The 220,375-nt window shown below is 47.5% G+C and overlaps 5 protein-coding genes and 1 pseudogene across 25 annotated transcripts; 2 read left to right on the top strand and 4 right to left on the bottom strand.

Moving 5' to 3' along the window:
* Positions 1-11,099: 11,099 nt before the first annotated feature.
* POFUT1 (protein O-fucosyltransferase 1) lies at positions 11,100-37,922 on the bottom strand. Of its 5 annotated transcripts, XM_064572952.1 has the most exons (8): positions 37,692-37,920; positions 35,914-36,035; positions 31,091-31,273; positions 29,654-29,766; positions 29,323-29,361; positions 19,829-20,021; positions 17,817-18,059; positions 11,100-14,966 (listed from the first exon to the last, which is right to left on the bottom strand). In XM_064572952.1, exons 1-8 carry the CDS (start codon positions 37,822-37,824, stop codon positions 14,778-14,780), a joined length of 1,215 nt encoding a protein of 404 aa, XP_064429022.1. In that variant the 5' UTR covers positions 37,825-37,920; the 3' UTR covers positions 11,100-14,777. The 5 variants fall into 5 exon arrangements, with proteins under 5 accessions (XP_064429022.1, XP_064429023.1, XP_045741501.1 ...); XM_064572953.1 differs by lacking the exon at positions 31,091-31,273 and having other exon boundaries at positions 37,692-37,922; XM_045885545.3 differs by lacking the exon at positions 29,323-29,361 and having other exon boundaries at positions 37,692-37,919.
* Positions 37,923-37,969: 47 nt separating this feature from the next.
* On the top strand, positions 37,970-51,982 carry PLAGL2 (PLAG1 like zinc finger 2). 3 transcript variants are annotated; one of them, XM_045885547.3, is made up of 3 exons: positions 37,970-38,122; positions 43,510-43,883; positions 46,839-51,982. In XM_045885547.3, the coding sequence occupies exons 2-3, from the start codon at positions 43,624-43,626 to the stop codon at positions 48,067-48,069; spliced, it is 1,491 nt and encodes a 496-aa protein (XP_045741503.1). In that variant the 5' UTR covers positions 37,970-38,122; positions 43,510-43,623; the 3' UTR covers positions 48,070-51,982. The 3 variants fall into 3 exon arrangements, with proteins under 3 accessions (XP_045741503.1, XP_054366009.1, XP_064429021.1); XM_064572951.1 differs by having other exon boundaries at positions 37,999-38,122; positions 43,493-43,883; XM_054510034.2 differs by lacking the exon at positions 43,510-43,883 and having other exon boundaries at positions 37,976-38,122.
* Positions 51,980-65,572, top strand: LOC123852085 (putative testis-specific Y-encoded-like protein 3; annotated as a pseudogene). Its single transcript, XR_010405983.1, has 2 exons — positions 51,980-52,075; positions 54,520-65,572. The product of XR_010405983.1 is annotated as a putative testis-specific Y-encoded-like protein 3 (transcript).
* Positions 65,573-71,121: 5,549 nt separating this feature from the next.
* On the bottom strand, positions 71,122-127,385 carry TM9SF4 (transmembrane 9 superfamily member 4). 9 transcript variants are annotated; one of them, XM_064572957.1, is made up of 18 exons: positions 127,153-127,385; positions 101,912-102,028; positions 96,885-96,984; positions 92,077-92,245; positions 91,846-91,975; positions 90,558-90,681; positions 88,932-89,050; positions 88,703-88,814; positions 87,267-87,337; positions 85,222-85,354; positions 84,103-84,184; positions 83,932-84,007; positions 80,854-80,937; positions 79,099-79,274; positions 78,519-78,582; positions 77,237-77,356; positions 76,303-76,471; positions 71,122-73,067 (listed from the first exon to the last, which is right to left on the bottom strand). In XM_064572957.1, exons 1-17 carry the CDS (start codon positions 127,165-127,167, stop codon positions 76,307-76,309), a joined length of 1,857 nt encoding a protein of 618 aa, XP_064429027.1. In that variant the 5' UTR covers positions 127,168-127,385; the 3' UTR covers positions 71,122-73,067; positions 76,303-76,306. The 9 variants fall into 9 exon arrangements, with proteins under 9 accessions (XP_064429027.1, XP_045741504.1, XP_054366010.1 ...); XM_045885548.3 differs by having other exon boundaries at positions 76,303-76,392; positions 101,912-102,025; positions 127,153-127,383; XM_054510035.2 differs by having other exon boundaries at positions 76,303-76,392; positions 127,153-127,383.
* A 9,153-nt stretch (positions 127,386-136,538) lies between these two features.
* Positions 136,539-176,790, bottom strand: HCK (HCK proto-oncogene, Src family tyrosine kinase). Of its 4 annotated transcripts, XM_054510037.1 has the most exons (14): positions 176,519-176,610; positions 160,831-160,889; positions 159,916-160,033; positions 157,060-157,102; positions 156,604-156,706; positions 155,716-155,814; positions 152,488-152,591; positions 149,544-149,693; positions 149,079-149,231; positions 147,414-147,593; positions 146,302-146,378; positions 140,744-140,897; positions 139,698-139,829; positions 136,539-137,049 (listed from the first exon to the last, which is right to left on the bottom strand). In XM_054510037.1, the coding sequence occupies exons 3-14, from the start codon at positions 160,030-160,032 to the stop codon at positions 136,847-136,849; spliced, it is 1,515 nt and encodes a 504-aa protein (XP_054366012.1). In that variant the 5' UTR covers position 160,033; positions 160,831-160,889; positions 176,519-176,610; the 3' UTR covers positions 136,539-136,846. The 4 variants fall into 4 exon arrangements, with proteins under 4 accessions (XP_054366012.1, XP_045741509.1, XP_045741508.1 ...); XM_045885553.3 differs by lacking the exon at positions 160,831-160,889 and having other exon boundaries at positions 156,604-156,703; positions 176,519-176,790; XM_045885552.3 differs by lacking the exon at positions 160,831-160,889 and having other exon boundaries at positions 176,519-176,790.
* A 15,834-nt stretch (positions 176,791-192,624) lies between these two features.
* CCM2L (CCM2 like scaffold protein) lies at positions 192,625-210,888 on the bottom strand. 3 transcript variants are annotated; one of them, XM_045885554.3, is made up of 10 exons: positions 210,756-210,888; positions 208,338-208,505; positions 206,728-206,811; positions 206,449-206,632; positions 205,357-205,835; positions 201,515-201,650; positions 199,743-199,806; positions 196,699-196,828; positions 195,993-196,131; positions 192,628-195,043 (listed from the first exon to the last, which is right to left on the bottom strand). In XM_045885554.3, the coding sequence occupies exons 1-10, from the start codon at positions 210,783-210,785 to the stop codon at positions 194,733-194,735; spliced, it is 1,725 nt and encodes a 574-aa protein (XP_045741510.1). In that variant the 5' UTR covers positions 210,786-210,888; the 3' UTR covers positions 192,628-194,732. The 3 variants fall into 3 exon arrangements, with proteins under 3 accessions (XP_064429034.1, XP_045741510.1, XP_064429033.1); XM_064572963.1 differs by lacking the exon at positions 192,628-195,043 and adding an exon at positions 195,053-195,879; XM_064572964.1 differs by lacking the exon at positions 206,728-206,811 and having other exon boundaries at positions 192,625-195,043.
* Between the last annotated feature and the right edge of the window lie 9,487 nt (positions 210,889-220,375).

Consider the following 220,375-nt stretch of genomic DNA (forward strand, 5'->3'; position numbering starts at 1 on the left):
TGTTCCACTCGGTCATATGTTCCCCAGCCCCCACAGACCCACCTCATTCATTTTTATTGCCTGTCTGGCTCCCGGAAGTACTTGAGTTTATGACTCCTGGGTTCACACCTTCTAGTGGCCAGGTTTGCCTTGGGATATCATGAGCTCCCCATCACCAGAGGTGTGCAAACTGAGACTAGCTGGCTACTCGGTAGGGGTGCTGAAAAGGGATTTTAAGATCCACTTGGGGAATTGGGTCAAATAACATATAGTCCCTTGTGGCCCTGCAGTGCCAAATATTTACTTAAGACTTTGCAGCATATAGTGTTAAGAACTAACTTACCCCCTGGTCTCAACTTACTGTTTCAACTTTCCCTTCACCTTGGTTTCTGATTTATTTATATATTTTGATCATATGATTATGCTGTATGAATTCTTATAAGCTCCCTCAAACCCTTTTTGGAACAAGGCATGGGGAACAGATAAATCTAGAATAAATATTTACATAAAGGGCTTGGTTCCAGGAACAGAAAAGAAACAACAACAAAAAAGAATTGTAAGTTGTGTAATTTGTATAGCTTGTAAGTTGTAGGAGTTGTTAACCGCCAAGTTATCTCAGTTTCTCTGAAATTCTCGAGCTCAAGGTCATAAAGAACAGAAAGACCTAAGAGTCTGGATGCTATAGTTATGGGTTTGTGCTTAGGTCCTCCCAGGAAAGGGAGCCTCAGGAAAGGCAGCCTCAAAGTTTTATTTGCCACTTTTTACCTGAAATAGATTTTTAAATTATAAAACGGAGGGGTGGGGCACCTGGGTGGCTCAGTTGGAGACAAGAGTGTCCAACTCTTTTGTTTTTAAGATTTATTTTTTTATTGGACGCAGAGAGAGACAGCGAGAGAGGGAACACAAACAGGGGGAGTGTGAGAGGGAGAAGCAGTCTTCCTGCTGAGCAGGGAGCCCGTCAGGGCTCATTCCCCCTGAGATCATGACCTGAGCTGAAGGCAGACGCTTAACAACTGAGCCACTCAGGCGCCCCAAGTGTCCAACTCTTGATTTCAGCTCAGGACATAATCTCAGGGTTGTAGAATCAAGCCCATGTTGGGCTCTGCACTCAGTGGGGAGTCTGCTTGGGATTCTCTCCCTCTCCCTCTGCCCCTCTCCTTACTTACATGTGTGTACTCTCTCTCTCTCTGAAATAAATAAACAAATCTGTAAAATTATAAAACTAACTGTGGGGTTGCCTGAGTGGCTCAGTCACTGAACGTCTGCCTTCGGCTCGGGTCATGATCTCAGGGTCCTGGGATCAAGCCCTACGTCAGGCTCCCTGCTCATTGGGGAGCCTGCTTCTCCCTCTGCCACTCCCCCTGCTTGTGCTCTCTCTCTCTCTCTCTCTCAAATAAATAAATAAAATCTTTAAAAAATTTAAAAAAAAAAAAACCTTAAAAAAATAACAAACTAACTGTGGCAGGGTTTTTTTTGTTTTTGTTTTTGTTTTCCCACTGCATATTTGTTGACACTCCTCCTATTGAGAGAGGGAATCCATGTCCTCTTTCCTCAATTCTGAGTGGGCTCGGGGATGATTTAACCAATAGAGTATGGCAGAAGTTGCACTATGTGACTTCTGAAATTGGGTCATAAAAGACACACAGCTGGGGCGCCTGGGTGGCTCAGTCGTTAAGCGTCTGCCTTCGGCTCAGGTCGTGATCCCAGGGTCCTGGGATCGAGCCCTGCATCGGGCTCCCTGCTCAGCGGGGAGTCTGCTTCTCCCTCTCCCACTCCCCCTGCTTGTGTTCCCTCTCTCGCTGTGTCTCTCTCTGTCAAATAAATAAAATCTTTAAAAAAAAAAAAGACACACAGCTTTGCCTGGTTCTCTCGGAATATCTTCTCTCCAGATGCTTCCTTCAAGGACACTTTCTCTTGTAGCACAGTTTCAATTCTGTGAGGAATCTCAAGCCACACTGAGAGGGCATCTGTAGGTATTCTGAACAGTAGCCCTATCTGAGCCCAGGTGCCCCAAATGAAGTCACCTCACACTGTCATAGTCTCCCAGCTTTGGAGCAGAAACAAACCAGTTCTGCTGTTTTTCCATCTCATAGGATCCGTGAGCAGAATACAAGAATTGTTGTTTTGTATCACTAAGTTTGGGGTGGTTTGCTCCCAGTTACAGAAAATTGGAATAGTAACCCAATGATCCAAACCATAAAGAAAAATATGTGTAAAAGTGGTAAGTCCATTTCATGACCTTTCTTTCATGTCACTCCCCAGAGGTAATGCTGTTAGCAGTTGTAAGTGTATCCTTCCAGACCTTTTTCTATCCATTTACATATGTATGTATAATAGAAATATATAGGTTTTGTGTTTCTTTGTTCTTTAAGTATGATTATATAAAAAGGTAACTTGCTTTTCTTTCAATAACAAAGTCTCAGTGATCTCTTTAAATTTACAAAAGAACCTGAATTGGTAGTGATCCATTCACATCCATTCACATGGAAGCCAGCTTCCAAGGTCACCCTCAATGACCTCCCCCACCCCACTATATGCAAATCTTTGTATAGTCCCCTCCCATACTGAACTGCAATGGCTTGTACGACCAATAGAATATGGCAGAAATGTTGGTGTGCCACTTCTAAGATTAGGTTCTCAAAAGCACTGCAGCTTTGGCTCAGTCTCTTGTTCTCTCTCTTTTAGATCTTTTATTCTGGGGAAAACAACTGTCCTATCATGAGCAGCCCTGTGGAGAGGCCCACATGGGGAATAACTGAAGCCCCTTGCCAACAGCCACGCGGATGAGCTGTCTTGGAAGTAGGCCCTCCAGCCCCGGTCAAGCCTTCAGATGAGTGCAACCCTGGCTGATATCTTGGCTCAACCTCATGAAAGTTGTAAAGCTCACAGGCCTCTCTGTGCCTTTGGAATATGGTGATGGGGAGCTCATGATATCCCAAGGCAAACCTGGCCACTAGAAGGTGTGAACCCAGGAGTCATAAACTCAAGTACTTCCGGGAGCCAGACAGGCAATAAAAATGAATGAGGTGGGTCTGTGGGGCCTGAGCCAGAACCACCCAGCAAAGTTGATTCCAGATTCTTGACTCTCAGAAACTGCATGAAGTAATAAATGTTCATTGTTTTAAGCTACTGAATTTAGTCATTTACTGAGTAATTTATTTGTAACAATATACAACTATATGTGGTTCAAGTTTTTAAAAAATATAAAAAAGGATATAGCAAAAGTTCTTTGTCACTCTGACTTCTAAACTCTCACCTGACCCACCATCCTCTCCCCCCACCCCTACTTAGCTTGGAGTAAGCCCTTAGGAAATATTAGATTTATTATCTTGGATATGGAAGCAGACACGCCCTTGGCCCCTCTCACAGATCATCTGACCCAAGAAAGGCTGCAGCAGTATGGCATTCCCTTTCAGCAGCTGTAAAACTGTGCCCTTCTTTCTCCACAGGAACTGGGCCATTGGCCTTTTCGGCCTAGATGCCATTTTTCCCTGCCAAGGCCTCAGACACCCACATGCATCCCCACATCCTGTCTCAGGTCTGGGGGTGGGGGCTGCCTTTCTGTGCACACTAGTGGAAAACATTACCTGGCCTTTTTCTTCAACCCATAGAAATCAGAAACCAACCATTCACCTCCCAACTTGTAGTCCCAGCCTATTCTCCAGACTTCTCTCCCATAACGCTCCCCCTTCACCCTGCCTCAGTCCTGCAGCCTTCACCCCAGACTTGCGATCTGCTCTGAAACCCCTCTAAGACAGCGCTCACGCTGATCCTTCTGCCTTGCATGTTCTACCTCCCACCCACCCTTCTGAAAACAACCACCGATCTTTAAGACTCAAACGAGGGGTCATCTCTATGACTCTTCCCCATTCAATCGCACAGGTCTCCTTCCTTCCAACCTAGCCCTGTCGGTCCATTGTGTGCTTGACAGCCTGAGGGATTGATGTGATGAAACCCAGGATCCTGCTTCCAGTTCCAGGAAGATGGGTGAACAGTCTCCACCCTACCTCTGCTGCTGAAGGTAGCTCCAAGTTCTGGTTAGAAGGCATGGAGCAGTTAGGTCAGGCCTCGAAAAGTCAACAGTAGCAGGCAGACCAGGGGGAAGTACCACCAATCTGGCAGTGGGTTTACACTTGTTTTTTCCTCTGGTATTCCCTGGGCTGTGTCAGTGTAGCCTGAACCTAGGACAGGGCATTGGCGCAAGTGGAGGGAATATCAGGAGATACCCTCTAGTTCTGGCTCCAGAAACAGGAATGAAGAATGAGGTCTCCTAACCTTCAGAGAGAGTGAAGAGATCCCCATTTATCCCCCCAGTCTCTTTTATCCTAGCCCCCAGGCCTCCCAGGTGGTGGAGGTAGTGGTGAGTGCTCTCAGGAACCTGAAACTATGAGGAAGGAGAACCTTCCACTCTAACTGAAGAAGCTATGGTCCCAAGATGGTGGGATGAGTCCATATTGCTTTGGCCCCAGATGTGGGTGCAGCTGTGGGAAATGCACATCAGAGTCTGCTAAATAAAGCCTCAGGGAACCACAAAGTTGCAGGCAGCTGGCAAGGAGAGAGGAGCTTGGGAAAGTGACCCCACAAAGTTATGTACGGATTTCTGGACTCACCCCTTAGGTGCGCATGAGTAGATCTATCCTAAACAGCTTACCACAGACTTTGAGAAGCTGAATCACGAAGGCCAATGCCTGAGTTCGGGCCAATGAGTGACACTCACAAGGGGCAGATGCACATGGCATCACACAGGATTTGAAAACAGGACTGACCCTGGAACCACAACCCAGAGAAGGTAGGCAGAGCTTGCAGCTTGAACCCACTTTGCCAATTACCTGCGAAGACAAAAATATCAATATTTTCTACAGGATTTAAACGTGGCCCAGAGTATTTAATATTAAATATTAATTAAAATTAATATTAACATAATATTAAAAAGGTCCAGGGCAAATTACTTGCAAGATAAAGAAGCAGGAAAATTTCAGCTAGCTTGAGGAAAGACAAGGAAAAGATGCCAATTCTAAGATGTTGGAATGATCTGAAAAAGCCCTTAAAGTAACTGCTGCAAAAATCCTCCAAGGAGAGCACGGGGAGTTAGTGCTTGACGGGGATGGAGTTTCAGTTTGGGAAGAAGAAAAAAGGGCTGGAGGTGGATGGTGGTGATGGTTGCACAACAGTGTGAATGCACTTACTGCCACTGAACTGTATATTTAAAATTGATGAAAATGGTAAATTTTAGGGGGGCCTAGCTGGCTCAGTCGGTACAGCATGCGACTCTTGATCTCGGGGTCATGAGTACAAGCCCTATGTTGGGCCTGGAGCCTACTTAAAAAACAAAAACAAAAACAAAACTCCAAGAAATAAGGATGAAGACTCTGAGCTTTCTTCAGCTTTTTAGTAAATAGAAGATATATATTAAAATTTTCATTTGGTATCTGTATATATACCAAATATGTATTTGAAATTGAAAAATACAATAACCCAAACTGAAAAGCTCAGTGGATGGGCTAAACAGCAGAACGGAGATGTCACAGGAAAGAAAGAATCTATGAACTCCAAGCTGGGTCAGTAGAAATTACCCAATCTAAACAACAGAGGGAACAAAGGTTGAAAAACAAAAATAAACAGGGTCTATGGGACCTGTAGCACAATAGCTCAAGGTCCGATAGAGCTATCGTCAGAGTAACAGAAAGGACGGGAGAAGGAGTCCAGTGCACAACTCAGATGAGTCTCAATGGCATCATGATTCCATTTATGTGACATTCTCCAAAAGACAAAACTATAGTGATAGATCAGTGGTTAACACAGGTTAAAGGTGGGGAGAGTGTGTCACTACAATGGGAAACACAAGGGTTTTTTGAGAGGTGATGGAACTGTTCTGTTTCCTGTTTGTGGTGGTGGTTACGCAAATGTACATGTGTTAACATTCGTAGACCTACATACCGAAAAAAAAAAAAGAGTGAATTTTACTCTATGTTAATTGAAATAAACAAAAAAACTTGTGGTAGGGGCACCTGGGTGGCTCATTTGGTTAAGTGCTTACCTTCAGTTCAGGTCATGATCTCAGGGTCCTGGGATCGAGCCCTACACTGGGCTCCCTGCTCAGTGGAGAGTCTGCTTCTCCCTCTCCCTCTGCCCCTCCCCCTGCTCATGCTCTCTCTCTCTCTCTCTCTCTCTCTCATAATAAATAAAATCTTAAAAACAAACAAACAGGGCGCCTGGGTGGCTCAGTTGATTAAGCGACTGCCTTCGGCTCAGGTCATGATCCTGGAGTCCTGGGATCGAGTCCCGCATCGGGCTCCCTGCTCGGCGGGGAGTCTGCTTCTCCCTCTGACCCTCCCCCCTCTCATGTGCTTGCTCTCTCTCATTCTCTTTCTCTCAAATAAATAAATAAAATCTTTAAAACAAACAAACAAACCTGTGGTAGTCAGGCTCCAAGATGGCCCACAATGATCCTCACCTCCTCATACGTCTGCCGTTGTGTTGGAGAGGGCTGGTCTGTGTGACCAATAAAAGCGGCAGAAGTGATGGGTATGATTGAAGAGGCCAGGTCATAAAAGCCTGTGCAGCTTCTGTCTTGGTCTCCTGAATCACTCACTCTCGGGGAAGCCAGCCAGTATTGTGAGGACACCCAAACAATCCTGTGAAGACAAGCTGAGGCATCTCACCAACGAATTCCACTGCTGGAAACATATCCCACTGATGTATTTGCCCGTGTGGGGGATGGCGCCTGCGCACTGCTGCTTTGTTTATAGTGGCCAAAACATCACACTTAAATACCTCACAATAGGCTAAATGCATTATAGTCCATTCATGTTGTGGAATATTCGGAGGAGGGTAAAAAGAATGAAAAAGATCTGCATATCTGCTATTGAAAAAACTCTAATTGTGTTATGCGAAAAAAGCAAAAGCCAGACAGTATGATTTTGTGGGTTCTTTTTTTTTTTTTTTTAGAGGATATACACATGGATGTATTTCTAGAGAGAGTATGAAAAATTTCTGGGAGACATACAGCGTTTGCCTCTGGGACCGTTCTGGGCTAGAGCAGGCACTCATTCTTCACTCTACAGGTATATTCTTTTGTACTTTTTTCAATGTTTTACCTTGAGCGTGAGTTTATTTTCAATAAAATGTTTGAATAACTTACACAGTCAGAGCTCTGCCTTTGGCACTGTCCTCAAGGGGCACCGCGGGGACCCTTCCCTCATAGAGGGCTCAGAGGAGCCCTGAAGAGCCCCTCCTTCCACCATCACCATCTGCCCTTGACCCAGAGACAAGACCTGATTAAAATCCGATCAGGGGCGCCTGGGTGGCTCAGTCAGTTAAGCATCTGCATTCGGCTCGGGTCACGATCCCAGGGTCCTGGGATGGAGCCCCCTGTCGGGCTCCCTGCTCAGCAGGAAGCCTGCTTCTCCCTCTGCCACTCCCCCTGCTTGTGATCTCTCTCTTTCTCTCTCTCTGTGTCAAATAAATAAATAAAATCTTAAAAAAAAAAATCAGATCAAACACTCTAGGTTTCAGAACCTCCTCTGGCTCCCCAAGAGAAAAGCCACACTTCTTAGTTTGGTATTTTAGGCCCTTCACACACCCATGTGCAGCCTCATCTCCGGTCTCCACCTCCCTGGATCCCCGCACGGCACTGCTCACTGCTCCCCACAGATTTAGCTCTTTTTCTGGTTTTCACTTTAAGTCTTTCCTCTCAGTTGTTCTAAACCCAGAGTCGCATCAACCGCCCCAACGCCCAGCTCTGCCAGTGCCACTTCCCTTCCATCGCCGGGTCCCTGACGCTCCCAGGAGTACAAGCTCTTCACTCTTGTCTTTGAACACTGCCCCCCGCCATGTTCCAACAGCAAGAATCTTCCAAACTCTTCCCCCAATCCAACTAAACTAGACAAACTGTGGTCTCCTCTTTGTATCTTTGCTCACATGGTGTCCTCCATCCAGAATTTTTTCCTCTTCCGCGCATGCACCTGTTGATAACACAGCCATCATTCAACTCAACGCCAACCTTCTCCGTGAATCTTGCACGAGGTCAGAAGTCATCGCAGCTTCCCAGACCACTTTCTCTGCGTTTCAGTCATTCAACCCATATTCAGTGGGCACTCTTCAAAGCCGCGTACCAGGTCAGGCGCTGGTATAGGGAGATACATCTGGCATGGTCCCTGCTCTTGGGGAAGCTCCGGTCTAGCTGGGGAAACCAAGAAGCAAATGTCCTCAGATAAGTGACCCAAGAGGCAGCGCAGCTCGGGGGTTAAGTACATTGGCTCTTATCTCCTACTTCCAGCGTTCAAGTCCCAGCTCTGCCACTCACAAACTGCGTGACCTTTAGCTAGTTGCTTTACCTCTCTGTGCCTCGGTGCCCTTATCTGTAAAATGGAGATAATAGGAGGACCAACTTCACAGGATTATTAGGTGAGCTAGATGGTTTAGCTTATATAAAGTGCTTAAACACAGCCTGGCAAGTGGTAAACAATACATACTGGTTATTACCACAATTTCAAGGTGCTATGGCAGCTCAGGAGAGGAAAATTTCTTAGAGTAAGATCTAGAAACACTAATGAGTATGATATAAGCAGAGAGAAAGCCTAGACAATAGTGTGGAGATGTGAAGGGGAAGTGGCGTATGAATGCACAGTAGAGTTAATTTCAAAACTAGCTCCCCCCTCTGACTGCCTCCTGGGTCTTGTTCTGGGGGTCTTCAGGGCCTAGCAGAGAGATCTGCTCTCCCAGATTTCAACTTCATAATCCACACCACATCCTTTACTTAATAAACTAAATAAACTAAAATCAACTTGCTCTTTGTAAACTAAATTTCTTAGAAGGAAACTGTAAACCACATCTGTAAATGAAAAAAACGCAAATACCAAGCATCTCCAACAGAAATATAATGAAAGCAAAACAGTGTCACTAAATTCAAGCTGATGTCTGACTCTGAGGTCTGCTCTCTGTTACCAGGACAGATTATTAGCAAATGGTAGAGAAATTAATGACATGTTGGCATTGAACTGAGACTTTCTCTTTGGCATTGTTAGCAGGACTGAGAAAACAAAAAGATAATTCTCTCTTTTTTGCTAGTGCCCTAAAACATCACACGCATTGTTAGAAAGGGAAATATACCCCCTCACAAGACAGTACATGTGAAATGATTTGGCGTGTTGCCAATTTTTTTTTAAATGTTAGAGAGGCAGATTTTCAGAGAGGGATGGGGCATCCTCCCAGTCTCCCCCTCTGCCACCCTGGGTGGGCACTGTTCCCCACTTCTGCTGAATCACTGTACTTGGGGAAGGAGGCAGTTTCTGGGGAATGCCTTTTGTCCCTCTCCATGTCCCTCTTGCTGTTTACCTGGTTGGGCTTGGTGTCCTGAGCTGATAATCAATAAAGGATTGGATGTAAAAACAAACCAAACCTGCTTGTCCTTAAATAATGTTATTTCAGGGTAAACGTCTCAACCCTGAAATAAACCAGGTTTCAAGTAATATGAATTAATTCTGACAACATGATCCAGAGTGCAGGATTTGCCTTCCGGCTATGGTTTTTTGTTGTTTTTTTTTCTGTCAACTCCACTAATGAAAGAGAGAAAACAGAGGAGGAAAAAGGACCTTGATTTCGGGCCAGGGAAATCTTATTATTCACTAAGCTTTTTTGAAGTGATCGGAACACAGAAATGAGAGCTCACTTCTTCCTTCCTCCCTCTATCTCTTCTCTCCTTTTTTTTTTTCTTTCCCCCCACCTCTCCCCTCCGATGCGTGTTTCTGAAGGATCTATGATGTATCAGGATAGCGTTTCCCAGCCTTGGTTCCTTTGAATACCAGCTTCTCCATTTCTGCCTAATATATAACCCACCTCTACTGGTAGTTACTTCATTTTTTAAAAATGTAATTCCCATTGTTTTACTTATATAAAATTGGTCCCATCCTAAAACAGTGAAATCCATTAAATCAAATTCTGTCTAGTTCTACATTTCCCCCAACGCACAGTAAGAGAAAAAAAAAAATGTTACAAACCAAACTGAACACTACCAGGTACCTAAAGCTACCCCACTGACTACGGTTGGAGGAACCTTCAAGACTTGCCAGGGAGGGACCTGGAGAGAAGGCCCTCCCTGAGTGCTTGCTGGCTGATCACAGTGCATAGTGTTGCACAAACTTTAGGTCCTGGAGAGATTGTTAAAATATTCCTGGGCCTAGATCATGATCCTGGAGTCCTGGGATCGAGTCCCACATCGGGCTCCCTGCTCAGCAGGGGGTCTGCTTCTCCCTCTGCCCTCTTCCCTCTCTTGCTCTCTGTCTCTCATTCTCTCTCTCTCAAATAAATAAATAAATAAATCTTAAAAAAAAAAAAATTCCTGGGCCTCATCCCAGGGTTTCTGACTCAGCAGGCCTGGGGTAGGGCCTGGGAGTCTGCCTTTCTAACAAGCTGCCCCAGGTGATGTTGATGCTGCTGGTCTGAGGAGTCCTACTGCTGGTCCTACTCCTACAAGATAAGCAGGTCTTGGGCCACTGGGCATCAAAATCACTTGTAGGTGCTTCTTAAAATGCAGATACCTGGGGTGCCTGGGGGGCTCAACTTGTTAAGTGTCTGACTCTTGATTTCCGCTCAGGTCATGATCTCAGGGTTGTGAGATCGAGCCCACATCAGGCTCTGGGCTCGGCACAGAGTCTGCTTGTCTCTCTCCCTCTGCTACTCCCCCTGCTTGCTCTCTCTCTCAAATAAAATCTTAAAAAAAAAAAAAAAAAAAAAAGATGCAGATACCTGGGCACTACCCACAAAATGTTCTGATTCTTCAGGAGGGTGGGTCCCTGGACTCTGCCTTGTCAACCAGCTCTCCAAGGAACATCTGGAGACCACCTCTGACACTCTTTGGACACCATTAGTATCTGGAGCTTGGAGGGAGGTGGCCCCACCTTCAAAGTCAGTCTGCAAATCAGGGACAACTTCCCATTGCTTGGGCCCTAAACCTTAGATCATCCTGGACTTCCCGGTTTCCTTCCTAGAGCCTCCATTCAGTGGGTCAGCAAATTCTATTGGCTCTTCTTTCAAAACATATTCAGATTTTCTTTAAAAGACTCTAGTACATGGACTTGGGGATGGAATGGTAAATGAAACAAGACTGGTAAAATGCTGAGGATTGTTGAAATTGGGAGTTCACTTTATTACTCACAAATTTTATGCAGATTTGAGTTTTTCCATAATAAAAATTGTTATCTTTAAGTCTTTGATCTAAAATCCATTTCTGGGAATTTATCCTAATGAACATGTTAGATACAGAAAAAAAAGTGCAAATAAAAATATTATTCAAATAATAATAGTGAATAATTGGGAACATACTAAGTTCTCCTAATAGGACAATAAACTGTGGGACACTCCTCAATGCAATTTTGTCATTAAAATCATTTATTCAGGCCATGTACCAACATGGAAAATGTGATATACTATTAAGTGAAAAACAAGACATTAAATTGTATATGTTGTATGATTAAAACTATACAAAGACTCCTGTCCTTAAAAAAGATTGAAATTTAATGGGGTGCCTGGCTGGCTGGGTCAGAACATCTGACTCTTGATCTCGGGGTTGTAGTTTGAACCCCACGTTGGGTATAGAGATTACTTAAAAATAAAATCTTAAAAAAATAAAAAAGTTTGAACTTTAAAAATAATTTTATATATCCAGAATCTGCCCACTTCCCACTACCTTCAATGCTACGACCTTTGCCTGAGCCCCACCATCTGGCCTGCATCCCTGCATCAGCCCCGCACTGGTCTCCCTGCTTCTACCCCTCCCATCTTTTTTCCATGTGGCAGCTAGGGGGGTCCTTCAAACTATAAACAGATCATGACCCTCCTCCGTTCAGAATCCTGCAAAGGCTTCCCATTTCTCCAAAAAGAAGTCTTGACTTTACCATCACTACCCTCCAGGATATAGAACCTTGACTGCTCTGTTCCCTGCCTTGCTCTGGCTCCTCCAACCAAGCTGGCTTCCTTGCCATGCTTCACTCACTCACTCCAGCTTCAGGACCTTTGCATCTGCTGTTTCCTCTGCCTGGAATGTGCTGCCTCCAGGTATCTGAATGAATGGCCCCCTCCTTCCTACTGGTGACTCTTCAGAGAGGTCTTACCTGAACTCCTCATCCAAAACAGCACTGCTCCCTCTCTCAACTCCCCCATACCCTTTATTTTTCTTCATAGCAATTAGTCAGTACCCTCCCTGATGCGTTTGTTCCTTGTGTCTTATACTTAATACAATGCAAATCCCTTGAGAACAAAGGCTTTCTGTCTGATTCTCTGCTAAATCCTCATACCTAGCACAGTGCCTGGCACACAGCAGGTGATTTGAATGAAAGAATGGTGGACTAAACACTCAAAAGAACTGTTAAGTTTCATGTGGGCTTTCCTTCCTGGGTGATCTCTCCTTCCCCCAAACCTCCTGGCAGTGACAGACCCATACACAGCAGGAGCCCAGTGGGAACTAAAGTGGATGACGGGTTTCCCACCCGAGGCCTACACCCACACCCCGTGTAAAGTGTATCCTGTGAAGTGGTGGCAGTAGGGCGTGTGGCTAACGGTAATGGCTTTGGGAGGGCAGATGCTGGCTTAACACCACCAACTATGTGGCCTTGACAAAATGATGAGAATTTTCTGAGCGTTAGTTTTTCCCTGTGCAGAAGGAGAAGGATATTAACAGCTCCTACTCCCCAGGGCAGGAGTTAGGTCTCAAGTCCCATAAAGCACTTAATAAGCACAGTGCCTGGCAGAGAGTAGGTGTGCGACAAGAGGCCATCAAATTAATCAACAGCCATATATATACGTGCCTTTGGCTCTTTTCAGTTTACAAAGTGCTCTTATGCCTGTTTTATCTAATGGGAGCCTTTCAACAACCCTGTCGGTTTTATCATCATTTTTATAGGTGAACACCTATAACCAACTGAGCCATCCAGGCACCCTAAGCTGAACACTCTTAAATGGTGCCCTACTGGGTCCATTTAAGAGTGGCAACTGGGTCAAAGAGGAGCAAAGTGCTTGCCTAAGGAACACAACTGAATCTGACTACAACCCGGCACCCTCTTGTCCAGAAACACAGCTGTTCTCACTGCCAATGCTAATCAAAGTGGTCTGGACGGCCCGTTAGAGCCCCAGACTCTAAAGCATGTGCCTAGTGTGAGCCTGTGATCAGCAAATGAATTCAGCCAACAAAATCAGCCAATGAGCCACACCTTCCCAATGACCCCACGGAGGCAGGGGTGCTCAGGCTCCCGTACCTCTGAATGAAGCTTGTGAACAAGTCCAGACAGACGAGCCATCTCTCAGAGTCCACCCAGGATTTAGAATATTTTAGTTTTCCCAAAAGGGAAAACACAAAAGCCCTTTATCTAGTTTCTCTGCTTCAAGTCGGGCGACAGCTCTGAGCAACAAATGCCACCTTTAGTGTTTGAGATCCTTGTCGTTCTGCCACCTCTGGCCCAGTCCGCCTCGACAGAGACAGTGTTTCTTCCCAAAGGTAATCCGAGGGGGAGGCCCTGCATGGAGCTCTGGGCCTGGCTCTCATCAGTTTCCTCTACCTTCCCAGGATTAAAGGCCAAGGGAAGTCACACGGTAGGGAAGAGAACAGCAGGTGTTAGACATGAATTTTAGAACCAAAGGCCAAAACATCACAGACTCTTAGGAGTCATGGATTATCACAACTCTAGCATCTGAGAGACAGAGAAACTCACGATTTAATACCTTAAGCCTCATGGGGCTGGCAGAGATTCCACTGGATGGGAAGGGGCAGATTGGGAATCTGATGGCTTCTGGGTCAGAGGCTTAGCAAACATGCCCTGGTGAGAATATGGCCTGAGGGCTCCAGCCCCAGGAGGGAGGCTCGAGGGATAGGCCTTGGATAGCAACTTAACGGCAAAATTCTACAACCAGGCCCCTAGGGAGACAGGTGAAAGGGGAGAGGGCAGCCTTCAGAAGGATGCCACCAGGCCATCCAGCCAGGCCATCCAGCCCTGGGCCCTGGTGCTCCAAGATCTCGATGCAGCCAGGTTTGTGGCAGGCCACCAACCACTAGGAGACTCTGACAGCAATACCATGATGGTCTGGCTTGATGGCACTTGCTCCTTGCTTGGAATGTGCTTTGTGGGCAGCACTCACTGTCTGCAGAGTACTGCACAGCATCCTGATCAATAACTTCCATTTGCACAGTGTTTATAGTAAAGATGAGTGCTCATGCCCCAAACCCTGGAAATGGCCTCGGAAGACGGGCTGACAATGGCTCTGGCCAGGCAGTGGGGATGGCTCTGGCCTGCTCTAAGGGCTACTTTGGATCATCTGGAAAAAGGGTCAATACAACCACTCTACCCCTGGCCTCATCCTCATTCAAGGTCACTTTAGGTATTTACGTTAATGAACTTCACTGATTTTTAAAAATGAGGGAGAGTTCTCGGGTAATCATGATCTCATATCAAAACTATAAGAATCTCTGTTTCTCTCTCTATAAAAAATCGCTGAAGAGATTAGCCCCCCAGGCTGCTCAGAGCAGGGCAGACCAAAAGACAGAGGTTGGACTGCTTTGCCAGTGTGCGAAATTCCCAGGAGAAACAGCAGGAGGCACACAGGGAGCAGAGATGCTCCGGTTCCAGGACCCTGAAAGCCCTGTGCCCTGGGAGATGGAGTCCTTCTCCTCCAGAAGTCCCTGGTGCTTTTCTGTCTCTAGCGGGGGAACAGAGGAGCTTGCACTCTTGGGAATCCATGCTGGGAGCACTGCTGGTTGCCAGGCCTGGCAAGTGGGACCAGCTCAGACTGGTGATGTGCTCCAGCCAGGATCAGAACTCATCCCGCAGCTGAGGGGGCTTGTCCATGCCGAAGAAAGAGGACAGCCTCCCCTGGAGGTCCCGTTCCCGCTTCACGAAGGCAGTGAAGGAGGAGACACAGTTGCCAATGAAGTGGTCAGCTTGGCCAAGGATGTACAGGTCGATCTGGGCCACTTCAGGCTTCAGGCTCACCACCTTCACCTGCATGAGGAAGGGAAGAATGTTTTCACCAGGGTGGTGACCAGTTCGGCCAAGGCCTGCAGCCATACCCTCAGCTCTCTTCCCTCATGCGGAAGTGACAGACACAGAAGGTGGGGCAGACAGGATTAGGACATGGGGTCAGGCATTCTGGCAGCAGTATTGCCCAGCGGCTGCGGAGAGGCAGAGGGAGAGGGGGAAGCAGGCTCCCCGCTGAGCAGGGCTCGATCTCAGGACCCTGGGATCATGACCTGAGCCAAAGGCAGACACTTAACCAACTGAGCCATCCAGGCACCCTAAGCTGAACACTCTTAAATGATGCCCTACTGCTCTTCAGAAAAAGATGACAAATCTTGAATGGGGCCTACAAAGCCCTGTTCAAGTCACCTCTCCACCTCTCCCCATCTCCCCTTGAGCTCCAGCCACTACCCACCAGGCTCCCTCCTGCCTCAGGACCTTTGCATGCACTCCCTCTGTTCGGGGTGCTCATCTTTTTGTCTGGTTAGTTCTTTTTTTTAAAAAAGATTTTATTTATTTATTTGAGAGAGAGAGAATGAGAGACAGAGAACACGAGAGGGAGGAGGGTCAGAGGGAGAAGCAGACTCCCTGCCGAGCAGGGAGCCCGATGCGGGACTCGATCCCGGGACTCCAGGATCATGACCTGAGCCGAAGGCAGTCGCCCAACCAACTGAGCCACCCAGGCACCCTGTCTGGTTAGTTCTTACTTAACCCTCACTCTGCAGCTCCAGTCTCACCTCTGTGGACCCCAATCTAGGCCAGAGTCCTCTGCTCTACATTCTCCCAAACCACATTCCTTTACTTTGCAGCACACACCTCAGTTTGTAGTTTCTACTCTGATTAATATCTGTCTCCTGAACCTGATGGGGTCAGGGCTGCGGCAGCCTTCTGGTCACTGCTGGCTGGGGCCTGCCTCAATAAACATCTATTGACTGGACAAGCGAATGAGTGAGCCCCTGCCCCTACTCGAGCTCCTGGACCTCTCGTGCAGCATGTATTAGAGTTCTGTGCAAAGTCTCTTTTCCTGAGTCTAGACTGGGAGCTTTAAAGGGCAAGACCACATCTTATTTATCAGTATCCCCAGCTCAGCAGGGCCCCAGCTTAAATGAGGTGCAAGGGTGGGCTCTGAGCCCATGAGAAAGGGGCTGAGGAGTGGGGAAGGGCAAGAACAGTGGCACAGGAACAGGAAATAGAAAATGGCAAGAGGCTCAAGGTGTAACAAATATATCAACTCTAAAAACTCACAAAAAAACTCCCTGGGACTCTCCAAATGCTTCAACTTAGTACAGAGGTGCGGGTGTGGGCAGAGCTGGGGCTGAAAGTGCTTTGCTGTCACACAGAGATTTCTGATGTAACAAAAATCATCATCTTGCTCTGTGGACGGTAGCAAAGAAATAATACTAGTTTAATCATGGCCAAAATCCCCGAGCAATTCCACCCACGCTCTGAAACTTACCCGCTCTGTGTCAGGCCCACTATAATTAGCTCTGAGACCTCTTGGGTAAATTCTATCCCTTCTTGGTTTCCTCAGCTATAAAATACAGGGGTTGGGTTAGAGGAGTCCCAAGGGCTCCCGGCTCTGATGGTCTTCTTTAGCGTGGGTGGGTGGGAGGGAGGCCAGGATGCTCGGCTTCAGCACCTTCTCTACACGTCAGGGCTTCCAGCCCGTGTCTGGGGTAAAAGGGAGAACGGGGCCCCTCACATAAAGCCAAGGGTTCTCACTGCTAGAAAGCCAACCTTTTAAGGTCTCTGCAAGCATTTAGGGCTTTCATTCATCCACGAAATCTTGCTGAATGCTTACCATTAATTCAGTCATTTTATCGATACATACTTATTACCTACTCTCCACTGATAGAGTACCAAACACATCCACTCTTTATTCACACACTGAATATTTACTATTCACCACTTCCTTAAGACTTACTAAGCACAAAAGAGCCTTCCCTTTATTCATCAATCACCTACTCCTACTACTGGTGACTGCTAACATTATTGAGGACTTGTTTTGTCCTGGAACTGTTTGTTTCTTCATATCTGATCTGCACTACCGCCCAATGAGATAGGACCGCTCTCAGTCCCACTTTACAGAGAGCTAAAGTACCTTGCACAAGATAGCACAGTGAGTAGTGCTCACATTCTCTGGCCCCAGAGTCCAAGCCCTTAATCTCTCTGCTACACTGGATTTCTCCCGAGGGCCCACTCTTTACGTCCTTATTCGACAGTTACTGAGCATCTACTGTGTTAGGCACTGTCCTGGACATTGGTGATGGCAAGGCCCCCAGATGCTGAGGAACAGAACAGTGAGTCAGCCTTGGACTCTGCCTTTAAGGAGCCACAACTCTTGGGAAATGGGCCGTGTCTCTGGCCTCATGCAGACTAGACAGTGCCTCCAGAGCAGATGTGATAAAATGCAGTGATGGCTTCAGTAGGAAGCTACAAGAGTGCAGGGAAATCTGGAGAGAATGTGCCAAGGTGTTTGGGCTGGGGTTTGAAGGAAGGATAGAAACTGGAGCAGAAGTGGACATCTAGGGGCGCCTGGGTGGCTCAGATGGTTAAGCGTCTGCCTTCGGCTCAGGTCATCATCTCAGGGTCCTGGGATCAAGCCCCGCATCGGGCTCCCTGCTTGGCCGGGAGCCTGCTTCTCCCTCTCCCTCTACTGTTCCCCCTGCTTGTGCTCTCTCGCTCTGTCAAATAAATAAATAAAATCTTAAAAAAAAAAAAGAAGTGGACATCTAAGTGTCGGGAGGACATGAAGCGTGTAGAAGGAGCGGTGGGACCACCCTGGAGCTTTCTTGGATTCCCTTCCCCCTACACCCCCACTGAGACCATACACACCTTCCCTTTGAAGAGCTCTTGGATCTCGGGCACGTAACTCTCGGAATCCGTGGCGATGTAGACTGACTGGGCATTCAGCGCGTCCACCCAGAGCTTCACAGCCCGTCTGATTTCCTTCAGGTCAGGGAGGCACATAGTCAGGGTGAGAGGGGTGGCCGTGCTGCGGCTGTAGCCCACACACTGCGGGGAGGCCATGAAGTGGGAGCCCGCAGTCCCGTCCTTCAGCATGGCACAGGCATTCTTCTGCAGGGTCGTGGGGGGACAGGGTTAAAGACAGCAGCTGGCCCGGGGCCCCAGAAGCAAGAGCCACTAAGTGGAAAAAGGCTATATAGAAGCTCAACTATGTTTTTAAAAAAAAGTATTGAGGGAAGAGGGAAATGCATCAAGACAGTAACAGCGGCTGTTTCTGTAGAGTGGATACTGGCTTTTTACAAAATATGTTTTTCTTAGTCTTACTGGGTTATCTGGGACCTCCAGCAGAATTCTGAACCATGGTGGTGATAACGGGCAGCCTTATCTGATTTCTGACTTCAGTGGGAACACTTCTGGTAGCTCCCATGAAGTACATGTTTGCTGTGGGTTTCGGAGAGATAGCCTTTATCAAGTTAAGGTGGGTCCTTTCAATTCCCAGTTGGTTAAGAGGTTTTTGTTTTTAATCATGACTGAGTGTCGGCTTTTATCAAATGCTTTCTTGGCCTCTATTGAGATGATTATATGATTTTTCCTCTTTGGGTGCTAATATAGTGAATTTCATTGCATTCCTGGGATAAGGTTTACTTGTGTCGTATGCTCTTTAATATGTTATTGGAGTTTACTTGCTGATATTCTTCTTAGGATCTGTACATTTATGTTTGTGAGAATGAGCTCTACTCTTCTGAATTGACCTTATCCGAGTTTGGTTTAGTGTTATGCTAGCTTTGTGAAAAATAGCATGTTATGTCTTTTTATGTTCTAAGCATGTATAGATGGAAACTGTTTCTTAAAGGTTTGGCTAAAACCACTCACAAGATATTCTGAGCCTGGTTCCTTTTCTTTATGGAAGGAGGGCAGGAAGGGAGTCAATGTGTGACTATAATTGACCCTTGAACGACACAGGGCGTAGGGGCCGCCATCCCCACCCCGTATATAATTTTTGACTTCCCCCAAACTTAGCTACTAATAGCCTACTGTAGACCAAAAGCCTTACTGATAAAATAAACAGTTGATAAACACATATTTTGTATATGTTATATGTATCACATACTATATTCTTACAATAAAGGAAGCTAGAAACAAGAAAAAGTTACTAAGAAAGTCATAAGGAAAAGAAAACCCACGTACAACACCTCCCTGTAAAACCTCATCAGCATGTTAGGGAGCCCATGTGGTTCAAACCCATGTTGTTCAAGGGTCAACTGTACCTCCTCAATTGGCTCTGAGTGAATTTTGATCTAATTTCTATCCTTTGCAGTATTTTTCAAGTCTTCAACAATGAGCATTTCTAACATACATACATACATATATCCTCTTATGTAAATTAAGGAGATGTCTACATTTCTCCTGTTATTTTTACACAGAAGATAATCTGATGAGGTTTCTGCACATTTAAGCAGCCTCCAAATTTGGAGGATGACATCTTCAGCTTTGAGAGCCCCACCCAGTCTCCAGAGCCTGTTTTTCAACAAAGAGTCTACTGGCTAAACAATTAGCTGGACCACAAGACTCCTGGGCTCTGGGTGTCTCTCTGGCTTGCTGCCTGACTTGGAGTCTAGCTTGATGTTTATTTAACCATCTGCAAAATAAGGACAAAAATGGCTATTATTAAAATGAGCGCTGGCAAGCAAGCACTTTGCAGCTACATTTCTCATGTGTCTAAGGCAGGATCGTGGAACACAGCCCCGTGGACTTGGCTGAGTGAGACCTCTCTGCCCTGGCTGGGACTCGGTGCAGTGGGTTCAGGGTTCAACATCCACAGGCATGGGCCCTAATCAGGGACATGTCCAAGCCAGCCCTGAGAGGAAGGGAGAAATTACCCAGTCAGAGCCAATGCGCAGGTGAATGCCCACGTAGGGCCGGATGAGGTGGGTGCGGATGTGGGCCTCTCCCGTCCTCACCATCTCGTCTGACCATACCATGTACTTCTGGAGTGGCCTGTGTTCCTCCAGGACGGGGAACTGGGCCGGAGCCCCTGGCAGGGCAAGCACTGGATGTTCCTTTGGAGAAAATCTAGGCATGAGACCGAATGAGGGGAAGTTAGACAGAGGACACACAGCCTGGCCGCCTCCCCCACAGGACAAAGGATGGTGTTGCGCCATGCCCCAGAGACCCTGCAAAGGGGCCCCGCTAACATGCAAGAAGCACGAGAGGCTGAGAAACCCCAATAGGCTGATAAGGAACCGTGGCAGCGACAACAGGCACAATATACAATACTGTCCCGCCGCACAGAATTTACAACCCTCTTTGCTTGCTTAACAATTAAAAATTTACAGTAGAGCATTCCAACCTTTTGTATGTCATGCTGGCTTCCAGTCTGTGGTGTGGTAATTCACTCTGGGGTGGGGTGTCTGGACTGCGCCTCTGCCCTTTTACCCACATGGCGGGACTGGGACATGCAGCGGCTTCCAGAGGGCCGTGGACAGGTCAGGCTCACAGGCAATGTGTACACTGGGTGAGGCCATTCGTGCAACATTTAACATATATTTGTTGACTGCCTACTACGTGCTGGGGCCCAGGGGAGAACAAGACAAGCATGATCCCCGCCCTTGTGAAAAGCACCTGCCATCTACAGATGCCCTCGTCGTACCGTCCTGAAGGCTCTCCTTCCTCCTTGTACACAATGCACCTTGTAATTACTTCACCCTGTCTTTTCTACTAGACACAGACTTCTGAAGGCATGCTTCCATGTGACTAGGACGGTGTCTGGCGCATGTAAGAGCTCAGTGAATATTTGTTGACTGAATGAGTGAGGAGAGAACCCATGCTCCCTCTTCAGCTAAATCCAGAGTCTGTCCTAGCAACACGAAACATCCTGATAGTTCCATCAACTCGAATGCACTTTCAAGCTCCAGATCTCTGTATGCTTCTTGCCTTGACCTGGACTGCCTTCCCTCTGTCAGCCAAAAGCCTTTTCTTAAAATTCTGAAATTGGCATGGCCACTCTGGCAGTTTGGCAGTTTCTTGTAAAACTAGAATGCAGTTACCATATGCCCCAGCAATTATACTCTTGGGCATTTATCCCAAAGAAATGAAAACCTATATTCACACATGAACCAGTATACGAATGTTTAGAGCAGCTTTGTTCATAACAGCCCCAAACTGGAAACAGCTCTACTGTCCAAGTGACTAGCTAACCAAACCATGGTGCATCCCACCACGGAATCCGACAGCAATAGCAAGGAACAAACTACCGAGACAGGCAACAACGTGGGATGGATCTCAAGGGAGCCATGCAGAACGAGAGAAGCCAAGCCCTCAATCTTGCATACTGTGATTGCATTTATGTAACATTTTTGAAATGACATAACGGAGCAGAGAACAGAAATGGAGAAGAGATTAGTGGTTGTCAGGGGCTAGGGTGTGTGTGCCTGTGTGTGTGTGTGTGTGTGTGTGCGTGCACGCGCATGCGCACACATGCATGGTTAAGGACATGGGTGTAGTCATATACTGGTCACAGAGGATCCTTGTGAAGTTAGAACTGTTCGGGTATTTTGACTGTGGTGGTGGTTACAACCTACATGTGTGTAAAATCGAACAGACCTAAATACACACACACACGTGCACATACAGAAGTGAGTACAAGTAAAACTAGGACAATCTGAATACGATGGGTGGATTGTATCAATGTCAACATCCTGGTTGTGATACTGCACTATAGTTTTGCAAAATGCCAGCAATGAGTGAACTGGGTAAAGGGTATCTGGGACCTCTTTGTATTCTCTTTTTTTTCTTTTCTTTCCTTCCTTTCTTCCTTCCTTGTCTTTGTATTATTTCTTACAACATGTGAATCTACAATTACCTCAATAAAAATTTCAATGAAAAGTTATTAAATATTTCAAAGCATAACAGGAAAATACAGAAAATAACTTTACAACCCACATACACATGACCCAAATTAGCAGATATTAATACTTCACTGTGTTTCAGATTTGTTATTTTTTTATTCTTTTTTAAGATTTTATTTATTTATTTGACACAGAGAGAGACAGCGAGAGAGGGAACACAAGCAGGGGGAGTGGGAGAGGGAGAAGCAGGCTTCCCACTGGGCAGGGAGCCTGATGCGGGGCTCGATCCCAGCACCCTGGGATCATGACCGGAGCTGAAGGCAGACGCTTAACGACTGAGCCACCCAGTTGCCCCTCAGATTTTTTAAAAAAGAGACACTGGTCTATCCCATCATCTTTCCCTCCTTTACTTCCTCTTCCCAGAAGATACAGTGGCTTTATGCATGACTACACTTTTACTATTTGTGCATAAAGGTATTATTCTGTGTGCTTTTCACACAATGTAATGGTAAAGGTCCAGGCTGTCGAGCCAGATGGCCTTGTGCTAATGTTGACTATGCCACCTACTAACTTGGGCAGGTGACTTACCCATTCTGTGCAGCAGTTCCCTTATTTGTATAATAGAGCTAATAATAGCTCCTGACTCGTAGGGCTCTTGAGAAGATTAAATGGATTAATATAAGCAAAGCATTTAGAACAGTACTCGGCACATAGAAAGCTCTTAAGAAATCCTGACTATCACCATCACCATCATTGTCCTATTGCATGAAACCCACTGCAACTTTTTAGAAATTCAACTTTATGTTTTAGAGACTTGGCCACGTTGACCGTGTTAGCTTCTCTCGAAGTTTTCCATTTTGCACGAATAAGCACAGCAGGGCTCCAGTGGGCACGCCCCTTTCTTCACACCCAACCCAAACACCTCGGTCTACAAACACCTCCCAACCCTCCAAGACCAGCTGCCACTCCCAAGCCTCAGCTCCTACGGGAGGGCTCCCTGTCCCACTTCTCCTTTGCTGCCGTCTGCACACTGACGTGCTCGACAGCCGTCTCCCCTGCTCTACCATCAGCCCTTATTGTTACTGTGCTCTCAGGCTGCAGCCTTCCTCAGAGGCCGTAAACAGGTGACATGTAATTGGCAGGGCTGGGACCAGACTGAGACCCGAAGGATGAGGAGCCATCCCTGCAAAGAGTGGGAGAGAAAGGTAGTCCTTCCTGACAGGGACGTTGAGAGCAAGGCCCTGCCTCCTTCATGTCCCTTCATCCTTCGCACTCAGTATGGTGCTCATCTACTGTCCCACATATGTACTCCGGGCACATCAGTGGATGCTGTGTATAGAGAAACTCCAGCTGGGTGGAGGAATCTCAGTAGTGGAGGGGTGGTGGGGAAGAACCCCAGAGGTTCACTGCACCCAGCAGCAAGAGAATATGCCTTTTTCAGCTGGACAGTGACCAGGCTAAGGGCCGGACCTAGGGCGCTCAGGGGCAGATGGAGCTGGTCAAGCTTTATTTCCAAACAACACCCTTAGCACTCCCTTTCTTTCCAAACAACACTCTCCTCTCTCATTGGGAGTAAATGAGCACATCAGTCTGGGCCTCTTGATGCTCATCAGGTCAGAGCTGATGTCCCAGTGGGGCAGCCATGTGCTGATCCAGATCTAGGGAGAGGGGATGGACATTCCAAATCTAGAATTCACCAAGGGTCAGCTGCAGATGCTCTCCAAGAGGTCAGAGAGCACACAGTTCCTGATTTCTCCTACTGTTCCACTGCCTGGGAGATCACAAACTCTTTCTACCTTTGAAATCTTTGGAGGTGACTTCAGAAAGGAGTTTGGCTGAGGGCCGGATGGTAGTAGGTGTTCAGCTCATATGCACTTCTTCTTCCTCTAACCCCTGACAACCTGGCCTGGTTTTTCTGGTAAGACCCCTGAATCCTCATTCCTTCAATCATTCATTCTAAAAATATTGATGTACCCATTGTGCGTTGAGGCCTGTGCTAGGGACTACAGATCAGAAACAGAGGGCGCAGACTCCGCTTTTGAGGGTCTCACTGATGGCATTGGGGGAGCTGGGAGTGAGGTGCATAGTTAAGAAACCAGGTTCTGGAGCAGACTGCCTTGGATTCAAATCCCAGCTCCACCATTTCCTGGTTGCATGACCATGGGCGTGTTACTTAAGCTTTCTATGCCTCGATTTCCTCATCTGTAAAAGGAGAATAACAATAGTGCTTACCTCACAGGGCTCTTGTGAGAACCAAATGAGTTCATACACGTAAGGCAAGTAGAACGTTGCCTGTCACATAATAAGGCTCGATCCGTGATTCACATACATGTACATATAAGATTATTATAATGAAACAAGTGTCATGTAGAGCCAGGATGTCAGCTTCTGTGACACAAGCCCTGGGCCAGTGTGTGTGGGAACTGTGGGGAGCGGAATAGCCCAGGCCCCTACCCTTGTGGGCTGATGCTGCAGCAGGGAAGACGGCTGTCGAGCACGTCAGTGTGCAGACAGCAGCAAAGGAGAAGTGGGACAGGGAGCCCTCCCGTAGGAGCTGAGGCTTGGGAATGGCAGCTGGTCTTGGAGGGTTGGGAGGTGTTTGTAGACCGAGGTGTTTGGGTTGGGTGTGAAGAAAGGGGCGTGCCCACTGCAGCCCTGCTGTGCTTATTCGTGCAAAATGGAAAACTTCGAGAGAAGCTAACACGGTCAACGTGGCCAAGTCTCTAAAACATAAAGTTGAATTTCTAAAAAGTTGCAGTGGGTTTCATGCAATAGGACAATGATGGTGATGGTGATAGTCAGGTTTTCCTAGGAGTTCCAAATACCTGTTACCTTCACGCCACAAGAATGGTTCAGCATAATGGTCCATGGTCTTTCAACATTTGATGTGCAATAAATATCTGTTGAATTAAACCTCTGCCAGGGTATTCACAGACTCAGAAGCAGCAGAGCTAGAAGGATTCTCAGAAATCACCTAGTGGGGAAGAAATACCTCTTACCCCTTCTCCTCGAATTAGCTGGACACATGGCAGCCCCAAATAAAGAGATTTCTCTGTACTTCTTGCAGCTAAGATATGGCCATTTGTCTAAGAACTAGCCAACGAGATGCAAGAGGGCTATATGGGACTTCTAGAAAGGTTCCTTAAAAAGGTGAGGCTGTGCCCCCCTTCTGCCCTTTTTTCCTTCCAGCTGCCTGAGGCAAGGTTGTAATGGCTAAAGCTTCATCAGCCCTGTGAGGGGACACTGAGGATAAAAGCCGGGACTGGGTCAGCTGGGCGGAGTTGGCAGCCTGAGTCCTGACAACACAATAGAGCTGCCATCGAGTGGTGGGTTGCATACCTCAGTACTCCTCTTACTTAAGAAAGCAATACATTTCTATCTTCTTAATCTGCTGTTATTTGGGGTTTTCTGTAACATGTGGCTTAAATTAAGCCTGGTATACCTAGACCTGTGGCCATCCAAGCTTTTAGTTGATATACAAGAGGATTACTGGTTAAAGGTGGTGGTGGGAGGGACCTGAGTCCCTCCAGGTTGGCCCTGCATTGCCAGCCTCATGGCACTAGAGGCCCTTCTCAAGAACTCTGAGGAACAGTACAGAAACCACAGACCTTCTCACCCCCTTCATTTTACAGATGGAATGGTGGCCAGAGAAGGGAAGCAATCTACCTCGTCACACAGTGAGCCGGGGAAAAGCCTGACCCTTTCCAATGCCATTCTCCCTACACCCCTATCCCTGCCCCCAAAGGACAACTTTCTATAGCAAGCAAGTGTCCATTATTTTAGAAAATGTTTAGAATATATACACTCTTCAGCTCACTCCTACAAAGCACTCAGGCTGCTTATCAGCCTGCTTTGCCAGGGCCTATAAAGCCCTGTGCAATCTGACCCCTGCCCACTTCTTCTCCAAGCTCCTTGCCTGTATGGCAGATTAATTCTTCAAATCTCCTCTCGTTAGGTGGACTCTGTGTCCCCTCCCAACGGCATGAAGCAGAAGTGACACTGTCCCAGTCACCAGACCCAGGCTTTAGGAGCCAGCAGCTTCTATTCCCCTATTCACTCCCTGGTTATATCCTCTCAGAACTTGGCTGATATGCCATCAGAAGTCCAAGCCACATGGAGAGGCCTTGTGTACTCACACCAGCCAACTGCCCCAGCTGAGCTCCCCGATGACAGCCTGCATTACTGGCTAGCCACGAGCGAGCCCTCTTGGACATGCAGCCCAGCCGGGCTTCCAGACTCCAGCCCCAGCTGACAGCTGACTTCAACCACATGAGACCAAAAGCAAGAAGTGACCGGCTAACCCAAGCGTCCATCAACAGATGAACAGATAAAATGTGATCCGTGCACATAATGAACTATTCAGCCTTAAAAGGACTAAAATTTTGGGGCACCTGGGTGGCTCAGTTGGTTAAGCAACTGCCTTCGGCTCAGGTCATGATCCCAGGGTCCTGGGATCGAGCCCCACATCGGGCTCCCTGCTCAGTGGGAAGCCTGCTTCTCCCTCTCCCACTCCCCCCGCTTGTGTTCCCTCTCTCGCCGTGTCTCTCTCTTTCTCTCCATCAATTAAATAAAATCTTAAAAAAAAAAAAAAGGACTAAAATTTTGATGTATACCACAACGCAGATGAGACCTGAAGACATTATGCTAAGTGAAATAAGCTAGAAACAAAAAGACTAATATCATATCATTCTACTTATAAGAGACCTAGAATAGGCAAATTCAGAGACAGAAAAGTTGAATAGAGGGATAGGGCGGGGGGCATGGAAGAATGCGGAGAAGTTGTTTGATGGGTACAGAGGTTCTGTCTGGGGTGATGAAAACGTTCTGGAGATGGATGATGGTGGTGGCTGCATACAACAGGGCAAAGTACTTAATGCTACTGAATGTACACTTAAAAACGTGGTTACAAAATAACTAAATAACACACACACACACACACACACACACTCTCTCTCTCTCCACTGGCACAAATACACATATACATCCCTGTAACCATTTTTTGAAATCTTGTGTTTGTTTAGAACTGATCCTGCTAGCAATATTTACTAACCTGGTAAATAATGATATCAATCCCTCCTCAGAAAAGGCAGTTGAGTAATACTTGATCACAAACTACACACAGTAGTTTCATTTTAAGCTAACCTGTGTAGGTATATAGGTGTGTATAAAAGTACCGGAGGATGGAAGTATATACATCAAGCTGCTAAGAGTGTTTTTTGAAGGGAGTGGTGGATTATGAGCAAATGTAATTCTCTTCTTTATTAAAAATTTAAAAATCTCCCACCCAATCTGTGGTGGGTTCTAAAGGATATTTATAGCAAGAAGTTAGATGTTTAACATGGATTCAAACTTTGTACAGTTGGGATTCTAGAAAGATGGAAAACCAAAAACCAGAACTGCCTCGCTGACCCCTGTCAACCCACAGAACTCTGAGAAATAATTACCCACTGCTGGGGAACCATTCCAAAACTGGTTTATTATTCAGTAACAAACGATGGAACAGTCCCCATTCTCCTCCTCACTCACTCCAAGAAGCCACACTGGCTGTCTGCCCCTCCACCACACCAAGCCTGTTCCTGCCTCAGAGCCTCTGTGCTCCATGTCCCCACCATGAAGAACTACCTTTCCCTCCAGCTTTTTCCATGGATGGCTCCTTCCCTTCAGGTCTCTCATGGCCTGAATGTTTGTGCGCCAGCCCCCCCCGCCCTCTCCGATTCATAGTTGAGGTCCCAACCCCCAATGTGATGATATTAGGAGGCAGGGCATTTGGGAGCCAATAAAGTTTAGTTGAGGTCATAAGAATAGAGCCCCCATGATGAGATTAGTGCCTTATAAGTGAGCCTGCTCTCTAACATGTGAGGACACAGCAAAAAGGTAGCAAGCAAAGATCACTGGAACCCAACCATGCTAGCACCCTGATCTTGGACTTCCCAGCCTCCAGAACCATGAGAAATAGCGTGTTGTTTTAGCCTCCAGGCTGTGCTATTTTGTTATAGCAGCCCGAGCTGACTGAGATAAGGTCTTGGCCCTAAAACCACACATCACCTGTTTATGTCCTTCGTGGCATTATATCTTCTGGAAACAAGGAGGTGATCAAATGGAAATACCCTATCTGAGATCAACCACGAGGGAGGAGTAGAACCTGCCATGACTGAGTATCCTCAGTAGCTCCTGAATTAGCTCAGAAATCCCAAATGGGAATTGGCAGCTGTTACAGGCACAGCTATTCTCCACGGTGATTAAGAATGGGTGCTCTGGGAGCGCCTGGGTGGCTCAGCTGTTAAGCATCTGCCTTTGGCTCAGGTCATGATCCCAGGGTCCTGGGATCGAGCCCCGCATCGGGCTCCCCGCTCAGCGGGAGGCCTGCTTCTCCTTCTCCCACTCCCCCTGCTTGTGTTCCCTCTCTCGCTGTGTCTCTCTGTGTTAAATAAATAAATAAAATCTTAAAAAAAAAAAAAAAAAATGGGTGCTCTGGAATCAGACTGCCTGGGTTCAAATCCCAGCTTTGCCACTTTAAGCTGTATGACCTTGGGCAAGAGACTTCACTCCTCTTTGCTTCAACTTCCCTATGTGTAAAGCACAGAAGACAGTAACTCCTGTCGCACAGACTTGTGGAAGGATCCAATGAGTTATCACCTTAGAAGACTTAGGTAGTGAAATGAAAACTTAGAACGGTGTTTGGCACGCAGTAGGCACTAAATAAATAGCAGCTTTATTATGTATTAAAGAGTTACATTCGGCCTGCAGCTGCCCTCTCAACAGCTGGGTTACCCTGGGCAAGCTATCTTACTTCACTGAGCTGTTTCCTTATCTGCCAAATGAAAATCAATCATTAAACCCACTTCATAGAGTTTCCCAAAGTTTCTCTTTATATGAAATAAAGCATGTGAATAATAATATTAACTGCTAATACTGGCTGGCCCCCTACGATGAACCACGCGCTCTATGCCCTCGGAGGCAGATGCCACAGGGCTCCTTCCGTTCAACCACGAGGATATTCAGGCTGGAGAGCTGGAGAGGCTGCTCAGGGGCTCCTGAGAAAGAGGCAGGGCTGAGTCCGAGCCCAGGTCTGTCTGATCCTGAGCGCGGACTCCTTTCTCTACATCAGTGCATCCTTGGTCTACAGAATGCCGAGGGCTATGACCATGTATGACTTCACATGTTCCTCACAGCCCTGAACCCAAGTCTGACTTTTAAGCTCACGTTCCTTTTTGCCATGCTATAGCATCAAGGCAAGTGCTCTCTGTTTGTTAGCATCATTATAACTGGTATGCGGCTCCCTGAAGGCTGAGGCTGGGTCTTCCTCATTTTTATAGATCACCTCTGGCCTTTGAGCACTATGTCTCCTACGTGACAGACGCCTATAAATATTTCACAGTCTGTGCCTGTGCCCTGCTAACCTATTTTTTTTAATAGGGCCTACTGGAATGCAATTAATAAAGCACATCCAATTATTATCAGGATGACATCATTTCTCAGTCTGCACCTGAAGTTGCTTTTCTCTAGAAGCTGCTTCCAATTCTCACCTTGTGAAGAGGAAGGTAACAGGGGAGTGATTCTCACGCCTAGAGGAGGAAATCAAGACCCATGTGACTGCACAATACTCTTTTTATGACATCCTTTATCAGCCGATAAACTCTTGCTCAACCTTGTGGCAGGTCAACGTCCCACCGTGTCAGGCGTTGAGATGGGAACACATCACACAGGATCCCAAGTTCAACAGACAGAAGGGCCACACCTTTGGTCTCAAACATCAGGGTGTGGTACGGCGGGGAGAGGGTCAGGAAAGTGCTTGCTGCATTCTCAGGGGCCCCATGCCCCTCCCCTAAACCCAGCAACACTGCCCCCTCCAAGTACCTCTGGATCCACTGGTCTTTGTAGGAGGCGCTGAAGGAAATGCCTGAAAAAAGTTCAGACTTGTTGAAACTCACATGAAACTGATCCCAAAATGGCCCAAAGGGATTTCCTTCCTGCAGAAAGAGAGAGATCAAAGACTTACTGAGGAGGGAAAGCCCTCTCGGTATGGGGCCAAGGAACTGTGGGTGGGGGAACCCTGGTAGACTAGACTTAGGTTGAAACCCCTCATAGAATGGCCAATAGGAATGTCACTTTGTAAATCCTGAGCTGGGGACTAAGGAGAGCAACTCAGCCTCCAGTCTGGTTTCCAGCAGACGTTCACCACAGTGTCTAAAGGAGTCTTACCCACTGACATGCCACATCCCACTGACCCTGCAGCTCTAGTGGGGGTAGAGGAAGGAAGTGGATCTTGAATTTGGGCTTTAGATCTTGGACTAGAGCTTTCAGAGACTTTCAGACCAGCTAACACAATGCCCTTATTTTCAAGATGGAAACCAGGGCCCAGACAGCGTAAGACCCTTGTCCAAGGTCACACAGCAAGTAAGGGCAGTGTCGTGGCTATAAGCCAAGCCTCCTTTCTCAAATTTCATGGCTCTTTCAACTACCCTCCCTAGACTTTAGCATAAGCACTGAAAGACATACTGGGGATTGTCTTATTCCCAAAGTACCAGAAAATTACAAATTTCTCCTGATGAAATATGACTGTTTCTTATTTACCTGCTGAAAGGCAGGAATGTATACAAGATAAGAGGGTGGATAATGGAGCCAAATTACCTGGAGTTGAATCCCAGCTTATTTGCTATGTGACCTTGGGCAAAATATCAAAACTCTGTATTGCACTCAGTGTCCTCTCTATAAAACGGGGATATTAATAGTACTTCCCTCCCGGAGCAGTTGGAAGATTAAGTGGGTTAATATGTGTAAAGCTCTTGTGGTACCTGGCTTGTAGTAAGTGCCATAGAAGTATTAGATATTATTTGGGGCACCTGGGTGGCTCAGTTGGCTAAGCGTCTGACTCAATTTCGGCTCAGGTCATGATCTCAGGGTTGTGAGATCGAGCCCCCAGTCATCAGGCTAGTGGAGCCTGCTTAAGATTCCCTCTCCATTCCCTTTCCCTGTGCCTCTCCCCCTACTCTCTCTCTCGGTCTGAAAAAAAAAAAAAGTATTAGTTATTATTACTCATGTGGCACTTTACAGTTTATAAGCACTCCTGCACCTGGCCCTGTGACATTACTGAGTGAGACAGAGCAGGGATAAAGGCTCAGAGGAATCAAGGTCCTCTGCCCAAAGTGACACTGCTGACAGACGTCAGAAATGGGACTTAAATCTCCATCTTTCTACACTAACCCTTCTAGTGCCTTTCCCCACATATTGTTGTCACAGTGTCTCAGGGGCCTAGAGGACATGGAACAGGCAGAAAGGGTCCCCCAGACCCACCTTCATGGGGCATGTCTTCTTATCAGGGCTTCGCTGGGCTGCCACCTCAAAGCAGTATGCCACCCGCCTCTCGGGGGGCCAGTGAGTGGGTGCCAGCTTTTCCATGAAGTTCTCCAGGCTGATAACTCGATGGTAGGCCTGGAGGGGCTCCAGCTTGAAGTACTTCTGGTAGGACACATGGAGCTACAGGAAAAGGTGCAGAAGGAGAGGCAGAGATCCCTCCTCAGTATCCTAGTGGCTCTTTTAATAAGACATTCATTAAAACCATACACTCCAAGACCCAGACAGCTCAGACTATAAGCCAATTAAAAACTTTCAGAAAAGGACACCAAAGCTAGAAGAGAAAAAGACTGGGGAGAATTTATCTGCAAACTAACGAAGAAACAGTAACATCTTTTGTGTTCAGAAATGCTTGCTGATCTAGATGAAAAAAGACAAATGATGTAAGGGAAAATGTGAGCAAAGGACAGAAGTGAACAACTCACACCAAAGAAAACCCACATAGCCAATACACTCAAAAGATGTACAAACTCACAAGTAACTAGAAAAAAGCAAGTCACAGTTACAAGGCCACTTCTCACTTATTAGACCAGCAAAAATTTAAAAGCTTAACTTTAATTGTTGGAAGGGAAGTGGGGAAATAGGGGCTGCTGTATATGGCTGGTAGTCGAAATGTACATTCTGGAACAACTACTTTAGAATGTAATCTTGCAGCATCTACTAGAATTTAAAATGTTCCTTCCACCTCCCTGTATTTTCCCTAGAGAAGCTTTTCCACTTTGCATGGGAGATGGGTACAGGTATGCTCAGTGCCACAGCAGAAGTACAAGAAAGACCTCAGAAGGAGTCACACTGAAGACATTACGTCCACGACAGTGGCTGCCTCTGGGGCTGGGAGGAGGGAGTGAGACTAGCCTCGGGAGCCACGGGAGACTTTATCTTTCAACAACTTCATCTGTAATATTATATTTCTTTTATTTAAAAAAGAAAGATGAAGCAAAGAGAAAATGTTAAATAATGATCACTTCTAGAGGTGGGTACATGGACGGTGATTATATTAATCTCTGTAGTTTTCTAGATTTTAAAAAAGTTCCTTAGAACACCATGGAATAAAAATTTAGACTTTATCCTATAGGTCAGGGTTCCCAAGCATGTTCCACTAGTTCATGGGGATAATCTGCAATCAAAAGGCTCCAGAGTTAAATAGACCTGGGAAATGCTGTGTTAAGCTGATTTCTTTACTATAGGACTTCTCAGTATGCTAATATGTATTTTGAATCTCCAGTTTTGGAGGATGGGGAATTGAGAATATAATTTCCCAAACTGATTTCCTTCATGAGCCATTGCCATTTCAATAAACAATTTGGGATATTTAACTATTAGCAACAAGGTCTTGCTGAAGGATTTTATTTTTTTGAAGATTTATTTACTTTTTAAAGACTGTATTTATTTATTTATTTATTTGACAGAGAGACAGCGAGAGAGGAAACACAAGCAGGGGGAGTGGGAGAGGAAGAAGCAATGCGGGACTCGATCCCAGGATCCTGAGATCATGACCTGAGCCGAAGGCAGATGCTTAACAACTGAGCCACCCAAAGTTGTCCCAGATTTATTTATCTACTTTTTAGAGAGAGAGAGAGAACATGAGCGGGAGGGGCAGAGGAAGAATCTCAAGCAGACTCCAAGTTGAGCACAGAGCCTTACACGGGGCTCAATCTCATAACCTGAGATCACAACCTGAGCTGAAACCAAGAGTCGGATGCTTAACTGACTGTGCCACTCAGGTGCCCCTTGCTGAAGGATTTCGAACAGAAGTAATAAGAGATTTGCCTTTTAGAAAGATCACTCTGGTGGCAGAGGAGAGAACATATGGATGGTAAGATTAGGGTAGGAAGAGGAATAAGGAGGTTACTACAACGGTCCTTTTATTTGTTCAAGTACTCACTCAACATGTATTTTTGAGCATTAAGTCCAAGTGAAGATGGAGGGCATGGACAGCTTAGGAGAGGTAAAGGAAGGTGGAGTAGAGGGTAAAAGGAGGCATTTAGGATGACTTCTAGGTCCCTGGCTTGGTATGCAGGTGAATGGAGGTAACATAAACTAAGGCTGGGCATATAGGAAGTGACACAGGTTTGAGAGGGGAAGATGCCAAGTTCAGCTCTGTCTCTGAATTTGAGGTATCTTTGGGACATCCAAGCAGACTCAAGGGCTTAGGAATTAGAAACACAGGCTTATGATCAGAGGAGAGTCTGGGCCACAGATAAGATTGGGAGGTACGTGGAGAATAGTGAAAGCCACAAGACTCAACAGAAATTTATAGCAAAGCAAATGATGGTAATAATAGCAACTAATGTTTATTGAGTGCTGACTTGGTGCCAGGTGCTGTACTCATCACATTTCATGGACTTGCTCATCTAATTCTAAGAGGTAGAAATACAACCATCTCCAGTTTACTTATGAAGAAACCCAGGCAGACAGACTCTTGATAACTCATCTGAGGTCACATAGCTAATAATGGAAAGAGGAGACACACCAACATTTATTTTTTATTTTTATTTTATTTTATTTTTTTGAGAGAGAGAGCGTGCATGCATGGGAGAGGGTGGGGGTAGTGGGAGGGGCAGAGGGAGAGAGAGAGAGAGAATCTTTTTTTTTTTTTGAGAGAGAGAGAGAACGAGTGTGCACAAGCAGGGGGAGGAACAGGCAGAGGGAGAGGGAGAAGCAAGCTCCCCGCTGAGCAGGAAGTCCGACACAGGGCTCAATCCCAGGACCCTGGGATCAGGACCTGAGCCAAAGGCAGAGCCACCCAGGCGCTCCGAGAGAGAGAATCTTAAGCAGGCTCCACGCCTAGCACAGAGCCCAACTCGGGGCTCAATCTCACAACCATGAGATCATGATCTGAGCCGAAATCAAGAGCTGAACGCTTAACTGACTGAGCCACCCAGGCACCCCAAGGCACACCAACATTTAAACAGTGAGTGGAGAGAGAGAAGCCCCCCCATACAGCACAAAGAGAAAAATGCTGAGAAGTCAGGCTAAAGCAGGAACAGACTATGTCTTAGAAGACAGGAGAATAGGGATGAGAGGCTCACAGTTCCAGGTGCCACCCAGGAGGATAGCTGGAAGACTAAGAAATGACCCCTAGATTTGGCAATTCTGAGGTCCCTGGTGGCCTCTGTGAGAACAGTCCCAGTGGGGAAGGGGAGCCTAATGGGATGGGTTGAGTAACCCATAGAAAGTAGAGACTCAGAAAGATTCTTGGCTGAGAAGTCAAGGCGAGAGAAAGAAAACAAGGCAGAGGGAGACAGACAATGTCTAAACTATAAGAGTGAGTGCAAAAAATCAGCACATCAGTGGCTCCCAGTTACTGAGGACTTCCTATGTCCTAAGCACTTTTCACTGATGAACTATTGATTCTAAGAGAGAGGCATACAATATTCAAGGCATGCTATAATCACTAACTCATTATGGGAGGTAATCACTGTTACTACCGGCCTCTTTTATTTATTTTTAAAGATTTATTTATTTGACAGAGAGAGAGAGAGAGACCCAGCGAGAGAGGGAACACAAGCAGGCAAGCAGGGGGAGTGGGAGAGGGAGAACCAGACTCCCTGCTGATCAGGGAGCCCGATGTGGGGCTCGATCCCAGGACCCCGGGATCATGACCTGAGCTGAAGGCAGACGCTTAACGACTGAGCCACCCAGGCGCCCCTCTACCGGCCTCTTTTAAAGATGAGAAAACTGAGGCACAAAGAAATCAAGTACTCTGTCCAGGCTACACGGTTAGTTAAGTAGCAAAGCCAAACTACAATCTCAGGTCCGTTGGCTTTTTTTTTTTTTTTTTAAGATTTTATTTATTTATTTGACACAGAACGAGAGAGAGAGTGCACAAGCAGGGGGAGTGGCAGGCAGGCAGAGGGAGAGGGAGAAGCAGGCCCCCGCGGAGCAGGGAGCCCAACGCGGGACTCGATCCCAGGACCCTGGGATCATGACCTGAGCTGAAGGCAGACGCTTAACCAAATGCGCCACCCAGGCGCCCCAGGTCCTCTGGCTTTTAACCTCTAACTGATAAAAACCTCTCTTAATATAGACATGCAAAATAATAATAATAATAAAAACCTATGCAGAGAAAAGGCTGTAAGAATGATATGCATTTTGTACATACAAATATAATTTTTTAAAGTTTATTAAAAACTTTTAGAGTCAATTCATTAGATTAATTCAGTTCCTACTGCCAGGCCCCTGGGGATACAGTGTGAACAAAGACAGACATAGGATCAGTGGAAGACACAAAGAAAAAGCAAGGAATTAGAGGATGTTGAGTATCACCATGATGGGGTGAGACAGCTCTGGAGCCAGACTGCCTGGGTTTGTGGCCTTGAACACAATATTAACTAACCTGTGCCTCAGTTTCTCCTTCAAACTGACAATAGCATCCATCACCCTTTGACTAATGGGATGAGCAGAAGGTGGGACCAACCAGGGGTGGAAATGGAGCTTTAAATTCAGATCAGACATGGGCTTGAGTACCAGCTCTACTATTCACAAGCTGTGTGACCTTGAGGAAGTTACCTAACCTCTAGAAGCCCATTTTCTCATAGGAATGTGATAAGGGAGAAAAGAGCTAGTCCTAATGCAGTGCTCAGAACAGTGCCTGGCAGACAGAAGGCACTGGATAAGTGTTAGTCAGTTAGCCAGGGAAGACAGTTTGGGGTGGGGACTGGGGAAGGCTCAGAGGAGCAGGAGGTAAAGCCCAGAGAAGGACTTGGTGTCAAGAGGGGGTAAGCAGGACTGGGGTACGATGGATAAGGGGAGGTACTCACATTGGTGAAGGGAGGCCTGTGATGCTGGTACTCAATCCAAGGGGGTACAGCCAAGGTGCGGTTCAACAGCTTTGCAAAAGCCAGGGAGCCCAAGAAGTGATCAGCCTGGTTCCCGAAGCGCCCTGGATGGTATATGGTGGTTGAGGTGAGGCCTGGGACACCGAGGGCATGGGGCATGCAGGATTTGGAAAGGATGCAGGGCCAGGGGTGGGGAGGGCCAGGACACCAAGGAGAGCCAGGGGAGCTGGCAGCATAGGATCAAGTCTGGACTCGTGGGTCTAACACTCAAGGCCCTCAAGTCCTACCTTTCTGCCTCAGTCGCTCTAGGTTCCTTGCCACCTCCCATCCTGACCCCATGCCTTTGCTCCTGTTTTCTTTCATCCAAGGGTGCCCTTCCACCTCTATCTCCATTCATCTGTGCATGAAGGGGCAACTCCAACACCTCATTCACTGGAATCCTTTCATCAACTCCCTGCTATACTCAATCCCCTCCTCTGCCTCCCACTTTGGATTGGAACTATTTATGGTTCTTCGCTTTTCCTCAAATGTCCTTTCCCACTTTCTGGCCTTTGTACTGGCTGTTTCTTCAGCCTGTGAATACCTCAGGAGCAAGGACCCTGTCTGATTCTTTTCGTTAGCCCCCGCATGACATCCATTCATTCATTCCACAAATACTGAGAGGCCACAATGTGCCAGGCTCTCTGTTTGGTGCTGGAATACAGGATTCAGCAAGAAAGATAAGGTCTCTGCCTTCGAGGCACTCACAGGCCAGCGAGAGAGACAAGTATATAGTGGTAAACGAGTATATAGTGGTAAATTCTGATAATTTCAAGGAAGAAATGGAAAAAGTTTGGTGATAGAGAACAGTTAGGTGGAGATTATTTGTGTTGAGGTCATCAAAGCCCTTTCTGGTGACATTTAAGCTGAGACCTAAGAATGGGAAGGAGTTGACTTGGCAGAAGTGAAGAGGAAGCTTTTCCAGTCAGAGGGAATAGCACAGGTTTCAGAACCTGAAAATGTGTGAGGAACAGAGAGGGAATAAGAGTGGCTACAGCTGGAGGATCTGGGGAGAAGGGAGTGGTAGTAATGATGGGCGGAGGGCCAAATCATCAGGGTCTGGAGTCTGGAGGGTTTTAAGAAGGAATGACTTTTACAATGACAATCCACCATCCCATTTAAATTGCAGCTTTTAGATTCTCCATTACTCTTCTCTATTTTATTTTCCCATAGTGTTCATCCTCTTCTAAGATACTATGTATAATTACTCATTTTTTATCTTTTATTGTCCGTATCTTTTGTCTATTGTGTGTATCTTTTATTGTCTGTCTTTCCTAGCTAAAATGAAAGTTCTACAAAGGCATGGCATTTTCTGTCTTACCACTGCTGTATCCCCAGAACAGAAAACAGTCCCGGGCACAGAGTAGGGGTCCTATTAAGTATTTGTTGAACGATGAAAGAATCGTCCAGAGCCAACGTTGAGTCAGTGACACCAAGTCCTGCCCCGCTAACTCCATTTACTGAACTCTGGGCTGGCTTAGACCTTGCACAAGACACATAACCTCTCCTGGTCTCCGTATCCTCATCTGCCAAATGGAAGGTTGGACACAGAGGCCCCTCGGGGCCGTTGCAACTGAGGCAGAGAGGCGAGGAGCAGGCCATGCCCCGCGCTGGGGTTCTCTCCTGGACATGTCAAGGTATCTCTGGGCGCCTCAGAAGAGGGCCTTCTCCTCTCTGGGCCTCAGTTTCCCCATTCGAGCAGAAGGCTCGGGAGGCCTTACCCATGCATGGGCAGTAGAGCAGGTAACCCGCCGGGTCCCAGGAGCCCGCGGGCAGCCCCGGGAGCGGCAGAATCAGCAGCAAGAGAGACACACGCAGCGGCAAGGGGGACGATGCCCACGCGGCGGCGCCCATGACGGCTCCGGAGCCCGAGCGCGCCGCGGTGCGGAGGCGGGGAGAAGAGGGACGCGGGCGTCCGCCCCGCTCCCGGCGGTCCCCGCGCGCTGCCCGCGCGCCGCCCCGGCCGCTCTAGCCGGCGGGCGGGCGGGACCATAGAGAGCCCGCGGCACCGCCCCCTCCACGGCCCGAGCGCCCGCTCGCGCGGCTCCCACAATGCACCGCACAATGGCCCGACCGCCGCCACTACCGGGGCCTGAACGGGCCTGGCGGAGCCCGAGCGCGGCCCGGCCCGCAGCGCGGGGCCCCGAGCGCGGTGAGTGCCGGCGAGGGCCCCGGGGGACGGCGGGGAGCGGGGCGGGAGGCCGTCTCGCTGCGCCCGCGCGCCCGGCACCCGGAGCGGCGGCGCCTCTCATCTCGGGCCCCACGGCTAGGTCGCCCACACCCCCAACCGGGGGCCCCCTCCACGCCAGGTCGGGCCCCGATAGGCCCCAGGGTGACGAAATCTCTCCGCGGACCCGATACCTGGGTCGGGGGACCGGAAGAAACCCCACTGGTCCCCTCCCTACCGAGACCCGGAGACTCAGCCCTGAGGGTCCCCTACTCTTGACCCCTAGGTTCCCTGGAGACCCAGATAACGCGCTGCTGACCTTACCAGGGACCCGGGTCTGGGGGACGCAGATAAGCTGCACCTGCTCCCTCCCCTCAGACACGCCTACCCGGACCCACATAACCCCCTTTCCTGCTCCAAATACTCCGTTTTTTACTGTTTCATTTTCCAGAATCACGTAATCCATTTTGAGGCTTCCGTCAAATATCTGGTTCTGGGGAACCCCAGTAAGCTCTACCTATAATTTCCTCCTCAGTGACTATACTCCCAAACCTTAGATATCATCCATCTGGTTACCCTTTTGAGACCATTGAAATTCAGAGAATTCACTTCTGACTATCTTCAACCCCTGGAATCCTCCAGCCCTTATAATCCACCATCTCTTTCTTTTTTGGGGGGGAGGGAAGGGGGAGATCCCTTAGAGACTCAGCTAACTTGCTAATGATTTTTTATCATACTTTCCCTTCCTTCCCATCCCTGAGACCTCCTCCAGACTTCTCCCTGAATTTCTGTCCCTTCTCTGGCAGGCGTCCACTCCCATCTCTCCTGTCTCTTCCAGCTCCAGGGAATTGAACCTCTCCCACCACACAGTGGTGTGGTCTAGAAGCTGCCCGAGGAGCCTGGTTATTCCCTGTAAATCCAGTCCCAGGCTCCCGCTCCAGCTTGGTGGAGGAAAGGGACCTGTAAGGTGGAAGATAAGGGGACAACTAGTGTGTGGGGGGTGGTTGTTGGTGCTTTCACCAGCAAGAGTAGCCTGTCTCCTGGCTTGTATGCTTTTCCACCTGTTTGGGACTGTGATAGTCTGGCCTTGGATTTCTAACCCTGCTCCCCACAATGAGGCCACTCCATTGTTGGGGGGAATCCTTGGGAGTGTCTAGCCAGGTTTCCTCGTAATGAAAATGGGGCTGTAGTGAGTTGCAGCCATTTGCTCAAGGCCTCCTCAGGAGTGAGAGGCAGCGGGAATGGGAGGAAAGAGTGAATCAAAGGGACTGCAAAGAGGGCCCATCTACAGTGACAGAAGAACTAGCAGCCCGAGAGTAAATCCAACCCCTGTTAATCCTGTTTGATGTCTCTTGGAATGATGCAAGTCATTGAAACTCTCTGGCCTCCCTGTAATTTAATTCTCCCACCACTCTGGAGTGTGTGTGAGGGAGGGAGGGAGGGGGGCGGCTCTTCTCATTCCCCCCTTTCCTTCTCACTGTTTTCCAGCCAGTCAGTGTGTCATTTGGATTTGTTTCTGGTGCTCAGGTCAAGACCTGGGTTTTTTTGTGTTTTTTGTTTTTCTTTTTTCTCTCAGTCTATTTATAATTTCCCAGTTACTATTTTGGGTTCTGCTTAAGGGAAGATTCTGTCCACCCTAAGGAACGTTCCAGGGTGTGTTCCCGGGTGTGTTTCCTCCTCGGCAGGTGTTGAATTGAGTTCTTCAGATCCCCAAGTAGCTCTTGGGCTGGAGGGATAAAAGCTATTTTAGGGTAGTCCCTGAAGAGCTGTTAATCCTCTATGGGTCTCTCCAGTTAAGAACACTTAGAGATTAACCCTTTCCTTGCTGCGGCGGCCGGGGAGGGGCGGGGGTGCTGGCGGGGGCTCCTTCTCCACAGTTTTGGGAGGGTTGGGAGAATTTCCTGCCACAGCAGAAGGTGGGATAGAAACGTGCAACTGAATACAAAGACAAAGATAATAGCTGCCTTTTGTTGGGTACTTAGAGCAAGCCAAGCCCTGTGCTGTGCCCTTTGCATACCTGACTAAAATAATCCTCACAACAAGTCTGTGAGGTAAGTATTTTTAGCTTTACAGATGAGGAAACAGGCTAATAATGGAGAAAGAACGCAGTTTCTATAGAGATGATGTAACACCATACAAACTATGGTTTCGTCAGAGGGCAGCAGGCATCATGGCACACAGCAGGACAGACTAGGGAGCAGTTTGTCTCCTTTCAGCTTCCAGAGAGGGCCTTCGAGAGTTTTTAGAAAGCATTTGTGTTTGGGGTACAGAGCCTTAGTAATAGAAGAGATTCCTGAGGTGAGAGAACGGTGGCCCAGGATGTGGTGGTGGAGGAGGGGAGTGCAGGGGCTACTGGTTAGAGGGGATGTGCTGTGGGTTGACTGTGAGGGAAAAGGGGAAGGCTGCATTCTGGGGAGATGTTGTGAAGGGAAGGAAACTCACTCAGAGGCCTGAGAAGTAACATTAAAGGGGGAAAAAAAAGAAGTACTACTCAGGCCCCGTGCGGAAAAGAGGCAGACACAGTGTAGACCTCGGAGACGGCACTGCATGTACTCACACACTTTATATCAGATACTTCATCCTCCATGAGACTATTATCGGTAAGGAGAATAAATCTTTAGTTTAGAAATTGAGAAAAGGAGATTCAGAGAAACAAAGTAACCTGCCCATGGTTTCACAGCCAGTAAGTGGCAGCTCTCCTGATAGCAAGTCCAAGGTTCTTTCCATGCTGCCTCCCTCTTCAGATCAGGCGCCAGAAGGAATCTTTGGATGAAAATATACCGAGTTATACCAGTAACTGGGAGGGATTGATTGTGTTTGTTTTATGGGAACAGGTTCCGTGAGCTACTCTACAGTTGTTAAGGTTAGAGTGTGAGACCAGAAGAGCAGCTTTGAAAGAGAAGCAGAATTCTTTCAGTTTTGCCGAGGAAGAAGTCTGAAGGAGAGAGGCCCAGGAATTTTCCTGGAGGAGAGGAGTTTGCAGACAAAGGACAGAGGGAGAGAGAGTAGATTCCCAAAAGGGTTCCTAAGGTAACACTGGCAGCTTTGGTTATCCAGCAGGCTGTTGGTGAGTATAGGTAAGGACTTCCACTGTGCCTTTTTAAAAGGGGAGAATAGGATCAGGGTGCTGGCTGTTTCCTTTTAAAGTTGTAGCCCCATTAAACGCAGATCAAGGCAAGCACATGGCTGCCTCCATCCTTTGGTTCTGTCAGTACAACCTCGTGAGCTCTCCTTAGCCACCACTGGCCTCTTTCCTAGAAGCCCATTACTCACGCTTTCAGAAGCAGCGTACTAAACTGCTCTGTCTTGTTTGTGCTTGTTCAGGAGAACAGAAGAGGTGGACGTGTGGGAGGTGGGGGACGTACTGTTCTCTTTCTGAGTTTTTGTGGAATTTCCAGGGCTAGGCTCCCCTCTCACATCGGCCAAAGTGATGCGACTTGCCTTCTTCTGGCTGCCATTCCCAACTTTCCAGGGGCTGAGGTGCATGATTTTGGGTAGCAGGGGGGAACAGAATTTAACTTTGAGGGTAGGGGAAATTCCCTCCAAACTAGATGTTTAAACTCGTGCTTGCTCTCTACCCAATTCCAAGGTGCATAGTAATCACTGGCATTATAAACAGGTAATCCCACCCTTGAGAAGAAGGAAGGACTTAAACCATGAAAGGCAGACGTCAGAGGCCTTTGAGATTTATAGTGAAGCAGGCAAATACCCCACGATGACTTGAAGGCTCAAGTGGGACTAGTTTTTAGTGGTGCCTACCCCTTCCCAGCACATGACTCATGCAAAATGCAGCCACCTTTGTGCCGATCTTTCTAGGCAGATCTCCACTCGTGATGGGGAAATGTTTATCATATTACACTGCAATGTTTCTTCAACAAGAGGAATGGTTCCTGAACAGGACTTAGCTCATGTTAATGATGAGCAAAGCTCTCTGGGGCATGAACCCGCTGATCCCATCATCTCGTTCACGGCCAGTCTGTTGGATGAATGGTCACTGTAAGCAGCAGGTGCTAACGAGCTGAGCAAGCATTCTGTGGCCCACAGCTGTTTGTGCGGTTGGAGCCATCCCCAGATTCTCGTGGACAATCCCCAGATACCCCCTTTGCTCCCTTCACATGGAAAAGCCTCATGACCAGATTTTGGCATGACCTCTTCAAAAGGAATCCCCCTGTTGTAGCAAGTTGCTTTGCAGTTGGTAATCTGTGAGGAGTTTGTGAGTGATAGGGGTCTGTGGTCCCCCTTTTGAGAGTCCGTACAATAACTCCCATCCTCTCCCTTTGAGTTGATGTCAGGAAAAAAGCTCTGTCGTCTTTGCTGCAGTTTTCCCCCTTCTCACACCCTCCCCCTGCCTCAACAAGAGAAAGGATCAGACTTCAAGATATTGGCTCCCCACTTTGGAAGGGCTGTGACGCCAGTTTAAATTAGAACTTTCTGAGCATAAGTTAGCCTTGCATTAACTTGCATTCAATGACTAATTTACCCATCTAAAAGAAAGTTGAGAGTCCTTTTCTAGATGCTAAACGTGTGGAAATGAAAGAACTGTGATACGACCCTTCAAATAGTTTGGTGAGGAGTTCTAATGCAAGTATGCTACCCGCTCATAATGGAGAAATGCATATGTGCTATGAGGGTCTGCTGGGGGAGGGGGGGTGGCACTCAGCACCTGGGGTGTTGGACAGGCTTTGCTAAAGAAGCATGGCCTGGGACACACAGAGAGGTGGTGGCGGGTAGGATGGGACCAGTACTGGTTTAGGGGAAATGCTGAATCTGCTGTTGCCTCCTTAGGCAGAACCTCTTATTGATGCTCTGCTGAGAAACACATCTGGCTCCAGGGCTGACTTTCCAGGGTGTAAATTCCTAAGCAAAGTCTTCTTCCTTCCCTGTTGCCTTTTGGGCATTTTATTGCTCTTTAGCACCTCCATGAGGAGGAGAATTGTGGAAAGTAGTGGGTGAGGGGGAGGTAGGATAAAGAGGAGGAGAAGCTGCTAGCTCTAAATTTAGTGGAAAGAATATAAAAGTGGAGTTGGAAGAGAATAGTTGGAGTTTAGGGGTTTTACTTCCTCAGATTATCTTGCTTACTATTAGCCTAGGTAGTACTTACAATAATAGTTACCATTAAGCGCTTACTAGGTGCCCACCTTCTGCTGAATACTCTCTGTTCATCTCATTCAATCCTCAAACTATTCTTATGATTTAGGAGATTATTAAGCCCATTTTGTAAATAAGGAGATAGCTCAGGGAAGTAAGTCAGTGGCTGAAATTCACATGGCTTTTAAGTGGAAGGGCTGGGATTGGAACGGGATCTGTCTGCCTCCAGAGCCCATGTTTTCATGGCATTGGGCTCCCTAACACCAGGTGTTCTGATGTTTCAGGTGAAGAGATTGTTTTCTGAAGGCTGCGTTGGAGGCCGTGACAGAGCAGAGAGCCCGTGTGGAGCTGATGGGGAGGCTTTCTGAATAACATGGCCCTTCGCCATTAGTCTTGCCATGACCACATTTTTCACCAGCGTCCCCCCCTGGATTCAAGATGCAAAGCAGGAGGAGGAAGTGGGCTGGAAACTAGTTCCCAGGCCTCGGGGCCGGGAGGCGGAGAGTCAAGTGAAGTGCCAATGTGAAATCTCGGGGACGCCCTTCTCAAATGGGGAGAAGCTGAGGCCTCACAGCCTCCCCCATCCAGAGCAGAGACCGTATAGCTGCCCTCAGCTGCACTGTGGCAAGGCTTTTGCCTCCAAGTACAAGCTATATAGGTAGGTGACACTCCCATACCTCTTCCTGCCCTGGGGGTCCCAGAGGTCAAAGCCAGAGGGACTTCACTGAGTATGAGGCTTTATCTGTGATAGAAGAGTAGAGGTTAATTGGCCCATAAGTGTACCCTGGATGCCAACCATTTGAACTTACTCAGTAAAAGCTAATACTGGTATTTGTATGCAGACACTAGACTCTGATGGGGAAGTATCAGACAGTCATAAACAAACCAGATTGAACAATTTTGTCATTACTACCTTCCCCACCTTTGTCAGGTAATGGTGAGACTCTTAGCCAGAAATTATGAATTAGTCTTAGAACTTTAGAAGGAAAAGGAGACCCTCTGGTCCAATCTGTAAATTTTTAAAGTAGAGGCTCAGAGTGGCAGTGCCTCTTCTTCTGAACCAGCCTGCTACTCACATGATTACTTCTGTCTCTGTAGAATCCCTGGTGTCCTCTGGGTCAGCGGCTGTTCTGCAACTTGTAAGCCCAGGAGCCCTACATAAAGTGAAATGGAATGTGAAAGTCCTGGTATAACGTAGATACGGCAGAGCAGCTTGGAAGGTGGGGGTGGGGGGGGCACTGCTCAGATTTTATCCTTGCCTTTCCATCAGAGGAACAGGAACATGCCCTTTACAAATGAGATAGACTACCCGATGCACACCCCTTCATCCATTCATCTAGCCAGCTATGATTTATTGAGCTCCTGCTACATACTAGGCACAGTGTTCAGTGCCAGGGACGCAGTAGTGAGCCAGACGGATGGGGGTGCTGGCCCTCCTTGAGTTCACTATCTTAACAGTGGGGACAGACAGCAAACAAGTAAATTCATGAACAAGATGACCACAGAACGCCTTAGTTCTTTGTCTGGAAAACAGTTGATAGGAACTAAAACAGGTAACAGGGTAGTGGGTGACCAGGATTGTCCTCATGACAGTTCTGTAGTTCTCAGGAATGCTTTGATTCTGTGTGCTCCTGTGTCTTAGGTGGACTCCAGTTGGGTCATCCTCTTAGACTTTCTTAGTACGATCTGGGTGTCCATGGGAGGCTGCAGGAAGGATCCTGTTCTGGGGGGCACGAGCCCTGACTCCAGCTGTAGTCACTGTGTGAGCTTAGGCGAGGTACCAAACTGCTTAGGGCCTCAGGTTCCTCACTTGTAAAATGAAGGAAATGGGCTGGGGCTCACTCATCACACCTCCCTATCATTTGTTATCCTGTCTGTTATGTCCCAGGAGGCTCGCAGTAACCCTCAGGCGTGGGCACTCACGTAGCATGAGTGTAATGGCTATGTTTGATACCTTCCAGGTTGGAAGGATCACTGGGTGCTATAGTGAAGGCAGTGGTAGCATACCTAAGGGAAATCAGATTTCGGGAAGGACTGTGTTCAAATTCAGCCTCTGCCACTTACTAACTGGTGGGTGGAGCTGTCCTGTGCTTTTGCCTCTTGTGGAGAACAAGCTTAATGACAGCTCATGCAGGGCCTGGTAAATATGGGTTCCTGAAGTCTTACTGAGTTGATTCTGAATGTCCTGTGGAGCTCTGGATTGTAACTCCTGGACTCTGAGCTGCTGTCCCTCCAGAAGGGAGCAGGTAAACCATGGGAACGCTTTTTTAAGTGTTGCTGGCTTATATGGCAAACACTTTAAATGGTACAAATGGGCACTCAGTGAAAAATGAATTGTCCTCATGCTGAAAGCTACCATTTTCCTCCCCAGAGGTGTCCAGTGGGGCCAGTTTCTTGTGTATCCTTGCTAAGACATTGAAACATGTACTCCCTTCCCTTTTTATTTTCACAAGGGATTGTATTACACACACTATACTGAACTTCCTTTTTTGACTTAACCCCTTACATTTTGGGATTGTTCTAGATCGGGAAGTTTAGATATATTTCCTCCTTTTATTGTGTCATTTAAAAAAAATTTTTTTTCTTAAGATTTTACTTATTTGACAGAGAGAAACACAGCGAGAGAGGGAACACAAGCAGGGGGAGTGGGAGAGGGAGAAGAGGCTTCCCTCGGAGCAGGGAGCCCGATGTGGGGCTCGATCCCAGGACCCTGAGACCATGACCTGAGCCGGAAGGCAGACGCTTAATGACTGACCACCCAGGTGCCCCTTAAATACAATTTTTTGAAAAGGAAATACATGCACATAAAACAAAATTCACAAGGTACCAAAAGGTATACGATGGAAATTCTCCATCACACCCATAAGCTTCCTATCTCTTCTCCCCATGGGCAACCAGTGTTGTTAGTTTCTTGTATATCCTTCCAGAGATATTTTTTGAGTGCATACAAGCAAACATACATCATTTTCCCTCTTTTTCCTATGCATAGTACCATTCTGCCTGCACTGTTCTGTCCCATTGCTTTTTACCACTTCATATATCCTAAGAGGTTGTTCCCTGAGGGTACATATAAAGCTGCCTTGTTTTTTTTTTTAAAAGTTGAGTCTTCATGAAGTAACCATAATTTATTTCATCAGTTCCCTATTGATGGACATTTAAAAAAAAAATTGTTTTTTAAGATTTTATTTATTTGTTTGACAGAGACACAGTGAGAGAGGGAATACAAGCAGGGGGAGTGGGAGAGGGAGAAGCAGGCTTCCCGTGGAGCAGGGAGCCCGATGCGGGGCTCAATCCCAGGACCCTGGGATCATGACCTGAGCCAAAGGCAGACGCCACCCAGGCGCCCCCCCTACTGATGGACATTTAGATTGTTCCTGACTTTTTACTACTACAAACAGTGCTACAAAGACTAGGAGTATGTATGTGATTTTGCAGGTGGGCGAGGATATCTATAGAGTTTAGACACTGACTGGCACAGTATCCCATTGCATTCCATCACGTGGCTTGACCATAATTTTTGTATCTAGTTCCGTCAGTGGACAGCTTTGTTGTCTGGCCAGCCCTTGTGATCTCCCTTCTTTCTTTCTCCTCTATCCTCCATCCCTACCCCCAGGCACATGGCCACCCACTCAGCCCAGAAACCCCACCAGTGTATGTACTGTGATAAGATGTTTCACCGCAAGGACCATCTGCGGAACCACCTGCAGACCCATGACCCCAACAAAGAGGCCCTTCACTGTTCTGAGTGCGGTAAGAATTACAATACGAAGCTAGGCTACCGGCGCCACCTGGCTATGCATGCCGCCAGCAGCGGTGACCTCAGCTGTAAGGTGTGCCTGCAGACCTTTGAGAGTACCCAGGCCCTGCTAGAGCACCTGAAGGCCCACTCACGCCGAGTAGCAGGTGGTGCCAAGGAGAAGAAGCACCCCTGTGACCACTGCGACCGGCGGTTCTACACTCGCAAGGATGTGCGGCGGCACCTCGTGGTGCACACAGGCCGGAAGGACTTCCTATGCCAGTACTGTGCCCAGCGGTTTGGCCGCAAGGACCACCTGACGCGTCATGTCAAGAAGAGCCACTCGCAGGAGCTGCTCAAAATCAAGACAGAGCCAGTGGACATGTTAGGCCTACTCAGCTGCAGCTCCACCGTCAGTGTGAAGGAAGAGCTGAGCCCTGTGCTGTGCATGGCCTCTCGGGACGTGATGGGGGCCAAGGCCTTCCCTGGCATGTTGCCCATGGGCATGTATGGCGCCCACATCCCTACCATGCCCAGCACGGGCATGCCACACTCCCTGGTGCACAACACGCTGCCCATGGGTATGAGCTACCCTCTGGAATCCTCCCCTATCTCTTCCCCAGCTCAGCTTCCTCCAAAATACCAGCTTGGATCTACCTCATACTTGCCTGACAAATTGCCCAAAGTGGAGGTGGATAGTTTTCTGGCGGAGCTTCCTGGAAGCCTGTCTCTCTCGTCCGCTGAACCCCAGCCCGCCTCACCTCAGCCGGCGGCAGCTGCGGCCCTCCTAGATGAAGCACTGCTCACCAAGAGCCCCGCCAACCTCTCCGAGGCCCTCTGCGCTGCTAATGTGGACTTCTCCCACTTACTGGGCTTTCTTCCACTCAACCTCCCCCCGTGTAACCCGCCTGGGGCCACAGGAGGCCTGGTCATGGGCTACTCCCAGGCCGAGGCGCAGCCCTTGCTCACCACTTTGCAAGCTCAGCCTCAAGATTCCCCAGGAGCTGGGGGACCACTGAACTTTGGACCTCTGCACTCCTTGCCTCCTGTCTTCACCTCTGGCCTGAGCACCACCACCCTGCCTCGTTTCCACCAGGCATTCCAGTAGCCCCCAAGGAGGCCCTCAGTCCAGTCTTAGGCTCTGTCAGGGAGCCTCTGTACCCACCCTATCTGCATCCCCCATGAAGGCAGCTGAGCTTTCAGAGCTGGGTTCAAAAAGAAAAAATTCCAGTATCTGTATGGAGCACTTGGTTTGGGGGTTCAGGCTCCAGGATCAGTTCCAGGAGAAGTCCTGAGCCCCAGCCTCATGAAAAGATCTCATACCATAGAACTTCAGGTATTTTTACTTTTACTTTTTTGATCTGAATCGGGAGCCACACTTAGCTAACCTCTCCCCCTCCAAAGCGTCAGAACCTCCTTCTCTTTGGAGAAGGAGGCGGTCTCTTGGAGAGACAGAGGGGTTTCACTTTGGATGACCTTGAGAGAAATAGCCCAAGAAGCCTGCCTCCTGGTCCCAACCTGCAGACCCCACAGCAGTTGGTCAGGCCCTGCTGCAGAGAGAGGGTCATTTGGCTCCATCGCCTGCTTCCAGCCAGTGGGCAGGAGAGAGGGCCTCTTCTTCCCACCACCCCCGTCCCTCCTATACCGACACCTCCATTTCCAGTCAGTGTTGTCCAGCAGCGGTACCGTTTACACAGTCGTCTCAGACACCCCATTCACCTCCCTTGCCAAGCTGTTAGCCTTAGAGTGATTGCAGTGAACATTGTTTACACGCCGTGAATCCATTCCCACCAGTCCATTCCAGTTGGCACCAGCCGGAACCATTTGGTACCTGGTGTTAACTGGAGCCCTGTTTACAAGGCGGAGTCGGGTCTTGCTGACTTCTCTTCACTTGAGGTCACATTTTTCCCCTGTGGGGAAATAAACTGACTTTGGACTGCTTCAGTCTCTGCCATCTTCCATGACTGTGTCTGTTCCTGCCTTCCTCGGCAGTGTCCGCGAGACAGGCAAGAAGACTGGAGCCGTTTTCTCCCAGGTCTGCAATTCTGTTCTTCTCCAAGTACATCATGACCCCCCCGCTCTTGAACTGGAGAGGGGAAGACATGAAAGGCATGCCCGCTTCCATCGCCCTCACTCCCCAACCCCTACCCCAGACATCATGAACTGTTATCATTAGTCTCAGTAGGAGGCACTCGGGTTCTAAGCTGGTGTGGATAGCAAAGGGGAGGGTGTGAAACCCTGATTCATCTCTCTCCTACTTGTCCCTTTTCCAGGAAGTTGTAGAATTGTTGGAAGAAGAGTTTTCAGGAAGTTAGGGCTGGGCAGACAGTTGAGTCCTAACCTGTGGGTACGTCATTGGCTCCCATACTAACCTTTTCTCTTCTCCACAGTGTCCCCTCTCTCTCCACCTCTTTACAGTTACCATGGACTCAGGGCCACTGTGCCTAGGCCTCTCTGCTCTCCATCAAAGGAATTCCACCTTATGCTTGTGCTCCCCCCACCCCGCAGTTTGCCCCCAATACTTAATAGGGTTTCTTGCAACAAATGATTGGTTCTCTTCTGGCTTGTGGGGCTCCCTGCCACAGACCACACAGCCCTTGCCCAGCCGAACCCCATCCCTGCTTCATTTCTCAGTTCTGCATGGGCTTCGCTCTTCCCACTCATGGGAGGGAGGCAGCTCAGGGACCACCAGTGTGGGACCCTCATGAGACACCTCCACTCTGATTCAGAAACACACTTCTACCTCTTTACTGTTAACTCCTACAGATGTGGTCAGTCGTGTGTGGGCACCTCTCCGCAGGGCCTCGTGCTGGCTTCTCCACTAGGGTTTCAGGACAAACTACCAAGGAACTGCCTCAGCCTCGTCCCAGTCCTCCTGTTCCCCCTTCCTTCTAGAAATCACTTTGCTTTATCATCAGGAACTGAGCAGGTCCAAAACCCAGGCTTCTGCTTCAGCCCAGGCCAGTACTCTTTGAGGTGAAAGCCTTAAAATGTATCTCCCTGGCCCTTGATTGGAAGCAATGTGGAGTGAATAAGCATGTTTTGATTTAGGCAGGGTAGCTTGGGATACCTTTAAAAAAAAAACACAAAACTAGATATAAAAATGTCTGGCAAGGTTAGAATCAGACTAGGTGATTTGCTTCTGAAAACTAGTTTCGGTGAGTCCCAGGGACTAATTAAGGTTTATTTTTAAAAGCGTCCCCCCATGGTACGCAGCCACCTCCTGCATGCTGTGCATGTTACTGGGACTCGTATTACAGGAAATGGTGCGTGAGGGTCCAAGCAGGACTCGGTGCTGCCATTCTTCTTATCGTCTCTGGTCTTCATCACTAGACCCAGCAGCCCTTCACCTGCTCTCTGCCACCTTCCCTGCACCCCTCATTTATAGGGGCAGGTTGGCCTCTGGCCACGGAATAGAAAATCTCGGGCTTAGAGGAGTCCACTCTTTCCTGCCTGTCCTTTCCTGTCCCTTCCTTGAATTCTCTCCCCCATTAGTGATGTTGGGAAACTCCTAGAACAGGCAGAGCAACTATTTAAAGCCTTGTAACTGGGGCCTTGCCCCTCCCTCCCCCTGCATCCTGCCACCCTCCTTTCCTCTTCCTTCAGTGCCCTCACCACACAAGGAATTTCTCTATCACTGTGAACTTTGCTGGTACATAGGAACATCTGCCTTCACCTTTTCTTGGACCATAGCCACCCAGCCGTTTCTTAATCTTCCCTTCCCCAAATTTAAAGGAAAAAAAAAAAAAGCCTTATTGGCCTGGTTGTTTGAAGGATAAGAATAGCTTTATCCTGCACTCAGTACCAAACCCACTTCAGTACCTTTACTGAGGCCATGAGAGCCTGAGGGGTGTCTGCCCAGGACAGGAGCCATGGCATGTGGCAGAGACCAAACAGGGACCAGGAAAAAGGGGCGATGCCCCCTTTCCCAACCACCTCCTCCAGCTTCAGTGATGAGCCGCCCTGAACAACGGGGCAGGCACCTCCCATCCTGCATATAGCTGGTCAAGGCTGAGTGCAGTCCTGGGGGCCAGGGGATGATCTACCCAGCTGTGTCAGCTCCAAGGATCTGTGCACATCTTAAAGAGGGAAGAGGTGGGAAAAGGAGCACCAATGAGTTTACCCCCCAACCTTTTACAAATGGCATTTAATGGAAATCCGGGAAGCAGGTGTGATTACTTTTTTGCTCGTAGATATTGTCCTAAGTTGAGATTCTTCCACTGCCCTAAACTTCCCCTAGTAGTCTGAATCCCTGCCCCACCTTCTTTTTGGTAGTTGTTTTCCCCATTCCCTCTACCTCCCCTCTTATCTAGGAGCTGTTTTTAAGCACGATTTTTTTTTTTAACAGTTTATATTGTACAGGATCAATATTTTGCTTTTTAACAAGGATATTTATGTAATAAGAAACTTTGCCTTAGGCAGGTGTTGGCCAGAAAAGTCCAGATTCCTCTGGGACCCCACCCTGGCCTCTCCTGGAGCTCTGAACCTGCTGTGGAAGGAATTGGCTATGACCTTCACCACTGGAGTAGGGTCTGCAGCAAGGGAAGGGGTGTTCTGGTTCTAACAGGAGAAGGATTCACCATGATGATGTAGTGCCTCTGTGGAGGGGTTTGGAAGAAGTATCCCAGCCCAGTTTCTTCAGATGCACGCTCACTTCCGTAGGTGCCCCCTCCACCTCTGACTACTTGGCACCAGAACTCCTGAAACCCCACTTCTCATTCGCCTCCCTCCCTCCCTCCCAGTGATCAAGGCTTTGGGGCCACTCTTTCATAATGCCAGATTATTTAAAGAGAGAAAAATACAAGACAAAAGCCTTCTAGCACTTTGTAAACACAGTGAATAACCTCTTGGAGTATTTTTGGCTTTATATAAAACAAGGTTTTTAATTGTAAAGTATAAGTGCCATTAGAAAATGCACAGGGCGTATCTTTGTTAAAGTAGATTTTTCAATGTTTTACAGAATTACATTTTCAAAAAAAGTTTTTATAATGAAGTTGTTTATTAAAAACTTCTGAATGATGTGTTTGGAAGTTGTGAACCTGTCTGATTGGGAAAGGGTTGGAGAGAGCCTGGGGAACCAGAAACTCCAGACATCTCTAGCCTCCAAGGGGATGGTGAGTGTAGGGTAGACAGTAACAACCCTTCACATTAGCACCTACAAACTTTGTACTTTAAAATTAAAGATCTTAATGGGATGTCTTTGAGGTAAGCGGCATCATACTATCACTTAAACTTGGATGCAAGGGTCAGAAAGATCAAATTGGCTTAATGAAATTTCACATAACTAAAAATGCCAGATGTAGCACAGTTTTTAGAATTGGTTCAGCCACTCAGACATGGTTGGCCTTAGCATTCCTGTGTGTCTTGGCCCTATCTTCTGTAGCTGTGACTTATCCTCAGGCCCAAAAAGTGGCTCGTCCCTTTGTGTAGAAGTAGATTGCTGCCATGATTCCATCCCTGTCATCCTCACACAGTGCTGACCAGGAAGAGAAAGGAGAGAGTTCTTGTATTCACAAAGCCCCACGAGGCATCTCCTGTCTCACTGGCCTTGATAGGGCTCTGTGCCCTCCCCCAAACCAGCCAGCGATGACAAGGCTGAGTGAAACAGAAGGAGTGGTTTCTCAAAGGAAACGGGCTACAGTTAGGGTGGGGAACGAATGCTGGTTGTCCAAGAAAAGACATGCCATCCATTGCCCAGGGGACACAGCTGGGAAGTGACAGCTAGGACCTCACCTTGCTCACACTTGGGCCTACCCACTGGGTTCAAACAAACTGTTGGGAGACTGACCTAGCTTCTGACTTTGCCACTTGGCCAGTCTCTAACAAAGGTAGTCATCACCATCCTGGGCCCTGTAGCTCTTCCTGAGATCCTCCCGCCCAGGGCTAAGACTGAGTTTGCTTTTCTGTGGTCTAGAGCCACGCAGTGTCCATAGCCACGCAGGGTAAGTCACTCCTGAGTCCAGTCCAGGAGTCCGTGGGATAGTAACAAGTGTTAATGTGTGTATAACAGGTGTTTTGTGTACAAAGGCAGTGTGCTGGCCCTTCCATCTCTTTGGCCTTCCATCTACTTCATAAATGTTCAGTGTTGACCCCAGTGCGTTCAGATCCCTGGCCGGGGCCCCAAGGGAACCCACCTCACAGTGGGTCCAAGAGCTCAGAGCGATCTTGTTCATTGGGCAGGAGTAAGCTGAAGGCTCTCTGGAGGAGGTGGCCGGGACTTCCAGGCAGAGGGGGTATTAGGTGTGCTGACCTCCATAGGCCACAAGTTTGGGAGCCAAGACCACAGGAGCACAGATGCATTTGCAGGGCTGCATGGCTGGTTCATCCAGGCTCATCCTATCCAAGCACATTCCCTGTAATTCAGACTGGAGTTCACATTGGTGAAATGTCTGGTATAGAGCAAAGGCAGCCTGGGCCTAGGACAAGGAGGAAGTGTCCACCTTTCTGTCTACAAGCCCAGGAGGATACAGTTCCTACATACCCGTGGCAGTTTGCTCCAGGTTCACAGCATTTGAGACATTCCCTTGCCCAAGATCCTTACACTCCCAAGTTTGTTTCTTCCTTTCTCTGTATAAATACTTCCAGCACCTCCATGTGCCAATCAACTACGATCATCTGCAGCTCCCAGTTTGAGTCTGGTTAGCCTGTTCTGCATATGCTGGAGTAGTTTATCCTGTGCAAAGCTACTAGTTTCCGACAGCCCCCCCCCCCCCCCCCCCGCCCCAAACCACAGTCGAGTGCGGGCGCCCGGCGGCCCCCACTGCCCACTGCAGATGGGGGGGGAAGAGTAATCGCTTGGTGTGGTGGCTGTGTTGGAAAGTTCTTGGAAAGTTCTATCTGTCCGTGACCGGAGTTACGCCTGATCCTTCGTGCCCGCTCTGAGCTGCTCCTTGCTTGGTACACCCCTGCACTTCACCCCACTTCCACCTCCAGCGCCCTCCTAATCTGGGGCCAGTTCTGTCTGGCGCTCGCGGTCGCATTCCCACCAGGCAGCCCCTTGCCACTCCGCCAGGCTGGCAGGCCCCTTGTCCCCCGCAGCCTGGGCACCCCTGCGAATCACACGCCGAAATGGGGCGCAAGGGGCGGAGCGCGCCCCTAGGAGACCGCGCCTCTCCACCTCGCGCCGCGCCGCCCCTCTGGCGGGACCCGCAGTGTCGCCCATGCACCCTGAGCCCCTCCAGGCCAGAGGCTCCCGCAGGTGATGGCGGCCGAGGGGGCGGCGGGGGGGGGTGTGCCTGGAGCCGCCACGCGCCCGCCACCAGACCTCGCCGCTGGGGTCCGCGAAGGCGCGGCACGCGGGCGCCCCCCCCCACCCCGAGACCGCCCCGCCAGTTCCGGGGCGCCGGGCAGCGGCCTGGCCCGGGCCGGGGCCCCAGAGACCTGCGGCGCCAGGGGGCGGGGGGCGCCAGGGGGCGGGGGGCGCGGGCGGGAGGTGGCGCGAAGGCCGAGGAAGTGACGACTGGGCAGGGCGCCATCTTCATGGAAGAGGCGGAGGGGTGGAGAAGCCGCAGCTCGGGGAGGAGTTGGAGGGAGGGAGCTGGGGGGTGTGTGGGAGGAGGAAGAGCTGGAGGTGGGAGCGGCGGCGCAGCAGGGCCCGGGGCCCCTAAACCTGGATGGGCCAGCGGTGGACCCGCTGGAGGCCATCTAGTGGGAGCTGGAGGCTGGGAGTGCCCAGGCAGACAGGGCCTACCTGCGGCTGCAGCGCAGGTTTGGGCGCATCCGCCGTCTGCACCTGGCCCCTAGGAGTTTCGTGGTCCAGAATATTCCTGGCTTCTGGGTCACCGCCTTTCTGAACCACCCGCAGCTGTTAGCCATGATCATAACTCGTGATGAAGACATGCTCTGCCACCTGATACACTTGGAGGTGAGGGAGCTCAGGAACGCCAGGGCCCAATGCAAGTTCAAGTTCCGCTTTTGGAACAACCCCTACTTCCGGAACAAGATGCTCATGAAGGAGTATGAGTGCAGATCCTTAGGACCGGTGGTGTCAGTTGGAACTCGAATCCGAGGGACCCGGGCCAGGAACGCCCCGTTCTGGTACACCGGGACACTGTCTGCAGCTTCTTCACCTGGTTCTCGGCAGCACAGCCTCCCAGAGGCTGACAAGGTTGCCCAGATATTAAGGAGGACCTGTGGCCCAAACCCCTGCAGTACCACCTGCTGGAGGATAGGCCCCACAGAGCCAGGAGAGGCCTGGCAAGGTGGCCCACAGAGGCCCCTCCTAGGCTCTACAAGTTCCAGTTTGGCTAAGTCCCTCGCTAGGACCTGGCCCCTACATAAGACTCCCTTCTACCTGTGCTTAGGCCAATGACATAACCCTCTGTCTGCTTGCACTTTCATGCATCCTGGCCCCTCTGAACATTCAGTGGACTCTGATCCAAGATTGTGGCCTCCATGGCCAAGCTCTTCGGTTTCCATGTGGCCTTCATGCATCACATGCCACAGTGTCTACCAAGCACCCAGTGCTATGGATGGGTACTGCCATCAGTTTCGTGGTCCGGGCCTACCTCTGATCCTGGCCTTCCTTCCCACCCTTTTTTTTTTTTTAAGTAAGCTCTATGCCTATCGTGGGGCTTGAACTCATGATTCTGAGATCGAGAGTCTCAAACTCTACCGACTGAGCCAGCCAGACACCCCCTTCCCACCCATTTTTGACATGGGGACCCGCAAGTCATTGCTAGAAGGACCAGTGCCTCTTTGAGGCCTACAACTTCAAGGCCACAACATGTTGGGCTCCATATTTATGAGTGCGGAATATTGGTTGTGGCAAACTGAGTCTCATCACCCAAGAAGAAGTAGGTGCGTTTGGTGCTGACTGTCAGTTGGCCTTGGACACTCCATCCTCAGGGCCTCAGGACTGCAGGACCACAGGCCCAGCTTCCCCAGGCTCCTGGCTCCTGGGCAGCTGGTAGAATGGTTACACAGCCAGTAGACAACTACTGGGCATGGCTGAGGTCAAGGGCCGGAAGCAGTGGGCAAGGCATTTTTTTTTTTTTAAAGATTTTATTTATTTATTTGAGAGAGAGAAAATGAGAGACAGCATGAGAGGGAGGAGAGTCAGAGGGAGAAGCAGGCTCCACGCTGAGCAGGGAGCCCGATGCGGGACTCGATCCCGGGACTCCAGGATCATGACCCGAACCGAAGGCAGTCGCTTAACCAACTGAGCCACAAGGTGCCCCCAGGCATTCTTTATAATCACACTGCTCTTCTTACTCGTGTTGGTACTACTGCACAGCCTGCTATCTGCTTCTCAAGATCTGTGGTACGGTGCCAGTGTCTGAGTTCTGCGGGGGCTGCCACCAACATTGTTGCCTGCTCCCAGGTCTGTAAGGACCTCAACAACCACCTGCCAAGGCACAAGAAAGCCCCCAACTTCTTAGGAACTCTGGCACGCTGGCATAACTGGGCATGTGCTTCAGGCAGGGGCCATGATGGGGGGCCCTCCCAGGAGCCTACCTTCCTGAGCCCCAGTCACTGCGCTCACACGGAATCCAGCCCCCCACCGCCACCCCCAGTCTCTGCCTGTTTTTAGGCTGCCAGGCTGCAGGTACAGGAGGGGTGTTTCTAGTCATGGGGCCTGCCCAGATCGCACATCTTTCTTTTCATTTTCTTTAGAATGACAGCTCAGAAACAAATAATTGAAGAAGCAAAGTTTTAAAACAGCTAAGGAGGCCGTCTTTCTTATTGAATTTGCCCCTCTTTGACCGGCTCTAGAGAAGGAGGGTCGTGCCGTAGACTGCGCCGCTGGGTCTTCGCAGCCTCTTTCCCGTGCCCCGCCCCTTTAGCAAGCACCGCCCCCCTCCCCCCCCCCCCCCCCCGCCGGCGGGGCTAGTTCTTTGTTTTGTTCTGTGCTGTGTTCTTTTAGACCAACTCCTTTCTTCTCCTTCCACCAGGTCCAACCCCCACTGTGGGATTGTGTAGGTGGAAGAGTTTAGCTGCCTCCCGAAGTCCTCCCTCCGGTAGAAGGCCTTGTCTTTTGCTTCCCAGGACCTGGGGAGGCCTTGACACAAAACACGATGGCAGATGCCCTCCGCAGGGGAATGCAATGGAAGCAGAGGCAGCTGGGAAGGTTCGGGTGGCTGAGAGACCATGGGGTGCAGGGAGCAGAGTCCCCTGGTTCTTCTAAACTTTTCTGATTCACCAAAATGTTTTTTAAATGAGAATTATTAACCGACCACTGAAACTTGAGAGGTTCTCTTGGTCCAGGTGTGACCTGTGAATATGGAAAGTGAATGCTATTTTTCATTTCACTGCTTTTAAGTAAGACCCTATGCATCTCCTTCCCCGTTTCTGCCCAGTGGAGACATTGAGCTGTCTAGGACTGCTTATTGCTTTTAGTTGAGAACATTTACAAGAATGTCCATGTAATTTCTCCATGCCACGCAGTTTGGAGACTTAGGTGGCTATTCGTGGTGGTGATCACGTTGTTGTGGCCTGTTAATACAGCCCAGTACTCAGAAGTAGTATGAATAAGGTGGTTCTGTAGGACTTAAAACTGGGAACTGTTAACATGTTTCTGTCCAGAAAGAAATCTGTAAGGTCCTGATGACTGTGTGCCCTGGTCACCATGATGTAATGGGCATTGCTGTAACTGGTGTCTCTGCCTCTAAACAGAGAAATGTTCATGGGATGGCTTTGTCCAATCAGAACAGGATTCATGGCACTTTTGTCTTCTATCTGCATGGTTAAAAAATAAAAACCTTTCAGTCTGGGGAAAAAATAACTCAGATCATGTTACTCCCCCCTCCAGAATCCTCCATTGGCAGAAAAAAAAAAAGTCCTAATTCCTTAACAGGGCTGACAAAGCCCAGCACTGTCTGGCTCCTGCCGACATCTCCCATTGATCTCCTCTTCACTCACCCCTGCACTCGCCTCTCTGCTGCTTCTTACGGAGCACATTCCGGCCTCAGGGGTTTACTGCACTTGTCTTTCTCTCTCCGGAATTTTCTTCCTACAGATATTGTCCTCTCTGGCTCCCTCCATTCTTTCAGGCCTCAGTCAAACGCCACTTCTCCGGAGGCCGTCCCGGCCTTGCCTGTCTGAAGTCATTCTCTACCTCCTTCCATCCCTTCTTCCCGCCCCTTAGTGATTTTCTCCACATCACTGTAACTCTCTGAAATGGTCCTGTTTTCCTCTCTTCTCCTTCCTCCTCTGATGGGGCAGGAGAACAGCGACACTGACGGGTTGCCATGTGATGTGTTGTGCAGCTGGAGCATATCTGGGAGTGAAAGGGCCACTACTAAGAACGACTCCGGGACAAGAAGCCTGACTGGTACAGGACCGTCACCCCAAAGAGACAGAGAGACAGGAGCCTCCCCTGACGGACACAGGAGCTGGGCCGTCACTGCCCAGCTGAAAATCTTCGGGCAGGAACAATGCCTTGTTCTTTGCTCGGCCGGGGCCCGGGACAATACTCTGACACATCTGGATAAAGTCCAGCTTGGCATACAGCTTACCCCAAATGTGTGTGATGGGGGATCGGAGGATGGAGACTCCCCTGATGTTGGGACACGGGAGCTGGGCCTTGAGGCAAAGGCAGCAGTTTAGGTAAGGTGGGGCTGGATAGGGAATTCCTGAGGGAGCCAACGGCATGACCAAAGGCACGGGGATAGGAGATGCCCGATGTGTTCAGGTACCACAGCGGGTACCCTGGGTGCGGCTGCTTGGAAGAGACAACGCTGGATGGGTAGGGTAAGGCCATTTTCTGGAAACTCAAACTCTGAATGCAAAGCCAAGGCGTTAGCCCATGGATAGTGGGGAGGGGTATCAGAGGTGGTTCAGAGGAGGAGAGCTCACAGGGCAGCTGGAGGCAAGGGGAGGGGAGTGTCTGCAACTCCAGCTCTCTAGTATCTTCAGTTTGACCCTAGGCTGCAGCTCTTCCAGGAAGCCCTCCAAGATTGCCCTTGCCTGCAACAATCTCTGCCACCTCCCAAGTGGCAGCCTTGAACCCAAACTTTGGATACTACTGCCTGGCTGGGCTACCTCCTCTGGGTTTCTCTTTTGTGTCGGACACCTGTTTGTGATGCTCCCAAGGGTATCAGAGTGAGCCTCTACGCATTCTGGTGATCCTGGAAACTGGTGCCTCAAGTCATTTGCCTGCCCTGCACCTGGTGGTTGGCAGGTGCACTTTGGCTCTTAGAGGCCACATTTGGGCCCAGTCACATGCTGCACATCCTTAGGCCCTAGACAATGGTGCTTACCAAAACGGGCATTTACCTGATCTTTCTGCTGCATGGCCAGTGGTACGCTTCTTTCACTCTGTGACTGATCTCAGCAAGGGGCCATGCCAGCCGTGTGTCCCAGCCACCCATCTGGGCCAGGAGTCTTGTCCTCAGAACCCACTTCTGCTTGCTCCCTCATTCAGATCCTGAGTCACTCATTTGTTTATCCACATATTTTAGCAACCACTCCATAATGGGCCCTGGGGCACAAGAGGACTATTCTGATCTCTGCCCTCAGTGACCTCAAGAGCCCAATGGTGAGGCCGAAAGCAGTGATACTAACCACTGACGTTTAGTCAGCACCTACTACGTGCCAGGGGCTTCCATGGACACAGCAGCCAGAGTGGCTTTCTAGACCCGAGTCAGGCCATGTCCTTCCTCTGCTCCAAACCCTCCAAAGGCTCCAATCACATGCAAGAGGAAAAACCAACGTGCTCCTCACGACCTGCAAAAGCCTCATGATCTGACCTCTTGTCACCTCTCTAACTTCATCTCCTCTGGCTCACTTCCTCCAGATCACTTTTCTGCAACACCACCTCCTGCTAGTCTTCAAACCTGGCTCAGAAACTTGCTTGCTCTGCCCTGTGCCTGGAACCTTCTTTTCCAGATACAAGTATGCAAGGCTGGCTCTTCTATTCCTTAAGGTTTCTCAGCTCATCTGTTACAATTTCATCTCTTCGGGAAGCCCTCCCTGATGACCCCTTCTCAAAACTGCCCTGTTGGGATGCCTGGGGTAACTCCGTCGGTTAAGTGTCTGACTCGTGATTTCGGCTCAGGGTCGTGACCTCAGGAACATAAGATAGAGCCCTGTGACAGGCTCCGCACTCAGAATGGGGAGTCTGCTGGAGAGTCTCTCTCTCTCTCTCCTTCTCCCTCTGCCCCTCCCCTCATGTTCGCTCTTTCTCTTTCTAAAATAAATAAATTGCCCTGTCACTCTCCCTCCCTTTCTGTGGTTTGAATTTTGTTAGAGCACTCACAACCACCTGACATTATATTCATTTATTCACTTACATACCTGCTTTTTTTTCTCCCCTTGTGGGGTCTTGTTTTATTCACTGCTGAATACTCCTCACCTAGATAGCCCCTGGCACATGTGGGGGTTCAGAAACTCTTTGTGGAATCAGTGAGTACTTTACACACTCAAGGTTTAGGAGGGTCTTCCGGGTGGGCAAGGGGAAGATTATCTCTAGGAATAGGAACCCTGTGCGGCCAGTGTAGCCTTTTTCCAGGGAGTGTCTGTGCCCATTCCTGGTCCCTCCTCCAGAGAGATGGCTGCCTGCCTTACACCTGCTCTAAGAGGGGAGGAGGGGTTTCCTGCTCTGGGGTGGAGAGCAACACGAGCCTCTGACCCCAGGGCTTTGCTCACCTCTGCTCTCAGGAGTCCGCCCTGTTCTGTTGGCCTGGGAAGGAACTTTGGACAATTTTTACAATCAGAAAAATCTGTCCCGAAACTATAGTAATTAGTTGTTACCTGTAACTGCCCTGATTACACTTTGGGGGACTTTGATTTTTTTCCTCCAAGGACATGATTTCAGCACAGAAATTCAAGGAAGTCTCTGGTATCTGTTTGCCCTCGCTCAGCAGAACTGAACACTGACTTGGGTCGGTGAACTTTGAGGCCCCCACCCCATTGCCCCCGCCATCAATGCTGACTCAGGATCTCAAGGCCATGGGGCTGTGGTGGAGCAGGCACCAACTGGAAGGCTGGTAGGCCTGCGTGTTCTTGATTCCCCACTGTGTGGCCTTGGGCATGGCTTTCTGCAGTTCTCAGCCTGTTTCTCATCTAAAGGAGAACTGGGAATTCCTTAGCAGAGGGAGAAATTCCCTGCAAGGTGCCCTACCTCCATTTACACCTCCAGCCTGCCAGGTGGCTGGCTCAGCAACAATGCTTCTGGTTGCATCTAAAAGAAACTCTAACTTTAATTGACTTAAACTCTCTTTTTTTCCTTACGTGAACATCCACAGGTGAGATGGGCTTTGGGGGTGTTTGAGTCAGCAGCTTTAAGGACTTAGACCTCCTTCTCTGATCTGCCGTCCTTCCTGTTGGTTCCATCCTCAGCTTGTTGCCAAGATGGTGGCACTAGCTCCAAGAGTCACTTTAGGAAGTGGCAACTCCAAAGAAGGCTGATTGTGTCTTCCCATGGCTTCCTTAAAATGGAAAAAACCTTTCACAGTAACTACTGTAGACTTTCTAGATCCTTTATCTAATTGGCCAGAACTGGGTAACATGTCCACTCTTGAATGCGTTATCGGCAAGGGGGAACACAAAGCCATGACTTGCTTGGAACAAGCATCAGGGGTGAAATGGATATCTGCCCACAATGTCCAGTAACTTAACTGTCACAGAACAAAGCTCAAGAGTATTTGTAGGATTACAAAAATATCCAGCACCTAACAAGGTAAAAATCACAATGTCTGGCATCCAATCAAAGATTAGCAGGCCGGGGCTCCTGGGTGGCTCAGTCGTTAAGCGTCTGCCTTCGGCTCAGGTCATGGTTCCAGGGTCCTGGGATCGAGCCCCGCATCGGGCTCCCTGCTCCACGGGAAGCCTGCTTCTCCCTCTCCCACTCCCCCTGCTGGTGTTCCCTCTCTCGCTGTGTCTCTCTCTGTCAAATAAATAAATAAAAATCTTAAAAAAAAAAAAAAGATTAGCAGGCCTATGAAGTGGCAGGCAACATGATCCATATGGAGGAAAACAAGCAATCAAAACCAATCCACAACAGAAACAGATGTCAAAATGAGCAGATTAAGGACATTAAGTTATAGCTGTATTTCATACATTAAAAAAGTTAAATAGGGGCGCCTGGGTGGCTCAGTTGGTTAAGCGTCTGCCTTCGGCTCAGGTCCTGATCCCAGGGTCCTGGGATCGAGCCCCGCATCGGGCTCCCTGCTCAGCGGGAGGCCTGCTTCTCCCTCTCCCACTTCCCCCTGCTTGTGTTCCCTCTATCGCTGTGTCTTTCTCTGTCAAATAAATAAATAAAACCTTTCAAAATAAATAAATAAATAAATAAATAAAATCTTTAAAAAAAAATAAAAAAGTTAAATATATTCTCACACACACAAATGACCCTGAGATCAAGACCTGAGCTGAGATCAAGAGTTGGACGCTTAACCAACTGAGCTGCCCAGGGGCCCCTATGGTCAAAGGATTTTTTGACAAAGGTGCCAACCATTCAACTGGGGAGGGACAGTATTTTCAACAAATGGTGTTGGGAAAAGTGGGTATCTACATGCAAAAGAATAAAGTTGGACCCCTACCTTATACCACATACAGAAATTAAACTCAAAATAGTTCACAGACTCAACTGTAAGACCTAAAACTATGAAGCTCTTAGAAGGAAACATAGGGGAAAATCTTCATGACATTGGATTTGGAAATGATTTCTCAGATGTCACAACAGAAGCACAGGCAACAAAACAAATAGATAAAATGGGCTTCATTAAAATTGAACTTTTGTGCAACAAAGGACATTATCAACAGAAGGGACAGAGAACCCAGAGTATGGGAGAAAATATTTTGAAAATCACATATCTAACAAGGGATTAATATCCAGAATATTTAAAGAACTTCTTTAACTAAACTAAAAAAATGGGCAAAGGACATGAATAGACATTTCTCCAAAGACATACAAATGGCCAATAAGCACATGAAAAGATGGGCAATATCACTTATCATTAGATAAATACAAATCAAAAACACGAGACATCACTTCACACCCACAAGGATGGGTATTATAAAAAAACAGAAAAATAAGTGTTGGCGAGGATATGGAGAAATTGGAATTTTCATAATGAGAATGTAAAATGGTGTGGCCACTGTAGAAAACAGTATGGTGGTTCCTCAAAAAATTTAACATAGAATTACCACATCATCCAGCAATTCTACTCCTAGGTATATATCTCCAAAGAATTGGAAAGCGGGGATTTGAACAGATATTTGTATACCAATGTTCATAGCACCATTATCCACAATAGCCTAAAGATGGAAGAACCCAAATGTCCACTGGTGGACAAATTGATAAAGTGTGGTATATACATACAATGGAATATTACTAAGCCTTAAAATGGAGTGAAATTCTGATACATGCTACAATGTATATGAACCCTGAAGACATGCTAAGTAAAATAAGCCAGACACAAAGGGACAGATATTGTATGATTCCACTAAAGTAGTCAAATTCAGAGATAGAAAGTAGAATAGTGGTCACCAGGGGCTGCAGTGGGAAGAGAATGAAGAGTCAGTGTTTAATGAGTACAGAGTTTCAGTTTGGGAAGATGAGGAAGTTCTGGAGATGGCTAGTGGTGATGGTTGCACAATATTATGAATGTACTTAATGCCACTGAATTGTACACTTTAAAATGGTTAAAATGGTAAATTATTGTATGTTACACATATTTTACACAAAAAGTTAAGTAGACATATGGAAGATATAAAAAAAAAAACCCACTTAAATCAAGTTTCTAAAGATTAAAAAGGCAATGTCTGAGATGAAGACCATACTGGACGGGATTAATGGCAGAGCAGACATGACAGAAGATTAGTGAATTTAAAGGCACAGCAAAAGAAACTATCTAAAATGAAACACAGAAAAAAGAATTAAAAAATAAAAGAGGCTCAATGGGCAGGTATTAGTGGTGAGACAACTTCAAGCAGCCTAACATATGGGCAATTAGAATTGCTGAAGGAGAGACAAAGGGGACAGAAAAAATATTCAAAGATATAATGGTATAAAATTTTCTGAACTTACTGAAAATAAACACACAGTTCTAAGAAGCTCAATGTACCCTAAGCATAAGAAATATGAAGACTCACCAATGCATCCGTAATTGAATAGCTCAAAACCAGTGACATAGAAAAAGCAGTCAGAGAAAAGAGACTTGTTACATACAGAGGGGACAAAGATAAGGACATCAGATCTGTTGTTGGAAGCAAGGCAAGCAATAAAAGACAGTGGAGTAACATCTTTAAAGTACTAGGAAAGGGGGAAAAAATTTGTCAACCTAGAATTCTATACCCCGCAAAAATATCTTTCAATAACAAAGGTAAAATTGAGATGTTTTAGACATATAAAAGCTAAAATAATTAATCATCAGCAAATCTTCACTATGAGAATTGTTGAAGGATGTCTTTCAGGCAGATGGAAAATGATACCAGATGAAAATCTGGACCTATACAACAGAATGAAGACCACTGGAAATGGTACCTACCTGGGTACTTACCTAAGATTTATTATTATTCAAATTCTTTAAAGACAACTGCTTAAATAAAAATAGCAACAGTATACTGTGGGATTTATAAAGTAAAAAGAAATGATAACCATAACATGAAGGCTAGGAAGGGAGAAATGTAAGTATACTATTTTAAAGTTCTTATACTATATGTAAAGTGGTTTAATATTACTTGAAGGTAGACTGTGGTAAGTTAAAGATATATATACAAGCCCTAAAGTAATCATTAAAATATCAAAACAAGAGGGTATAGCCAGTAAGCCAATGAAGGAGATTAAAATACAGTAGGGTTGCCTGGCTGGCTCAGTTGGTAGAACATGTGACTCTTGATCTTGGGATCATGAGTTCAAGCCCCATGATGGGCGTAAAGCTTACTTAAAAAAACAAACAAATAGTATTCCCCCTTTATCCGTGGGGGATACATTCCAAGACCCCCACTGGATACCTGAAACCCAAGAGAGTACTGAACACTATATATACTATGTTTTTTCCTTACACATACATACCCATGATAAAATTTAACTTAAAATTAGACACAGTAAGAGATTAATAATAAAAACTAATAATAGAACAATTATAACAATATACAGTAATAAATTTATGTGATTGCAACCTCACTTCCTCTCAAAATACCTTATTGTCCTGTACTCACCTTTCTTCTTGTGATAATGTGAAATGATAAAATGTCTACATGTCAAGATGAAGTGAGGTGAATAACGTAGGCATTGTGATGTAGCATTAGGCTACCATTGACCTTCTAATGATATGTCAGAAGGAGGATCATCTGCTTCCAGACCATGGTTGATTGCAGGTAGCTGAAACTGTGGAAAGTGAAGTCACAAATAAGGGGGGACCACAGTACGTGACTGTCCAAAGGAAGGCAGAAAAAGAAGAAAAAGGAAACAACAGATGGGACAAATAGGAAACAACTGGCAAGATTAGAGACTTAAACCTAGCCAAATCAACAATCACATGAAATGTAAATAATCTAAGTATTCCATTTAAAAAGCAAAGATTACAAGGTTGGGTAGAAAAGCAAGACCAAAACTATATGCTGCCTATAAAGAAACCCTTTATTTTATTATTTTATTTTTATTATTTTTTTAAAAGATTTTATTTATTTATTTGAGAGAGAGAGACACAGCGAGGGAGGGAACACCAGCAGGGGGAGTGGAAGAGGAAGAAGCAGGCTCCCTGCCGAGCAGGGAGCCCAATGTGGGGCTTGATCCCAGGAGCCTGGGATCATGACTTGAGCTGAAGGCAGATGCTTAACGACTGAGCCACCCAGGTGCCCCCAGAAAACCACTTTAAATATAAAATGCAAATAGGTTACAAGTAAAAGGATGGACCAACATACACATGAAAAGATGCTCAACATCACTCATCACCAGGGAAATGCAAATCAAAACCACAGTGAGATATCACCTTATACCTGATGGAATGGCTAAAATAAAAAACACAAGAAACAACAAGTGTTGGTGAGGATGTGGAGAAGTAAGAACCCTTGTGTACTGTTGATAGGAATACAAACTGGTGCAGCCACTGTGGAAAACCGTATGGAGGTTCTTCAAAAAATTAAGACTAGAACTACCCTATGATCCAGTAATCCCACTACTGGGTATTTACCTAAAGAATATAAAAATGCCAATTCAAAGGGATATAAGCACACCTATGTTTATTACAACATTACTTACGATAGCCAAATTATGGAAGCAACCTAAGAGTCCTTCAATGGATGAATGGATAAAGATGTGGTATGTATATAATTATTATTATTCAGCCATCAAAAAGAATGAAATCTTACCATTTACAATAACATGGATAGATCTACAGAGTATAATGCTAAGCGAAATAGGGCAATCAGAGAAAGACAAATACCATATGATTTCACTCGTATGTGTAATTTAAGAAACAAAACAAATTGGGGCCCTGGGTGGCTCAGTCGGTTATGTGTCTGCCTTTGGCTCAGGTCATGATCCTGGAGTCCCAGGGACCTGGAGTCCCATTTCAGAGCAAATACTACTATTAGGAATAAATTTATCCAGAGGACAATATGCATCTAATAGAGTTTCAAAATACATACAGCAAGAACAGAACTGCAAGGAGAAATATGCAAATCTAAATTGTAGTAAAAAATTGCAATACCCCTCTCACAATCACTGATAAAACAAGCAGGCAGAAAATCAACAAGGATATCATAGACTTGAACAACACTACCAACCAACTTGCCCACAGCACTACCAATCAACTTGTCCTGATTGACATTTATAGGACGCTCCACCAAGAACAGCAGAATACTCATTCTTTTCAAGTGTATGTAGACCAGATAGACCATATTTTGGGCCATAAAACAAGTCTCAATAAATTCAAAAGATTCAAGTCATACAAAGTCTCTGCCCATTATGGTTTCTGCCCACAAGAGAATTAAGTTAGAAATCAGTAACAAAAATCCTTGAAAAAAATTCCCCAATATAATATTTATAAACGAAATAATACACTTCTAAATAATGAAAAAAAAAAAAAAAAAAAAAGAAACCAAACAGAAATTTAGAAGTCTCTTGAGCTGAATGACAATGAAAACATAACATATCAGAATTTCTGGGATGTCACTAAAGCAGTACTTAGGAAGAAATTTATAACACTGAACACCTGTATTAGAGGGGGGAAAAAAGGCTTTAAATAAATGACCTCAGCTACTACCTTAGGAAACTAGAATAGAGCAACTTAAAGAGAGATGTCCACTCTCACCATTCAGCTCTGTATTAGAAGTTGTAGCCAGTGCAATAAAGCAAGAAAAAGAAACAGAAGGCATTCAGATTGAAAAGGAAGAAGTAAAACTGTCTTTACTCAGACATGATCATTTATGTAAAAATCTGATGGAATCTACAAAAAAAGCTACTAGAACTAGTAAGTGAATTTATTAGCAAGGTTTTCAGGCTATAGGATCAATATATAAAACCTTGATTGTATTCAACGGTATAATGAAAAATCAGAAATAAAAAATACCATTTATAATGGCATCAAAAATATGAAATACTTAGGAAAAATCCAACAAAAAGATGTGAAAGACCAAAACACTGAAGACTACAAAATACAGCTGAGAGAAAATTGAAGGTAAATAAATGGAGAGGTACATATTGTTCATGGATCAATTCTTCCCAAATTGATCTATAAATTTAACAGAATCCTGACTGAAATTCCAGCAGGTGTTTTTGTAGAAATCAACAAGATAATTTGAAAATTCATATGGGAATCAAAGGGCCTAGAAACCCTGAGAAAGAACAAAATTGGGAGGGCTAAAAACACCTGATCCTAAGAATTATAAAGCTACAGTAACAAAAAGTGTGGTATTGCCATAAAAAATAGATCAATGGAACAGAATAGAAATTCCAGAAATAAATCCACAAATATATGGGCAACTGATTTTTGTCAAAGGCACAAAAACAAAAGAGAAAAGATAACCTTTTCAATAAATGGTAGGAAAATTGAACTTGGACCCATACTTTGCATCATATACAAAAATTACCTGATAATGGATCAAGACCTAAACATAAAACCTAAAACTATTCTTAGAACTATGAAAGTTCTAAAAAAAAAAATAGGAAAGGGGCGCTCAATTAAGCGTCTGCCTTCGGCTCAGGTCATGATTCCAGGGTCCTGGGATTGGCTCCCTGCGTCAGGCTCCCTGCTCCATGGGAAGCCTGCTTCTTCCTCTCCCACTCCCCCCTGCTTGTGTTCTCTCTCTCTGTCTCTTTCTCTGTCAAATAAATAAAATCTTTAAAAAAAAAATAGGAGAAAATGATTGTGACCTTGGGTTAGACAAAGATGTCTTAGCTATGACACCGAAAACCAAATCCATAAAAGAAAAAATTGATAAATTTGACTTATTCAAAATTAAAATTTTGTTCTTCAAAAGACACTGTTAAAAGAATGAAAACCCAAGCCACAGACTGGGAGAAAATCTTTGCAAAGCATATACTGATAAAGGACTTGTATGCAGAATATATAAAGAACTCTCAAAACTTAAAAAAACCCCACAACCCAAGCAACTCAATTAAAAAGAAAGGCAGGGGCGCCTGGGTGGCTCAGTTGGTTAAGCAACTGCCTTCGGCTCAGGTCATGATCCTGGAGTCCCGGGATCGAGTCCCGCATCGGGCTCCCTGCTCGGCAGGGAGTCTGCTTCTCCCTCTGACCCTCCTCCCTCTCATGCTCTCTGTCTCTCATTCTCTCTCTCTCAAATAAATAAATAAAATCTTAAAAAAAAAAAAAAAAAAAGAAAGGCAAAAGATTTGGACACTTCACCAAAAAAGATATATGAATGACAGATAAGCACAGGAAAAGATTTCAACATAGTTTGTCACTAGGGATACATAAATTAAAATCACAACCTGATAGGGGGCGTCTGGCTGGCTCAGTCAGAAGAGTATGGAACCCTTGATCTTGGGGTCATGAGTTCGAGCCACAACATTGGGTGTAAAGATTACTTAAAAAAGATCACAATGTGGGGTGCCTGGGTGGCTCAGCCTGTTAAGCATCTGTCTTTGGCTCGGGTCATGATCCCAGAGTCCTCGGATCAAGTCCCGCATCAGGCTCCCTGCTCAGTGGGGAGTCTGCTTCTCCCTCTGGCACCCCGCCCTATATTTTCTCTCTCTTCTCTCTTGCAAAAATAAAATCTTTTTTTTTTTTTTTTATTTGAGACAGAGAGAATGAGAGAGACAGAGAGCACACGAGAGGGGGGAGGGTCAGAGGGAGAAGCAGGCTCCCCGCCGAGCAGGGAGCCCGATGCGGGACTCGATCCCGGGACTCCAGGATCATGACCTGAGCCGAAGGCAGTCGCCCAACCAACTGAGCCACCCAGGCGCCCAAAAATAATCTTTTTTTAAAAAATCACAATGTGATATTATGCACCTGTTAGAATGGCTAAAATTAAGATTACCCATGGAAAGCATTAGGATATGGAGCAACTGGAATTCTCATCTACTGGGATGGGAATGTAAAGTGCTACAGTCATCTTGGAGAAGGGCTTGGCAGTTTAGTTTACACGCCCTACCATGTGATCTAGCCATGGCACTGCTTCACTTATTCACAGCAGCTTTATTTGTAATAGCCCCAAACTAGAAACAATGCAAATGTCCATCAACAGATGAACAGATTAACAAATTATGGCATAGCCATACCATAGAACGATACTTGGAAATAAAAAGGAATGAGCTACTGATGTACGTAACACCATGGATGAATCTCAAAATACTTATGCTGAATGGAAAAAGATGGGGGGAAAAAAGCATACCGTATTTATACAAAGCCCTAGGAAATGCAAACGAATCTACAGTGTTAGAAAACAGATCGGTGGTTTCTTGGGGAGGGTTAGAGGCTGGAGGGCAGAATTACAAAGGACACGAGGAATCTTGGGTCGATGGGTATGATCACTATCTTGACTGTGGTGTTTCACGGCATATGTACCATGGTTTCATTTTATATATATACACAGGTGTATAGTTCTTTAAAAAGGCAGGTATGGTAGTGGTTGGAAGAACACATTTGGGAGTGTGTTTCAGCTGAATACTACTCCAGCACACACCTGCCATGAGACCCGCAGCAGGCTACCTCAAGCATGGATACCTCAGTTACCTCCTCTGTAAAAAGGGGCTAATAACACTTGATCTTAGCCAAAAGGCCGAGAAGCGATAAAAGGGGCTAATAACAGAACATGCCCTAGAGGATCATATTCAGGAGTAAATGGGCTAATACTTGGAAAGTGGAACAGCGTCTGAGCACTGGAAATACTCCTTGAATGGCACCCAGCACGCTTCTCATTGCAGATGAGGAAACTGAGGCATGGGAGTTGGAGCGGGTGGGGTTACGATAGGCAACTGGCTGTTTTTGTTTGCTTGCATCCCTTACTGTGGGAAATTGTTCTTTCGACACATTCCAAGGGATTTGGGTGGGGCTAAAACTCACAGTATCCAGTATCCTTGGAGTATGCAGCCTGTAAACAGAACTCTGTCTTCCTGTTTATAGTGACTGGTTCAAGATGTGCAAACAGTAATCCAAGCTGGGCCCATCAGAAACCTTCTCTGGGATTTACCTATATTAAATATACTGAAGTAGGGAAGGAGAGATCTTTTTCCTCTAGGCTTTCCAAGTAACGTAAGCCTAGAGTGATCTGTGACCTGCCCTCACCACCTCCTCATAGGGAAGATTTTTGACAATGGAACCGAATGGGCCAGGAAAAAGCACAATGGAGAAAGGGAGAATCCTAAGGCTACCCCTGGAGCCCCCAGATCTATCCAGACCTGAAACCAAACCACTCCTTTCCTTGATGACTTATGAACCAATTTCCCTTGGGACATAAGCCAGTGTGACCTATGTTTCTATTTGAAGGAGTCTTAGATGACAGAGAGGTGAAGTGAGTTGGCAGTAATATATTGGAGCTGGGAATCTAAAACCAGGTCTCACTGCTACCAAAGCTCATACCTGACTGCCCTTTCCTACTCGTGGGAGTGGGGCAGATGCTTGTGATTGAGGATGGAGGGACTGAGCAGATGGGAGAGGTTCTGGACTTGTACCACACAGGGGAACTATAGTGGCCGAGCCCTGGAAAGCCTGACAGGAGACTGAGTTTTGAGGGAAACCCCTTGGCTCAACCCATTTGGGAAGTTGTCTCACCTCAGGCTCCTAACCCTTGCAAGAGATTCTGGAGACATGACAACAGGACAATAGCATATTTATTTACAATTGGACCAAAAAAAGGCATACAGGCATCTTTTAATTAAAAATAATAATGATGATGATTAAAAAAGTCAGAAAAATCGATGATGTCTGAACCCTTTGTGAGGAGTCCATCTCCCTACTCCCCCCGCAAAAGAGAATCTCTTAGGGAAAAAATCCGAGATTTGAGTGAACAAAAGCCTGCAATATCATTGTCTACTGCTTAGGTTCCCTTTTCTCCAACCTGATTCTTGGTGGACACCGCCTGGTGATACGGAGTCACTGTGAACAAGGTCGAGAAGCTCACTGGTTTGACTGGTGGAGCTGGTAGGGGCTGCTGGGGGGAATCTGGAGTTGGGGTGCAGGGTGTTAAGGGGTGGGGTGTGTTCCTAGCTTAGCCAGCATCCTGAGCTTTGTCTTGTGGTGGGAGTCCCAAAGGGGCCGAACCAGGGGTGAGTGGCTGTTACTTAAACCCTAATCCCAGGGTGGGTTTGGTCTCTTGCAACTTGAGAACAAAGTTTGGGACATGCACGGGGTGTGCAGGGGGTTGGGCTGCCCAGGCCGGCCACGTTAGTTCCTTCTTTCTACCTTGGCTCCTTGCCTATTCCTGGGAATTGGAGACAGAGCAACAGAACTGAGCTTCCATCTCCCTTCCCACAAGCAGTTTTCTGGGTGTCCCCCAAAGGGGGCAAGAAACCAATGGGAGGCAGAGGCGGAGGGGATGGGACTGGCTAAGAGAGCTGGGCATGAGCACTGAGGCTGGGGGATATCAGGGAGAGAACACCTCTCCCCAGCCACCTAAAGGAGGGCATGTGAGGTCTCCCAGCCTTGTTCTGCCCTGGAAGGGGGAGGGGAGAGGGCCCGCCACCAGCACACTTTGCAAAGAGCAGCAACCCCCCGAGGAAAGTACTGGGGAGCAATCCTGAGGGGTGAGGACCCTCATTCCAGACAGACATGTGGATGCTTGGCTTGACTCTAAATACTTGGCCCTGGATCCAGGGTTTCTTGGCACATACAGTTCACTGCAAGTCTCTTCTCTGGTCCAGCAAACTCCCACTGCTCTGAGCAGGGGTGAGTCCTGCTGTCCTGGAGCACGTGGCCCCGAGTGCTTCCAGGGGATTTTCCTTGGAGCAACCAAGACTTGGTTGACCTGGAGGCCTGGCTGGCAGCCCTGCCTTGGGCCGCCCTGGGCGGGGGCTGGGGGAAGAGAGAGGAGGGAGGGGCAGGGCCGGCAGAGGCTGGCTGGCCCTGAGGACGCGTGTCCGGGCTAGAGCTGTGCTTTGTCACGGCGTCAATGGTGAGCACGGGCCATGAGAGGCTCGGAAACCTCACCGAAGCCCCAGAAGGCCAGGCATTTCCTCTTCCAGTTAATTGTGGGGTGGCCAACAGCCTGAGGAACTGAGGTGGAGACAGTGCCCAAAACCCAGTGTCTTGGTGATTTATCCATCCTGGATCCATATGTTAAAAAAAACTAAGGAGAAAACCCCCAACCAAAAAAAATAAACCTGAATAAACAGGTCTGAGAGTTCCTGCTGGAGGGAACTTTCTTAGCACTGAAGAAAAAACAACCCACAAAAACCTCATCCCCCACAAAACTGGAATAAAATGATGAAGAAAAGTCCCAGATTTATCTACAGGCCCTCCCGCCCCCCACGCAGCCCCAGGATCCAGGAACACTGTGCCAGGAGTTACATTCCGAACGAGCAGGAGGTACTTTATTTGCGTGCCTGCAGTTCCCCACGCAGAGTGGCTTCCTGTCCGTGGACGGAGTGGGCCTGGCCATGGGCCACCCCCATCAGTCTATCTTCACAGCAGCGTAGATCTTGCGCACAAACATGTAGGCTGCATAGAAGCCGATGGTGCCGGTGAGAAGCCAGAAGGACAGGACCATGAGGGCTGTGTAGCCAAAGTACAGGAGAGAGGGGATGAACTCAACGATGTCCAGCTGGGGCGCGGGTGGAGAGAGAACAGAGCGGGGGACGCTTAGTGCCAGTCCACCGTGGCCAACCGGTCCCCCCCCACCCCCTGGCCTTCTCACTGATCTCGTGGCGAAGCTGAAGCCTGGGAAGGGGAAGGGGCTCACTCCTGGTAGGCAATGAGGGGCGGGCAGAGCTCATAGCCACGGTGAGCCTTCGTCGGCACATGACCCCCATGGCAGCTTATTAACCTGCGCACAGATGGGGCACAGAGGGGTCCAACCACACTCACAGTTACCCAGCTAGGAAGCAGAAGGACATGGGATTTCCAACTGGGGCTGGAGGGCTTGGGCAGGGGGCGCCTATGGCCCAATTCCACTGACTTGGGCCATTTCTTGGTGGGGAGAGGAGGGGCCAGGAGTCTTTCTGGAGCAGGGCCTGGGAGCTCACTGGGAGACAGGGGGCACTCCAGGGGCCAGGGCCAGAGTGCCTTAGGCAGGAAGGGCCACAGCTGTGTCACTTCTTCACCCTCCACAGTCCCCAGGACAGCACAGCGACATTCCGGGATGGCTGGAGCGGCCAGGGAGGGGAGGGAGGAGAGAGGCATCCAAGGCTCCCAGCTTGAAGAGCAGAGAGCCTCTGTAAGCCAGCCTACAGTCCTCACCTCCTGACAACGTGTCCGTCACTTTTGTTAACATCTCCCAGGGGTTTCATCGGGGAGCACACTAGACTGCTCTGGAGAGTGTAGCGGCCTGGCAGGGACACCAGAGGCCTGTGCCATGCTGGTGTTGGCTGGGCTAAGTGGAGCTGGTCTGGAACCTTGCTATCAAGACCTGCTCGGCACACCAGGGCCCGAGTGGGGACTGTGCCAGGGCTCGTGGACAGACACATGGACACAAATGTCAGGAGCTCAGAGCAAGTCAATAAAGACCTTCTCCCTAAGGTCAAATATCCTCAAACTAGGGGGTGAAGGCCACGGTTTCAGGCTCAACCCTCCCGTTTCACAGGCTTTCTCAGGGCTGGAGAGGGGGTGAGGGAGGTAGGGGCCAGGGCAGTGGTGAGTCCAGTGGTGAAACTGGGACAGGGAGGCAAACAGGCATGGCCAGAAAGGCCCTTAGAATTCGACAGGCCAAGGCTGTCATTTTACAGACAGGCTCTGGGACTAGGGGTGGAGGTTTTTTTTTTTTTTTTTTTTTTTTTAAGATTTTATTTATTTATTTGAGACAGAGAGAATGAGAGAGAGAGCACATGAGAGGGGGGAGGGTCAGAGGGAGAAGCAGGCTCCCTGCCGAGCAGGGAGCCCGATGCGGGACTCGATCCAGGGACTCCAGGATCATGACCTGAGCCGAAGGCAGTCGCTTAACCAACTGAGCAACCCAGGCGCCCAGGGGTGGAGGTTTTTAGAACAGAGAGGAAAGAATGGGGCACAGGGAGGAAGGACAGGAGGTTTTGATATGACCCCGGGAGGCAGTACGGGAGGCCATGTAGCTAAGTTTTGTTTGCCTAACACTGTCTCCTGTCTTCCATCTTCCCAGGGTTTTGGGGTACCCACTCCCTACTCTGTGGTCCTGTTGGGGCTGTCAGTTTTAATACAACACCTAAGCTAGTTGATGAGAGTGCACCATCCCGCTGGACCTGAGTAACAATGAGGGATGGCATGTAACCTGGGCTGATGAGCAGCTTCCCTGGGACTGATCACTTGACAGTAGAGGAAAGATGTTCTTTTAGCTCTAGGGCTGTGAGGCTGAAAAAAGAAGACTCTAGGGCTGCCACTGGCATCTTTCCACTCTGAGGCAAGATCCTGCGTGCAGATTAAAGCCAAGAAAACACACAGATCTGAGGCGTGGCTACAGAGCCCCAACATCCTTTGAAATGCTGGATCTAACCATGCCTGACACTAGAACTCCAGCTTCTTAAACCTTCCAGTTCTACCAGTCAGTACATTCTCTTTTTGCTTAAGCCAGCTGGAATTCAGTTTTAGTCACTTTCCCCTCAGGAGTTCTGATGAATATGGGCTATAGAGGAGGGAAATCAGATTTGTTCTGAATGATTCTAGGACTGAGACTATGGCCTAAAGACGGAAGTGACAGGGTGGCAGATTTCAGTGTGAATCAAGGAAGACCCTGATAATGCCAGGAGCTAGCCAAAGAGCATGAGAATGCCAGGAGGGGGTGTCTCCTGTCACTGGATGTCCCACAGCGGGGGTCAGCACGCCTCTGCTCAAAGGGCCAGGTTATACAGAGCTTACGTTTCACCGGCCATGTGGCCCCCGTCACGACTACGCTACGTTACCACTAACACCTGAGAGCAGCCGCAGACAGGACGTAAGTGAATGAGCACGGCTGTGTCCCAATAACACTTTCTTTACAGAAACAGGCCCACCGGCACTCGTGCTTGAGTTTGCTGAGCCCTGAGCTCTGCGATCACTTGTTGGGACAGCTGGAGAAGAGGGGCACGGTCCGCAAACTGGGAGCCGCGGTGGAGCACCATCTCAGGATGATCCACACCATCCTTTCTAACCTGACCATTTTGAGAAAGGGCGTCCCAAGCCTCCACCAACTGACCCGTGACTCTGGTTTGGGAACACACCCTGCTTGCAAGCAGAGGACTGCCTGTCTTTGGGTTGTGGAGACCCGGCCACTGGCGCACCGTGGGGGACACAGTCTTCGGTGGTAGCCTTGGGAGTGAGGGGCCCACCAGAGCGAGCCTACATTCCTCTCAGGGGCCCACCTGGCTTACGTGTCATGCGTGAACCTACCACAACTGGTGTGGTGAGTGGGGATCTGTTTATATTTTGCCTCACGCCACTCTTGGGGGCAGTGAGCTCTGGGGGTGTACCTGAGTTCCTAAATTTCGGCGCTAAAGGTGATTTCAGCATTTTCTGCTTGTATCTTTATTAACCCCTTCTCAGCTACTTTCTTTATTCTTTCGTATTATTGCTCTTTTTTTCCTAGCTTGAGGTGTCCCTCGTATTTACTATGAATAGCACTTTAAGGGGAGAGATTTCCTTTAAGTTCTGCTTTGGCTGTATCTCACAGGTTTTGCAGGCAATATTCTGTCACTTATCCTACAGGCTTTCGTCTCCCAAAACACACAGAACACAGATTCTCTCTATTCTAAAAAGATGCACGTTCTAGAACAAAATGGCTTTGGTTCTCCCCACTCTTGGCAGGAGAGACTCTGACACTTGGGTTTTTCCCTAGCATCCTCCTCTCCCCCAACCTGCCCTGAAAGGGCTGGGGGCTTCCTCACCCAGGGCAGTACCTTGTTAACAAAATAGAAGATGGCATAGACGAGGACGTAGAATGCAGATCCCCCGGAGACTAGGAAATTCCTCCACCACCAGCGGTAATCCTGAAGAGGAAACAGAGTAGTCCTTATCTCCAGGTGTAATCTCTTGCCTGAGTTTCACGGTCCCCTGAGGAGCTAAAGACTTGAGGCAAGAACAGTAATATTTGGGGTGACGGGAATGTTTTATATCTGGACTTTGTGACAGTGGTTACAAAACCATACGCATTTCTAAAAACTCACTGAACTGGAGACTGAAAAGGGTGAGCTTTACTCTTCATAAATGAGATCTCAATTAAATCACCGAGGACCACAGCAAAAGAACAGTAATAACAATAACTAACATTTCTTGAGCAAACGCTAGCTACGTGCCAGGCACTATTCTAAGTGCTACACGTGAATCAGTTCATTCCCTCCTTGCAGCAGGCCCAAGTCAGGCCCTATTGCTGCCCTGTCACATGACGAGGGATGGAAGGCACAGACAGGTTAAGCAACTGCCCACCAGAGCTACTAACAGAGGAGCCGGGGTTTCAGCCCAGGCCGTCTGTCCCAGAGCCCTTGTCAAGGGGCTCTGCCAAGAGCTAGTCCCCAGAGGGAGGGAAGGCCACCCAATCTGCATCAGCTACTGGAGAAAACACCACTGGAGTGGACTCTGTACTGACAAATCTACCAGCCTTCTCTCGTGTTGCCATGACGACTTCATGTGACTATGCTGTGAGGTAGGGATCATTAACTCCAGTCTACAGCTGAATAAATGGAGGCTCAGTGAAGTGAAGTGATATCAGTACTTGCCCAAGACCTCATAGGCAGAGGAGGGAGGCCCACATGGGAAACCCAGACCGCTTCACTGACCCATTCAATGCTGGACCCAGCTCTCCTCTCCCCCAACTCCTGACCCCATTCCCCTCACCTCTGCACAGAGCTGGAAGTACACCATGACGATGCTGATTTGTGAACACGACACCACCAGGATGATGAAGACAAGGAACAGGAAGCCAAAAAGGTAATAGAACTGATTCTCCCAGATGGCCTGTGGACACATCACAGCTGGTCTTCAGCTTGGCCTGCCTCCACCCAGCATACACTGCCTGTGCTCAGAAAGCCATCCCGCAGTTACGACTGCCACACCACCTGCCACCAGGGCAGGCATGGAGAGCCACCATCATGATACCACTGGGGCCTGTGGGCCTGGCATGTGGCTCTGACTGGCCCTTGCTCCCTGGGTGAGCCAGACTGTTCTCAGGGAAGGGCTGGGGCATGGCTGACCCCGCAGTGGGTGGGCCCCAGCCTGAACTCAACAGCTTGTGGCAAATAATGAATCCCACCCGTCCCAACCAAAATTACACAGCAACCACCTCCACTCGGGCAGCCTCCCGCGTGCCGGGCACGGTGCTCCATGCTTTATGTGCATCTCCAAATGTAAGCCTACGAAAGTGTAGCCATTCACGGATGAGGAAGCCAAGGCTCAGAGAGGCTGGTGAGTGGCCCAGAGTCACACAGAGTAAGGTGGCCTCCTGGCGGGGTGGGGGAGGGGGGGCGGGCAGCCAACCCATCCTCAGACCCTTTGCCTAGGCAGGGCTGGGTGGGCAAGTGGGTCTCAGCAGGGAGGGCTTGTCCAGCACATGCTTGGTGCACGGCACCGAGCTGGGTCAGCCAGGCGCAGATGGCTCTGAGGAGCCCTTCCGCCAACTTCCATCTTGGCACGCCTGGGACAGGAGTCATCATCATCACGACAGCCACTATTTAACAAGTACTGCCTGAAAATCAAGCATGTGCCTCTTACAGACATTCTCACTCCAGCCTCACAGTGATCCTGAGAATTAGGGATCATTTACCCCCCTTTCCTGAGAGTTCTGAGTAGCAGGTCAAGATGTGTGGGGACCTGGAACTCTGGCTGCAACGCTACCGAAGCAGCCCCTACTTCCTGAGCGCTTCACACACACCAGACCCCGTTCACGTGGCCGATCTCATATATCCTTCCAAGCCATCCCGAGGGGTGGAGTGGGGACCCCGAGAGGTGAAAGGGCCCGTCTGAAATCTCATGGGTGGTGAGAGGCAGAGCACGTTAAGTGGAGGGACGGGGACCGGGCTAGCGGTGGGGGGGGCGGGGGGAGGCTGTGTGGGGAGGAGCGGGGGAGCACCCCCACCAGCCCCCTGGGGCTGACGAAGCCCTGGGGAGAAGCGGTACTCACGCTGAAGATGAAGAAAAGCTCAATGAACATGGCGCCGAAGGGCAGGATCCCGGCCATGAGAATGCTGCAGCAGAAGGGGAAGGTTAATGTGGCGAGGAGACCCAGGCCACTGGGGGGGCCCCAGGCTCCTCCCAGGCGGCACAGAGGACAGTGCTCACGCAGCTGCGGTGGTTCCAGTTCTTAGGCAGGCTTTCGTACCATTACAGCCTCCTGAGAGGGTGGCAAGGTGGGCATCACTCTCCCCATTTTACTGATGGGGAAACTGAGGTACAGAGAGGTAGGGTGAGTTGCCTAGATCGAGTGATGGTCTTAACCTGTCTCACCCGCACTTTTCCACCCCTCCCTTCCCTGTCCTGGTTCCCAGGCCAACACCAAGTCTGGTTACAACTTGGTCCTCTTGAACCTGGAGTGGAGTTAAGCTTTCATGAAGTCTACTAGAGCCTGCTGGAGCTGCAGAACACCAGTCACAAGGCCCCTGGGGGAGGGGACTCGTTCCATGTCCTCCTAAGTAAATGGCTCCGGGCAGTGTTGGCCTTGCCCACTCCAGAATTCCCTGGCCTTGCCCCTACCGGAGACTCACCCAACAAATCGGTTCATGTACCACCGCTGTTCAGGGATCTGCCGGGGAATCTGGTTGGTGCGCACAGGGTTGTCATATGGCTGCTTGCGGAAGCCGAAGTAGTAGCCCAGGTAGACAAGGGGCAGGGAGATCCCGAACCACATGCACAGCAGGGCCACCATGGTGGGGAAGGGCACCTGTGGGCACAGCGCCATGAGCCCCACCCCCCCAACAAGGCCCTGATGCCCAGGGCTAGGGGCTGTGCAGGGGGAGGTGGGCCCACTGGGTCCCACGGAAGGAGGGCCACCATGGTGGGGAAGGTCCTGCAGACCCACCCCCACAAAGCTTCTGGCCAGAACCTCCTGGGGCTCAGCAGCCCCAGGGAAAAGCGGAGGGCAGATGGAGGACCATTTGGGCTGTGAAGTAGAGAAGGAACCATGGCATCCCAGAGGAGCTTGTCAGCTGGGAATTGGGGAAAGAATGAAGAAGGACTGAGAACATGAGGGGAAGATGAGGCCAGAATGAAGGGGAATTATGTGGTATGTGAACTGGAGACAAAAGGGAAAAAACAAAAGTGCACAAACTGTGTGTTCCCGATTTTGTTAAAATAAAACACCGTAATATACTACAAAGTAAAAAAACCAGATTATAGAACTGTATGTATAGGACTCCATTTTAACAGAAGCATCCCAATATTTATGTTTATGTGCCTACAGAGCGCTCTGCCCAGAAGTTAACAGTATTTCCTCAGATGGGATGTAGCCCTTAGAACTGATTTTTCATTTTCTTCTTTATCCTATTCTATTCAGTATTATGTTTTTACAAGAATCATGCAAACTTGAAGAAGCGAATTAAGATATGCAAAGTGTTTAGAATAGTACTTACTCCAATGTAAGCACAATATAAATGTTTGCTATTTCATCATAATTTTAAAGTTACATCATTCCATTTTAAATATAGCTAAAAAGACTACAAAAATATACTAAAGATTACATCAACTTCTCTGTACTTTCCAAAATTTCTACAATGAATGTTTATCATGAGCGGTTGGTAACTGGGAGGAAAATGTTAAAAGAGAGAAGGAACACAGGTAGAAAAGAGGAAGTGAGAGGAAGAGCATGACTCTCTTTCCTGAGGGCGGCTTCCCCGACTCTGCGAAGAAGCCAGTCCTCTGGCACCCCGGACTCCCAGCCTCACCCCACAGCCTCTAACAAATGGGCACCTGCAGGTGAGGGGAGGCGGCTCTATCCACTAAGGCTGGGATGGCAAATGCCTGCCCCAGCTCCACTGCAGCCCTGCAAGGGAGCAAAAGCCCATCTCCCCACCCCCGCTGAAGTTCACAGTCCTTTTCAGTGAGTCCTGGGCAGGGCAATCACTGGGGCTGGCAGGATCCCCGCGCTGAAGGCAGGACAACCCGCGGGGGCCGGTGCCGAGGGGCAAGGACAGGAGGAAGGAGAGCCTTGTTTGGGATACTGACCTAATAAACTTGCACCAGGCAGTTTTCCCTTGGCTGAGGCAAAGGGAGATTCCCCAGCTGGCCCCTGGACTGTGGAAATCTCCCTTTGGAGAAGTGAGCTTTGGCCAGCTGTCTGCAAGAGCCCACAGGAAGGCCAGGGCTGGGGCATGGGCAGCTGGATGAGCAGGGAGGGGGGAACCCTGGGTACCCCTCCGGCCCTGGGGCTGGGAACAGAACTCCGGGGATTCAGAAAAGGGAAGAGAACAGCAGGAAGTGATCTGCCTGAGTGACCGAGCACAGCTGGCCCCCCCCTTACTTACTGCTCCTGATGAGTGCTTTCCCCAGATGAAGCAATTCAAAACGAAGCAGATGCCAAAAACCACGCCAGGGTAGAGCGTTGCCGTCTGGAAGCAAGGGAGACCAGGCTGGGGAGCCGCCACCTGTTCCGGTGGGGCCCCCAGACTAGAGGCTCTCAACCCTCCTTGTCCTTCAGGATCCAGCTCCAGGGTAATTCCTTCCAGGAAGCACTCCCTGAACTGCCCACTCCTTGCCCTCATCCCAGTCTGTGATTATGTACTGTTACCTGGCCAATGCCTGCTGACCCCCAGAGACTCTTAAGCTCTTTGGGAGGGGTGTGTTGTCGTGTTTCCCCCTACGCTCCCCCGTTCACTGATGTACGCCCAGCGTTTAGAACACAGTAACTGCTCAATAATCATTTGCTGAACAGGAATGAATGAATAAAACTTTTACAAAACACTTACGTGTGGGGCCCAACCCAAACTGCCCAGAGTTGTGGGTAAGCTTTAATTGAGTCTTAGGACTGGCGGGTGCTGGCCTCCACACACATCAGCTCACCTAATCCTCACTATGGGATTTTTAAAGAAGAGGACACTGGGGCACTTGGGTGGCTCAGTCAGTTAAGTGTCTGCCTTTGGCTCAGGTCATGATCCTGGGGTCCTGGGATCGAGCCCCGCATCGGGCTCCCTGCTCAGCAGGGAGTCTGCTTCTCCCTCTCCCCTTGTGCTCTCTCTCTCTCACGTAAATAAATAAAATCTTAAAAAAATGATAAAGAAGAGGACACGGAGGCCCAGCAATGGTAAATACACACCCCAACTTCATACAGTTAAGGTTAGATCAGAGAGGTTCAAACCCAAGCAGTCTGACCCCAGGGGCCAAACCCGTGACCCACTGCGCTGTATTCCATCCAGTCACAATCTCTCGGGCTGGGGCCCAGGCACATGGAACCAAAGCCCCAGACCTACAGGAGCCTCCTTCACTGCTGTGGCTGCCTGAGCATCCAGGAGGGCCACTGACCACAACGCCTGAGGCCCCCTGCAATCTGGTACTCAACCTCCAATGCCAATTTCACCTTTAGCCCATAGCTCTCCCACACCCAATAACTTAACTGGTTGCTGCTCCTGCACGTTGCTGTCCCTGGGCCACTATGTGTGCTGAGTTATCAACATCTCTGGGTATCTGTCGCCTGAGTGTTAATGCTGTGCCAAGGGCCTTCCATGTAGTCTCTTTCCATCCACAAAACAACCCTGAGAGGTAGGTACAACCATCCCCCACTGGAGAGATGGGGAAACCGAGAAAGAACAGAGCCAGGATGGGGATCTAGGAGATTCCAGAACCCCAGGCCGCCCTGCTGGCTGCTTCGGTCCATCTGAAACCCTCCCCTTCAAGGCCCAGCTCAGATGTCATTTCCTCCCTGCCTGCATGTTCCTGCTTTACTCTGCTGTATAGCAGGGCATTCATCTGATGAAACGTACAGACTGGACATTGTGCTATAGATACCGGGAGTGAGAACAGGCAGAAAGTTCCAGTGAGGCAGACCGACCCCCCCACTGGAGAACCACCTCCATGGCACCACTTGTAGGCACAAGGCTCTTGCCTAGGCTCCTCCAGGGTGCCGAGGAGGACACGGAGGTCGGAATGGGGGAAGAAGGGGAGGAAGCTTCTAGAGGGTGACACTGGAGCGAAGACGTAAAGGATGAGGTGAGGGGAGTGAGGGAGTCGTGTGCCCGGGCAGAGGGGAAGACAGAGGCTGGAGAGAGGAGCAGTGGGGCGTCCGCATTGCCGCAGGCCACAGCACATGCCCTCCGGTGTGCGGAGGGAGAGCACCAGGGAAGGGTCAGGGTCTTGCAGGACACCAGGGACGCCTAGGACAGTCAAAGGTCTAGGTGAGAGGCAAAAATGCCCGAAACCTGGGCAAGAGTTCTAGAGCCAGAGCTGGAGCTGGGAGGGAATTTATGGACTATTTGGCGGGAAAACCCTCAACATTTGTCATCTGAGAGGAGGCGGGCAGAAAGGAGTAGGAGGTAAGGAAGCAACCCAGCGGTCTGGCCTGGGGGTCCGGGAGAATGATGCTGCCACCAGATGCGAGGAGCAGGTGCGGGGCAGAGAGGCGGGGTACGGCATGGGGTCTGCGGAGGGAGGTCCTGCGGGTATCTGTGGGAGGCCTCCCAGGGAAGAGCTGCACAGGGAGTTGCCAGTTCCACACCTCTGTAGGTCCCCGGCTCTCGGCCCAAAGTGGCCTGAGGAAGATGCTTGATGCATCAACAATTCAGGGCCTTTCTTTGATTCTTCCAGAAGAGTCACCTTCGCAGCTCTTTTATAGTGAGGGCTTCCTCTATGCCGGGGGTGTGGCAGCCAGAGCTGAGACACCCTGGGCTCCCCTGGAGCTTTCGACAGAGTGAGAATGGTTTCAGAATGCTAGGACTACAGGCTTCTTCCAGTCTGGCACCAAGGGCTTCCCGGGGCCTGAGGGGCCTCACTTGTCTGGGAGAGAGTCAGGGTCAGGGCTCCCTGGAAGGTAGGGTTAAGTCCCAGGGAGGTAGGGTCAAGTCCCAGGCATCTGCCAGTTTCTATGGTCTTTTCTGCTGCCCAAAACTCTCCTGACCACCAGGAGGACAGAGAAGGGCAGGAGTTGTCTTCCCTGAAGAGGAAATGTAGGCACCAAAGCCCGAAGATGGGCTGAAAGCAACATGGGCCTGGCAGGTAGTTCTCTCTACTCCACTGGGCAGGGTGTCCTTCCAGCAGCCCTGCTGATCAGTTTTTGGCCTTAAACTTTGAAACCTAGGCTTGGTGTCAAATCCTGTTATTCTGAATCTTCTGTTTCTTCTCTTGTTTGAACTGTCGGACAATGTAGGCTAAAAATCACCTAAATTCAATCCGCTCTTCTTACAGATGCAGCAGCAAGGGCCCTCAGAGGTCCCAAGGTGCCTGTGGTGAGAACCCAGGGCTCCCTACCCGTGGGTGTGTGCCCCCCCCAACTCTATCACATTACCGCTCTGCCTCTGGTTCTAACCCCCACACAGACTGCCTACACTGCTGAGGAGCCCAGGAAGAAGCTTCTCAGCTCCACACCAACACTGGAAGGAGGTTAGGACACTTACACAGAAGGCTCCTTTCTTCCACCGATGGCCTTTCAGAGTACGGTACAGACGGCCAGCAGAAAATCCACCAAACACCCTGTGAGGAAATGGCAGGGGTCCACACCATGGGGATTTGTTAGCTGGAGGGCAGGCTGCCTGTGCCAGCCCCGGAATCCACTCAGACACACCTACCCCATGAACATGAAGAGGAAGCAGGCTGTGGTCATGAGAGCTCCCCGGCTGGAGGGCGACAGCATCCCGAGCATGGCCACGACTGTGGAGGGAGGGGGAGAAGAGACAGACAGGGTGGCTGATGGCCAGGGTCCCAGGCCCCAGCCCCCCATCCCAGGCTGGCCCACAGGGCCCAGGGCAGATGAGGCTAGATGAGGCTCCCTTCTCCCTTGGCCTTCCTGACAGCATACCCCCTTGCTCTCTACAGGAGAAGACCGGTCTTAGCTGGGGTTCACAGGGGAGCAGCAGTTGCTGGGTGCTGGCTGGCCACATCTTCACTGCAGCTTCCAGCCCACAGCGCACTTGCAACCAGCCCGGCACCAAGCTGAGACCATTCTGAATGCCAGCTCACTGCACCTGCCTTATCAGCCCTGCGAGGTGGAGGCTGGTTATCCATTTCTCAGATGAGAAAACGGAGGTTCACAGAGGTGAAGTGAGTTGTCCAAAGTCACAAAGCTTGGAGGTATGAGCCTGAGATACAAACTTAGGCAGATCAGCTGCTAAGAGATTAGATCTTAAATGTTCTTATCACAAGAAAAAAAATTATGTAACTATGTGCAGTGATCAATGTTAACTGAACTTACTGCGGTGATCATTTCACAATAGACACAGCAAATTGTTGTTCTGTACATCTTAAACTTACACAGTGTTATATATCAATTAAAAATAGTTAAAATGATAAAAAAATTTTTTAGGCAGACTGACTTCAGAACTGTCTATAATTACCATATATTAGGATTTTGGGGAGTTGTTTCCTGAGAAAAGACCTGGTGCTGACTTGCGTAAGTCACTTAATGCCTGACTGCGGAGGGAGGCCAACCTCACAGCACTGATGTGTGGCTTCGCTGACGGAGTGGACGTGGTAGGTGATCCGCGGTGCTGGAGAGCTCTGAGGGGCAGCAAAGCACCAGAGCCTGGTGCTGAGAGGACCCGGCCCTCCCACTGCCATGAATGACTCTGTCTGGCCCAGTGATGCTGACATGCCCCGTTCCCCAGGGGGGGAGGCCACCCCTCTCTCAGACTCAGGCCTGTGCTCTCTGGTGACAGGACCCCACCCTCAGCCCCACCAGGCCCACTCACAGATGACGATGAGGATCATACAGAAGAGCTGAATGCCTGAGCCCAGGAGGGAGCTGAGGATCATGGGGTACTGGGGGGGCCTGAAGACGTCACCGTGCACCAGCTTCCACCCAGACTCTTCCATGGTGTCTTCCTGCAGCAGAGGGTCAGAAGTGAGGCTGTTTCTTGGGGTCCAAGAGGCAGCTCCTGCAGGGACCCACACCCCCTGACTAGGGCTGAGGGTCCCTCAGGTGTCAACCAGCCTCCACTCTGACAGGAGTGTAAGCGACATGACATAGTTCTCCCCAGAGAAGTGTCACATGGAAAAGGAGGGCACAAACGCGAGGCTTATAGCTACATAAAAGGCAAACCTCCTCCCCAAATTCCGCAAGCCTGATGAATGGAAAAATAATGTAAACATCAACACACTGAAATGTTAACTGTGAGAGTTTTTGAGTGGTGAGATTTAGAAGCCATTTTTTTTTTTTTTTACTGATTATAAAAGTAATATGTGCTCTTATGTAATAAAAAAGTGAAAAAAAATTTTTGGCATATGGCATGATATTCAAATGAATAAAAAGTAATAAATGTTTTTTAGTAGAAAATTTTTTAAAAATCTGGAAAGACTGAACAAAAGATCTAAAACTCATAAGTAAACATTCAGAAATTTAAAAAACCCCAGAAAGACAGAGAAAATACAATAGTTTATACTCCCGGCACTTACTGATACCGTTGTTTTGATGCATTTCCTTTAGCCCTTTATGTGTGTGTGTGCGTGTGTGCGTATATATATATATACATGTGTGTATATATATATATATATATATTACACACACGTATGTACGTATATATATATGCATATGTATATATAATTGTTAAACACTAAAATTGGAACCAGACCCTATTTACTGAGTACTTTGTTATTTTCAGGTGATGCTTGATCACGAGCATTTCCTCATTTCCAATAAGTACTCTTTGCAGTTAATATTCTAATGTCTGTACAGCTTTCCATTGTATACTGCCCATCTCATAGACAATCCATTATTATGGAATACCAGGCTACATCCAGTTTATTTAAATTATAAATAAAACTATAATAAATATTTCTAGACCAAGTCTTTGTGGTTTCGCTGGTTTCCTTTGGAAAATTCTAGAAGAATTACTGGGTCAAAGCAAGTTAACTATTTTATAGTTCGTGGTGTGTAGAGCCAATTCATAACTCTTCAGAAAACTACCAATGTACTTGCATGGGTGGTGTGGAAAGGTGCTTAGCTCCCGTCAACCTTGCTGCCAACGAATACTACATGAAAACACACTTGGACTGATTTGAAGGTCCCAAACTGTCTTCTCATAACTGTTTGAATTTGTATTTGGCAGGGGTGGGGGTGGGGGGGGGAGGAGAGATAACCATCCCTGAGGTAAAAATGGTTTTTCACATGTTTCTGAGCCACTTATAGTTCCTAGTCAGTAAATTTTTTGTTCATTCTCAGACTCGAGATTTTGGGACTTTTTAAAACCAGTTCTTTTAACTATTGCCTCTTTTTTCAAGTTTGTCGCAAATACTGTTTGGCACTCTTCTGTTTTGTCTATATATCCTGACATGCAGAACAGTTTGTAGATTTTTCTTTTTAAAGTAGGTCCGACACCACCATAGGGCTTGAACTCACGACCCTGAGATTAAGAGCTGTGTGCTCTACCAACTGAGCCACCCAGGCACCCCCAGTTTTCAGATTTTTAACGTCATATTCATTAAGTTTTCTTTCTGTGATTTCTCCCGTTGTTTTTATGCTTAGCAATTAAAACGCTTATCCCTATCATTTTGGGTCATTAAACATTTTTTTTCCTTTTCAAACTACTCTATGACACACACACACACACACCACACGCACCCTGGGTCATTAAACATTTGTTTTCCTTTTCAAACTACTCTATGACACACACACACACACACACACACATACACACACACCCCCCACCCCTTGACCCTCGGTCTGGTAGGCCCGGAACCCTACTGCTAGTCTGCCCTCCCTCTCCAAGTCCATCCCTCCCCAGCAAAGATCTCGTACAATGTCATCCTCCTTGTTATAGTTGGCAATGTCCTTCCGGAGGGTCCGAATGATGATCATGCTCAGGATGCCTGAAACAAACGGGTGGGGAGAAAGAGGCATGAGCACTGCCAATGGAGTCTCGTGGGCTGCATGCCCTCCTGCGCCTGGGGTTTCGCTGAGTGCCGGCTGGCATGCCTGGCTTCCTCCGGTGGGCAGTAGCTAGGCGGCTGCCTCACGTCCTCTGCTGAGCAGAGTTCCACCTCAGCTATCCAGAGGTGGGCACACAGAGGGTCACTCCCCTGGCAGGGGAAGGAAAGAGCCACTGGGATGGGTTTGGGCAGTCCAAGGACACTGCTTTTTATTCCAGGGAGAACAGCGCCCCAGCTGCTCCCTGTCTTGGTCCTCCTGACCTCTGCAGCCTCGCTTCCTCCCGGGCTTACCTCCCACGCCGCCCCGCTTGCTGTTCTGTCATCATTTCACAGTCTCCATGCCTCTACTGGGGCTGCTTCCTATTCCCTTGGCCCGCGATGCCCCACTCTGCCCTGACGGCCGCTCCCACTTCAAGACTTACCCCAGGCATCTTCGCCTTTCCACACCCCAGATGGCTCAGAGGCCCCCCACTTGTACCTCCACAGCACCCTGTTTCCTCTCCAGGCAGCCCAATATAGTGGCTAAGACAATGGGTTGTAGGACTTCAAGCTAACTTAACATTTTAGGCTTGGCTCATGGAACCTGAAGGACTGAGAGGTTTGTGAAGGCTTATGAACACAGCAGCTGGCCCCTCAGTAAATGTTTAATAAACAGCACCTAGCATTATCTCTGCTTCCCATATGACACTGAAGCGACCGGTTTCACTCCACCTCTGCCCACTACCCTCCCCCTGGCTCGCCGGCCAGCTTCTCACCAAGCTTGTCCCACTGCAGGGCCGTGACCTTTGCTGGACCAGTCGTTCCCTGGGTCTCTGAATGGTGGCTCCTCCCCACTCAGAGAGGTCTTCTCTAAAGCAGCCTTCATCCTTTCTCAAGAGTTGTGTATCTGGTCACCCTGTTTATCTGCTCTATATAACTTATCACTGTCTGGACTCAACCACTTCTCTGCTTTTCTCTCTCCCACCACCAGAAGAGACTCTTTGAGGGGCTGGGCTTGCTCAACACCATATCCCCAGCATGTGGCCCAGCGCTTGCACGGACCGGCAACAATGAAATCTTGCTGAATCAATCAGTGAAGGTGTGCACGAAGGGATGTATCCGTCTTTCCCTAGGGAGCTCTCCAGAGTAGAGACTGAATCTTGTTCGCCTTTGCACACCTGATGCCTAGCACAGACCCTGATGTCTGTTTTTGACCTACATGTGGCCCCAAGAACACCCTAGAAGTCCCCCTTCAGTCGTGTGATGTCTCAGGCCTTCATCCCTCACCCCCTTGTCTCTCCACCTCCCATCCCACAGATCTCTCACCTGATAGGAAGAAGACCACCACGACAGAGTTAATGATAGAAAACCAGTGGATCTGTACATCACTCATGGTCAGGTAAGTATCCCATCGAGAGGCCCATTTGATGTCACTTTCCTGGAGGGGGAGGGAGACAGGGTGGAAAAGCAGCACTTAGAGTCAGGCCTCGTATTAGACAACTCCCGCCCAGACCAGAACCCTCCTCCCCTGCCATGGGTTCCGGCCCCTTCTCACCTCCCAGTGTACAGAGTAGGTGAAGTACAGCTCATTCTCCTTGCTGGGGTCAATTTCCTGGGGTGAGGAGTTGGTACCCTCAGGCAGGATGCACGAACTCTTCTCATCTGCTTTGATGTCTGTGAGAGACAGAGACTCAGTCTGTTCCTGTGGGGACCAGTGCCACTACCCAGGGCTGCTCTGGGGGGTGCCCTCGAGGCTGCCTGCTGCTGGAACTCAGGGTCTGAGTGGAGACAACAAAGTTATTAAACTTCCTCCCCAGAGCCCTGACCTTCCTAAGAGCCTTTGGAGCTGCCGGGTGTGGAGGAGGGGCTCTGAGTCCCTCATCTGATCTCTCTTCACTCAATTCAAGCATTCATGTATTCACTTAATCAGCCCCACTGAAGAAGAAAAACACCACCGAACTCCTGCTATCATGTTTACTCATTCACCCAGTCCCCAAAGTCCCAGCATGTCAGTAACTCAATCACCCAGATCCTTCTTTTTTCATTTATTCCTCCGTTCATCCCATTATCTGTCCATCCATTCAACCAACCACCATTTAATAAGCACCTACTCTGTGCCCAGGGCCCTGCTGGAGAGATAATGGTAAGAAGGAGACAGAGTCTCTAAACTCCAGGAAACGGTTGAGGGGAGAGATGATGTCAAAAATATCATGCAATAGGGGCGCCTGGGTGGCTCAGTTGGTTAAGCGACTGCCTTTGGCTCAGGTCATGATCCTGGAGTCCCGGGATCGAGTCCCGCATCAGGCTCCCTGCTCGGCAGGGAGTCTGCTTCTCCCTCTGACCCTCCTCCCTCTCATGCTCTCGGTCTCTCATTCTCTCTCTCTCAAATAAATAAATAAAATCTTTAAAAAAAAAAAATATCATGCAATAAACGTGACGCTGTGCTCATGGCACTCACCAGGATGGGCGCTATAATGCTCTGAGAGCACAGGATCTATGTCTTACATGAGATTTTTGGATATGATTTTGTTTGAAAACTAGGTTCCATAGCTTTAAAAAGAAAAAAAAAAAAAAAGCCAGAAACCCACGACCACTGTGGACAAAGGCCAAGCCTACTGAACTGAAGTGTGCCCTGGGTGAGCAAGGGCAGACAGGTGAGAAGCTGGACCAGCTCCTATCACACCTATAGGGCTGGGCTCTCAGATAACCCGCAGAACTGTTGACCCTGGGCCAAGTCTCGTCTCTGCCAATCACTTACACAGAGGAAGAAACACAGAAACCAGTTTCCTGACTGCTCTGTCTGCATCCCTGCCCCTTGTTCTTCAGCCGAGGGGAAGCTGGCTGGCTCTTCTGAGAGGCCCAGGCAAGTCCTAGTTGCTGTTTGTCCTCGGCCAAGTCACCAACCTCTCTGAGTCTCCGGTTCCTCATCTATAACTACCACACACTTCCGGGGGTTGCGAGAGGTGGTAAACTGGGAAGGTACCAGGCCAGGACACAACCAATGTCAGCTTTCCCCTTGCTCACCGCTTTCTCTCACGGGAATGCAGGGACCCTACCTTGGCTGGGCCCATATGCCACACTGTGGCCTATCAGCCATCTCAGAATCAAGTGCGAGAAGACCCTGGGTGTGGAAGCCCAGGCCCATCCAGCCCTGCCCCTCTGGTCATACCTCCCCACTCACCCTCCAGCCTGATGCTCTGGGGAATCACCTCGAAGCGGACGACGCGGTATGTGTGTTCCTGTTCCTCTTCCAGGTCCTCCCGGTGGTAGTAAAGGATGAACGAGAGGTGATTGTGCAGGTAAATCTAAAACAGCAATGGCGAGAACAAAATACCTAGCAGTCGAGAACCAACCAGAAAATCATCCCAGGTATCAGGTCCCTCCCCTTGTCCAGCAGGCCCAGCCGTTTCAACCTGCTAAAAGCACTGCTCTCACAGCACTCCCGCTCAGAAACCCTCCAGGGCTCCCTGGGGCTTACCAGATAAAAGCCTGGATCCCTTAGGCCTGGCATTCATGGCTTTCTATCATGTGCTCACAGCCCGTCCCTGCCCTGTGAGCAGTCCCCATGGTGCAGCTCTATTCCCGGCATTCACGCCGGCTAGGATGCCACCCCTGTCCGCACTCAGCCCAAGCCTCCCTATTTTTCAAGGCCCGCCTCCCCCGTGACAACCTGAATGCACAATGAGCTCTTCTGAGCTCTGCTGGCGTTGAGCTCGGCACGAGCACCATCACCGATGGCAACTAGGACTTAGGACGCAGGGTCCTACATGGGCAGTTCTCTTCCCAAGTGGGGTCGGAAGCCCTCTGAGGTCAGGGGCTATGCCTCAAAAGAAACGGTTTTGTCCTTTATTCCCTAGTAGAAGGCGCTCAGTTTAGAAAATTAGAAAGACAGGAGAATCACTGTTACTATCATTGCTATTATCAGCTATTATTAGCATATTTCTCAGAGGCCGCGCTATAAAGTAGCAGACACACAAATCATCCGCTTTACTCTGCTTAAACAACCCTAAAGGGCGGCTATGCACACTGCAGGCATTTTACAGGTGAGGAATCAAAGGCTCAGAGAGGAAACAGGCAGGCTCAAGGGCACTCAACAACTAGTGAGTGGTGGAGGTGGGGCCCAATACCCAGGGAGCCAGCACGCTCCTGACCACTATCCTACCTAGCTCTCCTACATACTGTTGAAATTCCATCTTTGTTTTTTTGTTTTGTTTTAATCTTATAAACACGGAATCTGACTTTCTGAGGGACTGTGCCTTCCACTTCCTGTGTAGCATCTGCCAGAGCCTTGCCCAAAGCACAGACTCTCGCAGACCACACCCAGGGGCACCAGGAGAAACCTGCCTTGGTCATCCCACCTTTTGTTATAAACCTAGAGCTAAATATTTCCGCCTTCCCTGTGGCCCCAAGGGTTCGTGACTTAGCAGGTGAAACTCCCCCAGCCCTGCGAGCACGCCGAGACCCTCTACCTTGTTGACATCTGTGAAGCCGAGCCGGTAGCCGTGTTCAAACTGCACATCTTTTTCCTTCTTCTTGTCATCACCGTCGCGGTTGGAGTACAGCTCCAGCCGGGTGGCCACAGGCAGGTTGTCGGCGATGCTGGAAACCCAAGGCCCCGCTCAGTCCCCCTGGACCGCCTCTCCCATCTGTGCCCCACCCCACACCAAGTTGGGGCCAGCAGGGAGCAGAGGACAACTTACAGGTGGACATAATAGTCTTCTGTGATCCGCTCGGCCACAAGCCGGCTCTGCTCCACGGTCAGGGTCACTGGCTTGTTGGACTGGCTGCACAGAACCTCACACTTCTTTTCGCTGTTCATTAGCACCTGGAAAGGGGTGTTGACAATCCGGTCCCCTCTCAGCACCTCTCCTGCCGTAAGAGAGACACATGGATCTCAGAGCTTCAGCCCTGAGGTTGCTGAGGTCAGCAGAGCCGTGGAGACACTGCTGACTCACAGGGCCCTTGGCAGTTCCACAGCCTGGCACTCGGTGTGCTACCCTACCTGGAGAGAGCTGGCCCCTCCAACTCCCACCTGTCCTCTCCACCCCCTCTGTGACATGCCACCAGACTTTCCAGGGCACATCAAATACGCCTCTAGGCCTCATGTGCCACTTCTTGCCCGCGTTCCTGGGAAACTCCTCCTCACCCTGTGAGCCCAGTTTCTGTTTCCCCTCTGGGAAGCCCTTCCTGACCTCTTCAGGGCCGAGCTCATCACTCTCTCCACTGATTTCCCTCTGTGTAGAGGCAGCGTTGTACAGCGGTGTAGACAGGACCAGCTACCGAGCCCTTGCTCTGCCACTTAACTATCTTAGCGGTCTTGGCCAAGTTACGTAACCTCAGTGAGCCTCAATTTCCGTATCTGTAAAATGGGGATAATACCAGTAGCCATCTCACAGGGTCCCAGTGAGAAATCAAGTACGAGGCACAGAGCAGGCCAGCAACAAATACCATCTTTATCGTCAGCATCACCTCCGCACCGTTTCATATGCTGATGATGCGACTTTGTGTGACTTTGCACCGTGCGCTGCCATGTTAAGGGTCTGCCATCCCTGACTATGAGCTCTTTTAAGGGCAGCAATGTTTCCCATTCATTTCTGTGTCTTCAGATCCCAGTTCGGGCAGGGAGGGAGGTGGGGTAAAATCCAGCACCTGAGATTTTTAGCCAAAACAGGTTTTTACTAGTGAACTGGCACACAGCGGCCAGGCGTGCAGGTGCAGAGCAGCTCAGGGCTGCCAACGACAGCCAACGGCACTTTCATTCTGAGCTGTTCCAATGGTTCCACCGGGATGATGTGACACTGGGGCAAGCTGAAGACTGACCAAGGCCAACAGACGAGGCTAGCGCCTGCACACACACAGAATCCAACACGGGCCTACCAGCAGGGACCTGCCTGGAAATGGCCCTCTCTGCCTAGTCAGTCATTCCTTCATTCATTCACTCATTCCCAGCATCTACCTGGTACTGCTTATGTGCTGGGCCCTGAACATGCGTTGCTGAACAAACTCATGGAGCTTATGGTCTAGTGGGAAGACAGACTTGGTGAAATCATCATGTAACAAGAGGAACTTGCTATAGACATGGGGAGCAGGTCTAGGAAAGTTTCTCTGAGGAAATGATGTTTGAAGTGAGCTCTAAAGGAAGAGGGGCATTGACTATGTAAACAGACAGAGGAAGAACATTCTAGATAGAAGGAACAGTATGTGCGAAAGCTCCTGGGGGTGGGAGACGTGTGCTGAGCTGGAGAGGCCTGTGTGGCTGCGGTGGAGAGAGCAAGGGGGAAAGTGACGTAAGGTGAGCCCAAGAGATGGGCTGGAGACGGACCTCAGGGCCTGTGGGCCGTGGCCAGAAGTCTGATCTTTATCCAGAGAGCGAGAAAAGGCCGTGAAGGGTTTCTTTTTCTTTTTTTTTTTTTTTTAAGATTTTATTTATTTATTTGAGAGAGAATGAGAGACAGAGAGCATGAGAGGGAGGAGGGTTAGAGGGAGAAGCAGACTCCCCGCTGAGCAGGGAGCCCGATGTGGGACTCGATCCCGGGACTCCAGGATCATGACCTGAGCCGAAGGCAGTCGCTTAACCAACTGAGCCACCCAGGTGTCCCCGTGAAGGGTTTCTAACAGGGATGGAGGAAGACATGACCTGATTCTGATGACAGAAGCATTGCACTGGCTGTTTTGTGGAGAAAACACAGAAAACGCAGGGGACTGGCTGGGGCAATGCCAGTCAGCCATGTGAGTGAGCGAGGACGGTGGCTGGACTGGGCGGTGCTGGGGGTGGACACAAGCACGCGGGGTCAGGAGCTACCAAGGGGACCGAGGGGGGCCGGGTGCGGACTGATACGAAGGACGAGTGAGCAGTGGTGGGAGACTGAGGTTCCTACAATGGGGTGCTAGGTGGGAAAAAGGAAAGAGGAGCAAATTTAGACAAAGGCCTTTTTTTGGTTTGGACACGTCAAGCAGGCAGTTAGATACCCACATTTCGGGCCCCACGGACAGGTCAGGGCTGTGGGTGGAAGCTGGGAGCTGCTGGCGTGCGAACAGTAAGCGGCAAGACGCAAGCTGCACCCCTGAGCAAAGTAGCAGCCCTGGCAAGTGTGGACGAGGCACTTAGGAGTGGGGGAGGGAGAAGAGGGGCTCCCCTTCCCCCCATTTTAGAAGCCGAGTAAGGCAGCTGAGTCTACAAAACCCAGGGACGGACTGGCCAGTGGAGAGCAAGGATGCCAGTAAGACATCTGCATGGTCTGCTGTGGAAACGATTCGGGTCCCCTTCTTCATTTCACAAAGAGAACACTAGAAGCAGACAGGGGCAGTGACTTGCCCATGAGGTGACTGCCATGGTGCTAAGCTCTTGGGCTCCTTCCTCCACACCACGCCCTACTGCCCACTTCTTTTTAGTCTACAAGGAGCTCACCTGAGGAAAGGAAGAACATACACAGAGAGGAACAAGGCTGTAGACCAAGTAAGCAGGTATCACTTCTTGATATTTAGAAATTAAATTTACACCAAGAAAGAAGGCGTGCTGGTCTGGAACAGCTCATCTCTAATATGCAAATGTTCCTTTTAACTTTTTATAGTTGGAGCAGATCGCCGGCCAGGCTAAATGAGCAACAAGCTACAAATGTGGACCCTCTAGGAGAGTGTGATGTTGTACTCCAGTACGTCTCCCACAGACACTCCGACACACACCACGGTGCGGATCTCCATCAGCACGACCACCACGAGCACAGCCCTCAGACAGCCCAGATGAACCTCTCTGGAGAAGGCAGTCCGGACAACAGCAAGAATTCTGTCTTTAGAGTTAAAAAAAACCCTGGGTAATATGTCAATTTCTCCACCTATTATTGGCCATGCGATCTGTGGAGCAAGTCTTTTAAACCCTCGAAGCTGCCGTTCCCACTACTAAGAAACAGGAGCAATGATATTGGTGAGGGACTGGGGCAAGGAACTGTACCTCCTTTTGCCTCACTTCTCTTACCTACGTCAAGGGGATACTAAGAGGAGCTACTTTGTAGGGCTGTCGTGAGAATTAACGAAGTTAAAGCACAGAAGTGCCTAGAACAGTGCCTGGCTCACAACGAGAGCCCTGTAAGTATTAATGGTGGTGATGATGAGAACACAGAGTATAAGGCTTGCCATCTAACAGGTATTTAACTAAGGAATTTTCTCCTCTATTCAGGTAGGACACTAACATTGACTGAATCCTACTGTGTCAGACATGGGTCAGAAGTGGGAGAGAGAGAGGATTATAAGGCATGATCCCTCCACTCTAAGAACCCGTAGGCCATGGAAGGGAGGCATTCCACAAAGACAGAATGAGATACAATATAACAGGACAGCTTCTGTACATAAAAGTTTCCATTTCTGTGAGGCAGAACATTCCCCAGCTTCATGGAGGATGCAGTGGCTCAGAGAGCTTATTAAGGTCACTCAATATCACACCAAGGTGTGCCCAACTGCTGAGCCATGGGCTGCCAACAAGTCCACACAAGCTCATGGGCAAGGGAGGAGCTGTTCTGTGGTATGGAAAGGGAAAAGAAGGGTAAGTGAGCAGCCCAGAGAGTCAGTGGAAGTCAGCCCAGGCCCCAAGACAACAGTAGGAGGCAAGAAGAAGGGACAGGAGGTGCTGCCTGCTTTGGCTTAAGCTGACTGCAAGGCCTGCCTCCTGCTGGTCTGGGACACCCAATACCTGGTCATAGATACACTTGTCAGCTAGGGGTTCTGGAAACATCTGAGCCAGGGGTAGCTCTGACAGAGAAGGCAGACCTTTCGGAGGCCTGCTCAAGAACCAGTTCTCGCCTTTCTCCTTCCTAAGCTATAAGAGGAAAGTCTCCTAAGTTCCTTGAGGTCAGGGACAGCATCTACCCACATTTTTATCTCCAGGACTCAACACCAAGACGGGCACAGGGTAAGTATTAATAATCGTTTCAGGAATAGAGGCTTCCAAATGTCTTTTGCTTTAAGCCCGAAATTCTACCAAATGGAGAATTATCTGAATTAGAATAAAATGGCTACTATTTATGGAACACATATGCCAGACACTGCGTTGGGTGCTTCACACATTATTTGAGGCAAGTCTTGCACAGTCACTTAGCAAGAACTACAGTGATGTCTCTGCTTCCTTTAGGGCCGGAGGTAACCACTCACTCTTTTAATTAAAAGCAGAAGAGGTTGCAGAAACCATGAAAGAGAAGGGAATATCTAGAAATCAAGGTGAGAGCCGGTCTGAGCAGTCGCCACGGGCTGCAACTCTGAAGTCCTACTACATGGACTCCAAGCCCAGCTTAGCTGTTAATTAAAAATATAACCAGAGGCAAATCACCGCACCTGTCGAATGGGCATAAACATGGCAACTGCCTCCCCAGGGCTGTTATGAGGCTTGAATAAGCCGCTACGTATGTAAACTATGTAGAACGGTGCGTAGCACACAGCAATGTCAGGGTTAACTGCTACCATCGCCACGTGAAGATTCGGCCTCCCCTCCGGGACAGGCTGACAGTGAGAGAGAACTTACCCAGATTCTCTGCCTTGTAGGTTATTTTGCTGGGCTGGCAGAAGGGCAGCGAGTAGTATTCATAAGGTAGCTGGGTTCGAGAGCTGGTCAGCTTCACAGCCTAGTGGGAGAAGAGAGGCTGTTGCTCATCAACCCAGAAACCCGGACGACTGTTTCAATAATCTACGCCCCGCGCCCCATACCCACACACACTGGTACATTAGCAACTCACTGCAGCACGTCACAGCTGCGGTACACTGGGTACTATACGGTCTACAATTCTGAGTGAGTTCATGTTTCATTTAGTTTTAGACTATATTATAGATCTTGTTTAAAATAATTACCAAATTTAATACATACTGAGAGTCTGGTATCCTTTGACCCTATAATTTCACTTCTGGGCATCTTTCCTAAGGAAATAACTCCAAATGAGAATAAACCTTAGGAACAAAGAGGTTCACTTCTTACTCATAACCACAGTGCTCTCCTGCTTGCAGTTCCTCGAGCCCGTCCAGCTGTCTCCCACCTCAGGCTCTGCACCTGCTGCCCCTCCCCACCTGACTCCATGCCTGTCCGGCTCCTTCGCACACTCAGGTCCCAGTTTACGGCCCCTCGCCTGGAAGTCCTCCTTAACTAGCTCAGCTAAGGGCATCCCCCCTTTGCTCTATTCCAACATGCGCAGTTTCCTAGGTAACATGTCTGATAAAACATAATTATTTTGTTTACCTGTTGTTTAAAAAGAAAAAAATCAGTCTCCTCCTAGAATTTAAGAGTTAGGCTCCATGAGGACAAGGACCTACAGAGCCAGGCACACAGCAGTGCTCATTAAATGTTTGCTGAGTGACTGAAGACAGGAAAAATGGGAAAACAAGTATAAGCCCCCACAATGGGAAACTTGTCAATAAATCATAATATACTCACATTCAATGAAATATGATGCAACCATTAAAAACAAGGTTTAAGAAGACCATGAAGGAAGGGTGCCTGGGTGGCTCAGTCATTAAGCATCAGCCTTCAGCTCAGGTCATGATCCCAGGGTCCTGGCATCAAGCCCTGCATCGGGCTCCCTGCTCCGCGGGAAGCCTGCTTCTCCCTCTCCCACTCCCCCTGCTTGTGTTCCCTCTCTCACTATGTCTCTATCTGTCAAATAAATAAATAAAATCTTTAAAAAAAAGACCATGAAGGAAAATGTTTAGGAAGTGATGCACGCACACAGAATATAGCTCTGGAAACAGTGACGGTCATAGGCAATGCCAAACCATAGATAAACAAAACTAATCAAAATGTTACAAAAAATAAATTCTGATCCACATGCAAATAAAATTATCTTGGCTATTTAGAAACTACCAACCATTCCTATGCACCATCTAAAAAAGTATAAATAATTTTTAGAATCCAGGTCCATGATTCTTATTTAAAACTCATAATTTGGAGGCGCCTGGGTGGCTCAGTCATTAAGCGTCTGCCTTCGGCTCAGGTCCTGATCCCAGGGTCCTGGGATCGAGCCCCACATCATGCTCCCTGCTCAGCGGGGAGTCTGCTTCTCCCTCTCCCACTCCCCCCTGCTTGTGTTCCCTCTCTTGCTGTGTCTCTCTCTGTTGAAAAATAAATTTAAAAAATCTTTAAAAGAAAGAAAGAAAGAAAGAAAGAAAGCAAGCAAGCAAGCAAGCAAGCTCATATTTTGGAATTAGGAATTATTTTGGTTTTAAAAGGGCAGTATGGACAACACCCCCCCAGCTGGATCTGGGGCAGTACCCCATATTTAATGACTATTTGTGCAAAGAAATGCAAAAATATTCATTCTAAGTGGGATAAATAAAGTCAAACACTTCAGGCCAAGGCTTGTCTATGAGAGCCTAGAAAACTGGGTTTCAGAGGTTTTTAGATGTTGGACTAAGGGACTGAGGACTACTATTAAGCATTTCATAAACTGCTTGAGCCGAAATGGCCAAAAAGTTACTGTCTATTATAACAGCCTGTTATTTTGTGTTTCTTACATTCTCTCTTTCTGAATAATCAAAAGAGTCCACGTTACAGAGATTGAGTCCCACCTTTATGTTCCCTCCACCCCTCCAGCCCCTCCCTCCCCAAAGTGTACCCTCTCACACCCCCAGCCTGTCAGGCCTGGAAGCCAGAGACACCCTCTCCTCCCTGGGCCACAAGCTTTGCTCTGGAGGGGGCTTTTGGCAGAAGCACTGGGAAGAAGGGTACTGCGGTAGGTAAGAGATGGAGTAGTTAAGGACTAACCCTATGTCTTCCTCACCACATGACCTTGGGCAAGGTGGTTTACTTCCCTGGGCCTTGGTTTCCATACCTGTGAAATATACAGTAACTCTGTAAAAAATACAGTATCTGCTTCAGAGCGTTCTTGGGGGGCATCTGAGTTAAGTCACTCACCCATAATGCCTGGTATGTAAATAACCCTCAATAAATGTTACTTTAATTACTCTTCCTGAAAGTTACAAGTCCGACTTGGGAGGAAGAAATATGCTCACAATACTGCAACACATGTAATGTTGCGTTTACTCATTAATTACTGCTTAGTTCTAAATGAACTTTTTAAAAAAGATTTTATTTATTTATACATATTATTTATTTATTTAGAGTGAGCAAGGGGAGGGGCAGAGGGAGAGGGAGAAAGAATCTGAAGCAGACTCCACACTGAGCGCAGAGCCCAACACAGGGCTCGATTCCACGACCTGAGATCATGACCTCAGCCAAAATCAAGAGTTGGATACTCAGCCATCAGAGCCATCCAGGCACCCCTAAATGCAGATGCTTTTTAATAGCCATTCATCAGACATATTTATCCACCTTGCCAGGCTATGTATTAGGAGCTCGTAACAGCAATAATTGGGAGAGAGAAGATCCTAGCTCTTTTAGAACTTGATTCCTAGTAGTTTTCATTTTCTTTTTAAACAAATGTATTATTTACATATTTATCCTCTTAACTGGTTAATTCCCCCTGGATAATCACAAGTTGCTTGTATGTGATGCCTCAAATAAGCATGACATGTAGCAATCTGCAATTTCACTAATACCTAAAATGTGACGGCAAACAAAGAGGCATGTACATGATGGCACATCCTGTGGCTGGTCCTTTGTGACCCTGTCTTCTGCTGTGATGCTCAGGAAAAGATAAACACTTGATTTTCACACAATCTTACTGCTTTGCTTTTGCACAGACCAGTTAAGATGTGGTTCACACAAAAAGGAGGCAAGAAATGTATGTTTATTTTAGGAACAGAATTTATTTTCATAACCTTATAAGTTTTGTTAGCCCTTTTTACACAATCACTAAGGTCTGAAGGACTACTTAAAAATTTCAACTACACATTACTTTGCTAAGGGAGGAACAGTGTGGTAGTCAAGTAGTTGGGGATTTACGGAGGTGAGAGAAGCCAAGTGTCCTACACTGTAAACACTGCACAGAAAAAAAAAAAACAACCCAGAAAAATACCAAAGTATTAAAAGTGGTTATATTTGGCTGATGACAGAGGAGAGTCCCTTTGGCTGGGAGCCCTTGTACAAGGTTACGCCCCTACCCTGGTGGTAGTCTATATCCAATGACTGTTTCATGGAGGGATACAGAGAACCAGTCCTCTTGCTTCAATCTGGAACAACTTCAAAGGGCCAGGCATTCCAGTTCTAGAGCTTCCCACAGGCCTCTGTTGTACCACGGCTCAGTGTCTCCCTCTGCCCTGTCCTGCTTCCCTCACTCCCTCCCAAGTGCTGACCCTGAGAGCTTATCCAGGCAAACTGCACCATATCTCCACCTTGGAGTTTGTGCCCTGGGAAACCAGATCCAAGAAGATCCACCACCAACCCCTACCCCTGCTTGGGGCTCTGAGAAGGCCACCAACACAGTGCGCTGCTAAAGAGCCATTAATCAACATGCCAGCCTACCCACTGCCCCCGATCAACCATATTTTAAGTGACTCCCTCCCCACCTTTGCCAGTTGATTGACCCACAGTGGGCATCTAGCTTGAAAAGCAAAGGTGCCTGGTTGGATGGCTTCTCTCTAGACTTGAATCGTTCATGCACCAATTTGCCTCATCTACTTACCATTGATTCTACTATTTATTTGAATCTGACTCATTTTTAGAGAAATACATTTATTTAAGGAGCTAATACTACACTATTAAAAATGGAAAACCAGGGGCGCCTGGGTGGCTCAATCGGTTAAGCGGCTGCCTTCGGCTCAGGTCATGACCCCAGGGTCCTGGGATCGAGTTCCACATCGGGCTCCCTGCTCAGCGGAGAGCCTGCTTCTCCCTCTCCCTCTGTCTGCCGCTCTACCTACTTGTGCTCTCTCTCTGTTAAATAAATAAAAATCTTTAAAATAAAAAAAAAAAGGAAAACCAACAACAGCCATAAAATCATGAGTTGAAGTAGCAGCTATGTTTCTTAATATATATTAAAAGAACATAGGTATTAAAATAAAATACATTTGTCAACTCCTTAAAATCATCTCATATACCACCACTCAGACAGGCCAGACGCAGTTTGGAAAACCTGAACTAAAGAATCCAGCTGGTGGCAGAAGCTGCAAGTGAAAACACAGAGGCCGTAACAGGCTGTGTATGTGCAGACAAGCTGAGTCATGTGGAGAGAAGCTGGCAACAGAGAGGAGGATGGAGCCAATGAAACAGGGAGGCAGGCTGAGAGAGACAGACAGACAGACACGCACACACCTAGAAACCGAGGCACGTATGAGGGTGACAGTGAGAAACAGAGCCATGGAAAGAATCAGAACCAGAGCCAGAGAGAGAGCTGAAGAGGAGGAGAGGGACACAGTGAGAAGACCACGTACAGGCAAAGCCGCAGAGGGGGAGAGAGAGATATGAAGAGGCAGAGCTGCTGGAACTGTGGGTTCCCGAGGGCACTCCCCTTCCAGCCACGCAGCAGGCACAAACCTGCTTTTTGCCACGGTGACTGGCACTGGCTTTTGTTCTCTGCAAGTGCAGGATGGACAGGACCATCTCACCAGGGTCCTCCAGACAGGCTGCCCTGCACAGAGGCTCCCTCAGTCCGGCATTGCACCTACCTTGATTTCTACAGGGTCGTTCTGGTGGAAGTTGATTGGTGCAACCCCAGGGACATAGAAGGCGCGTGTATCACGCGTGAGAGAGAGAAGCAGCAGGGCCCACGGCAACCAATCCTGCTTTGGAAGAAGAGAGGTCATAGTTGGAATGGGGGAAAGAAGTACATATCTCTCTGGGGCAGATCAAGTCATAGCACCTCCACATCTGCTTTAACTGACCCAGTCTCATCCCCACGCTGTAAGCGCTGTCTTCCAAATGCCCCCCCGAGTCCCACAAGGCACTGATTCTGCACTTCCAGAAACGAGTCACAAAACGAGTGAAGGGGGCGCCTGGGTGGCTCAGCTGGTTAAGCGACTGCCTTCGGCTCAGGTCATGATCCTGGAGTCCCTGGATCGAGTCCCGCATCGGGCTCCCTGCTTGGCAGGGAGCCTGCTTCTCCCTCTGACCCTCCCCCCTCTCATGTGCTCTGTCTCTCTCAATCTCTCTGTCTCAAATAAATAAATAAAATCTTTAAAAAAAAAACACAACAAAAACGAGTGAAGGACTTAACATGGGGACAAAAGGGAAGACTGTAATCCAGTAGCCACAGCTCCCCACTTCCAGATCAATGTTCTTTTCACTATTTCACACTGTGTCACTCTCCAGTATAGCTAGCAGGAAACAAAGTTCCATCATGTTCCACCAATTCCCTTGTCTCTATACAGCAAGAGGCTCACTTGGTCAGGAAGCTCCTATGTGACCAACATATTTTCCTACAAGCCTTCTTCAGATTGTACTGACCTCATCATCTGCCACTCTCCTCCTCACTCAGCCCCAGCTACACTGGCCTTCTTGCTGTCTCTTGTCAGCAAGCCCTTCTCTACCCCTCAGGGCCATCACCTTTACTGTTCCCTCTGCCAGAATGCCCTTCCCAACATACCTGCGTGGCTAACCTCATTCCTTATTTCATTCCGATCTCTCTCAAATGTCAGGTCCTCGGAGAAGCCTTCACTGCCGATCCTACCTAAAATAGCGTCCTCAGGGCTCCCATTCCCCACCCCTGTACTTCATTTCTCTTCATGGACTTATCTACAGACATGCACAATATGCATGTACATTATCTTATCATGTACAATATGCATTTGTTTATTTGTGCAGTCTGTCGCCCTCCACTCGAATGTGACCGCTGTGGGAGCAGGGACTGTGCGTCTCCAGGGCTTGGCACCCAGCAGGTGCTCAGTAAATGACCTGCATGCAGGATGGTCACCTGGGAATTAAAGGCAAGAAAGACCAATTACTGGCCTCAAGAAATGCACTCCATCAAAATGTCTCTTTCCCTTCATTAACAACATGCTTCACCCCCTTCAAGGAACTAGATGAGCTTCCTGATTCTCTCTCCCCACCTGGTGTGAACAAGGAACTCTTACCCAGACACCTGGATCCGGGACTCACTAGTGCTCCCGCCTCTGCCCTCTCTCTCCATCCTCTGTACCTGCTGCAGCTATGCTGACCCTCGTTTCTGTCTGCCGGACACTGGCCACAGCCTTCTGACCACCCTGCCTTCACAGCCCCTCCATCCTTCAAGTTACCACCACACACACACACACTCTCTCTCTCTCTCACTCACTCACACTCAGATGATTCTTTCTGGAACTCAGCTTTATACGGAATCAGGATCACTAAGGGGCTTGCTAAAAATGGAGACTCATCTGCATTTTTACCACTAATCTAAGAGTCTGAGCTTGGTTCACTTTTTGTAGATACATAGCTTGGTCAAAGTCTTTTTTTTTTTTTTTTTTTTTAAGCTTTTATTTATTTTTGAAAGAGAAAACACGCATGAGTGGGGGGAGGGGCAGAGGGAGACATAGGTTCCCTGCTGAGCAGGGACCCTCCCCCCTCCCCCCCACAGGGCTTAATCCCAGGACACTGGGATCATGACTCGAGCCAAAGGCAGGTGCTTAACAAACTGAGCCACCCAGGTGCCCCCCAAAAAACTTTAATTTTAAAATAAATTTATGTTTACAGAAGAGCTGCAAAGGTACTATGAGAATTCCCATATACACTTCACTCAGTTTCCTCTAATGTTAACATCTTATATAACTACGAGCAGGCAAGGCTTTTAAAAAAAATAATTAGTTTAAAAACAATTTGAAAAAGTAGCACATACACAGTAAATAATTCTAACACAGTACAAATGGGTATACCATGAAAAATAAATCTTCTCCCACTTGGGTTCCCCATAGATAACTGCTATCACCAGTTCCTTGAAAATCCCTCTAGGGGCGCCCGGGTGGCTCGGTTGGTTGGGCGGCTGCCTTCAGCTCGGGTCATGGTCCTGGAGTCCCGGGATCGAGTCCCGCATCGGGCTCCCTGCTCAGTGGGGAGTCTGCTTCTCCCTCTGATCCTCCCCCTCTCATGCTCTCGGTCTCCCATTCTCTCAGATAAATAAATAAAAAATCTTTAAAAAAAAAAAAAAAGAAAATCCCTCTAGAGACATTTTACTCATTCACAAAGGGAAGGGCTTAGTAGTAGTATGGGTATGCCTTGAACACGACAACAACAAACAGAATTTATTCTTTCTGTGATGGAAAGCCTTCTGACTGTGGGCTGACTGCAGCATCTGATTTCCTCTCTATCAGATAATTTCCTCCAATTGACCTGTTGGCAGAGATTCTGGCCCTCCCTCCCTGGAACCCCATGCTAGGCCTCACTGGTCAGTCTTTAGAAATATGAGCGCTTCCAGTGAGAAAAATAAGCCCCGTCCTCTTTGTACATAAATTCCAGTTAACTAAACTACAAGGAAAACAAATCCTGTAGAACTGGCATAAACTGCCACATAATGTTTGTTTTGTTTTGTTTTTTAAAAACTACACAACGCAACTCTGAATTTTTGAAAAATGATGCAGAAAACAGATAATCCTCGTACAAAGATACGATCAACAAACCACAGATCAATTGATCTTAGAGGAAGGATCAACAGACGAAAAATGGCAAAAGATATTTCCTAATGTGCTACAATCTTTGAATAATATAAGTTGGCAACCAAAAGCAATTCAGAAGTTCAGTTGAGAATTAATGACAGCATCACAATGACACTCAGTTTTAGATATTAAAATGTCACGATTTTGATAGTCTCATATGGCTAGAGGGATAATTAGAACACTTCTGGGGGAGCAATTTGGCACTCTATCAACCCCCCCCCCCGGCGAAGTGTATACTCTGACCCTGCAATTCTTTCAGACATGTTAAGAAAAATATGGCAAATATCCCAAAATGTACATAAAAGGATGTTCACCACAGTATTATCTAAAATAGTGAAATCAGGGGCACCTGGATGGCTCAGTCAGTTAAGTGACGGACTCTTGGTTTTAGCTCAGGGCAGTACCCCAGGGCTGTGAGACCAAGCCCTGCGTCGGGCTCTGCTATCAGTGCCGTCTGCTTGAGATTCTCTCTCTCTCTTCCTCTCCTTCTGGCCCTCCCTCCCCCTTCACACATGTGCATGTGCACTTTCTCGTCCTCTAAAAATAAAATAATAGTAAAATAAAAATTAATAAACAAAAGAGTGGAATCATTCACTACTTTTAATAGTAAAATATCCAATATTGGTGGAATGGGTTAAATTATGGTGTATTCACTTACCCATTTAAGTACTCATTAAAAAGGAAATATATCTATATTTTAAAGATTTTATTTATTCGAGAGTGAGAGAGTGCGCAAGAGAAAGCACGAGCAGGGTGTGGGGAGAAGGAGAAGCAGGCTCCCCATTGAGCAGGGAGCCAGATGTGGGGCTCGATCCCAGGACCCCGGGATCATGACCTGAGCTGAAGGCAGACGCTTAAGCAACTGAGCCACCCAGGCACCCCTAAAAAGGAAATCTTTCTTGAGTAGGAATGTTTAAGCTTTAGATTTAAGTAGAAAAAGCAGGGGCTAGAACACTGCATAGCAGGATCTCCTCCCCCCCTTTAAAAAAAGTTATCTTTGAGAAAATGTTTAGCAGGCAAAATGGGTTATCTGAGTGATGGACTTTCTTCCTTTCTGTATATCTCTATATTCTATTTTTTCTTAGGGGATTATAAAGCATTTATATCACTTAAGAAAAATAATAGAATAAACCAGGAAAAAAAAATCACCACTCTATAAACACCTAGGTTACAGTCATTCTAGCTCAGTATGGAAGGCCCCCCAGCTGCTGGCCCCAAGATACCTTTCTATCAGCACCTTCCACCTTTTCCTTCTAAGCCTTCAAGAAGATCCCAAGATTGTCCTGGGCCTTGGTGAGCAGCCTTGGTCAGGTGAGGCTGCCTTCAAGCCTCTGCTCAAGCTGTTTTTGACACCTGCCCTCACCTTATTCAAGTTCCACCTACCCTTGGAGGCCCAGTGGAAATGTTTATTTCTTCAAGAAACCCCTCAGATCTCCACAAGGGGAATTATTCTTTTCCTTTCTTTCCAAGGCACCTTGTAAATATCTCTGTGATGTCACTAGAGGAAGAGATGGAAACTACCCAATACCCAACTGAACTTTCACAACTATACATGTTCAAGGATTAGTGCTTAAGTTAGTTGACACATATTTAAATATGCACTTGTCTAAAGCACTGCTATAGTACATTTCATGTTAAATGATGGTCATCTAAGTTTCTGCCATCTCTCCACCTCCACTAATTGCTTGTCTAGCTTTGTTATGGGAGTACTCAAACAAATTAATAATAAGCACTAACCAACCTCTGATCTATAAAAATATAAAACCATCCACTCACATAAGATTGACTGCTATGGTCTGTTTGTTTAGTAAGCACCACACCTAATATGGGGCTGGACTTCATGACCCCTGAGATCAAGAGTCACATGTTACACTGACTAAGCCAGCCAGGTGCCCCTGAATACTTTGGTTCTTAATCTTTGCTGTATCCCCTTGAGAATGATTTTTTTTAAGCCTCAAATTTAAGGAGTTCTTGATACCTCCCACCTTTCTATCTCCAAGGACCTAGTCTGAGACTCCCTGAGAACATCTATTACCCCATGCCCTATTTGTACATCTAAGATAGTGGTTCTCAACCCTGATGCATATTAGAATAACCTGGAGGGTAAGTGGATTAAATTCCTAATCCAAACTCATAAAGTGGCTGAATGGATACAAAAATAAGATCCAGCGATATGTTGTCTACAAGAAACTCACTTTAGATCTAAAGACACACATGAGCTGAAGATGAAGGTACAGAAGATATTCCATGTGGTAACCAAAGAAGATATTCCAAGTGGTAACCAAAAGAAAGCAGGGGTGGCTAAACTTATATCAGACAAAACAGACTTTCAGTTAAAAACTGTGTCTAGGGGATGTCTGGGTGGCTCAGTCCATTTGGGCATCTGCCTTCGGCTCAGGTCATGATCCCAGGGTCCTGGGATCAAGTCTCGCATTGCTCAGCAGGAAGCCTCCTTCTCCCTCTGCTTGCTGCCCACTCCTGCTTGGCATGTGCTCTGACAAATAAATAAATGAAATCTAAAAAAAAACCTGTGTCTAGAAACAGAGATGGTCATTATATAATGACAAAACGGTCAATTCAACAGGAAGATATGAGTTATAAATATATACATACCCAACATCACATTTTATAACCCATGTATAAAGCCAATATTGACAGATCTGAAGGGAGAAATTGACAGCAACACAGTGATAGTAGGGGACTTCAATATCCCACTTAAAATAATGAACCTCCAGACAGAAGATCAACAAACAGCTGACTCAAAAAAACTACAGACCAAATGGACAACAAACATATATGGAACTTTCTACCTGATAGCAGAAGAATACACATTCTTCTCAGGTGCACACAGAACATTCTCCAGGACAGATGACATGGTAGGTTCACAATATAAGTCTTAACAAATTTAAGAAGACCAAAATCACTCCATGTATCTTTTCTGATTGCAATGGAATAAAGCTAGAAATCAATTAACAAAAAATGGCAAATAGCCAAATATGTGAAAAGTAAACAACACATTCTTGAACAACCATTGGGTCAAAGAGGAAATCAAACAAGAATTTAAAAGTACCTCAGACAAAAGAAAAATATAACATACCAAAACTTACAGCATGCCACAAAAGCAGTACTAGGAGTAAACAACTACATTAAGGGGCGCCTGGGTGGCTCAGTTGGTTAAGCGGCTGCCTTCAGCTCAGGTCATGATCCTGGAGTCCCAGGATCGAGTCCCGCATCGGGCTCCCTGCTGAGCGGGGAGTCTGCTTCTCCCTCTGACCCTCCTCCCTCTCATGCTCTCTATCTCATTCACTCTCTCACAAATAAATAAAATCTTAAAAAAAATTAAAAAACAAACAAACAACTACATTAAAAAAAAAAATTCCCGGGGCGCCTGGGTGGCTCAGTCATTAAGCGTCTGCCTTCAGCTCAGGTCATGATCCCGGAGTCCCGGGATTGAGTCCCACATCGGGCTCCCTGCTCGGTGGGAAGCCTGCTTCTCCCTCTCCCACTCCCCCTGCTTGTGTTCCTGCTCTCGCTATCTCTCTCTGTCAAATAAATAAAATATTAAAAAAAAAAAAATTCCCAAAAACCTAACTGAACACCTCAAGAATCCAGAAAAATAACAAGTGAAGCCCAAAGTTTGCAGAAGAAAGGAAATAATAAAGAGGCAGAAATAAATAAAAAGAAGAATTTTATTTATTTATTTATTTTTAAAAGGAGAATTTTAAAAATAGAAAAAACACCTACAACAGAGGTAAGTTGGTTTTTTTGAAAAGATAAAAATCAACAAATGAAACGAAACGAAATTTAACAGCACCGAGAGAAAAAAAGAGGGAAGAAGGCTCAAATAAAATCAGAAATGAAAGAGGAGACATTATAACAGGTGCCTCAGAATTAAAAAGGATTATAAACAATTATACATCAACAAATTGGGTAACTTAGAAGAAATGGGTAAATTCCTAGAAACACATATAACCTCCCAAAATGGAATCAAGAAGAAACAGAAAACCAAAACAGACCAATAAAGAAGGGGGATTGAATCAGTAATCTAAGACCTCCCTTCACAGGTGAACTCTCCCAAATGTTCAATAAAGAATTAACATTAATTCTTCTTAAACTCTTCCAAAAACAGAAGAGGGAATACTTCCAAACTCTTTTTATGAGGTGAGCATCAGCTTGATACCAAAACCAGACAAAGATACCATGAGAAAACTATAGGCCAATATCCTTGATGAACATAGATGCAAAAATTCTCAGTAAAATGCTAGCAAGCTGAATTTAACAGCACATTAAAAGAAGCATACACCAAAATCAAGTGGGATTTATCCCTGGGATGCAAGGATGGTTCAACATATGCAAATCAATCAGTGTGATACACCACATTAATAAAATGAAAGAAAAAACCACGTGATCATCTCTACAGACACAGTAAAAAAATATGACAAAGTTCAACATCCATTCATGATTTAAATTCTCAACATAAAAGGTATAAAAGGAACTTACCTCAACACAATAAAGACCTTATATGAAAAGCCCACAGTTGATATCACTATTTCTAGCTAATCAAAAATTTTTCCCTCCCAGAAAGCCAGACACCAGACCTTTTTGCCTTATCTAACACGTAATTTGAAGCCAGGGCAGAGGATTACAATCTCCTATAGTCATCAAGCCAATTAAATCTAAGAAGTTACTCCAGCTCTACCTTCTTGTGAAACAGAATTCTCCAATCTTAGCAGAGAGATGCTGCCCCGGGCAGCTGAAGCGCTCCCTGACAGCTTAGGTTGCAGAGAGATTAAAAGCAAATCCTGAAAGATTCCAACAGGCTTCTGTTCCAAAGTCTCAAACCAATAGCACGAGTATACACACAAAAACCAAAAACAGGGGCGCCTGGGTGGCTCAGTTGGTTAAGCGACTGCCTTCGGCTCAGGTCATGATCCCAGGGTCCTGGGATCGAGTCCCGCATCGGGCTCCCGGCTCAGCGGGGAGCCTGCTTCTCCCTCCGACCCTCCCCCCTCTCATGCTCTATCTCATTCTCTCTCTCTCAAATAAATAAATAAAATCTTAAAAAACAACAACAACAAAAAAACACAAAAAACAAAAAGACACAACAATGAGGGTAATACTCACCCTAGCGGAAAACAACAAAAAGCAACAAGTAGTCATAGAGTCACTGAGCACCGGCCAAGTAAGTACAAGTCACTGTGGCACACAGTCCTTTCCATTTTTTTTTAAAATTTAATTTTATTATGTTATGTTAATCACCATACATTACATCATTAGTTTTTGATGTAGTGTTCCATGATTCATTGTTTGTGTATAACACCCAGTGTTCCACGCAATAATGTGCCCTCTTTAATACCCATCACCAGGCTAACCCATCTCCCCACCCCCTCCCCTCTAAAACCTTGTTTCTGAGTCCATAGTCTCTCATGGTTCGTCTCCACCCTGATCCCCCCCTTCTCCTAATGTCCTCCATGCTATTCCTTATGTTCCACAAATGAGTGAAACCATATAATTGACTTTCTCTGCTTGACTTATTTCACTTAGCATAATCTCCTCCAGTTCCATCCATGCTGATGCAAAAGTTGAGTATTCATCCTATCTGATGGCTGAGTAATATTCCATTGTATACATGGACCACATCTTCTTTAGATTTTTTTTTTTTTTAAATTCATGAGAGACAGAACGAGAGAGAAAGGCAGAGGGAGAAACAGGCTCCCAAGGAGCAGGGAGCCCAATGCGGGACTCGATCCCAGGACCCTGAGATCATGACCCGAGCCGAAGGCAGATGCTTAACCATCTGAGCCACCCAGGCGCCCGAGGACCACATCTTCTTTATCCATTCGTCTGTTGAAGGGCATCTCGGCTCTTTCCAGTTTGGCTACTGCAGACATTGCTGCTATGAACACTGGGATGCATATGGCCCTTCTTTTCACTACATCTGTATTTTTGGAGTAAATACCCAGTAGTGCAATTGCTGGGTCATAAGGTAGTTCTATTTTTAATTTTTTTGAGGAACCTCCACACTGTTTTCCAAAGTGGCTGTACCAACTTGCATTCCCACCAACAGTGTAAGAGGGTTCCCCTTTCTCCACAACCTCTCCAACAAACAAATGTTTGAAACAACAAAGTTTCTTGCCTTGTCAATTTTTGCTGTTCTAACTGGTGTAAGGTGGTATCTCAGTGTGGTTTTGATTTGAATTTCCCTGATGGCTAATGATGATGAACATTTTTTTCATGTGTCTGTTAGCCATTAGACACTTTTGAGAAGTGTCTGTATCTTCTGCCCATTTTTGGACTGGATTATTTGTTTTTTGGGGTGTTGAGTTTGAGAAGTTCTTTATAGATCTTAGAAATCGGTGCTTTGCCTGTAGTGTCATTTGCAAATATCTTCTCCCAGTCTGTGGGTTGCCTCTTTGTTTTGTTGACTGTTTCCTTTGCTGTGCAGAGCTTTTTATCTTGATGAAGTCCCAAAAGTTCATTTTCGCTTTTGTTTCACTTGCCTTTGGAGATGTATCTTGAAAGAAGTTGCTGTGGCCGATGTCGAAGAGGTTACTGCCTATGTTCTCCTCTAGGATTTTGATAGATTCCTGTCTCACATTGAGGTCTTTCATCCATTTTGAGTCTACCTTTGTGTATGGTGTTAGAGAATGATCGAGTTTCATTCTTCTGTATATAGCTGCCCAATTTTCCCAGCACCATTTATTAAAGAGACTGTCTTTCTTCCATTGCATATTTTTTCCTTTGTCGAAGATTATTTGACCATAGAGTTGAGGGTCCATATCTGGGCTCTCTATTCTGTTCCATTGGTCTATATGTCTGTTTTTGTGCCAGTACCATGCCGTCTTGGTGATCATTGCTTTGTAATATAGCTTGAAATCCGGCAACGTGATGCTCCCAGCTTTGTTTTTCTTTTTCAACATTTCCTTGGCGATTCGGGGTCTTTTCTGATTCTATAGAAATTTTAGGATTGTTTGTTCCAGCACTTTGAAAAATGTCATTGGAATTTTGATTGGGATGGCACTGAAGGTATAGATTGCTCTGGGCAGCACAGACATTTTAACAATGTTTATTCTTCCGATCCATGAGCATGGAATGTTTTTCCAACTTTTTGTGTCTTCTTCAATTTCTTTCATGAGTGTTCTGTAGTTCGTAGAATATAGATTCTTTGCCTCTTTGGTTAGGTTTATTCCAAGGTATCTTATGGTTTTTGGTGCTACTGTAAATGAAATCGATTCTCTAATTTCTCTTTCTACAGTTACATTGTTAGTGTATAAGAAAGCAACTGATTTCTGTGCACTGATTTTTTATCTTGCCACATTACTGAATTGCTGTATGAGTTCTAGTAATTTGGGTGTGGAGTCTTTTGGGTTTTCCACATAAAGTATCATGTCATCTGCAAAGAGAGAGAGTTTGACTTCTTCTTTGCCAATTTGAATACCTTTTCTTTCTTTTTGTTGTCTGATTGCTGTTGCTAGGACTTCCAGTACTATGTTGAACAACAGTGGTGAGAGTGGGCATACTTGTCGTGTTCCTGATCTTAAGGGAAAGGCTTTCGGCTTTTCCCCATTGAAGATGATACTCACTGTGGGTTTTTCATAGATGGATTTTATGAAATTGAGGAATGTTCCCTTTATCCCTATACTCTGAAGAGTTTTAATCAGGAAAGGATGCTGTATTTGGTCAAATGTTTTTCCTGCATCGAGAGGACCATATGGTTCTTCTCTCTCTTAATTAGTGTGTTCTCTCACATTGATTGATTTGCAAATGTTGAACCACCCTTGCATCCCAGGGATAAATCCCACTTGGTCGTGGTGGATGATCCTTTTAATGTACTGTTGGATCCTATTAGCCAGGATTTTGTTGAGAATTTTGGAATCCATATTCATCAGGGATATCGGTCTGAAATTCTCCTTTTTGATGGGGTCTTTGCCTGGTTTGGGGATCAAGGTAATGCTGGCTTCATAGAATGAGTCTGGAAGCTTTCCTTCTGTTTCTATTTTTTGAAACAGCTTCAGGAGAACAGTCCTTTGCATTTACAAGTCCCTACTTTGTGCCAAGTTACAAACGCTGACTTGCACCATTCCCACAGTTGACTGCTAGTTAACCCGAGACCCAGAGATTAAATAACTTGCCCAAGGTCAGAGGCAGAGGAACAGGTATGCTCTCTTCAGGCAGGTGAGCTGCATTAAAGATGATGAGCATGTAACGATGATCCTGATAACAATGGCAGCTAACATTGACTGAATGATGATTATGTTCTACTAAATATTAAAATATAGAGCTATCCAATTTTAGTATATGTGCTGCCGAAGTGAGCACAATATAGAGCTATCCAAACTGGTACTGGAGAAGACAGAAAAGACTTAAACACACAAACTGAAATAGAAGTGTGAGGAGAAAATACAGATATACTTTTAAATATTTTATTTTATTTATTTTTTAGAGAAGCAGGTTGGGGGGGAGAGAGAAAGAGAATCTCAAGCAGGCCCCACACCCAGTGCAGAGCCTGATGCAGGGCTCAATTTCACAACTGAGATTGCACCTGAGCCAAAATCAAGAGTCAGATGCTTAAATGACTGAGCCACTCAGGCGCCCCAATACAGATATACTTTTAAACAATCTTGACATGGCAAGTTTCCTAAGAATGAAACAAAACCCAGAAACTATAAAGAAAAAGGATACATAGGAAGAAGGAAGAAAAATTTAAAAATATATACATCATAGACAAAGAAAAACACAATTTGGGTATAAATATTTACCACACACCTGACAAAGGACTATTCTTTCAGTATACCAAGAGCTCTTATAAACCAATCAAGGACAAATAACCCAAAAGAATATGAATGGGCAGTTAAAAAAAAAGTTCAAAAGGCCAAACACAAAAAGATGGTCAACATCATTCATAATTTAAAAAATGCAAATCAAGGGGCTCCTGGGTGGCTCAGTCGTTAAGTGTCTGCCTTCGGCTCAGGTCATGATCCCAGGGTGCTGGGATCAAGCCCCACGTCAGGCTCCCTGCTTGGCGGGAAGCCTGCTTCTCCCTCTCCCACTCCCCCTGCTTGTGTTCCCTCTCTTTCTGTGTCTCTCTCTGTCAAATAAATAAAATCTTTAAAAAAAAAATGCAAATCAAAATAATGGCATCTGATTTTTTACCTATTAGAGTCACAAAGCTTTAAGAAATCTGAATATACTAGCTATAGGTAAACTGGTACAGTGTTTGGGGAGGGCAATTTAGCCCTCTATACTTAAATGGAAGGTAGAACTATTTTCGAAGGACCACCAACATAAGTTATAAAGTATAAAATAAATAAGATGCACAGCAGTGTGTGTATAGTATAATCTCATTTATCTAAAAAAATTTTATTTTATTTATTTATTTTTTAAAAGATTTTATTTATTCATCTGATGATGAGAGAGAGAACATGAGAGGAGAGAGGATCAGAAGCAGAAGCAGACTCCCCACTGAGCAGGGAGCCCGATGCGGGACTCGATCCTGGGACTCCAGGATCATGACCTGAGCCGAAGGCAGTCGCTTAACAAACTGAGCCACCCAGGTGCCCCTAAAAAAAATTTTTTTAAACCTGTACCAAAGCCAAAGACATCCCAAGAAAAGGAAACTTACAAATAGTCCTCATGAACATAGATAGAAAAAATCCTTCATAAAATATTAGCAAATCATATCCAGCAATATATGAAAAGGTTTATATACATCATGACCAAGTGGGATTTACCCCAGAAATGCAAGGTTGGCTCAATATCTGAAAATCAATGTAATACACCATATAAAGGACAAAACCACACAATCTTCACAAAGAAAAAGCACTTGACAAAATCCAACAGATATTCATGATAAAATCTCCCAACAAATTAAGAATAGAAAGGAACTTCCTCAATCAGATAAAGAGCAGCTATGAAAAACCCACAGCCAACACCATACTTAATGGTGAAAGACAAATGCTTCCTCCTAAGATGATTGACAAGGCAAAGATGTCCACTCTTGCCATTTATATTCAACATTGTGCTATATAAATGCAAATAATGTTCACTGAAGCAAATAATTAATTAAAGGCATCCATACTGAAAAGAAGTAAAGGAGTTTTTATTGTAGATCACATATCTTGTATTTAGAAAATCCTAAGGAACCCCAAAACAACTACTAGAACTAATAAAGTGAGTAAGGTCGGAAACTACAAGATCAACATATAAAAATTAATTGTATTTCCACATACTAGCAACAAACAACCCCAAAGTTAAATTTAAAAAATAGCTCCATTTATAATACCTTCAAAAAGAATAAGATATTTAGGAATAAATTTTTTTTAACATATATTTATTTATTCTAGAGACAGAGTATGCACACAAGCAGGGGGAGGGGCAGAAGGAGAGGGAGAGAATTTCAAGCAGGCTCTGACTTCCTGCTGAGCGCAGAGCCTGTTGCAGGGCTTGATCTCACCACCCTGACATCAGACCTGAGCAGAAATCCAGAGTTGGCTGCTTAACCGACTGAGCCATCTAGGCTCCCCAGGAATAAATTTTTTTAAAAAACTTGTATACTGAAAATTACAAAACATTCTAAGTAACTGGAGAGACATTCCATTTTCATGGATTGAAAGACTCAATATTGATAGGATGGCAATTCTTCCCAAACTGATCTACAGATTCAAGGCAATCCTTATCAAAATCCCAGCAGGCTTTTTTGTAGAAACTGAACAAGTCAACCCTAAAATTATTTGGAAACACAAAGGATCCAGAACATCCAAAACAACTTTTAAAAATAACAAATTTTAAGCTTATTTCATTTCTAAGCTTATTATAAAGCTACAGTAATCAAGACAGTGTGGTAAGGATATGCATAAAGATCAATGGAAATTAAAAGTCCAGAAATAAATCCATATGTTTATAGTAAATTGATTTTCAACAAGTTGCCAAGGCAATTCAATAAGAAATGGATAGTCTTTTCAACAAATGGTTCTTGGACATTTGGGTAGCCGCATGCAAAAGGAACCTCACACCATACACAAAAATTAACTCAAAATCTATCTTAGACTTGAATAGACAAGCAAAAACTATAAAACTTCTAGAAGAATAGTTATGAGAAAATCTTTGTGACATTGAGTTAGGCAAAGATGTCTTAGATACAACACCAACAGCACAATCTATATTTAAAAAATTGATAAAATTGATTTCATCAAAATTTAAAACTTTTACACTTCAAAAGATATCATTAAGAAAATGAAAGACATGGGCCTAGAGGGTATTATGCTAAGTGAAGTAAGTCAAACAATAACAAATATCATATGATGGCACTTATATGTAGAATCTAAACAACAAAACAAACAAATAAACAAGACAGAAATAAACTCAGGTGAAGGGGATTAAGAGGTACAAACTTCCAGCTATAACATAAGTAAGCCTGGGTGGCTCAGTTGGTTAAGAGTCTCCCTGCTTCAGGCGCTTTGCTCAGTGGGGAGCCTGCTTCTCCCTCTCCCTCTGCCTGCCACTCCCCCTGCTTGTGTGCGCACGCTCTATTTTTAGTATATGTGCTCCCGAAGCGAGCACACGCTCTCTCTAATAAATAAATAAAACCTTAAAAATAAAATAAGTCATGAGGATGTAAAGTACAGCGTAGGAAATGGAGTCAAAAATACTGTAATATTATATCTTTGGTGACAGAGGGTAACTACACTTACAATGGTATCCATTTTATAATGTATATAAAATATCATATCACCATGTTGTACAACTGAAACTAATATATTGTATGTCAATTATACTTCAATTTTTTTAAATTAAAAAAAAAGAAAATGAAAGACAAGCCACAGACTAGAAGAAAAATCTTTGTAAATCACATATCTGATAGAGAATTTGTATCCAGAATACATAAAAAATTCTTACAACTTAATGATAAAACAAACAACCCAACTTAAAAAACTGGCAGAAGATCTGTATACACATTTCACCAAAGAAGATATACAACTGGCTAATAAGCACATGAGATGATGTTCAATATCATTCGTCATTAGGGAACTGCAAACTAAAACCACAATGAGGCACACCACACATCCATGAGAATGGCTAACCTCAAAGACACAGACAATAACAAGTGTGGACAAAGATGGACAAAGTGGAACCCTCATGTATTGATGGGAACATAAAATGGTACAGCCATGGGAAAGTTTGGCAGTATCTTTAAAAAATTCAACATAAACTTAACCATATTACCCAGCAATTCCAATCCTAGGCATTTACCCAAGAGGAGAGGAAACAGTTGTCCATACAAAGACTTGTACATGAATGTTCCTAATAGCTTTGATCAAAAAGTCCAAAGCTGGAAACAATCCAAACACCCATCAATTGGTGAAGGGGGAAACAAAATGCAGTACAGCCATGCAATGGAATAGTATTCAGCAATAAAAAGAAGTGAACGACCAATTCCTTTACATGATTGACAAACCCCATAAACGTAATGCCAAGTTAATGAAGCCAGATGCAAAAGTCTATATGGTGTATGATTCCGCTTAAGTGAAATGCCCAAGAAAGGCAAATCTAGAGACAGAAAGATCAGTGGTTGGCTGGTGTGGGAGCAGGGACTGACTCCAAGTGTCAACCCCTCTGCTGCAAGGGAACCTGATGGGGTGACAGAAATGTTCTAAACTTTGTGTTATTGTGATGATGACTGCATAGGTCTATACATTCACTAAAATTGAATGAACTATATTCATTGAACTACATACTTAAAATCAGTCATTTGAATGATAAATTAATGAACTATATTATTCATAATACTCAGTTCATAAACGGAATGAACTATATTCATTCAACTATACACTTAAAATCAGTCATTTTATGGTGTTAAATGACACCTTTATAAACCTGAAGAAAAAAAATAACCTGCTCAAGGGAGGACTTGTCACAGATGAAACAAGTCTGGCAATATAATGGTAATTCTTGAAGCTGGGTGATGGGTTATGGGGGTTCCTTATACTATTTCTTCTACTTTGGTAGATGTTGAACATTTTTTATAATAAAAAGTATTTTTAAACAGACATTTTCATTTGTACAAAAATGTTCTAGGGAAAAAAAACTTTTCAATCAATGCCTATGTACCTCTGATGAATGCCTGGGGGTAGCGGGGCGACTTTCATTTCTTTTACAGTTTTTTATCCTAACTTTTCCATGTACATGGATCACTCATATTCAAAATAAATATTTACATTTTAAGACGGGGAAGGAGATGGGCTGCCTCTGAAAATACTTGGGCAAATTCCCCTGAAAATGTACAGAAAATGGAAGCTATAAGGTAAGAACAATGCAGAGGGGATTCTGGCAGGATGTGAGTAATCAGTGCTCATTTCGGTAGCACATACACTAAAACTGGAACGATAAAGATTCGCATGGCCCCCAGGCAAAGACGTGTGAGCAACCAGACCAGATCAGTAATCCTTAACTGTAGGGAGAGTACTGCAGACCCCTCTGAGCATCTTATAAGTCACCAAATGAAAGGTACAGCACAGGGAATACAGTAAAGGATATTGTAACAATGTTGTATGGTGACAGATGGTAGTTACACTTGTGGTAAGCATAGGTTCAGAGTTGCTGAATCAAGTTGTTGAATCATTATGTTGTGTGCCTGAAACTAATACAACATTGTGTGTCAACTATACTTCAATTAAAGAAAAAAATGCTATAGACCCTGTTCCCAGAAAAAACACTCCAAACACAATCTGATGTATGATTCCAGGAGGAGGATCAAGGGCCTAGAAGTTCATGGGCCCCAGATAAGACCCTTGTACTGGTTACCATTCAAACCCCTTTGTGACTCTTTCACTTCATTATCTCTGCAGCTCAGACAGCCTGATAGAGGATGCTGGACCCATAGTTCATTTCTGTAAGGAAGTTGGAGAGTAGCACAATACCTGCTTCTTGGGAAATTCCTTTGTATCTTCCTTTAATTTTCAATTGATCATCATAGGAACTTCCATGTGAAGTTCAGTCTGAAAAGCCAATTAAGTATTTAGCAAATGCCTGTTCAGAGCTAAGAAAGGAATGGGAGTGCTAACATGTGAACTAGCTCATTCAACGTTATTTTGCTTCACTTGGTTTCCAAGTCACGAGATAGCAAAGGCAGCATGACAAGAAGCAAGGTGATAGCAATCTAGAAGCCCTTCATGCTGTAATCTAACACCCCATCACTGGCAAAGATATGCATGACCTGGAAAGTTATAAAGCTCAGGAGACCCAAGAATCAAGGTCTTGCCCTCCCAATGTATTTTATTCTTGGGGGGCTGGGCATGCAGAAAAAACTCTTCCAAGAGCCCAATGAAGAACTGCTAGAACTAAAAAGTACCCCTCACTTCCTAAAATTTGCTCCACCCAGTTTGAAAGGTGTGAACAATGAACTTCTTCCAAAAAAAGAAGAAGAAGAAAAAAAGAAGTTTCCTCCTGAGAACTAAAAATTAGTTCATTCACTCACATTTCTCTGTGGCCAGAAGTTAGCCTTTTCTCTTCTGGAGCCCCTGCCTTGCAGTCTTCTTTCCCATAAACAGCATCACCTAGCGATTGACTCTGGCCTGTCTGTGGACAGCTTTTCTGGCTCCTGGTTCCTAACCCATACGTTTCTTGCCACAAAAGCAGCACCTTCCTCAACAGTAAGCTAGATTCTTCTATATCCTTCTCAAAGATACAGTCACCATTTTAAGATCATGTAGTAACTGCTCCCCAGATTAAGAAAAAAAGAGAAAAAAAAAGAAAGAAAAAGGCTGTGGGGCACAGTTTGCCAACAGTTAACTGAAATCAATTACCCAATCAGCTAGAGCTCCCCAAGAATTCAACCACACATGCAAGATGGCTAATGACAGCTCAGGACCACTTACCAAGCAGCCCCCATGGAGCTAAAGAACTCACAGAGGAAAAAAGAAAAAGAAAAAGAAAGAAAAAAAGAACCAAATTAGCCACAGGAGGCTCTGAAAATGTAGCCTTTATTTCAGAGCCCAGAGATACAGAGTTGCCGTTGAGCAGAGATACATAGAAAGACTCCAAGCTGTTCTTCGGGAGTAGGGAAAAAGGGGCAGCCAGCTGTGGAAATCCAAGTGAAAGTAGTCACTACCCTCACCAAGCAACGGACAACCCGACCTAAACCTTGAGGCCAGAAAGGGCAGAAATAAAACACAAGAACTGCACTGACCTTCCCTCTCCCCTATGGGCATTTATAAAAGAACGCTCAGTTAGTTGAAGCAACCGGCTTAAATGGTTCGCCTCTGGAAGACTTCAAACCTTGGAACAGAAAAATTAAGAGAGCTCTCTTTGTGCCATGAGCTCTCATCTCATATTTTATTTAATAATCACAACAATCCTTTGAGGACAGTGTCACCCCTCACTTTAAAAGTAAGGAAATCGATTCAGTACGGGATAATAAAAAGCTCTGAAGATGGATGGTGGTGAGGGTTGCACAACACTATGAATGTAATTAATGCCACCAATCGTACACTTCAAAAACTTCAAATGATACCTTTTGTTATATATATGTTACCACACATGCACAAAGATTTTTGAAATGGTTAACTGCGGTTTAAAAAAAAAAAAAAAGCTTGTCCAAAGTTATTAAATCAATCACAGGTCCTTAGACCAAGCCTTAGTTTCTTCACCTGTAAAATGGGCTTTCATAAGGATCCCATGGAATATTGGATGGGCATATAGTTTATCAACTGAAATGTATCGTGAGAGTAGAACCTTTTCCCTTGAAGTCAGGTCACATAGGGGATTACCACACACCTTTAATAGTTTTTGAATCAGAATGTCAGAGTAAGGGGGCACCTGGGTGGCTCAGTTGGTTAAGCGGCTGCCTTCGGCTCAGGTCATGATCCTGGAGTCCCGGGATCGAGTCCCGCATCGGGCTCCCTGCTCGGCGGGGAGTCTGCTTCTCCCTCTGACCCTCCTCCCTCTCGTGCTCTCTGTCTCTCATTCTCTCTCTCAAATAAATAAATAAAATCTTTAAAAAATAAAAAAAATTAAAAAAGAATGTCAGAGTAGGAAACACTTTATAGAGAGACTATCTTATTCAGGAGTCGCAAATTCAAACACGGAGCAGGACCATGCAAGTGACCTAAACAGTGAGACCGCTCCGGAGTGATACAGGAGGGTGCCGAGACAGGAAGTGATGAGCTGGGCCCTGTGTGGAGCATGCCTCTGACAGGGAATCTTGGCCCAAATTCTCAAGAGAAAATGAAAACCTAGCTTTGAAATGTGAAATCTCCCCAATTAAATGTTGGCAACCAACTCAAAAACTTTTAAGTCTGGTGCCAGTCAAAAGCAAAGCAAAGCAAAGCAAAGCAACCCACCCCAAATCAAGTCCATGTGAAGATGTGGTCCACGGACTGCCAAATTTACAGCATCTGATGTACCATGAGTAGAAACTGAGGCTCAGAGATGGTAAGTGACTTGCCAGGTACCCAAACTCCCTTCTAAACTGGCTTAAGAATTCAGTTCCAACTTGTGCTTTGATTTTGTTTTTTAAGAACCGCTAGCAGCACTTAGCATATCCTCTGAATACAAAACCTGGGGACTTCAGATAGTGGAAGGCCTGTTAGTTTAATGCTCAGGCATAGGTGAGAAATCAAGTTAGGAAGGCAGAGAAGGAAGTAATGAAGAGGACTGAGATGGAAGTCCTGGGTGTCCCCAACAGTGCCCCATGTGGGAAACACCAGTGTCAGCAAATGGTTCAGGGATCAAAGCAGGTTGGGGGGTGGTAGGTGGCTATCATTCTTCTGTGGCCAGATGGCCCTGCTCATCCTGGCTCCTTCCCACCTTCCTGCCAGTGCCCAGAGATCAAAACTCGACCTTCTCCAACATTCTGCGACCCGTTTCTTTAATGCCAAGATCAAAGGGGAACTTTTGTCCAAGTTGTAAAAGAGAAACCAAGAGGCAACATAATGTTGTCTCAGCCTCCTCTGTACTTCCTGAGAGGATGAAGGCACTCCTTTAAAGGGACTGCTCGGAGAAACACATCTGACCCAGGGCCTGGTGTTGGCCCCTTGGCTCCAAGGGACACAGCGGCTCCTGCAGAATTCATGCCAGGTAGGGCAACTGGAAAGATCAAAGAGACAGCACAACCAACAGACAGAAGCTTGGAAAGACTACAGAAACTATGACCGTGGAAAACAAACAAACTCAAATTCGAGTATTCTAAACTACAGAATTTTCAACCTGAAATTTTGCAACCATCAAGTCCAAACCTTCATTTCCTATGTCATCCGTGGCTACAGACCAAAAAACCAAAGTGATCTGCCCCAGGCCACAGGGTAGGTCAGTGTCAGTGCTGGGGCTAAGCCCGAGCCTGCTGACTCCAGCTCTAGGCCTCCATCCTCCATGGGCTGATCGCAATCCCCACTTGAGGCCCAGACAAGACTGCAACTTCGCACACATGGGACCAGTGGCAGATGCAGGCCTCTACCGTCCAGACTTCGCCACGAGACAGTGCCTGTGCTTTTGACTGGGGCTGCGGGGCTGCCCAGCACAGCCTCCATCTGCTCAAGTGAACGTTGTGGCCATTCAGCCCATTCCCCTGCCTCCGGACTGGATCAGAGCACTGTCAACTGACCTAGCAATTCTAAACCTAGCTACGTGCCCAAGAAAACGGAAAATATGTGTTCTCATAGAAACACGTATGTGCACATAAATGTTCACAGTAACATTCACAACCGCCAGAAAGTAGAAAAAAAAATCCCAAAGTCCATCAACGGATGAAGGGCTAAACAAAATGTGGTGTATCTGCACAATGGAATATTATTCGGCCATAAAAAGGAATGAAGTACTGACACTTGCTACAACATGAACTTTGAAAACATTATGCTGTCTTGAAAAAAAAAAGAGCCAGATACAAAACACCACGTACTCTATGATTCCAGTCATATGAAATGTCCAGAATAGGCAAATCGTATATAGACAGAAAGATTAGTGGTTGCCAGGGACTGAGGAGAGTGGGGAGTGGGAAGCCACAGCTAATGGGTTTCTTTTTGGGGGATGAAATGTTCTAGAAGTAAATGGTGGTGAAGGTTGCACAACTTTGTGAATATATGAAAAACCACCATAGTGTCTACTTCAAAAGGGCAAATTTTAGAGTATATGAATTATATCCAATAAAGAAAGGAAAAAGATAAAACACAGATAGTATGGACAATGACAGATGTGAGAGAAGCAGTTATATTCTCCAAATGGAGGTTTCCAGACTCCTGCGATGCCTACAAATGTACTCAGAGGACACTTTCCAAGTTCCACCAAAATAATATTCCCCAGAGCACATGCCATATGCTCAGTATTTCCATAAAGAATGAGATATGAGCCTGCCTCTCACCTAAGACCCAGGTGGATCAACTCAGTATCCTGTAACTTTATAAAGTCATCTAAATCCAGGGTAGGAGGAAAGCAGGAAAAGTAGAGAGAACTTCTGCTGACACCAGCTACATCTCCTGCTATTGTGGGAGAAATGTTGCCCTGCAGGTTTAGGAAACAACCATTGCGCTAACACATCTGAGAGGTGGCAGCCAAAGCCCTGGGGAAGAAGAGCCGTTCACTAAGAAAAGCGAGGGAGGGAAAAGCCCATAAAATATCTCTAGAAACCCATAACCCTAACTTTCTTTTTCAAAGATTTTATTTATTTATTTATTTGAGATAGAGAGAGCAAGAGAGTGAGCGAGTGAGCAGGAGCCGGGGGGAGCTACAGGCAGAAGGACCAGGGTTCAATCCCAGGATCCTGGGATCATGACGGGATCATGACCTGAACTGAAGGCAGACGCTTAACCGACTGAGCCACCCAGGCGCCCCCTAACTTTCAAAATCTAAAAGACAAACCAAAAACCTAGCCTGTTCCCACGGTCACTGAATCCACTAGTTTAATTCCTCTTTGGTTGTATGAATTGCCACAGAAACTCATATACCCCAAAGCAGATCCACACCCCCCATCCCCACCGATTGTGAAAGTTAATGTATACAAGGGTGTGGGGACTGTTCTGACTTCCTGTAATAAAGTGCTTGACACAGCCCAAACTCAAGTCTATCTGTGACCCCACTTTGCCTGTTACACAAATCCCTCTGTAATAAATTCACTTCCATGCATTCTCACTATTGCATCAAACATAAAGTTTCTCATGTGCACCCTTTAAACTGGCCTCTGTGGGTCACTGTATACATTACATCCTCAGTTTCTTAACATCAGTTACTGTATCCACCATGAAAGCACACAGGACAAGACTCCCAAGTGACATGATATACACTGAATCACTGTGCTTTCCACTCAGCTTACAATAAAATCCCAACTCCTCTTCAAGGTTTTTTGCAGGCTGAAAGCACGCCGGCTCCCCTAGTGTAATGTTCTGAAGGGTAGGAAGGGGAAGCACCCTAACAGAACAGTCTATTTCAACACACAGCCCATAGACTGCAAACTGGAGACTACAATCCACTGCAATTATAGACTGGCTTTTAGAAACACAGCTGCTCCTGCCTCTCTCCAGTTTCATCTTGTATCAATCCTTCCCACCCTCACCCCTCACCATACTTCAGTCCCTCCAGCCTTCTGTGTTCCTCCAATATACCAAGCTCTTTCCCACGTTGGTCCTTTACACTTGCAATTTCCTTTGCCAGGAACACTCTTTGCCTTGCTGGTTCCTTCTTGTCAGTGGGGTCTCAACTCATGTCACCTCTGAAAAGACTTCTCTGACCATTTAATCCAAAGTAGTTGTGTCACCCCATCACTCCCAATCACTATCACTTCGCCCCTTGCTGTCTTCACAGCATTTACCACTATCTGACGTTATCTTGTTCATCTACTTGTCGACTTGTTCACTGCCTGTCTCCTCAGACTAGAAAAGCTCCAAAACGGGGGCGCCTGGGTGGCTCAGTCGTTAAGCATCTGCCTTTGGTTCAGGTCATGAAACCAGGGTCCTGGGATCGAGCCCCGCATCGGGCTCCCTGCTCGGCGGGAAGCCTGCTTCTCCCCCTCCCACCTCCCCTGCTTATGTTCCCTCTCTCGCTGTGTCTCTGTCAAATAAATAAATAAAATCTTAAAAAAAAAAAAAAAAAAAAAAGCTCCACAACGGTGGGCATCTTAACCCTCTACTTCACAACTACATTCCTAGGTCTTGGCACAGAGCAGACACTTGTATATTTGTTGATTAAATCAATGTGTGCCAGAAATATGTACTGCTAACTTATTACCTCTTAAAAACCTCTGAACAGGGTGCAATGCTATAAATGCCACTTTATTAAGTTTTTCCCTATGGCAAGGGAGGGTGTGACTTTTCCTGTTACATTCTTTTTTTTTTTTTTTTTAAAGATTTTATTTATTTGAGAGAGAGAATGAGAGAGAGAGAACACATGAGAGGGGGGAGGGTCAGAGGGAGAAGCAGACTCCCTGCTGAGCAGGGAGCCTGATGTGGGACTCGATCCTGGGACTCCAGGATCATGACCTGAGCTGAAGGCAGTCGCTTAACCAACTGAGCCACCCAGGCGCCCCTTCCTGTTACATTCTTATACCATGCTTGGTTTTTTTTTTTTTGAGGTTCTAGCAGGGGAGCGCAGCTACTCGTATACCCTTGACTGAAGAACGGTCCTCCTCTATCGGGGAAGGTCGTCCTCTTCGACCAAGCGCACAGCTTCGGGAGGGACGCACATGGAGCGGTGAGGGAGGAAGGGGACACCTGCCTAGCCAGCCAGATCAGCCGAATCAACCCTGGCGATCAATGGGGTGACAGATGTCGCAGCCAGATCACCCTCACATCCTACCATGCTTGTTCTGAATGTGGTCCAGAAAAAAATTTGGTTTCGACATCTCACTCACTCATGGTTTAAATCGAAGTCTGAAACCACAGAAATCAGGCAAGGCTGGGAAATCTTGTCCCTGACCTCAGGTTCTAAATAAGGAAACCCTCGTTAAACAACAAGGATGTTATCTGTTGGTTAACAGAAGGAGGGAAGCTCATTGTCGGCCAATAATCTACCCTTGTTTGGAGAAAGCCAACACCAAAGAATTTAAACAAGAATCTGCCTTTGCTAAAGTCAAACATCACCTCCTTTTTTTCCTGTGTTTTCCTTTGCATTCACTCCTAGGATGAAATTATCTGCAGAGGAAGCAACATACAGAAGACCTAGAAAATCACTCTGGACAAAGTGACTTCAATTCTGGTTTTGGTCTCTTGACAAGGAGAATGCGAGCTGAGCTTCTGGAAGAAAGGCCACTCCTTCATAGGTCTACTTCCAGGGTTCTGTACAGGAGCCAGTAAGTTCTGACCCACTTTCCAGGCACCGCTCTTTCACCTGCACCCTTATCCACATACAGCCTTCATCTTAACGAGCTCCGTTCTAACCAACCTTTTCCCTAAAGGGTTGTGTGGTCCTGCAGGGGCACCCAAGGGGGAGGCAGCCAGACAAGGCTAGTAGAGTGTTTTTCAAAACATAGTTCACAGATCACCTGCATCATAATCACTGGAGTGCTTATAAAAGTGCAGATTCCTGGGCATCACCTAGACCTACCGAATTAGAACTTTGGGAGTGGGGCTCAGGAAACTGCATTTTTACCATGCCTCCCCCAACACACCCGAGTCTTATGCACAGTGAAGTTTGAGAACCAATGGGATAAAAGCTCCCCAGGAGAGAGGCAGACAGTTGATTTAGAGAAGACCGCATAAATGCTTAGGAAAGGTCTGGAAATAGAAAATGGAGGAGAGGGGTGTAAGGGCATGCTCCAGGGTAGCGGCAGTCAAGACCTGTGCGCGGTGGGAACAGTTATTGAAGGTGGACATGAGGACAGGGCTCTGGAAAGGATCTGAGACGGGGCTTGAGCTGGGTGGCTGGTCAGTGGTGAGGTCGCATCCGCGGACTGGTCAGGACAGAGGGGAGGCGGAAGGCGGAGAGCAAAGTCTGGACGTAAGGAGGAGGAGCGAGGGTGGGAATAGGGGGATCTCGGGAGAGATCCGGGCTGGGACGTGAAAATTAGAAAAAGGGGGTCACAGGAGGCGGAGACCAAAGCAGTAATAGGAACCGGCGGAGACGGTAACCGAGACCTTTTCTCCGACCGAGTGCCTCCCCCAAAACTCCGGGCCTTGACAAGCCTGAGTGCGGGGCCAGGGTCGGGGAGGGGGAGTTTGGGAGAGACAAGCCCAGTCAGGGACATCCCTCAAGCCTGAGCTACGGGTCCCGGAGGTGGCTCGGGCCAGGCATGGGGCGCTGCAGGGTCCTGGGATCCCCCGGAGGGCCCCGCTCCAGCTCTGGCTCCCGGAGTCTCCTTCACTCACCATCGCAGCCGCCATCTTGGATCCACGTGTCGCCGTAATGACGTCAGCGGAAGTGGTGTTTCCCTTGTTACGGAGTTTAACTCCGCTGGGTGCTGCCTGGCTTCAAACTCTCCTGTAGTCGTGGTCAGCGGAGGGGTAAGAAAACTTTGCTCCTGATCCGCAGCCTGGTCTGGGCAGTGAGGCTGCTGATTAGGTGACGAGCGGATGCTGTAACTATGGGAGCCATATTAACTCCTGGCAGAAACTGCTCCTCCTCCTCCTCCTCCTCCTCCTCCTCCTCCCCCCATTGTATTGTGGGTAAGCGGGTGCGTATACGCGTCTGTTCTCTGGACGCCATCTTTACTATTGGCAGAAAGACCGGTTGCCAGGGTTACCTGAGGTCTTGATTTGATGAGTGGGATTGGTACCAGGGCTCTAATAGCAGCCCAACTCCGGGAATAATTTGTAATTAAATGTATAATTATTTACTTGACTACTTTATATCCTCTCTAATAGACTGTAATCCCTAAGAGGGTAGGATCCTGTCTTTTATTTAACCTTACTTTACCTTATTTTCATTGGCAAAATAGGTAGGGGATTATAGTAAGTTTATGATGAGGATTCAATGACATAATGTTACATAGTATGTATTCAATAAATAATTGTCATTCTACACTTATGTATACTTCTTCAGGTAGATGGTAAGTGCCTAATACAAAACACTACTTATTAAAGGAATGAATGAAAAGCAGTGTCTTTAGTAGAGGAAGACATCTTTGAATGCAGACTTCACCATGGTCTGGTTAGCTAAGAGTGTGACCGAGGTAAGTCACTCAGTCTTCCTAAGCCTCAATTTCCGATACCTGGAAAGGGGACTCAAAGAGTCACGGTGTTAAAATTGGGAGAGGCCAGAAAGTTCACTTATTCCATGTATCACTGTAAAGTGGATACAGTACCAGTGCTACCAGTGACTGTTTCAAAAAGTTGTTAAAATAATAATAATGATTAAAAATAATCAGCACTTACTGAGCATTTGCTGCGTGCTGCAGCCCTTAGCATTATGCTAAAACCATTCCTAAGACTCTCTTATCTAATCCTACCTCTTGGCAGGGGGCAATTGACTCTGATCCCCACCTATGAGTGCCACTGTAGTGGATTGTCACAAACAGGGCTGCCAACAAGCCCTCCTGTCTTCGCATGAGCATGCTGTTTCTCCCATCAGGAGGTAGACTCTATTTCTCTTCCCTTTGAATCTGGCTGGTCATGTCACTTGCTTTGACCAAAGCATGTGGTATAAATGACTCTGCTAGTTCTGGTTTAAGCCTTAAGAGGCTTGGCGGCTTCGGCTTCTACTGTCTTCCACTGTGTCTCCTACTGGAGAGCCACATGGAGAGGGAGGGAGGCCCAACCAATTTGAATCCTCAGAATATTCCAGAAACTTCAGCTGAGCACTACACATGTGAATGAAGTCATCTTGGACATTTCACCCCAGCTGAACCGCCAGCTGAATGCAGCCACATGCGTACCCTCATCAACACTATGTGGAACAGAAAAACTGCCCAGCTGAGCCCAGTTGTTTAAGATTTTGGAGTGGTTTCTCATGCTTCCAAAGATAATTGAAACACACATCCATTAATTCTTGTGACTCACACAACCATCCTAAAGAATAGCAGAATTGATATCATCCCCAAGGGTGAGGAAAGACTTAGAGACTAGGAGGGATTTTCCTGGAGTCTCAAGGCTGGTAAACCATAGATTCCAAACTTGCAACCAGTTCTCCTGATGCTTGAATCCTGGGTGTTTCCCACCATTTCTGGATGCCTAAAGAGGGATGACTGATAAGGAGCAAAGCTCCATGAATGGCATATTATTCCTCAGTATTTCCATTTTCTCCCCTCCTCGTACTTTCCATTTCCCCAGAGGCCTTTCATATCTCAATCTCTTTTGGTAACATACACCAGAATCCTAAAGCTAGACTGCCAGGGTTCAGATCTCATCTCTACCACCCACTAGCTCCATGACATCGACAAGTTGCTTCTTGAAAACGTTTTCTTTTCATTGTGGTAAAATGTACACATAAAATTTAGCAGGGCATATACTTCTAGGTACCTTCAAAAATGCTTCTCCAAGGAGAATGGGAAGGTAGAGTTGGGATTAGGGGAAGCAAATCTGATCCTTAGGTGTCTCCAAGGAGAAGGGTAGGATATACTAATCTGTGTTCTTTTCACACTGGTTTCATTTATTTATTGCTAAATAACCCAGCACCCTAAAACTCAGTGGCTCAAAACAACAATATTTTATTATTTCTCTTGACTCTGTGGGTTGGCAGTCTGGGCCATTCCGATTGTCTCACCTGAGATCTCTCATGCACTTTCAGCAGACGGCTCAGCTGGGGCTGTAGGGTGCATGGTGGCCTCTTATGTCTGGGTGTTTGGTGCTGGCTGTCAGCAAGGCCTCTCTCTCCATGTGGGCGCTCATCCCCAAGGAGAGTAGCGAAGGATCCTTCACATTATGGTCTCAGGTCCATGGTGGTGAGTGAAAGCTGCAAGGCCTCCTAAGACCTAAGTTTCAGAACTCCCACAGCATCAATTCTGCCACACTCTGTTGGTCAAAACCAGTCACAAGGTCAGTCCAGAGTCAGAGTGGGAGGGGACCACACAGGGCATGAATTCAGGGGGGCATGATTTGTTGAGGGTCATTTTGTAACAATCCACTGTGCCATCCTTGCTTCACACCCCCACCCCCTGTCCATGAGGCCTCTGTGGCAGCCTTCTATGTGGCTTCTTCCTGCTTGCTGCTCCTGTCACCTCTAATCTTGATTCTCCATTTAATAGCCACTGTGGTAACATAAAATCTCAAGTCTTCACCATGGCCTGCAAGGCCCTGCATGATCAGGCTTGTCTCCTACAACTCCTTCCCTCACCCACAGGGTTCCAGCCACACAGATATTCCTGGAACTGGCTCTTCTCATCTGCACCTCAGGACCTTTGCACTTGCAGTTCCTTCTGTCTGGAAAACTCTCCTCTCAACATTTTGTGTGGTTAGCTCCTTCTCATGTTTGGGTCTCAGCTCCACTGTCACCTCCTTAGAGAGGTATTCCCTGACCACATACAGATATAGATAAATTTGGTCATTTGTTATTCTCTATCTCCCATGAAAACTTGGACTGGATTTATGTTGTTACCGACTGTGTCACTGTAAGTATGTGTTCAAAAAAATTTTTTTTGAATGTTTGCATTATGAATTACCTCAAGCCTCATCCTATCAGTTAGGAAAAGATCCGGCTGTAAGGAAGAACCCCCCCAACACACACACACTAAAATAATAGTGGCTTAACAAGTCAGAAGCTTACTTTCCTCTGTCTTAGCTTGGCTTCCCCCAGAAGCCAACTCTGAGACAAGGATTCAAGCCAGAGTAGTTTATTTGGGAGGTGAAGGGACACCAGAAGGCAAAGGCATATGCAGGAGCTGGTTTATACCGCTTGCAGGAGCCAATAGTTAAATTTTGGGAAATTTTGTGAGCCAACTGTTGGCCATAGGCATTATTGAAAATTAAGTTATGTAAATTTTAAATTAAATAAATGATATTAAAACCAAAAGTATGAAATATGCAAAACTCTACTTCCTAATCATTTTTTAAATTTTTTATTCTTATGTTAATCCCCATACATTACATCATTAATTTTAGATGAAGTGTTCCATGATTCATTGTTTGTGCATAACACCCAGTGCTCCATGCAGAACGTGCCCTCCTCAATACCCACCACCAGGCTAACCCATCCTCCCACTCCCCCTCCCCTCTAGAACCCTGTTTGTTTTTCAGAGTCCATTGTCTCTCATGGTTCGTCTACCCCTCTGATTTCCCCCGCTTCATTCTTCCCCTCCCGCTACCTTCTTCTTCTTCTTTTTTTTTTTCTTAACATATATTGCATTATTTGTTTCAGAGGTACAGATCTGAGATTCAACAGTCTTGCTCTACTTCCTAATCATTTTACTATATTTTATCTATGCTCAATCTATGCTCTTGAGGTTATTCATACCTATTTTATCTGTGCCATAGAAATACTATGAAATGGGGCACTACTGCATGTCTTTCCCCAGTTCTGAGTTCAGTAGCACTGAATTGTTAGCAGAGCCAACTTATCCATTAATGCAGTAGGCACAGTACACAAGGCCCACTCCACTTTTAGAGGCCATGAAAAGAAATTAAGTTCTTTTAAAATCAGAAGGAAAATATGAATTTTGGGGCCGAAGGGAAAGTGTTTGTATGTACTATTGGTATATTCATCTTTCTATCAATGCAGTTGTTGACTATATATTTAATATTTGAATAAATATTTATATATATTAAAATGTAGATATTTAAATAAAAATATTCTTATTTATATTTATAAATATAAAATATAATATGTATTTTATAAATATAAAATATAATATATACATATAAAATAAAATATAATAAAATATATATTTGTGGGGTCCTACAAAGGTGGAAGTGCCTAAGGTCCGTGCAAGTCATAACGCATTTCTGGTTGGAAGCTTGAAATTGGCAATGATGAGAATATTTATACCCCCCTAAATCAGCAAATGCTATAAATCAGGGCTTGAACTTTTGTTTTGCTAGCAAACATTTTCTGTAAAGGGCCAGATAATAAATACCTTAGGCTTTGTAGACTGTGTGATTGTGTCATAATTCTCAACCTGCCTTGCAGTACAAAAGCCACGACAGTCAACAAATAACGGGCGTCACTGTGTTCCAATAAAACATCGTCTGCCCTAGTTTGCCAAACCCTGGGCTAGACTTCACGTGCTAAATAAAAACGCAATAGTGCAGATTAAGGGTTAAGTGTGCTGTATCTGTATCTGTTACATTATGATCAGCACAAAAATGTGACAGTATTTGAAGCTCTTACCTGAGCTGGCAAAGAAGTTGCTCATGTCATTGACTAATGAGTGAAGTTCCAATGTACATCTTCATTATTTCATTTCCATTTTATTTATGAATATAAATGAAACTATCAACTCACAGTTATGTCAGAGCTATACTTGGGGAAGGTATGTTGTCAAGCAACTTACCTCTGTGAGTAACTGAAGCTTAATCCCATGGGGAAACTCTGGGAAACAACCCAAAACACACACCTCACAGTTACCACACCAGGGGAGCAAGGGAGCTGGGGTATTTATACACCAACTCCCAAAAGTCATTAGTTGAGGATTTATGCCAGAGTGGGTGAATTCCTCAGCACTTTTGGTGTTCTGGGAACACTGGCAGCTGAGCTTTCTGCAGCTTTAGGAAAAGAGCCCTCAGGCATACAGTGGTGAAGGTAATAGTAGCTAAACATCTAGTCCATTCGAGGGATCCTGACAGTGCATGCCACACCCTCTGAGGTAAAAGTTGGAGGACCTTCTAGTTGCTATGGTGGTGTACTTAAAATATTTTAAGAGATCTAGGCCCTATCCAGCTTTGCCATCCTTTGAGTTAATTCATGTTCCTCGGGGTCCAAGGTGGTAGCTAGAGCTCCAGCCTTCACATGCATATTCTAGGCAGCAAGATAGAGGAAGAGATGAAAAATAAGGGGCAAAGAGTCCACATCAGTTGTCTTTTAAGAAAGGATACTGAAAGGTGCTATAGCACACTTCCACTTACAACCCATTGACCAGAACTTAATCACCTGGCCACACTTAGCTGCAAGAGGGAGTGGGAAGTGCAGCCTTCATTCTGGGTAGTCATGTGCCCCCTGATAAAAACGCTGTTTCTCTGGAAGAAGGGGGAACATGGATATGGCGACAACTAGCAGTCATTGCCAACTTCCAAAAGGAATGCAAATTGATATAGCCTTATGTCAGAATATACGGTGATGAGGACAGACACATGACAAAACTGAGGGCCCAAGTCAGGGAATAAGGAGGCAGTTTTATTTCAACTCACAGGGGGAAAATGAAACTAGTACTTTCCCTGTGTTTAAACTCAAAGCCACAGCTAGATACTAGATTACAGCAAGTCATTGACATCTTAGAATGGGGCACCTTATCTATGCCTTCCTTTGATGCCTTCCAGGGGAGGAGTGCATGCAGTTTTCCCAAAGAATTGGTGGCATTAAATTTATCTCCATGTCTTTGTTTGCTTTTTTATTGAACAGACTTTATTTTTTAGAGCAGTTTTAGGTTTACAGAAAAATGAATAGAAAGCACAAAATTCCCATATGCGCTCTCATCCAGCCCCCAGTTTCCTCTATTATTCACATGTTGCCTTAGTGTGCTACATATGTTACGGTTGATGAGCCTGTTATTATTATTAACCTAGGTCCATAGTTTACATTAGGGTTCACTCTTTCTGTTGTACATTGAGTTTTGACAGATGTATCTATCATTAAGAGTATCATACAGAATAGCTTCACTACCCTAAAAATTCCCTATGTTCCATTCTATTCATCTCTCCCTCTCTGCCAAACCCCTGGCAACAATTGATCTTATTATCTCTGCAATTTTGCCTTTTCCAAAATGTCCTAGAGTTGGAATCTGATAGTATGGAGCCTTTTCAGATTGGTTTCTTTTACTCAGCTATGTGCATGTAAGTTTCTTCCGTGCCTTGATAGCTCATTTCTTTTGATCACTGAACAGTATTCCATTATGTGGATATACCACAGTTTGTTTATCCACTCACCTGTTGAAGGGTATCTTGGTTGCTTCCAAATTTTGACAATTATAAATAAAGCTACTACAAACATTAGTGTGTAGGTTTTTATGTGAACAGAAGTTTTCAAATTGTTTCAGTAAATATCAAGGAGTGCAATTACTGGATTGTATGGTAAGAACATGTTTAGGTTTTTTTTTAAGATTTATTTATCTGACAGAGCACAAACGGGGGAGCGGCAGGCAGAGGGAGAGGGAGAAGTAGGCTCCCCGCTGAGCAAGGAGCCTGATGCGGGGCTCGATCCCAGGATCCCGGGATCATGACCTGAGCCAAAAGCAGACCTTAACCGACTGAGCCACCCAGGTGCCCCAGGAATATGTTTAGTTTTGTAAGAAACTGCCAAATGTCTTCCAAAGTGGCTGCACTATTTTGCATTCCCGCCAGCAATGAATGAGAGTTCCTGTTGCTCCCTGTCCTTGCCAGCCTTTGGTGTTGTCAGTGTTTGGATTTTGGTCATTCTAAGTAGTGTGCAGTGGTATTGTTTTAATTTGTATTTCTCTAATGACATAAGATGTTGAGCATCTTTTCTTTTTTTTTTTTTTAAAGATTTTATTTTTATTTATTTGGCAGAGAGAGAGAGACAGCAAGAGCAGGAACACAAGCAGGGGGCGTGGGAGAGGGAGAAGCAAGCTTCCCGTGGAGCAGGGAGCCCAATGCGGGGCTCGATCCCAGGACCCTGGGATCATGACCTGAGCAGAAGGCAGATGCTTAACGACTGAGCCACCCAGGCGCCCCTTGAGCATCTTTTCATATGCTTATTTGCCTTCTGCATATCTTCTTTCGTGAGGTGTCTGTTCAGGTCTTTGACCATTTCTTTATTGGGTTGCTTGTTTTCTGATTGTTGGCTTTAGGGTTCTTTGTATATTTTGGATATCAGCCTTTTATTAGATATGTGCTTTGCAAATATTTTCTCCCAGATTGGAGCTTATCTTTTCATTTTCTTTTTTTTTTTTTTTAGATTTTATTTATTTATTTGAGAGCAAGAGAGAGAGCACAAGCAGGGGGAGTGGCAGGTAGAGGCAGAGAGAGAAGCAGGCTCCCCGCAGAGCAAGGAGCCCGATTTGGGGCTCGATCCCAGGACCCTGGGATCATGACCTGAGCTGAAGGCAGACACTTAACCGACTGAGCCACCCTCATTTTCTTAACAGTGTCTTTCTCAGAGTAGAGTTTTTAATTTTAATGGAGTCTAATTTATCAATATTTTCTTTCCTGGCTTGTGTTTTGGTGTTGATCTGTCCCCATGTTTTAATCTGTCTTTCCTGTGACCAGAGGCATAAATCATAGTATAGGCAGTGTAAACCAAAAGAGCAGGAGGATGCGAATTGACCCCTGGTCTTGTCTATGTAGCAATAGGCTCCCTCTTATGGATTACTGAACAGCAATACAATGTACCACAAATTATGAGTGCAGATTCCTACTAAAGGAGCCTGAGCTCTGCTTTCAGATACCCAAAGACATATCCCAAAGGAGAAAGCAGGAGAGAAATTCAGTTACCAACTAGGTAAGTTGAAACACTGCTACCTTCATTTTCCACAGCTTATTCCCAGTTCCTCTGTGCTACTCAGGGGTGCAGAATCAATTCAATATAGGGTTCCAGGGGCCCCTGGCAGGTGCTGTGATGTAAACCCTTCAGGAGATGCAGTAATATAGAAAGGTGTCAGTGGTTCCCCATCTCCCTCTCCACCTCTTCCCAGCATTCCCCTTACAAGGAAAGCTAATGCTTTCAATTGAAACAACATGCAGGAAGGGCCCACTGCCTCCTTGTCTTCTCTACTTCCATCCCACATCTCCCTCCCCTCCACTGAGAGTTTCCCATGCAGGCTACCAGATACCTCTCAGCAACCACATCTCCAGACCCTGGTATTCCTACAATGGTGGGTACCATCTTAACAACCATGATGGCTGCTTGGCCATGGGAAATGCCCAGGCTGTGGACAGCCCTGCAGCCCTAGGGGAGACCCAGACTAATCAGCTCGTGTATCAGTGCAGGTTGTCGGGAAAGTCAGGGCCCCAGTCATGAAAAATCATTCTTATCATCTTGGCAAACTCAGCTCTTTGGAGATAAAAACCCATCCAGCGTCCCTGTGCCAGTGTGATAGGCAGAATAACGTCCCTCCTCCACACCCAAGATGTCTGTCCTAATCCCTGGAACCTGTGAATGTGTTGTCTTACGTAGCAAAAAGGGCTTTGCAGATGTGATTAAGGATCTTGAAATGGAAAAGTTAGTCTGGATTATCCAGATGGGCCCAGTGTACCAACAGGTGTCCCTACAAGAGAAAGAGGGAGGCAGGGGACAGAGAAGGAACTGTGATGACAAGCAGATTGGAATGATGAGTGTAAGAGAAGCATGAGTCGGGGACGTGTCAGCCTCTAGAAGCCGGAAAAGCCAAGGAAATGAATTCTCCCCTAGAGCCTCCAAAATGCACACAACCCTGCCCAACCCATTTCAGACATCTGACCTCTGGAACTGTAAGATAATGAATTTGTGTTTTAAGCCACCAAGTTTGTGGTCATTTGTTACAAAAGCCATAGGAAACTAACACAGCCAGTGGCTATTTGGGGGCAGTTAGAAACCCTGGGAGCCTTGGACCCCACTTGTCTTCATGCTCCTGGTCTTTGGAAGGGTCCTTCCCCCCTTTCTGACTCGTCATCCAGCAAAAGGGCAAATAGATGATATTCAGGAACTGGCAGGACAGGACAAGCTGATCTGTCAGTAAAGCCTTTAGCATTTGTATCTTTTATTTAAATATTTATTGCATTATTTTTAAAGTTTCTCATCCAAACCACAGCTGCAACTGGAATCCAGCTGTCCCAGGCAATAGAAATATCAACTTGGGGTCTCCTGAGGGGGGCGGATTGTAGATTGCTGGAGTCAAAAAGAGATTGTTCCGGTTCAGCCCCTTGACAGATGAGGAACTGTGGCTGGAACTGGGGGTGGGTGGTGTCTGGGACTGGGAAGGGTGAGCCGGCACCAGGCAGGTGGCGCTGGAGGCACCTCTTAGACCCCGCCCGGGTCTGCCCATCACGGCTGCTGTTGGTACTGGCTCTCAGTGGCCGTGTAGAAGTCGTCCAGCACACTCTGGATATATTCGAAGGTGGGCCGCTCCTCAGGGCGGTTCTTCCAGCAGCGTGTCATCATTTTGTAGAGCTCCTCAGGGCAGTGCTCTGGTCGAGGCATGCGGTATCCATGCTCCAGTGCCCGGATCACCTCAGGGTTTGTCATCCCTGAGAAGGAGCCATGGAATTAAAGAGGGAGGGACTGGGACAGGGAAACCCGGAGTGACAGAGACTGTTGCCTCCCCAGCAGCTATCACTTCCCACCTCCCCTGGGAGCTGAGCCCCCCCCCCACTATGAAAGCCAGGTACCCCTTCCCCAGCCTCCCCTACAGCTAGGGCAGGACCATGGCACCCAATTTTGGCCAATGGCAGCTGAGGAGCATTGTCCCGGGAGACTGCCAGGAAAGGTGTTCCTCCCATGGAAGATACACCCTTCCTCTTTCCAACGACACTGAGAAACGACCTGATCCTTGGAGCTGAAGCACCACACGGGGAAGACAATCACAGAGAAGCGAACCCACAGACCTGAGTGCTGTTGAGCACTTGAACTAGCCAGTCACCAATGCCAGACTCCTTATCATGGAGGTTAATAACTTGCCTATTGTTTCTGCCATTCTTAGTTATTTTCTTACTTAGAGCCTAATGCATCCTAATGGATTCGGTTCCATAACCCAATGCCTGGCTTTTACTGGTGTACTCTCAAGACAAAACAGGCAGTCTGTCTCAGTGTCACTCTGTGAATGGGACTATTTCCTTGTTCAATTGAAGTTTATGTGAGATATCCTTAAGAACAATCTTCTACATGTCTACAATGCCCAATTTTACATTATCAGTCTAGAGCTCCAAACTCATATATCCGAGTGCTTCCTTCAACATCTTTACTTGGATGTTACAAGTCACCTCAATGTAAAAGGGCTAAACCAGAACTCTTGAATTTCTAACCCCAGACTATCACCCATTTGGCTGCTCAATTAACCAAGAGGATCAACCTTGATTCTTCTCTCTCTCACCTTCCATATCAGCAAGTCACATTTTTCCTTCTTTTGAAAGATATTATCAACCCATCGATTTACCTCTGTCTCTACCACCTCTCCCTATCCCACTGCTGTGGCCCCCGATCCACTCTCCATGCTGAACCAAAGCATCACTTAAAGATGGAAATCAGATGATGCCACTTCCCTGACTCAAACCCTCCAATGGCTTCCATACACTTACACTAACATCCACAGTCCACAGTTTTCAGCATGGCCATGGGCCCTCCCTGATCTGGCCCCTGCCGACCTCATCATTCACCATCTGCTCTCATTCCTTGTCTCCAGCTACCAGGCTTCCTTGTTCTTTCTTCAGACACACCTCAGAGCCTAAGAGCTAGCAGTGTCTTCTACCTGGAATCTTTCCCCTAGTTCCTCACTGAGCTGTCTTTCAACTCAAATAGGACCTGCTCTGACAGGAGCTGGGGAGCACCACAGGTGCCCCATGTCACTCCCTCTCACTCACCCTGCTTCGTTCTCTGCTCAGAAGTAACCTCCAGCTGAGAGTGTGTGTCTGTTGTGTGTGTGTGTCCCTCCAGGCTAGAATGTGCTCGACTCACCATATCCCCAGTGCCTAACACACAGGAGGGATTCGATCAAAACCAATCAATGAACCAACTGTCTATACCTCTTACTTCTAATCTTCACAACCACGTCTGCAAGGTAGACACCATTACCTATATTTGTTTAAAGGTGAAGACACTAGGGTAGGAGAAGTGAAGTGAATTTCTCCAAGTGTAATTGCTGATGGGGTGAGATTCAAATTCAGGATGGTTTATATACAAAGTCAGGGACTCTTTAAAATCTGCCTTTCTCCTTCTCCCCAGTGTTCTGGCTACAGAACAAGAGACATCTCAACCAGAAAGGAACAGAGAATAACATTATTTATGGACTCACAGGCAATCTACATGTTGGGTATGTCTTTGTGACTGCCTGGTCTACTCAGCGTAGGGTGCTGCCCATAGGCATGGGGATAAATTAATCCATTCAACAAACAGTTATTAAGAACCCCCCATGTACCAAGAACAGAGGTGGGCAGTACACATACACTAGTAAGGAATACAGACATGATTTCTGACCTCACGGAGCTCAGTGTCTGGTGGGGGAAAATATTAAACAAATCTGTAGTTGTCAATTGCAACGAATACTATGAATGAGACAATATGGGGTATTACTAATGAGAAGTAGCGGTCATGTAAGATACTTTAGATGACTGGATGGTGGGGTACAGAATGAGATGAAGCTGGAGAAGAAGGCAGGGGCTGGATCATGTAGGACCTACAGGCCATAATTAGAAGTTTGAGATTTTGTCCCAATTACGATGAGAGACCATTAAAGAGTTAGAGGTGGAGAAGGGACACGATCTGTTTCACAATTCTACAAGGATCCCTCTGGCCTCAGTGGAGAATGGCCTGTCCGGGAGAGGGACAAATGCAGGGAGACTGCGTAGGAGGCCACTGTACCATCAAGGTGGGAGATGATGTTGGCCTGAATGTGGGTGGAGACAGTAGAGTTAGACATGAGCATGTATTTAGGAGGCAAGTGGCCAAAACCTTGGGACTGCTTTGGATGTAGTAAGGGGTGAGAGAAAAGGAAGGGCCAAAGATGTCCTCAGATTTTCAGCTTAAGAAACTGGGTGGATGGTGGTACCTTTAACTGAGATGGGGCAGATGAGGGGAGGTTGGGGGCAAGGATCAAGAACTCCATCTGAATGAATACACTGACAAGAGAAGAGACCCACGCTGGGCCATGGAAGCAGCTGCAAGCTGATGCCCGCTTCCCTACCTGGGTAAGGGATCCGGCCATAGGTGATGATCTCCATCAGCAGAATACCAAAGGACCAGACGTCTGACTTGATGGTGAAAGAGCCAAAGTTGATGGCTTCAGGGGCTGTCCACTTGATGGGGAACTTGGCCCCTGTGGGATTGGACAGAGCATAGTCAGGGACAGTCTGGGAGCAGTCAGGGCTGGGTGTCTGCTAGGGTGAGGAGCAGGACAGGGGCAAGGCTGCTAACATCTGCCCCTACGTCCAGCCTCCACGGAAGCAAGGGCTATCCATCCTGAGGACAGATGTCTAGAGTGGAGGGGAAGGGGCAGAGGGGTTTGGGGCGTGCCAGGGGAGCTGGCACTCTGGACTATCTCATTGATTCAGCCAATATCCCAGTGAACTACAGCTCCCAAAGAGTAGAGTCCTTGAGGACTTCTATAAATGGAATCATACAATATGCAGTCTTTGTCACTTAACACGATGTTCTGAAAGCTTATCCATGGTAAGCATCTAGTCCTTCCGTCCTTTATTGTGGCCGAATAATGTGGTCTTGTTGCTTCTACTTTTTGGCTGCCACAAATTATGTTGCTATTCATACACAAGTTTGCCTGTTTCTGAATTTTATGTAAATGGCGCCATCCAGCTCTCCTTTTTTTTTTTTGGTCTGATTTCTTTCATTTCAATATTATGTCTTTGAGAGCCAACCATTTGGTTGGGTGGAGCACTGGTTTGTAATTTTTCATTGCTGCCTAATATTATATTACATGAATGTACCACAATTTATATATTGGTTCCACTACTCATGGATATTTGGATTCTTCCCAGTTTTCTCTATTACGCATAAAGTTGCTCTCACCCTTAATTTCCACATGCATTTGGCTAGCTCACCCTAAAATTGATCAGAGTCACTTGGTGAGAGTCTACAGACCAGGATACTCTGTCCAGAAGGACTCCAGCAAGCTTACTAACACATAGCTAATACGGAGACAGACACATGTCTTGACTCTCAATGCTCACAACCCATCCAAGTGGGCCCCATGGGTCCCTTGGCAGCGCTCCCTACCTTCCCGAGCCATGTACGCGTTGTCCTCGATGACACGTGCCAGGCCAAAGTCGGCGATCTTACACACCAGGGACGCAGAGACCAGGATATTGGCGGCTCTGAGGTCTCGGTGAATGTAGTTCCTCTGCTCGATGAAGGCCATGCCTTCTGCAATCTCCACCCAAAACAGAGACATCCTCATCTTCACATCTGGCCCAGCCCAAGGCGGGTCCCACCCAAAAACACAAGAGGAGTGTCTAAGTTTGAGAAAATGGGAAAATGTGTGTGCCAGCTTCCCCTTTCTTGTGGAAGGGTCCTGAGCGCAGGTTGGCATTTCTCTATCTCCCCATCTAGGTTGGGGGGGAATCTGAGGGCTGGGTCACTTTAGAAGCTTCTTTGGGATTCCAAGACTTCCAGAGACTACTTTGAGGAAAGAGCAATGGCAATGGCGTTATTTCCTCAGGACCTACATACACACACACCAGAATACTATGAGGTCCTCTCATCCCCAGCCTTCTTTCTGGAAGACAAGCTAGGCTAATGTCATATTTTGCTGTATCTCTTGTACCTTCTTCATCCTCAAGCCTGGGTAGGGAAAATTCATGTATTCATTCAACAAGTATCTACTGAGTGTCTCACGGGTGCCAGGCATATTATTTGAACAGCTGGTGAGCCAGGCAAGACCCCTGCAGGTAGTAGTAAGTGCCATAAAGGATAAAGCAGGATAGCAGGACATGAAGTGTAGACTGCAGTTTTGGATTGAGTAGTCAGAGAAGGCTGCTTTGAAGAGGTGAAATTTTAGCAAAGATCTGAGTAGTGACAATAAGTGTGTCAAATAAGAGCATTCCTGGCAGTAAGAACATCACGTGCAAAGGCCCAGAAGTAGGAATGAATTTGGTGTTCATGGAACACTGAGCTTGGAACACATGGAACTTCTGCTCAGGTGGCTGAGCAGAAGTTGCCACAGAGAGATGGGGGTGGGGTGGGGGGAGTTGAGGTTGAGAGGGAGGCTGCTGACTGTGAAGAACCTTCTAGGTTTGGAGGGGAGGTTGGATTGTACACTGAGCGCAATGGGAAGATTGTAGAAGTCCTCTAGCAGGAGTGTGACATGGTCTGATGTATATTTTAATGCCATCATGCCTGCTGAATGAATAATAGACTGTATGGAGAATTCTCATTCACAATGGGTCCCTGGAAGCCTCTGATGGAAAGATGTGGGATCTTTCCTTAGGGACTTTTTTTTTTTTTTTTAAAGATTTTATTTATTTGCCAGAGAGAGAGAGCGTGCGCACAAGTAGGCAGAGCAGTAGACAGAGGGAGAGGGAGAAGCAGGTTCCCCGCTGAGCAGAGAGCCTGATGCGGGGCTCGATCCCTGGACCCTGGGATCATGACCTGAGCCGAAGGCAGATGCCCAACCGACTGAGCCACCCAGGTGCCCCCTTAGGGACCTTTTTCAAGGGCTTGTGCATTAACCCTCATAAAGAGGTTTATAATTAACACCCAGACACCTAGAAAACAGCGTTTATGGCTTACAAACTGGCCTTTGAGCTCCTCGAGCCAAGTGTTATTACAATCTCGGTTTTACAGAGCAGGGGACACTTTTTCCATATCATCCCACCAGGAAAATTCTCAATGTCAGACTCAAACCAGTCTGCAGATTTCCAATCCATGTGCCCCATGTTGCCTCTAATTAAAGCAGAACTCCAGTGCTCTGGAGGACTGAAGCTGGGTGCAATCTGGTAAGATTTGTGGGGTGGGGTCGGGGAGCCTGGCAAGACAGACCAGACCAAGACACAAGCCTGCTCAAGGTCAGAGGCAAGGGGTGGCGCACTTGCGGGAAGTGGTCAGCAGGGGGAACCTGGTGGCTACCAGAACCAAGGTGTGAGGCTTCAGACTTTGTAACAAAAACTTGAGACTGCTTTTGCTTGGAGTCACAAGCCTGGGGTGAGATGAGACAAGGTCTTGTGGGGTGCAGAGGGGCGGGGAGGGGAAGGGATTTATCAGGAGTCCTCAGACAACAGAACAGTTAACAAGGGCTATTATGCTAATGGCAGGCACTGTAGCTTCCTCATATACTATGAGAGGATACTTGAGCTTAAACAGCATTTGCTCTGTGCTTTGGGGAGGTGCGCCTGCTATCAGCCCTACGTCACGGGCAAGAAAGCTGAATTCTGGAGAAATAAGTAACTGGTCCAAGTGGAGACCAGTAGTGGAACTCCAGCATCCCTGCTCAGGGTCTGGGCACTGATCCATCACTCTACCTGGACTTTTGGCCTTGGATTTGGCACAAATGCGGCTAGTTACCATTTTTTTCAGTACCCACAGGCAGACATTCATGTTATTGATTTTCGCATGCACTCAGGGGGGCAGGTGGGATTAACCCAATTTAGGAGACCGTAGAGGATACTGCCTAAGTAACTCCGCAATTACTCTGGAGTTGGACCAGCTCAGCCTGAGCCCCACAGCTCTGGGACCTCAAGCAAGCTACTTCCCTTCTCTTGCCTTACTTTTCTTCTCCATAGAAGGGAGGACATCAACAGAACCTGCTTCTGAGGGGTCATGTGAGGATGAATCCTCTAAGTCTACATCAAAGGTGTAGAACAGTGGCACATAAGTATTCACTTCAATTGTGGCTCTTCATGCTCCCTGGTGAGGAAAGTGACATTCAGAGAGGTTAAGCATCTGGCTCAAAGCGACACAGGCAGAGCTGGGTTCAAAACCAAAACTCTATGTGACTCCTAAGCCCAGATGCTTACATAGTGTTGTTTCTCAAGGATTGAATGAATGAATAATGGAGAGGCTCACTGGGCTCAGGGTTGGTCTAAGAGCTAGGGGTTGATGAAGTGGTGACATTTCATGACCACCAAGCAGGCTGCCCTGATGTTGGGCATTAAAACTTGGGTTTGAAAAAAACAAAAACAAAAACTTGGGTTTCCTTCTGAGAGTATCAGGGAACCACAAAATCAGAGCTGGAAGGGCCTAATCTGGGCTCTTCCAACTGAATCCCACTGATTCCTCGGGGTTGCCGGTGGGGGAGGTGGGGGGGGGACAAAGCAAAGGGCACCCTCTTCAATCTGAGCAGCTCTGTTTTGACCTATTTTAAAATGTTCAGCTGCTGTATAAGATTTCATTTGACCAACAGATTTATGGCTTTATAAAAGGCTTTTGAACTTGAGAAGCACAGATGTGGTCTAATTCCCTCATTTGACAAATGAAGACACCGAGGCCTGTAGTAGGTCTGAGGCCCATACAGCCAGTGGGTGAGACATGTTCTACTGCACCGTCTGCCTTTCTGGGACTGGAGGTGAAGACCTGGTCCCAGGTTGCCTCCTTCCTCTCCCTGGGCCCTCTGCTCCTGGTTTCTGTTCTCCCATCTGTGAAGCAGGGAGAGTGGCGTTTGTCCAGGCTGACTCTCCCCCAACAAGAGTTCTGCCAGTTTGATGGTTATAATTTAGTTATAGGCCAGACTGTTGTTTCCCTAGGGACAGGGACCACTAAAGTGAAAATGCCAGGCCTTGATTTCCATATGGCTCCAGCATTCCAGACTCCAAAATTTAAAGCCTTTATATATATCTATATATATATCTATATATATCTGTATATATCTATATCTGGACATTCCTCTCCTGGGATTTGCATACCCCCATGAGTTCTGCCTTAGGGATCTCCAGAAGGTCCTAGGCAGGTCTCCCTTAACACCCTCCAGGCTGCAAACCACACCCCCTTCATCTTTGCCAGCCCCAGGTACGGGCTGACCAGGCCCAGCTCTTTTGCTTTTTCCCATGGGCTTTGGCACAGGCTGTTTCTTCCATCTGGAGTACCCTCCTCTCTCCAATGCAGCTGCCTAACTTCCACTCATCCTTCAGGGTTCAGCCCAGAAGCCACTTCCTCTGGGAAGCCTTGCTGGGTTGCTCCTGGACCAGGCTAATTGTTCCAGCCACGACCTCCCACAGCATCCCTTTCCTCCCCTGTTTTCCAACAGAGAGGAGAGAATGAGAGAGGACAAAAGCGAAAAGCACTCAAGTGGGGAGTAAGAGGAACTGCAGACAGTGAAGGGAAAATGAGAGAGAAAATGGGATTTTCAGAAGTGGTCCTTTGGTTTGTTTACATTATTTATTTTGCTGGATACTGCATCCTTCGGCGCTGATCCAGGACCACTTGGGTAATGCCTCTCTTAGACATCCAATTGTTTAATGTCTATAAATTCTGGGAGGACAGAAATACTCTCCATTTCATTCGCTGCTGTATCCTCCCACCTCAACACAGTAATTTAGGCAAACTACTTCATCTCACTGGGCCTCAGTTTCCTCATCTGCACTCAACTGCTTCGCAATGCCTTACTTTCATATTCTGTAAAATGGGATGACTTGTCTGTGGCTGGACTGTTACATTGGTGGCCCCCAATGGACTGTGCCTCCTGGGACTCATGCTCTTATGCAGCCCCCTCCGACCCTGAGCCTGGGCTGGGCCGTGGGCCATGCTTTGGCCAATGAAAAGTAGCAAAGCATGATGGGAGCAGAGGATTCACAAGTGCTTGCACATTAGGGCTTGGTCCCTTGGAACACTCCCTCTTGGAACGTAGCCACCGTGCTGTAAAGAAGCCCTGATTGGACTGCTGAGTGACGAGGGGCCACAGGAGAGAGATCCCAGAGGCTGAGCCACCATGCCGGACATTCTAGCCCCAGGCAAGCTCTCAACAGAATGCATCCATGTGACTGACCTCAGTCTAACCACCCAGCCAACCCCAGTCAACGCACAGCATCACAAGAAATAATAAACTGTCGTTGTTTCAAGCTACTAAGCTTTGGAGGAGTCTTACAGAAGATAATAAAGGGGCACCTGAGTGGCTCAGTTGGTTAAGCGTCTGCCTTCGGCTCAGGTCTGATCCCGGGGTCCTGAGATTGAGTCCCTGGTTGGCTGGCTCCATGCTCAGTGGGGAGTTTGCTTCTCCCTCTCCCTCTGCCCCTTCCCCACCTCATGTGCTCTCTCACATGCTCTCTCTCTCAAATAAATAAATAAAATCTTAAAAAAAATAGATAATAAAAATCCCACTCTCTAAGTTTGATGTGAGGACAAATGTGTTAATGCCTGCAAGACACATACAAAAAGTGTACAGTTGACTCTTTAGCAACGCGAGGGTTAGGACCCTTGCACAGTCAAAACCCACATACAACTTCTCTCTCCCCCAAAACTGAACTACTAATAGCCTACTGTTGACCCAAATCTTCACCAGTACCGTAAACAATGGATTTATATGTGTTTCATATGTTATATGTATTATACCCTGTATTCTTACAATAGAGTCAGCTAGAGAAGAGAAAATGTTATTAAGGAAATCATAAGAAAGAGAAAATACATTTACATCACTGTACTCTATTTATAAAAAAAGAATCTGCTTCTAAATGGACCCAGTGCAGTCCAAACTCACATTGTTCGCGGGTCAACTGTACGTTCATACTGAGCACTCAGTGCCTGTCACCTGTTATTGCTGGTACTATTATAGCCCGAGCCCAATAAGCATGTGTTAAAGAAATCATTGAGTTCCTGCCCCCCCCCCAACATCCCCCTTTGACTCTCACCTGGGCTGAGAAGTCAATGAGCTTGGGCAACGGCTGCTTGCTGCCCTCCGCACTTTTCAGGAAGTCCAGCAGGCTTCCTGTGGGGGGAGGGGAAGCAACACGTACTACTCAGTACTCACACTCCCTTGGTGTATGGTTAAAATTGCTCGTAGTCATGGATTGAAATAGGGGCACCTGAGTGGCTCAGTTGGTTGAGCATCTGCCTTCCGCTCAGGTCATGATCTCAGGGTCCTGGGATCAAGCCCTGCTTTGGGCTCCCTGCTCAGCGGGGAGCCTGGTGCTCCCTCTCCTTCTGCCTCCTCCCCCCTGTTCATGCTCTGTCTCTGTCTCTTTCTCTTAAATAAATAAATAAAATCTTTAAAAAATAAAAAAAGTAACAGATTTAAATAAGAATATTTATTTACCATGTCTAATATTTGGGAACTAGAATTTCAGTGTTTTAAAAATGACGTTGTGATTACTGGATGGGGACAATCACGATTTCTTTGACTGAGATAGCTTTCTGAGCCTGGTTAACTGGGGGGGGGGGGGCGTGCTTTCCTGGTGCTGGCATAATTGTGTATTTAGAAAATGGAAAGCGTTTTGAGATTTCAAAATCACACCCAATGAGGTTGTGTGAGATGTTTCTGTTTATCGAAAAATGGGCAAGGATTGAAGATGGTGGTGAAGCGGTGGCCTTAAAAAAAAAAAAAAATCCCTGGGAAATCTTGGATCATGGGCGGGCAGGGTGGGGGCAACCTGGAAGGAATGCTTTGCCAACTCTCTTTTCCACAGCATTGGTCCAGACCCGGAAGACTACAGGAGAGGCACGGAGCTGCCCCCAGCCTCGAAGGCTTATCCTAAACCCATAAGCCTTTCCTACCATCACCCAGTCCCCTCTCCTGTAGCTCCATGAGCTCCCCTTCTCCTGGCATCCCCTTAAATGATTTCACCCATTAACCAGGAGAGCTGGGCCATTGCCTGTCAAGGCCCAAGTACTCAAGTTCAATAAGTACTTGTCAGAAGAGCTCCTGGCCGGACTGGAGGGCAAGAACCATGTCAGGATCACCTTTGAGTGTGCAATTGACCAGTATGAACCAACGCCTGCATCCCCAGTGCCCAGAGCGCAGCACCTTTGGCCATGAACTCCGTGATGATGTAGATGGGTTCCTCTGTGACCACTGCATACAGCTTCACCAGCTTGTCATGCTGCAGAGTCTTCATCAGGTTGGCCTCTGCCAGGAAGGCCTCCACAGACATGCTCCCTGGCTTCATCGTCTTCACAGCCACCTTGGTGTGCTTGTTGTAGGTGGCTGGAGCAGGAGAGGGAACAGGAAAGGTGGTCAGAACCCACTGCTCCTTCCCCTATGGCCCTGGGAGGCCCCGCTGCAGAACTGCTTCCTCCAGAACGCCTTCCCTGTTCATCTCAGCCCTCAGAGAAGGGAAGGGAGACGCAGGCTTTGGCCTCAGAAAGATGTGGATTAGAAGGCTGGTTCACCACTTCTTAGCTGTGTACCCTTGGGCAAGTCACTTAACCTCTCTGAACTGTGGTCTTCTCATCTGCAAAGTGGAAATGATCAGCACTGCCTTTCAAGGGCTGTTGTAGGGATTCAAGAATAACCTCAGAACCTCACTCAGATTGTTCCTGGTGCACACACATACACACCACCTTTGCTTTGTTACTTACTCATACACACACACCATCTTTGCTTAAAATGCTTTAATCGCAACACTGCTCTCAATTAAATGACCAATCTCGTCATGGTCCACAAAACCCTGCAGGATTTGGCCTCGCCCACCTTGCCAGCTTCATCATCCACCAAACACCCCCTTGCCTTTTGTGCACCAATCAGCCTGCATATCAGTCAGTCTCAAGCACCCAGCTCCCCCTCCCACCACAGGGACTCAACCCACCCCACCCCTGCCTCATCTTGTTGATCTTGTAAATCTCATAATTACTGTGTTTCCATTTTTGCCTTGGCTGCCAGGAAGCTCAAATCTAGATTTGAGGTCTTCCTGTAGTGAGAGTCTAAGGCCTTATATAATATTTTTAGTTTTCCAACCTTATCACTCAGATCCACTTTACATTCTTCTCTATAATTTCTCTGCCACATTCTCTTATTCAATGCCTGGCACACAGCAGGGTCTCTGTAAATGTAGTTGAAATGTGTGGATTTTAAATTTATTTTTTCTGGCTGAATTGTCTGCATCTCTGTAGGTCGTCTTCGCTCCCACTTGGAACATGGTGGAGTGCACCAGGCATTGGGCCAGGCATTGCACCTACCCCACATTCCGCAAAGCAGGCATTGCTGTTCTCAAGTTATTAGGGGCAGGACGGCAGGGGTGATGCACGCCTTTCTGGTGCCCCACAATGCCCTCGCGTGGCGCTGGGCACATGACGGGTGCTCAGAGCAGCTTGCTCATCAGTTGCCAACACTGAACGTACCTGAAAAATCTCCAAACTACATTTCCCCACTCTTAGTTTCCATCATCCTAAGACGCCTCTGATGATCTCAACCCCAAACTGGTGGACTGTCCCAGCTCCATACAAGGGAGGGGAGGGTGACCCCTCCTGCCCAGAGGGGAGATTTGGACCCCAACAAACCTGGCCTCAAAGGCAAATCAGCGTGTGCATAGCAGGATAATGTGGTTGCTTTCAGAGGAATTGCTCCTTTACGGTTATTATTCATATCTCCCCTTCCCCCCTAGGTGGCATCCCCACTTTGCCTCCAGCCGTTCCTGGAAGCAATGACCTCCCTCATTCGGCCTCCCTCCACCCTCTGGCCCTGGGTCCTTACCCATCCAGACTTCCCCAAACTGCCCGGCTCCAAGTTTCTTCTCCAGCTTGAGGGATTCCCGGGGTATCTCCCAAGCATCTTTCTCCCACGGCTTCTGGGGCTTGGAGGACATGCAGGGCATTGTCAGCTTCTGGCAGAGTCCATCACTCCCCTCTGGAACACAGCCCCTGGTCAGTTGAGGGCAGCCAGCCAGAGACTTCCCCTCGGAGGCCTCCCTGCCCGGTCCATTGCCTGTGGCCAATGTTCCAATGGGTTACCGCTATCGGGGACATGAGGACAGAGCATGATGAGATGTCACCTTGACCCTCCTGTTCAACAGGACTAAGACTTCCAGAGACTCAAAGCAGCTATTTGGGGAGGGTCAGGAAGAGCTCAGCGGGCCTCAGAGGCTGCAGCGCACCCTTCACTAGGATTCCTGGGAGACGGGTCCACCCTGGTTGGGATGCAGCCCTGGGCAGGACTCACTCTTGTAGTGGGCCACCAGCTCCTGCAGGGTGCTGAAGGTGCTCCGTGGGGAGATGTAGAAGCCCCCACCGTCCAGGGTCCGGATCTTGTAATGTTTCACCGCTTCCCTGTGCTGGGGGTCATAGTCTCGCACAGACAACGAGTAGCTTCCTGCACGGGCCAGAGAAAAACCCCTCAGGAGTGAGATCTCAGAGCCCGCCACCTCATGTTAGCACCCTGACGCCCATTCCTGGCACCTCCGTGGGGGCACCAGGGCAGCGGAGTGCAGGGGAAGAGTGGGCTGTGGGGTCAGGCTCTCTGGTTCTCGTCCAGTCTCCTCCATGTCCAGCTGTGAGACCCTGAACAAGTGACCATGTCACTGCTCTGTGCCTCAGCTTCCTCATCTGTAAAATGGGGTTGGTCATCATACCTCCATAGCTCATCACATTGCCTGATGATTAAAAGAAGTAATGCTGTAAAGCACTCAGGATGTGAACACTCAGCACATGTCAGCTCTCATCAGCATCTTCATTATCTCGATCTATCTATCATCTATCATCTATCACAAAAGCCAAGACACCACATCAGATTGGTAAATAGGTTACTCAGAAACAAACAAAAAGATCCACAACAACAAACGCAGTCTGACTCTTGAAATGTAAACACTGAAATGTAAATGTCAACATTAGATGTCATGGTAGGCTGAACAACAGCCCCCTGAGATGTCCGTGTCCTAATCACTGGCACCTATGACTTTGTTAGTTTAAAGGGACTTGGGGGATGTGATCCCGGTAAGGATCTAGAGATGGGGAGATTGTTGTAGGTTGTCCAGGTGGTCCCAAGGGAATCACAGGGTCCTTATAAGAGGAGGTGGGAAGGTCAAAGTCAATAGTAGGATAGGTGAAGATGGAAACACAAGGTTGGAGGGATGTGAGAAGGGGGCCATGAGCCAAGGAATGCTGCTGGCGTCTGGAACCTGACAAAGGCGAGGAATCAGATTATTTCCTGAAGCCTCTAGAAGGAACCAGCCCTTCGGACACCTTGACTTGAGCCTAGCGAGACCAATTTCAGACTTCTGACCTCCAGAATTGTAAGATAATAAATTTATCTTGTTCTAAGTCACGAAGTTTGTGGTCCTTTGTGACAGCAGTAGTAGGAACCTAATGAGCATGACATCACACAGACCAGAAACACACAAGTCTTTCAGTCCCTGACCATGCTTCTGGATTTGCAAGCTGTGCGTCATTGGGCACGCTATTAGCCTCTCTGTCTCTCATCTGCTCTATGTGCACTGTGGGTACTATGTCATAGGATTTTGAGGAGTACATCTTCCTCATCTGTATGTATCTCGATGATGTATCTCATCATCGAGATAATAAAGATGCTGATGAGAGCTGACATGTGCTGAGTGTTCACATCCTGAGTGCTTTACAGCATTAATTCTTTTAATTATCAGATATTGTTGCACGAATAACAATTGACCAGATATGCCAGCCACTGTTCTAAGAACTTCGTCCAAATAAACTATGAGTGAATATGAATAATTGTCACAAAAATGGATTGTAATTATATGAATATAAGGCATTATGTTATTCATTATAGTGAATGAATAACCCCATGAGGTCAAGGTTTTAGATCACCGTCATTTTAGAGGCAAGGAGATTGAGGTCCAGGCAGGTGAACTAACTCACTTGCAGTCATGCAGCTGGGAAGGGGCAGAGCCAGGTTTCAAACCCAGGCAGCTGGCTCCGGGCCCCACTCTTTGCCACTCTGCCGGGCCAAGGTGAGGCTGGCTTGACTGATACTAGATGGGGGTGGGGTAGAATCTGAGAAGCAGCAGGATGGGATTCAGGGCACTCACGGTGCCAGTTTTATTAAACTGGCTAAACTGGCCCCTCGGGTCCTCCGTCTGGGGGGACCTGTGAGAGTGAACCAGGCTCACCTTCCTGCCCTTCAGGGCTGGGGTGGTTTCTCGTCTCCCCAGCCACTATCTTCAGGATGGGCCAACTCAGTCAATCCCCCAGCTGTCCTGGGAGCAGCTGGAGAGAAGCTGGGGACTGTGTATAGCTTTGCCTTTTTTGTCCTATTTCCCTTGCCCTGAGGCTTGAAGGGGGCCGGTTGCGTGGGAGGAAATAAAGCCTAAATATGCACTGGCCTGAAACAGTGATGGCGAGTGGCATTATCCTACCATGTTCGGGCTTGACCAATTTGGATATCTAGGGGTAGAGAAGAAGGCCACGCAGATGCCTTTGATGGATGTCCCCCAAACTGCTCAGGATACTGTGAGGTCACACTTTATGCAATTTACTTGCTTAATCTGAGCCAAGCAGCTTTGAGACCAAACATATTAGTTAAGGTGCACCCCATGTGTGAAGTCTGAAATCATGAGACTCCTTCTTGACATCCATTCCTTTGGAAAAATTAGCCTCAACGGATGCTAGTTTATGTGATGTTTTTGGGTACTGTTCTTCCTTCCTGGGTGACAACCCAGCAGAAAGCCCCCGTCACAGCACAGGAATTTCAGGAAGTAGTTCGCCAACATGAAAACTTCCAAAAAACATCAAAAGAGCCAGTTTAAGCAGAGTCTCAGAGGAGGCTGGCCTGGGGCTCTTCCGGCGGCCTGGTCTACCCCTTCCTTATGGAAGGAGGGGGAATCAGGCTTCTGGACAAGATATACTGTGATGGGTATTTTAAGTAATATAAGCTAGTGAAGGTCAAGCTTCAACAGAATATTGTTTTTCGGGGTCCACAACCACTTGGGCCTACGTCCAGGTACCCAACCAGGAACTACAGAGGCTGAGGACACATAAACCAGGCTCGAGCAAAGGGCAAGAGAAAAGTTGGTAGTCTGGTGGGCTGGGTGAGTGGCTCAGCCCTCCCGGGGCATTTGCAGAAGGAGAGTGGTGGCCAGTCATGCCTAAGGTACCCCTGCAGGGTGGGGCAGGGTGGGCAAGGCTGGCATCACCTTTGGTGGTCTCGCTGTCCCGGATCAGGAAGGAGCCCAGCACGTTGCCCGGGGCCAGGAGTTGGCGCTCTGCATCCTTCCGGCTGATGTCCTTGAAGAACCACCTGGTGGAGAGGGGCGGGAGCAGCGTGTGAACCTGGGGTAGGGGGTCCTGCCCCGTTCACACCGGGCACCAAGAGACTGAGAGCCTGGCTTCCTGTAGCATCGATTTTCCCACAAGATTCTTTTGGGAAAAATAACCATTCTTTTGATACGGAAACAGACATTTTACCAGGAGTGAATTCAGTTTGCTGAGATGGAAACTTATGCAGTTTGGGGAGCTTTCTTTAAGAAAAATAATGCCAAAAGAAAGATTTCCCCCAAAAAAAACTGTAAAAAAAAAAAAGAAGAAGAAGAAGAAAAAACTTTTTTTTAGAGAAAAAGAGTACAGCATTACAATACAAAATGCCCATGGGTCATTTCATTGCCACCCAATGTGAGGGATATGGTGATGGATAGAAAAACTGACTGGTAAGATACAGCAGTCTTAACCAACTGTGGTCAAAATCTTGCTTTTGCCAATTTCAGAGGTACACATGAGCATCCTCTCAGGGTCTCAGACGTCCATGGGAGTGGGGGCCTGAACTTTGTAAACTTTACAATGTATCCTCTTCTGTGTGTACAAAGTTGAATACAAAGTCAACATGAATTTTCAAGCTAAAATGTGAGATTTCAATAATTTTATACTTGGACCTTTTCATTTTTCTCCCTGAATGTTTGGGATGTTGAGTGGAAAAGCCCAAGCTGCAGCAGCAGCCAAATCCATTCCTACCCTCAGCAGGGTGAGGAGTGGTTCGTGTGCTGTAATGGAAAACGTCCCAGACCTAAGGTCAGCTGGGTTGCACCTGCCACAAATCTGCTATGTGACCTTGAGCAAGTCACTCTCCCTCTTTGGGCCTCTGTTTCCTCTGTATCAACTAGGGGAGAAAGACAGCTAACACTCATCAAGTTCTTGTTATCCACCCAACAACTGTATGGAATTATGGCCCTTATTATCCCCATTTTATAGATGGGGAAACTGAGGAACAGAGAGAGCAAGTTACTTGACTGGTGTCATATAGCTAGGAAGTAGTGGAGGCAGGATTCAAGTCCAGGCGATCTAACTCTGGAACCCACACTCTTCGTCACCATGGGACACTGCCCACCTGCCTTCCCTGCTTTCATTTTTGAACTGATTTGTGCTATGGTGAAATATTCAAGCAATATAACGGGGTACATGGTAAGAGCTGTCTCCCTGGCAATCCCACCCCTGGGAAGTTGTCCCAGGGATTTTGCACAAGGAAGAAATGACAGATACACAAGGAGAGTCACTATAGCCCAGGACTGGAAGCAGTTTCTGTGACCACTAAGAGGGGACGGTAGGGCGTCTGCATGATGGACACTGAGCCTGTACAAGGAAGGTGCAGGACGGTGTGTGTAGTAACTGCCACTGGTGTAAAATAAAGGGAGATATATGTATTTTCTTACACAAGTATTAAGCATTTGGGAAGACTCATAAGAAACTGGTTGCTTCTGGGGAGGGAAGTGGCTGGTTGGGGATAGGGTGGAAGGAAGACTTTTCACTCTGTTCTATGTCCTTCCCCACTATTTGCATTTTGAAACAAAGTGTTGTCTACTTCAGGGAGGGGGAGGAAGATTCCTCCCCACCCCCCCCCTTCCTTTCCAATGCCCTGCCCACCCTCCCCCAAGGCACCCTCTGCTGGCGGCTCCTTGATGCAGACTCAAGAACCGTGAGTGCACTCGGCAAGCCCGATGTCTGTTTAGGTCAGTGGTTTTCAAGGTGAGTCCCTGGATCAGCAGCATCAGCCTCACCTGAGAACTTGTTAGAAATGCAAATTATGAATCAGACAGTTGAGGAGCAGGGCCCAGAAACCAGCATTTTAACCAGCCCTCCAGGTGATGGTGATGTACTCAAGACCGAGAAATGACCTTTGTTCACAAATGATAGCCCATGATACATGTTGTCTGCACCCTGCCTTTTCCATTTAGCAAGAATGCTGCCTTGAGGAGTACCACCAGCAGGTGCCTCCTCTAAGGCTGCTGGGAAAGGTGGGGTGTGGGCATTCTGTGAGTGTTCAGATCCTGGAGTCTGGGAGCAGAGCACTGGATGCCCCAAGAGAAAGCCTAGAACGAGTAAGAAGGAACCAAGCCCCGCCTGCCGCGTGTAGGGGGTGTGTTAGGGGGTGGTCCAGGATCAGAGGTGGGAGAGGGGCCTTCCTCACCGCCACAGAGGGGCCAACTTCACATAGCAAAGAGGTTTCATGTGCACTAAGAAGGGCATGACTTTAAGATGGGGAAAGCCCAAACATTTTAATTTTTAATAGGTCAGCATTTCAAACCCTCAACACCATTGAGCCAGAGGGAGGAGGAAGAAGAGAGAAAACTATAGGGACCGCCATTTCTTAACTTTTTGAATGGCTGCTTGTGAACGGGATCTGTCATCGCCCCGTAGCTTGGCCAATCTCGCCCACCACGCTGTGAACATCCCCAGGGAGCAATCCTGGGTCACCTTGTGTCCCTGGAACAGGGCTGCTGGGTGCTCAACAAATGTCTGTTGGGTGATGGGACGGATGCATGAATGCCCTATAACTGTTTATGTTTTCAGAGTCAACCTAGACACAGAGGAGAACCTGCAGCCTAGCCTGCCGTGTTACAGGGAGCTCTCTGAGGGCACAGGTAGTCCCCTGTCTGGCACAGGGCTTGGTGATGGGCGGGCACATATTTACTGAATGAACCAAATGAGGGATGGCTGACCAGGTGTGGGCTGGCTCGCCTCTCAGAAGACCCTCTTTGGTGTGACCATATCCTTCAGTCAACAAATATGTATTGAGCACCTACTGCAGGCCGGCCTGTGCTGAGGATGCCCTGGCAGACAGACAAGGTCCCTGTCCTCAAATGCTCCCACCTAGTGGGGGGACACAGGCAGTGAAGGTGTGAGCAACCACAGAAACAAGATTGTTCTTGCTAGCGAGAAGTGTTCAGAAGGGAACAAAACAGGTCTCCACGAGAGATCCCCACAGGGGATCCGCCTTAGGGCGGTGGCCTGAGACCTGAAGGGTGAGAAGGAGCCAGGCAAGAGCAGACCCCTAGGAAGAGTGTGTCATGCAGGGGAGACAGTGAGTGCCAGAGCCCCGAGGCAGGAACAAACCGGATTTTCCTTCTGTGGGGCAGGAAAAATGGAATACTTACTCCTCTGTCTCCAGAGAGTCAACGCGGGCAACGTAGTTGCTTGGGATATAGCCTTCTTTCCGGGTGGCCAGGGATCGAGCCTTCCACCATTCCCCAGACCTGAGGACAGGAGAGAGCAAAGGAGTCAGGGAGCAGAGGGAATCCCCTGGTCCTCCTGGGCCCCCCATCCTTGGCCTAGAATACCTCCCCCCCCAAACCCAGGAAGCAGATAGGGTAAGAGGCAGGGTCACCACGGTCCCAGCCCCCAGCACGCACTCCATCATTAGGGTAGGGATCTTTATAACAGTCCCCACTGTGCATCCGAGGGTCTAGAATCAAGCCCCGTCCCTGCATTCATAGCCCACAGCCCTAGGCCTCTGGCCCCACTCTTCCCCCGGACTTGCAGTGGTCCATACTTAGGGTATGGGGTCCTGTGCCCATGGCAGACTCATTTGGGCTAACAGCCACAGAGAGTGGTGTGACCAAGCATCACCACTCCCATTTTTGAGCCCCAGCACACAGTGACACTACATGGAGGGTGAAGACTATAGGGGACTGGAGGTAGGAAACTTCGAGATCCAGAGATCTGTGAATGCAAAGGTACCTCCGCAGGGTCTGGTCTACAGATAAACCTGTAGTTTAATTACAGGAGCCCGAGGAAGGCCTCCCTGAGAAAGTACTTTCACCTGTTCACTGTTGCCTGGATGTGCACTGCTAGTAAGTACACAAGCTCCTTTGTTGTGGCTCTCGTCCAGGTTAACAGCAAACCCTTCATCCTCTATTATGATTCTTATCAGCCATTTACCCTCTAGTATAAGATAGTCTATGTGTGTTCTTTATTGACACACAAAAGAGAGCATGATTGAGTATTGGAGGTAGCTATGACTTAGGAGTGGGATAGAGACTCACTCTTCCAGGACCACCATCTGATCTCCCTTCTGGAAACTGAGGTCTTCATGGTGAATGGCCTCATAATCATAAAGGGCAATCACAACGATGTCATCAGGACCTGCTGGGAGAGAGACACGTGGGATGGTGAGGCTTTATCTGAGCACCACCACGGTTCTGGGTGTTTTCTATCCCAACAACTGGCACCCAGCCCTGGACCCACTGACATGTCTGTTTCATGGTATAAATAAGGATTTTGCCATGTGGGGTGCGATTCTAGAGTTTAAAGCTAAAGGTTTGCATTAGTAGACAGTGTAATAGAAACAAAATAGCCTGTACAAAGTACTTTGGGAGCAATTTAAAAGATTTGCAAGGGTGATTTTGACTGTTTGGGATTTTTGCCTTAATCTCGAAGCACCTAACCTAACCCTCTACATGACACAAGACTTCACCACATTACGTTTGCCAAATACTTACCATCTGTGGACCCTGGTGGGTTGTTGTTGCTGTTGTCAGGATGCTGTGGGGAAGAAATGGGAGAAGGGGATGAATCTAATAGTGTGTGGGGAGCCACAGAAGGTCTGTGTCAAAACGGACACCCAAGAGTATCTCATCCCAGCCCTGTGTGTCATGGGAGGAGGATTTGAGAGGGCTGGGGACATATGTGAGGTCACAGAGCCCATGAGGGACACCACAAAGATCCAGGTCTCTTGGGTTGTGGCCTTGGCCTTGGACATACTGGGGGCCTCCCTTGACATATGTGAGGGGGTTGGTCCAGGTCAGTGTTTTCTAAGATATGTTTGAAGAAGCTGTAGGTCTACCAACATGTTCCATGCATAAAGCCTCCATTATGTATATGAAGGACCCTAAGTGATCATCCAGAAGGGATCTGATGCCTACACGTGGTGATCCAGCAGCCCTCAGGGAAGTGGAGCTTCATTCCCAGCACAACTAGGCCTTAAAGATACACTGTTGAGTGAACAAAGCTAGTTCTTCAGAATGAGAAACACGATCCATAGAGAACACGTACACACACATCCTAAATACGTTCTGTGGACACAAACTCTATGTGTGTGAGCAGGACATTGGTCAGAAGAAACTGTAGCTTTCACTGTAATTTGTGATTTTTCTTTTCAAGGGGAATGTGTTTGCATGTTGCACACTTAAGTAAACTTAGAGAAACAGGTATGGGAAACAATGAGAAGTTTGTCTTTTTGGGGGGAGATCCACAAAGCCCATTAAGATTCATAAAGCTCTGAGGACTCCCACAGGGAAGGAGCCTGTTTTGTCCAGTATTTTGTAAACTGATTTGGCCTGGGAACCCTTTCTCTGAGCAACACTTACTAACTTACCACTGAACTAATGCCCTGCAGGAGAACGACAAATGGCTGATAAGAGCATCCCTTAAATATGATGCTCAGAAGACAACCAAAAACTGGTGGGAGAAAACCCTCTGTTTCCTACTGGTGTCAAGCTAAGAAGGCCTTGGAGAACCTGGAGCCCTGGCCACAGAAAGGGCCCAGGGCCATGCAGGTTAGGAGAGAGAACACATCTATGAGTGACTAAGGGTTTAGGATGTCAGTTCAGGACATCACTGGTGTGAGAAGCTCATATCATCTCAGGATGTATTAATAGAGGTCAAGTGTCAGAGGGAGGGAGGTGACAATTCCACTGCCCCCCCCATTCCCAAAATTAACCCTGTTCTAGACATCATGCCTGGAGAAGGGCAAGCAGAATGGAGAGAGGCCAGGAACCCATGTCGTGTGAAAAGATGATTTGGAAGGAATGGGTGGGTTGGGATAAGATCTTTGCCTTCATTCTCTAGTGGTTGTCCTGGGGCAAAGGGAGTGGCTGTATTTGGTGCGGGACTAAGGGGTAGGTTTGGGAACAAGGGGTCAGGGTTATGAGACAATAGGCCTCCTTTCAATCTGAGGAAGAACTTTCTAAGGGCCTGCCCTGGAAGGAGAGAGCACCCTAGCCTCGGGGTTAGAAAGACCCAGTTCTGGGCGCCTGGGTGGCTCAGTCGGTTAAGCGGCTGCCTTCGGCTCAGGTCATGATCCCAGGGTCCTGGGATCGAGTTCCGCATCAGGCTCCCTGCTCAGTGGGGAGCCTGCTTCTCCCTCTCCCACTCCCCCTGCTTGTGTTCCCTCTCTCACTGTGTCTCTCTCTGTCAAATAAATAAATAAAATCTTTAAAAAAAAAAAAAAAGAAAGAAAGAAAGACCCAGTTCTGCTGTTCCCAGCTGTGTGGCCCCGGGGAGGCATTTCACCTCTTTGAGCCTTAGTCACAGTCACAGTGGCGTAACTGTTGCCTCACAGCTTTTGGTGAGGACTAACGGTGTAGAAGCGCCTCGCCCCAGTGCCTAGAGGATAGCCGATTATTACAGCCATTCCTGCAACTATAGTACCGTCACCACCACTCCTGGTTCTGTTACTGTTGCTGCCACAGCCTCTCTTCTATCACTCTCACGACTGCAGTCCCAGGGGCCCTGCCGCCGTGGCAACTGTGACCCCCATTATCACCACGAGTACCGCCCTGATTGCGGTTCCTCATTAGCATTTGCCTTCCGCCTCTGTTTCTCCTGCTCCAACCCCTGGTACTTTGGCACTTGCACGGCCCAAGTTTGAATCCTGACCCTACCCCTCACTACCCGTACGGCCTTCAGCACGTTATTAAACTCTGTGTCTCACCTGTGTAATAAAAATTGAGACCTAGGATTACCGTGAGGCTTTAAGGTGTTGATAACCATAGAGCACTTAGGACAGTGCGTGATCCGTCGTGAGCCCCGAGTAAGTAGAGGATAAGTAAGCAAATACCTCTACTGGCGTGACTACTTCTCTTACTTACTGCACCTGCGCTTGCCATTAACTGCACCTGCGCTTGCCATTAACTGCACCTGCGTTTGCCATTATACTCCCGCAGATCTTGCTGTTACAATTGTTACTATGGTTATTGCTATAGCACTAATACTACCATTACCATCACTACTTCGACTGTTGTTGTTACTGGTCAGGTCACTGACTACTCTCAGCACTGCTCGTGCTACTGCCCAGGCTCGGGGCTTCTGCCCTGCCCACCAGGACCTGGTCCCTGGAGCCTGGGCGGAGGGGCCAAGGCCTGGGCAGCCAGACAAGGAGGAGTGATGTCATTGCCCCAGGTCCTTGGTGCAGATGTATTCCAGAGAGATAGGGCACACTGTTGGTGACGGGCCAGCTCCACGTCACCCCAAACATACCCTGCTGACGGCTGGGAAAACAGGAGGCTGTTAGGGCAATTTGGGACAGCATGGGGCAGCCCCTCAGGCGGCCAAACCCCTTTCTTGCCCCCACTCACCCACTTGCTTGCAGACGTGGGATCTGGCACATACACAGGGCTGTGTGGGTTGGTGCTGGACTCGGTTTTTGAGATCTTGCCTCTGTCCTGGAGGAATTTGGACTTCATGCACCCCATCCTGCATCAGAGATAAGGGAAGTGAGCTTGGCTTGCCCAGAGCCCCACACAGGGAGTCCTAGATGCTGGGTTCCAGGTCCCCTGCCCTCAGGCTGGCTCCCTCTGCCCTACCCTGTCTCCCCCTACCCCTCCCCACCCACCGCCCCTGCCAAGCCCACTCAGTCCACCCTTGCCACCTCTGGGCTTCCCCACGTCCTTGTCTGCCACATACCCACACAGAGCTGACAAGTTGTCATAGTCATGCTACCAAGGACCCCTGCAATAGGGAGTTTATTCAGAGAATAAATCATGAGGATGATAAAAATTCAACATGCAGAGCCTTGGAGCAGAGTGGGTGGTAGTTACCACAGGTTCTGGGATCAGAAAGCCTTGAGTTGACACTTTACCCCTCCACCCCACCAACACCTCACTCATCACTCACCCTACTCCTCAGTCTCAGTTCCTCATCAGCAAAGTGGGGATAATAATAATACAACATACTCGCAGGGTGTTGGAAGGATGAGAAAACATGTAGGCAGGGAAATACTTAGCACAGCGTGGGACTCAGAGCAAACAGTAAAGTGAAACTATACTATCATGTAATAAATTACCATTTTATATTAAATGACCAAGATGAGGTCACATAATATGGCTCAAACAATCTAGCTAAATAATAGTCAAGGCATCATCTTCCTTGTATCATTTTATAACTGCCTTATAATAGTTTCCTTCCTCCCTCCCTCTCTTTTTCTTTCTTCCTTCTTTCTCTCATAAGTTTATTTGGTCATTCATTCCTTTGTTTACTCAGTAAACACTTACTGAGCACTCTTCTACACCATGAATAAGATAAGCCAGTTCATGCCGTTATGGAGCTCACCCTGGGGATGAATGGGAGACACAGACAATAAACAGGTAAAAAATACATAACAAGATAAGTTTAGTTAGTGAAAAGTGTGAGGACAATCATCAAGGATGTGATAGGAAACAACATTGCAGGGCTTTTTTAGACAGGGTGATTGGGGAAGGCTTCTCTGAGGAGGTGACGTCAGACCTGGTACCCAAATGGCACAAAGGAGCCTGTCATGTAACACAGTGAGGGAACAGTGTTCCAGGCAGAGGGAACAGCAAGAGCAAAGGCCCTGAGGCTGGAATGTGCTTGGAGAGAATGAGGTACTAAAAGGAGGCTGGTGTGGCTGGAGGTCACAGGCAGGGAAGAGGAGTGTGGTTTGGGACAAGGCTGCCACATCTTTTACAGCCAAGGAGGAATCTGGATTTGATTCTAAAGATGATGGGAAACCTGGAAAGTTTTAGGCAGGAGAATGATGGGATTCATTTGCATTTCAAATAATGGCTGCTGGGTGGAGTAGGGACTCTAGGAGGCAGGGCAGGGAACCTGGTCCACCGCAGGGGTCCAGGCATGAGATCCTGGTGGCCTGGCCCAGGGGTGGTGACCACCAGGGAGGTAAGCAATGGACAGATTCAGGGGGACATTTTGGAGGTAAAGCTGACAGACTTTGTCGATGGGTTCATGAAATTTAAAGATACTTAAAGAAAACATGTTTATTCAGTTCAGAGTCAAAACTTAATTGCAAAAGTGGCAGAAATGTTTTATTTCCCCTCTCAAAATGCTCACATGTACTTGCTGAGAAGATGAGCCACAAGCAGCCACATGAGAGAGTAATTGTTTTTCCTCAGCTCTACACAATTGTAATTCTCTTCTAAATCAGAACTCAGTTTTCTTATCTTGTTAAACACATGTTTGTGGTTTAAGAAAAAAAAATACATATTTCTAGGCTTAGGGGAGTTATTTTTTTAAAAGATTCTTTTTATTCACAAGGATGTTTTTGTCTGTCCTTGTGGGAATTGGCAACAATTTACCACTTCAAGACTTAAGCGGTTTCTGCTTCATTTGCCCGTTGTGAATAAAATAAGGAACTTCTTCAGACTCCCAGAGTGCTGGATCATTAATTTGAAAAATTATCACAATTAATCACTGCTTTATAATGTACTTATATGCATTTAAAACACCTCTCTTTGACTTGTGATAAATGGGTATTACAGTTCTGGAAATAAGACAGCATATTGTGTGGTTCTGTATGGCATACAATCATATTACATTTCATATTTTTTTGATTATATAAGAATGTGTTGGGAAGGACACTGCTGTGTGATGCAAGGCAGCTCCTTCTGCTTCTCTGAGCACCTACTGAGTATCACTTATACCAACAATTTACATATTCAAGAGGGGCACAGGGTCCTGAGCGACGGGACTCTGCTGTCCTCATGTTGATGCATGATCCAAGGCCACCTCTGAGAAAGGACGCTGGGGTTCTACCGCACAGGGTGGTGGTGAGCACGGAATGAGTTGAAAAATGTAAAGGTTCCTGGCACACAGCAAACACTATAGAAATGTTAACCATAACCAATTCTGTTTACTAGCAAACATGGACCTGCCCTGGAGGATAAAGCAAACACAGACTGCAATTCCTCTGACCCAGGAATTTAGAGATACAGCAACACTTAAGAAGTTAACTCTTTATTTGTATTTTATTTTATTTTATTAATTAATTAATTTATTTTAAGTAGGCCTGAAGCCGAGCGTGGGGCTTGAACTCCCAATCCTGACATCAAGACGTGAGCTGAGATCAAGAGTCAGATGCTTAACTGACTGAGCTACCCAGGCGCCCCAAGAAGTTGACTTTTGAAAATAGGGAGTTCCCATTAGTTCAATTTTTGCACAGTAAAATATGATTTTAAAAAAGTTATATACTGGCAGGAGTCAAATTTGTATAAAATGTGACTGTCCCCCTAAACCAGGAGAACTGTTCCACTGCTTGGCATGGCGTGGCCTCAGACATGCTCATTTTTGTGACCACCAGACCTGGAAATGTAATGGGAGCCATGTATATAATTTAAAAATTTCTACAGACATATTTTTCCAGGTAAATAGAAATAAGTGAACTAATTTTAAGGTACATTTATTTTCCCTAACATGTCAAAAATTTTTAACATGTACTCAGTGTAAAAATTATCAATTAAGGAGCACCTGGCTGGCTCCGTGAGTAGAGTGTGCGACTCTTGATCTTGGGGTCGTGAGTTCAAGCCCCACATTGGGCCGAGAGTCTACTTAAAAATAAAAATAATAAATGACATTTTTAAATGTTAAAAAAATTACCAATGAGATACTTTATACTTGTTTTTTGCACACCAAGTCTTCCAATCCCAGTGTGTATGTTAGAGGTATAGCCCATCTCCCTTAGGACTCATCATGTTTCAGGTGCTCAATAGCCAACCTGTGGCTGGGAGCTGCTGAACGCAACAGTGTAGACACAGAAGGTCTACATCATTGCAGCACAGCAGAGGCTGGTCCTACTCCTGCCTGTGTCCCTCAGTGCTTGGCTTAGCATCTCCCTGGCACATAGTAGGAGCTTAAATCACAATTAGTGAATAAATGCATGCCCAGAGCCTGTAATCAGTCCAAAATAAAAGCATCAGGACATGGTTCCTGTTCCAGGGACTGAGTTGAAAAGGGAAGACTGAACATACAGAATTATGTTCCAAAGTCACAAAGAAGCTGTTACATTTTGGCAAAGACAGTCAAAGCCGTGCAAAGATCGCCAAGACACTTAATGAGTAAAAAAACAAACTTCAGGGATGCCTGGGTGGCTCAGTCGTTAAGCGTCCGCCTTCGGCTCAGGTCATGATCCCAGGGTCCTGGGATCGAGCCCCACATTGGGCTCCCTGCTCGGCGGGAAGCCTGCTTCTCCCTCTCCCACTCCACCTGCTTGTGTGCCTTCTCTCGCTGTATCTCTCTCTGTCAAATAAATAAATAAAATCTTAAAAAAAATTCAAAAGATATATAATATCAAGCCATTTTTGTAAAATGAATACATCTGGGTTCTCCTACTAACATGTGTATGTTAATATGTTCATAGAAAAAGCAACCTGTTTATAATAATGAACAGCAGGATAACATTTGGGTTTTGAAGAATGGGGAGGATTTTAGTCAAAGTCAAGAATGTTCCAAAGGGTCACCTGGGTGGCTCGGTTGGTTAAGTGTCCGACTCTTGGTTTCAGCTCAGGTCATGATCTCAGGGTTGAGAGATTAGCCCTGCATCTGGGTCATGCTCAGCAAGGAGTCTACTGAAGATTCTTTCCCCCTCCCTTTCCCTTCCTCTCTGCTCCTCCTCCCTCCCCCCAAATAAATAAATAAATAAATAAAATCTTAAAAAAAAAAAAAAAGAAATGCAGAATCACAGCCTGCCCCCAATCAGAATGTGCATTTCAACAAGGTCCAGATGATTTGTGTGATCATTCTAGTTGAGAAGCAGTGAACACTATTTACTCTTGCTTCCTCAGCATCCATCCCACTTCTGATAACAGCACCTGGATTTTCCTTGAGAAATCAGCCTTCTTCCACACAATGCAAGGAGCTTTCGAAGGCTAACCCCTCCCTTGCCTTTAGGGATTGACAACTTGATACAGGTCTGGCCAATCAGGATTCCACGTCCCCCTGACAACCAGCAGTGGTTGATTCAGTTATAGGTATGAGTGTGATCCCAACTGAGGCCATCAGAATTGGCCCTGGGATTTTGCTGGGAAAATGAGGAAAAAGGCACTCTATTTCTATAAGAATAAGCTGATGTAGGTGTAGGTGTAGATGTAGGGAACTGGAGCACTTGGGAGTCGTTCTCACATCATGAAGGGAGGCACGGTCTTAGTGTGAAGCCATCACAGAGGTCAGCAGAGCTGAGCGATGGAGACAGAGTGATTCTTGAAGACATGTATGAACACCTGGATCCAGTGATGCCTGAAACTTGCCAACCTCAGGATTTTTCCAGTTTATGAGCAAATAAATTCTCAATTTTGTCTAAGATAGTTTGAATCGGATTTTTACTGCTTGCACCCAAATAGTCCTCACTGCTTCTTGCATATCCCTGGGCTACAATTGGGACTGAATGAAGCAGAATCTCTGGGGATGAGGGCCTGGAATCTGCATTTCTCATAATTCTTCAGGAGCTTCTTATACACCCTAAAATGTGAGATCCACTAATGTAGTGGAGTGAGGGTTGGACTTGGGGTCAGAATACTTGGGTTTCGATCCTGGTTCTGCCACTGGCTGGCTGTGTAACCTTCGGTAGGTCACTTCCCCTGAGCTGCATTTTCTGCCCTGTGAAGTAGGAGGCCCTTGCTTCTCAGGCATGGCCTGAGGTCCTGGGTGACAGGGATGTGAAAAGCTTTTTAAAACCTCTGAACACATGATTCTTGTCTAATGTGACTCAGAACCAGGCTCTGAGAGCAGAAGTTGCTTGCCTGGTCCCAGACTAGCTTAGAACTGCTGACCCCTGGCAAAGACACTTCCTCAGATCACTGCGAAGCTCCTGGAAACTGAAACCCGCTCCTTGCCCCCTCAGCTTCTGCAGGCGTTACACGGAAGGGAAATGAGAAAGGTCAGTTTATTTGCCCTGGGTGCTTCCCACGGTCACCATGCAGGCTGTGGAGCCTCAGGGACTCCTCCTGCATGCTCGGAGTGAAACTCAAGGGGGAGAGGCCAGGGTGCTGCCTGGGCATCCTGTGGAGTGGGCAGAAGATGGTTTTCAAGGAGCTTTTTGGCTCAAGCAGAGGCCTGTGAGGGCTGGGGCTGAGGAGCGCTGGATTCTGGTTTCGCCTCTGCCATAAGCTCACTGTGTGAGCCTCAGTTTATCCAAATATGAAGCAAGATGTTGGATGATTGTTCTTTCCTGCATAATCTCTGCTCCCCCTTTTTCCGAGAACAGCTCCCCAGTCCTCCTTTGGGAACCACCTCTCTCTCATCCTCATTTCATGGATTGGGGTAGAACTGACTTCAACTTCTGTCTGTAGGTGTGTGTGTGGGCGTGGGGGGTGTCTGTGACCAAGTCTGACCAAGCAGAGTTATAGTAACAGAAGCAGAGGTAGACACGTGACTCCATCCTGGACATTAAGAGTCATCCATTGGCTTTTGGCTGGAAAAGAGTTGCAAAGCAGAACCAAGAAATGGAGAAACACAGATTCGCAAGCCCTTCATTGCAGCCCTTCCTGAAGCGGATGTGTTTGTGGACTTCCCAATAATCTCCCTCTCCTACATGGGCCAGTTTGAGTTGGACTTCTGCCCTCCTTAAACATCAAAGAGTGTTGCCCAATGCAGAGGAAATTCTTACCAGGGATTGTAATTCATACCTAAGTGTAAATGGCTTATGGCAAAGACTTCATAGATAGTAGGTTCTGATGGATGAGAAGAGGGTACTAGATCCATTAGAATAGGTGAGGAGATATGGAATATGGACCCCAAGAAGCTGATGGCACTGACGCCATGCTTAGAAAGTGTCTGGCATGTATTAAGCCCTCCCTATACATTTGTGGAGTAAATATACTGTGTTCAACCTTCTACAGGCCTGACCATACTTGGCTGAAATCAGCAGGACCAGAATTAAGAGCCCATTTTACAGATGGGGAAATGGAAATCCACGACAGAGAGGTTTCCCAGGTGGTCAGTGGCAGGTAGAATGAGAAACCAGCTGTCTTGCCTCTCATCCTCCACTGGGGTCAACCCCAGAGGCTACAGTGGGGAACTGCATGATGAGGATGAGGAACCCAAACAGGAAGTTCAGGAAGGTAGACCTCCAGGGGCCCAGGGCTCAAGACTGTCCAATTAGAGGAACTTTCCCCTCTCAGTACAGCTCAGCCATGGAGGTGGAGAAAATGTCTTCCCCCATCAGGGACAGTTTCCGGAAGAGTTTCCAGGTGTGCAGAGCCCTACGGATCCCCCTCCTCTGGTTCCCTGACTGTTTTCTCAATGAACCACCTAAACACCCCAAGTGACTGTTATTCCTAATGGACATGTGGGGCTCACCCCTGACTCCTCATCTCTCCCCTTTCCTGACCCTCAGCTTCTTTCTGATCAAAGAGCTCAGAACTTGGACTTTGCAAACAGGAAGGGGTTGGAGAGACCTTCATTATACAGGTGGACAGCAACCCCGGAGAGGGTGAGCATTGTGCCCTGGTTTACACAACAGCAAGTGACAGAGCAACATGCTGAAGAGGAACTCAAGTCCTCTGGTCATTCGCCTGACTCAGCCAGAGGGCTGGTTCTGACATACATGTGTGTCAACTACTTGTTCTAAACATGTAGTCAATTCCTAGCATGTTCGTTGTTACCTCCAGGTCCAGAATTCAAGAGCAATTGTGAACCTCCTTAGAATAATTTTATCTCTAAGGTAAGCACGTGGCAGGCAAGTTTGGGAACCTATAGGATGCAATTTGATGTCACAAAGAGCCGGGTTTGAATCCCCATTCTGCCTCTTATAGACCAGCAAGCCTTTTAAAATATAAATCAGGTCATATGCCTCCTCTGCTTAACAACTCCTGGGACTCCCATCTCACTTGGAATAAAAGCCCAAGACCCCTCTGTGGCTGACAAGGCTCCATGATCTGGCCTTCCCCCAACCCTGCAGTCCTGCCATCCTCCTTTGATGTTTCCTTTCCAGCCACACTAGCCTCTCTCTATTCAATTCCTCAAACATGCTTCCACCTCAGGCCATTGCACATACTACTTTCTAGAATGTTCTTCACCCCAAACGCCTCTTTCACGTCACCCAAGTCTCTTTGCAGATCTCACTTGCTCCGAGAGGCCTTCCCTCATCACCCTGGTTAAGAATAGGAACACCCGGGGCGCCTAGGTGGCTCAGTCGTTAAGCGTCTGCCTTCGGTTCAGGTCATGATCCCAGGGACCTGGCATCGAGCCCCTCATCAGGCTCCCTGCTCCATGGGAAGCCTGCTTCTCCCTCTCCCACTCCCCCTGCTTGTGTTCCCTCTCTTGCTGTGTCTCTCTCTGTCAAATAAATAAATAAAATCTTTAAAAAAGAATAGGAACACCCACCCTCAGCTCCCATCACTTTCTAGCCCTTCCCAGCTGTATTCTTCATGGCTTTACCCGCAGCTGATGTGGCAGCCATGAAGATGGGCCTCTCGGATCTCCGACAGCAGAGAGTGGAACTGACCAACGGCCCCAGCTGCCATCCATCATCACTATTGCCATGGGCTGTTTCCAGCCAGTGATGGAATGTGGCAGGGATATTGAAGCAGTGGGACCTCTGACAGGAGGCTGTGGCTAAGGGCTCTCCAACAGACTTGCCAAGCTTTCCTTGGTGCTGCACTGGTGTCTAAGATACTTCCACCTCTCCTTCACTTCTTCCTTCCTGCCCTCCTTCCCTCCTTCCCTTTCTCCTTTATTTGGAGTCCAACATGCCTTGCCATGTGCTGACTCTCCTAGCCTCTCCTAGTTGCCCCCACATGCATTCACGCTGATATATTTCTCGCATATTTAATCTGAGATGAGAGTCTGCTTCTCAAAGGACCTGAACTAACACTAATAAATTACCTAGGGATCTGTTTATCATCTGTCATCCTTGGAATGTAAGACACATGAGGGTAGTGATTGTTTTGTGCACTGCTCTATCTCAGTGTGTAAAACAAGGACACAGTAGGTGCTCGGTAAATTCTTGAATAATTGAATGAAGTCTCCTTCAGCTTCCTGGGTGCCCTGATTTGAAACAAGTTATAAATGTGTGTTTAAACTGAAAGGGATATCCGTGTTTCTTCATCTCCGCTTGGAGAAGAATGAAGCCCCTCCTTGACTGGAACTGAGTGGAGATTGCCCCCTTCAGACAGGGCAGGGGGGGCCAACATTTAACTCTAATTTCCCATCATGCTCCAAGGTCAGCTGCCCCCAAATCTGTCCCCCACAAATAGAAACCTTGAAGCTGCAATAACGCATGTTCTGACCTTTCGACAGCTGCTTTTTTATACTTGACAGAGTCTCAGTTTCTTTTCTGTTTTGGAGGGTATGTATTTTGTTTTTTAAATTACCTTCCATCACCTGGTGAGACAGTAAGTACATCGTCCTTATTAAAAAGGAAAGCCTTACAGATAGATCTAAGGTGCCTTTGGATTACTCCGTTGACAGGCTCTCCATGGCCACCCCGTCCCCCTCAGGTCGCCGCTGCCTCTGCATTGACTCACATGCCTATGGACGCACGCACGGCTATCTGTCGGTGCGCCACCCACCACTCTGCCCTTTACCGTCTCAGAGCACTCCGGCTGGCAGCCTCTGTATTTCTTTGCCTGAGAGATTTCTCTGTGGCCATTGGCACCTGCTCCGCCCTTGAGCTTGGCTAAGTGGAAGTGCTAGAGAAATCCCGCAGGAGCAGCCTTCAACCAGTGACTGACAGGAGCAGGAGGATAAATACCTCAAGGCCCTCGCCTGCCGCGCATGCTCACTGGCTCCCAAGTTCCCTCCCCTGCCGTGCATACTCACTGGCTCCCAGGGCTCCCAGCGGAAGTGATCTCCCAGTGCCCACCGTAGTGACTGGCTTGATAACACGCTTTTATTGGCCGCCTTCTCTTCTGACTCACTTCCCCACTCTCCTCCCAGGGGTTTCTGGGATCCTCTCCCAAACAGACTAAATAGTAAATGCACATGGCACCTTTTCTAGGGTCTGCTTCTAAGGAAACTTAAACTAAGACATACAGGCCTGCAGAAAATATGGAGTACAGTTTTTTGTGTGTTGACATCAAAGGACTTGTACTACGTGAGTTGGGAGGTAATATCCTTATTCCCATTTTTCAGACGAGGAATCTGACACTCAAAGAGTGAGGGGATTTGCCAAATGCATCGCAGCTTCTAAGAGGCAATGTGGGCACTCACACTCAGGTCACCACGCTCTATTTATGGTTCTTCATTTCTCTGGCAGAGATGAGGAAAGGTCTCCTATTTGCTTGGCTGCACCTAAATCTCCCAGACCAAAGGATTTCAGGGTGATGGTGAGAGCTTGGGTGGGTGTCTTAGGGTAGTATCAGGAATGCAGGCCCCAGGGCAGTGCCATTCGGAGGGTGCAGTGACACGCAGAGGGCGCGGCATGTGTGGCCACAGGCACCGGCCAAGAACAAGGCGCATTTTGCAAGGGTTTCTTGTGCATCATTACCCAGGCCCCTGGAAGTATACTAAAACTCCCAGCCCCGGGGTGGAGGAAATTGGAGACACGGGGTGGGGATCAAAGTGCTGTGGGGGTTGTTTAGAAAGATGGAGGCTAAGAGAGATTGTACAGGTAGCATGCTGTATAACTTCGGGAAAGCTACTTAGCCTTTCTGGACCTGACATTCTTTTCTATAAAAGGAGAGGCCTTGTCATGACTGGGGGGCAGGACTTGAAAACTCAAATGGCCTTAGGGGCCTACAGGGGTACCCACTTGAGGAAAGTAATCCAAGAAAAGCTGGTGCAAACCAACAGCTCAGGGTAGTCTACAGGGCAGCCCCTGCAAAGCTTCACCTGCTCCCCATCAAAATACCATCCACTCTTTTCAAAGAAATGGAACAAATAATCCTAAAATTTGTATGGAACCAGAAAAGACCCCGCATAGCCAGAGGAATATTGAAAAAGAAAAGCAAAGCTGGCGGCATCACAATTCCGGACTTCCAGCTCTATTACAAAGCTGTCATCATCAAGACAGTATGGTACTGGCACAAAAACAGACACATAGATCAATGGAACAGAATAGAGAGCCCAGAAATGGACCCTCAACTCTATGGTCAACTCATCTTCGACAAAGCAGGAAAGAATGTCCAATGGAAAAAAGACAGTCTCTTCAACAAATGGTGTTGGGAAAATTGGATCGCCACATGCAGAAGAATGAAACTGGGCCATTTCCTTACACCATACACAAAAATAGACTCCAAATGGTTGAAAGACCTCAATGTGAGACAGGAGTCCATCAAAATCCTAAAGGAGAACACAGGCAGCAACCTCTTCAACCTCAGCCGCAGCAACTTCTTCCTAGAAACATCGCCAAAGGCAAGGGAAGCAAGGGCAAAAATGAACTATTGGGACTTCATCAAGATAAAAGGCTTTTGCAAAGCAAAGGAAACAATCAACAAAACCAAAAGACAACCGACAAAATGGGAGAAGATATTTGCAAATGACATACAGATAAAGGGCTAGTATCCAAAATCTATAAAGAACTCATCAAACTCAACACCCAAAGAACAAAGAATCCAATCAAGAAATGGGCAGAAGACATGAACAGACATTTTTCCAAAGAAGACATCCAAATGGCCAACAGACACATGAAAAAGTGCTCAATATCGCTCGGCATCAGGGAAATCCAAATCAAAACCTCAGTGAGATACCACCTCACACCAGTCAGAATGGCTAAAATTAACAAGTCAGGAAACGACAGATGTTGGCAGGGATGCGGATAAAGGGGAACCCTCCTCCACTGTTGGTGGGAATGCAAGCTGGTGCAGCCACTCTGGAAAACAGTATGGAGGTTCCTCAAAAATTTGAAAATAGAGCTACCATATGATCCAGCAATTGCACTACTGGGCATTTACCCCAAAGATACAAAAGTAGGGATCTGAAAGGGTACGTGCACCCCGATGTTTATAGCAGCAATGTCCACAATAGCCAAACTGTGGAAAGAGCCAAGATGTCCATCAACAGATGAATGGATAAAGAAGATGTGGTATATATATCCAATGGAATATTATGCAGCCATCAAAAGGAATGAGATCTTGCCATTTGCAACGATGTGGATGGAACTGGAGGGTATTATGTTGAGCGAAATAAGTCAAACAGAGAAAGACATGTATCATATGACCTCACTGATATGAGGAATTCTTAATCGCAGGAAACAAACTGAGGGTTGCTGGAGTGGGGGGTGGGGTGGGAGGGATGGGGTGACTGGGTGATAGACACTGGGGAGGTTATGTGCTCTGGTAAGTACTGTGAATTGTGCAAGACTGTTGAATCTCAGATCTGTACCTCTGAAACAAATAATGCAATATATGTTAAGAAAAAAAAAAAGAAGAAGAAGAAGAAGAAGGTAGCAGGAGGGGAAGAATGAAGGGGGGGAAATCGGAGGGGTAGACGAACCATGAGAGACGATGGACTCTGAAAAACAAACTGAGGGTTCTAGAGGGGAGGGGGGTGGGAGGATGGGTTAGCCTGGTGGTGGGTATTGAGGAGGGCACATTCTGCATGGAGCACTGGGTGTTATGCACAAACAATGAGTCATGGAACACTACATCTAAAACTAATGATGTAATGTATGGGGATTAACATAAGAATAAAAAAAAAACAAAAAAACTTCACCTGCCATGAGTGAATAGCAGAGGGGCATGGGAGACAGAGTCTCTAGGCCCACGATTACCAACTTTCATAGTTTTTCAGAAGACAGAAATCCAGATTTGTGTGAATTCTCTTGACATTAAAACTTGGCAACTAATTAAAAAGAATCACGGGCACCTGGGTGGCTCAGTTGGTTAAGTGACTGCCTTCGGCTCAGGTCATGATCCTGGAGTCCTGGGATCAAGTCCTGCATCGGGCTTCCTGCTCAGCAGGGAGTCTGCTTCTCCCTCTGACCCTCCCCCTCTCATGTGCTCTCTCTCTCTCTCTCATTAAAAAAAAAAAAATCACTACATGGGGCCAACTGAAACACACCTATGTGCTGAAGTATCTCAGGCAAGGAAGGGGAGAGGTTGTTCAACATTCCTACATTCAAAGTTTCTGAGGTCCTACTATGTGCCAGGCACCTACTATGTGTTAGTGATACAGTGGTTTAGGAGACCAACATGTCTTTACCCTTACTTTCCAGGAAGAGTTTAAAGTGCAAGACCTGGCTGGTCCCTTGAATGCAGACAATTTTCTCCTCACCCTCAGGAGTCAGGGCCCCCAGGGAGCAGCCTGGTTGGGGTGAGATTAAGATCCATGCTTCCCGGGCGCCTGGGTGGCTCAGATGGTTAAGCGTCTGCCTTCGGCTCAGGTCATGATCTCAGGGTCCTGGGATCGAGTTCCGCATCGGGCTTCCTGCTCCTTGGGAGCCTGCTTCTCCCTCTGCCTCTCTCTCTCTGTCTCTGTCTCTCACGAATAAATAAATAAAATCTTTAAAAAAAAAAAAAAAGATCCATGCTTCCCACATCCACTAGGATGGCTATAATAATAGGAATTTTTAAAAAAGGAAAACAGCAAGTGTTGGCAAGGAGGTGGAGAAATTGGAACCCTTCTACATGGCTGATGGGAATGTAAAATGGTGCAAAACAATCTGGCAAATTTTCAAAAAGTTAAACATGGAATTACCATATGACCCAGTGATTCCACTCCTAGGTATAAACCCAAGAAATTGAAAACAGGTGCTCAAACAAATACCTGTAGGCACATGCTCACAGCGGCACTATTCACAAGAGTCAGAAGGTGGAAACAACCCAAATTTCCACCTACAGATGAATACATAAGCAAATTGCAGTATATACACACAATGAAATATTATTCAGCCATAAAAAGAAGTGAAATACCAATACATACTACAACTTGGGTGAACCTTGCAAACATTATCTTATGTGGAAGAAGCCAGAGTAAATGAATCCAAAGATACAAAAAGCAGGCTGGGGGTTGCCATGGGCTGGGGGGAGGGAGGAAGGGGAGTGACTGCTTTAATGGGTTCAGTGCTTCCTTTTGGGGAGATGAAAATATTTGGGGACCATACAGAAGTGGTGGTTGCACAACACTGTGAATGTACCAAATGCTACCGAATTGTTAGTTTTAAAATGGTTAAGTTCATCATGCTATGTGACTTTTGACTCCAAAGAATTTACAAATTGTAAACTACATAAAAGTGCTTTCCTAGGATGGTTAAACAAATTATAGTGTACCCAAACAGTGGAATAATATGTGGTCATTAAAAAATCCAAGGGGGGCGCCTGGGAGGCTCAGTCGGTTAGGCGTCTGCCTTCGGCTCTGGTCATGATCTCAGGGTCCTGGGATCGAGCCCCACATCGGCTCCCTGCTCAGTGGGGAGCCTGCTTCTCCCTCTCCTTCTGTGTGCTTGCTTGCTCTCTCTCTCAAATAAATAAATCTTAAAAAAATAAGAATAAAATAAAAAACAAAAAAAAAATCCAAGGATATTTTGGGGCCTCTGGCTGACTTGGTTGGAGGAGCATGTGGCTCTTGATCTTGGAGTCATGAGTTCGAGCTCTATGTTGGGTGTAAAGATTACTTAAATAAATAAATAAACTTAAAAAATAAAACGCCAGGGCGCCTGGGTGGCTCAGTTGTTAAGCGTCTGCCTTCGGCTCAGGTCATTATCCCAGGGTCCTGGGATCTAGTCCCACATCAGGCTCCCTGCTCGGCAGGAAGCCTGCTTCTCCCTCTCCCACTCCCCCTGCTTGTGTTCCTGCTCTTGCTATCTCTCTCTCTGTCAAATAAATAAATAAAAATCTTTAAAAAAAATAAAACGCCAATTTAAAAAAATCCTAGGATATTTTAATGACATGGGCAAATGTTTACAATGTAGTGCTAAGCAAAGAAGTAGGATGAAAATTGTATACCCAGCACTTTACTGATTATGTTAAATAAAAAGTGCACAGAAAAGAAGACTATACAAAAATAAACTAAAATATTTGTTATCCAAAAAGCTTTTTTTAAAGGAGTCATGCTTCCATTGCTTGAGTTTCTACCAAGTGTCAGGCAGATGAAGATCTTTCCTCTCCAGCAGTGGAGAACAGGAAACCGGGGACAGCGACCCTGAGAGGTCAGCAGACCCAGACACTCTGTCCTCTCTGACCCAGACTCCCTGGGTGACCCTTCCAGGCCTCAGTCCTCCTCCCACACAATGAGAGAGGGCCACAGATGCCCCCTCTGGAGACCCATCCAGCCTCTTGGGGTTTTCCCAAGAAACACCTGCACCCTCCCACCCCCATCAGGGCCATACATCCAGGATGGTCCCAGCAGAATAGTTTGTTGTCATAAATACCTTGTTCCACACCTGAATGTCCAGCAACAGGGAAATGAGAAATAAGGTAGGGTGGTCACCTGCTGGGACACTCCACTGAGAAGGAATGAACTATTTATGCCTCTGTTTCTCATCCTGGCTAGACCCTGACAACTTAATGATCAGGCAAGGAAAAGAAAAATGACATTGCAGAAGAATCTCACAGCTGGGTAGCATTTTTGGAGATCTTTAAAACACAGAAAAACAATTCTATGTATTATTTATGCATCCATATCTATGTAATAAATTCCTAAAGGCACAGACTAGAAAAGACTATATTTCATGACAATGGTTGCCTCTGGGGAGGGAGAAAAGCAGGACTGAGAGAGAGACAAGGTGGAGAGGCTTCAATTTTATCTGTCACTTTTAATAATTTTATTTAAAAAAAAATCAGAAGCAAACGTAACAAAATGCTAACATTTAATACTGGGTGGAGGGTTCATGGGATAGTTAGTATATTATTCCCTTCACTTTTCTTTATTTTAACATTCCCCCCCCCCCCAAAATGGATAGTGAAGAGAAAGCCATGGGATAAAGGAACCAATATCTATTGAAGCCTTTCTCTGTGCTGGCCAAAGTCTACAGCAGTGGTTCTCAAAGTGTGGTCCCTGGACCAGCAGCGACAGCATCACGTGGGAATGTAAATTCTCGGAGTCCCAGGCGGACCTACTGAACCAGGAACTCTGGGGTCAGGGCCCAGAAATCTGTGTTTTAACAAGCCTTCCAGGTGATTCTGGTATACTGCCAAAGTTTGAGAAGCACTGGGCTAGACTGTGTTAGCTATGACAATAGTTCACGTGTATTAACATGTATACCTGTCATGTTGTGCTCTAAGAGCTTTCCATCAATAACAACCTAACCTTCAAGACGACCCTGTGAGGGAGTCATTATTATTAATAACCCCAACCTATAGGTGTAAACACGGAGGCACAGGAAGGCCAAATCCCTTGCTCAAGGTCAACAGGCAGGTTGCTCCCAGAATCCCACTTCCCCTTGCATGACCCCCATGGACTCTAGCTCATTATAGCCTTGGAGAAAGAATAATAGCCCCATCTGACAGAGGAGGAAACTGGAACTGGGCGCGAGAGAGCGACTTGGCCCAAGGTCTGACGAAGAGGAAAGTGACGGGGCAGACACCCTGTGGTCGGTCTGTCCGGGAGGTTTTGAGTTGTGACCCACAACTGCTGGGGACCAGCGCCTAGCGCGGGAGGAGGCCGGAGCGCGGCGAGCCGGCCCAGCGGCAGCCCAGCCCGGGCGTGGTTCGCACGTCACGCCTACGGCCATCTGTCCCCTTCCCCACGACGGCTGCCAACCCGCTGCCAACCCGCCGTGACCCGTCACCCACCCCCACCAGGAACCGTAAGGGCCTTCCCCTCCCGGTCTCCGTGAAGCCCCATCCCTTCCTTCTCGTTTTTCTTTTCCTTTGCAGAAAGGGAACCTGGACGGCTCCGAGAAGTGGAGGCTGGATGGAAGTCACTCGGTGGCCAGAGCTCCCCTCCCCAGAGCTGCTCCAGGTTCGCAGCCGGGCCATCCCCTCCGCCCGCCCCTCATCCCCTGCCCGCCCGCCCCTTCCCGCCGCACCCCAGCCGGCCCTGCCCACCACCCCGGGCTCCCCCCGCAGCGAAGACCCTCAGGCGGCGCTCGGCGGCCGGGTCCGCGCCACTCACCTGGGCGCCCGCTCCTCGTCCTGCGGGCAGCCCGGATCCTCGCAGCTCGAGCGCCCCCCCAGCTCAGCAGCCCCCGGGGTCCCGGGGCGCCCGTGCCCGAAGGGAGACGGGCTGACTTTCGAGAAGAGGCAAGAGCCCTGCTCTGAGGGGCCCGGGCGCCGCGCGGCTTCTCCGGCTCCCCTGACGCTGAACCGCCCGCGTCCCCTCCCGCTGGCCTCTAGGCCTCGGTGGTGCGTCCCGGCTGCCAGGGACGCGGTGGCACCCACAGGCCATCTGGGTTCCTTAGCCGCGCCCTGAGCGATTCTAACCCCACCCTCATGCAGCCTAACCCCGCCCCTGAAGAGTCTAACCCCACCGCCGGGACTCTAATCCCACACCCCACTTCCCAGACCCTAATCCCACCTCCCAAGGACTTTTTTTTTTTTTTAAGATTTTATTTATTTATTTGATAGAGAGAGGGACGGTGAGAGAGGGAACACAGCAGGGGGAGTGGGAGAGGGAGAAGCAGGCTTCCTGCGGCGCAGGGAGCCGGATGCGGGCTCGATCCCAGGACCCTGGGATCAGGACCTGAGCCGAAGGCAGACGCCCAACGACTGAGCCACCCAGGCGCCCCTCACCGCCCAAGTACTTTTTTAAATAAAGATTATATTTGTTTATTTGAGAGAGAGCGAGAGAGAGAATGAGAGCAGGAGCAGAGGCAGAGGAAGAAGCAGATTTCCTGTTGAGCAGGGATCCCGGTGAGGGACTCGGTGCCAGGACCCTGGGACCATGACCTGAGCAGAAGGCAGACGCTAAACCGACTGAGCCATCCAGGCGTCCCCAAGGATTTTTTTTTTAAACACAGCCCATCCGAGGCTTCTAACTCTGCCCCTAAGAATCCTAACCCCGCCCAGAAGGATAATAAACCCGCCCCTAAGAATTTTAATCCGTCCCCCAAAGATTCTAACCCCACCCCGTCCTCCAAATACCTTACACCTGTCCTAATGCATTATAATCCCGCCTCCCCAAACCCTAATGCGGTCCCCAAAGGGATTAAACCCGTCCTCACAAGAACTGCAACACCATCTCTCCCCAAAATCCTAATTCTGCCCCCAAAAGGATTTTGAATCTCACATTTGAAGGATTTTTTAGCCTCACCCAACCGGAGTTTTCTAATCCTGCCCCCAAGGATTCTAATCCAGCCAACCAAAGGAGCCTAACCCTCCTCTTCAAAGGATTCTGACCCAGCCCTCCAGATTCATAACCCTAACCCCAGGGAATCTAATCCTGCTCCTGGATAATCCCAATCTTGTTCCCAAAGGAACACCCCTCAGGATTCCAATCCGATCCATCCAAAAATTCCAACCCTACCCTCAAGGATTTTAACCCCTCATCAGAAGATTCCAACTCAGCCCCCAAGGATCCTAACCCCTATCCTCGGCACTCTCACAGGATTCTAATCGCCCCTCTCCCGCCCCCCCCCCCCCCGCCCTTAGCATTCTAATCGGGTTTTCCCTACCATTTCAATCCACTCCTACAAGCCCAGGCCCCTCCCCCACACCGTGTCCCAAGCCTTCCGGGTCCTTCTGTGGTCTGTGGGTTCCACTCCACAGGCCCCGCTCTATTCAAAGGGCATGCAAAGTTTCTCACCCGCAGGCACCGCCCTGGCTCATTCTTGGCCGGTTTCGGCAGCTCGGATGACTTTGAAAATTGAGAAGGCGGGATGCCCGGCTGGAGGGTCCCACATGAATGAGATGTGCCCAGGACCAGGCAAGGACAGAGCACATCGGCTCCTGGAAAAAGAGAGGTATTGTCGCACTAAATTCTGCCAAGTACACTTCCAAGATGTGTACGAATCTTACAGCCTTTCTGTATTCCCACTGCTACCAGCCACTTCAGGCTACCATCATCTCTTCATTCACTCATCCATTCATTCATTCATTAATTCAGCGATACTCTGCTGAGTGCAGGGCTACACAGGGCTTCTCAACTTCAGTACTATTGACATGTGAGCTGCATAATTCTTCGTTGTAGGGGGCTTGTCCTGGGCAAGGTAGGATGATGAACAGCATTCCTGGACTCCACCTACCAAATGCCAGTAGCAACCTCCTTCTCCACTTGCGACAACCAAAAATGTCTCCAAACATAATTAAATGTGTGTGGGGGGGGGCGGGCAGAACCATGAATTAAAAGATAATGACCCTGCTCTAATGTGTTTGCTATCTGTGCTCAAATACACATATGTGATTTTAAAAATAAATTTTTAAAAGATTTATTGATTGATTTTAGGTGGGGAAGGGCAGAGGGAGAGGGAAAGTCTTAAGCGCACTCCACGCTGAACGCGGACCCCGATGTGGAGCTCCATCCCAGGACCCTGAGATCATGACCTGACCTGAAACCAAGGGTTGGACGCTCAACTGACTGAGCCACCCAGGTGCCCCTTTAAAAATAATTTTAATTCTGTGTTTAGTTTACTTTAATAGTACTTAATTTTGTGCTTTCCCCTCCAATTCCAACACTGTTATTAACATTTAGCCATGTTGCTAAAGGTCATTGTCTACATCTCCACAGTTTATTTGTCCATCCCCCTAGTCATGGACACCTAGATGGCACACAGCTTTGGGCTACCATGTCCCTGATGGACTGGTGTAAGAATTTTGTAAAGATTTGCTTTGCCAAGAATGATGGATGCTTGCAGATGGCTGCTGCCAAAATTCTTCTCCTAACATTTCCCCACATCTTTTTTTATTTAAATTAATTCAAACAGTCTTATAGAACACCCAGTGCTCATTACATCACATGCCCTCCTTAATGTCCATCACCCAGTTACCACATCCCCCCCAACCCCCTCCCCTCATTGCCCCACATCTTGACTGACTCTTGGTATCATCCATCAGTCTTTAAAAAAAAAAAAAAAGATTTCATTTATTTATTTGAGAGAGAGAGAAAGATAGCAAGAGCAGGGGAGGGGCAGAAGGAGAGAAGAAGACTCCCCGCTGAGCAGGAAGCCCGACACAGGGGCTCAATCCCAGGACCCTGGGATCATGACTTGACCAAAGGCAGATGCTCAACCAACTGAGTCACCCAGGTGCCCCTCATCCATTAGCCTTAATTTGAGTTCCCCAGAAGTAGACCCTAGACATGGATTCAAGTGAAAGTAGGTTATTTTTTTTTTAAAGATTTTATTTATTTATTTTGACAGAGAAAGACACAGTGAGAGAGGGAACACAAGCAGGGGGAGTGGGAAAGGGAGAAGCAGGCTCCCCGCTGAGCAGGGAGCCCGATGCGGGGCTCAATCCCAGGACCCTGGGATCATGACCTGAGCCAAAGGCAGACGCTTAACAACTGAGCCACCCAGGCGCCCCTGAAAGTAGGTTATTTGGAAGATGCAGAAAACACTGGTAGGGGTGTAGGTGGATAAGATAGGAGAGGGAAGAAAGCCAATTAAGAGAGCATTGCAACCAATTACAACTGTGGGCTCCTGGAACTCACTCCTGCTGGAGAGGGAATTCTGGAGACACTAGTATTCCCACTCCATAATTACCTTTCCTGGAAGATGAGGGCGCTGAGGCATTTATGTACCAACTCCTGGCAGACATTGGATGAGGGATGCTCCTGGGGGGTATTAATCCTTCAGCACTCTGGCCTGCCCCATGCATACTCCAGCCACCAGAGAGAGAGCCTCCAGGAAGAGAGATACATGTTCTGAGGACACAAGAGGGTCATCATTAGCATCAGCTACACCTTCTTCCATAAGTTTGTCATTCTGATGGCAAAGGACCACAGACAGCTGAAACACTGTCCTGTTAACAGCCAATTCTACCTACCCCTCTTTTTGCTATTGAAGTAATGCTGCAGTAAAAATCTGTGCATGTTTCCAAAGCTCCTATCAACTTTACTATGGCATAGTTTTATACATAAAATGCACCATTAAAATACTCAGCTAGATGAATTTTGGTAAAGGTATACACTTGTGTAACCACTACCCTAATCAAGATATAGAACATTTCTACCACTCCAAAGAGTTCCCTTTTACCCTATTGCAGTCAACTTCTCCCCCGCTTCATTGCCTGTTTTTGGCTTTTTGTCTATTGTAGATTAGCTTTGTCTTTTCTAGAATTTTAAATAAATGCAATCATACCATATGTTTCTTTTATGTCTGTCTTCTTTTACTTCCATATTACTTTTGAGATTTTCCATGTTGTTACATTTTGCAGTATTTTGTTCCTTTTCACTGCTGAGTAGTATTCCACAGTATAGATGTATCCCTATTTGTTTATCCATTTACTTGATGGACATTTGCGTTGTTTTCAGGTTTTGGTTACATGAATAAAGCTGCTATGAACCTTCATGTACAAGCCTTTGTATGGACATGCTTTATTTCTCTTGAGTAAATACTTAGGACTGGAGTTGCTGGGTCAAGTGGTAAGTGTATATTTTAGTATATGTGCTGCCGAAGCGAGCATGGTAAGTGTATATTTTAACCTGATAATCCACTGCTACATTGGTTTTCAAAGCAATTATACCATTTTGCATTCCGACCAGCAATGTATGGTTTCCAGTTTCTCCACATCCTTGCCTATTTGGTATTGTCATTCTTTTTAATTAAAAAAAAATATTTCCCGTCTAACTCATATTAGCATCAAAGAACATTTATATTACAAATTTATCCTAAAACACTGCCTTACCAGTACTTGGGGTGGCAAACATTTTATCGATTCATTCATTCATTCATTCATTCATTCATTCATTCATTCATTCATTGTCATGGGGAATATAGCTGACCACAAGAAGTAGTGCTAAATGCTGCATCTTTGGCATCAATCTAGAGTTCAAATCCTGGCACTGCCATTTATGAACTGAATGACCTTGAACAAATCAAATCACTTTTCTGAGTCTCAGTTTCCTCATCTATCGAGTGGAAATGACAATAGTATTTATCTCAGTGAATCATCATGAAAATCAATTGACATCTTATGTGCAAGGGTGATAGGATTACAAGAAAAATAAATCAGAGCAAGAGGGTGGGATGTGACTTGAGACAGAGTGGCCAGGGTAGACCTCTCTGAGGAGGTAGCATGTAGCAGAGACCTGCTGAACTGGGGGAGTGAGCCATGTGATAATCTGGGGGAAGCGTGTTCCAAACAGAAGGAACAATAACGGCAAAAGTCCTGAGGTGCAATCGCACTTGGTGTGTTTAAGGAATAAAGGAGGCCATGTAGCTGGATCAGAGTGGGTGCAGAGGAGAGTGATGGAAATGACGTTGGAAAGATAGTGAAATCAGAATGTGAGGCCAAGAAGTCTTGGTGTTGATATAAAACTTTAATTGACACAAGATGGGAGCCATTGGAAGGTTTTGAGCAGAGGAGTAAGCCACACTGGCTTGTGTTTTAATGGGATCTGTCTGGCTGCTGGGTGGAGAATGGATTGGAGGGGCATGAGGAAAGCAGGGAACCCAATGAGCAGGCTGAGGCAGTCATCCAAGGATAATATGATGGTGGCATGGGCCAGGGTGGTGGCAACTGACAGTTGTAAGAGCTCAGAGAGAAAAAAGATCAGAATACCTGAGACTTTATGAGTATGCACAAGGGAAGTCAATACAGCACCACTTTTACTAGGAAAGGGTTGGAAATAATCTAGATGTCCATCATTTGGGGACTGGGAAAATAAATGATAATACAATAATGGAGTACCAAGCTGTTGTCAAAAAGAATGAGGATGTATAAAAACTAATTGTATTTCATTTATTTATTTATGTATTTGGGTGGGGGGCAAGGGGAGAGAGGGAGAGAGAATCCTAAGCAGGCTCCACACCCAGCACAGAGCCCAACATGGGGCTTGATCTCACGACCCTTGATCTCTTGATCTGAAATCAAGAGTCAGACGCTCAACTGACTGAGCCACCCAGGTGCCCCAAAACTAATTGTTTTAGTTAGACAGATAATAACAAGTGTTGATGGGCTGGGTGACAGAGCAGGGGAGGAGACTTACTGGTCCCAGTATACCCTTTGTACTCTTGAATTTTGGACCACTTGAATATATTAACTACTCAAAAATTAAAAGTCAATTTAAAAATCAGAACTAACACTAGCAATGAACAATCTGAAAATAAGGTTAAGAAAACAATTTCATTTACAATATCACCAAAAAGAATAAAATGTTTGGGAATAGGGCGCCTGGGCGGCTCAGTTGGTTGAGCAACTGCCTTCGGCTCAGGTCATGATCCTGGAGTCCCAGGATCGAGTCCCACATCGGGCTCCCTGCTCAGCAGGGAGTCTGCTTCTCCCTCTGACCCTCCTCCCTCTCATGCTCTCTGTCTCTCATTCTCTCTCTCGCAAATAAATAAAAATCTTAAAAAAAAAAAGGTTTGGGAATAATTTTAACAAAAATAGTGCAAGATAATTTAAAAACTAAAAAATCACCCTTGAAAGAAACTGAAGAAGACCTAAACAAAGTCATCTCATAGGATGGGAAAGATATCTCATGGAAAAGACATTTCTTCTTAGATTGGAAGACTTAATATTGTGAAGGTGATGATAGTCTTCAAATTGATCAACATAATTCCCATCTATTAAAAAAAATTCACCAGTTCACCCCCAAATTTATATGGAAACACAAGGAATCCAGAACAGCGAAGCAATCTTGAAAAAGTAAAACAAAGTTGGAGGACTCTGAAACTTACTATAAAGTTACAGTAATCAAGACAGTGTGGTACTGTCATATAGAAATATGTAACAATGGAACAGAATTGAGAGTCCAGAAGTAAACCCTCACATTATGGCCAAGTGATTTCCAACAAGAGTGCCAAGACAATTCAGTGGGGGAAGAATAGTCTTTTCAATAAATGGTGCTAGAACTAGATACCCCCATGCAAAATAATGAAATGGACCCCTACCTCACACCATCCACAAAAATAAGTCAAAATGGATCATAGACCTAAATGTCTGAGCTAAAACTATAAAAACCTTCATGATTTTAGGTTAAGCAAAGCCTTCTTAAATGTGACACAGGTAGGAAAAAAAACAAAAACTGATAAACTGGATTTCCTCAAAACTAAAAACTTGTGCAGCAAATGAGACAATCAAGAAAATGAAAAGACAATGCACAGAATGGGGGCAAATACAGATCTCCTAAGGGACTAGTATCCCAAATATATATACACTACAACTCAACAATAAAAAGACAACATAACTGAAAAGTGGACAAAAGATTTGAATAGACATTTCTCCAAAGAAATTATACAAAGAGCTAACAAGCACGTTAAAAGATGCTTATTATCATTAGTCATTAGGGAAATACAAATTAAAGCCACCATGAGATGTCACTACACAACATTAGAATGATTATAATAAAAAAGACAGATAATAACAAGTGTTGATGGGCTGGGTGACAGAGCAGGGAAGGAGACTTACTGGTCCCAGTATACCCTTTGTACTCTTGAATTTTGGACCACTTGAATATATTAACTACTCAAAAATTAAAAGTCAATTTAAAAATCAGAGACTTCAGGGGCACCTGGCTGGCTCAGTCTGCATAGCATGTGACTCTTGATCTTGGGGTTGTGAGTTTGAGTCCCACGTTGGGTGTAGAGATTACTTAAAAATAAAAAATCTTAAAAGAATATCAGAGACAGAGGTAGAATTGAGGCTGGGTAGGATTTTTAGAGGATGGAAAAGTCAAGAAAAGTTTTTGGTGTGTACTTGACAATGGGTCAGGGATGGAGGAATGATGGAAGCAAAGGCATTGAAGCTAGACTGAGTACTTTTCGCTAGCTGTGATTTTGCTTTCTCATCTGCAAAGTGGAATGATAAGAGTACCTACTTCACCAGATCATTAAATTATTGCATTAAAAGCTCTTATTATTGCGCCCTCACTTATATCATCTGATTTAATCTCTTTGAGATAGGAATGATTATAAATGGATGGCTCAGAGAGGTAAAGACACCTGCCCAAGGTCACACAACCAGCTAGCGACAGAGCTGGGATTCAAACCCAGGTCTGTGAGTCTCCGGTGTACCTCCAGAGCCCATGCTTGTAATGAGTACACAAACTCAGTAAGTGTGCCCTGGAGACTGAGGAGTAGAGAGACAAATTCGGATTAAAGGACACATCCCAGGGCTCAGTCCTGGAGGGAGGGCAGGAGCTGGGGAACAACGCAGGCTTCACCTTCACCTTGAGTCAGATGATGGCTCTTTCAAAAATATGTTTTCCTATCTCAGAAGGCATTTGCATTTCATATTTCAAATTCTTTGGGACCACTGTTGATTGTCCTATATTCAAAACAGAATGGGGGATGGGGAAGAGAGCCACAATCATTATTTCAGGGCTCAGATATTTCCCCTTTTATTTGCAAAGTAGCCAGTGCTCATTTCACAGCAATACCCTCCCAGGCAGGTCACTGCTGTCCTCATTTTCCAAGAGAGGCAAATGAAAATCTGAGAAGACCAGCCCCTGAGAAACTCACAACACCAACAGGTCCTTGATGCCCCTTCCTAAAGTTCCCCATTCTCCATCACCTCTAGCTCCTTCCCTCACCCTGCCTTAGTTTTCTCCAGAGAACTTTTCATGTACGTATTTATAATAAGTTAATGTGTTTATTGTCTGTCTCCTGCTTATTTGCAAGTTCCATGAAGGTACTATTCACGTGCCCATTTTACAGATGAAGAAACTGAAGTTCAAAGTTTGTAAACAGCCAGTGAGGAATAGCACTGAGATCCAAACCCTTCATTCTTTGATTAATTCTATTAATATTTATTAAGGGCTTAATATGTGCATGTCTGCCAGGGGCTGGAAGCACAAAAAGATGAACAAGATAGTTTTCAAGCAACATCCAAATGAATTAGGGAGATAAAAACTTAAACTGATAACCCAGATACAGAGTGGAAAATGCTGTGCATATTGTAGGACCAAGTAGGAGGGATATTGGTCCAGCCTGGGGTGCATCAAGGAGGACTTCTTGAAGGAGGTGATAGGTCGACATTTAAAGGATGTTAACAGAAGATCATGGCAAAGGGTTTTTCAGACAGAAGAGACAGCCTGACAAAGACTGGAGGGAGGAACAGCCTGGCTTGACTGATGAACCACAAACACTTCTGTGTCCTCGGTGCCTGAAGCCCCTGGGCACAGACAGGTGGAAAATCAGCCTTGGAAATGGCAGCAGAAGCTGATAAGGAACTGGGGCTTTCTCCTGTGGCTGAATGGGTAGACTACGGGTGTCTTGGAAGCTTGCCTACACCAGGTACCACCCTAGAGTCAGCTGACCTCCTACTCAGGAGTATGGCGGGACTGGGCAGGAATGGGGGTGCTGAGGGGAGCCCAAGAAGTTGTTTTTCTGCCCCCAGCTGCGTGGCCTCCTCCAGCTGATGGGTTTCCCCGTCTCCCCCCAAGGGGGTTGGGGGACAGTTCGGTTTCACAACCCCCTGCCTTCCCCCAGCGTCCCCGGAGGGTAAGAAAAGAGGAAGCACTCATCGGACTTCCTCCTGGGTCCGGGTGCACGCAAGCTCAGGCAGGTCCCCTCAGGGGGCGGGGGTGCTAAGCCAGACCTGCCACCCGCACCCCAGCATTCCGCGGAATAACAGGGCCTGGGTCCCGGCCCTGCCCTCACTCAGTGGCGGTCACTCTCGCGGGGTGCGCCCAGGCCCCAGAACGAGGAGAATGGGTTCCCGTCCCAGCAATTCTGATATGCTGTCTGCTCTTTGACAAGACCTTCTCTCTGAGCTTTGCATCTTGAACAAGGCACATCCTACTCAGCAATTTAAAACTGAGGCAATGTGCACAAATTGACATGGAGAGATCCCCAAGACACACTTGCAGAATAGTATGAAAGTACACTCATTTAAAATGTAACACGGTTTTGTATTTACCTATATCTATATGTAAACGCAAAGAGAAAGGTGTGGGAACTTTACAGCAGACAAGAACAGAAGTTGTTACCGAAGAAGACAGGAACGTTGGAATCAGGGGGAAGAGATGGGGACTGTTTCTCAGGTTTTTTGTTTTTTTTAAATTTCATTTTTAACCTAGATTGTGTTTGCTTTTTTTTTTTTTTAAAGATTTTATTTATTTATTTGAGAGAGAGAGAGAGAGCACATGAGAGGGGGGAGGGTCAGAGGGAGAAGCAGACTCCCTGCTGAGCAGGGAGCCTGATGCGGGACTCAATCCCGGGACTCCAGGATCATTACCTGAGCCGAAGGCATATGCCCAACCATCTGAGCCACCCAGGTGCCCGACTGTATTTGCTTTTATTTGTGTAATTAAAATAGTAATAATAAATGAGAGGACTGATATATGCGGTTATTGAAGGTCTTTTCCTCAAACAATTTGCTATGAAAATTTCCAAACATACAGCAAAATTGAAGGATTTACAACAAAACCCCTACAGTACTTACCATTGACATTCTACTTGCTTCATCACAGTCGGTCCATGTAGCTATCCATCAATTCATCTTGTTCTTTATAGATTTTATTTGTTTATTTGAGGGAGAAAGAGAGCACGAGTGGGGGGAGGGGCAGAGGGACAGCAGACTCCCCACTGAGCGCCCAGCAAGGTGGGTGGGTGGGTGGGCTCGATTCCAGGACACTGAGATCATGACCTGAGCCAAGGGTAGACACTTAACCAATTAACTGACTGAGCCACCCAGGTGCCCCATCATCAATGCATCTTTTTAAAATGCATTTCAAAGTAAATTACCTCAGCCCACATATTATTAACTAGAGTTCAAAGTTTGTTTACAGAATTTTTTAGAGCGGGGAGGGGCAGGGGGAGAGAGAGAGAGAGAGTCTCAAGCAGGCTCCACGGCCAGCGAGGAGCCCCATGGGGGGGTCTCATCATGACCTGAGTGGAAATCAAGAGTCTGACGTTTAACCAACTGAGCCACCCAGGCGCCCCTGTTTACAGTATTTTTTATGTAAAATTTACATATAACAAAGTGCATAAGATTAAGTGTACATCTGCTGAGTTTTTGCAAATGCATATGCATCAATGTAACTTCAACCCCATAAGATATACATTTCTATCATTCTAGAAAGTTCCCTCCTGTCCTACAGTGTATTTTAATTGCCAACATTCATTCAACACCCAACATTCAACACAGGGCCAGGTATATAGTAAGTGCTCAGTAAATGTTAGCTGAGGGGTGCCTGGCTGGCTCAGTCAGTGGAGTGTGTGACTCCTGATCTTGGGGTTGTGAGTTTGAGCCCCACGTTGGGTGAAAAATAAAATCTTTAAAAAAAAAAAAAATGTTAGCTGAAGGAATGAATGTGCACATGGCCTATTTCCCTGAAGGCAGAAGCATCTCTTTTTCTCTTGCACTCCCCCACAGAACTGAAATTCAGTAAATGCTTAATAAAGACTTATTGACTGCATTAGGTATATATTGTGTAACAAACTACCCAAAATTTAGCAGCTTAAAACATTATAAAGGGTTATTATCTCACACACAATTTCTGTGGGTCAGGAATTAGGGGGCAGCTTAGCTCAGTGGTTTGACTTGAGATTTTTCATGAGGCTGCAGTCAAGAGCAGCCTGGTATTATCTGAGGGATTGACTGGGGCTGGAGATCCATTTCCAAGATGCCTCCACCCACAGGACCATTGGCAGTAAGCGCCCATTCCTCACCAAGCGAACCTCTCCATAAGACTTGCCTGAGTGTGCTCCTGACAGGGGGGCTGGCCCCCCCCCAGGAGGAGTGATCCAGGAGAGCAAGGTGAAGTATCACAATGATTACACAGGCCATCCCTATCCCTATTCAATGTGGGAGTAGTCTACACAAGAGCAGGAATACTATGAAGCTAGACTAACTGGGGTCTTCTTGGAGAAGGTAGTCATTATGAACACGTATTCAAATTTTCTGAGCACTCGCTTTGTGCTGGGTGTGATGCTGGGCTCCAGGGAACGCAAGAATGAGTCAGAACTGACTATCCCTCTTCTCCTCACACGATGTGTGTGTGTTTGTGTGTGTGTGTGTTGGAGTGGCGGATGGGGGGGAGATCAGACAGACATGGAAACAGATGGTGTTACAGAGTACAATAAATATCACAATAGTGGTTTTAACAAAATTGCTTTTCTGTAATTCATATTTGTGGCACAACATTTAAGACACAGCATGAACGTTTCCTCCTCTCCTTATTATATAGCTATACACTCTTCCAGCTTAGATGTGACAACTGGAACCTATTTCATAGATCCTTCCAGAACTATTCTGTGCATATACACAAAGAAATTTCCCACCCTCTTTAAACAAAAAGACAGCACTAATCAAAGTGCATTCCTCTGCACCCGGCTTTTCCCCCCTTACTTACTTTATCTTGGAAATAATTTCCTATCAGTTCATAGAAAGCTTCTTCATTTTTATTAATGGCTGTATGGCATCCTATTATATGTGTGAGCCTCGGTTTATTTAACCAGTCTCCTCTCATTGAACATTTGTTTATTTCTAATCTCAACGATTTTCCTTGCACATCCATCACCTCCACTTGTGTAAGTGTAAACATAGAAGTTCCTGGCAGTGGAATTGCCGCATCAAGGGGTCCATGCATTTAAAATATTGTTAAGTAGGATTTATAACAACGTACCCTTCCACCAGCAATGTGTGACAATGTCTGTACTCACATGGTAAGTGACCAGACTTTCCAAACCTAGCCAATCCAGTGACTGAACAATGTTCTCTCGATGTGTTAATGTGTGTTTCTCTTACTATGGGTGAGGTTGGCACTTGCCACATTTCAGAGTTACTTGTGTTTTCTTTTCTGTGGACTGTACAAATAATTTGCCTATTTTTCTATTGCACTGTGGGTGTTTATTATTTATTTGAATGTCCTCTTTACATATCAAAGACACAATCCCTTTGTCTATACGACAAGCTTCAAAAACAGGGGTTTTTGGGGTTGTTTGGAACAAGTCGCTTTTAGACAGAAATGAGAAGTTTCTGCAGGTGCTGACATTTTCTGGGCATCACAGCAGAGCTGCCCAGGGTCTAAGGGAGCAGCTGTGCCCTGTAGGGTTCTGGTGGTGGGGGGTGGGAGGTGGGGTGGGCAAGGAGTCAGTCGTTAACTCTTGCACTGAATGGAAAGGGCTCTCACAGAAGACAGTGAACTCACCATCACAGGAAGTGGGCTGGACAGTCTGGCCTGGCTCTAAGACCCTTTGCCCTTCATCTGAAATGTCTGAGGATAGACAAGAAATGGGAGGACACACCAATAGGGCTGCCAATTTCTGATCATTTAAGCCTGAATGGGTGGAGACTGCATCCAGAAATTCCAAGCAACATTACTTAATAGAAATACAAACTTTCTAGAATGTAAACACCATGAGGCCACGGTTTAAGTGCTAAATAAATAGTTGTGGAATGAAGGAAGGAACGAATGAATGAATGAATATAATCAAAGGATGTGAGAGGCAGCGTTCCTGAGCGGGGAGGGAGCCCTCTTACCCCTGCCCCTCCCTGAACGTGCTCTCTCCTCTTCTTTCCTTCATCTGAGTCAGGTCTCAGCCTCGATCATTAGGTCCTGCCCCAGCTCCCAGGGCCCAGGCTCTCCTCAGCTGTCCAGTCAACCCTCCTGTCCTTCAGTAAAACGCAAGCCCTTTTGGTCACTCCCCTTTACCTGCACTTCGAGGGCCCTCTCAATCTGCCCATTCCTCTGCTTTTCTCTCCTATAATCCTGCTCCTCACCCTCCACACCCCATGTTCCCAGCAGTAGTTATGGTCACATTTATTGAGCACTTACTGTATGTCCTCTTACATGGATCTTGCTGAAGTCTTGCAACAAACTATGAGATCTATGAGGGTGATGCTATTATTATCCTCATTTTATAGATGAGGAAACCAAGACCAGAGACCTTTAGGAGCTTATCCAAGGTCACCCAACTAGCAGATGATAGAATTGGGATTCAAAACGCACTCATTCTTTTTTTTTTTTAAAGATTTTATTTATTTATTTGACAGAGAGAGAGAGACAGCGAGAGAGGGAACACAAGCAGGAGGAGAGGAAGAGGCAGGCTTCCCACTGAGCAGGGAGCCCTACTCGGGGCTCGATCCCAGGACCCTGGGATCATGACCTGAGCCTAAGGTGGACGCTTAATGGCTGAGCCACTCAGGTGCCCCCAAAATGTACTCATTCTGACCCCCAGGGCCGTGGTACCCAACCACTGGGTACCAGTGGAGCCAACTGGTTATCAGTTTTGGGGTGTGCCATGCTCCTTTGAACTCCCTGTCCTTTGCTCATGATGGCCCCACCTGGAGGGCTCTCCTATCTACCTTCCTCTACCTGCCCAAAGTCTTGCTCATCCTTCAGAGTCTTGCTTGTAAGTCACCCGCCCCCCACCCTGCAAAGCCTTTTCTGTTTTCCCTAGGAAGAGCTAGTTGCTCACTCTTCGATTTCACAATTGAGAACTTTATGCTGTAATTATGTGGGGACCTGTCTCCCCCATCAAGCCGTGAGCCCCCCCGGGACAGGAATTGTTCTATATCTCCCTCTTGTCTAGCACAATGTCTCTAGTGCATGCTCTTAGTGCATGCTCTCTAAACATTTGGTGACCAAAGGACAGTGGCTCGAGGACTCCTCCCCAACATGCCGCTGTGAAGGTCTGTTAGGAGTCTCTGGGGGGGAAGCTGGGAGGGAGTAGGAAGTTGCAGGACCCCAAAACGAAAGGAGCCACACTGGAAGGGGCAGCTGGAGACAATTTCATTAACGTCACCACTTGTTCATGGATCAAAACTGTCCCCAGGAGATCTAGCTGGAAGGGGAGTCCCATCCTTACACCACCTCTAGAGGTCTTTGAGAAGCAGCTGTCCCACCACCCGGGGTTTTCCCCCTCTTGCAGTGCCAGGAATGAAGCCATAATGGGAAGTGATCCTGGAAGGGTCTCTGGATGCTACAGTAGGAAGTGTGGCCAGAGTTCTCATGCTCGGAGCCTGGACTGCCCCAGACAGGGCCCTTTGGACCTCAGCTACCAAGGGGTTACGTGGCTTTGGTAAGAGGGTAGTTCCGGGATGGGTGGGGACTTCCTCAGGGTGTGAGGGAAATTGCTCCATCCCTTGAACTATGGGGTAAGAACTGCCCCAGTGACTCGGGGGCCCTGTCGCTGTGCTTCTCCCTCGGTGTCTCCCTTATGCAGGAACTTATTAAGGTTCCCCAGAGTCTCAGGACAAATGCCTCAGCGTGTGGCCACTACATCCCAAAAGCTGGTGGACAGGATAGTCGAGAAGTTAGGACTAGGGGCTCTGGAGTTGGCCAGATATGGGTCCAAATCCCAGCTTACTGTGTGACCTTGGGGTATTCACTTCATCTCAAGCTCCAATTCCCTCATCTGTAAAATGAAGATAAATAAATTGAAAACATCAAAATTAAGGATTTGTTCAATGGAACAAATTTGTTCAAAGGAAGACACAATGGGCCAGTGGTTTGCCAAGTGCGCTCCCTGGACCATCAACATCACCTGAGTACTTGTTAGAAATGCAGAATCTGGGCGCCTGGGTGGCTCAGTCATTAAGTGTCTGCCTTCAGCTCAGGTCATGATCCCAGGGTCCTGGGATCGAGCCCCACATCGGGCTCCCTGCTCCGCAGGAAGCCTGCTTCTCCCTCTCCCTCTGCCTGTTGCTTGTGTTCCCTCTCTTGCTGTCTCTCAAATAAATAAATAAAATCTTAAAAAAAAAAAAAAAAAGAAATGCAGAATCTCGGGCCCCAGCCCTGCTCTACTGAGTCAGAAACTCTGGGGGGGAGGGGGGGGCGGGGCGGCTCAGTGATCTGTGTTTTAACAAGCCTTACAGAAGATTCTGGTGCATGGTAAAGTTTGAGAACCACTACCCCAGACAAACCTGACATGAGCAACATATTAGGAGACGATATTGGGAACATCAACATCCAACAAGGCATTAATACCTAAAATTTACAAGCTACTTCTGCAAATTGACAAGAAAAAGACAGGACGGGGCGCCTGGGTGGCTCAGTTGGTTAAGCAACTGCCTTCGGCTCAGATCATGATCCCGGAGTCCCTGGATCGAGTCCCGCATCGGGCTCCCTGCTCGGCGGGGAGTCTGCTTCTCCCTCTGATCCTCCCCCTCTCATGCTCTCTGTCTCCCATTCTCTCTCTCAGATAAACAAATAAAAAAAAATAAAAAAAAAAATCTTAAAAAAAAAAAAAGAAAAGAAAAAGACAGGAAACCCAATAGATGATGGGCCCAAGACATGAATGGACAGTTCACTGAAGGGGAAGCCCAAATGCCTGACAAGTGTAGAAGATTCTGAATCTCATATTATCAGAGAAATTCAAACAATGAGATGCCACCTTACATCCAAACTATAGGCAAAAATTACAGTCGGATAATGTAAAAGCAAATGAAAATGTGGGGAGACAAGCATCTTTCACATGCCACAAATAGAATTTAGTGACATTTAAAACACACATGTGATTTACTAATTCCACTTGGGTATAGGGTCCAAAGAAATTTTCACATAGGCCCATAGGGTCATGTTCAAAGATGTTCATCACAGTGTTTTTTGCGGTGAGAGGAAGTTGGAAGCCACCTGGGTGTCCATCCCTGGGGTGGGGGTGGATAAATAAAACCACGGATGCTCAGCTTGGAATGCTTTGCAGCAATTTGATGTGATAAGCTAGATATTCCCACAGCAACATGGGTTATCTTAAAACTCATATGATGGAGTGAAAAAAGAAAGCAACAGAATGAGATCTTTACACAACGCCATTCACGTAGGGTAAATACACACACAAAGCATTGTGTATTTTATGTTCAGGGCCATATATCAACACGTAGGGTGGGTGCGCACAGTGGGGAGGGGAAGGAGTGTGGGGAATGTGTGGCTAGAAGGGGGAAATAAACCAAAGAAAACATCAGAGGGCCTTAAAGGACTAATTACGATGGGATGGCCATTTGCTACAAACTGGGTATAAATCATGGAACTCTGGACCTGAAGCCCTAATAATGTTACTTTAAAATTGGTGATAATTGTACCTACCTCACGGTCTCAACATGGAAGGCTCTGTAAAGTTTTGCAAATGAACTTTAGCGATTCTGTGTGTCTCTGACATTCTCTCAGGACTCATCCCTTTTAGCCTCCAAGCCTTTACTCAGGCCGTGTTGAATGTTGTCCTTACGCTGACTTCTCTACCTCTCCAACCCTGCCATCAGGTTTCTTCAACGACCACGGACTCTCATGATGGCAGCCTGTGAAGCCTTGGGGACTTTTCATTTGGGGCTTGAACCCAGAGCCAGAGTGTCATAGAGCCGTGAGGAGCAAGTCCTATTTCCTCTTCACAAACTTCCCCAAGGGTCTTCTTACAGCCCACCCCCCACCTCAGTTCCCACCCCACTGCTCCCAGGCAAGACAGGCAGACCAAATCTGAAAGTGTTGGATGTGGAAGGGAACAGCTTTTATTGGGTGCCTATCATGTGCTGGACCCAGCACTAAGGTCTTGACTTTTGTTAGTACCCAGAACCACCCTGTGAAGTGGGAGGGGCGCACCTCATCAACAGATTAGGGAATGGAACTCACCAAGAGGTGAGAACACTAACCGGACAGGAGCCCTAGGTCTGTCTGGCTCCAGATCCAAGACCTGAACAAGCAACTTGTTCAGAGTCTTAGGGCCAGGACTGGGACCCCGATCACCTATTTCTGACTTAAGTGCCAGTAGAGAAAAACCTCTCTTTCACACTGATGATCCAATTTCTGCCATCAGGGGAGGGGCGACCCTGCCATTTAGAGCCCTAAAAAGACCCTCGACGCTATTTAGTATGGTTAGTTTGAAGTAATATCTAGGGAGAAATAGGAGATTCCCTCAAGTTTCTTCCCCTTCTTTGAACCTCAGTTTCTCAAAGCGTAAAACAGGAGGAACAGCGGTCTGTGGGCTCTGGGAATTCTTTTCTCAGTCCGCCAGCAGGTGGAGCCCACCCGTCATCCCTCCCTTGGCCTCCAGAAAGCTGCGGGAGTCGCGGGAAAGACGAGTTGTCCTGGGGCCGCGCCTGGGGTTAGTGGGACAAAGCAGGGCGCTGTCCAACCGGGTCTGGCCGAAGGGCCTGCTGAACCCCAGGCGACTGCCCAGGACTTTAGGGTCCCGCCTCCTGCAGGACATTCTCGGTATTGCAGGGCCTGGAGCCCCGAGGGTAGGGACGGACACCCCGGGGAGTGGAGGCCCGCGTCCGGTGCGAGGGGCGTCCCAGGGCCCGGGATCCCACAGGCGGGAGTGCAGGTGTGTCCCCACCGACCGCATGGGCTGCGGCTACAGGTAGTTGTCCTCAGCTGCGTCGCCCCCGCCAGGGGAGTCCCGGGCCTCCTCGTCCGTGCTTTCGTCGTCGGGGGCCAGCGCCTCGATGTCGTGCGTGATGTCGGCCAGCAGCCGGTGGAAGGCCTGCGCCTCGGGCCGCTGGGCCGCGCCGTCGTAGCTGCGTACCGCCGACGCCGACGTGGAGCTCATGCTGCGCTTGATGCGCCCGAAGCTGTCCGTGAGGATGCCACCCTCGCGGATGCCCACCCCCTCCAGGAAGCCCTCGAAGTAGCCGATGTCCTGGTCCGGGATGAAGGGCCGCATCCCTGCGGGGCCGACAGGCAGGGGGACTCCTCGAGGTTCAGCCCTCCCCCTCCCACACTGGAACCACCTTCTGCAGAGATCTGAGTTCAAATCCCCACCCCGCCGCTGGCTGGCCGTGTGGCCTTGCACAAGTTCCTCGACTCTGCTCCAGAGAATAATGACCTAATGCTCGGCACAAAGTAAATGCTCACTACAGGTTAGCTTGTTACTGTAACAGTTACATTCCCAGTTATTCGTTGTGTGATCCTCATTAAATAGCTACTCCGAGCCTTACTTTCCTCGCCTGTGAAACTGAGATAATTGCACAAGTTCTCCCGGGAGGGATGTGAGGAGGTGCTTAGCACACACACTGAGTGTCCCAGACAAGTCAGCTTGTTTGGCTTCCATCTCTACTCATTAGCTATGCGACTTCAGTACTTTACTTTGCTTCTCTGAGCCTCAGCTTCCACATCTGCAATATGGGGAGCCTCAGTTTCCTCATCTGCAATATGGGGGCAATAAGGTTCTACTTTCCAAAACTGAAGCATTCAATGGGATGATGCTTGACACAGGGTAACTGCAAAATGCCCGTTAGCTTATTAGTACTATCATTCCTGGTGCTATTATTAGCCTTCCTTACCAGCTGTGTGACCTTGGACAAGCTCCCTAGCCTCTGTGAGCCTCAGATGCCCCATGGGGTAAATGGGGAGAATCATCCCCTCACCCAGCTTTGCTATGAAGGTGAATGGTTGTATTAGTGCTCTTCTTAGGCCCTGGGACTGCAAGCAAGTCCATCCTCTGTTCTGCACCTTTCTCCTCAAAAGCACCATGGATTTCTCGATCTTGGCTTTATTGGAGGCTGAAGAATAAGAGTGAACACTTCTAGCCTGATGACTGATAGGGAATGTCATGGACCATGTAGGGGCCTTGGCAGACCTTGGGGGGGGGGGGGCGTGGTGGCAGGTGGCTCACCAAGGAGGAGGAACTTGCGCCGGTCTCCGTAGAGCTTCAGCAGGCCTGCGCAGTAGTCCTGGATGGGCAGCCCCAGCCGGTACTCCCTCAGGAGCACCGCAAACTGCTGGATCTCAGGGGGCCCCAGTTTACTCCGCAACTGTAGGGACAACATTCAAGATCAGTCCCGGGGAGCAAGCCCCACCCAACCTTTGCCTAAAAGACGCAGAGTCCTATCTGTAAGGGTATATTTGGCCAAGACCTCCCTTGAAACCCTCCCATGGCCTACTGGGGGGCATCAAGACCCTCTGGGCTGCATCTAAGCATGTGCTGTGGACTCAAGCTGCCTGAGTTCACATCCTGGCCCCTTGGTCAGCTCTGTGATCTTGGGTACGTGACAACCTCCTTGACCCTTACTTTTCTTATATGTAGTGAAGATAATGGCAGTACCTCCTACTGTGGCCATTAAGAGGATTAAAATAAATGCATAAAAAGTGCATAGAACCATGCCTGATATAGAGCAAACACTCAGTTAATGCTAGCCGATGCTAGCTAAGGCTTTCACAAGCTGGCCTCAGTTTACTCTCCTAACCTCATATCCCGCCCTGATCTTCAACATCTGCTTCAGTTATGTCCAGGATTATTCATGATTCCTGAAATACTCCCTGTGCTTTCTCCAGCCTCCGGGCCTTTGCTTGTGCTGTCCACATTGCCTGCCCCAGCTCACCGTGACCATGTAATCTTGCAACTGCTCGAGGCCCAGGCCGCTGTGGTCACTGCCGCTGCAGTGGGAGCCGTGGAAAGAGGGTGTGGACGTACCACTATAACACGCTTCAAATGTATCCTGGGAGCCATTGCTGCAGAGACAGGCAGAAAGGGGGGCCCTCACTCAGCTCCCTCCAGCTCCTCTCCCTGCAGCAGGTAGAGCTGGGAAGGCACAGCTACTGATGCTCTGGGCCTGAGGCCGCATCCTAGATCCCATTTTGGCCTCCAAGGCCCACATTGTCTGGCCCCGGCTGCCTCTGTTGCCTCATCGCACCCTTGCTCTGCATGCTCAGGCCACTCTGCCTTCTCTCTTCTCCTCTAATACTCCAAGTGCCTCTCCACCCCCGGGCCTTTGCACATGCTGTTCCCTCTAACTCTTATTCATCACTGGAGCTTAAATGTCACCTTCTCGACAAAGTTTTCCCTGACCCCCTCTCCCAATGACTGGGTTAGATCCTCTGTCAAATGTGGTCACAAACCCATAAGTCTAGCCATGACATGAGAGGCCTTTCCAGATCCCCCCATCAATGTCCATGGCCGCCTCTTGGCTTCTCCTCAAATGCACCAAGCTTCATCTTGCTTCAGAATCCTTGCACTGTCTGCCCCTATGCCTGGGGCCCTCTTCCCTTTTCCTCCTCTGGGTCTCAGTTCAAGTGTCATCAGCTCTGAGAGGCCCTCCGGACTCCCCAGATGAGGAAGGCTCCCACGGCCTCTCTCTCAGTACCGTGAGGTGCTTATTCTCTTTCGTGCTTATCATTAATGCTTATTTCTATTAAATCATGATTTCATTGTCTCCTGTACTAGACACTGTGCTTGTGCCATAAACCATGCAAAAGCAGGGACGTTGCTTTCTTCCTTGTTAAGTACCTGCCCTGTGCCAAGCACAGGTCTCATCCTTGTCTTGCTCCCCACTGTAACCCTAGCACACAGCACAGTCTCTGGCGCATGATAGGTACTCAGGAAATCTTGCTTAATAAAAACTCAACCTGGGGTACCTGAGTGGCTCAGTCGGTTAAGCATCTGACTCTTGATTTCAGCTCAGGTCACGATCTCACGGTTGTGGGATGGAGCCACACATTGGGCTCCAAGCTTAGCTCGGAGTCTGCTTGGGATTCCCTCTCTCTCTCACCCTCTGCCCCTCCCCCTGCTCATGCACACACACGCTCTCTCTCAAAATGAATAAATAAAATCTTTTTTAGAATAAAAGATTCTCTCTCCCTCTGCCCCTCCCCCTGCTCTCTCTCTCAAAAAAAAAAAAATTTTTTTTTTACCTAAAATAAAGATCAACCTGCCTCCTGGTTTCTAAATTGTTCCAGAACCATCTTGCGTTATTACCTACAGAAAAGCAGGATAGCATAGTGGTTAGGGGATGTGGACCTGGAGCTAGCCTGCTCAGGTTCAAACCTCAGGCCTACAACTTACTAGCTGCTTGACCCTGAGCAAGCTGCTTAGCTTCTCTATTCCTCAGTTTCTCCATCTGTAAAGTGGGATGACAAAAACTGATGTCACAAGAATTAGAGGAATCTATTCATATGGCACTTAGAGTCATGGACTACAAGCAATAAATAAACAATAGCCACTGTAATGTTGCTACATTGATTTTTTTAAAAAATGCAGCACTTGGGGGCACCTGGCTGGCTCAGTCGGTAGAGCATGTGACTCTTGATCTTGGGCTCATGAGTTCAAGCCCCATGTTGGGGGTAAAGTTTACTTGAAAAAAAAATGAAGTGCTTTATCGAACAGCACTAGGCACACAGCAAGCTCAAAGGTTAGTCATTATCATGATTGCCATCTCTCCGGGGGATATCATCAGGTTGTTTAAGGACTGGCCCAAGAGCACACAGTATTAAGAAGGCGAATATAGGGCGCCTGGGTGGCTCAGTTGGTTAAGCGACTGCCTTCGGCTCAGGGCATGATCCTGGAGTCCCTGGATCGAGTCCCGCATCGGGCTCTCTGCTCGGCAGGGAGCCTGCTTCTGCCTCTGACCCTCCCCGCTCTCATGTGCTCTCTCTCATTCTCTTTCTCTCAAATAAATAAATAAAATCTTTAAAAAAAAAAAAAAAAGAAGGCGAATATATTGCCACCAAAGAGGAAAAAAAAAAGTAAGGCGTATATTACTGGCAGAGATTGCTACCTGTCAAGTCTAGACCTTAGCAGAACCAGCATGACCCACTTGTTCCAGTTTGCCTAGGACTTCCCTGGTGTTTGTACTGAAATTCCCATGTCCTGGGAATCCCCCCCCCCCCCCCCCCCAGTGCTGGAGGCAGGGGTTGGTCATACTAAACAGAACCCTGGACAATGTTCCCAGGTGGGTTTGTTAATGCGGCACTCCCAGACTTGCGGGCAGCTCGTGGTGGCCATGTGACCAAGTTCTGGCCAATGCAACACAAGCAGAGGCATGAGGTGGGACTCCCAGCAAAGCTCTTTACTGAGCCCCCTGGCAGGCCACTGCGATGACTGGAGCTATGACCATCATCTTGGTCCATGAGGTGACTTTGAGGATGGGAGCAAGCGCCAAGGAGTGGGGAGAAGAGAAGCCTGGACCCCTGCTGACCATAAGGCCATAAACTCCTGGTTTATTTTATAAAGAAATAAGGTGGGAAAAAGCTATCTTGTTTAAAGCTCTATCTTTTTTTAGGGTTTTCTACTATATGGAATTAAAACTAAAGTAAACCAAAATTATTTTTTGATATTAGCTGTGGTTTGGGCTCTGCAGGCCACTGTGTCTGGATGACGAGCAGAGATCTGCAGGCCTACATGGGCCCAGTTCTGGGTTCTGGCTCTCCCCTGGGCCTGTCAGAGTCTGGGTCTGGATCCTCTGAGCTCACTGAAGCCCACAGAGATCAGTTTACCTATGCCCTCCCCCCACCAGGGCCCAGGGCATCAGCACAAATCGAGGTGAGGTCATCTTCTCCCACCCTCTCTTGCCCACGGGGGGCTCAAGAATGCCCAGAAGAGTGACCCGGTTTGTGCAGGGGTGTAGGAGGGGGGCAGGGTGGTACCCACAAGGAGCTGCAGCAGCTGAAGTCGGCGTCGTAGGCGTAAGTCCCATCCGTGCGGCAGCTCTCACCTGGGGTCAGGAGACAGAGGGGCGGTTAGAGGCAGCAGACCAGGGACCAACACCCCCAGCTCCCTGAGGCCCCAGCCTCAGCCCCTCCCTGTGGTTGGGATGGTGGCTGGAGCATGGATGACCTTGTAGGCAACCGTAAGCGTGTTAGCTTTTACCCTGAGTGAAATTAGGCAGCCACTGGAAGATTTTGACCATGATTCCTACCCCCACCACCAACACACAGCCAACCCTGGGCAACTCACCTCCTCTCTCCTGGCCCTCAACTTCCCCAAGGTTGGGACAATACCACCTTCCTGCCTGCCTCATGGGGGTCTTGGGAATAGCAGGTGAGGAAACAGGTGAGGTAATGTTTTGAAAACTGTGTTTGAGGCAAGGAAAAAAAAAAGAACTTTGAGGGAAAGAACCTCAAATCTTGAGAGGATAGAAGCACCATTTACAGAGGACTTGCTCTCTACCTAGCCCTGTTACCTCTCTGAATCCACTAACCTTACCCTTCTGATCTTGGCTCACTCAGTGTCACTTCCCCACCACACCCCCCTGACTTCCCAGGTGAGGCCGGTTCCTCAGTCTGTGTTCTCAGAGTACAACATGTGGCTACATTTTCCTTGTGTAACTATGTAATTACTGTGGGCTACCTCAGCAAAGCAAGCCTTGTGAGAGCAGGGCCACGTCTGGTTCTGCTCCCCGGTACATCCTGCTGATAGCAGATGCTTCAGTAAATATTTGTTGAATAGAATGAATTTGTTGAAATACTTGTTGACTTATCTCATTAATTTACCCATCATCCTGTGAGAGTTGATGAACCATCCCAACTTCCCAATAACCGCAGTTCCCACGGATGGGAGCGCCTCCAGGAGGAAAGAGCTCTGTTGCTGGAGCTATGCAAACAGGGAGCACACTGAGGGGGCTGTGACTGAGGAAAGTCACTTAGTGGCCTGGAAAGTAGCATGGGAGGATCTGCAGGTAGAAGCTTTAGAAATCAGACAGAGCTGGGTTTGAATCCCGACTCTCCCACTTACTCGCTGAGTAAGACCCTGAGCAATTTATTGACTACTCTGAGCCTTAATGTCCTCATCGATAAAACTGGAATCATAAGGCTTCAGAGAGTTCTTTCATCTACTCAAAAAACACTTGTCGAGCATCTGTGGTGTCCCTAGTCCTGTGCTAGGCACAGGGGATACAGTGGCAAATAGGACCCGACAAGGTCGCTATGGGGATTAAATAAGACTTGGCACATTGGTACTGTGCTTGGCACATAGTTGGTGCTCAATAAATGCCTCTATTAGCTCATTCTCATTCTAGCCCTTGATTGCATTCAAGGGTGGGTCTGGAAATCTTGGTTTTGACCTAGATTCCTAGTGGAGCTAGACAGCTCAGTCAATAGACAATGCATGCGCCTGGATTTCTGCAAAGCAAGGACATCAAAAATGAAAGCGGGGGAAAAAGTTCAGCTTTGAGGGGCTCATTCTGAATCTGGCAACCAGAATATCTGTGAAGAAGCTAAGTTTGAGGTCATAATGAAAACTGACATTTTATTTTAACTACATAAGGGCAGCAGGGTTGGGGGAGGACACTGTAATTGTGGTAGAGATCAGGACCCCTAAAGGCGTTCATTGGCCCTGAGTCCTGGGGCAGCCCCCCTCCCCGGCCTTTGGGATGTTTCACAGCGGGGGGCGGGGGGCGGGGGGCAGCCAGTTCCAGTACTCACTGCGACTGCAGAGCCACGGCCGCTCGGGCGTGGACGTGTAGTGGTAGCCAGCCCGGTCCACGCACTCAATGCTCTGGTCCCCGTAGATGATCTGGAAGACCTGACAGATGAGGGCACAGGACTCCTCGGCAGCATCCTGGCCCAGGGAGGAGGACAGAGCGCTCAGGCCTCTCCAGTGCTCAGGACACCCCTGCCCCCTTAAACAGTGTGAGGAGGCTCGGAGGGCCACACACACACCTATGGGCACCTTTAAATCAACTTGGAGGGCATTCCCCATCAAAATTGTATGGCCATCCTCTGGATCTTGAACTCTGTAATAGAGTCCAGCAGCAACTCTGTCTTCTGCTCTGAAAAATGCATCCCAGATTTCTAGGGGATTCATAGGACCTTCTAAAGTTTATCTAAAATAAGCCCTAGGGGCACCTGGGCGGCTCAGTTGGTTAAGCATCCAACTCTTGATCTCAGCTCAGGTCTCTATCTCACAGTCATGAGTTCAAGCCCAATGTTGGGCTCCATGCTGGGTGTGGAGCCTATTAAAAAAAAATAATAATAATAAAATAAAATAAAATAAAATAAGATAAAATAAGCCCTAGTTTAAATTCCGGTAGGAAGTTGAGGCTCAGAGAGGTGAAATGATTAGCCAAGACTAGAACCCAGGACTCCTGATACCTACTAGGAGGAGGAAGAATTACATGTATGAAAATTTTAGGCTCAACATAGTTACTACTACTGGATGCCATATTTAGATATGAGCTTTCTGGCACCCAGGGCAATAATGGAAGTAGGATGAATACATAAACTTCAGTCTCTGATAGGAGGCAGGAATTTCAATTCTTGGGTGAAAGTTTCTTGAGACTGCAAATTTGAAGAGGAATTTGCCTTTCTAATTTACCTCTTTATGTCTTTTTTTTTTTAAGATTTTATTTATTCATTTGAGACATAGAGATATATATAGAGAGAGAGAAAAAAAAAAAGCATGAGCAGGGAGAGAGGCAGAGGGAGAGGGAGAAGCAGGCTCCTCGCTGAGCCAGGAGCCCGATGTGGGGCTCGATCCCAGGACCCTGGGGTCATGACCTGAGCCAAAGGCAGACACTTAACCATGTGAGCCACCCAGGTGCCCCTACCTCTTTATGTCTTTAAGCAAGAGATTCAGAAAGACAATCACTGATGAGACCATCTTCATGGTACCATTTCCTATTTTGTGCCTCTAAAAAGCCCGGGGTATGAATTAAAATGTAACCCAGGAGAGGCAGGATTGATCCTTACAATAACCCTACAAAATAGACAGGGGAGAGAGTATCCTTCTTTTATAGTTAAAAGCACTGAGGCTTAGAGTGGCTAGGTGACTCTTCCAGCTCACACAGCAAGTTCTTAGCATTAATTACTATTGGCACTCAGGTTTTTTGATTCTAACTCCTGTGCCCTCCTTGGGACCACAAGTCCTTGGATAGGAGGCCAGAGAATCAGATACTCCTGAAAAACAGCTCTTCATAGGATAGGACTAATTCTCATTTAGCCCTATTTTAGGCACTGGGCCAGACTCTGAGGTCTCAGGGGTGAATTAGATGAGGTCTGTACCCTCAAGCCCTCACGGTCCAGTGAGATAGACAGGGAGCACTGTTCCCTCTGCTTGGAATTCATTTTCCTACCAATTCACCTTGCTGACTCCTTCCTCCCCTTCACATTTCAATTTAAAAGGCACAAACTCACTTTCTCTATGGAAAATGGATCTCCTCCCTCATTTCACTGCAATCTGTTTGTTTTCTTCTTGGTCCCCATCACAAGGTATAGGAATATAATACGCATCACTTCATCCATTCATTCAATATTTATCACGTGCCAGGCACTGTTTTAGGTGTCAGAGATACCATAGTGAACCATCCAGAATGCACAGGTCTCTTGGCACTCTACAAGGAGACCAGTCTGGCTGGAATGAAGTGCAGAAAGGGGGACCTAGAAAGAGATGAGGCCAGAGAGGAAATGGGCTTTAGCCACCACGATAAGGTGGGAGGCCTTATAAGCAGTTGTAAGGACATTAGCTCTTACTCTGAGTGAAATGGGGAGCCACGGCGAGATTTTGAGCCGTGATATGATGAGACTTATGTGTTAACGGGACTGCTCTGACTGTGGGGGGATCAGGTTATAAGCAAGAGCCGAATCTGTGGTCTAAATGCATGATCTGGATGATAGAAGATGGGGCGTGGACCTGGGTCGGGACAGTGGAGGGTGGGGAGAAGTACATAGGCTTGGGATAGATTTTAAAAATAAGGCAAACAGGATTTGTTGATGGAATGGATATGTGTTGTGTGAGAGCAAGATGAGTCACAGATCACTGCCAGGTTTTGATCTGCAGGAGGGAAGGACAGAGCTGCCATTAATCAACACAGGGAGACCAAGGGAGGAGCAGGTTTGGGGGAGAAGATTGGGCGCTTAGCTTTGGATGTGTTAAGTTTGAGATGGTCATTAGCCCACCGTATGGAGAGGCCGATTGGAGAAACATGCCTGGAGATTTGCTGAGAGATAAAATTTGGAGTTCTCAGTGTTTTAAATGCCATAAGACTGTTTTGTTCACTAGGGTACTACAGGGTGGGGGGAGGGGTTGGGGGCCCTGGGCCAGAGGAAAAGTTTAGACAACTCAGGACTTGATGGTGTCTGCTAGATTGAGCTCCCGAAGGGAGGGCACTAAATATGTCTTTGCTCATCTCTGCATCCATAGCACTTAGCCCAATGCCTAGGACAAAGCTGGTGCTCAGTAGAGATGGTCAAATGAATAAAAGCAAGGGTGAATATGGACAATGGGGGCGAGGGGAGGAAAGGCAACAATGGAAGGCTTCTGCCTTGGATGACTGCCATAGTTAACAAGAGTACAGGCTTGAGGGCGCCTGGGTGGCTCAGTCGGTTAGGCGACTGCCTTCGGCTCAGGTCATGATCCTGGAGTCCCGGAATCGAGTCCCGCATCGGGCTCCCTGCTCGGCGGGGAACCTGCTTCTCCCTCTGACCCTCCCCCATCTCGTGCTCTCTCTCTCTGTCTCATTCTTTCTCTCAAATAAATAAATAAAATCTTTTTAAAAAATAAAATAAAAAATAAAAATAAAAATAAATAGGGCGCCTGGGTGGCTCAGTTGGTTAAGCGACTGCCTTCGGCTCAGGTCATGATCCTGGAGTCCCGGGATCGAGTCCCGCATCGGGCTCCCTGCTCGGCAGGGAGTCTGCTTCTCCCTCTGACCCTCCTCCCTCTCATGCTCTCTGTCTCTCATTCTCTCTGTCTCAAATAAATAAATAAATAAAAATCTTAAAAAAAAAAAGAGTACAGGCTTGAACTTCCCTGGTCTCTGTTGAAACCACCGCCTGGTTCCTGGGTGACCTTCCACGAGTTACTTAGCCTCTGGATCTCACTTTCCTCCTCTCTAGAATGAGGAGGCTTGTAATGTTTGCCTCTAGGGGTAGTGAGAGAATGAAATGTGTTAATGCTGGTTCCTTGCCTGGCATGTGTTGGCATTCCATTCGTGCTGGTAATGAGTGTCCCCTGATTGCTACCGTGGTAGTGCGGACATTGACAAGGCGGGAGAAAGCAGGGCTGGAGGAGGGGTTCGATCCCGTCTGTTTGGGCTGTTTTGAGTTTCCATCCCATTGGGATGGCAAGGGGGAGGTGTCCAGGCCGGGGATTAGAAGCCCTTTGGCGTCGTGGATACACAGGTAGTACCTGAAGTCCTAGGTAGGGCCTCAGGAGGGGGAAGGAAAGACTCCAGGAACGGAGCGGGCTGGGGTGGAGAGCGACGCCTTCCAACCCCGGACGCGGCCGGGAGGCGGGGCGCGGGGGCTCCGGGTGCCCTCGGGCTCACCCTGTTGGCCACAGCCAGGATGACAAGGTTGCAGTAGGCGTCGGGGCTGGGGTCCTGCGGGTCGAGCGGGTTGGAGCCCGGGTGGCGCCGCTCCCAGCTGCCGCCGCCGCCGCCGCCCGCCTGCCTCCGCTCCCAGCTGCCGCCCGGCTTGCCCGCGCCGCCGCCGCCGCCGCCGCCGCCGCCGCCGCCGTGCCTCCGCTCCCAGCTGCCGCTGAACGTCTGCCGCCGCTCCCAGCTGCCCGACGCCCGCGCCCCGGCGCGCTGGCGCTCCAGGCTGCCGCCGCCGCCGCCCCCGGCCCGGGCCTCTGCGCCCGCGCCCCCGCCCCACGCCATCCGCCAGTCCAGGCTGCAGATGGTGTGGCGCCGCTCCGTGGTGCCCCCCCGCCGCTTCTCGGGCGCCGCGCCCGGCGGGCCCGGGTCGCGCCCTGCGCCGCCGGGGCTGGCGTCTACGCCGGCTGGCACCGGGTCCACGCCCAGACCTAGGAGAGGCGGGACGGCGGTCAGGAGATCCGGGCTAAGAGCCCCCTCCCGAGACCAGCTGCGGACCAGCGGCGCCTGGCCCCACGTCTGCCTTCAAAGTCTCGAGGCCAGATCCGCCCCCCGCGTTGTCCTTACTTTTGGGGCCCGCCCCCGGCCTCGGCTCCACCCTAGTCTTGCTTGCGGTCTGACCTGTCCCCCCATCACTCCAGCCAGGAGCTCCGCCTCCTCGGCATATGGTCACGCCCCCAGCTCAGACTCCGCCCCTCGCCCGAGCTCTGGGCGCGCCTCTGTCTTGCTCAGCTTCACCGCGCGCTTTAACTTCAAGTCCCAGAATTTGGGCTCCTCCAGCCTTCCCAGCCCCGCTACCTGGCCTCAGGCTGGTGGCTCAAGCCGTCCACCCTTCAAACTCAACCTCAACCTGGGCCCGCGTCTTCTTGCGTATGGCCATGGCCTGCTCTTAGTCTCGGGGTGGTGTGGTTGGCCTTTTCCATCACACACCATCCACCCTCAGCAACCCACCCCCTCCCCACCCCAGGTCATTCCTTTCCCAAAACTAGACGCTGGGCCCTTTCTCTCCGCGTTCACCTCCCGGCCCTGCCCCGCCCGCTGTACCGGTCTTAAGCACCAGCAGGTGCAGCGCGTCGTCCTGCAGGTAGGAGGCGGCGGCGATCTCATGCGTGGGGATACGCAGGATTAGCTCCTCGTTGTCGCGCCAGGTGAGCAGCAGGCAGCGGGCCGACAGGCTCAGGATACTGTCCTGCTCCGCTGTGGTCTTCAGCGGCAGCTCCTTCAACTGCTGCAGGGGGTTCGGATCTCTTGGGTCCCCGAGGGGCTCGGGTGGGAGAGGAAGAAGAGGACAAGACCCAGCCCTAACCCTCCCCAGGGCCTCACCCTGGCCGTGTCCAGCAGCTGCAGGAGCTCGTCGCGGCTGGAGGGGTTCAGTGAGGAGGTAACCCAGGTGAGGTGGCCCAGGAACTGGACAGGAAATGGGAGGTAGGGGTGGGAGAAGGGCACAGAGAGGTCACCTTGAAGCCTTGGATAACCCAGAACCCCTCACTGACCCAGTGAATATAGACTGAAGTAGAAATACCTGAATTGATCATAACCTGATGATAGCTATTAAGGTGGTCACAGAAGCCAGACCCCAAAAAATGATGCCCCAAATCAATATAATAATTCTTCATTCTTAGTTAAAACTTAATGTCATCCCGAACTTTAATGTTATTCAATGTAAGAAATTAACTTTATTTTTAGTTTTGTTCTTCTAGGTGAATTCCACCAATCAAACCTTTTTCTTCTTTTATTCTCTATGAAATTTCAGTCCCCAATATTTAAGTGGATTTATTAGTTAGCTTTAGCCCTCCATATATGGTAAAATACAAGACGCCAGTTAAATTTGAATTCCACATAAACAGTGAATACTTTAAACAAAATTTTTTAAAGTATTTTTAGTCCCATGTAGTATTTAGGACATATTAATACTAAACAAGTACTCGTTGCTTTTCTGAAATTCACACTTAACTGGGCAGCCTGTTTTTGCCAAATCTAACACTCCTACCCCCATATCAATCTTCCTTGGGTAATGAGCATTCTCCATTGCTCCTTCATGGTGCTCATGAAACAGTAGTAAAACCCTTGAGGGACCTTAGTCCCCTCTGGCTTGCTGAACTGGGTTCCTATAACAAGTTCATATGAGTAGCAACAACATTACTGTGGTAAAACCTCACAGGAAGGTATGGCTTTTCCCATCTGCTCTCTCCTGTGAGTAGGTTTTGAGCCCTGTGTTGAAATGGAAACACTGAGGCTGAGTGGGTGGAGGTCATTTGCTGAGGGTCCACAGCATAAGGCAGGAGTTGGCTGTCATGAACCCAAGTCTCTTTGCTCTGAGCCTCCCCTGTGTGAGACCGGGCTGGTCAGGGCTTGGTGTGAGAGAGAGGTACAGTCTCTCCTGATGGGATCCAGAACACACTACCCCCAAATATGGCACGTTGGCATATTGAATATCTTAAGCTTGAAGGAGTTGAAGAAAATGGTAGAAGCAGGAAGGTTACTCTGACCTTCCCCCACCCCTCTTCCCCAAAAGCAGGAGAAAAATCTCCCACCTGAAAAGTACCCTCCCTGTACCTGGAGGGAGACCTCCTCTCACCAGACACAGGGAATTTAGGGCTGAGAAGGCTGTAAAAACAAACCTTGTTATTTCTTCACCTTTTACTCCCCTAGCCCAAACCCTTCTGCCTTGTCAGCTCTTCATAAATTTAGTGTCAAAAAGATATAAAAGCTTCCTGCTCTGGTCACTTCTTTGGGTCTTCATTCCCCTGTGAAAGCTCTCATGGACATGTAACCATTTAATAAAATGTGCACACTTTTCTCCTGTTCATCTGTGTTTGTTGGCCTCATTTTCAGACCCAGCCAGGGACCCTAAGAGAGTTAAGGAAAACCTTACCCCTCCTTTACTCCTCACCCCAAGATTCTGCCCACCCTTCTCCTCACCCTACACATACCTTGACCTCTTTCTCCAGATAGTCACACAGCAGAATCTGAGGGTCGATGAGGTAGTCAGGGGGGTAAAGGGGCATCGAGTGCAGGGGCCGGCGACTCACACTGGTCCGAAAGGCAGCCCGGCGCCCAGCCTTGGGGAACACCAGCCTCCGGATGGGGGATACAAAGCCCTGGGGGGCGGGAGGCAGGGAGATGTGGGGGGGAACAACAGTAACAACAGCAACTGGCTTTATTGAGCACTTCCGCATTCGGCATTTTACTTACTTACCTAGTACCTAATTTAATTCTCATAGACTCTGCAGAAGGGGTACCTCTGTGATCCCCATTTTACAGATGGAGAAACTAAGCCTCAGAGAGATTCCCTCTCTCGGTGTGTCTCTCTCTGTCAAATAATTAAAATCTTTAAAAATAAAATAAAATAAACACCCAGGTGAGGGCAGAGGGCGTGCTAAGGCCCAGGCCCAGGCCCAGACTGAAGGACTGGGGCAAGTAAGAAAAATATTAAGAGTCAATGTGGCTCAGTGGTGAGTGCACAGGTATTTGTCATGCTATTCTCTGTGCTTTCCCCCAAATTAGAAATGGCCAGTAAGTACGTTTAAGGAGAATCCAGCAGACACCTGCACAAAAAATGGCCTACAGCAAGATTCAAGAAGCCAGTTCTAGACTCCAATGCAGCCCAACAGAATCTAAATCTCGCAGGAAAGTGTGAGCACCATTTTAGAGCAGTTCTCTGTGAATATGGCTCCTGGGTCAGCAGTGGCAGCACTGAGGAACTTAAGAGAAATGCATATTCTCCCATTCCATCCTAGATCTACTGGATCAGAGCTTGGGTGTGAAACCCAATGATCTATGTTTTAACAAGCACTCCAGGTGATTCTGATACAGGCCCAGCTCATATTTTAAAACCAGTATCTTGGAGCCTAGATGAAGTATCTGGAAGCTCTGAGAAATGAGAACAAATGATCTGGGAAAGGGTATTCCAGGCAGATGTTCCAGGCACATATTTTGCACGTGCAAACCCCTGGGGCTGGCTGAGCATGAGCCTGGGGAAGATGCACGTGGTCTATTGCAGCTGAATGATGAGATGAATGAGCCATAGAGGGCCTGAATGCCAGCTATGGAGCTGGGACTTGATTCTGTGTATGTGAGTGTGTGTGTGTGTATGGAGTGGAGAGCTAAATGTTTTGTCTGTGGCCTTTAATGATCCAGCCCTGCCCACCTCTCCAGCCTCATTTTATGCACCCCCGCACTGCCCCACCCCGCCCCTTGCTCCTGCCCTCCAGCTACAGGGCCATCTTTCCAGTCCTCCCTACTTGCTCTGTTCCTTCCCATTGCAGAGCTTTTGCACATGCTGTTCCTCTGCCTGAAATGCTCTTCCCTACTCCCTTTTCTTCCACCCATCAGATCTCAGCTCAAACTGACCAGTCTAGGGTTAGGTCCCCTAATATTCTATATCCCAGCACTGTGTATGGAGTCTCTTATGCAATTTTATATTCATTGCTTTTTTAAAAAAGAATTAAGAGTTGCTTTCCCCACTAGAATGTGAGCTCCAGGGAGGGAGCGGAGACCTTGTCTGACTTTGCTCACCACTGTATCATCACCAGTACCAGGCACCATGCTTGGCACATAATAAGGGTTCAGTAAATATCTAGAGAAGGGATAAACCCAGAGAGAAGCAGCACTATGTCTTGACTCTCTTCTGAGCCCTCATGATTCACATGGGAGCCCTTTAGACCAGCCTGACCTCAGTTTCTTGGAGGAAGAGAGCTGGGTGGCGGTGGGAGTTGGAATCTGAGGGACCCCCTGAATAGCAAAGACAACCAGGTGAGGTGCCCAAGGAACCAGACTAGAAAACTGACGGTAAGGAGGGGTGAGGATCTATGGGGTAAGGGGGATGACCCTCAGGCTGAGGCCTTCGGAGAAGAGCTGTTCTGGCATAAAGATGGGGAGGGGGCAGGCTAGGCTGGAACCCAGCAGGGGAGCAGGTAGGTGTCTCAACCTGGATAGGCAGCTTTATAGCACAGAATTGCCCTGGCTGAGCTCCTTCTGTCGGGGGAGGTAAGGAGCAGGGGAATGTGTCTATTCTGTGTTTGTCTCTCAGTGTGAGGAGCCCCCAGGAAAGCCATGGAAGCAGGTTGGTAGTATCTCCCAAAACAATCTGGCTGGCTGGGTTTCCCCGGAAGGTGCCTGTCTGTCTATTCATTCCAGGGATGGCAGACGCCGCTTGTGAGTGGGGAGACAGGTTAGGGAGCTTGAGTCCAAATGTCTGACTGCCCAAGGGTGGGAAGGACAGTCTTTTCTGATGAGAAGAAAGACTCTACGCATGCCACTCACTGCCCCTCACCCCCACCCCAGGCCTCCCACTTTACCAGCTCCATGGACATTTCTTTCCCCCGCATCCCTCCCAACTTCCCACCTACCTTTTTCCCTTTCTTGACTTCATATTCCATGGTGAAGCGTCTCCTCTACTCTTGCCACCCTCCTGACCATCTCCTCCACCCTCTCCCCCCTACGCAGTTCCTTTGTTCTTTTTCCTGCCTGGTCGGAAACTCCACCAGCCCCGGAGTTCCTGCCGCTCCCGTCTGATAGTGAGCAGAGGTGGGGGGCCGGAGGCGAGTGGAGGATGCAGGCTTGGGCCCCTCCAGCTGAAGAGTGGAAGGAAGCCCAGCCAGAACAACCTACCCGGGGAGAAGGCCTCAAGCCTCCCTCCAAAAGACTTGCTGTTGAGGGGGCTTGGGAACCGAGTAAGGCTGGGGAAGGGCCCCCCAGTTTGGAGTCTGAGAATCCCGAATTCCAACCGTACTTCTGCCACTGACCTTGTTGTGTGACCTTGGCAAGACAAGTAATTCGCTCTTGTACAGCCTCGGTTGCCCCCTCCTCTCTATGAAGTAGGAATAAACATCGCCTCCCTCTCTGGCTGCTGTGGTGAGAAATAAATACAAGAGTGGATAGGAAAATGCTTCCTAAACTATAGAATATTGTGTCCAAGCAAGTTATGATTTTAAAAATTAATCATTACCATTAAGGGAGGCAGTATTCATAGGGTTCGAGGATAGGTTGCCTGAGTTTGAATCCTGATTTTATCACTTACTAGGGTGATGACCTTGGGCAAGTCCCTTACCCGCTTGTTTCCCCATCTATAAAATGGGCATAATAGCAGTCTGACCTCATGGTGACCTTGTAAGGATTAAATGCACTTAGAAGAGCTCCTGACACATATGAAATGCTCAATAAATGTTAACTATTTACCTATCTATGTGTCTGTGTGTCCTGGGCTGTTTTACCGTCTCTTGGGAGAATATTAGTGAGGCGAGTTTCCCTTTGTGATTCTGTGCTGAGCACTTTACATATTTCATCTCTCTCATTCCTTACAATATTGGAGTATCATTATACCTATTATACAGATCAAAAAATCAGGCTCAACTGCAGAGGCTGACCCAAAAAAGTCATCAAGTTTATAAGAGGAGGACCTGGGATTTCTGGCCAGTCTGGATCTGAAGCCTAGCTCCTTACCTCTAGGGCCAGCGTGCTCAGCATATCCCACCCAGGACAGTTGGGAAGGTTCCGAATGACCCATCCACACCTTGCCATGACACCTGGGTTCTGGAAGCCCTAGTTCTGGAACTGATTTGCTATATGATCTAGGGCAGTTTGCTTATTTTAACATTTCTGGGCCTCAGCTTCCTCATCTTTCCAATGGGAACAATGATCCCAAATGCCCTGCCCTGTAGTCAGCGGTGTGGTGAGAAAGACATCGGACTATGGATGAGAAAGCAGCTGGAAATTGTGAAGTGCAGGAGCCAATGCACTGGATTGTTTTGAAAGTTTCTTCTGAAAGCACAGGTGTGCAGAAAGAAAGAGAAAGAAAGAAAGAAAGAAAGAAAGAAAGAAAGAAAGAAAGAAAGAAAGAAAGAAAGAAAGAAAGAGAAAGCAGGTACAAGTGTTCCAGGTCAGTGCCCATTGGAGTGAAAGAGAGCTCCCCACTGCCTCTGGGTGTGGGGGCCTCTGGAGCCTCCAGCCACACGCCTTCCCCCCTTCCCCCCTCCGGGGGAGGGGAAATGGTCCAGGCTGCTTAGTGCTGGCTCACAGAGCCCCTCCCTGCTGCTCCCCTGTATCGGGGAGGCTGTCGCAGCAGCAGGAAGTGAGATCTCCACCAGCATGCCAAGCCAACAGGAAGAGGCCAGGATGTGCAACCTAATCCCTGACTGCTCCAGACACCAAAACTCCCACTTAACTCCTTGAGCAAGTGCCAAGTTCCTCAGTTTCCCTATCTGTAAAAGGAGGACTTCTGTTATTCCTGAACTAACTCCAAGTATCACTGAACTGCTGGGAATATCAAATAGGACAAGAAGCATTCGGAATGCTGCTAGAAATAGCAAACTCTCTTTGCATAACCTGCAGTGCCCACCCCAGGGCCACGAACAGGTCAAGTGCTTAGTAAATGTCAGTGGAAGTAGGTGGAGACAGGTGGACATAGGTTCAAATGTGTATGACCTTGAACAGGTGATTTCTCAGAGCCCCAGAGTCTTATGTGTCAAAAGCAAGATAATGATGATGCTTGCCTCATAAGGCTGCTGCAGGGATTAAATGGGAATAGAAGCATATACGATGGTAACATGATGATTAAAATTGGCTTGTGAGGATAAAGAAGAAGTTGTATATATGTATGTATATACAAATTCATACACAACACACACAACACACACACACACACACAATGGAATAATCCTCAGCCATAAAAACGAACAAAAACTTGCCATTTGCAACTATGTGGGTGGAACTAGAGGTATTATGCTAAGTGAAATAAGTCAATCAGAGAAAGACAAATACCATATGATTCCACTCATATGTGGAATTTAAGAAACAAATGAGATGAACATAGGGGAAAGAAAAAAAGGAGAGAGGAAAACCATAAGAGACTCTTTTTTAAAAAGATTTATTTATTTGAGAGAGAGAGCGCGCTCACACTCATGCACGTGTTGGGGGAGGGGTACAGGGGGAGGGAGAGAATCCCAAGCAGACTCCCCACTGAGTGCAGAGCCAGACGAGGGGCTCAACCCCACAACCCACAACCGTGAGATCATGACCTGAGCTGAAATCAGAGTCAGATGCTTAACTGACTGAGCCAGCCAGGCACCCCAAGAGACTCTTAACTATAGAGAAAAAACTGAGGGTTGCTGGAGAGAAAGTGGGGGGGATGGGCTAAATAGGTGATGGGTATTAAGGAGGGCACTTGTGATGAGCACTGGGTATTATATGTAAGTGATGAATCACTAAATTCTACTCCTGAAACTAATATTACATTATATGTTAACTAACTAGAATTTAAATAAAAACTTGAAACATTAAAAAAAAATTAGGGGGGGTGCCTGGGTGGCTCAGTCGTTAAGCGTCTGCCTTCAGCTCAGGTCATGATCCCAGGGTTCTGGGATCGAGCCCTGCATCGGGCTCCCTGCTCCACGAGAAGCCTGCTTCTCCCTCTCCCACTCCCCCTGCTTGTGTTCCCTCTCTCGCTGTGTCTCTCTCTGTCAAATAAATAAATAAAATCTTAAAAAATAATAATAAAAAATAAAAATATATTAGGGGTGCCTGGCTGTCTCAGTCAGTAGGTGTATGACTTTTGATCTCGAGGTTGTGGGTTTGAGCCCTACATTGGATGTGGAAATTATTAAAAATAAAATCTTAAAAAAAATAACTTGTGAATCAAAAAAGAGGAGTAAAACAAAGTCCTTGCTCTCAAAGACTTAACAGTTGTGGCAAATAGGATTCATCTCTTTTGAGACACCTCCAGTGGGTTGGCAGGGGCTGCCTCGAGCTCTATGTAGAAGATTATAAAAACCAGATCTACCCTCAGCATGAAAAAGAGATTGATTATCAACGCCTGCCACGGGACAGGAGGCGGGAATGTGGCAGCAGGTGTACGGCGCGTATGCTGACCCTGATCTGGCTAGAGAGAAAGACACATAAGCAAAAACTCTGAGACATCTCAGCCAAGCAACTTGTTTGGGGAAGGCAGAACCAGGAGCCATTCCACCAAGCCCCGTTATATTCAAGCCAAGCCTTGAAGGACATAGGGAAGGAAGGTCACTCTAGACAGAGGAAATAGCTTGAGCAAACACACCGTGCCTGGGTTGTGATGCTTTGGGCTGCAGAGAATAGGCTGCCCAGTCAAAGGGCTTTGACAATAAGGAAAATATATTACCTTTCAAGACAAGAAGTCCAAAGGCAAGTGATTTCAGGGCTGGCTAATTGAGCAGCCCAAAATGGCATCAAGTTCCATACATTTTCTTTCTTTTTTTTTTTTAAAGAATACTTTTTTTTTTTAAGATTTTATTTATTTATTTGAGAGAGAGAATGAGAGAGAGAGAGCACATGAGAGGGGGGAGGGCCAGAGGGAGAAGCAGACCCCCCGCTGAGCAGGGAGCCCGACGCGGGACTCGATCCCGGGACTCCAGGATCATGACCTGAGCCGAAGGCAGTTGCTTAACCGACTGAGCCACCCAGGCGCCCCAAAGTTCCATACATTTTCGACTGTGCTGCCATTATGGGCTGAATTATGTCCCCCTGAATTTATATGTTGAAACCCTAACACCTAGTACCTCAGAATGTGGCTCTTTTCGGAAATAAGGCCTTTAAAGTGGTAACGGAATTAAAATGAGGCTGTTGAGTGGGCTCTAATCTAAGCTGACTGGTATTCTAAGAAGAGGAAATTCAGACACACAGAGAGATACCAGCGGCCCGTGCGCGCACACACACACACACACACACACACAGGAAAGACCACACAAGGACAGAGCGAGAAGGCAGCCATCTACAAGCGAACGAGAGAGGCCTCGGGAGAAACCAACCCTGCCGACACCTTGATCTCAGCTTCTCGCCCCCAGAACTGTGAGAAAATACATTTCCGTTGTTTAAGTCCCCAGGCTATTTTGGTATTTTGTGGTATTTTGTTATGGCGGCCCTAACAAACTCATACAGTTGGCCAGATGGCTGCAGTGGTTTTTGGAGTGATACAGACATGATGTCATTCATCATTATCCTGCTTTTGATGTCATCCACCCTTGATGAGGCTGAAGGGTTTCCCCTTCCTGTGTGTCTTTTTATTGTGCGCCTGTCCCACAGATGCTTTAAAAAACTTCCCTTAGGAGTCTAGGAGCCAGGTGTATTTGCCAGGATATATTTTGGCTGCAACAAAGACACAAATAACAGTGGCTCAAACATAATAGAAGTTTCTCTCTTCTATCACCTAAGCAGTTCAGGGCCGCATACCTGGGACTGCTGGGTCCGGGACCCAGGGGCTTCCTATCTTACTGCTAGGCCATACTGGGATTTTGTTCTCACCTTCAACACAGCTACGGTCCAGCCAATAGGAAGGGTAAACCCAGCCGGGAGAGCACAACCCCTCCCTTTAAAGGGATGACCCGTAAGTAGTACAAAATTCTACTGCTCACATCCCGCTGACTAGAACTGGTTTCCTTGGCCACGGCTAACTGCAAAGGAGGCTGGGAAATGTGGTCTTCTATTCTGGGGGGCCACCGGGCCCAACTAAAAATTCCTTTATAGGGGCGCCTGGGTGGCTCAGTTGGTTAAGTGACTGCCTTCGGCTCAGGTCATGATCCTGGAGTCCCGGGATAGAGTCCCACATCGGGCTCCCTGCTCGGCGGGGAGTCTGCTTCTCCCTCTGACCCTCCACCCCTCATGCTCTCTCTCTCATTCTCTCTCTCCCTCTCTCAAATAAATAAATAAAATCTTTAAAAAAAATTCCTTTATAGACAAAAGAGAGCATGGATACTGGGGAACACATAGCAGTCTCTGCCTCACAGAATTGAGTCATATGCCCCTGCCCCCACCAATCCTAGGTCAGGGGAATGATCTTGGACCAGTGGTTCTCAAACTTGAGTGAGCATCAGAATCACTTGAAAGACTTGTAAAAAGATGCTGCTCTCCACCCAACCCCACAGGTGGCTAATCAGGTGGGTCTGGGTAGTGCCTGAGAATCAGCATTTCTAACAGATTTCCCAGTAGTGCTGGTCTAGGGACCATGTTGTTTTTGGTTTTGTTTTTAAAGATTTTATTTATTTATTTGACAGAGAGACAGCTAGAGAGGGAACACAAGCAGGGGGAGTGGGAGAGGGAGAAGCAGGCTCCCTGCTGAGCGGGAGCCCTATGCAGGGCTCGATCCCAGGACCCAAGGACCATGACCCGAGCCGAAGGCAGATGTTTAACGACTGAGCCACCCAGGTGCCCCTAGGGACCATGTTTTGATAACCACTGTCTTGGACCAATTGTGACTTGCCTCCTGGGGCCAAGTGGGGGTTACATTCCCTGAGCATTTGGGATGGGGGTCTCTAGGAAATGGGGCTCCACCTGCATGAGAAACTAGTGAGAAAAGCTGTTGGGTGGCAGGCAGGAGAGGCTCACAAAAACAGGAAGATGAATGGTTTGGAGAGGCCAGGTAGGGTAATGTTGGAGATAAGGATCAAGAAGTATTTGGCGTCCAGTAGTGAAAAGTCAGCATCACGCAAAGGTTTCAATCTTTATCCTGAAGGCCCTGGGGAGCCACGGAGGTTCTAAAGTAAGAAATTGTCATGATCAGATTTGTAAGAGGATGAGGATGCATTAAAGCAGTGATCCTCAAAGCAGGGTTCTCAAACCCCTAGCACCAGAATCCCCCGGAGAACCTTTAAAATGCAGACTTCAGGGCAGGCTCTATCCACCTCCCTTCAGGAGATGGAAACCTGCATTTAAAAAACAAAACCCCCTCCATCCCAGGTGATTCTGTGCACTTTGAAGTTTGAGAACCACTGGATAGAGGGTGGAAACCCTGGAGGCAAGGGAGATCTTTTAGGGGCAATACTCACTAGAAAGTAGTAAGCTCTATGAGGGCAGGGATCATGCTTGTTTTATATCTTTCTTGTTCACAGTACCTAAAAGAGTGCCTGGCACATAATAGGTGCTCAACAAATATTTGGTTTAGTGGCGTTAAGAACTTCAGTCTGGGTTTTGATTTTTGTCTCGGATTCATTCTAGGACCCCTGGTAAGTCTGTCCCCAAGTCGCATCTCTTTTTTCCCCTTATCTGTAAAATAGTTTGGAGATAATCCCTAAGAACGTGGGGGGGGGGTAGGTACCATGGTGAGCGCTGTGAATTGTGTAAGACTGATGAATCACAAACCTGTACCCCTGAAACAAATAATACATTGTATGTTAATTTAAAAAAAAAAGAATGTGGGAGGGGGCATTCTAGTTGATTGATTGAGGCGCTGTCCAATCAACAGGGATTTCTGTGTACTCTCCTGTTCCTCTCTCAACCAAATGTTTTTGTCTCTTTAGGGAACCCGAGGGGTCCTGGCAGAACATATCCTTCCTTCCTTCCCTCTCCCTCCTTCCTCTTCGCCTTCCTCTGGCGCGGAACAACCAAAACAATAGGACACAAGCAGCACGTACTGAAATGACTTTTAATATCTCATGTCGCAGCAAAATTAAAAATATACAAAAAGTTTGTGGTGTACAAAAGAGTCTCAGTACAGAAGCCCCAGCTTGGGGTCTCCTCCCCCTCCTGGGGGAAGCGCAGAGGGGTGAGTGGGGGCGGGAGACTAAGGATGGCACAGATGTAGTAAATACCAGGAGGTGGGACCAGGAATGGGAAACAGAGGTGGGCAAGGGTGGGGGCGGACTAGGGAGGGAAGAAAGAACCTGGAGGGGAGAATCACCCGGAATTGTGCTGAGGGAGGGATGTCAGCCCCTCAATCATGGCTAGTGATTCCTGGAGTTGGAGATAGAATGGAGGGGAAAGCATCAGTGCTGGGAATGTTCTGGTGGGACCCTGAAGGACCTGGGTTCTGGTCCCACCCTGCCACCAACTGGCCCAGTGACCTTGGGCGGGCTGCCTCTGTGGGTCTTCCCCCTTCAGTAATACAGGATGCTGGATGAGTAAACCAGATTCCCAACTTGGGATCCCTAAGGATCGGTGGAGGCAGGAATGGGGGCGCATGAGTGCTCTTGAGAATTGTGTGTTAAACACTCCAATATAATACAGATATTCCCCCACCCTCAAACCCTAAAAGCTAACTTGAGGCCTTGGTAGCATTAATGTACGATCATAAGCTCAGCTTGTGTTAATTTAATGTGGGAAGATTAATTATTCTACAAGAAGTGAGGCTTGTTTGGAAGGAAAATCTCCCAAACTATAGGATCCTCAGGGGTGAAAATTATAAGAGGGGGCTCTGGGAATCATTCAGGTCCTTTCTAGCTATTTTACTAGTTTGGAAAACCAAGGGGGTTAGTTGGGGGCTGTGTTTATCAGAGAGCACCCTCCCTCCCCCTACCAAGTTCAGTGGGTTAGCCCAGTGGAGACAGGTCTGGTTTGGGTTCTGGGATATTTGGGTGAGAGAGATGGAGGAATATCCCCCCAACTCCCCCACCCCCCACCGCCCTCCTCCCCCACTTTTGTCTCAGGCTACCCTCCACTCTGGGATTATTGCAGGTGCCCCAGGGCCCCCACCCCTTCAGCCTGGCCTGGGGGTGCCCTTACAATGATTGTGCATAGAAAAAAGGCCAGGACTGCTGGGGAGAGGGCAGCGCCCACCTTGCTGTGATCAGGGAAGCGTGGATGGGGCCAGGCATTAGAGGACCAGCCCTCTCCCCACTGGGGAGTTTTCTGCTTCCAGGAACCAGGCCATTCCTGAAAGGGGCATTCCTTTCCCACTTCCACAGTTTGCTGTTCTTCCTCCCCTTGCCTCCACTTGCAGCAGTGGAGGACCCAGGAATGTCCTAGCCCCACCCCAACCGGAATGGCACGTTATGGTCCCTTTGCCCCACCCCAGGCCCAGGGTCTTGCTGGGGAGAGGGGCTCAGCCACCATGCCTGCTGCTGCCCAGGTGGCTTGGCACTCATTCAGTCCCTTTCAGTGAGACCTCACAAAGCATATTAGTATAGAAATTTTTAGCTCTTCCCCCTGCAGGCCCTACCTCCAGCTTTATTTGGGAGGGAGACAGGTGCCAAAGGGTGACAGGGGCCAGAACGAGATGGGGGCAGTTGGGTCTTGGTTTTCAGTCCTTATCCTCTCCCTGGACTCTCCCTTCACACATCGCAGGTTCCTCCTAACCAGGGGCCCCAACAATGGAGAAGACCCCAGCCTCTAAATTGCCCCCTTCAGGCATGGAGGGGCCTCTAGCCCTTATCAGATGATGGTTTCCCAGGCAGGGACCCTGTGAAGGTCTCCCTCCTGTTTCCATTTCTCAGATGAAGGGTGAAGGGAGGACAGCTCTCAGGTGGTCAGTTGGTGGGGGTTTAAAAAAGTCTCAGAGGGAGTCAGGGCCTCTGTCTTTGACTTCCCCAGAGGGATTGTCAGACTCTGCACGGCTTCCTAGAACCTTCTCAACATTTGGAACCAGAGATTTCACACTGGTGGCCCATGGGCCAAATCTGAGATTAGTTTGGCCAGCACAGGGTTTTCAAAAAATGCGAGCTTTAGGTCCTATTGGCAGGGACAGGCACTCCCCTGTTTTCCAGAGTCCCCACCACTCCCCATAGTATAGCACTTGCTCTTCCCTCATTTTCTTTATTACCTGGAGTCATCTGAACTTGCAACCCATACACCCCTGTCTGGGAAAACCTCCTCACTGCATACAGTTTCCGTGAACTCCAGGCCCAGGTGAGCTCCGAGGGAAGGACGTGGGACTTTAGCCCTGAGGAGGGCACTGGGTTGCCAGGTAAGAGCTTCCCTAGATACCTCCAGCCCCCTTGGCCCTCGCCAGGTCTCGCCCTCCCTGGCCTCTGCTTTCCCCAATTCTTAGGGTGACACGCCTCTGTGGGACTCAGCGTAGCAGGGAGCTGGCTGGGCAAGGCAGATGTAGGGGAGACACAAGGGTGGGACAGATGAGAGGAGGGGACCAAGAAAGCCTTCCTGTTGGGGAGCCCCTGCTGGGGAGGGGTGGAGTTCTGTGCTGTCCAGTCGGGATGACAGTTACAAGGCACATGGTTTATCAGTGCATGGAGGTGTGACGAGGGTATGCGGTGCCTGGGAGGTTTGGGGAGCA

The sequence above is a fragment of the Mirounga angustirostris genome, unplaced genomic scaffold (genome assembly GCF_029215605.1).
Source record: "Mirounga angustirostris isolate CCGP_5_RB_7025 unplaced genomic scaffold, mMirAng1.0.hap1 SCAF_10, whole genome shotgun sequence".
Lineage (NCBI taxonomy): Eukaryota > Metazoa > Chordata > Mammalia > Carnivora > Phocidae > Mirounga > Mirounga angustirostris.

What these genes read in the sequence shown, in the direction of transcription:
- POFUT1 (XM_064572952.1), bottom strand. Translation starts at nt 37,824, where the DNA reads ATGGGCGCCGCCGCGTGGGCATCGTCCCCCTTGCCGCTGCGTGTGTCT. An exon ending in AGAAGACATGCCCCATGAAG is followed by an intron (nt 29,767 to 31,090) that starts GTGGGTCTGGGG and finishes CTCTTTCTGCAG; the next exon opens with GAAGGAAATCCCTTTGGGCC. An exon ending in AAAGACCAGTGGATCCAGAG is followed by an intron (nt 29,362 to 29,653) that starts GTACTTGGAGGG and finishes TTCCTCCTCTAG; the next exon opens with GCGTGAGAATCACTCCCCTG.
- PLAGL2 (XM_045885547.3), top strand. Translation starts at nt 43,624, where the DNA reads ATGACCACATTTTTCACCAGCGTCCCCCCCTGGATTCAAGATGCAAAG. An exon ending in TCCAAGTACAAGCTATATAG is followed by an intron (nt 43,884 to 46,838) that starts GTAGGTGACACT and finishes CCCTACCCCCAG; the next exon opens with GCACATGGCCACCCACTCAG.
- TM9SF4 (XM_054510035.2), bottom strand. An exon ending in CTACAAGGCAGAGAATCTGG is followed by an intron (nt 92,246 to 96,884) that starts GTAAGTTCTCTC and finishes CTCTTACGGCAG; the next exon opens with GAGAGGTGCTGAGAGGGGAC. An exon ending in GCTTCACAGATGTCAACAAG is followed by an intron (nt 90,682 to 91,845) that starts GTAGAGGGTCTC and finishes TTGCTGTTTTAG; the next exon opens with ATTTACCTGCACAATCACCT.
- HCK (XM_045885552.3), bottom strand. Translation starts at nt 160,032, where the DNA reads ATGGGGTGCATGAAGTCCAAATTCCTCCAGGACAGAGGCAAGATCTCA. An exon ending in GTTTGGGGAAGTCTGGATGG is followed by an intron (nt 147,594 to 149,078) that starts GTAAGGACCCAG and finishes CTCCTGCTCCAG; the next exon opens with CCACCTACAACAAGCACACC. An exon ending in CACGGAGTTCATGGCCAAAG is followed by an intron (nt 146,379 to 147,413) that starts GTGCTGCGCTCT and finishes CTCCCCCCACAG; the next exon opens with GAAGCCTGCTGGACTTCCTG.
- CCM2L (XM_045885554.3), bottom strand. Translation starts at nt 210,785, where the DNA reads ATGGAATATGAAGTCAAGAAAGGGAAAAAG. An exon ending in GCCGTGGCTCTGCAGTCGCA is followed by an intron (nt 199,807 to 201,514) that starts GTGAGTACTGGA and finishes TCCTGACCCCAG; the next exon opens with GTGAGAGCTGCCGCACGGAT. An exon ending in TGCAAGATTACATGGTCACG is followed by an intron (nt 196,132 to 196,698) that starts GTGAGCTGGGGC and finishes TTGTCCCTACAG; the next exon opens with TTGCGGAGTAAACTGGGGCC.